This window comes from Ammospiza caudacuta, chromosome 14, assembly GCF_027887145.1.
Source record: "Ammospiza caudacuta isolate bAmmCau1 chromosome 14, bAmmCau1.pri, whole genome shotgun sequence".
NCBI classification, from domain to species: Eukaryota; Metazoa; Chordata; class Aves; order Passeriformes; family Passerellidae; genus Ammospiza; species Ammospiza caudacuta.
Genome location: NC_080606.1, coordinates 8,270,318 through 8,495,090, shown reverse-complemented (window position 1 = coordinate 8,495,090; position 224,773 = coordinate 8,270,318). Strand labels below are relative to the sequence as shown.

Genomic DNA, 224,773 nt, shown 5'->3' with positions numbered 1-224,773 from the left:
TAATCAGTTCTGATTGTAAACATCCCCTAATGCTTTTTAATGTTGTCATTGGACCATTTTTGAAAGGATGCCACTGCCTGGCTAGATCTAAACCCAAAGATTTTGTGAGACTTGGCTTATGTGGATTTATAACATGGCACTCAAAGCGAGGAAATGTTTTCTAATAGCACAGAATTGAAAACATGATCTCAGATATGAAAACTCAGCTTTCTGGAACATATCATCACTTGGAGTAGTATATGTGTCTCCATGAATATTTTTTTGGTTAACTAAATAACCACATTTAAAGTCTAATCTTCCTTTTTCTAGAAAGACCTTTGTGAAGATTGATTAGTTGGTGACTGTTGTCTATTAGGTTATGGATAGCTATGCAGCCATAACTATAAATACTTCTACATAATGTCTTTTTATTTCACTAAGGAAAAAGCTGGCCCAAGAGCTCACTTTTCTTGTTTGATGTTTCTAGAACACTTCCCATTCCACCCTAAGTACACTAAGAAAAGTTTGTGTAGAAACTATTTCAGTCTCTGTTGAGAGATGCAGCTACCACAAACTGCATTTAGCAGCATAAAAGCTGACCACACTGCCCAACACTTCAGTACAGGAAATGAAAATAAATGCCATGTTAATGTCAAGCTGGATGTGTTAGCTGGGAAGTCTGGCTCTTCCCTTTTAGAGATGTGGAACAAAAATACCCCAGTATATAAACCTTAAGCATCACTAGACTTCTATTTATACCTCTATAATTAGAACTCAAATTCATTGTCCCATCCTAGCTGTTGGCAGAGGAGAGAACTGAACTGGGGAGAACCAGGCTAGAACAACAGTTCTGTCCAGGGAACATGGAGTGACTGGGAATCTGTGAAAAGTATAAAATGTAACTTTGGTACTGGTGAATTTCTACAGTACACTGCAGTGGGTTTAATGCCAGTACAGTATGTGTCTGTATGACCCCTTTTAAAAGAGACTGGGATTTTTGCCGTTTCCATCAGTGGGAATGGAATACAGTTTTAATTTATTGTGGCCTTAACACACCTGATTTTGTGGTGGTGTGATCCTGGAACAAAGCAGAGAGAAAGAGGAATGTAAATCTATAGGAGATAGATTTGATCTTGGTGGAGAGATAACTAGCTATGGGTGTTGTTTGTAGTAGTTAGCCACATGTTATGCTTTGTGTGATGTACTGTCTCTGTCTCTTGAGCTGAGGTCACTTGAGGACAGACTGGAATTTTTTTACTTTAAGTGGTAGTGCAATCAGGCTCACTGCATTTACTGAATGAACTATCATCCAGTGTGCCTACATTAAAAACTGTTTTGCAGGGTTAAGATCAATTACTTGTTTTTGCTTTGGATGCTTCGCATTCTTGCTCATGGTTGGGTTGGTGTTATGTGAGAAGGGAGGGTTGTGGGTTCATACTCATATACTCATGTAGCTGCAGACATACTTTACCCAAAAAGTAAAACAGTCCAAAACCTCAGATCAAAAGATGGAGACATTTTTTAAACCTCTAACAAAAGTAATAAATGGAAATAAGAATTAACTTTGTCAATTTTCACCCCTCCCTCAATAAATCACTACAATCTTGGCTTTTATCTTAGATGGATAACACAATAGGCACTAGAGCACACCAACATTACGCAAATACTTCATGTGCTATCAATTATTTTGGTAGGAGTCATCATCTGAATTGTGAAATGCTTTGACCTTTTTTTTTAAATGAATAGTGTAGGAAGAGGAGAGTGTTAGTTAGGCTGACACATTGTTTCTCTTGTACTTGTGTGGGTATATTTCAAAGTGCTCAGAAGAACGCAGCAGTGAATAGGGTCCCTGCCTCCATATCCAGCCCCTCCTGACCTGTGGAGCCAGAGATGACCCTGGTACATGAGAAGGGGATAGGAGTGAAGTGAGCAATAAAATTTAGTGTGCTGCTAAAAAGCATTTGGATGTTATGAAATCAAGAGAATACATTCAATGGGGATGCAGCTGTGCAACCCTGACAGTTGATGACTTTCAGTCTTCAGCTAGTAGGAAGGTGGATGCCCCTGATGGAGTTAGGACACAGAGCAGGCCCATGTGCCTGGAGTGTGTTCTCATGGAAAGGATTCTCCTAACAGACTTCTTCTAAAATGAAAAGATGGCCAAAATGAATATACACCTGTAGGGTGTGATGAAATAACAACAATGAGTTTCATTAGAAATTTTCAGAGATATTCTGGATTTCAGATTTGATGTACCTACTGATTAAAGTGATTAACTTTGAATACTCATCTTTGCCAAGGCTGACATTCTCCTCTCCATTATAGTTAACACTGCTAGCCATGTACATTTTTTTCCTTTATTTTTCTGAAAACCATCTCATTTTTAGGCATTAGCACAGATTGATTCCATCAACATTCCCCCCAATTATTATGAGCTTCAGAACATGTTTTGCCCAGAAAGCAGTAAGTCCTGTACTGTTCTCTCAGTTGGCTATGCTTGATTTCTTCTTAGGTTGTTTTCCATAAATGGGTGTCAATGCTTTAATCCAGCTGGGTAGGTGAAAGCTGAATTAAATTGGGTATTTTCTAGTCTGAATCTTCCATATCTCAGTATTGATTTCACAGCAGGCAGTCATGCACTGCACCCAGCTGGGCACATGGCATCAGACCTTGAGGTGCCAGCAGCCACCTGCAAACAGGGAGCTGAAACCAAACACCTTGAACAAACAGCACCCTAGGCAAACCATCTTATTTTATTATCAACTTCAGAGTTTATTAATTTATCAAACCAGGTCAAAGTGATACAACAAGTACATAAATAAGTACTGTAACAGACATACATCTCATGAAGAGAATGCAAAACATGACACTGTGTATTTTGTTGTCTTTAGTGACCAGAAACCGGAAAAACGCAACACTGCATTTTACTAAATGATGCTTATGATTGTTTTTTGCTTTTCTTAAGAAGTGTTTATTATAAAATAAATACACAATCTGGATTCCACCAGTCCTGTCACAAATCCAAAAAAGCAGGTTGCCATCCTTATAAAAAAATTACAAACACTGTACACTTTCCACTTAGTCTTTTGCCACCAGCTACTGCTACAAACAGACAATGCCTGTTAGGTGAGAAATCAACTGTTGGTCTTCTCACCAGAACACTACAATTCCTCAGAACCTCTTCCTAAAGATTTATAATAAAATTTTACAGTCCTGCAGCACATTTCAACCCAGTAGTTGCCATGTGCAATGAGTGCTTCTCATGCCAAACTGCTTCTTTTACAGTTACACTGCAGCTCTGGTGCAGTGAGGTCTTAGGGCCTTTATTTAGATATGCTACACCCCTTTCCAACACCAGGACAGGATTTATGGAAGTATCAGTCCCCTGGAAAGGTGGCAGGACAGTTCACTTAGTTCTCCTTTTCATGAACAGTGATAGAGGATTTCTCTTAGCCAGGTGTTCCTGCATTTCAACTTGCTGCACTTTCAAATGGCCTGTATGCCCAAATCTCATCTGCTCTCTATCCAGCCCTAGGGGCAGCAGGGTGGTCCTGACATCACCTTGGATGTTTTCTCCTAATTCCCTTCAGCATTTCCTTCACCTTCATGTCTGTTCTCCTCACTTGCTCCTCTTTGTTGAGAAGCTCTGCATCCCACTCACACACACAGCATGGCCAGGCCCTGGGTGCCATGGAGAAGCCTGGTCCTGAGGCCTGCACTGCTGATGGAGGCTGCCAGGGTCTGCTGCCTCAGCCAAGGATCCCCTCACCATGGTGAAGCTCTGCCTGAATGGGCTTTTGGCATTCAGCACCAACCTCTCCCACAATTTCATCCCTTTAGGAATGTGGACACCCTTGCGTGCTGTCACTGGCAGAATGACAAACCTCAAAATCCTTCCTGTCACTGTTGATTTCACTCCCTGTAAAGCTCCAGCCCCTGGCTCAGGCCATTTCCATAAAGCTTTGTTTCCTAGCTTGTGTTTGAACAGCACTATTCCTGTGCTTGTGGAGTAGAAAATGGGAGCAAAAGCAGGCAGAGTCACTTGCATCTTGGGATTTAATCCAATATTGCAGCCACAGGGCAGTGCAGGATATTGGTGAAAATAGTTTTCAAATTATTATAATTACTCTGCAGATGAAAGTCACTTCTCTTAAACACACTGTAGATATGCTATACTAAATTTAACAGAATCTCTCAGATTTGAGAAGATAACAGTTGTCACAACAAGCAGCTGCTTGTTGTGCTCTACAAGACTATAGCTGTTTTTGTTTGTCATGGGAGAGAACTATTCTTGACACATGAGAATTGAGACGTCACCCTCAGAAAAATGAAGATTATGTTTGCAACAATTCAGAACAAATAAATTAAGTTCTGTCACAACTTTTAAGACATTATTAATCATGCGTTTTAATGGTTTAGGTGTTTTGAAAATACTGCAAGTACTTCACCACCTTCTGCCACATCTCTTTAGAAGGTGGTTTACCAGCCAAGAGCATGTATAAATAGGGCCCAGAAGAATGAAGTTATTAGGGTTATTATAGGGAGCTAACACTATTAGAGAAGTGGGTGGAAGAAACAGTGAAAACCACTTGAAAGCCAACATTTACTCCAATTGCTACAAAAATATATTGATTGCCACTAACACCTGCTGTTCAGTTTATGGACTTTGTTTGCTCAACTACAAGACATCATTCCAAAGGCAGGCTGCTAAGGAGTCTGTTAGTTTAAATCTGGTTTTTATGTCTCCAACGTGAACATTGTACCACTCCTATTTTTCCTCCACTACTACAAGAAATCCATGAGTCATTTCAACACCAGAAATGGTATAAATTCAGAAGAATTATACCCTATCAGGACAGGATATGGTATATCAGGACAGGATATAATGCTCTCCATAGCTCCTGCACATTTATTAGGCATCCTTCTTTTCATTAGTTTGAATAACTTGCCAAATAATAATAGTAAAAATGTTCTGGTTTCTCTTTTTAACTTGTAAAGAAATGCAACTCTAGGAAAGCACAGTCTTTCTTTCTCCTTCCCCCACCAGTAACACAGAGCCTTCTAGTCTTTTGGAGGAGATATTTGAACAGTTGACACAGACCACTACACATAAAGCAGCAAATTTGCTGTGCATGATGTGAATAATTACTGCATTATAGTTTTAGGGTTTAGGGCAACTGCTGACTTAAGCAAAATAAGCCTGCAGTCCAGCTGCAGATCCAAGTTTTCAGAAGTTTTCTTGTGTTTTTCCCTCCAGTGCTGTCTCCTTTAACAGTGACCCTTTTCAGACTTTTCAAGGTACAAAACCTTTACCAAATCCTCGAGCTCAGTCCTGCACACTCTGCTTTCACACATTTGACTGATCTGAGCTTCTCCCTCGCTAAATATTTTCCATTGGCCTGAAAACAAAAACACAAAGGAGACAGATATTGACTTAGAAAAGGGCACAGGGACTTAGAAGACATTTACAAGCACTCTGCAAACCAACTGATTCACAATGGTCAAAGAGGGAATGTCCAATCCTCCCATGGAAAATATTCGAAGCATCTTACAACCATGTAACATATTCCATGCAAAATAACTTTGTTAAAAAAACAAATATGGATCAGAATATTACTATTTTCTTTAATTAAGTAGTCCTGTAAGTTGGCTCTATTTATTCAACCATTTCATGACACTAGATACCCTGGTAAACCAAAGTATTTAAAAGCTGGGAAGCAACACAGCTAAATGTTTCATGTGCTGTGAACTCCTCCTACCTGTGCCTAATACAAAGTGTGATGGAAAATAGTATTTCTACACATTAATGATAGTGGTAACAGAAATGCATGCTGTCCTGGTAACTAGAATACTACTGGCTACTAGAATACCTTGCAGATAACAATGACAAGCTTATGGAAGGCTGACAGCAAAAAATAGGGAATTTTTTATATGAAAGCATATCTGTATCTCAAGAGGTCTGTAACAATTAAGAATATATTATTTCTGGGGAAAAGACTTTTTAACTAGGGAAAAAGTTATAGAAAAAAATTTCAAGTTGTAATATGAAAGAACTAGGAATTAAAAATATCTACATCCTATTTCAGTTAGCAAATTAGCTGAATTACTAATTGTTAACTACTGTCACAATCTCAAACTGGATGAAATAAAAAAACCAAATTGAATCAAGAGTGGTAAAGTAGTACATGTCCTTTCACAAAACATATTTTAATAATGAAGATGTTAAGAGCATAGGAAAGTAATCTTTCAAACATAACATAAGTGCATGTAGAATCCCTTTAAAAATATCTGATTTTTTTCCCTTCTAAATTACTTTCTAAAACACTGGGGTAACTTGACATGTTACATAAATAAATCCAAATTCTGCAGCTGTGCTGACATTAGTCATATTTCAGACTTACTCTAGCATGGGCAGAAAAGCTCCTATATTGTACTTTATCAAAACGCAAGAGACTAAGACAGCAAGTACATGAACTACTGTTATATGTATCTATATTTTAAATTGCTGTACTTCGATTACTTAAATCTCAATTATCAAATGCTGTGATCATATACTAGAGGAAAATTCAGTACATCCCTTTGACTGGGATGAGTAACAGAGAATGTTTTTCATGGCTATGATTATATGGAGAGTAGAAACCTCAGTAGGTCAGAATTTTACTTACTAAGGGTTGTCCTTGTTATCAACTTGAAGTAAGGAAGTCCTTCAAATTCTCTCTTGGACAATTTTTCAACATAGAAGTGATGCAGAATTCCTTCAGCAAAGAAATGAGAAGTGCATGTTACTGGAATGTGCCCATTGTTCTAAACCTGGAGTGCTGTCCTGCCTTTTTATAAAATTTTCAGTCTATTATTTTTTAAATTCTGTTTCTCCATCCCTCTGTTTTTTTGCTATTCCCCTGTAAAACTATTCTCCTGTGAAACTGGGATTGCAGTGAGTTTGTGAGGGGTGTGAGAATTAGCCAATTCTTTTCCAAAACATCGAATCCTTCCTAATTATGAGTAAATGCATGATTACAACAGAAGCCAAAAGTCCCGGTGTCTTGGAGAAAAACAGCATAATTCTGCAGTCAGATACCATTTTGAGCCAGCAGGCAACATGACTGTCAAATCATTATTAGGCTTTGTGGCTTTTTAACACACAAGGTAGTTGTGAAGCACCCAGTGTTTTGTGATTTCTTTTCTGCTCCCACTTTGGCCTTGGTTTTTTCCTTTAAAGCATCTAGAGATGCATCATTTCCATGCAAAAGGGTGCACTGTGTGAGGGTTCCCCATGAGGATCATATGCTTTTTGCTTCAAGTAGATAGGGATGATTTTTATGAAGCTGGAGATAATTTTTATTACACTGAAAGTTCATGATTTGCAGTAGTGCTTGGGCTTCTGAATCTTCTCTATTTTGTTCTAATTTTACCAGTTAGTCTAGTAAAAGATATTGTTTCCATCCTTAACACATTTTTGGCCATATTCTATATGCACCATCATGGGTGTATCATCACATGGCAGACAGGGCAGACCAATTTCAATTAAAAGCTTTTTCGTCCATCCTAAGTAAGAGCCTCCAGGTACTTGTTTCAAACCCCACTACCCATTTATCTGCAATAAAATACACAAAGTAATACTGAAAACCTGTTTGTCATTGTGCTTTTGCTCCCAATGAAGGGTAGGAGTTAGCAGAACTACAGCTTTGTGTGTTTCTAATCAGTTTTGTACAGAAATATTTGAGTATGTTGGAAGTTGTGTAATAGTGATATCCTAAAGAGCCAAAAGAACAGCAAAATGCTTAAAATCTGTAAACTATCCTGGGATTTTAATGGAAGATGATACACTGTTTAAAAAAAGAACTTTCTCAACTCACCTTTTTTAATTGTCCACACATGTATTTCTATTTGAGGTGGCTTTTCAATCTCTATTGCAATTTTCCTGATGGTTTCTCCTTCCTCTGTGAAAATGGATTCATAGACAGGGAATGTCTCTTTCCCACAGAAGTAATCTTTGTTGTCAAAGGTTTGGCTTGGCACATCTTCTGTTTAAAAAACAAAAAGGACAGAGCACATACTACAGCTATAATCAAGTCCTCCAGAATTTACTTGGCATCAATAGCCATGGATGGTTAGTTTGAAAGTAGATTGTTCATTTGTATGGCCACACAAATCCATCTCCAGCTGTTAACACAGACACTTAACAGTGTTGTGCCACGTTCTGGTAGCCTGTCCATGGTGGTTAGACAGTATTTATACTTGTAATCCAGTTTCCTAAGGGAATGAGCTGTGTACAACAATGTGGTCTGAGAGACTCCTCGCAAGTCTTGAACCTGTTGTCTACTTTTCAAGCATATTTTGAAATTATGTTAGAAATCTCAGGGTAGTAAAAGAACTAAATGAAAATTCGTGGTTGGTTAGAATGAAGAGACCCAAATTAATGTTTTGCTGAGGAAAAGAATCTATGAGGTTTGCATTTTGCTTGGCAGCAGCCACGTGGCCAGTGCAAGCCTGAGCCAGCCACAGCACACATTATCCCTTGCCCACCTGGTAAAGTTGTAGAGACTGAGTAGAAATTGTAATTATTCTGTTTGCAATTGAAAGTTGGGCAGGAATATAAGAGAGATGATGCAACTTAGAGGCTCAGACCACTTTTTGTGGAAACACTTAACAATTAATACATCTCCATAGGTACAAGACAGACTGTAGGAAAAGGTTCAGGTTTCTTAAAAATGGATACATAGGATCTCAAAAAACAAGGCAGTAACCTCCTTTTTGCCATGAATTTTTCTATTGAAGCCTGCTATCCAGGCTTTGTTGGCTGTTCTTCCAATGAAATCTGTGGATCTCTGCTTCACAAGTATCCAAAAGACCCAGATACACACCTCCTGGCTGCCTACTGCCACTGCATCGTGGTTTTTTCCCAGTAAGCAAGACTATCAGGAGAAGATGGGAAGTGTGCATTCTACAAATGTTTCTACAGTGGCTGAGCAGCTCATTCCCTCAGAGCATTCTTGCCCAGTGCATCACCAAACAAACACAGAAATGGGTACATAAGGGAACTGTTTAAAGGCACATAAGGAAGCTGGACAGTCCTTTACCATTTCTATTACATGAAACATGGCTTTTCATTTGGCAAAACCATCAGCAGAATCCTTTTAGGAGATTTTTCACTAGCTGTAAGCATTTATTTTAGTAATGTCTACATAAGTTTTATCATTAGTGCAGCATAGACACAATACTAAAGCTGTGATAAGTTAGTATTTATTTTAAGGATTAAGTTATGTAACTGACACCAATCAGAGTTATGAATCCTTCTGGTACATTTTAAAAAGCAGAAATGATGTTATCTCCATGTGGATTTTAGAAGCTGGAAAAATATTTGAAGGTTCTGTTGGCACTGTAGTGGGGGAAGGATGGGAGTCTTTTGGCAGTAATGAACTTTCTGTATACATTTCTGTAATACTCTCTTTGGAAATGAGCATCAGGAAGTTGTGTTAACAGCAGAGAGAAAGGCAGTGACTGCTAAGGACATGTGCCAGCAGCATGTCCCCTGTGTGAGGAGCAGCAGCAAGAGGAGAGGTGGCCAGGCAGCTCTGCCTGTCTCACACTGAGGCCCCTGCACACACACTGGAACATGGCACAGCTGCTGCTGCTGTTCACATCAGAGCTTGTGGTCAGGAGGCTTGAGCCAAGCCCTTTAACATGCACAGCAAAAAGGTGGTCTGTGATCAACTTTGTTTTACCTGGACAGACTTTACAGCATTTTCCTTCTACTTTCTGAGGGTATTTGCAGGGATATTGTTCTGGACAGTGAATTTTCTTACATTCTTGTTTGGTGATGTTGCAGGTGCACAACACACACTCTACGACTCCAAAGGCCCGGAGATTGGGATGCCAAGATTCACCATGTGAGTATGTTTTGCCATTTGAAACACAAACTACAGAAGAAAAGAGAAAGAAAAAGTTCAAGTGGAAAAGGTACGTTCACTTGCTACCTGTCTATAAATATTCATTTAATTCATGCTCATTGTTTAAAGTAGTCTCTCTATACATCATCTGTTAGCATCTCAGGTCTATTTCTCTGCTTTTTAATTTTAACTTGTAGTTCCTTTATTTAAAATGAGTCTGAGCCCGTGGTCACCCTCTTCTGAGCAGTTTTTCCTTGATGCCAACTCTGCTGAAGTCCATTAAGTTTTGAGGAAAACAGTGAAAGTCAAGTGTCTGACTAGCTCCCTCCACCCCAGTTCATGCATTTCAGTTATGCATTAACCAGCTTAGAAAACTCACTTCTTCCCCTTATATTCTCAGTCCACACACAGGACACAGCCTGCTGCAGTGGCTTTGGCTGCATTTGAATTGAATTTGGAGACAACAGGTTCATGTCATTTGAGTCATCTGCACAGCTCCAGCCATTTGCTGAACACAGCCTTTGCAGTGAGAGCAATGCTATCAGCTGGCTGGATTAGTGATACCTGGGCCTTTTATTGCTTGTACATGAGAATTCTGCTGTGTAGCACACAGGAAAAAAATCCACAGAATACTTGCAAAATGAAGTTTAATTCCTTTGTGGAAATATGTATGTCAATAGGTATATAAATTCATTTGGCTTTTGGAATCACAAGAAAACTTGAAAAGATTCATTAGGGACTGAAATTTCATTCCAAAAGCTTCTAAGAACTTCAGAATATTTATTCATCAGAGCCCCTGGGATTCAGAGAAATACAGCTGACACAAAGAGAGTGGAAAAATCCATGCTGGTAGAAGCCACTTTGGGTCACCCAGCAGTTGATGGGAATTAAATCACTTTACACCATGTTTCCATTTGTCCTATAAATCCTACTTCTTTCTTTTTAAATATTTTATAAACACAAAGAAAAATGCAAACTAATCCTAACAAGGTGAAAGAAAGGGCACTGCCTGATTTCTAAAAGCAACAAAAGTGAGCTGGGATATGTTGTAAATATTTCCAATTCTTCTAATATGCCATCATTTTTATTAATGTTTTTTATTTGTAAAATATGTTCCTATTTTGCCCGTAACTTTCAAAAGCAATTTAAATTTTATCTGTAATCTGAAATTTATATCTAACTGGTAACAGATGTAACCAACTGGTTTATATATTTTAGTGAGTTACTGAGATTTATGGGGAGTGTTTTTTGCGATGTCTTTCATGAGCTTATGCTATCATTTTGTTGGTAATTTGCTACTTTTTAACTATTTTTTTAAGACATGGGATTTTTTTAGAGATAGGAAACAGTTTTGTTTCTCAAATAAAAGTGAAGTTTTATCTGTAAACTAAGAACATGGGAGAAAGAACTAGAAATGAAAAAACTGGTAAGTACTCAGCTGCTCAGCAGGCTTCTTATATGCTTAAATAGCATACTATTGCTAATTTGTGTGCTTCCATGGACTTCTTTTCCCCCAGCCAGAGTTCTCCAGATCCTTTATGGACATAAATACTTCTGAGCTGTCCCTGACAGATGAAGGGATAATACATGACATTGTATGGATACATACTGTCTTTAAGGGGTTTTTGACACAGAACAATTAAATAAATACTCTGAGGCAGGAGATGAAGATTCTAGTAGAAGCCAAATACTGGCAAATAACTTCTAGTTCTCCTGTTTTTAGTGCTCTTCATGCTCAGAATGAGAAATCTGTATCCTCACAACCACACAGTATTTGCATGTCAGAAGAGCTGTGAGTTTGTTCTTGAACTTGTTGAAATGTGTCTCAAGGGACATGTGCATTAATTACTAAAACACTTGTTAATTGCACAGGAACAAAAGAAAACACATGGTCAGCATTCCTGTTTCCATCATGGGGATCTCTCAGACACTCTCCAGGCAGTGAGTGTCTGAAGTTAGACTGCATGCAGAAATATGCTGCTCGTCTGTATGTCCTTTATTTGCTGAAACAAGTCAGTTAGAAACTGCTTTGATGATGTCTTCATGTGCAAATTACATGTCAAAGACATTGCACTGTGTGGAGATTCCTGCTCCTAGATTCACCATAAAACACTGGCATGATCTGAATGCTTTTTCATGCTTGTTCAGGTGGATAATAAAGATCCTATAGCCAACATTCCTTCTGTTAGTTAATACCTTAAAAGATTAGTTGGCCCTAATACAAGGGATTTTAACTCTTTGTGGTAGTTTCTAACTATGCTGACTGGTATTTATGGATAGATGCTCTTCTGAGCATGTGTTTTTACAGCTATTTCTTTTATAGCTTCCTAGGCCTGTTCCTGCAGACCTCTGTTCACAGAGGTACACCCCCTGTGGGAACTGAGCATTCCAACCTTTTTACTGTACAAAACCTGCTGTCCCACTTACTGGTGAACTGGTATTTTCCCTTTATTTTTGTCTTTCCTCTAGTGCATGAGGAGCATGAATTGAATATGGTTTGCCACACGGGCTTAGAATTCTGCTGTCCCCAAAATGTAGCATGTCCTATATTCTATTAGAAGGAGGCACTAAAAGATTCTTTACAGTGACAATCATTACATTGGTTAAATTTGCCTCTCTACAGCTTGGGCATCCAGTACAGGCTAATTGCCTAGTCTGCCTCTTGTGTTGGTCACAGGGGAGGGAGATATCCCTTGTATCCCACTGTCTCAGGAAACTTGTTTAAGGTGGGGGAAGACATGAGACTGTCTTTCGTGAGAATAATTTGCTAAGTCTTGGAGGCCTGATACTGTGGCAAAGCTTTATGGTCTGAGATTTGCAGGGCAGTTGAAATATAAGCTGTTTGCAGCTGTAAAAGTTACAAAATAGGGGAGAGTGTAAAGAAAATAGTCACAAACAATTTCTTCCAGGACAAGTCACTGTGTGAACAAGTTAGTGAATCTAAAGGCATTGTGGTGTCCTTTGTGACACAAAGCACTGACTTCCCTGGCAGCCAGCACATGAGCTCTCAGAATTGTGGTGCACAATCCCACAAAGTAGCTCAGACAGCAACACTACTTTTGCAGAGCGAAATGCAATGTTGTACATATAGGCAGACCTGATCTCAGTCAAGAAGGAATTTCATATCCTCCATAGCATATTGCTTTTTCCTCCCTGATTTGCATCAGATTTCTCAATATCAGTGCAAATTTTCAAGATCCTGCTGTATATTTTGAGAGGTCTTTTTGAGCTCTAGGCGGCTGATCCTGACCCAGAGCAGAAGTGCCTGTCCTTACCTCGGCCGTGCCGGTGCTTGTTGTTGATGACGATCTGGACGATGGTTCCCGAGGCCTGCTGGGGGTCGGGCAGGACCCCGCGGTTGCTCCTGGCACTGGGGAATCGGGGCACGTTCACTGCCTGCCTGCCTGAGCTGCCTGCCAGCTCGTAATGGGAGCGGGGATAGGAGTGCCTCTGGGGACAGAGAGAGAGAGAGGAGAGTCAATGTCTCATTGCAAGGGGCAGGAGTAGGGAACGAGTACTGCTGGATAAAAGTAGGTGTAGTAGTGCATAGCATGTTTTCTAAAAACACTGCTTCTTTTCAGAGAATCATTTTCCTAAATGCCCATGAGCCTGAAGGTTTCATATTACAGCCCTTATTTTATAGACATGATTCTTCCCACTCACCCAAAGTTCATGTATTTAAGTAGTACACCTAATGCTTAAAAGCCCTACAGATTCTCTCCAAATGTTATAAAAATCATCTCTTGAGCAGTAAGTTGTTAATGGATAATTTTATCACCAAAGACAGTGAAGCCCTATAGTAAATATATGGGTGTATGTGAACTGGAAGCAAGTATTTGCAATTATTATTTAAAAGCAATTCTTGCAGAGCAAACCAATGCTGTCAATTTTAATTCTTTTAGAGCATATCCAGAAAAAAACAAATCCAGAGACTTCAGGAGCTCTTGCTCTAATTCAGCATTATTCATGAATTCAGGTTGAGTGAAAGAAACTTGTTTTGGGCTAGATTCACAGAGCCCAGAATGAAGCAGTAGATATTCAGACCCTTTATCATCCTTTTCTGTTTTTTCCCCAACGTATTGCCATGCCCAGCACAGCAAGAAAGTCTGTCTTTAAACTGTAGGTCCCACTTACAGCTTCCCTGTTGGCTGGCTGCCGGAATATGTCTCCATCAGAATGTTCCCATGATAATTCTCCATCTCCTGTACATGAAGCAGAACAGTATCCATTAGCGGAGTAACTGTGCAACACCTTGGGAGATACAGAGGGGAAAAGTCTCACCTGGCTTTACAGCTGTATTAGGTTCTAGTGAGTAGCAAGGAATGAATATGAAAATCAGCATATTTTGATAGTAATATACTTGGCCGTGCAGGGTGCAGAAACTGACTCACAGTTTCCTCCCCGTGAGCTGTGCTGGATCTTTGCAAATATTTTGTTTAGGTTTGCATGTCATAGAAAACAGAGCAGCAAGATAAAAGAGCTTCTGCCATATTGAAAAGGACAAGGTAGATTATGAGATAAATGATCATTTTACCATTTTTAAATAAGAGCAGTAGACAGGAGACTACATTTAAAAAGCCCTGGATCACTGCAGACAGTGGGTCGCCTCTAGTGCGTAATCTCAGCCCTGCTATGGAAATGCTAATGAACTGGTTTCTCATTAGTGACTGTGAATGATGTGACTGATTTCTCCAGTGTAAGGCTGGTTTACTGCACAGCTATGTTTGATACTTTCAAAGTCAAATCGATTTTTGTAACTGGAAGAGGCTGGTTTCAGATACAGCTCAAATAACTACCTGGTAACTGACATCAGACAATTAACAAGGATTTTCTTTAATTAACTGTCAGTGTATTACAATTAAAACAGTATATCACTGTATTTCTTCCTGGGAACAGAACTATCACTTTGCTTGTTTGAGATTAGGTGGCTTCACAAGCAGCTTGTCTGGCAAAAAGTTTCAAGATTTGTAAAGTTGCTGTGGAATAACATGGCAAAGAATGAGGAACAATCTCTGTGCAAGGCGAACTGCAGAGAGATCCTCATCCTTGTTCTGAGGTGATGTGTTAATACAGCACAGAGCACTGCCCTCCTGAGAGGTCAGCTCAGCTCCTCCATGGTGCCACACATAAGTTAATTACCACTGCATGGTCCCCAGAGGAAGCAGCTTTGTCACCCTGCTGCACTGACAGGACTACAGAGCTTCTGTGCAAGACTCATTCCTTCAAAATGCATACAGCTCTCTCTGCATCCTGCTGCTTTATTAGCACTGATGCACTCTCAAGTACCTTCCTGCTGGCTCAGCCCTCCACTGCTCAGAGCTTTTGGTTCAGTTTGTGCACTCAGCCAACTCCTCAGGTCAGGTGCTGTTGGGACTATGCTGGTTTGTGTTTCACAGCTCTTGCACCATAGGGAAAGGTATACAACTAACTAGATAATACTCCTTATTTTTACCATGCAATAGCACTGAGTTCAAACAAGCAGAATATCAAAAGAATGAAGCAGCACAAAGGTGCAAGCAGGGGAAATTTTCAAAGCATCCTGGCATCATTGATATTTTGAGTGGCACTTCTGAAAAGCACAGGTACCTGTAAGTGCTTATCTGCAGCTTTGAGAACAGGCCATAGATGCTTAGATACCCTGAAAGTGGTGGTTCAAGTGCCATAATACTAATAGTGAGATAAAATACATTTAGAAATTCTGACATTTTGGGCTTTTAGACAGACAGTTAGGTTTAGACATTCAGAGAGGCTGGGAAGGCCCCTAGAATCAAGTGTCCACAAGATCTAAATTGCAATTGCTAGTAAAATACTGAAGTCACCTGAGTATTGTCTGACACCTAATTTAAATTCAAATAATTGCCCTTGCCTCTGAATTTAAATTCTCGTGTCTTGCACAACTTGAGTAGGTCTGCTAACTTGTCAAATAGAATCTCATCTTTTTATTACAAAGCTTCTCTAGCCAAAGTAATGGCAGCTACTTCAATACATCATTTGAAGCCTTGATTTGCCTCATTAGGGGGATGCAACTTTATCATGAGAGCATTCTCACCTTCTTTCAATTTTGGAAAACAAAGTTAGCAATGTTACCTTGCTGGCACTCACAGAGTAATTTCCCAAAATGCATTGGATTGTAATTAAATGGGAAACTTGGAGAAAGTGTCCTGATTGACAGTGCTGGTGCACAGACAAGGCTCTGAAAGGGGAAGAGTAAGTTCAGAGCCTGTCCTTCTGTGACTGGCCTTGAACGTACCTCTGCAAACTGGACAGCAGGACTCTGGAACAGAAACTGGGAAAGAGCAAGTTAACTTGGGACATGTCTTCAATCCACAGTACACATTTCCTTCCTGCCAGTAAAATACAAAAGGGAATTTAGAAGGAGTTGTTGATTGTCTGGTACTGTATATTGTTTTTTTTTATGGACATGCTTAAATCTGTGTTTACATAAATGACACTCTATGCAAAAAGCAGAATATTAGATTAGAACAGTCTGTTCAGTACTTGGCCTATGCAATTATTAGTTCACGAAGAATATGATTATGATTTTATGAGAGGAAATAGAGAGCTGCCAGTAGTTGATACTGAAGAGCTGGTTGGATTGAGAGGGATGTTTTGGTTCAGACATGCTCTGAAGAGTCACTGGGTGACTGCTCAAATATACTGGATTTGCATTGTGACATCTCAGGAATGGCTCTGTGGCCCAGTGCCAGCTCAGTGCTGTCCCCTCCCAGCCTTGGGGCTCTTTACTTATCAGCTCAGTCTAAATGAAATCAGTCATTGGTTTAGTGCTATATTTTCCAGTTAGGTTGAAGGGAAATATTCTATATATGCTAAGCAGCAGTATTTTACCTGCTGCCTGTGCACTGTGAGCTCAGGTCACAGCAGATGCAGAGTATGCACTAGGCACTGTGTTTAAGAGGTCATCTAGCATTTATTTACCAGGTACTGCACACTCTCACCAGCTCTGAGCACTCTCATGAGTTCATCATTAATTCTCAATTCCCGGTCTTTGCTATGCATTGCTTATATTTCAGTGTCATATCTTCTAGAAGGGAGAACTGGAGCATAGACAGAGCAGGGATCTGTCAAATCATGTTACTTACTGAGCAGCTGCACTGGGCACACTGGTTTGCTTGCCTGTTTTGGAAAAGGCCCTCAGCCACAAACATTTCTCCATGGTGGTAGGTGGTGCCATTGTATTCACAGGATTTCCCGGTGATTTTGCTGCTTACTGAGAAAAGGGAGTCTTCTGGAAGCAAGGGGAAAGGAACATTTCATGCAAATGTTCTTGAAAATTCACAGTGTCATAAATACAGGGGAGGAAAAACTTCCCTTCTCCCTAATCTCTCTTTATTGTGGAAGGACAAGTTTTGTGATACTGCCAAGTACAAGTGATATGCTACTACCTTGCTGAACTCTGGTAAATGACACTTTGAGGTGACTGTCCCAGTTAATCCTAGGATGCTGACAGCCAACTGCAAGGCCAGCACTAATGGCCCTGTCTCAGGTGTGCCACAGGGCATGGATCATTCCTTGCCATCTACAGGCACAAACCTTTAGGTAGAGGAGCAGCAGTAATGATGATGGGACTGCCAAGAGAGAGCCATGTACTATTTATTCCTAGTGGCTTTCACAATTCATTGCTGCTGCTGTTTTCAAAACGGGCAAAACTTGTCAAAGCAGATGCCAAAAGTTAACCAAAAGTTGATTTTTCTCTGACATGCACTAATGCACTCTCATTTTAATGTCAGATGTACAGATGAGGGAACTTTGCAGAATTCGATGCGTATGACAAAGTGCACAATATGGCAGCATCAATTCAACTCTGAAACCTCCTGCTTCAACTCAGGATCATATTGAGTTCTGCACCACATGGGTTAAATGTTTTTCTAAGACATAAAGCTATCCATACCTTATGCTAAAACATCCCCTAGATTGTTTAGCTCTTAGCAGTTGATAAACTGTGCAAAGGGAGTACACTTTAACCATGAAATGTAAGTTACTTGATACTGCTTGGGCAGTGAACCTGGCACTACATATTTATATTCACATGAATTTAGCATCTCAGCATGGGAAAAGACATTTCAAACAAGGGCTCTGTGGAAGTAACAGTGGAGTGTTTGTTCTCTGGAGCCCAAATCACAGCAGATTTCTAGGAATGCAGCTGAAATTTCAATCAGTGGGTTTGGGCTTTCATGTAAAAGAAACCTGAATATTCAGGTTTTCCTACAGTCCCTTTCATTACCTATCAGATAAACCTGGAGATATTTTTCTGTGAAACCATGACACCACAGAACGTACATTTTTCTGCTGTGAGCTCAAGTGAAAAGGCAGTTTTCTGCTGGTATGCACTGCCATTAAACACATTTAGTTTTCCATAAAAGCATATATTAATAACATTGGTCCATCAAATATTTACACTTTAAGTGGGTAATGTGAAATCTGTCTGTGGAACATACATGTACTACAGTATTTGAGAGTGTATGGGGTCAGCAAAGTCCATTCTGTAGGAGACTGGCAGAAGTCAGCTAGTCAGGGTTCCTTGCCTGACATTTCACTGCCTGACACATTTGGTATTTGCACTTCCACAGCTGAAACACTGGATTCATCATTATTTCAAAGCAATCAAGAGTGTCAAATGACACCTTTCCAAAATCTTACAAAGAGTACAAAGTCCTGACAACATCTGTGTTTGGCACAGAAATGCATTGCTTTTGGCACTTAATGGTTTGCTAGTAATGCACAGTCTGGAATGGCAAGATGTATGCTCTAATTAAGAAATCCTTCAAAAGTCATCAGGAAAAAAATCAATTGACAAATTCAGCTACTATTTATGCCCAAATATTGGAAAATATGGATTAAAAGGCACTTTTTAGGACTGGGATGCCTCCCAAAACTTAAATCTCTTTCTTGGGTTTTCTGAGACTCATCTCATGGAAAGCAGGAGGAAAGACTGACAAACCTTTAGTTATCCCCTTGCCCCTTGAGCAACTGGAAGAGCAGAAGACTGGAAAGAAATTAAAATGGGAGGAGAAATGAAAGGATAACACAGGTGGTCCTTGACTGGAGACAAGGCCCTGATCACAGAGCCTCTGCAGGACATTGCTGTGCCCATGTGGGATGCCTGTCCAAAAGCAGTGTGTGTTCTGCTTGTGGGCTGACATTTGCTAAGACCAACACCTGAATGACTCACCATGACTTTTCAGAGTGTTGGATGAAGGGAGTAAATTTTACTGCAGATTTATCTTGGTATATGCCACATCACTCAGTTCTGCAGGAAATCATCAAATGTCCTTTAACTGTGGCTTCTATATAAGGAAGGAGGATGGTGAAAGTTTTATTGCTTGGAAAATGGTGGCAGAGAGAGCTGCACTAGGTAGTTGTTTTCATCTGTATTTCTTTTAATTGATCACAGAGGTAGGCCTGTGACAGCTAAATCATTACATGCAGCCCAAAACACATCTACATCTACCTGTCTGGAATTTGGGATGAATTTCTATGGCTATTTTAAACCAGAGAATCACAGGATCATTAAGGTTGGAAAGGACCATTAAGATTATCAAGTCCAACTTTCAACTTAGTACCACCACCATTATCACCAAACCATGTCCTCAAATGCCATAGCCACATGTTTTTTGAACACTTCCAAGGATGAGGATGCCACCACTTCCCTAGGCAGTCTGTTCCAGTGCTTGACAACCCTGTCTGTCAAAACATTCTAAACATACCTAATGTAAACTTGCCCTGATGCAACTTGAGGCTATTTCATCTCATCCTGTCACTTGTTACCTGGGAGATGAGACTGACACCCACCTCACTACAACCTCCTTTCAGGGAATTGAAGTCATATTTGATTAAATAATTGTGAGAGAAGTCAGTTTCCATTCAGGACATAAGACTGTGATTTAAGTCCTATGCACAGGCCTGTCCATGTGGTCATCTTTTAGCACAATAAGTGACTGGACATATTTCATTATTGCACAGAGTGAGGTCTTAAAAAGTCTTCAGATCAAGACCACATTACTTGTTATTGCAAAAAATATATATACAGTCATATACTGGAGATGGCATATTGAAGAGCACAACTGATCCTCTCCAAACACAGCATTTGCCTGGAGCTGCAAGGAAGATTTGTTTATTTTTTTGTGTCCAAATATAATTTCTGTCTGGTGCAGTTTCTCTCTCTGTCTAACTTTGCTGGTGTGTGACTGATTTTCTTAACTCAGACTTGGTTTCTTTTCTAATGCTTTTTAAATCACGGCTAATTAGAGGAGTTCAGACTCCCCCATGATATCATATTCTCCTGTAGAATGTGAAATTAGAGTCATTGTGGATTGTTTTAATAAGTGCCAGGTTTGAGCTTTGAAAAATTTGGTCATTAATACTGATATCAGCATACCTTATTCTGTGCCTTAGAAAAGACAGGTTAGAATCAGATTAATTAACTGCAAAATGCTGCATTACTCAAAGCTCTATTTGTAAACCTTGCTTGCTAATCAGGACTGTTCCCAAAGCTTTATCTGGCATTTTAATGGTGCTGACTAACATTGCTTTAATTAGCTGCCTCTGTAAAGTACCAGGCAAACCATCTGTGTGAATCCTTTTAATTAACTGGGTTCCATCTAAGGGTTTTTCCTGGCGTTCTTAGCATGTCAGTGGAAGCAACATACAATGTATAGGGTAAAGATGTTATAGCATCATTGTAAAGGAAATATCTCTGTTTCTGTGGTTGGCATTTATTCTGTAAGGGCTCAGAGTTCTGTATAGAAGTTGAGAGGCCATGCTTATATTTCCCTACAATTTTAGTGTGATCAAGATAAGACCATGAGTCTGCAATATGGACAGCAGTGATTTATCACCATCATTAGCATGAGGTAATGGCAGGAGCCAAGATGTACAACCCAGGCTTCACATGACCTGATACAGATTTCAATTTATGCTGTAAGTAACTTTAGAGGTTAAATCTGGCTGAAGAAATCCTTCAGATTTTACAAACAGACAACAGAATACAACTGTATCAAAAATTGATTATATTCAAAACAATTCTTTTTTAAAAAGCAACTGGAGAATACCGTGGCTATGCCTGAATCCTTATATCCAAACATTCCTCTTTTCCAAACATGGGGTTCTGTCCAGCTTGTCTGCCTGGCCTGTTTTTCACTGATGCCCCATACACACAGGGTAAATTCCAGGCTTGATGAAGGCAATAGAAAGGTTTCCTTCAGGATTCAGCCAACATATGTGCTTGAATGCTGACTGTTGATCAACACAAACAGGATTTGTATCAACTCAGACCTGATGTAAAACTTGATGTGAAAGTCAACTATGAACTAGAAGTGCATACAGGTATAGTTCACAGATTTCATGAACTGTGGTTCATTTGACAGAGCATGCTAAGAAACACTATGGCAAAAATTTTGCCATGAAGGGATGCTACCTCAGTGTGAACTGCAGCACCAGTGCTTTCCTGATAGTCTGACAAAACAGTGTTAGATATGAATTTCATAAACCACAGAAATTTTATGGAAATTTTCTGGTTCAATGGAATCTGCTCCAATCACATATTTTTTCATGGAAGCCTGTCTGGGTTCCTGATGCTCTGCCCATACTTGAGGTGTCAAAGGGCTAAGGTTTGAGGGAAGAGTCAAAAATGTACACATACCCGACTTTCCAGTCTTCTGGGAAAAACAGATTGTGTATCACATGGCTCACAGTCAGTTTTGGAAACACCATCTTTCAGCTTTTTATGTTTACAATTCTACTCCTTCCTGGATTGTTATAAAAACTTGGTCCTGAGATGCTTTACCCTTACTTGGACATAAAGCAGAAGAGCATCAGTTATTTGCTACTAATCCCTTGAATAGCTTAGGCAAATTCCATGGGCAGTTCCTGATGTTTAAAACATTGGTAATTTCTGCAAAAGTATTTATGTGCAAAGTAAAAAGCAGTAACCAGTTATGAGCAATCTAACCTTTTGGGAAATGGGAGATGACTTATTTGAGGAATGGCTTTAGGATCCAGGCCTTACTACAATCAATTAAGTGCTGAACTTGGATCCTTCTGGATAAAGACAAGAGTTACAGGTAAAATTACTAATGAACAATTTAGGACACTCCCTAACAAACTGGGAAAACCACCTTAGAATCAGTACAGTCATGGCATGGTAATCAGTAAAGTGTTTATGATGTGACATCTGAAAGACAAAAAAATCAGCTGCTTTTGGGCACTCCTTGCCATTGGGGACAAGGAGACATCTTGGCTTTGTGACAGTCACTGTGCTTGGCTGTACTGACCTGCAGGTTGAAGTGAGTGTCCTCCTGAAATGGAGACTGCACTCATCGGCCAATGAAGGCACAAGCAAAGCTCATGCCAGTCCTAACCCTCAGCAGGGTCTGCTGGGACCCTGCTCAGCATCTCAGCAAGGGTCTGTGGGGTTTTATTGCATTCTATTAGGTGCTTTCTCCTATATTCTGTCCATTTGTGTTAGTACTTAACACTCTCACTATTGCTTATTTTAGTATCAGAACATCTGGCAAAGAACATTTTTTAAAAATCCTACAGACTCTTGGCTTGCTGACTTAGAAACTATTTTTAAACTGCAACATTCAGAATCACCTAGTGTAATTTAATGAAAAAGATATGCTTTTAGTGTCCAGCAGAAAGGCTGAGTGCCCAGCCTGGCTGGCTTGGGTTTTACAGTTTGTCTATTTTATTAACCACCCTTATAAAAACAATCTAGTGCTAAACAATATGAAATTAATCACAAGGTCTAATGCCTTAAGAAACTTACCATACTGGGAACTGTTTTGCAGATAGTCTGTTGGGTTTTTTTAAAGCAGACAGATGATAGATTATGAATTTGAATACAGAGAGGATTTTATGAAACATGTTTTCTGAATCAACACAGAGCATAAGCATGTACAGACCAAGAGACTGAGGATTGTTTTGGAACCATATTCAGTAGAGAAGCAATTGGATTCTGCTGTAACTCTGGGACAACTGTTTGCACTGACATCGCTTCTGCACATTTCCTAGTATTCCCAGGGAGTTCTGCTACTTAATGTACACAATTGCAAGTGTCAGTTTAGTTTCAACAGGGACTCTAGAGCTCTCTGGGCTGTATCCTGGTGCAGGAAACTGTCCTTGGACACCAGCTGACCAGTGATCTCACATGCTGCTTTCTGTACCCCTCAAGTTGTAACAGCATCATGCAAGGCTGCATTACTTTCCTTGTAACTTAAAATTTGCCTAAGAATTATAGGTTACCCATTCAGAAGCCACACATAAAGAACAATTACAAAATAAAACACAATTCTTGGAAATGTGCAGACCACAAGCATTTCTAAAGCCAGAGAGGAACAGACTTGAGTATCAAAGTACTTCTTCCTATTTTGCATATTGAAAATTCTGTGAAACCTGAATCAGCTCAGGCACACACACTGCCAAACACAAGTGGGCAGTACTTTCATTACCTGACATGTGCTTTTGGAAAACTCTTGGCTCAGGTAGGAGTTGCACATACCCCTAGGTCTCTTTGTTAAAAAATTATAGTTAATTTTCCTCTTTCATGGAGTCCAGGTCTCTTCCCTAGAAAAAAAGCTATTCTATAGGGTAATGTACACATAGAAAGATATAGGGATGATTTTTGTGTACTAAGTCTCTTAGTGGTTTTCATAGCAGCATTAAAGGCTCACAAAATAGGCTTCATGTTCCACTGCAAAAGGTTAATTCTAGGAGGCCCAAAATACTGAAGCAGTCTGGAATAACAGTAATGAGTTAACTTATTCATGTGCAGAATTTGAATGGCAAATGGATTCAAACTGAAGGAGAGTTGGTTTAGATTAGATATTAGGAAGAAATTAATTCCTGTGGGGATGATAAAGCCCTGGCACAGGTTGCCCAGAGAAGCTGTGGCTGCCCCATCCCTGGGACTGTTCAAGGTCAGGCTGGACAGATCTTTGTGCAGCCTGGTCTAGTGGAAGGTGTTCCTGCCCATGGCAGGGGTTGGAAGACCTTTAAGGTTCCTTCTAACCCAAACCATTCTATGATTCTATGAATTTACTTTTCTAGTTACTTTTGACTGCACAGACAGTTGAAACATGCTTGGATCCTCTGCCACCCTGACGTACAAGAGGAAAACACAGAGTAAATGGAAGGACTTCAAAATTCACTTTGTGAGAGGATCAGGGCTAAACTCCTCTCCCCAGCTCTTAAAATGCTGTGTGCCTCTTCTGGTTGCTGGAACTTTGACAGCTAGATAAGTATGTAAAGATGTGAACAGTTGTTGAGCTGCTGAGATTAACAATGTCTGAATTAGCCTTCTTCCACCTAAGGAATCAGAGCTCTGAAAAAGTGGTAATGAGTCCTTTGACTTCTTCAGCCAAAGCTCTTCCCTGTCTAAGTGTTAGTAACATTCCAAGTAAAAGATAAAGAAGCCTGCCTCCAGGCAAAAATCCTCTATGTTAGGCCGTTCCCTCTCCTCCACACAAGACAACAGAATATGGTTATTGTATATAAGGAACAGCTATTCAGTATGAGACATATTTGGAATGGAGGAGTAAATATGTGTTTATAATCTGATACTTAAAAATTCAAAACAGAGCAGCCTAAGACTTAAAAGAGGTGAGGGAAGCATCCTGCAGAGATTATGCAGCTTGCTAGGAGAATGACAGTGAGATTTTCATCATAGTTATGTTGAATAAATCTGGAAAAACTCTGTTGATTGAACTAACCTTGATGCTATGTGTGCAAACCAAACTGTATTTTTAAAATATTCTTTAAAAAAAGATCCTTATGTGTATATGGAAAAAAGATCACATAAATTATATTCTTCTGTGTTTATGCAGTGCATTTCATGCAGAAATAGTATTACTTTATATAACACAGAACACTTGCCTATTTTCCTGCAGTTCCAGTGAAAGTAAGGTACAGTAAGAACAGTAGGTTTGCTTTGTACTCAGAGATCCAATTAATGTTTGTCTGCTCTACCCATTTGTACCAGAAAGGCCAGTGCAAAGAAGCAGATAACTGGGAGCATGGATTTCCTCATTCTGCCACTGTGGTTCACATCCCCAAAATGACCTTCAGTGCAGGAAATGTTCCATGACCATATTTTGGCCACTTGGGTATGAGGTGCTGTCCTGGGGCTACTTGGTGAGAGGGGCCAAATGCAGAAGTGCTAAAGAACATAGAGTAGATAGGGAATCTCTGTCTTACAGGCAGTGAGGGACATTGTGGAATACAAGTTTCATGGTGACCTGGGGTAAAATATGCTCCATTTTTTCCAGAAGTTTTCCTCTCTACCAAACTTTCCTCAGTATCTGTAAAAACTTCTTGCATCCCTTTGCCTTGGAAAGGCAGGAAACCTGTCAGCACCTTTAACTCAGTTCTGTACTCCAGCTTGCCTCTAGTGCAGCTTCAGGGCTGATGTCTAAACTGAGCCCAGAGAGCAGCAGCACATGGGGGAATAAATTGCTACTGCAAATTGACTGTTTCAAGGTCAAAACCACCAACTGCTGAAAGGAGACTTTTTTACAGTGGTAAAGAAGTTTTTACCACTGTCACATCAAGTAGGGTAAAACACAAATATTCTAGAGCTACTTCATCACCAGAACTAAGTCCTGATTGATCATCTCATGAAAATACAGGAACCTCAGGCAGAGAAAACCTGTTACACTGTTTCAGTGCAGGGTTAGCTTCTAGGGGTCAGCTAGGATTATTTTAAGCAATCTTTGTGGCTGGAGGTGCTTGGGGAATTGTAGCACAGCCTATGAGACCAAATGGATTTCTTTCCTACTAAAAATTCTTTTGCCTAATTTCTTCCCTCTGCTTTTGTTTCCACTCTAAACGAATGTGTCACCTCAAGGTCTGATCTGAAGTCCATTGAACTAAATAGATTTGGAACCTGTCCCAAACACCTACTCTGTGTGGCACAGCAAAAAGGCAGTTTCCCCTTTCATCTTCTGCCTCATATTTCTACCATATTCCTTAGGATTTCTAGAGAGAAGGACCATATCATCATCAGTAACTGCATCTATTCTCAGAGAAGACCGAGTCCAAACACAAAGTTAATAGAAATCTGTCTATTGACTGCACTGGAAAGTGGATCAAGCCTCAGTCCATGTGCATTTAGCCTTTTCTCTCAGTCATTCATCACAATCCAAATTATTACAAATCTGTTTTGTAAATTTGTAATATTACAAATTAAAGTGATGAGTTCAGGTTCCTTTAAAAAACAGTCAAAGCTGTGCAATGATGTTGTCTTTTAAGTACTGGTGGAGGCAGACAATAAATGTGGATGGAAAAGTTGTTCACTATCCAAAAACTGCAAACACCAGCTCTAAATAAAATCCATATGTGCCTCTTGGAGGTGCAGGTGTCAACGATATTAAGCCACAAAGTGCTTTACATTAAAATAACTTTAAGGACCAGGTTAAGCTCTAAAAACTCCAGGGTAATTTGGAGTTAATCACCACAGCTAGTCTTTAATATGGTCAGACTGTAGAAAGTGTATGAAATTCATTGCTTGAAGGAGCTAGTAGCACCTTATCTAGACACTATGAACTTCCATCCAGATTCAAGGCAAAGATGTAGTTTCAGTTTAAACATTCAAAAGGCTGTTGCTTGCGTTTTAGCTTTCTGGGGCTATAGTCAAGCTCTTCACATCATTTTAATATATTTTCTGCAGATTAATTTCCTGTGTTTTCTTTTATAGTTGCATAAAAAATTGCCTATCAATTGCCCAGAAACTCTGAAGGGCTCATAAAACACTTTCTAGGTTGCTCTAGTTTAATTCCTGCTCTCAAGTTAAAATATTATATGAATACACCAATCTGTCTACCACTGAGGAAACAAATTAAATGAAGCTTTGGTGCATTCTGAATCCTCTCTGAAGTCTCTTTGAAGGTCTTGGAAGTTATCTTGGAAAAATTCTGAGCAGCTTATCCTATCCTATCATGTCAGTCCAAAGAATTGAAGTTCTGTCATCCATGTGGGAAGATACGTATTTTTTCACATACGTTTTGGATGCTGATATAAAGATAGATTTTTTTAAAAAAATTATGGTCAAAAAAGCAGAATGGAAATGAGCAATAACCTCAATCTGGCTGTGATGGCAAACATTCCTTGAGGAAGGTAGTGACAAAAGCAAATCACAAACCAAATAAAATTATCTAAGCACATATCAATAAGAAAAAGACATCTCCCTGGAATGCCTATAGCATTATATTTCTAAAACAAATTTACTTCCAAATAAAAGTTAATTTTAACTGTCTGACAACTACCCAGTGTTAGGACTCGCTGCTATGAGAAGGGTAGGTGGTAGCAAGCAGAGTTGCATAGAGGATGGAAGAGCTGGGCACAGTATCCCTTCCTCCATCCCAAAAATGTTCATGAATGGAAGGGTAAGAAGGTTAGAACTGAGAGCCTGAGAGCTCTGGTGTGTGAGGTGGGGAGAACCCAAAGCTTCTTCACCAAATGGTTTAATGTGTGTGCATTCCACAATGGAAAAATCACTCCACCAGAGCATTCCAACAGAAAGGGTTGAAGATTTTGGTTTAATTCAGTGCAAGATGTGCTGCACTACACACATGTTCTGTATTGACTTACAAAATGTCTGTCAGGTCAACATGCCCTGCACCTTGCAATGCTGAGTCTGTCTATACTGCAGAGTGTAGGCTGTCACCTGGACCAGCTCAGGCACTGCTGAAGGTAGCACTGAGCTCATGGCAGGCACATTTTTCCTGCTTCTTCAGCAAGTTTTGCAGTGAGTTCTGCACTGTCCCAGGATCTAAAATAGCCAGTTCAAAGATTCAGGTATTACTGGGTCATGCTGCTGTCTACCATGCAGACAGAGCCTCACTCATTTTTAGGTGATGTTCTCAGCCCACTGTTGTGAGATACCTCATCTGGTACATCTTTAGACCTGCTATGGATATAGGTGACACCCTGCATTTCTGTATCTAAAGAGGAACAAAAGTACATCAGAAAAGTGGTTTGAATTTCATAAAGAAAAACCATAGTACCAAAGGAGCTTAAACTTAAACATGTTAGCAATATGAATGTTCTTGGAAGGCAGTGTGTTTAGTCAGGGCAGCAAGCTTAGAAAACACTGGAGCCAGATGGGCTGATTCATACATCAGCAGCCTTATCTGCTGAGAAATCAAACCAGCAAGTGGAATGTAGAAACCTTTTCTGAATTCTGCAATTGTGAATTTTTGCTTCTGGTGTAAGCTTTTCTTAGGTTTACATATTTGATCTTCAGCTAGACTCTAAATACTTTGATTTATAATTGTTGAATGTAGAAATTATACAATCCACAATAAATGTTCCAGCTTTGAAGGCACTGTCCATAGAAGTGCCATAAAAGACAGCCACAGCTAAATGCCCAAAGAACTTGGACATGAAGTTTATTTTCATGGCAGGAGGCAGAAGCTCTGAAGTCCACTCTAGGTCATGAGCTGATCCAGATCTGAGAATGATGGTGAATTCTCTCCCTGACTACAAATCCCCTCTCCTCTGATGTCTGGAGCATCCTGAGGTGGAAGGAAGGAGATCAAGCTCAGAAGCATGTGATGTCCTTTGAGTCTCACTATTGTGTAAAAAGAGCCTCAATTCCTGTGACCCTAGGTTTTTGGTTACATATGTGTGATGATAAGAAGAATATAGTTCAGATGGTAAAATACTTTTCAGAGCTGCAAAAGGAAGGAATACCTAGATCTGTATAGGAAACAAGGCGTGGATTTTGCCAATGCTAGAAAGAATACATTTTAAAAAAGAAAGGTTAGCAGGGAATCTGTGGTAAAAGCTGGTGAACCACTGATGGAAGCAGAAGATCCTTCATAACCTATGTCTGAAAACTACTTAAGACTCATGATGTCTGGTGCCAAGGAGACAGGATACAAACACTGCATCTCTTTGTGTCAGTGAGACCAGTGTCACTATGGATGCAGAAGACATTCATTCCAGGGAGAGAGCAGTGCCAACTTTTCTCAAAGGAATCCTTTCAACAGCTCCTTCACTTAGGTAGCTAAGAAGTTCAATGTCCAATGCAAGATGCTGCCTCCTGGCATTACCTCTGCTTCATTAAATAAGGAGACAGTGATTTCTGCAGTTACACTCTACAAGGCCTGCAGAGAGGCAAGAGAAGAGCCCCAGGTCCCTCTGACTAGCATTACTCATTTCTGTAATGCAGCTTGAGAAATGGAGGGGAACCACATGTGACAGAATATAATGAGCATTTATGAGAGAAGCTCACATGGATGGCCAATGGCCAGAGTTCTCACACATTTCATTAAAAAATAACCAGGAAAACCAGAGAAGTGAATTTCCTGCATATCATGGGATGTTGCACAAAAGACATTGTATGCTGGACACATAGGAATGGAAAGTTGGCACAAGATCTGCAAGAATGCTTGAGATACCTATTCAGATCAGGCATGAACAATTACCACTGAAGATAGAGCACCAAATATTATACACATAATCACTGCAGAAAGCAGAATGTAAATAACCCCTGAAATCACAGGAGAGTCCTGGTTCTCTTTTACCTAACATTGTTACAGATTAAATCAGGGGAAAAACAGACCTTAGTGGGACTCAGATTTTTAACGAGATAGTGCACAGCTAGCAATGTAATGGCCCATCATTTGTAGCAGATTGATTAAAAATAGATTTTATGAACAGCTAAGAGAAGATAATAGATCACAATTCAAGAAAGGGTCATTCTAATAATTTTCCATACTTATCAGTTTAAACATGGAGTACAAAATTCCAGCTGAAGACTATGAATAGGAAGAACTAAACTTGATAAAATGGATATGAGAGTTTACACGGGGCCTTACTTTTCCTTACTAGATCATTGTGGAATGTTTTAAAATCTTCATAGGTATCATGACATTTACAAGCTGATGAACAGAAAAAAGCCAAAACATTTCATTGCCAAGCAAAACCGATCAATCTGGAAGCATTTATGTTTCTATAGTAAATACAATACAGAGATACTAAAAAATAATAGAAAAAGTTCCTGATTGAAAATGGCAATTATTGAGTAGGACTTTTGTGATTTAACTTAAACTGTCAAAAAGTAAGCATCCAGTTTTCCTGTGTTCCCTCAATAATCAGTGGAGAGTGACAGGCGTCTCCATGGGAAAAAGTCTTCTCATTCTGGGTGACAGGATGAATCACCCTCATGTTTCCAACAGCTGTAAAGGGTATCTAGATTATTGTCTTCCCAACCGAAGCTTAGATTAGCTGGAAAAACTGACGAGATTTTGGGCACACCAGCACACCAGTCCTTCTTTTGATCTGGAAACAAAAGAGGGATCTGTGTTCCCAGCACCTCACTATTTTACTAAGTTCTAGTTTGCCAAAGAAAGCATTTTGCCTTAGAAATTTTCTTTCTTACCTAGTAGACCATTATAGAGAAAATTCCAATGGATGTTTTAAGAAAATTCCACTGGACATTCCAACTCCAAAGAGTTGTATTTAAAGTTGAATGGGCTCAATCTCATCCTAAGACACAAAAGCAGCATCACAGCATCAGATGAGTTATAAGCTCGAAATGGTTCTTCCTTGTCACTGGTTAAAAAAAGGATTCTGGATACCTAGATCACAATATTGATACACATATCTGATAGAGAGAGTAAACAATTGTCAGGGCAGATGAATCCAACCCAAAACTGATGTGTGGATACCATTTATTATCCAGTAAGTGCAGTGAACACATCAATCCCACCTGAACAGGAACCTTCTTGTGCCCTCACATCCCTCTGGCTTTGTGCACTTACTGCCTCCTGCTGACAGGCTGTGCTCAAGGAACAGCTGCTTTCCTCAGACAATTAAACTCTGGAGAAAGCCAAATAAAACCCCTTTCTATGATGCTGCATGAATACTCTTTTATAATTGGAAATGTGGGGTGCCACTAAGACAGGCATTTAGGGAAAAGCCCCAGTCAATCTCCCAGCCATTAGGCCATGTCGGGAATGCTGGAACAGGCTTGTGAAAGATCCTGCTTAGTCTCTTTCATACAGTGGCTCTTAATAATGAGCATATAATAAATGTACAGTCTGGAGAATTTACTATACAGTATCCAATTAGATTTATATAGTCATAAACTTCCACAGCACTGCTTCTATGATTTACAACAGTCTCTACTAATTATGAAGCTATGCCTGGACCTGAGATGTAAAAGGTAAACGTTGCCAGACTGGTTGTACAGTGACACTATACAAATGCACACTTGCCAAAGCAATTTTGACTTGCTTGTTAACAGACAGCCATTGCAAATAACCATATATTTTGGTCTGCTCTTATGAAAAGCACCAAAACCAGAAACCTAGGAATTGTGAGATGGTGTTTTATTGTGATAGAGTTTAGAGATAAGGAGTCTGGAATGGACAGTCATTGAAAGGACTGCTGCTTTCTGCCTGGATTGTAAGGGATTGGACTTGGTAGCTTACCTGATCCCTTCAAAAATCTATACTTCTGATTTCCTAAATAAAAATCACCATGGAAAATACTGTAACTTAGTGTAGGACAAGCCTCTCATGACCTGAATGGATACAGGAGGATGTTTACTTCACAGAGGTTTTCCAGCACAAATATTTAATTTTGTTGTAACTCAGCATATTAAATAACTATTTCAGAAAGGACTATTTATCACTAATATGAATTACCTGGGCATCTTGGGCAGCACAGCTGTGGTACATGCACAGGGGAAGCACAGTGTAGACTTGGGCATCTTATTCTGCTGCACAAAACATTTCCATTCTGCAGATGGAACATAGTACATAGTATTTTAATGAAATGCACTGTCTTACAAATTTCTGTGTTCTCTATTCTACATCCAAACTTTTTTTTTAAAGCCTTTTTACAACATTCTGGTTTCACTCACACTGAGATATGCCCAGATACTTCCACTGCCTTTGAATTTATGCTGGAGGTCAGTAATCCTTAAAAACCTGAAAATCGGAGGAAGTATCTAAAAATGGATAGCAATGATCTCCATTTCTCTTTTTCTTTCCATTTGTCTTTTTCTTTTGAGCAGATTATGCTTAGGAGTTGCATTTCCAAAACTAAGACATGGATGAATGGTAGATCTCTGAGATATCCCCTACTGAGGGTTAGTTCAAGACCACAAGAGACAATAGCATCTGTAATTGTTCCTGAAAACTGTGGAGAGTCTTTTGTTTTCCTTTTATTGCTTTCCCAGTAGACAAAAAAACCCCAGATGGTAAATAGCCATTTTTCTAAGAAACATGAGTTAAGTCTTGGGAATAGGGTTCATTATTCATGTCATTAACATAATATTCTATTTGACCACATCTAAGTTTGATTTATAACTAAAACACAGGGAATTTTCATTCTCCAGTGTCTGTAACCAGAAAAGACTATCCATTTCAAATTCCCATTTCCCATCTATAATTCATCCTCTTAATTTACCTCTGAGTTGCTCATATTTATAACAAGAAAGATCTTTCAGCATGAACATTGATACTAAGTTATGACTGTAGTTTCAGATGGTGTCAGGACTAAACCTACTTTATTTTCATATGCCTTCTGGAGCACTGAAATGTTTTCAGTGGATGTGCAGAGTTCCCTAGACAGCACATGTATAGGCTTTTCTATTCATCCCTTTCAAAATAATTCATTGACAAATATCTGCAGACCACAGGCTGGAATCCTACTGTTAGATCATTGCTAGCCACAAACTACAGTTGTGCATCTGCTTTGGAAAGAGACACTAAACATGATTATCACCATCTGTTTCCAATAAGAATTGAAATGAAATATACTGATTTTGTAGAAGAGGACCAAATTTTAGACTGTAGGATCTTGACAGAACAGGGACTATCCCTGGTCTGCACAACTGCTTGCCCAGCAGATGTGGGAGCCTGTGAAGCACTGCTGTGGAAGAGAGGCTGGCACTGCCTGCTGACCTGTCTCCATGTTGCTGGCTTGTCCTGTTCTGTGACCTCACTCTTTTTCATTTTAAGTCCTGTGGAATCTCCTGAGGTGAATGTTTACTTGCTGTGCATGGTCAGCTGTGGTAAAATTCTGCAGGCCAACTTTGCTGCTCCACACTGCCAGCCAGCCTCCACTGTGTGCCTCAGGACAGAGCCATTTTACCTGATCCTGTGCTTAGTGAGACTGATCTTACACCTGCACTCACAGTGGTAGCTGGGAGAACAGCCCCAGCACCAGAGCAGGACCCAAGTGCTGGTCAGTCCCTCTAAGCCAGGGCCAAGGTCACATTTCTGCACCAGGTACCAGAGAGTGTTGATGATCTCTCTCCCAAAGCTGGGCTAGCAGTGCTGAGGGTGGAGAGCAGTCATTCAGCCTGAGATCTGCAGATATGACTGTGAACACAGCAAAAAACTGCTTTAAAAACCTGTATTTTAGGGAGTAAAATAATGATCTGACAAATTGTGAGTGCTCTATTTTACTTAACAGTAACAGTCAACAGGCTCCACTATGAACTGGAGGGGGGAACAGGGTGAGAACACTGAATTATGTTTAGTTTTATTCTGGCTTAAGTATGTAAATTATAACTTGTAAAAATACAATACTATACACACACAAAAACAGGAAAGCTTTTTTTTTTTTAGTGCCAGGCTGTATAACTTGGCCTCTGTTTAGTTAATTTGCCTTGCCTTTTTCTTAAACATCAGAAGTGTGTGTGCTGGGGGGGTGGACAGACAGACTGTTTAGAGACAGAGCAGAGATCTCTGTCTGCTGCCTGGCTGATGTGACTTGTTTTGTGCAGACATCACGTGGATCACGGTGTCTGTGGCCAGCAAAGACATTTTGATGCACTGGACATAAAGACCCCTGGGGATTTTTTTGGTTTTCTCTGCAGTGTAGGGGGATCAGTTGCTGCATCAGACTCTGTACAGATCCTGCCAGGGAATAATATCTCTCACTTAGATCTCTCTGACTTGCTGTCTGTGGCACACTTTACTTTCATCTTTTACACTGTCATATGTCAGGTTTATGGCCTGTGCTTGTGCTATGTCATGATATGTTTTCTAATGCCTTTAATTTGCTAAAATTATAAATTGTTGAGGGTTTCCTGAAGGAAACTTCATGAACCTGATGAAGCTTCAGGAGCTTTCATGGTAGATAGTGCTCTGAGGGCATGATTTTGGCCAGGACAAAACTCAAATGAGTGGTTGGATGCTACAGTTGTTATTTGCAATCATCTTCCTTCTAGACAACAAGAGCCACATTAAAGAGATCCCTCAGCATCCTCAGTGCTGAAATTATCCCAGGTTACATTTTGCATGCTCATGGCACACCAAAGGTAAAACATAGCAAACAAGGGAGTAAAGTCCAGTCCACTTCTGAGCTGCATGTACTGGAAGGTACCATAAGCAGTTTCCTTCTTTACTAAATCTGCTGCCCTGGACTATCACTTTGTCTTCCACACCCAAGTTAAAAAATAAAACAGACTCTGTTTTTTGGTGGCTTATAGTATGTGGGTGTGTCTGGGTCCCAGCAATGTCTAGAGGAGCTGACCAGGCACTTTCCCATCCCTCCAAACTGTCCAATATCTCTCTAAAAACCATTGAGCATTTATTTGTATCCAGATCTCAAGGATTTCCAGTTAATTTTTCCCCACCCATGACACATTCTTCCAGTGATTTAATGAGTGTTTCACTCCACACAAACTCTGAGGGAGTTTTCAACTTGGCATACACATCAGCAAAAGTTGAGTGGAAACTCCTTTTTGCTCTAAACAAACACTTTCCTTCCTACTACATTGTTTTTTCTCTCACGGCTGCATTCTGCAGCTAAACTTGTGGGACTACTGTTTGTGCATTTCTGTACTGAATTGTAGTAACAGATTCCCTCAGAGCAAATGCTGCACAGGGGCCCAATATTTTACACTTGCAGGGAGGGAAAAGAGTGAGGAATACTTTATTCTTCATTAAATATAGCAGACAGAACTCAGCATCTGGAGTGTTTCATGTGTTAGTGATTAAGATCCCTTACTGTTTATTTTAAAGTACTCTAAGGGACATAAACTGCCCTCATTTCTGTGCCTCCTCCCAGCTGTATCTGACATACTGTGGGGATCTCTGACTGCTGTGTTTTTGCATCAGCCATCAACTGATGGGAGCCCTTTCATGTTCTATCCAATTCTCTCTGCTCCCCACAACCTTTTCTCATGTTTCATCATCTCATTCTTCTTTGACTGACTTTTACTAACAGTGATATCTAAGCCTGTTCCTTCAGCACTTTAGGGCAGCAGATGCTTTGACTGGAAGATGTTGGCGGTGTACATAGATCAAAGTACCAAATTCAGGTTCAGCATAATCATCCACATTGGTGGAACTGCAAGGATTATATTTAGGTAGTGGGGTCTGATCAGTTGAGATGTAATGCCCAGCATCCACAAAGCTTCTGGCTAATTAAGGAGTTGTTTTGTCTATTGCTATGCAAGGATTTTTTGCCAGTATTGGCCTTCTCTGTTAATATTTTCCTTTCACTAGGACCACTTGCCTCTATTTCCTGCAGCCTGACCAGGACCCACTAGTGAAAATAGGTTTGGGCTTTGTCAAATGGTAGCTGCATGAGAAAGGATTCTAGTCAATGAAGCAAGCAGGAGTTGTAGGATCAATAGTTCAGCAGTCCTACCTCTGAGCAAAGACAATTAACGCAGTAAACAAGGCCATACGGTTCTAGATAAGGATGCCATCTTTCTCCTACATGGTATTTCTTATCTTGAAACACACAGTATGTATCTGAATCTGTAAAACAGTAAAGAATTGAAAGAGCTATGAATGAAAATTTCCATTCCATTTTTATGAAGTATATTTAGATGTGCAGTTTTCTGTAAACTACTTTTTCTTTTCCTGAAGAATTACAGAACAGAAAGACCCTTAATTCCACATGCTGTTTTTTCTTAACTTCCAAACCAAAATAAATGGCATGGCCTCCCATTTTTTTTCCAAAATTGCAACTCCTGAAATGATGATTAAATGGCTTTTTTACAGGTGAGTTTATCCTTTCACCTGTTTAGCTAAGAAAATTTAAGTGCCTGATCACTCAAACAGGCTTATAGGAAACAAAATCTCTTCACTGCAAAACCAAAGCAATTGGTTCAACTGAGGAAAATCCCACATTGTACCACAGAGAGATGCTTGAATAATTTATGCATCAGCTTTCAAAATATTTTAAATCTTTTGTTCACTAAGCACTTCTGATCTTGCAGTTACAGACTTGCAGAAATCCACATACAGGTCAGACATTATTGTCCTGTCCCTTCCTGTCACACTATGGTTTCACACTGAAACCTCAGATCTCTACAATAAAAGGGTGTTTCTCATGTGCTTCCATGTGGGAATTCCTTTCTGTTATCTTAATGGTATCCAAGTACAGTTTAATTCATTACCCACAGTATAGATGATACTTCAGGATATCTTAAAAAAATACCCATCTTCCATGTGCTAATCCAAGCCAGGGACAGTCTTCACATTCACTGGGCTAGAAGAAAGTAGCCAGAGCTAGGGACTGTTAGTAGAAGCTCTGATCTGTTTTCCCTTCACACAGGAGCATAACAAATGGAACACAGGATGTGAAAAAGCAGACAGCTGGAGTTTGGCAATTTCTCACTGTTCTTTCTTTGAACAAGGTTCCTGCACATGGTTTTTCTGTGAGTGAGTTCAGTGGGGCCGAGGGCCTTTCTGAAACTCATTCTCTTTTTTTTTCTCTCACCTTCCTTGGAAGCAGAACCTGCTAATACTGAGGCTAAAATTTTTAAAGGCAAATAATGTCTTTTGTAAGAAGGAGGCCAAACCCCAACCTGTGTGGGTAAGGAGAGCATTCCAGAGACTACTAACAAGGCTGAAGCAGTCAATAACTCCTAGGTTTATTTGGGTAGCTATTCCTGCTTGCCATGATTTCTGAAATATGTTACCATCTCCCACAGATGACAGGCTTTACAGAAATGCTCCCTTTATTTTGTTTGTATTCTTTTCAATTCTTCTCATCAAGTTTTTGACAGTTTTTTAAGAGAGAGACTCCTAATTTTCTCAAAGGATGTTGAGAATCTAATCCAGTTCATATGAGGTTGTTTTTACAACACAACAGAACAGTCTTGGACAAGCTTTACACTAGCTGAAAACTTCAGCACAATAGTCTTACACATGGGACAGATCCAGATAATCTGTCATATGTTTACAGAGGTTACTAAATAGAATTAAGCACACTCTTGACTCAGGATATTTGAAATAAAACAGATTCTCCAACTGATGTGTTATGTTCTTTATGATGCACTATAACCTGTACAGCTTCAGGAAGATGTACCCCAAGTGTGGCTGTGGCCTGATTCCACTAAATACAGGATTAGAAGGAGGAAGACTGTTGGAAGGTTTAGAACATTCCTTTCTGAACCAAATCTGAAAATAGAAGGAAAATGTCCAATTTAGGTGAATGTGACAGCTTTGTTTGAAGTCTACTTACGTTTTACTTGTTCTAGTTTACCTCCATCTATGAAAAGGAGACAGAGCACACCAAAAAAGATAAAATGAAAATTCTCCAATATCCACTTTCTTTCCATCTTTATCGTCAACAGGAAAAGAAAGAGCCTCCAAGAAGAGAATGTTGAGCTGTTGGGAAAAAATATTAATTAAAGTAAAATCTTGTAAGATACTCAATTATTTCATCCAGCACGCAGAATTCTTAAACTGCCAGAACAAAAAAAAAAAAAAAAAAAAAAAAAAAAAAAAAAAAAAAAAAAAAAAAAAATCTGTATCATGCATCTTCCTTTCATGGAAACAGCTTTGCCTTCAGGTAATTTAATTTTTGGAAAAAGGGCCACATTCCTATTCATGAAAGCTGAAAACTGGATATTCCTTCTAAAAATGTCCTTATTTTATTTCAAAGCAATCTGGCAAGGAAGCAATCTAAATTCCCAAAAGTTCTCTTTCCCAGGAAATATGTTTGGGCTATGTTCTTGTAGAGCATCACTTTTAGAGATACCTTTGGTGTCAATTGCAACATGTTTGCTTCATCCTAAAGTTAACCTTGTTGTCCCTGGAGTACAGGTCCTGTGGAAATCCCTGTTCAGGGTGAGCCACTGGCCCTGCCGCAGCAGTGGGAGTTCTCCTGACCACATCTAATAGGCTTCCAGCCCTATTCAGCTCTCCCCTTCGCCCCTCTCCCCACCACTATTGTTCTGGTACTGTGTAGAATTAATTTTTCTAGAGTTAACCCTTTTGCTGCCTTGATAGCTGAGAGCAGAGTGGGGGAATGACTTGGCATCTTCATTCCTGTGGATCTTTAATGTCAAAATCCTGCATGTGGAGCAAAGCTTAATTTATTCTTCTCTGTGTGGTGCAGAGCTGGTATTGTACTTGCTGCATGCGCCATTCTGTTTATCTTTTTCTGGGGTTTAACAAGTGAATTATTTTATGGAAATAATTAACTAATTAACTAAAGCAGATTTTTTAAAAATACAGCCAACTTAAGATTTTACTATTTTACTGCTCCAATGCTTATAAACATTCATTGCAAAAGTGTTATCTTCCCAGAGTGCACTTGTCCATAACTTAGAATTGGAAAGATTTGGGTACGATTTTAAAAGCCTTGATATGGATTCACTATTAGTTTTACAGAAGCTTAAAAAGCCCAAAAAGAGTCACTATTGGAAAAATGAGCAGTCTGTTTTGTAAACTAATATGGCCTCTTCAGATTTCATGTAAATAACAGAACTGTATATAAATATGTTCAAACTTACAAATAATCAAGGCAAAAATAATAATTTACATAGGCATAAGTAAAGTGGTGGATAACTTAAAAGAAATTAAACAGTAAGTTAAAAAGCCATCAAAATGAAGATCTTCCTGTTAAGACTGTTGAGACCTAGGATACTGTAACAAAGGGTGTGTGATCTGATTTTATCAGCGGCTTCATTACCTTCATTGTTCAAAAATTCTCTGTATTCCCAAACCACAATCACAATGGACATCTTCCTTAACTTACTAAACCTGTGCCACTACTCTGTGCTCAGTTATGCTCAATCAAAACAATGCAAATTGCCTCTGAAAATGTTTAAAGAAACCCCTTCTTTAAAGCAAGTCCCTATTCAGTAACAAAACATAACTTTCCATTTATTTTGCAAGTTGAGAATAATGTTTCAGCTTCAGAAGAAGAGTTTAAGTAATTTTTCTCTTTCCAATATTCAAATCACACAGGACATTTTTGAAGCCAAACATGCTTTTAAAAACCTGTTTAACATTAAAACCTCATAATTTAGTCCCAGGACATCATGCATGCATTCAGAACAACAGTAGCACATCACTGGGACTAGCAGAAATGTGAATGTTTGAATATTTCAGCTTTCTTAGGGATTGCTTAATCAAACAATAATTATAAATGGTGCACAATTATCCTTCGTACAGCACCTTATCTGTTAGCTAGGTTGGTTAGTTGGAATAGAAAGGCTCAGAAATCGACCCATTTTAAATGTCAGGTCTTGAAAAGGGAAGAACATTGCAAAACTTGGACTGCTTGTTTTTAGAAATGCTGCACAGTAATGTGAGATGGAGGAGTTAATAACAGAAATGGGATGGAGACTTTTGATGTCTTTCTTAATTCTCTTTAATTTCTGCATTGTTGTTACTCCAAATATAAACACATACTTTTCACTATTAGGACACTCCCTTTATTTCCCCAAAGGGCAATGTCCTAAAAATATCCTGGATTTAAATAATCTCAGTTAGTATTAACCTGTTAATTATTGGTGTATTTTCTGCATTGTAGAAACAATTAAAGTCATCCACATCTTAGTTAGTGTGGATGACTTTAATTACTTAGTGAAATAAAGCAGAAGAGGCTCTGTTTAACGCCTCTCCCTCCAAAGAGCACGGCTTGTTAACTACAAGAGGATGTGTTCGGCCTCGCCACGTTTTACGATTAGAGAAAAAACTCCGCAAAATCCAAAAATGGCAGTGCCGAGGGCAGCTGGCCGGGGCTGCGGCGATGCAGCGGCGGGGACAGCTCAGCCCCGACGGCCGCGCTCCCTCCATCACCCGCAGCGCGAACCCTGAACCCTGTCCCTCCGCTCCTCCCGAGCCTTTATCCCTGCGGCGCGTCCGCCCGCTGCCGTCGGGAGGTGGCCGCAGGCGGGGGCTCTCCCGCGGGCTCCGCTCTCGCTGTCTGACAGAGCAGCCGCCCCTTGGTCGCCGGCCCGGGGAGCGCCCGCCGCCCCGCCCGGGGCCGGGAGGGGAGCTCGGCTCGGGGCTGCCCCTGCCCGGGGCCGGGCCAGGTGCCGGCGCTGCCCCGAGGGGGCGGCGGGACATGGACGGACCTGCGGAACGGGACGGACGGAACGCCCGGGAGGCGTCGAGTCCCCGCGCTGGGCTGTCCGTGCCGCGGCCTCGGCAGTAGCTCCGGCAGCGGGACCGCGCCTTCCCAGGGCCTCGTTCGGACAGCAAAGCGCACAAACCTGGGGCAGGGCTGGAGGCCGCTCCGCTCCGCTCGGACACCGCCGCGAACAGCGCTCGGGCTGGGGCGACCGCGCGGCTCCGCGCTCCGCTCCGCGGGTACGGGCGGTCCGGCCAGGCGGCTCCGCTGCTCGCTCACGTTGCCATAATCTTCTCCCGCGGCTTTTAGGTGTCCCCTTCGATTGGGTAGTGGGGGGGCAAGCAGGGGACGGAGGGGGTCCTGCCGCCGCCGCCGCCAGCCCTCGACCCCCGAGTGATGGACGGGAGCGGAGAGGGAGGGATCCGCTACGCCCGAGCTGCGGGGTGGGCGCTCCGGAAGGTCCCGGGCTGGGGCACCTGCCACCGCCTGCCGCCCCGGCGAGTCGCCGCGGCCGGAGGATGCTCGGCGGCGGCTCCTGCCCCGCAGCCCCGGCGGCAGCGAGCGGCGGCGGGAGGCGGGGTGAGCCGGTCCGCCTCCGCCCCGGCCCCCTCCTCGCCCGCGCTCCGCGCCCGCCGCCCGGCCCGGCACAGCGGCGTGACTGACACGGCCGGGGTGGAGCCGCTCCGCCACGGGGGGCCGCGGACAGGGGCGACACCGGACGCGGGGCTCGGAGCCCGCCCGCCCTTTGGGCTGCCCTCCCGCCCGCGGGACCCGCGCCCGGCGGTGGGGCCATGCTCCGGTGCCTTCCGACCAGCTCGGGTTGGGTGACCGTGGCCGCTTTTCCTCTGTGGGAGCAGAGCCCCACGGGTGGCTTTCGTGGAGAGCGGGCTCCACACCGAGACGGCTCTTCAATGGGCTTCTCCTAGTCAGGGTGCCCCCTGAAGCAGACCCCACGGAGTTAGCATCCACTGGGATCTGCCAGACACCTTCTGCTGATACCCTCTGGTCTGATTTATTGTGTTAGAAGGTTTCAAGGTCACATTGAGATTCTGGTGGAACTAAATTAAACCCATGACTCATTATATGCTTGGTCAAACATTCTTTTTCTGTCTTCTTGTAGCCCCTGTAACTAATAAGAAGAGATCAGTGAACTCTTGACAAATGATCTGAGAAAAAGGGTGAGGTATGAAAAGACATCATGTGGAGAAACAAATTACAACCTATTTCCCCTAGTTTGGGACCAGGGTGTTTGGGAAGCACTGCTGGGAGGTCGTACACCTCTCAGGTTTAGTAGATATTTTCAGAAGGCTGAAAATTGAGCAGAACTTTTGTTTCTTCCATTGTACCTTAGCTGGACAAAACACTGAAGGTGCAGTGTATGGTAAAACCTTATACTAGCATGAGGAAAGAATAGATGACTTGCTAAGGCTTTTGTAGTGTGACTTTAAGAGCAGCCAAGGCTGTGTGTCAGTCAAATGCAACTCTATTACTTCTAATATTAAATAATGAAAAGAGAAAGTTCTGGAGCTAAACATTTTGAAAACACTGCTCAATGCCTACTTCTGTGTCACTGCCACTCTGTCTTGTTGTGCAAAGGCAATAACCCATGTTCCTGGGGAAAAACCACTGCTTAAAGCTCTTAGTTCCCAATGTGATGCCTACAGCTGCAGACTGATAGTTTAGGGACAGCCACTGTATGAAACAGGGATGGGCAAAGAGAGAAAGAAATAGTAACTCTGAATCAGAAGTATTGATTGTAACTTGCACATGAAAGCAGAGAACCTGCTGTATGCAAGCTCCAGTCCCACACAGGGATATCCATGCTCATGGAGCAGAGTTAAGCACATGTCTGAGCTTCTAAATTGTGGGGCTGTAGGAATGTTTTTCCTTTAGGTGTTGTGGTGGGTTAGACCATACAGGCTCAGCCTGTGAGATAAATTGCCTCTGAATAACACAGACACTCAAATGTGTGACTGAACTGACCCTATTGCAAATCTGGGTGAGTGGGAATCCACAGGTCTTTGTAGACAGGTTTAATAGCTTGGGTTGATAGCAGCTGCATGACTTTAGTAAATGCAGCTTTGGGCCTGGGCAGAGCTCAGTTTTACTGCAGAGACATCCTCCAGAACAATCCACCCAACTCTGTCGGTGTTCTCTATGTATTTTTTCTCCATGTATTTTCTTCTCTGTGCTAATACAAAGTCCAGTGTGTGCAAAGACAACAGTAATTGTTGCAGTACTCTTTATGCCTACTCCTTGTGTGTCACCACAGCCTGTTATGCTTTGTCTTGTCTCACATCTAACACAGACCCATGGCAGGGCTGACACAGCACTCACAACTTAGCAAGATCCTTGCTCTGTGCTCGTGCTCAGCAGTGGGCTCCTACTGCAGCTTGTGGAGTTCAGGGCTGCTGTACATGTGTGACACAGAGAGCTCTGCAGAAGCATCACATCCACTGTGGTTGCCCCTCATGCTGCCAAGCAGAACTCACTGCTTGAATATGCTTTGCATTCTGGTGTCCAGGCAGGAAAGAATTGCTCCTGCTAGTGAGCAATCAAGATTGAAGGATGCCCTAAGTTTTTATAAGCACAGAGATTTATCCATGCAATTCTCATTAAAGATAATGGAAATTAAGCAGATAAATAGTGTGACACTACCAGTAGAAGTCCATGTCCCTGTGCTGTGCCTCACAGTGACTGAGCAGCATAAAGGTATCCTGCTATTATTTCTCAGTTCTTGTGAGGGGAAAAAAAAACAGGCTAAAAGATTCATGCCAATGCTAACATGTTTACACACCATGTGGAGTTTTCTTAATTGCAACAGACGTGGAGCTCTGAGAGATATTAGACACATGACACAATATTCCTTTTTTTTTTCTTCTGTTTATCTGTGGTCAAATTTTCACTCTAAAAATGTATGAAAGGAAATTCTTAGTGTAATGATGAGCATCCATTGATATCTGCATTCCCATAAATTCAGTGAAGTCCTTTGGAAAATGTATCTTACGATGCTAACAATTATTCCCAGGGTTTTATAAAAATCTCTAAATTACTTTTTGTGGTTTGGATCAGCCCCCCCCAGTTATCATACTGGGAATACAATCTGGATGTTCATCAAGCAGGCTTCACATGTACTGTCCAACAAAAAGGGCTTCAGATGTGCATGATTTTGTGATTATGGCATAGGATGGTCATGAGCATTCTCTACCCTCCTATTTTTTCTGTAGCATGGATTTCATCCACAGTGTGCTGTCAGTCCTCTAGCACTAGAAATTAATTTATTTATTTGCCAGTGAGACAGATGGATGTAGTGAGCCTGAGATTTCAATTTAGGCATTACATAAAATGTCAATCTGCAGCCCAATTCCTCATTACCTTGCTGTGGATATATTCAGATGGGACTGAAGAGTAGCTGAAAGTTTTTCATTGTTCTGTCAAAAAATGCAAATAAAACATATCTCTTTAAATTGAACTTCCAAATACACAAGTGAAAAGAGACTCACAAAACCTGCCAGCAGCAATGAAAATGCAGGAGAAGGCAACCACAAGGTGTTTCATTCCATCCTTGAGTAAATGACACTTTGCTACATGGGGTGTTGAGAATCCCAATGTGTAGAATAAATATATGCACTTAGAGGTGAGGCCCTCCTGAATTTTGCATGTGCTCATTATTTCCTCAAAGTGTTCATCTGCAAATGTTTCTAATCTAATCTAATCTAATCTAATCTAATCTAATCTAATCTAATCTAATCTAATCTATCCCAGATATTTATAAGATACCTATTACCACCACAGTGTGTGTGCAGCTGTAATTATGATGCTGTAATTCTCTCTCATATCTGTCATGTCAAAAACATCAAAACAATTTGTAGGAATATAAAGTTCTTTGGTACTTTCATGAGATGCATGAATAGCAAGTTCAAATCTTCAGTTCAAACTTTCATCTATAATTTCTGTATGGGCAGTGTTTGTGGGCAGGAAGCACAATTAATGCTTCCAGAAAAGTGTAAATTCACAAATCAGGCTATTTTCAGCAATTGAAAAGCAACATCAGATAATCTGTATAAGTGATTATAGTGATTAGTTCTGAGTTCTGGGATCAGCTTCACCTTCATTGTCTTTTCACTACCATACATTCTTGAAAACAGCAGAAGGTGGCACAGTTCACATAAAAACAACATATGTTCTTTCTTGCTGTTGCAATTGTTGACTAGAATCACACTTAGTAAAAATTTTCAGGTGTTTAAAAGAATTCCAGTGATTTGCTCTTAGTCCTGCTATGCAGAAAAAATGCTGCAACAAATCTTATGGATTAATCATACCATGATAAAGATCCACTTGCTGAGGCATTTCTTTGCAGCTGGCATCCACCAGATAAAGCCAGCCAGTCCTGTCTCCCAATGCATGACAGGAAGGAGTCAAGGCAGGCTGAATGAGGCTCCAATTGCAATTCAAATATGCTTTTATAAACTGTGATTAGTGCTGCTAATCTCACTTTGGTAAGCCAAAGACAATAACAAAGTTACTGAACACCTTGGCTATTATGTAATTCTTTTGCTTAGACATTTGCTGGCGTGAGAGTGCCTTTGAAACCCATTAGTAAAACTGAAGTTGCCAAATGATTGATCTCTTCTCTAGGGAGAGCAAAGTCAAATATGTGCCAGCATGGAGCCAGAGCCCGCCAGGGCCTGAGGACTTGAAAATCCCATTGCTACTGGTGAGAGCTGAGGACACAAAGTCCTTGGTGTAACTGAGCTCAGTTGTAAAATGAACTAATGGCTGTGGAGCTGTCTTTCCCTAACATGTTCCCTAACATGCTGACTTGCACTAAGCTGTGATGCCAGCCTGCCTGATTCTGACTGCAGGCTTAGGGAAATCCAAGCTGGGCTCTGCCTCAGTGTCCCGCTGACCGTGAGGGCACTCACCAGCACTGAGTGAGGCCAGAGGGGAACACCACTCCTTTCTCTTGTCTAGTTCATAAAGCCAGCCTTAACTTTCCTTCATCAGAAGATGGTGATCCTTTCACATGAACAAAATTGCAGAGAGACAGAAAAAATAGCTGAGCTGTGTCAAAAAGTCACAAGGACTGTTCAGCAGAGGATGGGAACAGTGGAACTATCCAAGAGGATAATGGTGAAATTAGAAATGGCTTTTTGAGAATAACCAACTACAAAATAAAGTTTAAAGTGTGGAAAGGGGGGACTTCGTTTCATCCTTAAAAACATCAGTATAAAATACATGGAGAAAAACAAACAGTGAAGACACTGTTGCTAGTAGGCTGGCTTTTAAAGTATTAATGGAACGTCACAGAACAAGAGTTTCTTTTATTCTTTTCTATCCCAGCTCCCTGCTTTCAAGGTTCTTGTGTGAACATGCTGCAGTTTGCAAGGCTGTGAAATTATCAGACCTGGACCAGTGCCAGTACAAACCAATTTATTGGAGTCCAGCAATTAACTAAAACCTAGAAAGCTTGATTAATTGTGGCACTGCTCAGCAGGGAACATTGAGAAAAAAAATCATGACACTCCATGAGTTCTCTGTTCCATATACCAATTTACATTATATGTAAAGAAAAGTTTCTTCTCTGTAAATACCCTTACTTTATTATTTTGCATCATGTAGAAAGAATAATTACAATGCCATGTGAGAAAATGCTTGGCTCTCTGGATAATAATTTCATAGTAGATGTTATTCTGTTACATAATTTTTTAACTGAATTTATATCTCATTGTAACCCCAACAATAGGATATATTATTTTAAAACATTGTTTCATTAAGCTTCTTTCTGGAGGGACATATTGAGAATCCAGTACTGTTCTGTTCCCTTCTATTTCTTCAAATATGCATGTGTGCAAGAAAGATGAGGGTTTGATAGTTTTTCAGAATTATTTAGGATAGAAAAGAAGGAAACTAATAGTTGGGCTGAGAAGCAATTTAGTAGGGCAGAGTATGTTGACTGAAATGAAATCCTGGATTCTGAGGAGGCAGACATTATGAGAAGCAACTACAAAGTGTAATTTAGGTGTTAGCTGATTTTATTATGATAGTATTAACAAATAGTGTCCACATTGTTTGTTTTATTGTAAGGCTTATCATAAAAGTCTATGCATAAGGCAAAATTAAAAATCTCATTCCAAGATGCCTTAGTGGCACATGAATCACCTTTAGTATAGATAACTGAGAAAAAAATAAATATTCCAGCTTAGTGTAATGTATCACTACAGCATATTGTAATGGGTAGTACAAAACACTGTATCTGATTCATCTTAGTTCTCCTTACATCAAAATAATTCAATGGTTCGTACTGGAAAAAAAGCTGTTTAAAGATAAAAACTAGTGGTAATAGAATTGTCACCCCTGCCCAGTGACAAGGAAAAGAAAGATACATGAAAATATTTTACCTTTTCAACATCATTTTGTATCCTAATCTGCATCCAACCGCGACACTGTCACATTCTCAGATTTAAAGAGTGCAATCCATAGACAGGGCTAAATCACATTAGGCAGCAGTGATAATGGAGCCTGGGCATGCAGAACATCCCAGCAAGCCTCTAGCTGGGGCTCTGGGGTGATTTGGGACATTCAATGAGGTAGGAAGGGCTGTCTCCTCCAATTTCACTGTATTTACTGGGGATTTAATGTATTTTTTTAAAGATATTTGCAGTGGAAATCATTTTGTCGGAGGTCATCTAATTGAATCTACAGCCCTGGCAACCCTTCACAAAGGCTGCCAGGAGTGACCGAGTTGCTAGTGCTTAACTGTGAATACCCAGCAGGGGTCCTCCACAGGCCTGAATACAGTCAATTATGTTATTTTTCTAAATATTAGTGACTCAGCTGTCTCTGCTTGTGAAGAGTTGCCAGGGTCAGAGATACAATCAGGCAGATCCTCCCCCCTTCACTTCTAAGAGATGGGGAGAATCTTTTAAATAATCCTGAAGTGGAGGGAAGGGTTCTCACAGGCTGTGCTGCTTCTCCAGGGTGGGTGCATAGGGTGTCTCAGGTTTGAGGGGTGCCAGGGACCAGGCAGGGCACTGTGTAAGTGCTTGGGGGAGCACTGCTGTTTGTGAGCAGCTTCCCAGCTCTGTGATGTAAATAGAGATTTCACAGTTCAGCTCAACAGGCACTAAAACTGAGACGTTTCAAAAGACAGAGGAACTAGCAGCTTGTCTCACCCCTTTAACACTTTTTTGTTCTTTCTGTCTTCTCCTCTCCCTCCCACCTCTCATTGTGCTCCAAATATCTCTATGAAAGGAATGTTTCTATGTACTGTAACAATTCACTTTTTGGTATTCCTTTGTAGACTCATCGAGGAGAGACACAAGAGTGGTGACTAAGGAGAGCATTCATAGTCTGGAGGGCTCTTCCCTGACACAAATGCCTCAGCAGCCACAATCCTTTGCCCTCTATACAGAGCTCTGCAAATATTTTAGGCTTTTGATTGTAACTTCCTTAGTTTTTGCCAAGAAGGCTCTTTTCCAAAGCCCAGCCTTCTTGAGAAACAGTATCCCTATCCCTATGGTCCATAGCCCAACTCTTATCTGATCAACAGTTTTTGGCAGAACTGAAAAACCCCTCTAGAGCATTTGGGTGCCTGTTCATCGTTTTGGCCCAAGTTTGAGGTAGTGCTTTGGAGTTGGCAAAGTTTCCTAATTTACTGCTGTTAAATTTTATCCAACTTTAGGAATATTATGTGGATGTGGCCAATTTCCAGCTATTCTGAATCCATTGCAAATACTTTGCCATCATGTGTCCAAGTATAATCCAATTTTGATGGTTTTAACGCCAATACAATTTCCCTGTAAGTACCTTCAGGCCTGGCATCTGAACTGCAGTGAGCAGGGGTTCAGCTGCTTGGAGCCAAAGTCCCAGGAGGTGACACCTTTATTCCTTTGGGTCCCTGGCTGTCCTAGAGGTGGAAAACCCAGACTGGGTCTCTAGTCACCGCTGATGTTTCATCTCTGACTTGTTGAACATACATTATTTGCTGTGAGAGTGAGGATCTAGGCATTTCCTTGGAATGAGCAGAGAGTCTGGAGTCATAAGGTGTCTCTTGCTATCTGACATCTGAACACTTCAAATTGGGGTACTGGTGTTCCAGCTGTGTTAGAAATACAGTAGCTAGATAAAACTGCAGTGAAAGCAGAACTGAAGTTTCATATGTTCAGTACTGCAGGGAACTTGACTTTGAAGAACTGGACATTATCAAAAGGGTGCCTTTGTAGCTTGTTCTTGCTATAAAAACAGGGAGGAAACCAAGCCACCTCTGTTATAGAGTTTCCCCTGGCTGGAGCTCCCCTAGGGAGAAAGAAAATAACCCAGCAAGGGAGAGGAGGTCGCTATGTTTAGACAGCCTGTCCTGATCTGCATGTGCCTCTCAGGAGGAGGAGTGCCCCAGGAAGGTTTTGATGTCTGGGTAACTGCCAAGGCCACTGTCCCCCTCCTGTAGGAGGATATGGTTTGGGCAGCAGCTGTGGCACTCTGAAGAAGAGATGGTTTCCTCAATGTTTTCATTTTTAATTCATTGCCTTCTCCCCAGATTGTTGTCATGATAGCAAATACATAGTGTCAAATTCTGCCCTCAGGCAGGAATGAGGACTCCATTGTGGAAAACTGGAATCTGGATGTCCTTAACATTGCAAAGTTACATGTGACCTACTTTAGTCACAGAAATGATCAGGACAACAACATCCTGTCCTTGTCCAGCTCATCCAAGGATTCATCATTGATGTAAATTATAATGTCCATTGTTACAAGCGGCTGACAAGCATGCATCAAAAAGAGAAATGAAGATATTTCGAACTTGTGTTTCAGCAAATACACCCTTCTTTTCTTCTATTGACACTGTCATCCATAATTGTTAACAAGACTTCCTGGTTTTCTGTTCAATAACATTCAATAACTTAAACTCCTGGCAGAATTATACCAATAAAAAAAGTGACTTATCAGTCAGTGTGTTCAGGCTTTGTGAGGAGAAAATTCTGTCCTGATTCTATCCTCAAAGAGTTCCACCCTATTGCATGCATTCAGAGATATATTATACCACTGATTGGTGGTATGAGACATTTTGCAGGCCAAATTCACGGCTAGAGGAAGCAGGCAGGAAAGCACCAGTTCAATTTACTTGAACTCATTAACATCAGTAATTACTCACTTTTGGGTTCTTCTGTGCCACAGTTTTCAACTACCTGACAGAACTGGTTTAAGAAATGTTTGACAATATCTGATTTAAGTACAAGAAAATTAATAATACAAGGGGATATGTTTTCACACTGACACAGAACAGGTTTAGATTAGATCTTAGGAAGAAATTCTTCCCTGTAGGGGGGATGAGGTCCTGACACAGTTTGCCCAGAGCAATTGGGGATGCCCCATCCCTGGGAGTGTTCAAGGCCAGGTTGGATGAGGCTCTGAGCAACCTGGTTTACTAAAAGGTGTCCCTGCTCATGGCAGAGGGGTGGAACAAGATGATCTTTAGGGCCCTTTCCAACCCAACCCATTCTATAATTCTACAAAAATTACCATCTGATAGTACAGTGATGCAGTGCAGAGCAGAACTGTTACTGTTGTAGCATCCTGAACAATTTTTGCGCCTGAATGCAGAGGCAGGGAGAGGGAGAAGGGAACAGGACTTCCAGCAGCTCTTAGTTCTGTATTGCTCTGCCCAAATGTAGGTGCTTCGTTGGAGGCTCTGCTGACAAGAGGGGTACCAGACCTCAGCTCATCCAGGGATTTCATGGCTGGCACTGCTCTTGTACTGCACTGTCTTATCTAAAGAAATTTTAAAAACTGTGGACTTTTCAGGTTATCCTTTTTAGAAACAGTGAAATTGAGACACAGTGAGAGGAAATGCTTTGTGTGGAGCTAACCATCAGCTCTCAGCAGAATTACAACAGACAACATCTCAAGTTTTGACCTAGTATGCTACCAGCTGAGTGATATTTTTATTTAAAAACATGTTCTTTCATGTATTTATGCATTGCTTTGGGTATTTCAGATCTCAGTAAGACTCAAATCTCCCTCTTCCTCACTTAAGAAATTGGAGAACCACTTGTTCTTCTACCATGACCCTTTAAAAGAGAAAAGAGAAGCAGCTGATACCAAAAAAGAGTAACTCTCAAACCAAAGCCCCCCAAAGCAGGGTAAAAGTCTTAAAAGCCAATCTTCTGCTTACTTTTTAACGAGCCATCTTCCAAATTTACACAAGGCTAACTATATTACAAGGCATGGATTAAAACAGAAAAGTTCTCTAAAGCAGACTGTTGGAGTTGTCTTTAAAATTAAAAGCAGAGTGTTTGTTTTCTTTAATATGGAGGGCAGCACCAATAAAAACACCAGGGAAAGGCCAGTATTACTAGATCACATGTCTGCTTTTATCTCACAGCAGAGTTATAGTAGAATGATTTTTGCTTTGAGACTTGAAAGCTGGACTGCATCCTTTCATGCTGAAATCATATCTCCTGCAAGGATTATTGGAGGATATAATGTTTCCTTCAGCTTCTTATTTTCTCCACTCCTGAACTTGGACTTCTGACCTCAACTTTTCTCTGGTTATGACCAAGCATTGGCCTTCAATTGAATAGCTGAGCTTTTTTACAATCAGATCAGCTTCTGCTCTTGTAATTTCAGACTCATTTTGTGACATTGATATTGTAGATCTTAACTAAAAGCCAAACATTTTATATCTTGGATAATGACCATACAGGAACTGCCAGGTTTAGCTCCCATGTGTGTAACCATCCAAAGCATTCAATATGTGTGACTGGAGTCAGAGGAGTTGTGCACACTTTGCATGGGGGCCCCTGTTCCTCTTTGTGTCCCTTTTGCAGCACAGCTCTGCACCTGTGCTTTGCTCTGGGGGTCACAGAGTCATCCATGAATGGCAGGTAATTCAAGGCTCATGGTAGCTGAGTCTGGACCCTCTCATTAGCTGAACAGCTAATCAGGCAGAAATCTGTGGGGCTCTGCAGTTAATTACAGGGCAGGGTTAGAGGGTGGCTACTAAAAATATCTATTTCTTGGCTATGCCACTGTTGCCTGCTAGAACCAGTGGAGGCTAATTGCAGTGGATTATCTGCACAGATAAGGTTAGATGTACTATTCGGAAGAATACATAATCTGGGAAGCCTTCTGTTAATGGGACTTGTGATTTCTTTTTTTTAATTGTTCTTTATTAATGGGATATGATGTGCCTTGTGCTTTCTCTCACTAAAGAGAGAATGAAGATTGAAGTTTGGTTGTACAGCTACATTATCAGCTTCAGTGTTCAGCTCTTGATCTTGTAGCCAACAAATTTGAATGTCTTCAAACCAAAAAAGGTATTGGAATGTGGTCTTGAAATCTTACAGCACTGGGGTTGTTACAGTCATTTGTTATCTCTGTAACAACTACTTCATGGACATTTCTTATTTGAGTTTGAAAATAAGGATAGCCAGGTATACCTCTGCTATATTGTCCTGTAAAAACTTAGCCTTTTGTAAATAAGCCACAGCCTTACTGTATTTAAATTACTTTCTGGTGAGAGTGGGACTCTCTGAGTATTCTTCAGGAACACAGATTGGGAGAAGGTAATTTAGCAGAGTCTTTCAAGCTGATTAAACTGTTTTCCAGAACATGAAATATACCTGGAGAAATGGGACTGCTAGTGAAGTTTTTCCCCTGAATATAGTAGACATTATCTTCACCCTGAGTGAAGTCAGTGGCAGAAGTGTCTCTGGTGTAAAAGGATTAGGAAGCAGTACCTATCAAAGAGCATAATGTTGCAGATTTTCCAATGTTTGCATTGGCAACACAGATAAGGACAGTTTAGGAGATTTTCACAGATACAAATTATGTCTTTGAAAAAAAAAATGTGCAAAAGTGGATGTGTTTTGCAAAGCTGTTTATGCCTTTTAATTGATACCTTACTGTTAACTATTTATTTTAGACTAGCCATCCTCTTAGGCTTAGGAGCTCATAGGAAGAATTACCTTCACTAAATACATTTTATTTTTCAGTGTATCAGTTGTAGTGAAAGTACATTAAATGGGCCTGTAATTCACTGCATTGTGAGGAACTAAGCAGAAGCATTAACCATTGCTAATTAAAATTGAACTTGCAGATGTGGCATTCTTTTTACTAGAAATGTAGGGAACACTGTCCCTTAGTGGTGGTGAGGAAGTATTGCTTAAGAAATACCTACACAACTACTTGTTCATCTTACTGTGTACATTGTAGTGAATGTCTGTTGCTGGCAATTAACAGCAGCACAGGGTGTGCAAAGCCTTGAGTTATCTGCTGAGATTATACATAAACTAATGGAGTCTGGAAAAAGAAGGCCAGCACTACGCAGAGGTTGTTTATTTCCAGAACAGGCTGAAAAGTACAAAACTTGATCCCAACATAATTTGTACCCCAGTGAGTGCCTCACTTTTACATCAGTGGTCCTGAGCTCACTGTGTGACATCCTTATGCTTCCTAGTGTGGATGAAAAAAAGCTGGTGTGCATTTGGGCAGGTATTTTGTCACAGGCAGACAAAATTTTTCTTCTTGGCACTCAGGCTTCCTTACTGCCTTTGGGATAAAGCATTCCTGGGCTTCAGGCACTGCTCTGGAGAAACTTGCTCCTTTTTCTCTGTGTAGCCATGGTCTATGGATAGTCTGAGGATTCAATCTCCAGAGCTGTGTAGTTTGCCTGCAAGAAACTCATTATCACTTAAAAATGAGGACTTGTCATTTTCTGCATTTATCTGTTCAGCTTAACAGATGTAATTGCCTTGTAAGGATAGTAAGACTACTTACACACTTATCTGCATGACTTCTTTCAGATTTTTAAAAAATCATTCTATCAATACACTATTTTTGCCAGCAGTATTTTTTGGTCTCAGTCCTGGTCCATGATAACTGATTGTCAGTAATATGAACAAAAGGGCATTTGGTGGGAGTGCTGCTGATAAAGTCTAACAATCTAATGTGCATTTTTGTACCTGCTCCTGAGAGTCCCAAGGCCTGACACTGCTCCATTACTCCAGCACAGCATGCAGAGACAGGGTAAGCCAGGGATCTGGGAGGCTTCTGACGATTGCCTAGGCTGTATCTGCTTAGACAGTGGGCTTTTGGGGGATTTGTCTCTTAAATCCTAGATATACAGGATTCTGTCTGTTGGGATATATTTGGTGAAGCTGGGCTGGCTCCTAAGAATTTTTCTGGTATAGAGATAGGTCAACATGTGAGCAGGAAGAGGCTCAGAATGTGTAACTGTAATAATCTTGATTAATTTTTCTCTGTAGCTCTCCAAAGACAGGAAGGAATGAATCCTGTGAGCAGTGAACTATCTGCTACCTCACTATTGCTTTTAGCCTCATTTCCTGCACTCCCAGCTTTCTTCAGTCACAGTGGCATATTCAGAGTGAAACTTGCACTTTTGATTGCCTTCAGCTGAAAACCTGTCCCAAATCCTCCACTGAGGTTTTTCAGGTGAAGAGCCCAACTTATCCAAACAATCACGTGGATGCTTTGTCTGGATCTTTCTGTTTCTTCAGTCTTCTATCCTCCTAAGTGCATCCTTACAAAGCTTGAGAGAGAATTTTCCTTAGGAAATATCTGTGGGGATCTTCTCTGGAAACTCCTGGGTTACTAACCATTAACTTACTCTGCTAAATTAACAAGCAGATGTTTGGCTGCAGCACTGGCCAAAGTAAAAAAAGGGGTAGTGAATAAAAGCATCATTTTTCAATAAGAATATAGTAGCATAATATAAAAATTGCCAAGTTTTGAGGAGAAACAGTCTTCAGCGTTTTTCTCTTGTAATTACTTGAAATGCAGCAGAATGGATTTTTATCTCAAATTTGTGGGGTTTAAGACCATTCATTTCCTTTGAGAATTCATCTGCATTTTATTAACAGCACATTGTTTCTTCATAGTGTAGCATTTATCAGTTGAAATATGTACTTTTTATAGACACTGACAGCATTACTGATAACAACAGTGAGACATCAGTTACCAAGTTCTAGAAGAAAAACTCAAACAAACCAGGAACATGGAAGAGGATGTTACAGAGGTAACCCAGACAATCTCAAGAAGTGAGCAGGTATGGCCAACTCTCTCTTTTTTTCTATGGTGCCCATAGCCACAGGGATTCCATAATGCTCTGCACATATCCTCACACCAGGCAGGGCTGGCTCATGGGCTGTGGGACTGATTGTTGGGTAGTTTCACTTCTCTCCCAGGAACACAGTAACCAAACACAGTGAGTAGCACAGCTGGTGCCTTTTTAATGGACAATGTTGTTGGATGTTTGTTTTGGTAGCCTCTTGAGGTCTGTGGGGTATCTCTGTAATTTAATTGGGGACATTTTTCAGGGCTGAACTGTCAAATCAAATCTCCAGTGCTGCCTGTTCCTCAGACTCCTGCTCTCACTTGTAGTCTGGGCATAGAGGTTTACCCAGAGAAATATGACAACATAAATCACACTGAGATTGGGTGTGTGCATGTATTGAAGAGGAAAGGGAAGAGAGGAAGCTCAATCTGCCTGCACATTTATTGGAAAACACTTCTAAGGGTACTTCACTGGCCTTCTACAGCTATCTGGCCAGTGCACATTTGTTTTCCCACTTCCCAGATGAGCCTGCTTTGCTGGGAGGTCTCAGAGCACACACAGCATGCCTGTGAGACGGTGGCTGATGCACTGGGTGCTTATGTTCTCTTCCTGTGTGTTTTGTAGGATTCCCTGGTGTATGTTTTGTAGGATTTCCTGATGTATGACCTTTGACTGTATCCTGTGTCTGTCACCTGGCTGTACCAGAAAATGAGCATTTGAAACCAACAAAAACTTGTGTGAATTCACAGGATATTGAGTGCTGCTCTGTAGCTGCTGTGTGGCTCTTCAGACACAGAACTGAATGGCATCATCCATGGGGATGTAGCAAAACATTCCTTCTGTGCCCTGATTGGCCTGTAAAGCTGTCAGTGGATGGCTCAGGGCAGTCTTTGAGGAAACAACTTTCTCTAATTATGAGCAGATGTGCTGGAAGTGCTATGTGGTTGGAAGAGCTAGGCATATGTGCAGATAGGACACTTTCATCTTTCCAGTCATTTAATACTTCCTGTTGGATGGTGAGCACATCTCTGTGCTCACAGTGGAAAATGAGTGAAGATGTTTTAGGCCTTCATTTAAGCACCATCTGTGAGGTGCTTTGAGATCCCTGGGATGGAAGAAGGATAGTGATGGATGTGTGTGCTGACATACCATGGAAATCAGCAATGTGTCTTGGGGTGTGAGGAGCAATTCACAATGGTCTGTGTTAGAGTGTTAGTGGCAATTTGCTTTAATAACACCACAAATTTGTTTGCACCAGCTTCATGCACAGCCTTCTTCCTTTTCATGCAGTTCAGGAATCTGACAGGAGATGCTTGATTTCCTACATCCATACACTTTGAAGAATTTTATCTCACTGTGTCTTTATATATATTTAGATGGTTCCCATCTCTGTAGGATTTGTGTACCTCCCAAGTATTTTAAAACAGAAAAAATCCTTTCCTTCACATTTCTATCTAGCCACTAATAGGAATAGCTTGATTGGACTATAGGGATAGGATTTGTTGGGCTGGCTACCAGCCTCCTTTGCATGATTGTGTGTGAAGAAATGAAGCTCAGGAGAGAAATTTTGCATTTGCCTCTGACTGCATTCAGATCTGGGTTATTTCTATCTCTATGAGGCAAACTAAGTCCCACAGTGCATAAATACTGCCTAGGAAATGTGGAACTCCCACAGTCTTTTCTCACCCCTTGGTCAATGGTGGCAGTGCTCCAGCAGGAGCTGGCTATGGAAGATTATGAAAGGCTTTGAATATCAGGAAAGAAGACCAAAGTCTGCTCTTGGTAAGAATCTAGGGTGAGCAAAGCACCACACTGCTCTTCTTTGCTATGCAGACATCTGCTGTATTTTTCACCTGCTGTGGTTTATTTCAAAGCACAGGGAATTGCAGTAATTAAGCTGCAAGACACAATTTATGCAGCAGTGTGTCCAGGCATGCGCTCCTTAGGATGAGGTGCAATTTTCTGGCCAGTCCCACCTGGAAGAGGGCATTTCTGCTGACATGACTGTTCAGCCATCCACTGGCAATGTGGAGGACACAGACACCCCAAGGCTGTGAGACAGATGCAGCAGCTGACTAAGAAACTACCACTGTTGGGACGTGAAGGAAATGTTTAACACAAAAGTGAGCACAGAGGTGAGTCTGCACAGAATGGCAGGTCCTAAACAAGACAAGACAACAAGACAAAGAGATATCAGCTTCATTGACCATTTCACTGTTCCCACAAGACAGAATTTCATAGAGTTTCAGTTCCACCCTGGTGTTTAGAGCAGTTGACTTCTGGGGACAACAGAGATCTGAGTAAAGTGTCCCAGTCATTTCTTGTGAGCATGTGCATCATCTGATGTGAGTTACTCCTGTAGCAGAGTTCAGAAGAGCCTTTTACAACCCATCTACACCCACACAACCCTGCACCCATATGCCACAGAACAATTATCAGGAGTTTCAGTTGCTATGTGTTCAGGCCTGCCTAGGCTAGCCTTAATCTTTCTGGTCTGGGCAATCTGAGCTTTCTGCACACAGTGGCATGGATCTTACCAAGCTTGCCAATGCTTTTGTAGGTTGATGCCACCACGTCCTCCTTACAAGTAGCATCCTGTAAGCTGGAATCCATTCAGCTCAGCTGTGCCTAAGTGCAGACATCACACTTTCCTCCTGATTGTGGACAGGTTTGGTCCCTGAGTTCAGGTCTTTTTCACTGTCTTTTCTCTTCTTGCCTTTTCTGCCACAGACCATCAGAGCATCCCATTGTGCTGTGTGACCGGGAAGATGGATAGGAGAGTTCTCTAGAGTAGCTAAGGCTTATGGAGGGACAGTTTCACCACCTCATCTCTATTGTGCCTCTTGGCTAGGGGAGATGTTCTGCAAGTCTGATTCAACATGATGGCACATGCTGAAATAAGAAATTACCATTTGCCTTCGTTAGATGGATGTTCATTTGGTGTCTCTCACTCTGCCCCTCAGCCTAGGTGCGAGGCCAGCGGCACAGTTCAGCTCGGAACCCTCGCTGCTCTCCGGAGTTCTGTGAAAATGTGACACGTTTGTAAGGCACAAAAAGCCTCACAGTGCCCGAGAGCAGCGCAGCCCTGCTGCAGCAGCACAAGGCCGGTTTCACAGCAAGCCGGTTTAAAGGCCGGTTTCACAGCAAGCCAGGGATCGTGACTGGGGCCGCTGCGGGAACCCCCCGGCGCCGCTTCGGGCGCGGTGCGCGGCTGCTCCGGACGGGGCCGACGGACAGCGCCGAACCCCGCAAAGCTCCGGGGGCCTGGGTAAGCCCCGGGCTCAGCCGGCCATCGGCAGTAGTGTCCCCGCACCACGGGATGTCACTACGGAGCCAGCGGACACCTGTATATTTCGGTGCTTTTTGTAGCCTTCCCTCTGGTGCGCGTCACTGAGGGCTCCGCTGCCCTCAGCGGGCTCCGGGGCCGCCGAGCGCGCTCCGGCGGGCACCGGGCAGCCCGCCCATCACTGGGGTGGAGAAAATTATTCGCTCCTTTTTGCCTCCCAAGTAACCTCTGCCTCTCGGGCACGGCATCGCCTCCCCACCCCGCCCGGGGAACAAGAGACCGGGACGCCGCTGCCGCCCGGGGGCTGCGGGCAGCCGGGCCCCAGGACCGGACACCGGGCTGTTGTTGGGGCCGCCCGCATCCAGCCCCGGAGCATCGCGGAAGGAGGAGGGGGGCGAAAGCGGGTTCACTTCCGCCTGGCTGCAGGAACCACAAGCCCCCAGAATATATTAGAATAATAATAATAGAAACGTCCTCCCCAGCCCCGTTTTTGTCCCCCTGGAAGGAGGGGGTGGCGAGCAGAGCAGCGAGGCTGGCGGCGGGCGGATCGATGTGGAGCCGGTGAGGCCCCGCGGCCGGCCCCAGCTCCCCGCCGGCACCGCGGCCGCGGCCGGCAGGACAAGCGCAGCCTCCCCGCGGAGAGGCCCGGGAGAAGGTCTGTGCTTTGCCTTTGTACCTAGCGTGCCCGGCAACAGGCTGTGCCCTGGGCGGGCTGCTGGCAGCCCGCGGCCCCCCTGCAGCCAGCCGGGCATCAAAGCCCAGCCGGGGATCCCTGCGGGGCTGCAGCTTGCGGGGGGCTGGGGAGAGCCCCGAGTTCTTTGTCAGCACCCGGCTCTCTCCGGTAATTCCCAAATCTATGCCTTCTAGCCGCCCCGACCCCTGTCCTCGGGCTGGGGGTCTGGTTATTTGAGGTTTCAGGGAGAACTGGCTCCATGGAAAAGGCTCTGGCGTGTGCCTGGCGGTGCCGGTTGGGCCTGGATGCCGCGGGACAGGGATGCCGTGGGACCGGGATGCTGCGGGACCGGGATGCCGCGGGACAGGGATGCCGTGGGACCGGGATGCTGCGGGACCGGGATGCCGCGGGACAGGGATGCCGTGGGACCGGGATGCTGCGGGACCGGAATGCCGTGGGACCGGGATGCCGTGGGACCGGGATGCCGCGGGACAGGGATGCTGCGGGACCGGGATGCCACGGGACCGGGATGCTGCGGGACCGGGATGCCGCGGGACCGGGATGCCGCGGGACCGGGATGCCGCGCTGCCGGCTGGCGCTGCAGGCGGGCACAGGAAGCCTGGCGGGGGGCAGGAGGCGAGGGGAGGCCAAGGGCTCTGCAGGCTCCTCGTGTGAGCCCCCGGCGAGCTGGGCTGCTTGCCCGCTGGGCCGAGTTGAGCGCCATAGATTGCACTTTCCCATGCCAGATGCACCTTCAGTGACTTGCCATTCAAATATCTTGAGATCATTGCTTTTCACATATTAAACATTTCCCAACTTTTAGCTTGTTATTTTTAATCTTAACACCTTGAATTCCAGAGTGCTTTGATGCCTCAAACCTGTACACTGGTAGCTGAGCATTGTACTTTGGAAACCCTAGAAGTCTGCACAATTTAATATTACTTTAATGTATAGCAATGTATAAGGGAAGTGATTTGCTTAAGACTAGTGAAAGCCTGGGGAAGAAAAACCCTGCCCTCTCATTGCCCTGTGCCTGCACTTCCCCTTCCAATTCCATTCCTCTTGCCCTTTTTTTCCAGCCAGAAGTGTGACACCTAGAGCTGTTTAGGAGCTACTTGCCCTTCTTTCTGAACCTTTTACGGAACTATGGTCACAAGAGGGAAGAGGGAAGAGAAAGTGTGAGTGTTCACTCTAAAGAGGCTCTAATCCAGAAATTAAGGTATGGCACAGAAGGAATAAGATGCAGTAAGTAAGATGCAGTAAGTCTGAGAGCTGAAAAAAATAAACAACTGGTCCATCTGTCATCTTGCTCATTTCCTTTCATGAAGTCTGAAAGTGTGTTGAAAACAGTTTAAAGATCAGGTTCTTAATTAAGCTCCCAACTTGTGTGTGAGAAAGTGGAGTGACTTCTCAGTGGTCCTGCAGTCACAACCCCATGTAGCATCCAGCTGGGGTGCAAGTATCTTGTGGTGTGGTTACTTGTGAAGAGTTTTAATAATGGGCTGTAGAACAAAGTTATTCTTCTGCTTGTGAATCTGCAGAGGAAGGGAAATAATCTTCTTTGATTCTGCTTCCCTTTGAAAAATTTATTCTAAATTCTCTTCTGCATGTGATGTAACTTTGTGGTGGGGACAGGATGCAAGTCTGGCTTCTTGGTCAGCTGGAGAGGACATTGTTACCTGGTTGGGAGGTTCTGCAGATCTGCTGCTGTAACATGATTGATAGCTGCAATAGCATGGTTAACTCTAATTCAGCTGTGTATTTTCCCTGTAAACTGAGTCTTGTGAAAGTAGTCATCACTTCAGAGTCAGTTACACTCAACTGTGAGCTTGGGATTTATACCACAGAAACGTTTGCCTTAGCACAGAGACACATGGGTAGGAGTAAAAGTAGTAAAATCGTAACTTTGGATGATACTATTCAATGCAAAGATGTCAGAACAAGTGAGAGGTGCTTTCCCTGTGAATGAAGAAAGGTAGAAGTACAGCATGGTGGTGCACAGGATGGTACAGGTAGAGCCATCCCTCTGCCATAGGCAGCAGTGATACAGAGCATGAATCCTTCTGCATCTGTTGTCTGATGTAGATGTTTAAATTGCTGAGATTTCCTATGGTCTGTAAAATCTAGGGTACCACGTCACCCAAAGCCCTCACTAGCAGTTGTAATGGTATTTGAATGCTGTTGTGTGGATTTCTCTTTAAAACTGGGTTTACTCTCCAGAAGCCAGGGAAATCTGAATATTTATCTGCATTAGCAGAATGGTATTAAATGCAAAATCCTTAGCTGCCATGAATATTTATTCTTATCTTAGCTGGCTTCAAATTGCTTCTCTGGCCGATTGCCATCCCTGAAGGTTATTTTTCCAGAGGTTTTGGAGTGGACGCTCACACACTGATACACCTCCAGATTTCATGTTCCTTGATATTTTGAAACAGATTGTCAGTAGTTGGCAAACAACTACATAAAAACAGTCAGGGAAGAAAGTATGGGCCCAAAACTACCTTTGGGCATCAATAGATATCACTTTAAATCATCAGATCATAACTAATTCAGTATATGTAAATACTCTCAGTCTCTCACAGTGCTCTCTTAAGATTGAGTGCCTTGAAGTTATCCTCCTAGTTGAAGCCTTAACCCTTCAGATAGAATAAGATACATTTTGAGATCCTACAGGATTTTTTTTTTTAATTCCCCAGTAATCTTTCTTTCAGCATCATATTCTAGAAGGTTTCACTATGGAACCAGGGGTCTATAGTCACAGGTCTGTTGAGCACAGCAGGGCATGTACAGAATCTCCCTGGACACACTGAGTCCATGGTGGATGAAGTGTTCATTGAGTGCCCTGGAGGAGGTTTCTGAGTGTAGAGCTCTCCAGTGTGGGTGCTGGCCCTTGTGGGTATTTTGTGGGTGGTGCCATTATTTCTTTTAGCTGAGTACTGGCCGCCTGTCTCTATTCTTCATCAGTGCAGAGGGTCAGTTTATGTATTATAGAAATACATTAATATTTACTAAGGACCTATGGTCTGGTTCCAAATTTACCCAGGAAAAATCACACAATAATTTAGGATGAATGTGACTCATGGGGTTGATATAGTCCAACCTGCTGCTGAAAGCAGGATCAATTTTTAGCAGGTTGCTCAGGGTTTGGTTCAGTTAAATTAGCAATAGCTCCAAAAACAAATATCCTACAAGCTCTCTGACGCAATTTCAGTGTTTGACCATCATCATGAAAAAAAGATTTATAATCAGAATTCCCCATGTTTCAGTTTGTGTCTGTTACCTTTCACTGTACACCTCCTGGAAAAGTCTGATTCCATCTTCTCTACCTTCATGGTAGGTAGAAGTATATACATAAATAGGTTGATATATAGAGAGAGTGAGGGTAGAAGAGATGTAAAAGGGCCTTTTCATAGCTGCTTTGCATTACAGGCAGCTTTCCTAAGGCTAAGATCTTCCATGTGGTTTACTCTGATGTGATGTTAAGATGGTCACAGCTGTAGCCTTGCAATGAACCTGTCTCCTAAATCCTGCCTTTGAATGCAGCAGTAATATGACAGAGTGTGGACTGTGTCACTGGACTGGATGAGTGCTGAATTAATGTGGCCCCTTTTCTACCTGTGGGGTTTTCCGGGAGCTTCTTGCAGTTTCAGTAATGAAACCCATTTGTTGGCATGTTTTTTCCCCTAAGGGATTAATTTGATTTTGGGATGGATCCATCCTGTCATATTTGTATGGTGTAAGACATTTCCTTCCCTGACACCAAGTGTGCCCCAAGCAAAGTCACTGACCAGTGTCAGCAGTTTCCCAAATTTTAAACCTTGGATACCATCAAGTGGCAGCATTATCTGCAAGGCAGTTTGTGCCCATGAGCATCATACACTGTGGAGTTATAAATTTCTGTGGGAAAGGGAAAGGGAAGGTATGGATCATCTGTGCTGGCCTCACATGTCACTAGGTCTCACAGACAAGGGCTTTGAAACAGCATGAGGCTGTGTGAGCAGAGGTTTAGGGTGGATATTACGAAGAAGTTCTTCACCAGGGAGTTGGGCACTGGAACAGATTCCTCAGGGAAGTGGTTCACAGCACCAGCCTGACAGAGCCCAAGAAGCCAATGTTCAATTTGGACAACGTTCTCAGACACATGGTGGGGTTACTGGGGTTGTTCTGGGCAGGGCCAGTTGGACTTGATGATCCTTGTTCCTTTCAACTCAGGAAGTTCTGTGGTTCTGTGATTCTATGAACATGTGTCAGCCAAAGCAAACCAGAAATTAAATTGTGTAGGAGATAAAAACACCTTTGTAGGTGAAATAAAGGATAGTGCCCTCTCCTAAATAAACCATTTATGAGTTCTGAAGTTGAGAAATTTGTATTTAATTTTTGCCATCCGTCCCCAGTCCTGGACCACTGCTCCTTTCTCTTATGTTGTTGTTAGCTAGTATGGTGTTCATTAATCAAACCTTTTCCAATAGGCTCAAGCAGGTTAATGCACTTTGATGTACACAATGGGGGTGTATTAAAAAGTCAGTGAAACACTGATTGAATTTTCAGTAACAATTTCTGTTCTAGTCGGTAATGGCTGATTTATGCAGAGGTTAGCAGAGAGCAATAATCAAACAATATCTCTTACATAATAAGACAGAGGATCAGCTGGAAAAACTGACCTGCTGTCTGGCAGTTGGTGTGAATGTTTTATTTTCGTGGTAGCATAAGGACTGCAATATTAGAGTAGGTCTGAAGGTCACCTGCTCTGCTGTTCTAGCCTGCTTTGACTTGTCCTCTGTGGCTCAGGTGACAGTATAAAGACCCTACAACAGGAACTTGCTGGTCAGTTCATTTCCCCACATTATAGCTCCTTATCAATTATCAATTATCATTATCATTATCAATTTAAGGATGCTTTCCAGCAGCAGTTATAGTAAATTCCACAACAGGCTTTCTAGGGGGATGCAGCATCTTCACTGCTGAAGATTTTGGGGAGTTAGAAAGCAAGCATTGCTAAGGACATAAGTGTTCAAGTGGGGGATTCAGGTCTGCACCATCCGTTAGACATTGCTGAGAGCTTCTCTTTCACACACAGATGGTCACTCCTGAATGTCTGCAGGACAAGCTCTCTTCCTTGCCCACTTCCCAGCCCTTGCCATCAGAAACATCCCTTTCATCCCTCCCATGGGTGAATGTACAGCACAGGGCAGAGTCTGTGGCACTGCAGCTTTTCTGCCATATTAACCACTTCACAAGGTGTAGGGTGTGGAGCTAAGCAAAGCATGGGAGAGGTTACCAGTTCCCTCTTTCAGGATGCTGGAGTAGTTACACAAATACATAAAAATATGGGATAGAGCAGGGGGAAAAGATATGTGTAGAAATACCAGTTTGTAATTCTATGGAACTCAATAGGAGTTTATGCCCTGGTCTACAGTTTTGCTCTACACCTAACCTTTAATATATCTAATCAATCTTCCCATTGCTCAAGGGCCTCATCTAAGTTTGATTAGCCATTTTAAGGAAAACAGTTTATTGCTGAGTAACAATGAATCACAGCCTTCAGATTAAATTAAAAGTCAGGAAGAGCCCAAAACCAAAGAAGGCAGTAAGATCTCTGAGCTCTGGGAGGAGCCCTGGAAAGGCTGTTACTGAAGGAACCTTCTCTGCTCATCCTCCTGCAGCAGGACTCCCAGACCAGTGGTACTCTTTGGAGAACACCTTGGCAGGACAAACTTTTCTGAGAAAGAGGCTGTAAGTACAGGAAGATCCCCATTTAGTGCTGAGGTCACAGGACTGTTGTCAGCTGATTTGGATTCTGTCCCAAATTCTCCTCTTGCCCTGCTGTGAGAGACTGGATTTTTCACTTAACCTACCTGCACTTTGCGTCTTCTAGATAGAAAACTATTTTTATTTATCTCTTTGAGATCTCTATAAAAAGGATGCTATGTATCATCCTCACTCTTTACAGTCAGCTAGAGGCAAATAATACAAAAGCTCTGTAAGTGCAGCACATTTTGGCCTGACGGGTCTCTAATGACCATTTCACTGGGACTCCTTAATAGCTGCAAAACTGAAATGGAATATCCTCCTCTTGCATATTCAGAAAGGCACTTTAGACAGGTGTCTGCCCAGGCCATTGTCCAGCACAGAGTGCACTGTGAGGGCACATACCCACATGAGGTTTCATCAGTGTGGGATTTCATTTCTGCCACACCACCTGCAAATCGTGGCAGCCATGTGACAAATGGGGCAGGAGCCTTTTGGTTATTTTGTGGGGCTTTCCCATAGGATCAAAGAAACTGTCCTTTTTGTTTTCAGATTAGTGCTTATATTATTAATTAATGAAGAGGAGAGATAAAGAGGTCTGTTGGCTTTGCCCCTCTTTAATGTTTATCAAGGGGAAAATTATACCTTGAAGACCTGTTTATTTTAAGATTTTTCCTCTGCTAATGATGTTTACCACTGATCTCCCCAGTGATGGCTGGAGTGTCTTTGGCTCTGAGCCTGCACAGGAAGAATGAGGGAATAATAAGCTAAAGGGTTGTTTTGGGGGGGGGGTTTGATAGTTGTTTGTTTTCTTCATTATGTGTTCGAGGCTTGTTTCCATGAGAAAACTCTAGGTAACCACAGAACTGAGGAAATTCTATTATCTTGGGAACTGAGGAGTGGAAGATGAGAAATATGCAGGCAAAAAACTGTTAATGTTTTTATAGAACATCCAGTACTTGCCTGCAGTGCTTTGGCTACAGTGTGGATTTTTCTGTAGACCACCCCAATGGAATTTGAGAAGAATAAATTAGATATTAGAGAACATTTTAAAATAATACTTTTACAGTCACATCCCTACTCTGGCTATAAATATACATCATGAAAGCAGTGTAAAGTATTTCTGTAGTGTTTTACTGTAATGTTTATGTTTGTCTTCCTTCTTTCACTCATTCTCACTCTGTGATGACTATAAGAAGTCTTAGCACTGGCAGGACAAGATGACACTTCCTCGCCAGCACAAGTTACTATAATTCCTCTTCTACCTCTCTCCTTCTAGAGCCACCAAGGAGATACCTGCAGCAGTGGAAAGTTCTTCCCCCAAAGGTAGAGTCAAGAAATGCTATTAGATTTACATTTTCTCTCTGTTAAACAACACTGAGTGTTAAGCAGAGGGTCTTTGCAGGGGCCCAAGTTCCAGTGGCAAGATTGTAAATTCTCATTTGGTCTAGTTTTTAGAAATTCCATCCCCAGAAGTATCTGGAAGAAAGGTCAATGAAAATTGAAATTCTTGAAGCCAAACAGTTCAGAAAATAAGCCCTAAGCAGCTCTGCTCAAAATTACATAAGGAACCAGCTTTTAGTCCCTCCCCTTAGTGTTTTTTCATAGTTCATCTATCAACTGCAAAATCCTGAGGCATCTTCTGAACACCTCATCCAGGAAGGGACCCTCATAAAGAAAATTCAGTGGAGTCCAGTGATCATGTGACCCAAAATATCTTCCAGTTTATTCAGAAGTTTTCCTTAATTCCAGGAAGTTCCTAGAGAATTCATCATTTTCAAGTAGTTCATAGAGAAGGAAATGTGCTGATCAAGATACAGGAATAATTATTTGCTTTAACTGTTCAGATATGGCTTCTTGAATTTTCCAGTCAGGCTCCAGAATTACTGGTATTTATTCAAGTAAGATGATGAAATGACTTATTTTCAGTTGGCAATTAATACATTGGCTTTAGGGAATGAAAACTGTGTTACATGAGAAACAAGAACAGCAACATCATCAAAAGATTTTCGTCTGTTCCTTGTGCCAGTCTGTGTTGTGTGTAAATCTGTAATTCTCAGCTGCCTTACCATCAACCATGTGTGGAATCTGGGGTGTGCCTGTGGTGTGCAGTGCCTTGCCCTTGCTGGCTCCTCGTTGGGGAGAGCAGCTTGGGAAGCTGGAGGCTGGCTGAGCCTGCCAAGATCCATTCTAGGGAATCCATGGCACTGTCACCGCTGGAGCTTTGCACTTTTGACTTGGAATGAGGTTGGGCACCCTGCAGATTTTTAGTACCAGTCTTTGCTTCAAAAGTTTCCATCATGGGGATTTCAAAGGGGATCCAGACAGGTGAAGCCAAGATTGCAATTTTCTAGAGTAAGTGCAGTGCTAAGGAGGAGGTATGTGGGCACACAATATGTGTGTGGATTGTTTTAACTCATGTTTAATCCTTTAGGTTTGGGAGTGGAAGTAACGTCCCCTTTTTTTCCTTCCTGTTTCTTGGATGGAGGGAAAAAAAAAGAAATTATCTCTGCCATTCTGTATCTTTCTTGCAGAGAGCTTGTGAGGTAGTAGGGAATCTCTCAATTAATGTGCTTTCTGTTTTTTCAAAAATGGAGTTCTTCCTCAAGGTTTTCCAGATCTGATTTAACTGATGATATGATGAGTAGACTTGAAGCATTCCCTTGATGGTCAATAAACAGGAAACAAATTCAACTGAGGATCCCTGTCCAAGGAGCACAAAATAGGAGGAATACAGAGTCACATTTTCAGAAATCGGAAGTTAATTATTAATGTATTATGTCAGAAATCTGAGTTAACACAGCCAAGAAGACAGACATGTAAACACAAAAGGCTTTGTTCGTTATTGATGTTAAGGTATCAAACACACATTCTGTGAGACTTTATTTAAAGTGGAGCTTACCTGTGTTTAGAAAGGACAAAATATCTTATAAAAGTTTGCATATGACATCCTGAGTCTCACTCTGACCTTCTCTCTGGAGAGTCCAGTCCTCAGCTGCATTTTACTTAACTCTGAGGCTTAAATTAGGAATGGGGTGAAGTTTTGCCTCTTTTGAAATCAGGACAGTCTTAATTTTGAATCAGGTAAGCATATGGGTTTCATACTCTGCAAAGAATTTGAGGCAGAGTTTCCAATTTTCTATTTGTGATTTGCTCTGATTCTCAATGAGAGCATCAGTTTGGAAATCAACGTATATGCCATTTGTGCTTACAAGAAATTACAGTTGTAATTGCTCACAAAATTAGAAGGAATTTTAGGAAAAAAAGGTCTAATTTTAGGAGCTCTTAAGTAATTTGATCAAAGTGTTTTAGCACACATGAACCAGGACTGTTAATTTCCTTTTGTTGCATGTGCAAAGCTTAAATAAGGTGCTTGTAGAGTGCAAGTAGTTACAAAGGAGATAGATTTTGTTATTGCTTGCCTTGTCTGTGAAACACATTTTATGTCATGAGGCACCGATTACCTAAATTAGAAATCCCAAACAATGGTGTTGTCTCATTTGGTAGGAAGCAGAGACTGTGTGGACAACTGAAAGCTTGCTTAAAGGCAATCTGTGACCCACTCCATCCTGTTCTTATGCTAATGTGAGAATGGCTGTCCTGGTCACCATCTGCTGTCCCTGAGGTTCCGGCCTTGGGCACTCAGAATTGGTTTGCTTTATTAATGCTGGGCCATTCAGAACAGCAGCAGTGCATTTGTTATAGTCTGTGACATCAGAAGTTCCAATTGTAAGCATACAGAGATAACTGTCACTTGTAATAGTTCACTCAAACATGATAGCCACCACTTTTGCCAACCTCTCAGGCAGAGATGCCATCTTTCAAGCTGGAATTTTATCTTCAGCAAATTCAACAAAGGCCTCTCTGGCTTTTCAGGGTGATGGGGTTTTACTTCCTTGGAAGGTCATTTCATTTAAGTACTGGATGGATTTATTAGGTACTGGATGGATTTATTTTCTGGCTCTACATTTTAACTTTTGCAAATGCCCCCTAGAGAAACAGAATAGTATCTTGATATAAATAAAAATTAATAAATAAGACATACAATGTGATTATTTTTAGAGGGGCTAAAGGGCTGGGTTATCAAATATCCTCAACTAGTCTAATTAAACCAGTTGAGATTTAAAGGACACCATGCATCAGTTTTGCCTAAGCTTGTTGTCAGGACAAATGGCTACAATCTCAGTTGTAAGTACCTAATAAAGTCTTATGGAATGGTGATTCTGTTTGTGCTTATTAGCTACATGGTTCTTCCTTTGGTGTGCATGGCTAATTAGAAAACAATTCTTTACGTTGCTCATTGTGGAGTTCCCAGGTACAAGTCAGGACAGTTGAACTGGTAGGCAGCAAGCCATGTATGTGCTCCTGCCCTGCTGGGCCTGCAGTCTGGAAAGGGGCAGAGCACACAAAGCTCAGAACCTGCACATCTCCTGCTTTATCCCTGCCAGGGGTGCAGGGCAGTTCCTGAGGTGACACCAGTCCACAGCCTTCCCTAGGAAATAGAATCGTGGCTTCCTTCCATTTTCCAGGGGAGGGAAGTGGGGCATGGCTAATGCTGTGCCCTGTGTCCCCAAGCCTGCAGCAGCCCTGGGCGCACTGGGGCTGTGCCAGGTTCACCCCCAAACTGCCCACACTGGGGTGCAGGGGGAACTGGAGGTGTTCAGGGTGTGGGGAGGCAGTGAGGCTGTGTGAACAATGGGACAGGCTGTGGTCTCAGCTGATGTCAGACTTTTTGTGGTATCCCAGTAAAAGAGCATTTTATGTCAGAATGGGCATGGAACAGGTCCCCCAAGGCTGTTGGGTCATCCAGTGAGAGTGTAATTTTGGGGGCTGACTCTCCTGACTCCTAATTGCTCTGTTTCAACTTGATCTGTATGCAGAATTTATTTATGATGACCTCTGTGATGAAAAATATTTAGCCAGTTGCCTAACAAGCAATACAGCCAACAGGGAGAACAACTTTCAGCAGCTACTTTTGTCCCCTCCCTTGCCTCCAGAGCTTTCTGTTGTTTCTTTCAGTTATGGCTGAAGGAGACAAGCACTCCAGGGCCAGGGAAAATGAGAGTTAATTACACTGTGGAATGGGATTGTTGCACAGTGCTGGTTCTTTCCCATCCTTGTCTCAGGTGCTTTGGAGTAAAGCAGAGCCAGCAGAGTTCTTCAGTACTATCCTTTGCTTATTTTGGAAGCACTGGAGATACAAAGCTAAACCTCTTTCCCTTAAATGAATGCAATGAGGAGCAGGCTTCTTTTTGGTGTCAACATTTGTGTAAGTCATGCCAAGATCAAGTGAAATTCACCTCAGCAGAGGTGGATGTCATATTATGTGTATAGCTTAGAAAGGAGAGTAACAGTGTTTGCACTCCATGAAGTTTCTGGGTGAATCTGTATTTCAATAGTTTTTGCTGTAAAATCTAGAAGGAAGTCCTTGAGACATGCATAGAGGAAAAAATATTTGTATCTCAAGGATGAAGTAGAACATTAGGATATGGAAGGTTGTCCTAGAAATCACTCTGGGTAATAGAATCACAGAATCCATCTTCCTTACTTTCTGAGTTCTTGTTTGGGACACTGTCTTAGTGGAATGCTGGTGTAAAACAGAAGTGAAGAAAGGGGAGATGTGGCATTCTACAGAATAATGGGGGGAAAGCTGACAGCAATGTCCCTTTGGCTCTTCTCATTTGAAGTGCTGAACTTGGGCAGAGATCTGAGTACATAAGATGTACTTACAGATATCTGGCTACTCTTCAGTTTCTCAGTGACTGAGGATAATGAAATCCTTGTGAAGTAGAGCCCCTCCTGACCAGAGGAGTGTTGCCAGGCTGTTACAGGGGCTGCTGCTCTGCCAGCTGCACACATGGAATTGTTCAGCACAAAGGTGCATCTGCTTATGAATGTGGTCCTATGGAGTCATGCAGAGCTAGTGCAAGCATTGAACCAGGTGTGACAGGTTCAGAGTCCCTCATCTGTCAGGACAATTTCATCTCACATCAGGGACAAGTGTTAGAATCTGTCACATTCCAGCAATAATCTCTGGGTTTACCTGTCTTCATTGGAAAGATTCCCATTTAAATGTGGATGATGCTTCAGAATGATTTTGCTGCATTAAAATACCAGAATAGGTTTGTTTTCACTATAAAATACACTGAATTACTGAAGTTTCATAAAGTGCCATGGAGCAAAATAGTTGTCTTCTTATCAAGTCTTGTATGTAGTACCTTCAGGTCACACAAGCTGGGACTGAACAGTATCTGCAGGGCATGTGGAAATGCAGAGGAGAGAGGACCTAAAGAAATGTTCATCATCTGGGATGCCAATTTCTTTTAGTGGTTGGCAGAAAAATTCTGCTCTGCTTGTACCTTGCCTGTACACTCTGATAATTACAGCAGTACATGGTGTGAAACAGTAAACCTTTCAAGTTCTAGTGTTCTTACTTGGTTCTTCTCTTGACAGAAATGATCCTGACAGGGTTGATTGAACACTTTTGAAATATGTTTTTAGTTTCTTCCCTAGAAATAAAATGTGCCACTCCATTGGAAGATAAGTGACAGCAACAACTCGGTTCTGATGAGTGAGGGAAATCAGAAATGACCAGAAGCAACCATTGTTAGAAATGAAGAGCTGGTGTCTGCACATGTCAGTGCAGTGTTCCTTATGTTTTCATTGTTGACTGGGTAGGAAAAACAGTCCTGCTAGCATGCTGGTGCTTACATGAGGTGTAGGAATATCTGTCAAAATCTATTGAGGTGCTTTGAGAAGTTGTGGAATAACATCTCTGCAAAGGACTCTGCATAAGCTCTTGGAGAGACTGCAGCAGTGCTAGACAACCTTCCAAGCCTTTCTCACAGCCTGGAAGTCTCCGTCTTCAAAAAGGCCTTGTTTATTCTTGGACACGAGCAACAGCAAATGAAAGTTTGTGTCTAAAGAAGTTAAAAATAAATTGTGAAGAGAGATACATTCAGAGATGACAGGACTACAATGAGCAAGTCTTCATTCTTCTATGCAAGACTCTCTAGAGTGACAACTTTAGTTAGAGAGTGTGATTATTTGCTTTTGGAATGCTTAATATCGGTTCCTTCAAGCTGAGTTAACTTATTGCCAAATATATTCCATTTGTTCCCTGGTCAGCAGATACAGGTTGTCTTCTGTTCCTCTTGTTATAGGAAGGACAGCTGGCCAGAGGACAGGAATGGCTCTCAGACACTGAATGCTGACAGTGGCTCAGTTTTGCTTACAGTTGGTTTTGTATCTCTGACTTGATCTAAGCTGAACAAGATACTTGGTTCCTACATAGGTATTTTGATATGTTGAGATAAATGGTCCTTCTCTCTCCTATCACAGTGACATTTGCTGCTGCTTGGTGGAGTGTCCCAGCTGGGACTCAAAACCTCATGGTTAACCAGGAACTGGCACTAGGAGGTTGGATCTTGTTCTTGCACCCTTTTTCAGACATCACATAGAGCGAGATGCAGTGGGTGGACTTTGGCAGCTACTAATTGTAACAGCAGTGGCAGTGCCTTCCTCCTATCTTGCAAAACCAGTGCTTCCAATAGAGCACCTGAGCTGAGTGTGCCTGGCCATGTTGGGATGAGTTGGCTGGAAAATGAGAGAATGCTCTCAAATAAATCACCAGCTTCTCTTTTCCCAGAATTCTTGTGAGGACTCACCCTATACCTGCAGCTTAAAACATATTTAAACCTTAAGAAACATCTTGTAAGATGATTTATATTCTTGCACTTGTGCCCAGTCATGGTTCCTTTCTAAGCAGAAAAGATCATAGCAGAATACAGGCAAGGAGGAGAGCTGAATGAAACAGAAACAGCAGAGGAGCTGGTTACAGCAGGACTGCAGTTCCCCTCCTTCCTGCTGGTTTGTTCATCTCCTGGTGCTGCTGGGACACCTTCTGCTGGCAGCTCCATTCTGCAGGAGCTCAGCAAGAGCTCTTCCTCCTCTGGGTGTGTGTGAGGCTCTTGATTTGCAAGGCCTCATTTAAACTGGTAGATCAAAACACTTGCTTCCTCAGGAGAAAGGAATGTTTTCTCATTCCTGTCCTACTTCATATTTCACAGCTGCAGTTTGTCTTGTTTTCTCCCTGCCTAAGGCCCAGCAAGTGCTGCAATGCACAAGGGTTTAAAGGATTATTTATTTTAGGGCATCGATGCCTTTGAAAAGATGTGAATGCTTAGTTTGTTAGGGGACTCTTGTTAGAGCAGCATGGGGATTTTGCAGGGAGGAAAGGGGTAAGTGTGCATGTCTCTTCCCAAACCAGGTTACATAAAGATAGGCCTCTCAAATTATCCTAAGCAGGATGGATTGGGATGATCTTTGCTCCTGAATTTTTCTTTCAGGGTGGCTGTGTGTCCCATTTTCTCCACCTTTGTATGTCTCCATCACTGATTGCACTGATGGATGAATGTCCTTAAGTTATTCAACACAGGTGAAAATGATGGGCAAATTACCTTCCATTAACTTCAGTAGGAACATGATTAGTCCTTAGCTATATCACCTCCAGCCAAAACCTCATTACCCTCCAGCCAAAACTGACTCTGGTTATAGTTTTGGAAGTGAAGCATCAAAAAAGAGCTGCCAAGTCCTCATGCCTGGCCTGTGGGCCTCTGCATCATCATGGTAATGGTATGTTGGCTGTTCTTCTTCTTGGAAAGCTTCTTGGAAGAGGAAGTGGATTTGGAAAAATGGCTTGGAAGCAGCCATGGTGGCTCTTGGAAGCTTTCAGGTTAGTTACCAGCTGACTGCTCATTCCAGGGTGATGTGGCAGCACCAAATCTTGCCATTTGGCCAGGCTGCTGCTAAGCAGGGCAGAGGTGTCACTTCTGAAGGATAAGGGAGGAGCTGGAAGTGTGACCTTCCTTCCAGTTTGAGATCCTGAGAGTGGGGATGGAGTCTTGCCTCATGCCAAGCCTACATTTGATTATTTACACCAATAGGTCACCTTGCTATCCCCCCTCTCACAGAAAAGAAGTCAACAGCAGAACTCAAAGAATGTGGCAAGTCTGAAATACATTAATGTGGGATCTCAGCACCTCAGGACTGAGGTGCAGAGGGACCGAGACCACCCTTGGGGGGCTCGGGAGTTCTGGAATGTTGCCAGAAGTGTCTGGTGGCTGGACTTTGATCCTACACGGGAGACGACACCTGTATGAGGATGGGAGGATTTCACTGGGGTAAATGGTGAAGGGATAAGTTAATTAGAGTGAAACACAGGGTTTAGGATTTCTGTACACGGGGGTCTAAAGAAGTAAGATGGAGGAATTGGGGCGTGTCCTCTTCTTCTTCTTCTTCTTCTCGGCCTCCATCTTATGTGGTGATGTTGGCACTTTGGGATTGGTTATTACTAAAAGTGCACTGGTTAATAAGGGTAAAAGGTATTGGGGAAAAATGATAAATATTGTATACATAACTTTGAGTATAAAGATAGGTGACCGCCCCGGGGGCTCGCAGTGTGCTCATGGCTGGCTGCTGTGCAGACCTCTGTTGGGCTAAGAGAAAATCTTTTAGATAAACAATTAATAAACACTGAGACCGAGAAAAGATCTGAAGTCTCTTCTCGTCCTTTGAAGCGCGGGCTGTCCAAGGCCACCCCGGGCCTTTCCAGGTCACCTAAACAGCTGAGAAACCAACACATTAATGTATGTTAAAATCTTCCCCTCTTTCTAGAATCATTTGCATTTTTTAATTCCAGAGGCAGCTTGCAAGTCCATCCATAGTGTGCCACTCATCAGCCTCTCTGATGTCTGGTAGGTTTTTATCAGCTTAGGGCTGCTTTGTTCTGCTTTCTAGGGAAGGATGAAGATGGTTTAGACTTGCTGATGAGTTGGGATACGTACAGGTAATGTTCTACTCCCTCTTCTCCCACCCTCAAAATGTCTAAGACACAAAGCCAAATCTTGCCTTAGACTTTCCCCAGAGCTTTGGAAATTTTTGGATCAAGGTCTCATGAACCGAGCCAGGCTTCAGAATCCTTGATGATCATTGCATCCAGAACTGGGCAATGTGCATTTAGGAGAGCCTTGATGTCTCTCACACAGCCAAAGGGCACAGATACCCTCTAATATCTCAGGCTGCATGAAGTGAGTGTGACAATTCTGATGATATAAGAGGTTCACTCTGAAATAGATTTTGTATAGGTCTGTAAGTCCAAATGCAAATGTGCCTGTTTATTGAATGTAGGTGTCCCCTTTGTGATAACTCTGAGAGACTGGGTAACAGTATCCACACGGGGAGAAGACAATTCTGGTACCTTTTTTGCCTGGAAGGAACCTGTACAAAGAAAATGTGCTTCTAATGAGGATATGCACTGCTAATCACTTCTGTGATCCATCAGTCTGATGAGGTTGAATATTTTTCCTGAGATCCTAGCTCCAGAAGTCAGGTAATTTATGGGAAGAATCTCTGTTTTCATTTAAAAGACAATTTCTAATTCTCCTTGCTGAAAACAAAAAAAAGGCTAGAAGATGCAAAAGGCAGAAACACCATAAGGCAAATAAAACCTTTAATATCTAAACCCATCTTTATTGCTAAGCCAATCTCAGGTTGGCTTGGGAGCCAAGAGACCTGCTTTTCTCAAGTGCTAAGTACTTTACTCCAGCTGTCACACCTATAAAAATCACCCATTAAAATTATGCCTGGGGTCCAGCAGTCAGACATCCACAGCTGGGGGTGGAGAGCAGAAATGCAGATATGGGCCACAGGCAGAGCTGGGCCATACCTGCCCCATAGTGTGGTAAATGTGCACTGTGCTAAGCAACGTTGTTGTCTCTTAGGCAGAAACAAGAAAAAACAGTAGAGGCTTCTTCACAGTCTTTTATAATGTAAAACATTAATGTAAAAATATTACGAACTGCTTATGAAATCAGCAGAGCCGAGCTTTACATCTAAGGAACAAATTAGGTGAAAGGGAGGGGGAAGCAGAGGAAAACAACATTGATAGCCAAGGGAAGTCAGAAAGGATCTTTCTCTGGGGAATATTCTGAAGTAAAGCTGAGGAAATTGGGAATTTTGTCTTTGTTTGGAAAAGGGGATGTGTGGATACTTGTGCAAAGTCTTAATTTTGCATCTTGAAGTGTTATTTTATTACAGTTGTTGCTGGTTTGGGTTTTTCTTTAAGGTCTCAACTCTCAGATTCAAGAGTATCTCAGCATCCATGAGGAAGTAATTTCCTGTGCTCCCCATCCATGGAAGAGTAGGTGGAAATTTGAACCAAAGAGGAGACAGCTTTCTCTCTCCCCAGCCCCAAGACTGCTGTTTGTGTGTATTTATTTTTAATCTTGACTCTTGATGTTCAAGTGGCTGTGGTTAGTGGTATTCCAGTTTTTATCCCAAGGTCACTGATTGAACCTTGTACTCTTCCCAGTGGAGTTTGCCTCATTGAGCACACTCAGGGCTGGGATGGCAGTGCTGCATCTCTGCTGCACTTTAATCTAAGGATAACACTTCCCTGTAATTACACTTCTTGGTCTTTTTACAGTGAAGGCAGGATTTTTTGAAAGTTCAGGTTCAAGGCCAGCAAATAACTGGAGATAAAGAAGTACTCAAGGCTTTGAATGTTCTGTAATTTTAAAATAACCTAAAATCATAAAACAGAAGTAAAAGGGGAGAAATTTCCCAACATAAATTTTTGGGAATCTGTATCTTTTGTTTCTTTTTATTGCAGGTAAGCCTGTTGTGAAATGTGGCTCTATGTTTGAGTTTTTTGCAACAAATTAGTAAGTCACATGCTCACTCTTTGCTTTGACTTACTTTTTATGTTTAAAAGATCCTGTAATAGAAACTTTTTTTCCAGTATGATCACTGGGCTTTTCAGGTCTTTTGATGGGTAAAATGATGACTTGTTTTTTGAGTGAAGACAATAGAAATGTGTGTATGTAAATAACAGTGAAGAGAGTCCTTATTGTGGGTGCATGCTGTATGTTCTACCTGCTCATTTTTCTAATAAATATATATACACCAAACCCAAAAGGCCCTCTGTGAACAATGCCGAGCCAAAACCTTACTAACAGAGTACTCTGAATAAGTGCCTTCCTCAATTGTACTCATGCTTTCCAGTGAAATAAGCTGATAATTCCACCCATGTGTTCTCTTGTTTGCTGGGGACCTTCCTGAGTGTGGAGGGGACACAAACCCCCTCTCCCTGCAAGTGAAAGCAGAGAGCTGTTCTGTACAAGGTAGCTGGCAGATGAAACTGTGTCCACAGAAAGTGAAAAGTATTCTTTTTTCTGCGTAAAGGGCCTTAAAGTGGGTTAATTAACACTGACCCCATTTAAAGGGGTGGCTTATGTGCCTGCTTGAGGGAGAAGTTCACATCTTGCATGTGTTGGTGGCTGGAAGTCTCTTTCAGTGTGCTGGGCTGGACAGGCAATGAAGCCTGAAAAATCCAGCAGCTGTTTGCCCCACAAGGAGCCAGCTGGTTGGAAATGCAGGCTGTGTCCCTGAGCTGCCTGCACATTCAAAACCAGGGAGTATTTGCTCCTTTAATTAGTGCTCCCCCTGGTCCTTGGAATATGGGTTTGTGACAGAGAGCTTGTTGAAAGAAGAGCAAGGAAGATTTCCTGCTTTCCCAGCCCCTCCAAGGGGTGGGGAGGACAGCTGGGACTGCTCACTGCACGAGAGGGTTTCCGTGGGGCTCAGGTGAGGTTTGGCCATGGCACAGGGGTGGAGGGAAGCTGCTCCTCTCATTGCAGACCGGGTTGGTGTCCAACCAGTGCTGAATGTTTTGCTGAACTACAGAATTGTTTAAACTCAAGGGAGGATTCTGGGAGAGATGGAGCTTTAAGGACTTTAAACTTTTCTTTGGATTCATCTCATCAGGTGTGTGGAGGTGACTACTACATACATCTGCCTTGCTGGTTGTAGTGTGGGGGTCCAGCTGTGTGATCCAGCAGAGATCCTCCACAGCTGTGCTCTCCACCAGCTCCAGGAGTGAGAGGAAAACCTCCTGTGTGACTATTGCAGTGCAACTAACTGGGCTTCTGTTAAAGTACTTACTCAGCTCAGTTCTGATGATTCACTTGTCTTTTGCCCTAGCTGGTCTAGATTCTCTCCTGACAAGGTAGCACAGTCCTCACAGCCTTGCTGATAAGCCCATGGCACTTAAGAGCAGAAGGAAGGAATTTACCTGATGCTCCCAATCTCCACAGGGGATATTGCCTCTTGGTGTTCTTTATCAGTGACTTCTTCTGGTGATACAATCAGGGAGCTGCTTGTATTGAAGTATTATTAGTAACACTGAGAGCTGTCAGATCACTTTGGGTGGATTTGCTCTCTCTCCTCTCACTCTGTGTAGGAGAGGAAAGGCAAACCCTGCATTTCCAGGGAAACAAAAGGTATTGCACTTCCAATAAAGCTTCTTTTTAAATGAATGATGATAAATTAGCCAACTGCTGAGTGGAGTTGTTTGTGCTGTGGAAGCAAAGCATTGATCCCCCCCAAGACTGACCTTTTTTTTTTTTTTTTCTCATTTAAGCAATATAATTGGGAATGGATTTAACCTTTGTTTTTAGTAATGATATGAGAAATCCAAATGAAGATAAAATGGAAATGGGTATTTGGAGTCTCAGAAAATTGTAGCAAATTCACTACAGTTAGCTAATTATTCATATTTTCATTACCTACTTTTAAAGCTTGCAGAAAAATAGAGGAGGTCTGAAGAATCTCATTAGAAAACCTGATCAGTTCTTTCCTTCTCTATTTTATCTTAAGAAAGAAAGGGGGAATTTAAACTGAAAAGTGTGCCATGAGTAACAATGGGAAGACATTATTGCATACAAGGGACTGGACTACAAGAATTGTCTGCCAAGAGGCATTTTCAAGGAAAACCACATAATGGGATTTGAGAACACAGTAAAATTTTACCAGTGCTAACAGCTTTGGCTGCTCTAAGGCAAAGACAATGTGGAGGGCAGTAAGTTGTGAGGCTTGTTGGCTCCAGAATCTGCTATTTGAGAGGATCTCCTTTTGCACAGAATTGTTCTGTATGGTGATAGGAGATGTAGTAGGGGGGCAGGACAGGGCTGATTCTCTGCCCAGAGACTTCAGAGCTTCTTGGAAGTGGCACTGAAGTAACCAAGAGCATGGCAGATCTCTTCCTCTGTGCTGCATTAGCTGTTGAAAGAAATTATACATGTTGTTTAATTAATTAAGTTTCCAAGCTGTATAATAGCATGTTTGCTGGAGAGAAACTCTAATGGCACCATGAAGTGTCCTTGAGCAAATTAAAAAGATACCACTTTGAAAGGTAACTGCTCTGAGCCACACAGGGACTTCAGGGAAATGCCTAGGATGTCTGAATCACAAAGACATGGCTTTGTTATCAGGAGGATGCTCCATGCTCCTGGGCATCCACAGGCAAAGATCTGCCATTCCCAGGAGAGCCTTATAATGAAGCTTCTGGTGGGAGTGCTGCCCCCAGCCCTCCAGCAGGGAAAGGGGTAAAGTTCTGAGATCTGGCAGCAATCCTGCCCACACCCTCAGGGAAACCCATCTGTGAGCTGCCTTGTGAACCTGAGCCCTGCCAACCCAGTGAGAGAACTCCCTCTGCTCTTGGTAGCTTTGGAGTGGGCCATAAATGCTTTGTTGCCACATTGAAGGGTTTTGGGGACAGCAAACTGAGGTGGAGACAACAAAATGTTAGTCATGCATCCCACGTCTCCCTTCTTCCCGTCTTTCTATGTTTCATTGTCATTTGATTTTCATTTTCCTTTGTCCAGGTCCTTGTTTTAACCTCCTGCAAACCCCCTCTGGTCAGTGGGGTGAAGGGGAAGTTCTCAGACCCACTCCTCAGGTTATGGACTCTTCACTCATGGCATCAGAAGAGCTGCCAAGGCAGCCTGGGTCCAAACAGCTCCTGTCACACCAGCCCAGGGTGTGGGATTGACTTTGGGTGCTCATTTGGGTCTGAATTTGCCTGTGTAGAAGGCACTTGGATCAGACCTTCAGTTCACAGCTCCCTGAGGATGGAGCTGCAGGTTCCTCCCAGGGCCAGGGGGTTTGGCTGAGGCAGCTGGGTACTGTGGATCAGCCCAGGGTGGAGTGGGAAGCTGCAGGAGATGCTGGCAGTGACTGTTGGGCAAACTTAAGGTCATTTCTTTCTGCTTGGTCCTCTGCTGCCTCTCTGGTTGTTGTGCTGTAGCAGAGGCAGGGAAAGCAGGGGTGTCTTCACTCTTCAATCCATCCTCTTCCAGGAAAGAGGCACCTGCTGAGAGGTGAGGTACGTGACCAGGGGGAGCAGTGAAGGGGTGAGGGTTGCCTTGCTCTTGCCACATTGCAAACAAATGCTCATTGGAAACCTGGCTTTGGTTTCCATTTCCAGCTCTCCCTGTTGGACACTTCACTTGGCAAGGCTTTGGATTTTGTACCTTGCTCTCTGTGAGTGCTGGAGGGTGGTTTCCTGCACCAGATTGTTTTGTTTGGAAGGTCTGGGATGTGACCCAAGTGTGGGGCCAGCCCTGCCCTGCCCCTCACTGCTGGGGGCTGTGTGTGTGCCCAGGTTATGACATGAATCCCAGGATGTCTCCATACTGAGTTTTGTTCAGCTGCTGTGTTTTGTGCACTCTGCCAGGTGAATTCCCATCCCTGGTTGTCCTTCAGCACGCCTGGTTTTGCCTCCTTGCTGATGGAGAGGCCGTGACAGGACCTCCACCTCCTGGAGAATACACATTTATTGATGAAGTGTTGAGGGGTTTAGAAATTATTCTCTGATTCTGCAGCTGACAAACTCCCCTACCACCAATACCTTTCCCTCTCCTTTCCTGGCTGCTGAATTTGCTTTTGATGAAAGCAAGCAGCACGTGTGCTCAGAGTGCTGGTGAAAGGGAATTTCCTAACTCAGTGTGAACTGTTGGGGCATGTGTGGGCTCCTTTAGGAAGGTGAGTATGTTTGTAATAAAATTTTTCATGTGTAGAACAGGACTTTATGATCTAAAAGTTCAATATGCTTTTTGGCTTCCATAATGGCTCCCTGGATTGTTTGAAAATCTTGACTTGGTTGCAAAGTCTGATAGAACTTGTGTGCACAGCAGTCCAGTGCAAAACTTACTGGTTATTTAAGTGGAAATCAGGGACTCGGGGGAAGGCTGCTAATGCACTTGCAGTATTTTTACTGTGTGTGGTGATTTCACTGATCATTCTGTATGCCTGAGAAGGACAGGGATGTTTGCAGTTTGTTAGTCCCATGATTTTCACAAGGTAGAGGAGAACTGGAGGTACCCTCTAGCCAGGAGTGCACTGGGCAGACATTCACCATGTGACACAGTAGGCAGCCTTGGCAATGGCACACCAGGCACCTTTCATGAGGCATGTCAAGCAGCTGTGCTTTGAAAAAGCAGAATGAAAATTACTTTTTATTACCCCCCAAAAGGCTTTGGCAGAAAATGATGCATAATTGAAATAAAATACTTGCCTATTCTTTGATAGACAAGTGGAAAGCAATCAAAACTCTAGTTTTATTTATAAAGAAAGCATTTCTTTTGTGTTTTACTTTTTTTTCCTTACTTTGGGTTTTCTTGAATGCTCCTTTCCCCTACCCTCAGGATTTTTGAACTCCTAGTACAATTGCATAAAGCTTGAATAATAAAGCTTAGAATAATTTCAGGTATATTTTTTTAGCATTTTGCTTTCCCCACTCTTTGGGGGGAAAAAATTCCAAAACCAAAGAAACCCATTCTGTGTAAAATTTCCTAAGTGAAACTGAGAAGAAGGAGGCAGCTGTGTAATTTTGTTACTCTGTAACTTTGCCAAAATTGGAGAGGCTTGGAAAGGTAGAAAATAAAAAGGGGAGGACAATAAAAACCCAGAAAATCAATCTCCTTACTCCTATTTTCTGCATCTAGGAACAGAAAAGAGAAGGAGCTTTGAGACATTTTCATTGTAGCAATGTTAACTTCCACTCCCCTCCCTCCTCCTGTCTCTCCATGTGCTTTTCATATGTTTTGTATTCTGGATGCTTTCAGGGAGGAAGGCTGCAAGACAAGAGAAGGGTGTGAGTTTCAGAAAGCTCTAATGAGAAGCACCTTGGGTGTTTTTGTCTCCTGGGAGAGAAGTTTGCTGTGTGCTCCTGCCTTGGCTCCTGCAGCAGCACCGAGGGGAAGCAGAGCATCCAGGCTGGAGATGCCACTGGGGAAGAGGCTGCTGGGGTTTCATCTGTGCTGGGCCTGACTGACAAGCAGTGGTTAACTGGAGCTGGAGAGAGCATTGCAGGCGTAGTTGAGCTGAAGGAGAAACAATGTGAATCTAATTTGACTGGGTTGCTAATTACAAGGCTTATTTTTCAGACTCTCTGTATGGTTACAGGGTGGAGGGGTGAAGAGTTTCTCCAGGAACAAAAGTCCCTGCTGCTTAGGGCTGTTTGTTCACTGTTGCAAGATGTGGGAAGGGTTCAAGATGCAACTGGATTGCTTGGTGCAAAAGAGATACTCATCTAAATGTTCCAACTTTGCAAGAGATCAGTGCAAATGAATTTGAGTTTCTTAATGCTGGGCTGAGACAACCACCATGGGGAGTCACAGCACTCCTCTTGCAAGCTCTTGCTGTATTTTGTGATATGATCTACAGCACATACACACCAGACTGGTAAGCATTTCCTTCTAATGCATAGGTTAGTGAGAAGAGATTTGTCATCTCTTTTGGGACTCTCCTAGGCCTTTACAAATTGTAGCAGGAAAAGCACTAGCAGGAATGGGGGCTCCCTGCTGAGCATGCTGGCCAGTGTTTTTTAATTTAGCATACTTATGATGTAGGAAGTAAATTTACTTAAATTGGGGGAACAAGAATGGTTGATTTAGGTTTTGTCCATTGCTTATCAACAAGCCCCATACTGTCACATACTAAGCTGTTACTGGAGCAAGTGAATAAGCTGAACATGTCTTGAGGAACTCTTATTATTTAAGAAATGAGTTCTCTATTCTCTTATTTGTTTGTTTTTCCTGTTTCAGTTTTTTTTTTTAGGTGTGATGGAGCTAAACCTTGTGACAAATTCTTAAGGATTTGTAATCTGAACAGGATTGCATCCAACAAAACCCATTTTTTAAAAGCAGGTTTAGTTTCATAATCTACTTGACTGTATTTGTCCAGTTCTCTGTTATTTGGATAGTTGCCATCATGTGTGGTTATGTTCCATGAGAGGCTATTTCTTGTTTGATCCTACTGATTTCAGGAAAAAGAACCCATGTTGCCAGCTTCTTACACTGAAAGCTGTGGAAACAAAGTCCAAATAGATTGGCTAGCCAGATTCCCTTGGCCTAGCAGCAGTTTGTGTTACCCTGTTAATTGGATGAAAATGGCTTCTGGAATTAGTTCTGCAGGGAAATGCTCATATTTGCAGATGCAACACTTACTCTCTGATTGTCTTACAATCTGGTTTCAGCAAACATTCCAGTTTTCTGGTTTCAGCAGGCTGGGGTTTTTTGGTGGGGAATATAATTTGCCAAGAAACACAAGCAAGGGGAAGGTGAAAGGGACATGAACATAGCCCAAGCATGGTACTGGTGTGGACATATCTGAGCAGTGTTTGTTCTGGTGTGGGTGCTGAAACCAGGCTCTGCATTCAGCATTGCTCTTACGATACCAGTTCTGTGTCTGTTTGGTTGGGGTGATATCCTGTGTGGTGCATTTGTAAGCAGGATATGCCAAAATTAGAACCATTTATCTGCCTGTCTTTTCCTTCCCTCAAATGTGCTACTTTCAGCCACAGGGCCTTGATCAAAACCAGTTCTGATTTTTGTCCTTTTCTGGTAAGAAGGATGGAAGAACAGGGTGAATATCTGTTGTTTTCAGTCCTTTTGGTTTTGTTTTGTTTTTGTTCTGGGATGGCGTTGTTTTGCAGATCGGAATTTGAAAGGCAGGGTTGACTTTTCTGTCCCAGGAATTGGCAGAAGAATCCCAGGGCAAGCTGACCTTGTACTGGCCATGGCTGCAGAAAGCTGCTCTGTTGTGACAGAGCTGAGTTGTGTGCATGGCCAGCCCACGCAGGCACAGGGGGTGTGGGTGATGAAGAAAAGAGGTGGACTTACTTTGTCCTTTTGAACAAAACCCCAAAAGCAGGAGCAGACAAAGCAGGGGCACTTTTGCCACAGAGAGATGAGGTGTTGAGATAACTTGTCATCCTCTCTGGTTGAGCTGCACATGACTGCCCCATGGAAATCAGCCCTGTCAGGGACTACGTGTGCGCCTCACCAACTCACAGTATATTCACACTGACAGGGTTTTCCCAGTTTATTAGGCTCATTTGAAGAGGACGCTGGATACATTTTGCTAGCACAGCATTTTGGACACCTCTGTGATCTTCAGCCACACTCATAAACCTGAAAGTAAATTCTGATTTAATATAGGGCTTACTTTGCCTTTCCCAAGTAAGTCCAGTACAGTACCCAGCTATCTCGGCCTCTGAGGCTGCTTTGTCATTTCCCACAGATGTAAGGGTTGCACAGGGTGCCCTTCCCTCAAGCCCCAGCAGCAGCTGCTCAGTTCTCTTCATCTCCTGTGTCATAAGAAGCCTCCTGAGTGGACCTGCAAGCCACCCACCCAGTTCCCCTGCAGACCTGTGAGGCACCAACCCAGCCAGTTCATCAGGAGAGGAGGTGCTGTAAACTGGGGGTGAGATCTACCAGAGCCATGTGTTCAGGTGAGTCCCACTAGAAGGCAGCTCTGTCCCAGCAGCTCCAACAAGGGGCAGAGGTGGTCACCTCGTCAGGGAAGGCTTTTTAGGCCTGTAGAAGAGCAGGATAGTGGGTCAAATCTGTGCTATTGAACACTGCTGCTGGACAGATGGTGAAATGTTCTGGTTTGCCTCCTGCATGCAGGGGACAGTGAGATAAATAGCTGCTGCTTTGGAAGGGTGTGATGGGCAGTGATGAAGTGGAGGAGAAGACTCCTTTACCCATCTAATGTCAGCATGACAGCAGCAATAATTTGACCCTAAATTCTGGAGTAAAATTCCCGAAGACTCAAGGTGGGTTATTTTGGGCTGCCTACTTGCTCTGTTTGCAGAGGAGGTTATCTGAATAGATCTGTCCAGACATTTCTAGAGTTTCTCTTTCCCTGGCTATGCCATGCACAGTGCTCAGCTTGGCTGTTCACAGCTGACTAAATCCTTTTAAGAATGAGTCACTCCTAAATGAGAGGTGACAATGGATATGCAGACAGCGAGAAGTCGAGAGTGAGATAATGAATATTAGAGAAAGGCTAAACTAAATGGGGAATGAGCAGTATAAACTTGCAGCTCTTATAAATAGCACTGCACTGAAAGGATGGGTTTTATTTAGAAATGCAGTTCCCAGGGAGAACTGATTTCCTGACCCATAAGTTCCTTAGTTTGCATCTATGAACTTTTCCTTCCTTCCCAGCTGTTAAAGGGAGACAGGTTGGCACAGGTTAGTTTTCACCAGGGAGATCCCAGAGACAACATCCCCCTCCATATTCACTGAAGTGAATGTTAGTATTGGTGTATTAGTGTCTGCTGAAATGAGGCTCCTCTTGTCAGTCAGCCTTGCTGGCCTGTGGAGCAGAGGAAAATGGATGGGATGCAGTTACTTGTCCCAGGCTCCCAGTGCTCCATCTTGTGTGGCAAAATCCCCAGTGGCTCATGGCTAAAGGGAGCACACTGCTGTGTGCTGGCCTCAGTGGCTGCTTTCATTCTGGAGGCCACTGTACCTCAGCAGAGACATCAGTTACCCTGGACTTTGCTTTACACATGGGTTTCGGGTGGACATTGGCATGGGGTCATTGCCTAAGGCAGAGATTTGCAAAGAGCTGAAGGGAGTTAATTGTCCAAATGCCATTAAAATGCAATATAATTATAAAATCTTGTTAAAATGCCATATAATTAAATAGCTTTATTTTATTTTAGTTATTTATATTTTTGGCAATGCACAGTGATTTTTGTGCATGCATCTCTGTTAGAAGCACTCAGCAAGATGAATGTCCCTCCTGGTGCTGAAAATTAACCATTTACTTTTTCTAATTTAACAGTATAAAAAGGAATTGTCTTACTATTTAAGAAAGGTCGTTTCTCAAGATTTAATTTATCTCTACATACATTTAAAATCTCTGACCTGACTAAAAAGACACATTATTGCTTTTGTCCTAAAATAAACAAATCAGACTTTGAGGCAGCCAGGAATCCTGAAATAAAATGGGAAAAGGTTCTTATAGATGAAATTATGGCAGAGAAGTGGAAGATTATCTAGTGGAGTTGTCATATTGGCTTCCTGTGGCTTTCACGTATAATTGACTTAAATGTAATTTAGCTGTACATAGATAACCCAAGCAGAAGGGTGTCTGAACATAGTCTAGTAGCTATGGGAAAAGCAGTGAAGGAACTGAGAGAATTTTGTCCATTAATAAATAAAATGGCTTGTGGGGATTGGGTTTTTATTTTCTTCTCTGTGGAAATCTGAAGCCGGAAGCGGAAGGGTCTTGGCAGGGAAAGAGGTTACTCTGTGTGTGGAAGCCATTGGGACCTCAAATGATAATATGGGCTAAAGGTTATCCTGGGGCATTTTTTGGATCTCTGGTGAAAAGTTATTCTCAGATTGGTCCCAGACAGAACTTCATAACACTGAAATACCAGATTTACAGAATGTCTTCCCTTTGGGAGTGATTCATTGTGGCAGCTGGGGTTTTCTGTTTAAGTTTGGTTGGGTTTCTTTTTGGTAGTGGTATTTTTACCTCTACTTTTAAAAGTTTAGGAAAAAATATGCTGCTGGCAAGAAGGATGCAGGGAGGAAGTACTGAACTGATGAAGAGAAGGTGTTTGCCCCCTTTGCAGAAAACAGTGGTTTGCAGCATGGAGATTGATTAGTTTAGGAAATACGTGGTATTAAAAGGAGATAGCAGAGCTCAATCTCCTCACACGCTCTGATCTCAAAGTAAATGGCTTTTATTTTCTGTGCTAATAATGGTGTTTTATCTCTGTGAAGATGGAGCTTTGGAGTTACCTGAATAATTGATACTGGCTTAGATTAAATTATGATCTGTGCTTGAATTCTCTTCAGATGCTTTTTTAGTTTGATGTTTGTGTCAAATGCATCTAGAGTATATGGAGAGGCTGCTGCTTGTTTGGTTTGATTTGGTTTGGTTTGTTTGGATGTTTTTTCAAGGTGAGGTACAAGTAAAGCTCTCTCAGCCAGGTCCCCACTATCTTCTCTCTCAACTCCCTGTATCATCCTTCCCAGAAAGCAGTGAAAGTTGTCAAATCTCATTTTACCTCACTTCCCTTGGTAGTGCAGACATCACCTCTCCAGACTGCTGGCTGCATTTCCTCCTCTCTGAAGATCTCTCCACCTTCTCCCTTCTGTCAGACACCAACTGCTCATCTTCCTTTCCCTGATTCCTACCTGTGCACTCTCCTGAAGCTGCTTCCAGCCACCCTGCCCAGCACTAGGCAGTAGCTCATCCTCTCTGGAAGGCAGTGGCAGCTGGGAAGCAGGGAGGAGCCACTTCACTCCTTCACTCCCATAATTATCTCACTTGAACTAACCATTAAGGCTGTTTAGTCTGTTGGGGGGGGGGGTCTTTGACCAGTGGACTTTGACTCTCATGGAGGAAGCTTTTCTTCCAAGATCCCCTGCAGAACTTTGTTTTCTTCCTTCTTATCCTGCCTCAAAACTCTGTCTTCCACAGCAGCATTTATTGAAGAGTATTCTTTAGTTTCTTTTGACAGTGAGCAGCACTGTTTCCATGTCTGACTCAAATCCTCCTGTTATTTCTTATGCATCCTTAGCTGTACCCACATGTTCCTTCATGCTCTCTGGGGAAGGCTGCTTGTCCTCATTTGGCCCTCAGTCCTGGCCTTGAAGGTGGGTCTTGCAGGCCCTGATGCAATACTGGTGATAAGGTTTATTTTAGAGTTGGCTGACAAAGGTAGAGAACTCTTCAGTTATTATGGACACTTGGCTAAATGCTGGTTCCTTCTGTGCAGCAGCATCTCAGCCCTTTTGGAAAAGGCACATGCTGCTGTTGGATCACACTTGCATGCTCTGCACTGTTAATTTCCCCCTGCTGCAATCAATCTCTTTAATATTAAGAGACATTAAATACAGACACATATTTCAGATCACCTCAGTAAAATTACTGAGTAACTGTGACCCACAAGGTTGATCTTCAAATGGTACAAATGGACAGAAGTGCCCTGCATCACTTTATTATTGTTTGAACATTGGCACTGGAGGACAGCTCATGGGACATCTCCCTAAGGCAAAAGTGACCTGAGGAATGGAGGCAGAGGGAACTTCTTACTGTGTGGAACATGCACCACTAGTGCTGTTGTCCCTCACAGGTCTTGCTGACTTGTGAAACAAGGAAATGTGGGGCAGGGGAGAAGAGATGGATCCCCATGAAGGCAAAGCAGGGTTTTAATGAATTTTTGTATTTATTGTGCCAACTGCTTCTGCTGTGAATTTCAGTTCCTCCAGGAGAGGGGCAGCAGCACTGGGGAGAGGACAGAGGTTTATGGAGGACCACAGTAACCTTTTGACACTCATTTTTCCTGTTTTGTACCTAAGGACTTGGACACGTAACGCATGTGGTGGAGTCACATGAGTCTGTGCTGCCACTGTGCATAGAGGAGGAGTCTTTGTTTATTCTTACCTGATTGAAGCAGTCCCTCAAGCAAACGGAAAAGCCACCCACTTTTCATTTCTTACTGTAGAACATTCTTAACACAGCCACCACTACCCATTGTGTGCAAGGCTGCAGTTCATCTGCTTCACAAGAGCAACACAATCCCAATACTGGCAGCATTCAATCCATCAACTCCATGTGTCTTGAACCAACTGCTGACATAAGGTGCTTTCCACCCCTTTCATTGCCCTTTGGAAAATGTTTTTGAACTTGTTCAGAAACTTGATAAAATAAATATCCTCTGCTTGTGGCTGGAAGGTCCTTGGAGCTGGGCTGTTTTGACCAGGAGTGAGCCATGAGCATGTGGTTTGATGACCTGGGATGTGTTTGCATCCTATCTGAATTACAGAACAGGTAATCTGCCTATATGCTACAGACACTGGGCTGTATGTAAATTTGAAGCAGGAATATTCTCAGAGTCTGCCCAGCCTACAGACCTTTTCTTTATAGTGACATTGAGCCAACATGATCAGTTACATTGGCCACAGTGGCACTGACCATGCAGGGACATAATGTCCACCCTGTGAACCTTTACATTTTCTTACCACTTCTTTGTTGCTCATCTTCAAAACTTTATTATCAGTATTAGGCAGCAACCTGATAGGTTGCTGAAAATATTTACTTATGCATCCCTTGATCTAGATTTGCACATTCGTCTTCGTGCTTACATGACTGGGAATTCAAATTTTGGGATATTTCTGCTTAGCAGCCAGTATTGTATCTAGGTCCTGTTTAATATCCCCCACATGTTGAAGAGCAAAAGGCCAGAGCTGTGCTGCCCAGTGACACGGGAAAGGTCCTGTCCTGCTTGGAAGTGATTAGAGAGTCCTGCTGTTGTCAGCTTTTGAAGTGAAGTTGTTGCCAGGTTACTTGACCAGTCAATAATGAATGCTCATTAATCTGTTTTCTGCTTCTTGATGACAGCTGTTTGATAGCTTGATCGATTTATGATTGCCATTTGTGTGATGGCCTCCTGCTGCTTTATTCTGTCCTTTTGTTTTAAGAAAGAGAAGAGCAAAAATCTGAGAGCCTGTGTCTTCCTGAGCTTTGGGGATGAGGTTTAAATGCCAGTTTTTTTCTTTATAATTTGCATCAGTATTCAAGATCAAAATCTCTTGCAATGTTTTCTGTGACAACACTGAAGGTATAAATATAGAAATCACAGGCAGTTCCCTGGAGACTGAAGGCCTAATATGTGAATAATCTCACCTCCTACTTCATAACAATATCATAGGGAAAAAAAGGTGTATTATGCATATCTGCAGCTCTGCTTCCACAGTGTCTAGTCTGGTGTGTGAAGTGTGTGTGTGTAAATATTTGAAGGGTAGATCTCAAGTCCCCTGTGTGGGAGCCAGACTACACAAATAAGGTGCTATAACTGTGCTAGCACTTGCTAAGGTTTTGAATCTGCCCTGTAGCCAGGAGCCAAAGCTCATTGGTTCTGGGCTTGGAGCTCATGCAGTTAATGCAAGGCATCAGTCTCAGCAGAGTTCATCAGTACTGGGGGGTTTCATGTGCAGGCAATCATACAGCCCGCTTAAAAGGCACAAGTTACCTAATCAGCTGTATTTAAAATGGTTCTGCTTTGTCCTCAGCAGCATCTCTGGATCATAAAATCGTTCTGAAAGTGGCAAAATCCAGCTAGATTGCCAAATTGTTAAATTAATTACAGAATTGAAGGGGGCTGTTCCAGACTACAGAGGCTGAGGCTTTGGGAGTAAGGGGAGGAACAACCACACTCTGGGTTTGGAAAAGTCTCTGACTAAAACACTTTACCATGAGCTTTTTTAGTTCCTACTTTTATATCCAGAATCTCTCTATGTGTGTATGTGTATATACAAGGGTGTATGAACACAATGTACACAAATATGTTTATATAAATGTGTATTTGTGTGTGTGCTTATATAAATTTTACAACAGCCAGAGCACTGTTGAGTGGCAGCTGTATTTCTCCCAGTCTGGGCAGGGTGAGGGAGGGAACAGGGATGCTTTTGTGAGGGCAGCAGAGGGGGTGGCTGTGTCCTTGTCACTGCCCAGGGTGTGCCATGAGCTCTGGGTCTGTGTGGCACAGAGGGATTCACCCTGCTTGGCTGCAGTAGGCAGCTGTGCCCAGCCTGGGAATAGGGCTGAGGCTGCCTGTTCTGTGCTGGCTGGAGCATTCCCTTCTCTGGAGCATTCCCTCTGATATCTCTTGCTAGCCTTGCAGTCTAGACATGAGTAGTGTTGAACACCCTGTGCTCTTCTGAAAGTATTTTTCCTCATGATCCAACCCTCAGGGGTACGTACTCTCACGTAGTTTTTGTGCATGGAAGCATGGGACTGAGGAATTGAGGAACAAAACAGGAGAGCAGATTTCAGGCAAAGCCTGGGTTCCAGTTTGTGCAGGGAGTCCTAACCAAACCAGCCCAGCCTAACCAAACCATCACTCCACACTGTAAGCCTTCTTGGTTCTGCCTCCAAGACTCAATTCATGGTCCTGGCCCCTCTAGTCTGGGATTTAGTGATGTAATTCCCAAAAGTTTTGATTGATGGAAAGCCAGAAAGTGATTAGAAGGTCTTGCAATGTGTTAACAAATCACTCACAGATGAATGTTGATTTATCAGCAATATAAATCACCCAAAATGAAATGGTCTGATCTATCCAGCTTACTTGTAGCAGGAGGGACTGATTTAGTGATGCTGAGCCCAGCCATTAATGTACCATGTTCATAAATTGCAGTGGGCATGTGTTAAACTGGGATTTATAAACCCAGTCAGAGTTTCTGACTTCACCCTGTAGCTTTGATGTTGGGCACCTTGAAAGTCCTGTCAGCTGTGAGAGGTATTGCCAGGCAGAGTTCACTACTGACATGACCTTTCCAGGGATTTCTGCTCCTGGAGCCTGGGGATGCTCTGCACTTTTGAATTTGGAGATCAGATAAATAATCTTTTCCTTTCCCTTCCTCGCTCCCAAGTCAGCAGAAGGAAGAGACATGGGAGAGTCCTTTCTGATGGGCACGTGTGGGGAGAAGGGGGGCAGGGCTTTATGCATCTGTCTGTGGTAATTGCTGGTTCATTTATTGCCTGCTGCCTTATGTTTAGTGGAGTCTCAGGAGATCAGTGTGGGGAAGAGGGGGACAGGATTTAAAGTAAGAAGGAATTGCTGCTGTCCTTCAAGCTGGCTTCCTGAATTATTCAAGATGTGGTGTTTTGCCTTGTAGCTCTCACACTGAGGGTGATAGCTTCGTAACTGAACCTGCCAGCTGTGCAGAGAACCAAGCATCCTCCCCTAGCCTTAAGGCAAAAAATTTTTTTCAGGTCTGTGCCGCACAGAGTAGGTTTTGTGAGGTATGAAATACACCTGTGGTTTTGCCCTGCAAAGCTATGAGCTTTCCATCTTCATAAATTTTTATTTTGCAGTAATACTGGGCTAAAGGGAGCCATAAATGGCCAGCTCTGTGATAAAGAGGTGTAATTCATGTTTTTCTGCCAGGACATCCAAGGTGCAGGAGTTTCTTGTATGTAGCAGTTGCTTTTAAATGAAATTACTTATTTCATAATTGCAGGTAGGCATTGCTATGCTTTTAAAAAGAAAGATGGCTTTGACTGCTAGAACAAAAGAGAATTTTAATTAGATTGGGAATTAAAGCAAACTGTCCCCCACCACACTCTTCCCCGATGCTAGGTAATACTCGATGAGCCTTGATTATAATTATAGTGTCATGAGTGTTAAAGCTTTCTAATGCACATAATGATGCTTTAAAAATGAATAAAATAAAAATAAAAATAAATCTCCTGCACAGGGAGATTTATCAAGTTATTATCATTGCTGTATGTCTAGATTAATCAATCATAAACAGAGCTTCAGGGGGGCTGAGGAAACTCTCTGAATTGAATGTTCCCCTGTGACCCAAAACTGGACAGGCTGACTGAGTTTCTGTGATTTACCAATCCAGTGTCAGTGGTTTGATGCTGGGGGTGTGGTGCTCAGCAGGAGGGGTGGCTGTACAGCCCCTCATTGGGAGTGACTCTAGATGGACTTTCCATTCCCCCCAGTAGGAATGTTGTAATTCCTATTGAGTCTATAGGAATTACAGGAGAATTCTTCCCAAAAGGATCACAAACTGCCTGTTTCTTGGGCTTGCTGCTTGCTCCTGCACCAGCCAGGCACAGCAGCCCTGCCATGGAGGTTTGCTGGGCTCTCTGTACCAACAGGTTTTGGCAGACTGAGACCTTTCCCAGGTCTTGGGGTTATGTTCAGGCTCTCTGCTGCACTATGACCACCTGAACAGCTTGCAGATTGCAGAGGGCCAGTGCAAACCCAGACAGAAATTTTGGTAATTAAATGCTGTAGAGGTAAAAAATCGTGGTGTGAGAAAGTTTACTGTTCACAGAAGTCTATGTCTGTCACTAAACATTGTTGCAATTTCTAGCATTTACTAGAAACATCCAGTACCACAGAAAAATATTAACTCTCCTTTTTTTCCCTCCAATTATCATCATCACTGTAAGTAGCACTGTTTATAGTTCAGCTTTTATCTTTAGAACTGATAGCTCTCTTGTTTAACAACTGTAAGGAAATCTGGGGCAGTCCCATTTTTGCTTAGTGACACTCAGCACTAAATGTTGCAATGAAATCCCAGTTCTCCTGAAATCAATAGCAACATTTTTGCTGACATCAGAAGAGGCAATGTGCGTCTGTGGATACTTTCAGGTTTTTCCTGGAAAAGCCAAAATAAGGCTAATCGGATGTCAACTGATGTAATTTAAACTGAATAATTATTATCCACTGGTTCTGAGATCCCTGAGCAGATAAGATCATCTTGTAAAGAGAGGGCTGCACAAGGCAGTATCAGACTGCCCCACAGACATTATGGTCCTGGCCACAAGTCAGGAGATGCTTAATGTGTGTTTAACTTCTGAGCTCACTAACAGCTCCTGTGACTTCAGGGAGAGGATTTGCATGCCTAACCTTCAGAAAGTGCTGAAATTCCCAAATCATGCCTAAATGAAGATCTAATGCACAGACAGCCTTTCTTGAATTTTAGGTTTCTCTGCTGGCAGCCCTGACCTTCTGCAAGCTGTGAAGGGCTGATAATTTGTTTTTGTAGATAGTCCCAGCCAGTTCAGTTAATCTAGCAATGATGATGGCTTCAAAATTCAATATACAGAAGATCCTTAAACTGTATGGACTGTCCTTCCCTGCTTCTGGGAGTTTAAAGAGAGAGAATGCTGTTAAGAGGAGCACTATGTGTGACTGTAAAATGTAACTACAGCCCAATAAACCTTTATCACTGATTAACATATCTAGCAAAAGCAGAGCAGAATGGAGGATCTGGCAGAGCCTTTCAGAAGTGTCCAGGGCACACTGGGAGGCGTGAGGCTGCTCTCTGCATTGCACCTTGCCAGCTCTCAGGAGTCACCTGCTTGTGCCTGGGGAGGCAGAGGCAAAGCAGTGTGTGGAGAGAAGATGGATGCACTCTTACAGAGAGCTTTTTTCATTTTTTTCTTTGATTTCTTCTTGTTTTTTTTTGCTTAGATCAGTGTTGAGATCAAAGGCATTCCGATGGGACTGACAAACAATTTTTTTTTTTTCTGTGGGAAAGAAGAAAGAGAAATCCAGTGTGTTACTTTGCACAACTTTCTTCTATACCAGCCATGTTAATTGAGTTTGCTCCTCTGATTAAACTAAAATGGATGTTGATCATATTTTTGCACAGGCTTTTGGCTTCTGCCCTTTAAAAGCTGTCTCCTTCAAGTGAGAGTTCAGTCTTTAGGGCTCTTCACCAGGCAGCATCTTCTAAGCAGTCTCACCTATGACTGGATCAAGCTGTTTACCACTATTTTTGCTCTGTCAGTCCTAGGAAACCCACTTACTGATTCTCTGTCACATCACTGTGCCTCTGAAAACCTCACCAAATATGAATTGGTGAGGTAACCACCATGCTTGTTTTCCTTTGACATTTCCTTGAAACCCCTCTCAGCTGGGAAGCCGATGCATTGCACTTGCCTGGCATCAGGCAGACAGCAACTGAGGCTGAATTTCTGCTCTCCATTGCTTCAGCTCTCTGTCCTTTCATCTCCTTTGTGGGTGTGCTGCCAGTCACTGGGGTTGCAAGTGGGGGAGGACAGGGTCAGGCATCTTTCCTGCTTGTCCATGTGCTTGTCCTCTGCTATGATCCCTCAGCGAGTGGCTGGAAACAAATATACTGATTAACTCCTTCTTAGGGTGATAGTAGTGGGAATGAGCTACAGATGCCTTTAGAGGATCTGTTCCATTGCTGACCAGTGTGCTTTGAACAGGGGGTTCCTTTCAGCTGTGTCTCTCCCCACATATGTTTTATCCATTTTCTTGATTTCCTTCTCTCCTTGCATTTTCCTTCTATATGTCTTACCTTATGAGGCAAGTAAGGAGATCATCACAAGCTCCATGCCTGCAAAGAGACAAGGATGAGTTCACTAGTGCTTTGATCTTGATAAATAGTCATTCAGTGGCACTGCCAGGCTTTTAGAGAGGAGAGATCTACAGGCAGAGATTACCATTTCCTTAATGAGAATGTCTGCATAAACCATCAGACAATCTAGCACATAATCCTTCTCCTTTTCCTCTCCAACAGTTGTTCCACTGCAGGACAGTGCTTTTGGGTAGTTATTCCCAGCATTTAGAGTTTCCTGATGCCTCCCTGTAGATATGCTACAGGAAAATTCCAACTGGCAATTCATGCTGGAGAGCAAATGTGGGGCAAGTGTCTGTGATGGAGAGGCACAAATCATCAGAGGGCCTGAATTCAGCAAGATGCATTTTTCTCCTCTGGGCATTCCTCCTTGCACAGCTTGCTGGTTTTGTGGCCTAGTTTTAATGAGAGATTTTTGACAATAGTTGTGAATATTGACATTTTCCTCTATTTTATTTTGTTTTCTTCTTTGGTTTGAGTTTCTTTTTTGGTTCTTCACACAGTGGAGTGAGGAATCTCGAGGGTGTCAGATTCAGTTCTACTGATGGCAGGTAACATGTCCTAGAGTCTGCTTTATAAATGCCCAAGGATGGGTAAATGTATCTCTCCCCCATTATTTCTATTGAAAAGTAGCTTCTGTTTCATCCTTCTGGTCATAGAAACATTATAATTTCCAGTTCAAATTTACTCATGGTCTTTTTATTCTTCTTTGGTTATTTGTAGTCACTGATCTTGACTAGCTATTTTTCTTCCTCAGTGTTTGCTTTTTAGTTATTTCTGGATTGCAGTGATGACCCTTCTTAGCCTCTGTTTGGTTAAGCTAAAAAAAGCTGGCTACTCTGGTCTCTCTGAGAGGAATGTGCCTTATTCTGATTATCCTACCAGTCTTCGTCAGACTCTGGCTTTTTTTACAGCACACACACTGCAGATCAGTATGTGTGTGCTGAGGAGGGGCCCCCACAACACCCTCTGTGTCCTGGCTGGTTCCCCCAGGTTCTGACTGTTTTAAATGGCTTTGCTCATCACAAGAGTCACATGTGATCTTCAGTAAATACATGTTTTTAAACTGAAGCCCCAACCGCCATTCACTGAATGCAAAAGCAAATTCTTGCCTGTGCAGACTAAGGAATGGTGTGTAATTCTTTAGGGAGTTTGAAGATGGAATTTTTGCTGGGACAGTCCAGGTGCTGAAAGTATTTAATAGTTTGATTGTCTTGCTCTGTGAGAGCAGGACAGTTATTGCCATCAGTCCCTTACACTTGTCTGCTCTACTTTAAGTTGCAGTCTCTGCTTCTCTAGGCAGGATCCTGCTTTGTAGTAATAAATGGAAGATTTAAATACAGTAGTTACTGGTTGTGCGTGAACTCTGTGATTATTTGCAAATCACCACAAAAGCTCCCAAACCCAATGCAATAAAGTCCATATCAGGGTAAGTTTTGCCAGACAGCCCAGATGGTGCACAGGGTGGCCACTGTAAGCCTGATGCACTGATGTCTGAGAAAATCAGTCCCTGGTCTGCAAAAATTAGTGAGGGGAGTTATTGTGCCATGTGAAAGCGTGGGAGGTGCAGGTAGGAACTAAGAGCTCAATGTAGTTGTAAGGCATAGGTCAGAATTTCAGTTAGGGTAACAGAGGAATTGATGGCACTGTGTGGCTTTCTGCCAGCTGTACATTGGGCCTAATATTTGTTTTCCCAAGTAAAAGGGTCCAGTCAGGCAGCCTGCCTGGAGAACAAAGGAGCAAAACAGATTTTAATTGCCCAATGGCCATTCTTTCAGCACAGATCTGTGCTTATGTGCCAGAATAATTTGGGTTTGTGTCTGACAGGAGATCTGACTTGTGGAGGGACTTTAGTCTGGGCTGTTATTCTTGGAGGACTGGGGAAATGAGGACATATTCTCCCTGCCCTTAGAGTATGCACCTGAAGACTCCTTTCAGGTAGGAGCTATTTTCTGTTGGTGACCAGAATGGTGAATGATGTGCAAGCTCTCTTTAAAGTAGCATGAGAGGGGAAGGAAGAGAGAGAGAGAAAAGGGACATAAAGGTCCTGAAGGGCTTTCTTCAGCCTAGCTTAATTTGGAGGTGACACTTCATATGTCAATTTAAATTAAGCCATTTCAAAGAGCACCCACCCCAGAGCCTTTGATGCACTCCTAAGACAGCAAGTGTGGGGCACATTGGGTGACTGACACAGTTGAGGACAGAGAGGGAGGGAGCAGGAGGAGCTGAGATGAAGCATTGCATGGCAGGGCTGCTTTGTCCCCTGCATGTGCGATCACATGTAATTGCCAGGCTGTAGTTCACCCCTGTTTTCTTTATCACATGTTTGGGTCTAGTGTCTGCTGTGTTAAGTTCAGGTACCTCATACTTATGTCCTGGTTTTCTGCAGCTCTTCTCATCTGAGTAAGGTTTAAACAGGAGTCTTGTCTGGGTGTTGGACAGTTAAAGCTCTAGAAAGCTAACACCTGCATCTGCAGCCTTGTCCCTCCTGTGCTGCTGAATAGCATTTCATGATGGCAGGGAAATAATTCAGTACAACCAGACCCTGCTCTGTGGGCAGTGAATAAGCTCAAGTGAAGTAGAAGTCATTCATATTAATCTGAAGCAAATAGGATTGTGGGAGAAGAGGGTGAACCCCCCTTTATGTACAAATTCTATAGCTCAGAAGCTTAGGAAAGACTTAATAGTAAACATTTGCAAAGAATCCATCACCTTTTCCAAGAGGAGAAACAAATGGTTTTCCTGCTTCATTTTGTGCAGGTCTCACATTTTGGTATGTATGCAAATCGTGCTGGGTGGCAGTGTCTCATACAAATCAGCTTGAAATGCAGAGGCAGCCATGCAAGCAAAATGGCTTGTCTTTCCCTGCAGCTGCAGTGAGACTTCCAGCACAGGAGACCTAGGCAGGGAGAGAGCCTGATTTGTAAGGAAGCATCAGGAAGAGAGAAGAAAACCAGAAATCCTAAAATGCTGTCCCACTAGCAGAAAGCCTTGTGTCCATGCTACGGTGCTGCCCCGTGTTTTTGATGACCTGAGGAGGATCTGGCACTGTTTTATTTTAATTTGGGTTTTGCAGTGTCCTTATCCTGACTTCTCAAGGCAAGGAAATATATGATCAACTCATGGCTGTGCAGAACTTGGTAGGTAATTTTTGGGAAGAAGAGAAGAGCGGCACTTTTTTGAGATCAGGACTGAAGTGGGCATGGAAGATAACACAGATGTGAAACATAAGCAGGCACCTTTGCAGGAATATTGACTGCCCATGTAAAGGCAGTGGGTGAGGGCTGGGCATTAATTACATTGTGCTGCTGCTGTTCTGTGTCTCACATCCTTTGTGGATCTGTGAATCAGGTTTTTTCACCCTGTTTAACAGTAGCTACTGATACACCTGCATAGAATCATCCTAATTATAAATCGAATGTGTCTCCATCCCCTTTGCAATATTTCTTTTATGAGTTGGGTAGGCATCAGGCATTTATATTGTCAGGAATGAATCCCCTGTTTTCTCCATCTTATACTGTGCTTTTCCTTCAAGTGTACCAGGAGCAAGTATCCAGCTGGGTGGACTGAGTTTGACTTTGAGTCTGCAGTGTCTCTTGGTTAACATGGCAACAAGACCAAATGTTATTTAATTTTAATGATAGGTGACAGCAAAACAGAAGAGAAAGGGGAATGGAAGCTGATCAAAGTTCATAGAGACATGTACTTCCTTGGCTTGTTTTTTTTTTTTTTTCCAGCCAGACCTTTCTGGAGTTCTGGCTGTTTTGACCCTGCTGGGCTGGATTGTGGGGGTCTCTGAGCAAGTGTATGCAGAGCACTGCAGCAAGCAGGAAAAGGGCTTGCTTGGCATTACCAGCATCTTCTCTGTGTAAGTGCAGACACTCCCTGTGTTCAGGGAGGTGAGCTGAGAGGGAACACTGATGTGGCTGCAGCTTCTTACTGCGCCTTGCTGGATTATTTCCTGTTTGCTCTTTGATCTTTTTTCACACTGAGTAAGAGGCAGCATGACTGCAGTGTGATGCTCTGGCTGCAGACTGCATTGTCTTGTTGAAAAATGAATTGCCTCAGAGCCTTCAGTCGATCTCCTGAGCTATTTCCTGTTACAGCTGGGAAAGCTGGGATTTCCATGTGGTTTTGAAGCTCAGAGTTCTGATGTACAGCGAAATCCTGTCTCTGTGTTCGTTCATTACTGCTTCTGAGCCCTTCTTTTCTCTGCCATTATCTCAAATGCTTTTGGAAACTTCATTTTCAATGTACTGTATCATCTCACTTGAGTTCCCTTCTGTGGGCATCATAGTTAGTAGGAAATGCAATGCTGGTTTGAAATGTTTGCAGACAAGATAGGGAAAAATACATCTGTAAGTTATTAGGGGCGAGAGTAATGTCTTTTACCTTTGGAGCTAACAGATGTTTTCTGCCTTTTCATCTGCCAAATACTTACACTTTCCAGCACTGTCTGCATCTGGAGGTTGTGTCTGGGCAGGGAATTATGTTGGACATGTAGCCTGGGTGAAGCTGCCTTGGGCATCTCCTGAGTGCTCTGGCTCTGTGGCTCAGCCCTGCCATGCATTTGTATTGGTTTTAGCATTCCACCTCTGGTCACTCATGAACTGATTCTGTAGTGGGAGATTTTGCTATTTTATTTTGTAACAGTTCATCCTGACATGAACTGGAGAATCTGGGCTGTCCTCTTCCCTTGGTACCTGAACACCTCCTTCCCCCAGCAGTGACAGCCTGTGCTTGTGACACATCTGCCTCTGCACAGTGGTGGCAACAGTTGGGTTTTCCTGCGAGTTCCTCATCAGACCTTGCTGGAGATTAAGCAAGTTAAATCCATATTTTTCATTGACCAGACCATTGCCCTCTATAAACAATCTGTAGACAAAACCCCCTTTTTTGATTGTGGTAGAGCTGTCCCATTTGTGAGGTGTTGTGTGTGGAGGTCAAATCTTTGGTTAATGTTTCATTTCTGTGGCCTTTTGAAATTGTGTCCATTCCATTCCTACCGTGTTCCTGGTAGAAAGGGAGGAGAGATACCATAACACAAGTAATGTCCTCATTTTTTCCAGCTTCCTGTGATACACAGATACATGATTGCCACTTGTTTTTGCAGGTTTTGGCAGAAGTAGTCTTTAATTGCAGCCCCAAAAAGCATTAAACTCGTGTTGGTTTTAATTGCTAAGGTGCTGGAGCTGCTTTCTAGAGGTGCAAAACACCTGGGAACTTCATTTGAAATGGCAAGTGTTTGGTGCTTCTGAAAACAAGTTTAGTGTGGAAGGAAGCACTAGGAGGAGGAACCTTTTGTATTTTCATTTCTCTCCCTCTGTCTTGCAGGGATCTATGTCCAGTGGTGCTTTCCATGAGCACAGCTGGTGCTATACTGCAGTCACTGGGTTTCCAGCCCCATCACTGGGCTGTTCCACTCTCTCCATGGTTAGGAGGTGTTTCCTAGCTTGCAGCTTAAAACTATGGACAACCTATACCTGCTGCCAACATCATCAAGGAAGAAAGGCAAGATGCAAAGGCTGTATTTTAATTAGGCTGCAATCTAATTAACTCATGTGTGAAAACAGGCAGACTGCACACTGTGATTTTTTTTTCTTTTGCTCATTCCCACCTCTTTGGGGATTTGTTACCAATCTTCCTCTCCCTGTGGGAAGGACCTGGAATCCAGGAGTTTTGAGCTCTGTTTGTGGCAGTGTATTGCTTCACTTGTGACTTTGTGCAAATCTGTTTGGATTTTGCTTCTGGGCTTTACAAACATAGGAGAGAAACTAGCACGCTTCCTCCACTTCTCAGCATTGATTGTGAGCCCTAATTAACACTTAGAAAGGAAGGGGCTTTAGACTACAGGGTGCTGCAGATGTATATTGCTGTGGGAATATAATTAATAAATAATAGCACATATGGTACAGGAGTTCCCACACTGCATATTCGGTTAGTTTATTTTCATTATTTGTTTACTGCACACAGTCCATATCAGTCATTCATATATATCTATATCTATATCTATATATATATATCTATATATATATATCTATATATATATATATATATATATATATATATATATATATCTGTCAGTCATACATATATATATATATCTGTCAGTCATATATATATATATATATATCTCCTTAACTTTTTATAACTGCTTGAGAAAAACCTGGGTAGGAAATACTAATATTTTCCCTCCTAAAGTACTGATTTAATGGTTCTGTGATCCCAGGTAAAGAAAAACTCTTAGTGTCCTGCTGTTGTTTGGTGTCAGTTCTCAGATTCCAGCTCTCCCATCATGGCCCTGGTCACAAGAGAATGGGACAGTTCTGACCAGGTAGTTTGTGACCATGGATCACAAACTTTTATCCAAAGATTTTTACTTCAAGCTCATCATTTCTGCTTAGATTAGAGCAGGTCATTTAGACAGACATGCAGTGGGGATGCAGAAGCTGTAAGTCACTCATGGCAGAGCCATTCTTTCTGGCCCTCAGCATACTCTGTAAGATTCCTGCCTTTCTGAGTCTCAAGGTTCTCTTTGCAGCTGCAGTCCTTAGACACTGAGGTTCCAGAGGGCCAGGGAGTCCTTTGAGGAAGAAGCCAGTACACATATATATTGGGTGGACATTTTTTGTGTTGATGTCTTGTTATCCAAATAGTGGAAGCTTCACTAAGAATCACTTGAGGTCTCAAGTATTTCTTTAACTCTTGTGCTTAACCCTACCAGGGAAACATGTTCATTTTACTTAAACAATTAGTGTAGCATATTATGGAATGGATCTACCTGATTTATTTCCAGCAGCTGATGAGACCAGAAAGTTTGGGATATTGGAAAAGGCACAGAATTTTTCCCTGCTAGGAAGGGGACAGGAGCCAATGGTACCTGTGTGCTCTGGGTCTGGAGAGCTCCACACTCCACTAAGTGGGTTTGGAAAGGTTAATGGAGAAGGTGCCAGCAGATGGCACTCATGAATACACAACATTGTCTCAGGGGCCCCAATCACTTCTGGCATGTGTAGCAGAAGTGCAGAATAGGGCAGCATCCACCTGCTGTAGGGCAGGGGGCCAGGGCTGCAGTGAGCAGAGTCTGGGGCTGGTTACACCCTGTTTCCATTCAGAGCAGCTCCTCTTTCTGGGCCTGGTGGGTACCAGGGCACTGAAGGGATGTGGTGATGCAGCCCTGCTAGTTCAGTGATGGCTGTTGTCACCACTAGAATTTGGGATTTTTGACTACAGGATGGCCTACATGGCACCAGGCATGCTGGCATCAGATGGGGTGGCACATTCCTGCCCAGTGCCCTCTCCTGGGACAGTCACTCCAACTGCTGTCTGGCAAAAAGTGGCCAGAACTGGGGCTTCATGCTGCTGGCATTTGTTCCTGGTGGGGTGAGCAGTGACATTCAGCTTTCATTAGAAGACAAAAAGAGCACACCAGGACATCTGAATGCACATTTTCAACAGCCAGTGAAGGCAATGTATGGGCTCTGTTTCTGAGCCAGAAGAGCAGCCTGTTCCTGGTCCATGGGACTTGTCAGTCCAGCAAAGATTAGTGAGGCAAAAGCAAAGGCTGTAAAGCTCCTCCTGCCCAGCACTGGTGAGAGGAGGTGATAAGGGATTCATTGTACAACCAGGAGATAATTGGCAGCAGTAGAATGAAGCATTGCCAGTCTTTTTGCTATAGCAATTGTCCAGACATTTTGTTCACAGCTGTGATTCACCTTGTTGTGCAGACAATCTGTTCCTGACCATGCAGTATCTCAAAAAGAGCACAGCTGCCACACAAAATCACGTGGGATTGCCCAAGACTGTGCAGGACTGAGAGTGAAAATCCACTTTGCTGGTGCAGAGCTTGGGGAAGGCAGGTGGCAAAGGGACTGGACCTCCAAAGGGTGAGTCGGCCTCCTCTTCCCTCACTACAGACACCAGTAAGTGTAGCTAGGGCTGTACAGTCACTGCTCTCCTTGGAGAAGGAGCTGGGTCTCACGTGCCTCAGCCTGAGCTGACAGATGAGATCTCTCATGGGAGGAGGAGCCCATGTCTCATGTGATGACAAGCTTGAAGGAGCAGCGCTGGGTCTCTGTGGTGATGTCTGTGTGGAGAAGTGAACAGAGAGATTTTGGCTTAGCTGAAATGCATAATGCTTGTCTTACCTCCTTCTGTGCCTCATACTGCAGCCAGGCTTGAAATGTCTGCCCTGTGTGCAGGGGGAGTGGGACGAGGCTGTCTGCTGGTAGCCCTGACTGTATCTTGTCCTGTAGGTGTCAGCTCCAAGGGGACACTGGTCAGTGTGACTGGGCTTGGACTGAGCTTCAGTCCAAGTCAACAGAAGCTGAAATATTGGTGATGGGTAAGCCCATCCTGTTCAGCAGTATGTCTCTACTGGCCAGCTCTGAGTCTGTGACCAGGTGTCACTTTGCCCTGTAAAGAGTGAGTGTGCCCAGCCCACGTTACTCCCAGAGCTCTGCCCCAGGGAGCTGCTCTGCTCAGAAATCGCTCCTTACCTGCACAGCCCACAGATGTAACAAAGACAGCATGTGCCAGAAGGATGGTGTTTCTCTTCCTCTGGTGATGAGGAATTTATCTGGCATTTCCTCCCTTGCCTTGTTGAGACTTTCTGAACTTCTGGGATTTTCTCCCCTCACCATGGGACAGCAGCTGTTCCCTCTGGGGCAAGCACCCCTCTCCTCCTGGAGCAGTGGCTCTCCCCTGAGTTGTGCAAGATAATTGGGCTGTTCCCCTGGTGTGGAACCAATGGCTGTGCAAGGCCACTAACAAGGAGCCAGGGTAGCAACAGGATTAAAAATATGTATGAGCAAACATCTTGTTTCAACTGCAAGGATGCACTGAAGCGTGAGAGCCTGGGTCCTGCAGACAGCCAGAGGCAGAGTGGATTGGCATTCAGACTGCAGCTGCACAATAAAGCCACACTTTAGCACAGGAAAAGGAGGGCAGGAGCCCAGTCTTACTTACACTGCTGTGAGCTGGAGGAATGCCATGGAATCACCTGTTACATTTGGCTGCATCCTGGAGTGTGGATCCATGGGATCAGGAGAGCAGGTGGGTTACCACAAATCCAGCACTGCCTCTGGCTCTGTTCCTCCCTGACAGTGCCTCCATATGGGATGGGACCTATCATTGAGCAGATTGTTTGTATGGAATCATTACCTGCTCCATACAATCCTGGGAGGTGAGTACCAGGTGTGATGCCCCATCCTGGTGGGCTCCATGGGGCACTGGCAGGAGCTGAGTGTGACTGTCAGTGCAGGTGTCACAGTGACACAGAGGTGGAGTCGGTGCTCCAGTGCAACTTGCTGCTATTTCCTTAATGAAAAAATAAAGATATTCAATTAATTTTAAATTAATTAAATAATTAACAGAATTAATTTTACTATCTGTTTTAAGGGTGATTGTTCTTGGCTGGGTTGGGTCCCTATAAAACTTCACAAAGTCATTTCAGATGGCTGAAAGCTGTCAATTCACCCCAGTCACTTTCCTCTCATTCAGTGAAGATATTTTAGGAGGAAGGTTTATGACATATCTTTGCATTGAAGAGCTTGGACTGGCAGGGAGACTTACCAGCAAAGGCACTTCCATGACAGTGAAGGCTGTCTTGGTAGCTTGGCTGAAGAGATGAAGGCTTGATGTGAGATCACTCTTATAAGAGAAATTAACTTGCTCATTGAAGGAGATGGTTTCTCTGTTTATATGCTGGATTTACCAGGGATCATAAATCTCTGAACTTTGAATATTCTGGGTACCAAAAGAAGGAAATATCTCATGGAACATGGAGGTTAGCAAAATAGTTGGGCAAACTTGCAGGTTTGTAGCCTTTGTGATGCATGAGAGCACCCAGACACTATTGTTGGGACAGGGATTCTCTGAGCCCATGGGAGTTTACTGGATTCCCAGATATCAGCAGGTCTGGAGTGGAAGGGGACTCTGACCTGGCACTGCAGAGCAGGACATGTCCAAGCTGCAATCAGTCTCTGTTCAGTGCCATTGATGGCACCTGTTTATCTTGCTAATCAGACCTTCCAGCCCCATCTCATATATTAGCAATTGCAATAGAAATAATAATTGGATTCAGTCCATTGCATTTAACATTTTAATGTAAACTGGATTTCTTCCTGAACCCAGCTCTTGATTGAGTGACATCTTTGAGCACCAGGTTAATAAGACTGACTGTATTCTCTATGCACCCGAGTTTCCCAGTCAGAGGTGAGGGTTGAAATGTACTGTCATGTTTTATACATTTGACTCAAGCTGGCCAAAAGGTCATACTTACAATTCTTGAAATATTTTTTCTTACTACATTTGATTTTGATCCATACTGGATGGAGAATAAAACTTTCACAGATTTTCCATAAATTATGTTCTTCCACCCTGTGGATGCATGCTGAAATTGGTGCTTCCTTGAACTTCTTAAAGAAGCTGGTCACTGAAAGTGTTTTGAAAAGATGTCCAACAGGTCTTACCCTTTTCCTATAGACTGTCATGTGGCCAGGGTCTCAGGAATATATCTTTCCTTAATCTTGGGGTTCAAAACTCTTCTACTGTTCAGGTACAACTTGTCAAACCTGTGTTGTTTTGTACACTGAAATGCATAATTCAATAATCATGAGAAATAAAAAAAACACTCTTTTGTCAGAAAACTCATGCTGCACTGCTTTCTGAACTCTGAAATTATGATAAAAGGATTATTTCTGGGATAGTGGCTTTCTGTCTTCAAACTAATATTTGGTTCCATCTATGCTGTGTCAAAGCAGACTGTAGCTGTCCCAATGTCATGGAAGATAAATCTATGGAATGAACTCCTCCTTGGTGTTTGTTCATGCACACTGCTTAGCCCTCACTGTTGCTTATGGAGTTCCCTTTGTGGCCAAACAAAACCAAGGGTTTGGAGACAAACAGTAGAAATACTGCTTGGCATGAACAAATCTTGCACATTTTACTGGCTGTGTCCTGATGTAAAGTGAGCTGCAAGTGTGTGCAGGGGAGAAAGGGAAGGAAGGTGCTGGAGGGTTCACAGTGAAGAGAAGAAGGAGATACTTTCCACTAAAGAAGTGCACTGAGGTGATCTGTACATCTGAGGTGATGTAAGTTCTCCATTTACCTCCATGATGATGTGGTCAGTCTCACTAAGTCAATAGTCCTTCCTCTGGGCCAGCTTTCTGAAATGCTGCTTGAAGTGTCTCACTTAATCAGGTTTCAGAGGAATCTTTCTCTTCAGCTTTGCAAATGGTTTGTATCACAAAGACAGTCTCAGTCCTGTTGCTGTAGCTGGTATTGGGCACACTAAAGAAGAGAGGGGCACTTCAGCCAGAGCAGTTGGTGCCTGTGTGCTGCAGCAGAGAGCCCAGAATCTTTAATCCAATGTCAACCACTCTGCCTGGTCAGCAGCTGGAGAGTTTCTTGCATTTTAATTTTCCAGGTCACAACCCCAGTAAGCTTGGGAAGGGTATTCTCTAAGTCAAGACAGGCATTCTCTATCATGCTTTTTCTAATTGTAAGGCTTCAATCTTTCAGGCTGCTGTGGAAGTGCACAGACAACCCTTGTCTCTGGTCTTCTAGTGCTGGGAGAGCACTGCCCTGAGCCAGCCTGGTAGTAAACTCTGTCATGGGATATTCTCCAGGAATGAAGCCTTCCTTTGTGGAAAGGGAACCACATAAAGACCTTTTTCTTCTTCAGGCCCTGTGGGCTGATGTTATCCTGATGCCTATGGTACCTTTGCATTGCAGCAAGCTGGGAACCTGCATTCTCCAGCCCTCACAAGCCATCCTGCAGAGCTGTGTGTTTGCACCTTTGTTCATATTCACCCCTGACACCCATGGAGCTGTGAAATCAGAGTTCATACGATCTAGGGTGAGGGTAATGCTCAGATTCACAACATTTGTTGTGGGAACAGTGGATTTTCAAGGGAGAGCTGAATGAGCAGGAGGAGGCACATGGACATAAGGATCCACTTTCATGTGTGGAAGGAGAAGGAACCACTAGAGATGAAAGCAGCCTCAGGTGTCTCATCTTCTTTGAAGGATTAGCTCAGACCCTCTCCTGTGATACCATAGCTGAAGGTCTAGGGTCTGTGAAGGGTGCAAACCTTTATGAGTTTGTCTGTGCTACAGGCCAGCCAAAGGTAACTCAGCCTGGGCCTGGAGTCTTTCTGACTGGGTTATTATGGGATGATGAATTGAAAATAAAGCAGAGCCTTTCCTCTTCAGCTTGTTGGTTTCTGGATACGAGTCTGTATTGCCACCCTGTTTTGTAGTGCCTTGCTGCTTCCTTCACAGGTTGGCTCCCTTCCTGCTCCCATGGAGCCTGTCTCATAGGGAAATCATGGACTTCAGTGGCATCAGATTTTCTGCTCTCACGAGAATACCCTGAGGGCAGCAGGAGATGAGGTATGGCAAAGTTTTCCTAGCAGCTGCTCAACACTGCTTCCCTTCCACAGCAAACAGCACTCAAGTATCTTCAGGCCAGAATCATCCCCACGTGAAATCTTCTGGTGATGGAGTGCAAAAAAGAGCTCTGAATCCCTGCCTAAGCCCTTTCTGCTCCTGAAGCATAACTGAATTCAGTGGAAAAGAGCCAGAGAGCAAGATTTTTTTATTGCAAACATGTCTGGCCAAGAAACAAGCATTTAAAAAAGATTCAGTAGTGGTCCCAGTGTAAAAGCTGTTAATTCCATTTCATTTTCTATCAGCCTGATTTGCTTGAATCAGTTTTCATACCTTTGCTTTGGATGTTACCCTCATGTGGTTTTGGTCTGGGATGTTGAGATGCTCTGGACAGTCACAGATTAAATACTGGCCTTCATATTCAGCATTTCTAAAACTCTAGAATGCCAGGTACCACCAATGGTTTACCCTTTTTAATTCTGTACATCAAGGTGGGAGCTCAGCAGGTCTCCCACTGACAGAGTTGAGCTCAGCTATCAAGAGCTGAGGGCTGTGCAGGCAGGGCAGCTTCACACTTGCTCCACTCAGTGCTTCATTAATTAGTCTTAATGATTACATTGAGGTGAATGTAAATTAAAACCCCAGATACAGACACTGCCATAGTACGGCTAAGCCTGAACTGCCACAGTGTGGCAGCCTGTAAAATGGTGGCATTTCACCTCTTAAGCTCTCTGTTTTGATGTCTCTTGGCAGGAACAAAAATTGGTATAATTCCTGCTCACAAGTAGCTGGGGAGAAAATGGAGAATGTAAAAATCTAGTATGCTGGCAAATGCTTTTCATATTAAAACAAAGATAAACAGCCTGGAGAATGTTTTTTCTATGCCTCACCCACCTCTAGACATTTTGCAAGCTGAAAACAGAGGCACGGTGATGTGTGGCTGTTCCAATGAAGAATCACTGTTGAATGACTATTTTTGGAGAAGATAAATTTGCTGCACATACCCATCTTGCTATGGTGGTTTTATTGTCAGATTGTGCCTTTAAAGTGTGCTGTACCATAGTCATGTATGGATGTTCCTGCAGGGGAAGGGATCTCTCACCTCTGCTGAGATTCTCTGGTGCAGGGGATTGGGCATGGTCATGTATTGTGAAATCTGGTGTTTGTGCTGTGACAGCTTGCCCACACTCCTCTGGGTGAAGAACCTTATTCTCTGGTGCCAGGAAGGCCTGGAAACCATTCTGTGCTGTTTGGATAGATAGGGTGGATCTTGGCTTTCTCAGTCCTGAGAGAAGACTGAATTCAGCATCTTGAGCAGATAAAATTCTGCAGACAGGTGGGTCATCTTTGCTTGTGTTCAGTCAAATGGGATGTTCCCTATGGAGGAGCATGGTTGGTGTTTAAGTGCAAGCCAGACAGGATTGGATTTGACAGGGATTGTCCTGAAAAATTCTGGATCCCACTGGTGTTTCTGCAGGAAGCTGTGATGTGTTCTGTTTACAAGCTGTGTTCAGGTAGGGCTTGATACATTCAAGCTAGTCCTGCTACTCCTGTTGGAAGTGATTTAAATTGCAATTCACAAAGCAAAAAGGGGGCAGGGAGTGACACTGGGGATCCATGAGAGGCACAGCTACTGCTGAGCTGCTGCCCAGCCTGAGCTGCTCTTTGCCTCAGCTTCCCCTCTGCCAAAGCTGGAGGAGCAATGCTGTGGGAAGAATCACTGAAGACAGCTCAGGTAGGATTGCAGAGGACAGGTATGAGCAAAATCAGCTCCTGTTGTTTCCCTCTGGCAAAACCCTCTTCCAGGGTGGGATCTCCTTGCAGTCATTCCTGTCCTTTCTGAGAGAGGCAGGATTTGGGAACCTGATGCCTACTATTAATCTGAGAGTGCTTCTGTTGTCAACTGCTTATGTGTAATCAACTGGGTATTTGTCTTAGCTTTGAATTTTATATCACACACCTCCCCTCCCCAGAGTAGGAGAGCACTACATTCAGTTTTACTAGCTCCTGGAGGTGGATTATATCCCACTTGATTGTTTACAACAGTTGTGAAGATTCAACACAATTTTAATGAGGTATAGCAGTAGTGTATTAAGAAATGTATCTATTAAATGCAGTCTTTAGTAGTTGATTGGTATTTAATTGACATGTGTTAATAGTCCTGTTAGAGCTCAGTTAAATCCACAGTTGAAGCACTAATTTTGAATAGGGAAATGGTTTGAGGTAAAAATATGTCCTAAAAGTACAGCAATTTTTAATATAAAAACTTGATTACTAAATAAAGTGTTAAGTGTATTAATAAAGTCTTATGCTGACTTTAGCAAGTGTTTACACTTAGTAGATATTTTTAAAACAGATTATAGTGACATAAAAGACACATTCTGTCAGTTGTTGCTGGAAGATTCATAAGGACTTATCTATGGAGGTAATTTCTGTTTCCTCTTAGGAAAGATTCAGACTTCATCATTTTACAGGCAAATTTTTTTTTAAAGTGTGCTATTTAACATGAAGGTGGGCTTTCTTCTCCAGGAAGTTGGTCCTGGGGATCAGCAGTTTGGTAACTGAGTTTCTCCAAGCTATGGTGTTACTGCCATCCACAAAGGTTTCACACTGCACACCTCAACCCACTGTTATTGCAGCCACAGGAGGTGCCTTGCAGGTCTGAGTACAGGGTGAATGAATCCCTGTTTCACCAGGACATGGTGAAGGACAAAGTATTTCCTAGGTTGAGAAGATCCCAGGGGAAGACACGGTGTTTGGTGCCTTGCCTGATCCCACAGGTTTAGTTTTCAGGGGATATCTTGGACCTGAGCCGACAGGGATCCTCAGGACAGCAGAATTCTCTTTGAATGAGCTTCATTGCTGTAAGTCTGTGCCCTGCCCTGAGCAGGATTGAAGGACAGGAGTGGGAACTATTCTAACCACTCACAGCAGCTATCTGTAAATGGGGTAAGCTAGGGCACAGAGTCTGTCAGTCCTTACCCTGCAGGAGGCAGCACGTGAGAGCTGCAGCGCCGTGGGAAGGCCTCTGTGCCAGCCTCACTGTGTCACTTGTCCCAGGCTGTTACTGTCCTGATCCCACGTGAGCCCTGGGCACTTCACTGCTCAGCAACTTGAATCAGTCCCAGGCAGCACCTGTGTGTCCTCCCTGCTCTGTTTTTGCCTGGATGTCAGCGCTGCCCAGCTGAGCAGTGGGGACCCTTGGCTGCTGGCAGGCTGCCTGCCTGTTCCCATCGCTACTGTCGGTAGGTGGTTCCTGTCTAATGAAGCTCCTTGCCAAGGGAGGCTGTTGACGTGCTCCAGCATTGCCAGATGGTCCCCTCACCTCTTCTTCCCTCCACTCCCTTGGAAACATTAATGATCCCTAAACCTCTCTGATGGAGGGGCTCCTTTTTGTGACAACCTCATTACGTGGTTATCAGAAGCTGCCACTATCCAGGTTGTCAGGACAACCAGCTTGATTCAGAGCCGCTGGGAAAGGTCTGAACCTCAGGCAAATAACCATGCCCAGCTCCCAGCAGATGCTCACCCACAGCCAATGGCTGGGCAGCCATGACATCATGGGCCAAGCTGGCCTCCAAATTCAATTGTCAGCTTTCAGCATCCCTCCGTGTCGTCCCCCCCCCCCCAGTGCTCTCCACTCCAGCCCCTGGCACAGTTAATCAGGTGCTGCTGTTGTGCCACTCCAGGCCCCCCTGGAGCTGCCTGGTCTCTGCAGGGCAGGCAGAGGGGCTCCCTCAGTCCCCCGTGTATGTAATGCAGCCTTGGGGAGGAGTGGGACCATGGGGCCAGGTGCTGGTGCCTCAGCAGCCTGGCATGGGGGAAACCTGCAGGGGACTGGAATACCCACAGCTCTTAGGGGAAAGAATAGGTTGCGTCTTATTGGGGTTTTGTTGATGGGGATGGATTGACGGTTGGAATTAATTTTATCTGTAAAATGAGCTCTCTGGCAGCTACCATTGAGTGTGAGGGGCTATTGGGATCCTTAATGGGATAACCTCTTCTCATCAAAACCTACTGACACCCCATCAGCAGTCACACTTACTGCTCAGACTGTGTCATGTTTGCCAGCAAGGTGTGATAAATGTGGCAGGACCAATTTTGGTGTAGATGAAGGCTGTGTTCAGGATTTGGGCAGGCCCTGGGATCTTGGAGGCTGGACCTCATGGGTGGGTGTGTGGACTCTCAAAGCATTTCCAGCTCGCTGGGACGTGCATGTGACAGTCACAGGGAACTGATGTCTAGTAGGGACTGACCTGCTTTCCTATGCCCTGTGAGGACAAAGCCATCACCATGTCCATGTCTGGGCCAGGTCACTCAGCCACACTCTGCAGGTCAGGCACAGCCCAGACCATCCCAGGTGGACCCATGGAGCAAGTCCAGCTTGCACTGCTGAGCCTGGCACCCTGGGACTGTGTAGGTACCTTGACCATGCAGTCATTATTTTTTTCTTTTTTCCCCTCTCCCAGCAATGTGCTTGAGCAATGTGCCCATTGTCAGCACATGCAGCTGCTTATAGAGTGCAGCAGAGCCCTCCAGCTCCAACAGGGTCAGCCTCATTACAGCTGGCATGAGGAGCAGGGGAGCTCTGCAGTTTGGGCAATTTCCCCTTTGTGGCCTTTTGCTGCCACTCTTTGTCTCCTTTGCCAGGAAACCATGGGACAGGCATGCAAAGTCAGCTTTCTATCAGGTATGGGACAGCTGACTTCCATTTAACAGCTTAAAGATAGCTGGAGAACCCTGGAAGGCTGCTTCAAGGGCTTTGCGGTCTCCAAAGGCCAACCTGAAAGGCACAGACATTTAAAAACCCTCTGTAAGTTTCAGGCAAACCTCCACTGTGCACGGTCAATGCTTGCAAAGTTTCTTTGGCTCCCAGGAGAGTTGTAGCTTTGGACAGGGCTGAGTGTAAGAGATCTGATCTGCTTTTTTACTGCATGCAGTCACAGAGTCAAGTTTCTGTTCTTTCACAGGGGAAAGGAAACTGAAACTCTTCCTTCATCTGTTGTTGCCCAGCCTTTGGCAAAGGGCAGCCTGACCTGGGCTTGGTGCTTCAGAGAGCCTGCAGTTTTCTTATGATGGTCCTATGAACAGTTCTGCTAAAAGTTTATTCTAAAACTAGATTTTAGTTGGACTTTTTAAAAGGAATAGAAGTGATTCACTTGCGGATTCAGTCCTAACAACTGTAATTGCCTGATTTCATGCTCTATGTGCAGCTTTTCCTTGAGCTGCCTCCCTCTTTTGGAAGCCTGTGAGCAGGACTTGCACTTCCCACGGCTCGTGGTACTCCAGGGTGTGGGGCTGGTGAATGACCCATCAGTCTTTCCAAAGCCATTGGGAAGGATTTTTACTCTGAAGGTGGCTGGTCCCCCATCTGCTCAGTCCTTTCCTGCTCTGGGCTGTTGTAAGCAGCAGTTTGCAGCAGCCAGTGTGGTTTGCAGGGCTGGGTGAGCCTGCAGGGACCCTGGCAGCTCCTTCAGCTGCGTTCCCTCCTCGCTGCAGGCACGGGACATTCCTCCAAAAGCTTTACATGGACTTCGACAGGAGAAGAGCCGAAGGCCAAAACCTGCATCCTCTGCTAATTAACCCCCTTGGGCTCAACAAGAGTGTGTCCTCTGCAGGAGTCACCCCACTGCTTGTCCCAGCCCTCCTGGATCCATGCAGTGCTGTCACTGGACATGACACTGTCACATGGACACTACATGCAGCAGAAAATAGAAGGCCTCTTCTTCCATTGTTGAGGAACAGCAGATTTTCATAATTCCTGCTTACCTCAGAAGATCCTGAAAGTCATCTATCCACAGGAGTAATTCTCTGTGGGAGTGGAAAGAACACTGACAATTTGCTCTATGGCTTGACTGTAATCACTGCAGAACCAGCCAGCTAAGTGACAGATTTGACTCACACTGGGGAAGAGAACCTTGGTGAGACTTCAGCTTACAGCAGGAGGGGATGGCAGTGATTCAGTCAGGGCTGCTTGTCACGTCAGTGTGCACTTGGTGACTCAGTGAGTTCTTGCTTCTGGAGAACCGGTCCTTTGAATGAGCTGTAAGGCAGCAGCCTGATCACTCGTGGTCAGAGAAGATCACATGTGGTGTGCTGGGGCTGGGACAGTTTGTTATCTCCTCTTGGATATGTGTGGCCTGCCTTACCTTTGGCAATAGCAACCAGCAGAAGGTAAGTCTTCATTGCTTGCCCTTGGCTGCTCCATAATGTGTTATTACACATACTCTGTGCATCTCCATCAGGAAAAAATCCCCAACAAATCAAACAAAAAAAATGGTCAAAGGTATGCTCAGTTTGGTATGTAACAGCACAGCCCTTTCCATTGGCAGCACTTGGGGCTGGTAGAGCTTCCTGGGACCAGGCACAGCCCCGAGCTCAGAGCATGGCTGGTGCTCCCAGCCCCAGCACTGCTCCATGCCCAGGGCCCTGTGGGCTCTGCTGCAGAGATTGTAAATTTGGTCATGTTTATTGGCAGGTTTTTTTCCCCCCTGGAAATATTGTAAATGTCAGACCATCCTCATCAAAGCTGGGTCTATTTCTACGTTTGATGCCTGAGGAGGAGGAGCTGAACTTGTGGATTCAGAAGGAGAAGGACCACACGTTGCCTAGGGAAGCATAATTCTAAAAGAATGAAGGAGAATGGAAAACACAGACCGTGAATAAGATTTTTTCTTCTGGTGCGTAGGGAAATGTTTGCAAGGAGTGCCCTCTTTGTGGATGCTCCAGCCTCACTCCCGCCGGGCTTCTCCCACGTTTGGATGCGGACAGAAGCCCACAGGCTGTCACATGCACACGTCATGCGGGGGAGCCCCGAATTTCACGGTGCATTTCCTATTCCCAGCGGACGAAGACCAGGGAGGGTGATGATGCCTTTCAGGACCCCTTGCACTGCCGGCCGGCGCAGGTGGCGCCTCCCAGGTTGCCGCACCCCTCTGGGGAGCTCCCGGGGCTCGGAGGGCGGGCACCCCCCCGCGCCGCGCTTTCCCTGCGCGCTGCCCTGAAACACGAGATTTGCCCCCAGCCCCAGCCCCGGCCCGTGTGTCGTCACCGGCCGCCCGCCGCGCCCATTGGCTGCGCCAGCGCCGCTGCGGCGGCCCCGCGACGCGCGGGGCGGGCGGGCGCGCGCGCGGCGATTGGCGGCGCGGGGGGACGGGCCGCGCCCGGGGGGCGCTCGGCGGCGGCGGCGGGGGACGGGCGGGGCGGCGATGAGCGACGGCGGCTCCAGGTAACCCCGGCCGGGCGGCAATGAGCGCCGCGGCTCCAGGTAACCCGGGCCGCGCAGCAATGAGCGACCGCAGTTCCAGGTAACCTCGGCCGGGGCGGGTCCAGATAACCCCGGCCGGGCCCTGCGGCCGCCGGCGAAGCGCGGTGCCCGTGGCCGCGTCTGCGGCGCTCCGTCTCCTCCCGACGATGGGAGGATGACGCCGCGGGCAGGGCCGGGGTGCGCCGGTGGCGGGGCTGTCTCTGCGTCTCCGGGGTGCCGCTGCCGTCAGTGACACGTGTGTTGCCGGGCAGTCGGCGGTGGCCGGAGCCCGGTGTCCTGCGGGAAGGATTCCCGGAGCCGCAGAGCCGCTGCTGAAGTTGTGTCAGCGCCGGCACCGGCCATTAACGCGGCCGCGGTGCGTGTGTTCCCCATCTCCCAACAATGCCGCCTCTGGGCTGCGCTTCTGCAGAGGAGTGAGAAATTCTGGGCTATAAATAACCCCGCCTCTTTTTTTTTCTTCTTTTTTTTTTTTTTTTTTTTCTTTTTTAATACTCGTTATTGGCAACGCGCATCCGATTGACCTTGGCACCTGCCAAGTTTCTCCCGAAATCCCTTCAGGGAAGGGTGGTCTCTCTCTGTGCGTGCATGGTGGTGCCTGATGCCACACTGGAGCTGGTCCCTGTGCTGGGTTGTCCCTTTGTCCCAGACTTGTACACCAGCCAGCCGAGGAAGTGCTCCAGCGCGATGTCTGGCCGCTCCAGGCTCCCCTCCTCCGCCGGGGGGGTGCACTCGGCACGAGTGGCCCCTTTTGCTGGTCACTGAGGCAGTTTGCAGATCCAGTTTTCACCGATGCCAGAAAACGAGCCTTGTTTTAAACACAGCGAAGGGTTTAACGTGGAAGGCTGAGGGAATTCAGGCAGGAGAAGCCATGGCTTCAAAGCGAGCGACATCTGAAAGAGATGGTGGGCCCCGGCTGGGAGGAGCGGGGTTGTTTGGGGCCCTGCAGCCCGAGGGGTGTCGAGGGGCTGGATTTTGCCTCTCCCCGTGTCCTTCCGTTTGCGGGGTGGGCACGGCGTGTGCCAGCAGCGAACAGCCTGGGTATCTGTGTGCAGGGCTTGGCAAACCCCCGTCAAGGCTCCGTGCCGCTGATGCCCCACCTGCCCGGATCCGAGCCGGCGCCGGGGCTGCCCGAGAGGGGACGCTGCTTTCTCTTGTCTTGCTGGGCACGGTCGGGGATGCCTGCACGGGGAGCCTGAGGCCGGAGATCAGCAGGGGCTTTGCTGAGCGACTCTCGGGCTGACATGGAGCGCCTCGGAGCGAGGAGGAGGGGGAGGAGGACGGGCTGTCGGAAGGGCCGGAGCCAGGCTGCTGCCTGCCTGCCCGAGCGGGACACAGCGGTGATGAGTCCGGCTCTCCTGGCTCCTCTCGGGTGGATCCACCTTCTCTGTGGCTGGCAGGCGGGGAGGAGGGGCTCGGGCACCGCTCTGGGAGGAGGACGCTGTGCCGGGGGAAGTGGAAGTGTGGCACATGGCTGCAGAGGAGCCTCGGCCTTCCAGTCACAGGTTACCCAATGATGTGAGCAGAATGTGGAGTAAATCAGGGGTCAGGGGTAATGGGTTGCAGGTCTGGGACATGGACAGGTGCGTTGTTCGAGGCCCGGCAGTGAAGGTTGCCATGGCAGGTCATGCATGGAGGGGAAGGGTTGCCCTGAGCCGGTGTTCTGCGGTGAGCAGGGGCTGGTGAGGGAGGGTGATGCTTGTGCGTGTGTGGAGCTGCATGGGTTGGGGCTGCATTCCTTGAGTGTGGAACTGGGCACAGGAGCTGGTGGCAGGCACGGTGCTGGGGCTGGGGGCTGGCTGGCTTTGTAGGTGGGGGGCTGCAAGCAGCTGCCTCTGGGCTGCACAGGAGGGTGTACTCTGAAGCAAGATGTGCATGGATGGCATTTCTTCACTGAGTGACTCTGGATAACTAAAAGTAAGTCTCAGGAGCTCCTGTTACAGGATTAAGTTTCAGGCCTCACGGGCCACCACTTGCAGCAGCAACAGTTTGAGAACAGCTGTGGCAGCAGTACTGCAGGAGGCAATAGCCAGGGCGAGCTGCTTTGGTTGTCACAGACCATGGGCTTGGGCCTCATTCACCTCAGGGCTCTAACACAAGTGTGCTGCCTTTTTGTAGGGACTGATGGGGGCTTTGTGCTTTCTAAGCTAACAGGCCCAGTGAGACTGTAGGAGGGTTTCCCAGAAGTTGGAGAGCATTTTACTGCTGACTACAGGGAAGAGAACTTTACCTTTCCAGGTAGACTGTTGACAGGGCAATTTCTCTGTAAGGATCTGACCAAAACTCAGAAAATGTGTGGAAGCTGGAGTCTAGATTGTCTTGTGTGTCTTGAGCTGACTCACAAAGACTAGAAAAACAAAATTGGGCACAAGAGGTTGTCTTCCTCCAGCCCCCTGTATTTCTTTGCAAGTTTCGTACATACAATTCCAGAGATAGATCAGACACATTCAGCTCTGCAACATGTTATTGGCCGTAGCAAATCCAGCTCTTGTGTTAGCCATCTCTCAGCATTTGCTCCTAGAGGAGAGCTAGTTTGTGGGGATAGTCCCATTTTCAGTTCTTGTTCCCTTTGCCTGAAGCTTTCTTCTCTTTCTCTTTTAATACTTTAATTGTGACTGTGGATCCAAGTGTCCCTGGAGCTGCCTGTGTTCTGGGATCAAAACCAGCTGGGAATCTGAAGGTCTTTCAGATCTGCCTGCAGCTCCTCCTTCATTTTAGCCATGCCTGCACAGAACCGGTCGCAGGGGAGATGTTGCCAGATTTGGCTTCCGCTGCTGCTCTGGTTGGACTCCCTGTGACTTTGGGACATCAACAGCGCTGTCACTTTGTGCTTCTCTGGTTTGAGTACTGATTTCTGTTCTTGCTGTGCTGCACAGTGGGCAGGCAGAAGCTCACTGTGACCTTCCTCTTTCATTACCATCCTTAGCTCATGCCAAAGGTGCTTGAAGCTTTTCTCCAAGAACTTAATGGGGAGGAAGGGCAGTGGTAGAAAGGAGAGAGAACGTGAATTTCACCTGCAGAAATAAACTTTTTCATTCACGAGTGCTATTTTGTATTTAGCTAGCATTTTCTCCCTGTAGCTCTCTTTTGCCTTTTACCTTTCAGACACAAATAGTTGAGTTTGTGGATCTTCCCTTATGTTGGCCTTGATTTTCCTGTTACTCGAAGTATGGCATTAGGCCGAGTGGTAATTAGTAGGTTTCACTGGGCCAGGGTCAGTGCAGGTAGAGACACTGATGTGAATTTCTTCTCTCAGACCTCCTGTCGCTGGTTGTTTCCTGCTCCTAGCAGTAATTTTATAATGGAAAAATATGATAAAATTGTGTGGTTTGCTAGTGGATAGTCTCAGTGCTTGGAGTTCTGCAGATTGTCTCCAGGTGAGCATTAGCAGCTGTGGCTTGTATGCAGTGAACAGCAAGTGTGTCACTGTGCTTTGTTGGAAATTGCCAAGGGATTCTCATTTTGCCTGTTCAGTTGCACTGCTCCAGCTCAGCTCTGACAGTGCACTGTTTGAGTTGGCTTCCTAGGCTTTCTGAGACAGGGAATCGGGCTGCAAGGTGGCACTCACTGCCTCAGGTGGTGTGGGATGTGGCAGGTTGGGTGCACCTTGCTCTGGGCAAGCACCATGGCATCTGCCCTGGCAGTCCCACTGATAGGCATCCAGGAAGCCCGTGATGTTGTTGCTGCAGTCTCATGTCCCCCTTTTCTGGAGCTCTTGATCCCAGGAAGCCGTGGGCAGGGGACAGACAGGCCTACAAGCACTCCAGGTTGTTGGCTTCTGGCTTGGGAGGGTCTTTGTGTCAGCATATGGCACCAGCCCTACCTGCAAGTCTGGCTCTAGAGCACTGGCCTAGGTGCACCTCCAGCTACTCTGATGTCCTGTCCTGTATCATTCCTTTCAGAGGCAGACTTGGAAATCATGTCCCTCTTAAAGAGGGGTATATCCTGCTCAGTTAGGAAACCTCTGCTATGAATGTTGCTTTGTTTTGCTCTAAAGGCTTACCATTATGGCTGTGTGCATAAGTGTTCAAGGGTAGAATTGTGTTGTTATATATTCAGTGTGCTCATTTCCCAACATTAGTTTTATTGTCAGTTGCTTATCTAGTAGTGTACCAATAGATGTGACTGAGTCTTGAGTGATGGAGAGCAAAGCTTGTCTCTGCCCTGGAGTCTGTGCTGCCAGTTCCACAGCTGGAAGAGTGTTCAGTGCCTCCACATGCTGAGTTTGGGGCTTGGTGTGGTGCTCTGATACAGCACTGTAAGGGTCAGAGTTGGGGAATGGCAGAGGTAAGGTTGGATACACATCCTTTGCTCTGCTCTGGTCATATGAACTGTCTTATTGCCATCAGAAGCAGATTAAGGCAGTTTGGATCTAAAACATACTCAAGGAATCTTTAGGTAATTTAATGTTTGTTTATTGTCCCAGTGGCAAAAGTGTGCTTTGTCAGGGAGTGGAAACAAACATTTGGGTGTGACCCTTTGACTTCTGAAAGTGACACCTGGCACATGGACCACTGAGCTCTGTGCTGTGGTCCAGCTTGCTGCTCATGCACATGCTTTGCTTTGCCTTGCCACAATTCAAGGTACTGCAATGTCATTTTTGTCCAGCCATAGATGCCCATAAGCCTGAAACAAACTGCCATTTCAACATTGCAGTACAGCACAGACTCCAGAGCCAAACCATTCTCATTTCCTCTCTAATCCTCAAGTGTTGAAAATGCTCTGGCACCTTAGCAGGCTCAATGTTGCTCTGCAGGGTGTATGCACAGTTCGCTGCATGTGACGAGGGCAGTACTAAAACATTTAAACATTTCTTGCCACGTCACCTGGGTGCACTCATTTCTCCAGACAGTGTTGCTGAAGGGGCAGCAGCTGTACCTCCCCCAGCCTTTGTCCATTTGCTGGCATCAAAAAATCAGTTTCCCTATTTAGAAAGGGCACTGGAAAGTACTTCTCTGTGTCTCTTGAGGGGAGTGAAAGGCCTAATGTTTTCCATTTTCTGTCTGCTACTTCTCTATTCCCTATTGTGAAGGAGAAAATCCTCCAGATCAGAAATTTTCTAGATGCTTCCCTGCAGAGAGTCTTGATTCAACCTGCAGTGCCCAGATGCCAGCTCATATTTATCAGGTGCATCCAGCCACTCCCCAGATGAACCACAGGGCTGCTGGTGCATGGTAAACCTGAGAGAGAAAAACTGATAGCACACAATTAAAATCCTGGGCATTTGCTAAAGCTGTTTTTAATGTCTCCTCCCCTCACAGGCAGAAGATTGTGGACTTGGATTTGGGTTGCTCTTGATGTGTCACCAGAAAAGCTGTCATATGTGTGTTTGCAGGAATGGAGGCTTTTGCAGGAGGGAAAGGCTTTTAATTGTGATTCCACTCTGCATAACACAGATTGTCAGGCTTTAAGCTCAGGTTTGTTTGTGTCAGGGACAGACATTGATACCACAGCTCCTATTGGTGCATGAATATTTTAACAACTGAAACGATGCCTGCTCCAGAAAAGAGCTGCTTACATCCACGTTTGATCTCTTTAGCAAGCCTAGGCAGCTCAGGGTGGCATTTCCTACAGATGTGGGGTACATCAGCTGTGCTGTGCTCTGACTCTTTCTTCATTTCAGAAAATTCAAGCTGGGAAGAAGGGAAATTTCTAGCAAAAAACTAAAACAGACAGAATTTGCTCCTTGATTTGTTTATTTTTGAGGAGGGTGCCTTGCACTTTGTAGGATGCATGGACCAGAGAGGTGGGGTAATAGTTGGAAGTATCTGGAGTGGCAGTCTGTGGGGATAGTCTTCTGCTATAATTTCTGCCCCATGGCCTGTGCTACAGCTTCTCTCCATACTCTTCTTCTCTCTCCACTTCTTCTTGCACTAGGGGAATGCAGAATCCCCCTCTTTAGGGGCACTCATGAATAATGGTTAGCATTTCAGAAGGCAGAAACTGAGAATGGAGTCTTATTCTTTTCTGCAGTGTATTGACAGTTCATACACAGAGGTTGTCTCCTGGACTGTTCTTGAAATCTATTGTGGTACTGAAATGCTGGAACCTCTGCTCTCTTTGTGTGTTTCTGAAGTAAATTGTCCACAAAGCATCTCTAATTAGGGGACATTTCTATGCCATAACTTGTAATATGAACAGAGCTTTTGAACAGTCTGGTCTTCAGGACATGCTCTGTCTTCTCCCATGGTCTGTGGAGCACTCTGGACACTCAAGGTGAATGCCAGTGTTCTTCATGTAGTAAGGAGAAGTAATAAGAACCTGGTTACAAGGTAGTTTTCCAGTTCTAAATCCTTGGTTTGGTAAGCTCTCTTTCCCCTCCATTAGTGAACACAGCAGCACATGGATGAAGTTCCCAGGCCCACACATGGCACAGGAGGTCTGGTACCTGATTCTTGAGTACTTTGTGAGCTGCATTTCATGTTTGCATTGCTGATCTCAGCAGAATGGCAGAGCCTGCCCTTATGGGTATACCTGGACACACGTGACTCTGTTTGAGGATTGCATCTATCCTGACTGTAATTGCTTGTGTACTGAAACAGGAATCACACAGAGCTGCCAGTGTACCCACAAGAGTCTGGTAAACATAATCCCAAAATCAAGCTCTAATAGGACTGGCTTTTGGGCAAGGAGAGGAAAAAGTTGTGCTCTTGCATAATCCATTAGCCTCTAAGCACAAGTTCTCATCAGACTGATGGCTTTGGTTGGTGGGGTCATTAGGCAGAAGACACCTTGCCCTGGTCTGCCCTGCTATTCTGGTGAGGTGTTGTGTTGTGGTCCATGGAGCTGGCTGTGTCTGACTCCTGATCCCCCTTGCCATGGAAGGGGCAGCTCAGGCTCCCTTTGTGCTCACTGGAATTTTGAATGTTGGTGCCAGAAGGCAGTGAGCAGTAGGTGCATGCATCAAGTATTATTCTGCACTCTGAGGATCTCGAAGCATATTTTCTGTAAAAACTGTTTTAAAGATCTACAATAAATGCCTAAAAGTCAGGCCTGGAAAACAAGCAGAAATGTTTAAGGCAGGGTCTGACTGCTCCAGGGGGGCTGGGTGCCAGGTTGACTCATGTCAAACACACTGGAAACAAAAGGATGAAGTCAGATGCCCAAGGTCGTCAGTAGGGTGCTGTCAGAGCAATGAAAGATAGCAGTTAGAAGTAAACATGATTGAAGTTTTGTGTCCTGAACTCACTGTGGAGAATAGTGGTGTTGGTGTGGCTGGGCACCTTGAAAACCTAGGTGCCTAAATGGGACCATGGCAACTAATAAGAACGATTTCCATCCAGCAGTGCCAGGGAGAGAAGAGCCCTGGCACCCCTGAGGCCACAAGGCTCATTTGAGACACACAAAGTGGAGGAGGGACATGCTGGATGGAGGATTGCTACTTGTGATATGTTAGGTGTTAAATGCATCTGACACAGGAAGCTTGTGAAAAGGTCTGGATTCAGGATGTGCTTGTGCTTAGCAGAAATGTTCTGTTCTGTTCTTTCTGAGAGCAGAAAGACAAGGCCCCCAGCCTCTGCTCAGCTGTTGCAGGCTGGTGCCAAGCCAAGTGTTGTCAGGTAGCCATTGCACTCTGCACAGGTGGCCTGGGAATGCTGTGAGATCTGGAGTGGAAGATGTGGGGATCCCTGGGCACTGGGGGTTTAAAGGTGCTTTAGACCCTTTGCTTTGCCTTTTGCTTGTCAGTGTTTGGGAGAGGTGTCCTTGTATGCGTACATACCATATGCAAATGGATTTTGAGTTGTGTGTTTTGTCTGAATTTAGAAAAGGAGTGATATGAAGGAAGAATCCTCCAGGAAATGCTGCTTTTGCAAGCACAAGCCTCTTGACTGTGATTTGTGGGGGAGGAAGGAGTGGGAATGAGGGGGAGGTTCACTGAGGTTTTCTTCTTTTCTTGTTGCGTTCTGGGAAAACTCCAGCCAAGGCCCACATACAGTGGGATGAATCAGCCTCCCTTTTGCCATAAGTAATTGGCAGCTCTAGCTGCAATGCAGGTTTGATGTATGCCTAATACACTTTTCCTTAGTTAATTGAGAAGATACACTGCAGTAGATGTATGATGTTGAGTTGGCCTTTGTATGGAGTCTGAGCTAGTAGGGAGATACTGTAGGCTGCTCCTTGAGAGGTTGGAATTTGATGCAAATGATATTCCATACTCTAGTCTGAAGGCTGTCATTGCTGTTCATCTGCTATAGAAAATACATTTCCTGTCTCATACACGTGTAGAGAGCACTGTAAGTTGGCACATGGCACTGTTACTCAGTGCAGGGTTTCCTTGGAAGAGTCTGATTTTATAAAAACTTAACAGAATATTCATGCTCTTAGATGAGTGGCTGTTCCTGTGCTGACAAATAAAGCATTTTGGCCTTCTCATATTCCTGTAACAAAATGAAAATCACTTGTTTTCTAAAGCATCTGGTGCCAATTCAGACTCAGAGCTTTCTGTGTCTGCTCTAGGATTTCCACTGGGCTCGGAAAACTTACCAGACAAGCTCAGCATTCACCACTGGAAGAATCTGGAGTAACTGGAGGGCTTTCTTGTCCTGGAAACAGGACATGGAGCAGTTGCCCTTGGCAGGTTAAGACTTGCCAAATGCCTTGTATTTCCTGTTGGAAGCCTATTTTTCCATGGAAGGACTGTATTACTTTCACAGCTGTAGTGTCTGTTGGTAAATATTGGCTTTGTGCAATATTTCACTTCATGCACTTCAGCAGAATATCAGCAGTGCAGTGAAATAAGTGTGCTGTACTGGGGCAGTAGCATCAGTGTTCTTTTACTGTTTTCAGTGGTAAATACTGTACCTATTATTTTCAAAGCATTTGAAAATTCATTAGAAATAAGTCCCTTTGAGGAACCTGCAGTCACAAATGAGATTATCTCAGCCTTGGAGTTTTAGTCATGGCCAAAGTTTCACTAAATGTTGTCTAAAAATAAAGAATAATGGACTCGAATTATTCTTTCATGTGATTGCTTCATATGAAGGCATCATATGGCCTTCCTCCCTCCAGTTGTTCTGAGGTGGAAGAAAACAAGTACAAATGTAAAGTCTTTGCAAGGAGCAACTGAAACAGTGGGCTCTGTAGCATTTTGCACCTGAAGTGAAACAGAAATGGCTCTTTTTGCCATGTACCTTTGTAGGGTACAAAAAGAACTCTGGATGTCTGAAGATACAAACAGGTAGAAAGCAGCACTCTCCTTTCCATGCATCCTTGGCAGAGGAGCACTGCTACTTGTTAGATTCATTGTGTTACATGTGACTGCAGAGGGGTTATCCTGAGGCCACTTGGGCTGTGCTCCTTCTCTCTCCAGTTCACCAGACAAGTGTTTCATGTTTTCTTAAGAATATCTTTAAATGGACATTATTTTACCTCGTTTTGAAAAGGAACTGGTATTTTTACAGCTCAGGCTGATATATAACTAACCTTTTTCTTTCCTGAACAAGGTCATTACATCATGATGCAGTAATCCTGTCTGTGGGATAAACCATCCTCTCTCTGTGTCTCTGTCTGCTGCTTTTATCTATGTTTGTGTGCACAGTGGGGAGGAGGCATGAGGGGAGAGAAAAAGTTTTGATTCTGGCCACTTAAACTGTGTTTAGGGAGAATAATATGTGGGTTGTGAGATGCAAAGGGCTGTTGTCTCAGAGCTATTGCTTTGATACTTTATCCACAAAGAGAAGCTCCCCAGTCTCAAGTCAGAAGAGCCTGGGGATGAAATTACACCTTTGTCAGGCTATGACAGGTTAAAGTTTATGGAGATGCAGGTAGCAAATTATCCACAGACTGAATTGCAAAGGAGGGCTTTAAAATGGGGTTTAAAAACCTGCTGGGGAGATTAAGTGGATAAAAATATTTAGTTCTTGTGCCCCTCTTTTTCTCATAATACTCAAAGCAATCTGTGAAGGAAGGAGGGACAATGTTGTTATCCTGGTCTGAGGCCAGAGGAAGCTGAGGGATGGAGTAATGGCACTTTGGGTGGAACAGGGAAGAGCAGGAGCCAGCAGCAGGACCCAACCATCTTGCTGCCTGTCTCATTCCCTGGCCATTAGACTAAGCTGCCTCTCTGCTTGTTGCAGTTTCTGATTTGTCTTGGATGTGTCTGTGTACTTTTCCCAAGTCAATTTACACCGCAATATGTCATTTATGGCTAGCCTGGGGGGTGCCCAGTGAGGTATGGTTCTATGGTTCATAACTATTTTTGATTCACTTACAAAGGGATTAGGTGACGTGGTTGCCTGGACAGCAGGGGCTGTACTTGGTGACCCAGTGGGTCTCTCCCAGTCCTGTGTAACCTGAGGTGATGCCATCTAAGCTGCAGCAAGATGCCAGTGATGTAATTTCAGACTGTCTGGCCTGAGCACCAGTGAAGGCAGGGAGGCTGCACATGTGTAGGACAGGCTGAAGCAGAAGACAGACAGGGTTTGATTCAAAATGAAACCAGGTAACTGAGCACAGTAGAGCGGGTGTATTGGTTGTTGACTCCCTCTTCCACCTGCTCTGAGAGGAAACAGCCCATGCTTATTTTACTGAATAGCTCTGAATCTGTTGCAGATTAAGACAAATAACTAAGTTGAGTCATCAAGTTGTAGTGTCTCAACAAACTACTTAAAAAGATGTCAAGTCCTCTCTGTGGGTGGGTGCTAAAGTGGCAGAACTATTAGAGAAACATCTAAAATCACATGAGGATTTCACTGTTAGCATCATGCCAGCTTTATGGCAGTGCTAGAGCATGTGTCTTCCAGGCTGGAGGTGACAGACACCCGTGGCTGTCAGCAGGACAGGGCTATGATGGACCCCTTGCAGGTCATGCTGGCATGGGCACAGTGCTGCACTCACATGCTTTTGCAGCTCTCAGAGCAGCAACGTGCATCAGCTTGCTTAGAGTGCAGGCAGAGCTCAGATCAGGCTGTGCCCATCTGTGGAGATTTACCTATGTCTGAGCAGTGTCTGCTCCAGTCAAAAGGGACACCAGTAATAACCACTAGATCCTCAAGATAATATTTCTATACTTTGTACTTGTCCTTCATTTATTAAATCCCCAAATGCAAGAGTCTTCTTATGGAGATTACATGGCTGACAGTGTTTGCATCCACGTGTTATCTGTACTGACTATTGATGCAGGTAGGCTCTGTGTAGTTTGGTCCAATGTCAGTGTTTTAATGGAGAAGAGAAGATTTCTAAATTGGATTAATTGATTATCTTCTTTTGTAATTTTCTGTTACTAGAAAAATTCTAGCAAATAAGCGTGTACTAATTTGTTTGGATTATTGTTTTGCATCTGTTGTATTCAGTGCAGGGTCTCAGTGTAGTGCAGATGAGAATGTTTGGAATCAAATTCCAAGGTGATGTCCATGTTTGAGAGAAGCCATGGCCAAAGCAGCACTTCCCATTGACTGACTTTTCAGCAGCCATTTGTTATGGTAGTTTTGACTTTTTTTTCCCTGCCAGGCTAAATTTCAGAGTAGCATTGATTTTGTTTCTTCATGTGACTTGTGATTTGCTGAGTTGCAGGTGACAGCAGCTTTCCCTGATCCTTAAGGGGTCATTCTGCATATGTGTGTGTGTGTTTAAAAGCTGCAGAATCACATTTTAAAAGCAAATTCCTCTAAACATGCTGAGTGTAACACCTTCCCTTTTGCACTTAATTTTAAAGCCAAGTATTATAAAAACAGCTCTCAGTGCTTTGATGTGGGTTCCTAATTTTCTCATTGATGCCATTAATATTGCATGCCCAGTTGCTTCATGGTGGATGTCAGTGCTGTGTAACAGCAGCCATCTGTGAGAAAGGAGCTGCTTCCTGGCATGGAGTGAAATTCAGGCCAGCTGTGGATGCTGGAACCACATCTTAGAGACTCTTCCTCTGGGCTCTCCCTTCCCTGTGCTTTACCTGAGCAGAATTTCTGGTACCCAGAATCCCACAGCCTGTGGAGCTGCATTTCTGTGTTCATGTCTGAGCCTCACTCTGAGGAGAGAAGGTAGGGCCTGAATCACTGCCACACTGTGCTGGTGGCATTCCAGAAGGTGCCCCTCAACTCGAGGGCTTGCCCACACTCTTGTTAACTTTGAGCAGTACTTGGGGTGTCTCCCCCTGCACCCCTTCAGCACAAGTGGTGTTTTATGGGTCTGATAAAACAAGTAAAAATGCAATTGCGACTCTGGCCTAATACTTCAGGGGAAGCCAGGTTTTCTGTGGTTTTTTTCCCTGTCATGTTGGGAAAAACATTATTTCTCTGCCCTTTAGCTTTAATTTCTAGGCATATAACAAGGTTAGAATTGAGAGAGCAGGGGAAAATGAACAAACTTTAAGCAGCATCCCAGCTAAGTCTTGAATACAGAGGATGTGTATCTTGCCTTATGTTGAATTGTTTTGCAATTAAACTTTTGGGATCTGAATGGATTTCCAAGCCTGTGTCAGAGATCTCACAGAGAGAACCTGACAGAGATTACTGTGAGCAAAAAAATATTCTGTCAGTACCATTTTCTTAGTCTGAGTTAACTACCTTGGGGTGTCATGACACACCTTCTAGCCTAGAGGATAGTCCTTATGAAAAATAATGATCATTGGGCAAATTCTGCCTTCAATTATGTGGTATGACCTCAGCTTTTCATTTAAGTTACAGAATTGGGGTTTATAAAATAGCTGTGTTTAATAATGCATCAATTCTTACGTTGATGTGACATCCTAGATGGCATTTGCAATAAGAACATGGTCTCAGGATTTCTACTGTTTTCCAGCACACATTCTTCCTTTCTGTAGCTACCTTCCAAGTCCTTTCCCTCTCAAGAGGGAAGATTTCATTTCTCAAGAGTTCTTGGGACAGGCATTTTCAGATCACTGCAGGCATAGACCAGTTACTCAGGAAAGGGCTTCAACTCTGGAGGTGCTTCCTTATAGACAGTGGAAAGAATACATGGTTCTCCTCTCTATGCAGCCTTTGGAAGAATGGAAACTTGATTTTGAGGGCAAACAAACCTTCTGCAAAGAGTTGGGAAGTGATCCATATTAATCTCCATTTACACATCTTCAGTATCACTTTTGTCAGACTGGGATCACATGTTGCACTTTATGGTATAACGCCCCTGAATGTAAATTAGGTCAAAACACACTTACAGTTTGCAGCAGCCAAAGTTATATTAGTGCTGATGATAATTGCTGAAAGAGTAGAATGATTACCCAGATAATGATGGCTGACTTCCCTCAGAAAAGCTGAATGCTCACCTTCTGATAAAGGGCCCAGCTTTCAACTGTTGTGAGACTTTGCTGAGCTGGTGAGGTAAAAGCCCAGAAAACTGGCACAGATTCTGTCTTGGTGGCTTTTCAGATACTGGCCACATGGAAATGTTTTGTGGGATCAGAAGATAGATTAGGACAGGGTCTGTGCATTTTTTCCCTCAGACTTCAATGCCATAGAAGTCAGTGGAACTACTCAGAGCCACAGGGGAAGAGCAGCTTTCCTCTTCAGCTCACAAGTCATCAGAGATTTGTATTATCTGATGTGAATCCCATTTCAGACTAAAAGGAATGCAGTCCCAAATCCTTCAGCAGCTCCCAATTTTTTCATTGCAGGTACCAGAACCATTGTTTAACTGCTGCTGTGGTGATCTTGGAGAACCTGAATGATCTGTGGAAGCACCAGGAGCTCTCTCAGTCATGTCGTGTTACAGAATCAGAGAATGGCTGGTTTCAAATCCTTGCACTTGCTTCCAACCCCTTGCCATGGGCAAGGACACCATTGAGGAGAGCAGCTTGCTCAGAGTCCCAACCACCTTGGCCTTGAATGCTTCTACAACAGGGACATCCACTTTTCTGGGCAACCTGTTAAAAATACAGAATGGTTCATGAATTTAGGTGGGTTCTTGGTAGTGAAGATGTTAATCTTGGCCAGGCCCAGAAGCTGATGCCCCAGGTATATGTCCTCAGTATGTCTAAGTAACTTCTGCTTGGAAGATGACTAGAAGTATTTGCTTCCCACTTGGATGAGGCACATGCAACTGGAGACAGATTCCCATGGGAGCTGAGCACTGCCTTCCATGTGCACCTGAAATGGGCAGTAATTTCTCTGCTGTATTACTCAATCCCATCATATCCTTTAGAAATTTAAGGAATAAGATGTTTAGCACAGGAATTTTTTTCCCAGGGAGGTCCAGGTATGGATTCAGGTGGAAGCTTTGCACAAAGAGCAAATGAGCTGTGCAATGAGGTCTGGAAGTGTTTTCTGGTCAGGCTGGTATGTCTCTCTGAAGGAAGAGTGAGAAAAGCTTTGTTTTGACAAAGAGGACATGGAGGCTCTCTGTTTTGAGGTAGATGCTATTTGTTGACTCCTTCATAAAATCCTTGATGGAAGAAAGAACTTTTTATGGTGGAAAGTGCTCATGCCAAGTAAAACAAGAGGTGGTGGCTTGAAATAGAATTAAGTATTTCCAGGAGAAGCATGAAATGTGTTCTATTTTCAATGCATGCCTTAATGCCATAGCTTAGAGTTTCCTTGATAGCATTTGTAATCAGCAGGCTCTTATCCATCCCTACCACTATTAGTTGAAGCTTAATGATTCATAATTGTATTGGTTCTTTATCACTCAACTTGTCAAGTTAATGTCTTGGAATGCAGGATGGATTTAGTGCCCCACTGTCTCTTGATGTTCTGCAGTGCAAACACATACTTTGCCAAAGCCTTTGGGAAAGTGCATTATCAGAAATTGTAGACAAATGCACACCTAGAAGTAAAGGTGTTGCATACTGATTATCTTGGCAAGTCCTTTTAATGTCACATTGTCCTACATTCACAGAGTTTGGTAAGAAGGAAATTAGTGAGAAAACTGAATGATAAACACTGATTTTTGATTTGTGCACATACATACACATAAATTGAATTTTTGCCAGCTGTTGCCAGCAAACCATCAAAGCAAATTTTTTACTGAGGGTCAACAGGTAGAGAGTAGAGGTGTGTAGTTCCTGGGGCACCAGAGCAGCTGCAGTGTTCTCTGCTGGGGCAGGTGGTGATGCTGCAGCTGGACAGGAGTGCATCTCTCCTCCAGCTTCTCCATGGAAGTCAGCCTGGGCCAGCTGCTCAATAGGGCACTTGCTGCTGGAGGTGTCTGTGCCTTGTGCTGATGTGCCAGCTGGAAGGGCAAACTCAGGAGCACCTTTCAGAATTGCCAGCACAGCTTTGGCAGCAGAGTAGATGTTTCTTTGGTCTTCTGTCTTACAAAAAGATTGAAGGTGATCTGTGCTGTCAGTGTGGGAGGAGGAATCATTCATTACAGAATCATAGAATGGTTTGGGTTAGAGGAGACCTTACAGACCGTCCAGTTCCAGCCCCCCTGCTATGGGACACCTTCCACTGGACCAGGTTGCTCAGGGCCCCATCCAGCCTGATCTTGAACAGTCCCAGGGATGAGGCAGCCACTGCTTCTCTGGGCAGCCTGTGCCAGGGCCTCACTGCCCTGACAGTAAAAAATGTCTTCCTAACATCTAATTTAAACCTGCTTTCTATCAGGTTGAAGCCATTCTTTCTCCTCCTCTGACTACAGTCCTTGTAAAGCATCTCTCTCCAGCTCTCTTGTAGCCCATTTAGGTACTGGAAGGAAGTTCTGGGCTTGTCAGAAAAATGGGAGCAGTCTGACTGTTTCACTTATAAGTCCCCTGCTTTGAGTGGTGCAGACAGCCAGTGTAAACATGCTTGTGCAAATTCCAGACTTTGCCTTGATCCATTTTGTGCAATTGGGTTGTCAAACTAAGTAGTACTGGCTGCTGAAAGAGTTAGGATAGATTTTAGATGTGTTTGCATTGCAGTTTAGATCATAATAAGCAATTTTCTAGGGAGAGCCTGGCCAGTGTGTTCCATGATGTCAGCTGGGTGAAAGAGCTGAAGGAAAGGCTGCTGAGTTCCAGTAGATCAAAGTCCTGGTGGTCCTCTCCTCCCCTCTGCTGGGAGTTCTCATCCTTCGAGCCAAGTTGCAAGAATGTCTGCCTCAGCATTTGTTACGTGGAGTGGGAGAGTTATCCCAAATCCCTTTGGTGGCACTTTAGGTTAAGTCAGCAGATGTTACACAGGAATGGTTTAGTACAGAGACATCTTCCTCCCTGCCAGTGTTTCTGGGTGAACAGGAGCTTTTGGCAGAAGGGCTGCTTCAGAGAGTCTCATGGGACACAGCAATGTCACATGGCTGCCTTTGCATGTTTAGAGTGTGTGGCCCTGTGCCCATCTCCAGAGCTCTTTTAAAAGGTTCTAGGCCAAGATAATCATGCATTTGTTATAACTGACATGTTGTGCTTGGATAAACTGATTTGTGTTGAGTCCAGCATCACAGGTTCCTACAAAGGATAGATCCAAGTTGCCTGTGGCATGTATGTCAGATAGCCATGATAACAATGGGAAATAACAGCAGTCCCTCACCTTCTACCTTTCCTAAGCACTCACCAGTCATTAATGAATTAATAATCTGCACAGAATCCCTGGGAGGTGGCCAGCAGGTTGTTTTTTTGTGGGAGGGAGGTTGAGTGGAGATCTGACATCCTTGGACTCCTGACAGCTCATCTTGTGATACATGTCTGTGTGTACACAGCATCTCTCACAGTTAAGTGGAATCTGAGCTCTCCCCATTGTGGGGCCAGGTAGGAAATAGTTTTGTCTTTGATATCTCCCTGGAACTAGGATCCTTTTGAGAAAAGAAGAAATGCTATTAAGATTTCACAGAGGACTGGAAGAATTGTTCTGAGGAATCTGGATCTCCTGCCTTGCACCTACAGTGCTGGTGCCTGCACTGAACCCAGGCTTCCCAGCCCTAATTCTGGGCTTTTTTCAGCTGTTCTTTAAGAGAACAGAAATGCTCTTCCTTCTCTGTTTTCTCCAGAGACACATCCTTCTGATGAAGCCTTCCCAAACAGTGGCATATTCCCATGAAAAAAATTCTCTTTCAAGCCACTGACATGTAACTTGCTGAAAAATTAATGACCAGTTTCTGTCAGAGACTTTGCCTTTCCCGTGAGCATGGCCTGTTCCTATCAGATGCCTTCAGGGAGGCAGAATCTGAAGCACAGGATCAGTTGCAGGTTACCAAGGATTTGTTACAGCACAATTATAGCCACTGAGAAATGAGGGAATGGAGGCACATTGTAATTATGTAATTGGCCAGAGTCTCCATGATAAGTCAGTTACAGAGCAGAGGAGAACATCTGATTCTTGGCATTTCCTCCTGTGCTCCTGCACAGGGAGGCAGGATGGGAAAAATCCTTCTGAATTTTCGATTTGATTTAAGTACTGAAGGCTATTTGTAAGGCCTTAGCTCCCATTAAGAAATTATGAGGATGTCAATAGTAGAATTAATTTTTTGAAAGAAATCAGCCACAAAGAGATGTAGCTGAAGATTGGGGGACTGGGTGTCAGGGTCTGCAAACATGCAGAGGGGGTGTGATCAATGTACATAGCAGGAGAGTATTCAGTAAGGAATGTGACCAGCTGCACTTGCTCCTAGACCTGTAGGCAAGTATTTAAATGTCAGAATATGAAGGTGAACATGTGCAGCAGTACACTAGGGCAAAAGATGATTTTGCTGTCGTTGTTTTCAAGTGACAGCGATTGCTGTTCCCTGGAGTACAGGAGATGCTTTGTACAATTTTATTCAGAATATAAATTTGATGTCTTAGGTGCTGTGTGTACAGGGGGCAGAACCAGGGCATTCAGCTGCATTTCTTAGCTGGGGACCTTACAACTGCTGGTGGTGAATGCTGGCTTGCAAGAGGAGGAGTTTGGGCTCTCGACGTGTATATCAGGGGGAGGTGATGGCTTGTTTGTTAATTTATATCATTTTTGCATCCATAGATTTATTAGGGCAATTTGTAATGGTAATTTGATCTCTGTACATTGATTTCCCAATTTGTAAGCTCTTTGCAGACTGGTGCCTGTGCTCTGGCTGGCTCAGGTCAGCTTCATTCAGCTTCTGCTGCTGAGGGTGAGCTCTGTGTGGCCAGGGCTGTGTGTACAGTCTGCCCTTGGTACCTTTTCTCATTTAGGCTAAAAGGGTGAGACTTTCAGAGGTGGAAAGCCCAGGATTCTGGCCCTTGCTCTACAGACAAGTGTGTGATTTGTCTAATAAGAATTCACTGATTACTCCAGAAGTCCTTTGAGATTACTGGAATTACTTAATTGTAGCTGGTGAAGGGCTTCATAAACCTGAAATAAATCACTCTTCAGATGCCCAAAATGTTAGCATTCTATAAAAATATTTTCTAGACAATGGAAACACAGGAAGTAGTACCAGAACAATATCTGTAAAATGTTGAATTTATGTAGGAGCTGTTGCAGGCTGAGCAGACTCTGAAGGTAGTGAAATAGTAATAAACCATGATGTGATGGCCCAAATTTTCCAGCAGAGGCTCGTTCTGTGTGCACCATCCTGTGTCAGCCCAGATTAGACTTGCAGGTCCCAGGGTGAGATGGAGAAGTGTGCTCACTGCTACAGCAGGACTCCATGTGCCTGGCATGCCCAGAAAATGATACAGGGCTGCCCCTTGTGAGCCATGGGCTTTGCCTTCACACTTTCTGTCCTCCCAGGGTTTGTGCATTCATTAGCTGGCAGCTTGGCTTGGGCTCCTGTGGCAGGCAGCCTGGTTTGCAGCGTGCAGAGCCTGAGAGATGCCCTTGCCTTGGGTGGGAGCAGGGGGAATGCAGCCCTGCTCATGGCTGGGCCAAGTGTGTCTGAGTCACAGAGAGGGCAGGCAGCCAGGGCTTTCCTCACAAAGGCAAGGAAGCTGAATTCATTTAGTTCTTAAAGGAGTGTTCAGCTCGCAGATTGGAAGGGTCCCTAGAAATCTGATACATTATTACTGGAGTCTATTCAGATACTTTGGTGGAAATTGAATAAGACTTGAAATGTGCTAAAGTCTTTGCACTTTTAGCTGTAATGACAATGCTGATAAGCAGAATTGAGTTAAAGATAATAAAGGAGAGAGCTGTCTTCCCTGGACTGGTACCTGGTTTCTCTTGAATCTCTAGAAGTGTCTGCACGTAGATTATTTCAGGTTTTGTTTTGTTTCCCTGTGGTATCATACTTTAGTAAATAATTTGTGGTTCTTTGTGACAATTTTTCTTTACTCCTGAAGGAAGGAGATCCAGTTTCTTATTACTTTTGGCTTTCAAGTGTGTAGTTGCAAACAGCCTCTACCATGTCTCTTCTTAACATTTCCTCCTGTTTACAGTTGTGCCTGTACCATGGGAAAAGTTTACTTAATGCAAAGTAAATATTTTCTCTCTTCTAGTACGTTAAGGTTTTATTGGTTTATTTTGTTTCTGATGACAAATAAAAGCTGTTTGAGGTGCCAGAAATCACTAATTTTGCAAAAAACTGTTCATCTCTTAAAATTGAGTGGATACTTCCATTCAGGTATAAAGACTAAGCAAATAGGGTGGGTGGTCATTGCCTTTTTCTAGAGTCTGCTCTTAAGTTTCCCTCTGAAATTTATCACAAGGGGGAAACAAAACTCTGAACATTCACAGTAGTAGATCCTCGGCTGGTTTTCCACTGTAGCTTTCTCCTACCCCAGGTCTGTGTATCTCTGTGCTGGGGTGGATCTCTAATCTGTCAAGCAGTCCTGACAAAGAATGGGGAGCAAGAGTAACTTCTCCTTGCTGTAGCTTGTTTTGCTGGGTACAGGGGCACTCTAATGGTGCATGTTGTTGATAGAAGTTCTGAGGTTGGTGCTGGCTGGTGTATCATGACCTGTAGTCTTGCAAAGTCAGCCACCTGGCCTATCAAGGCATGGTATTGCATTACTGTCTGTGGCACTCTGAAATCACTTGCAGTCTCCCATTCTAATGAGGTGATAATTTGGTGTGTTAATGCACTCTCTTCCACTGGGACATGGGCCCTTCATTCTATAAAGTTGCCCTTTCTGCATGTCTTTGCTGCCATTAGTGACCACCAGGAAGTGCTGAGGGCTGATGCTCTTTGAAGAATGGGGTCAATTATTCCTTGGAAGCACTTCATGGGGTTGTTTTCATGGTGCTTTCTCCTGGCTTGTGACCCAGACAGTGCTGGTGACTAGTAAGATGTGCATGGACATGTCACATTCCAGGGAGTGTAGCTCCTGGCTCCTTTTCTGTCTGAGCAGATGCACTTTGTGAGCTGTAAGGCATCAGCTGTAAATGGAATGGGACACTGCCTTTCCATACTTGCTCTTCTGAGGTTTGCTGCTGAGGCATTTTGGTGTTGCTGTGAGCTGCTGTGCAGGACTTTGGTACCTCAGGGCCGGGCAGGGAAAAGCAAGCACCTGCCCAAGGCTGTAAATTAGGGAGGAGCTGACAAAATCAAGGCAGTAGCAGAACAGCTTCCTGCAGAGCAACCTCTCTGAGTGGCTGGAGGGACAGGGCTGGTGTCAGTCCAGCTCAGGGAGAGGCCGTGGGGCTGTGCTGTGTCCCCACTCCTGGCTGTGGCTGCCTCCAGCCTTGTCCTGCTTAGAGAGCAGAGGGATCATGAGCAGCCCTTGGGCTGGGGTGGGACCCGTGTCTGGCCCTGACCCCACCCACTGCTGCAGAGAAACCCTTGGGATGAAGGGCTTGGCTCTGAGCTCTGCAGTGTGTGCTGATGGCCTCAGATGTTCCCTGGCTTCAGAGTCTGCAGAGCTGCTGCAGCTCAAGGTGCTCATCACATCTTTGGCTCCATGAATTTCTTTAAAGGCCTCAGAGGTAAATGCAGGCCAGGAATTAACCTCACTGAGAATAAATTCACTCACTGATGATTCTTAGATTGTGGTTGGTCTTTGTGGCCTGTAATTTAGTGTGGCTTTTAATTGGTTTAGTGTATTCTGTGGTCTTCCTTTTCTGTTACAGTTTTTTAATCAAAACCTCTTTTTTTTAAGGCCTTTCAGGGACATAAGTTTCTACAACAATGATAATATTTCTTTATCAAATGTGTTTATCATTTCATGTTTGCACAGTCCTGCTACCAAGCAGTGGATGGTTCTGTCTGTCAGTTTCTGTCAAGCTAAAGTGATAATACCTCTGATTATGTGAGGGGCTTTTTTATTAGCAGCTTGTATTTGCCCACTGATCTCAGAACATTTTTTTATTCTACATCTTCAGCATTCAGTGGCATTTCTCCTAAGATTGCCTCTTATCACTGCAGCTGGCTCTACAATCCATCTGGAATCAGATTCATCTTTGATTTAATGGCAGAGCAGCAAATGTAGCTGTAGAAGGGCTAACAGCTTCTTGTGCAGAGCCTGACTATTGAGAGTCTCCTGAGGTTTTATTGCAGAGATCCTTCTTTTTACAGGATCATCCTCACTGTCTTCACTCTTGTTATTCACATTCTGGAGAAACTGCATTGTGGAGGCATTCTGGTTCCTGTGTGTGTTAACCCCATTGCTCTGAGATGAGCCTTGCTCTTTTTGCATATCTCTGTACTGTGCTTTTTCCAGGCCACAGAGCCTGGCTTTTCAGGCAGCCTCTCCTCGTGCCCGGGGTTCCTTTAGTCACATTCTCACAGTGCATGTCTGGGGCTGTCACCCATTTCACTGGGGGGACCCCTGGTATCCCTTCAGTCACACACAGACATGTTGATGCACAGCTTTGTAACCACAGCATTTAATCTTTGCTTTATGATTTTGCCTGAACAATAGTGCCTTTAGACAGGTTCATGTTGGCTGAGATCAGACAATACATCAGCTGTTCTGGGTTGGGTTTTTTTTTAGATACGGACCCTTGCAACAGCATCTTGCTCATTTTTCATCATTTTCTGCTACTTAGTAAAATTCTTTTACCTCCAGTTTTCTTGTCTTTTCCTCCTCAAGGACAGATCAGTGTAAAGGCTCTGTTCTCATGTCTGTTAACCTTTTATTCTTTGCAATCTAGCATTTCCAGAGGTTTGGTATCCCCCCAGTACTTCCTGTTTTATCAGCTCATTGGAGGTATTTTGTTGTTCTTTCTCTCTTCTTCACTTGCTGTCCAGTTTGTTGACACTGTATTACATGTACTGTGTGCTGACTGACAGCATGATTGCTGATGATTTCTGAAACTAACCTGGCTCTTTATTAGGTTCTTTAAAGTCTGATAGATGTGGCAAAATAGAAGCAACCTCTTATCTATATTAACAGCAAGGGAAAGAGCCAAGTTCCTCACAGAACCATAAAGAACACACAAAGACAGTGAGTAACTTGTCTGAGGTTATTTGTGAAGTCTGTGGCAGGTATAACACACTTCTACTCTCAGCACATGGTTCTGCCTAGCAATATGTTCTGCAAGGAAACAAAACAAGAGGCTGCTCCTCTCCCCTGGTGAAGAGCAGCTCCAGGTCTGTCCTGAGGCAGACGTTGGCAGTGTGTCCCATCTTCCCATTGCTTCTACCGTTACTTCTGGAGTGGGGTCTGGAAAGAAATGTGCCTGTGCTGCTCGCTGTGGGTGTGGGCGTCTTGTAGCCAGGTACCCATTTGAGGTGACAGTTTTTACTGGGGAGAAGCAGATTTGCTGCTGTCTGTGTGCTCATGGAAATGCTCTTTACAGTTCCAAAAATCAGCTGAAGTTTGTCATGGGGTGGGACATGTTGGGGGCACAGGCCTGTTGGAGATTCCAGCTGTGGTTCTGTAGGAAACAAACGTGGAGACCTCATCCTGTGTGTGCTGGCCAGGCTGGAGGTCACAAGCCATCAGTGCTGTGTCACTGCGGCTGGATTGGTGCTCTCTGGCTGTGTCAGTGCCCTCACACAGGCTCAGCAGGCTGTGTGTCCCTCTTGGGATCTGTGCCTGGGACAGCACTGCACCTCCAGACCCTTTCCCTTGTTTGTATTAACTGAGGAATAAAGACAGGCAGAAGAGCTGTTAAGGTTTTCTTGGGCAACTTCTCTCCTTGGGTGCTGCTTCTCTGATGTCCTCCCCATTTCTCAGCCTGCTTTTCTTCTTCTATAACATGTAACAATGCAGCTGTCATTCTGTGCCTCATAAAAGCCTCAATTAATGTACTTCAGTTTTCTTTAAAGCCTGAAGTTGTAAATAGTAAGTAGAGGTGTCAGACAGTAGTAGACTTCAGCCAGCAGCAGAGTAAGTGTTGATGCACTGTTTTAAGAACAAGTTTCTTTGCAAAGCTTTTATGCCATAGATCTGATGTGTGTGGCACAAGGAATCTATTTTGGGTCCTATTGTTGTTCTCTTTCCTCTTCCCTTGCTCTTTTATTGTTTACTTGTTTCTGTGCATTTTGATGGTTTCTTATTTTGGCCACCTTTGACCTGATACAAGATTGCATTAGTGTCAGCTGCTGCTCTGGGAGTTGGTACTTCTCTACAGATTTGCAGTAGGATCTAAGACTGCTTTAGAAGCACTTCCTGAGCAATGGAGGCAGTTCCCTTTTACAGGAGCTGTTGCAGATGGCTCTACACATCTTGGACAGAGATCTTGAGAGTATCCTGATGTGTTGGGAATGGAAATGTCTTGGCTCTTGTCTGCTTATTTAAAAAACTTTGGGTTCTTTTGCACCAGTGACTTGGAAAAGTGCTCCCACGTTCTGTAGACAAGGCCTCTGTGGGTGTACAGAGAAGGTCAGTGGTTTGTCCTGGCAGAAATTTGCAGGATACAGGAGTGAATCCCAGAAGTGTGAATCCCTGCTGGTTGCTCTAACTGGGATTTGTAGCATGTGTGGTTTCCAAAACCAGAGTAGTCCCTACTGGATTCTCCCATACAGGGACTGAGGCTGAGGTGTCCTGGATGTCACCACCTCTGGGGGCTTTTTGTCCCACTCCAAGTCCTTGCCTTGGTGGTTGCAGACTCTCTGCAGGAGGCTATGGACAAGTGCAGGGGAACTGTGGCTAGATCCCCAGACACCTTTATTTTTTCATTTGGGTCATGAGAGGACAGTGAACTGTTTCCTTGTTGTGATGTGAAGTGAGGCAGGAAGGAATCTCCACTGCTCCACTACTCTGAAGCAGAAGATGATTTTTTTGAGCAATGAAGCGTTAAATGCTGAATCCCTGTTTAAGCAGTTTAAAAATGCCATACCATTGTGATAGCTGAGAAAACAAGAGATTTTGTGTGTGAATCTTGTTTTGCTTTCTGCATATAGGTGTCACTTCTTCCCTGACCTATTTAAGAATAGCATTTTTATATTTGTTCTCCTAATCTTCCTATCCTGCTGCTCTGAGGCAAGGTCTTGCTGGCAACTAGAAACGAGTGAGTGCATGCAGTGACTGCTCCATTTCCCCTCTGCCTGCTCCAGATCCATGATACCCCCAAGGTAGATAGGCCATTATGCACAATAAGATCACTAACGTAGCAGGTGAATATTAGATATATGAAGTTAGTCAGCTGTAAATAAAAGGCCTGGCAAAGAATAAAAGGCAAAACATTGTCCCTGAGGAAGTAAATTGGGATATGATGCCTTCCTGCCCTAGTGCCCTAAAGAGTTGATGCAAGATCTGGACCATATTCACCTCCCACATGAAAGGCATGTGGCAGCCTGGGCTTTGCCTTTTCCTTCCTTGGAGGCAGGAGCTGTGTCCTTCCAAACATACCATAATGCCTTGAGATGTTTGGTACAGCAAATCTTCTTGTGTGGTGTTGGTCTCTGTCTCTGCTTGTGGGATTTGGAGGTTTCAAGTCCATCCTGTAGCTCTCCTTATTAGTGGTTGTCATCCAGCCCCAGTAGCTATATCCAGAGGATTCCCTGTTCGTTATTTTTGCTTCTTGCAGTGTGATTTGTCTCCCAACTCTGCATAGCAGTTCTGGGGTGGCCTTGAGTTCAGTCTTTTACATGTCAGATTCATCCTCTGGTGCATGGGTTTAGTGTTCTTTACTACAGCAAGTTTCTCAGTTAATGTTTGCAAAGGCAAAATGAGCTAAAAGGTAACTAGAAGGTGCTAGAAATGGCAACTGTCTATAAGTTTCAATTATTGCATTCAATTGCTGCTTCCTTGTCTCTTCCAGAGTTCTGTGTAATTGTTGGCTTGGCCTGCATGTGTCTGCTGAGGCATGGGCCAGTGGTTCATCAGCAGGTAGGTGTAGTCAGGACAGGCTCCTTCTCTCTTGTTCCTTCCCGGAGAGCTGCACACCTCCTGAGGCAAAAGCAGCTCCTGCCCCGCCTGTGGGGGCCATTGCAGGGAAAAGGGCTGTGGCTCTGTCCCTGCTGAGTACTGTGAGTGTGGCTGGAGTGGTGCTAGGCTGGGGTTCAGAGGGTTGTGTTTATCATGGCACACCTTCTGCAAGTGTGTCAAGCACAGAATAAACTGTGGAAAAGCAGAGAAAGCAGCAACACCTGCAGAGAAACCAGGGAAACTGGTCCTTTATTTTTTTACCCTTCCTTCTTCTTCCAAACTTTTGGGGTTTTTTCTTGGGGTTTTTTTTTTTTGTTGTTGTTGTTGTGTTTTTTTTTTTTTTTGTTAATGTAAACAAAATGAAGAACATAATAGGCAAGATGACTAGTGGTTTATTAAAAGCAGCCTTAGTGCACCAGCTGGAGTTCAGTAGGAGTTTAGGCTGCCCAAAAATATGAACTAAAATACTTTTTTATATATCTAATTTTGATTATGGAAGTCCAAGCAAAAAGAAGCTTCCTTTGATACCCTTTATAAGATAAGAGAGAGACTAGTGATGGGAGCAAGCTTACATCTGCCAAGCTCTGATTGCTTTGCCCTGACTGCTGTGTTTTAGCATGGATGTAGCTGTGGATCAAAACTCTGCTTGAGAGTGGCCAAATTCAAGCTCCTGTGCTGGTGGTTTGTAGTGCTATGAGCCTTTCCTGTGCTGTAGCAGGACAGGCTGTGTGAATAAAACATGAGGTGTCTGTCTTGGGATGCTCTGGGTCCATTTTAAGATGATTCTGTGAGGTTGGTGGGTGAGTGTTGCTCTGCTGAGAGTGTAGACAGAGCCCACTGCGTGGTCCTGTGCATGGAACTTGGAGACAAGCCCTGCACCCAAATGGATCCACACCAGGGAGGCAGAGGAGGTGGGGAAGAGCAGAGAGGAGCTAGGAGAACGTGGTAGAGAGACTCACAAGCTGTCAAAGGCCAGCAGGAGAACTAACAGTTCAACCTGCACATCCTGAAGCTGTGTTGACAGAAGAAAGCAGAATATTCCTGACAGCATGAAGTGATGACATGGCCCTTATGTGGTTCCAGATGCATCAATGTAATGGAGCTTTGTATCTTCTGCAGAAAGGGACACAAAGGATGTGTAAAAACAAATTATTGCAATATCACAGCATGATTTTTTCTGGGCATTTCTCACATATAGGTGGGGTTGCCTGCTCCTTGCTAGGCTAATGTGGATTCACCTTCAGCATGCCTTTATCAGAGAAGATGAGAGAGGGGGTAAAACTTTTGTGCTGAGTTGCAACAGTTGGGATCTTTGAATGTAATGAGAGTCTGCTTCCCACCATATTAATATGAGTATTGTTCTAACCCTGGCAGGTGAATAATTCAAGGTGCTGATGCACTCTCAACTGCTTCCAGGAGCAGGCCCAAATTTGGGTTTCCTGGACCACTTTGGGGCTTTGACTGATCAGCTAAGTGAGCCACAAGTGTTCAGCTTGAACCTGCCAAAGATCCAGCAATTTATTACAGAGCCTTCCTGTGGTGAGGGATTGATGCCCATCAGGTGGGTTGGAATCAGACTGGTCCGTTTGAATTGTCTGTAGCTTACAGTAAGGGCTGGCATCTCATATCTGATCTTGGACAGTGCTTCAAGATTAGCTCTGAGTTGCTGATTCAAATCAGAACTCAGACTGTTTGTCTTGGTTGTTTTTAATCTGAATTAAGTTAATGAGATTTTTATTGAGGTAGTTGTGATGTTGGTGTCTCTGTTAAGTAGCTTTTCTTTGTTTACATTTGAGTCTTGGAGAGCAAAAGTGAACCTGAGGCCTAAGCTCTGAACTAGGAATAATGATGTCCATATGGAGAATTATTTCAGTCTATCTGCAATGGTTTAAATCCACATTTCATTTCACACAGTCTCTTTCATGTGTAGACAAGGGCAAAGGATGCAGTCCTGTGGAATGTGGGATATTTAAGAGGCACAGTCGATTTTGAGACATTTTTTCCAGCTTTGTGGAGCCCTTCAGCTGTGTAAATAAAAAGCAAAACAGGGAGTGCTTTTGTTTTGTTTTTTTTTTTCTTGCATATAAATACCTTTTCTAGGTACTTTTTCATAGTTTCTTATCTATCCCAGAGAAATGTTCCCTACTACATTAGAAAAAAACTGGTCTGTGGTATCCTTCACTGCTTTCTCCTTTAGTTCCTTGTGGAGTGCCCATTGCTCTGTCAGTCTTGGCATGTCTCCAGATTCAGTAACTTAGACCACAACCTTTTTGTTTCAAACCATGATTCAAAAACACATGACAAAAATACCCATGTAGCTGTCTGGGTTTGGCTATGACGGGTGGAGGTGTTGGTGGCTCTTCCCAAGGCATTCAGGAGAGTGGAAGCTCTCCCCTTGCTCCCTCTGGGTGGCAGATCATCCTTGTGATCCACCTGGCTTTTCTGCATCATCAGGGTATGTCCATAGCCTTTGTCATATGAAGTAAAGTCACTTTTTCTATCAAAATAATCACCAGTTTACAATGCTGCGAGGTGCTCACTTCTGTAACCTGTAGGAATGCACTTCCTGTCCTTGCTGTGCTATGGTGATGTGCCATTACTCAATGCCTGGACAAGCTCTAATGGGGAAAGCTGTTTCCCTGTTGCTCACCCTCTGTAACACACTTCTTCCCCTCCCAGGTCATGTAACCATCCCAGAGCTCAATCAGTTCAGTAAGTGGCCAGGATTCCAGCAGGAGCACAATTTGAATGGATTGCTTTTGTTTTGATGTGATCAAAAAACACCCACAAAGAAAATATTTTGGGCTAGGAATGTTCTCCAGCAGGGTGGAGAGGAACTCTCTCCAGTTTTCCTTTCATAGTGTCCTGCAGCTATGCTGAAGCCTCAGCACCCTTGTTCATGTTATCTCACATTAGGCACTGGTTAAGCATAGCCCTTAAATACACACCTAACTTTGAACATTGCTGCCTTTACTCTGCAAAAGTAATTCTGTTTTGCTTTTCTGGGGCCATGGCCTGAACAGCCACAGAAGGGGAAAGTGAGAAAAGCTGAGCAAGCCCAATACTGGTTGCACTTGGAAGAGTGAAGCTGTGTGAGAAGTGGGAGCAGGTCCGGGGTGCTGGGAGTCTGCAGAGCAGCAGCTTCAGCAGGGGAAGAGACACTTAAAGTGGGTGTGCTGAGGGGGACCAGAGATGAAAGCCAGATGTATTTTGTAAAGTGTTGCCTGTGGTTGCATTGGCAGTATGCAGAGAAAGAGTTGAAGAGCTGTGGAAAGAAATGTAGTCAGGTAGGTTCTGTGTTTGAAGAGGGGAGATGGATCCTTGAAGGCCATGAACTGAGAATGCTGTCGAATGCTAATTGAGCAAGGGGGAAAGTATATTTTCAGGTTATTTCCATCAGTTGTGACAAGCTTCACTGTTTAATTCCCAGCTCTTAGCAATTAAACTGGGTGATCCAAGGTCCAGACAAAGGATATTATAATTTAAATTTGAAGAAATGTTTAGTTAAAAGCATTAAATTCACAGCTACTGCATGAATATACTTTCTGTATTCATTGACATTCTTTATTCATTATTGCTACAAGTACACTGTCAAGAGGGAATTTTAAACCAATATTAGTAAGTCACTATGTAAAACTCCTAATGCTGCAATTCCTAACAGAAGTTTGTTTATTCCATCTCAGAATGGATGTTTCCATTTCAAGTACTTGGGACCAAGGTAGTTTTACTGGGATACACCCTGAATTCAAAATGTGCCCTCCACACAGAGAGCTTCTTATGAACGGCTAGTTCAGAGGCCAAAAGTTGCTTGTAGCAAGTACAGAGGATAACATCTGAATAAATGAATATATTGGAGGGAATCATAAGCTGCTTACAGGGTGTTTGCAAACAGGAACAGAGAGTACATTCATCAAAGAAATTACTCAGTTTGAATAATTTGTTCAGCTCAGAGCATGTTTACCTGACTGTGAGGGGAATGGGGAAGTTTAATTGGCAAATGTTTGTATTGTGCTTTGAGACAGTTGTATGAAAGGGAAGCGTTCTTGTTGTTTCTAGGGTTATAATTCCTTCTGTAGCTTGTGTGAATGCAGCCTTTTCTTCGGGGTTGTGTAAAGAAGGGATGCAGTGGTTGTTTTGCACCACCTGCACGTGGGGGAGGTCCTACAAAAGATGTGTTCACTTCAGAGGGCACCCTGGCTGTGTGTGCCCTGCCTGCAGAGCCAGCCCCACACACCTGCACGGTCTGCAGGCACCCAGGGGTGGGAGCAGCTGAGCACAAACTGCCCTGGGGGGGTTACAGACCCTGAGTACCCAGACAGGATTGTCTCTGCTTCAGCTGATGCTGAACATGGCCATTTTTTATCAAAAAGGCTTCAGTATTGTGTTTTAACTTATCTGAATTTTACAGAGAAGACAGTAAACATCTTCCACAAAAATAATGAAATCATGACTGACTCTGTTCTGTCCAACTCACTGTCTGCTCTTTAAAGGAGCTGTAAGAAAACTGCAAGTAAACATGCAGATGTAGGAGAGCAGATACAGGCCTGAACTGGGCTGGGAAATACTCTGTTAATACCTGAACAGAGTGTCTCAGTACTCAATATTTAGAGAGAATCCTTCTCAGTTACATCACCATTGATTTTTGGAAATGGATAAGTGTCACTGGGAGCAAAATTTGGCCCATGCAACTAAGTAATAAATATCTTTTTGCAGGAAGTATATTTATAAATAAAGAGTGAGCCTTGGATCTTCAGGTTACATTTGCAAAGCTGCTGCCTGAAAATTGGCATGGTTCCTTCCAGTCAAGTGATCTTGGAGACAGTTTTGCTGCATCACAAGCTGCAGTAGTATCTCTGAGGCTTTGGAAAGGAGCACCAGTGTCTCTGCAAACAGGATACTATTTGTGAGTTTTAATTGGAACCAGTCCTGTTTGAAGGATGCAGACTTTGAAATAGCAGGGCTAACATAAGAAAGCTGTTCAAGATCTATCCACAGTGTTCCCCAGATACACAGGGGTGAGGAGCTTACTGAGATCAAGGCCCAGCATGAGATTCTGCTCTGAACTTGAACTCAATTGAACAAATCTTTTGTGTGTATATTATGTGTTGAAGACATTTGAGTGCTTCAGATGTCTTACTTCCTCTTCTCCCTAGCTTGTCAAGGACTAGATGCAGAAGTATTATGAGACAGGCTTTTGCAAAGGGGGAATTGAGTCATAGAGAAGCTGAATGCCATATATTTAAAGTCAATGTTTGTCTTCTCACTTAACAAAACTGGTGATTAGAAGAGGTGAGGAAGAAGGAAATGGATGTTTGGTCATCTTCTATAACCCTGTAATAGTTATGCAGAAGCAACTGACCTGGCTGAGAACTTAATTTTAGCTTTTGCCATTTGGCTGGGAAACTCTAGCTAACACACTCAAATGCACTGTTGTATTTGGTACAACACTCTGTCTCTTTAAATGCTTCCTTAAAGCTGATGGGCAGTGACAGGATTTTTCTCTGGAAGTAGGTAGTTGTTGGTCACCTGTCCTCTTTGTTGCACGTGTGTGACTATCTTACAAATTCCTTTGAAAAGGGTTACCAGCACTGCCTTGGTTGCACTAATGGGGTCCTTGAGGACTGACATGAGGAAAATCTGTCGATTGTGCACTCCATTCTCTTGGTGTGAGCACCAGCTGTGCTCTCCAGAAGCTGTCCCTGCTGACAGCCTGTGTGGCTCTCATGGCCCTGGTGGGTATGGTCAAGTGCTCTGGTGGCTGGGTTGTTTCAGCTTACAAACCAGCACAACCCCACCAAAAAAACTCCACACCCCAAAACTCCCAAGCAATTAAAAAAAGGCCTGAAGAAAAAAAGAGAAGTAACACCAGAATTTGATGGACTGAATAAATGGATACGCCATAGTACTTTGCAATAGACAGAAAGTGTGTTTTGATGGAGTTAGTCAGAAGTAGACTAGCAGGACCAAGGACTTGTTAAAATGACAGGAAAACCTGGCCCCAGAATAGAGTATAACTTGAGCTATCTGTAGTTGGCATTTCTCTGCAATGTAAATCTGAGAGTTTTCCCAGCTGAATAGATCTTATTGCTCCTCCATTCATTACAGGTTTTCTCTAAGTTTGGGTTGGAGTAAATCAGTACAAAACACTTAAAATATGAAGTCTTACATGATAGTGAGTGTTCTTTTGTAATGATGCAGTGGTACATGAGAAATCTCAAAATTAGAATTAATGGAAGAGCAGATAGATTCCTCTGATCAGGAAAACCATAAATCTTAAGTATTTTGGTGAGTATTGCTTTGTGGTTTGCTTTAGTCTTGATTTAGACCAGCTTTAGAAAGTCAGTATCAGCCGTTAAACCTTCCAGTCTATCTTCCCCTGCTTTTTTTTTCCCCTGGTTTAGAAGTGAATAAAAGAGCTTTGTACAGTTCTTGAAACTGAGCCTGAAACAGCTCTGAACAAAATATAGTGTTCCTTTCAAAATCTTGGAAATAATTACATCATAGGCAAATTGGGCCAGAAACTGTTAATAGTATTCTTTGTGGGATGAAATCTCATGGGAGGACTTATTTCAGCAGACTGGCATTGTTTACAAATAGATGCAGTGACAGGTACAGTTGTCCCATTCTGAGGGACAACCGAAACTGTGGCCTATAATGGACTTCTCAGCACTACCTTGCTTTTGATAACAAGCTGAAAATATGCCTTTGGTGCTCCTGTGGTCACCCTCACACTGATCATCCTGGGAGGGAAGATATATTTGGCACTCGAAAACTATTTGTAGGTGGCTTAAAGAGAAAATAAAAGCATTGCTTGCATAAGCTCCTGGCCTTTGAGAATTGTTGGAGATACAGGGAGCTGTGTCCAGATGTCTCTGCTGGGCTTCATAAGCCAGGAACTCTGCACAGAAAGCTGGGCATCCTGGACCTTCCCTTCAGCAGGATAACAAACAGCACGTGTGGATCTCCCTGTACCATGCAGTGGTTTTCATTACTGGCTTCCCCCCCCCCCCCGCCCCCACACACATTCCTTACTAGAAAACCTTCTGCATTTCAGGATGGAAATCACAAAGATTAGTAATATTAACTGTTTGACCTCAATCTACAAAAGCATTTAGTTCTCTAGGTAAGTAGGCTAGTCTGTACTTGAAAACTACACTGGCACAGGCTCTGGTCTGGGCACAGTTACAGCTGTTTCTGGGTGATACATAGCACTTTACTGCCTGTGTATGTGCTTCTGAAGGAGGGTGAGCTGTGTTCCTCCATCACCAGAGCACATCTTTACCTGAACAGTGGGACTGTGTGAGCAGGGCCTTCTCTTGGGAACCAGACACATGCTGGGGACCATGTTTTTTTTGAAGGATCACTTTTCTTTCCCAGATGGTGTGGTTCAAATGGCAGACACATTTCTCTCTGACAGCTGCCTCCAGTACATTACTCCATTAGTTACAAGTGTGTGATGTTTCCCAAGCTTTTAGGCCTGAAGGCAAAGCTCCAGAGAGCAGCACCTGGTCAGTGGCTGCCTGTGGTTCAGTGTTAGCTGCAGTTACGGGTGGAGGTGAGCAGCCCATGGTAAGGGGAGGTCTGGCACAGGGTGAGCCTATGATAGACATCCTCTTTGGATGGTGAACACCCATTGATCTACCAGCAGAACTATTGTTTGAAATTTCTGTAATATGCTGCAGAAGGTCAGGTCACTAATTTAACACAAACCAGTTGAAGGCAGCTGGGAAGGTGCTCATTCAAACTGCTCCCCTGATGGAGGTGAGCAGCTGGGGTTAGTAGCAGCTTCAGGTGTGTGTTTGTGAATCAAGGTCTTCAGGATCACTGCTCCATGCTGTCTGTACTGGGGAGAGGACTGGGACCCAGCTGTTCCTAGAGTTTTGAGCTGTGTGACCTTGGGATGGGTCCGTGGGATCCCATGGAGATGTAGATATTTGGGAACAGATGCAGACTAGAGGTGTGATGGTATATTTCATTTGTTCTTTTCAATGGCCTGGTACTTTGAATCTCAAACCGGACTTTTTGGGATTTAATTTGGATGAAATTAAAAATGTAAGTCAAGTAATTTTAAAAAGTCATTATTTTATATGTGGTAATTTAAAAATGGTAACAAAGGCTAAAATGCCCATGTCATGAAAAACAGTCTGAAGTGAACATCTCTAAATGTTCCAGTTGATCATTTAGCTTTTACTTGTAAGCTAACATCAGTTAAAGCGATGTGAATTTCATTATTTCCTATTAATGTACCACACATAAATCTGGAAAAATTACAGTTATATCAAAATAAATGTGGTTGTTGAAAATGTTAATCTCCGTTCTAATAAAAACAAAAAAACAACCCAAGACCAACACTGGAGCCCCAAAAACTCTCAACTATGACAGCTTTACCTCCTGACCAAAGGAAGAGCAGCTGGAGCTTCAGGACCTCTCTCTGTGACAGTCACCATGTTTGGTTGATAGTTGTGGAAAAAACCCTCCATCTTCCATAGCTGAAAAACAAGTTGCTTCCCTTTAAATTTAAGAGAGTAGCTGATGAGGGCAATAGCTTGTGTTACCTCCTCAGCATGACAAGAGATCCAGAACACATTCACAGTGATGTGCATGTGCCTTCTGTAAAAGGAGCTACATTGATTTTAGGGGATGGAAGACAAGGTGCCTATAGAATCATAATGTTTAAAAAGTATTGCCCACATCAGTTCTGAACTGTCTGAAATTATACTCTATTTTTGGGTCTTAAAACAGTTAATTTTATGAAGTGTTGTTGGCTACCCATATCCCCTCAACGAGGACCTTGTTTCTTACATAATAAAAAATGATCAACTACGATGCCAGGTAGTTTCAGTAAGTCATTTAACTTTTACTTTGGAAGTCTTTTTTAGAGGAAAATTTGGATTGCAAACAACTACAGGGAAATAGTTGTACGTAAAAACTGCAAAAATGTATAACAGAGATAAAGAAAAATCTGTATTTTAATGGTAATACTTTGATTTTTTAGGAATTAGCCACTCAGTTTATTTACAGCAACCAGCAGCAACCTTATTCGAGCAGCCTTCTAACAGAGAGATTTTCTCATGCCACTAGAAAGCTTTACCTGCCCAAGCCACCAGCCTTGGCATCCTCCCTTGACAGCATGTTTTGTGTTGTGCTTTGCAGGAGGCTGTGAGGGCTGCTGAAGATGTCAGATAGTCTGGATATTGAAGAGAAACCTCCAGCTCCACCGTTGAGAATGAACAGCAACAATCGCGATTCTTCAGCGTTAAACCACAGCTCCAAACCGCTCCCCATGGCCCCCGAGGAGAAGAACAAGAAAGCCAGGCTGCGCTCCATCTTCCCAGGAGGAGGGGACAAAAGTAAAGTATCAGCACTGCAGATGGGGGCTCCCTCTCTGGGCTTTCTGCTGGTCATTGGTTTTTGTGTTTATTTTCTGCCACTGTTGTCTTTCTGTTTCGGTTGCAGGCCGTGGTAGCAAAGCCTTCCGTTCCAATTACTCTAGAAACACATTTCAAAAGAGGAGGAGGTGTTCAGTCAGTTACTTTCTTGTCTATGAAAAGACACTAAAATGTGCACACATTGTGCAACTTGCCTTTTAAAAATAACTTTATAGTTATACTGGGGAATCCTTTCCTTTGGATTTTGCTTTGCATTAGCAGTAAATACAGAGATGAGGATGTGTCCTTGTGAAAATACATTCACAGAAGTGACAGGGCAATATGCCTGACACTTTGGGATTTTTTAATGCACTTATATTCCAAGAACAGGAACAAAGCTCTTCTTGCTTGTTCCTTTTGCAGTGAAAGTGGATACAGAATGGCTTGGTTTATAACCTGTAGGTGTGGATGCAGCAAGAGAGTCTTTTAAAGATGCAGCAAACAGTATTTCCATTGCATTCTTTGAAATGCATTTGTGGAAAGGTGTGTCTTGAATTAGCTTATTTGCAGGTTTAAGGGAAGGGATCTTCTTTATTTCTAGTCCCATGGGAACTGATGGGCTGCACCTGCAAGGCTGATGTCACTGCAAGGCCACTCTTGATTGTCTTTGGAGGGTTGGGGTTGCTGGGGGATATTCCTGATGATGGGATATCAAAATGTTGATCTGGGGAAATGAAGCCAGCCAGCCTCACCTTGGTCCCTGGGAAAGTGGTAGAGAAAATCCTCCTGGAAACTATTTCCATGCAAATGAGGGATAAGAATATGGTCAGGAATAGTCAGCATGGATTTGTGGAGAGGAATTCATGCTGAACTATACTGACAGCCTTTTACCTTGAAGTGACAGGCTTGGTGGTGAAGGGAGAGCAGTCTTTGTTACCTCTGCTTTAGTAAGGTGTTCAGCAGAGCTTCTCACAGTGTCCTCACAGACAGACTGGTCAGGTGCAGTATAGGTAAGTGTACAGTGAGGGAGCCTGAGAACTGGCTGGAATGCTGGGCTCAGAGGTTGTGGTCAGCAGCATGAGTCCAGCTGGATTTCAGGAGTGATTCTGTCTTCAGTGTCCCTCCAAGGAGAGCTCAGAGCTATGGAACTGTGGTCATTCCCTTGGAGCTCCAGCTTACCTGTGCTGCCCCATTCATGAGGCTTCATGGGGTTGTGTGGAGCAGCTGGAGATTGGCATTCAAAACTCCTCACAGGCAGTAGAAGGCACAGTGGCAGTTCCATTCCTCCCCTCAGCCATGGGCAATCCTGATGACTTTTCTGATGTGAGAACTGTAACTGGATTTCTTAGGCAGACCCAGCCGGTTCACTCTGCAGATTGTTCCCCCAAATGTCCCCTTCTGGGAACAAAATTAATTTTCAATTGATTCTTTTTAAAGGCCAAAATGAAGGTGTCTCCCAGCTTGCTTAATTCCTGGAAAGACTTGGATCACTTCTTCCCTTAAGTGCTAGCAGGATGGCATTATCCCTTTCCAAGGCAGCATTTCTTAATGAGGAGATGCTGTGGAAAATGCATGCAGAGAAGGGAAGACCCAGAAACAACCCCTCCTTGAAATGATCAGTGACATTAAAAATGTAATTAACTACCAGTCAGAGCAATCTTAGGGAACATACAAGTGTCATAATTTTGAATGTGACTATGAGGAAAAGATAAGATTTATAGCTTAATTTTGTGGGGTGAAATAATAAATGGAGGAAGTTTAGCTTGACTGGCCAAGTCCCTTGAGGTAGTTTTCACTGCAGAGCTGGTTTGTGGGTCAGGGTATCAGCTGGCCTGTGTGTGCTTCATAGACTCTGTGACACATTTTTGAGACTTCTGCTTATAAAACTGGTGATTTATATGTCTGCTCTCATCTAGTGCAGTGCTTTGCAGCATCACTATGTTAAATCCATAGTTCATCACTGGTGCAAGTCACTAGAATGTGAAGAAAACACCATGGCAGGGTATTTCTGCCTGAACCTGCAGGAGCTTTGTTGTCTTTCATTTGCTCCCAGACAAGAGGGATGTGAGAATGGATATGGTACAGTGTGTTCTCTCCAAGGCTGTGGTGTGTGTCAGGACTGCTGTGCCTGGCACCAGGAATCTTCTGCAGTCCCTCCCCTGCTGGAGTGCAGCATTTTCAGTTAGAGTTTGAGCACTTGTGTTTAAAACCTTGTTTTGGCAAGGCGCTGATGGCACTGTGGAGACCTTCTGTGGATCTGCAGTTGAAATAAACCATTTAGGCAGTGGTGTCCTGCCCCTTCCCCTAACACATGACCTCCTCATATTCCTTGTGTAGCTCCTCTCACTCCCGTCTCTGACCTAAGGTACCCCAATTCCTGAGGACAGGAAGCCAAGGCAGACAACTGAAATAACTTTCTAGTGTCATGCAGGCAATTTGTGTGGAATAAGGAGCTGAACTTGTTCTGCTGGAGCTGTGAAATTTGCCTTCCTGCCTCAGAGATCATCATGATGGTGGGAGCCACAGTGGAGTACAGCAGTAGTGCATCATTCAGCAGAGGTGTTACCTCAGCAGAAAGGACTTGGTACTTCCACTTGTTTGATACAGGCTTGTTCTTTCATTAAACCCCCTGTGATGCTGTGAAATAAATTCACTCTGTGTGCACACTGGGGCTCCATGAGAGCACTGTAGAGCATTCAGCCTAAAGAAGTCAGGAGGAGGCTGAGCTGCACAGCTCAGATGCCCCTTTGAGATGTCCATCCATGCTGAGTTCCTGGGTGGATGATGCCACTTCCATTGAAGCTGCTTTAGACTTGGCTGCAGAGGGGACCGGGGTCTGGCACCTCCTGTACAGAAAAACCAGAAAAGAGGGAAGGAGGAAAACTCAGCCGAGTAAAGATCAATGGAGCAAGAAAAGAGGACAAGGCTACAGGAGGAGCAGGCTGGGAAGGAGGATGGGAGGACAAGTGTGAGAGGGAATGGAGGAAAGAGCAAAGTGAGTTGAAGAGGAGGTGAGCAAACAGGAAGGCATAAGCATGAGGTCAAACCCTTCCTCTCTCTCTGAGAAAAGCTGCTACTTAGGTGAGTCACATATTTCTCCCAGACAACTGCTCTTTTAACATATTGGTGATGATGTTGATGCAATCTGTGGAAAACAGACCAATTTTTCTGTGTTCTATTTTAACCTGTCATAGGTGCTGAGGTGGTGTGGAGGCCATACCTCATGGCTAACTTTGTGCAGCAGGAGTGTATTGTGGAGGGCATTTACAAGAAAATCAAATAGGAATGTTCAGTACAAACCTCTTGCATCCAGTGAGTCAGGTGCTTCAAAAAAGTCATGTCTTTTCATATCATTTGCCAGCTTGTGTGAAATAGGAATGATATGATTTGCAGAGCCCAGACAGAAACATTAATGTTTTTACACTGGGAGGAGGTGAGGGTGTAGTAAAGAGATATTTAATTCTGTGATTCATTTATAGTGTATCAGCATTTGGACCACAGGTATTACATCACAGGTCCATGAAGCAAATGAGCCAGATCTTGGGGAATGAGCTGGATCACTTGTCCTCCAGCAGAAGAATCCTGGAATGGAAAAATGCTGCTTTTGGTGGAGCATTTTTGTATAATCCCTTATTTCACTCCTAGATTTGACTGCTGCTTTGAACTGAATTTGATAGTCCTTAAGTGTAATTTTTGCTGCAAGAGCTTGCAAATGATGAGGGAGAAGAAGCCAGTTTTGTTATCTACACACAGATGACATCTTCTAACTGGCAACATCTGTCCTGAAAATTAAACAACATTATCTTAATGATAGAAGAAGGGGAAAGCCTTTGCATTTGTATTTTATATATTGCTGCCATCTTTACTGAAAGCTAAATGAAAATATTTCATTGGTGAACAATGTGTAATGGTGTGCAGCACAGACAAAAGGTGACAGTTATTTAATGAGGATTAATGCAGCAACGCAGAGAAAGGATTAGAAGCATTCCAAATAGACTGTAAGGACAAAGAGCAGAGCATCTTTATCTCAAAGGAGGCTGTAAGGTGGAATAGGAAGTATGCAAATAGAGGCTTTGTGGAGCTACAGCCTGAGCAAAGACAAACTTAAACTGGGGAGACTGATGGTACATAATGAGTCCAGCCTTGGATGAGACCCCTAGATGAACTATGGAGCTGGCAAACATGATATTAAAACACTGCAGGAAAGTGAAGACAGCTTCCCTCAGCATTTATTCCATCATTCTTTATCAGGGTCAGTAAAACTGGGCTGAAGTGACATTTGTCAGTAGTCAGAAGTGCAGGAGATGGATGACCACAGGGAATGTTACTTTCAAAAGGTTGTAAAGAAGGAGGGAGATGAGAAGCAAATGCAGGTTGACTGACTTTTGAGTCTGCCTGCTTAAGTAAGATACTTCACACTCTGGGAATACTGGTGGTGATTTAAAAAGAAAAAAAATCTGGATTACTAATAAAGCCTGCATTTTATGATCATATGTCTTAGTTAATTGAGAGCTCAAAGCTTTTCCAAAGACATTTATGGGATTCTGTTGCTGGGCAGATTCTGTCTTTGCTGAAACAGAGCTGCTGTTTCAGCCTTTTAGTTGGAAGAGGAGTCACCACATGAGCTGCCGGTTTTCATAGAACCTGTAGGAAAAAAATTGATTATCTAAAAAAGCCTCTCCTCTGATTTGACTGATTTTGAAATGGACTCAAACCACGTTGGAGAGCAGACACACATACACACACGTTGAAGAGCAGACACACATGGTTTGTACTCTGTGATTTACTTCTGCAGGAACTCGCCAAGTCAAATAGGAGTTCGTTTCTAGAGATGAAAACTCAGTGAAAAAAAGAACTGAAAATAGAAATCATACTGGTTTAGAGATAGCCTAAGACTACTTCATGAATAGCTTGCTTTGGCAGCAGTCACATTGGCTGAAATAAAAACAAAATAAAGTAGCTCCTTGTAAACCTTCCCTAACAGGGGTTGACAGGCATTGTGTTAACCTAGGTCTGTTTCTCAAGTTGGATGGATGTTAATTGATTTGTTTTCCACTTTTAAAGCACTATTTTGAGCACACCTGATTGTTAAAAGTTTTAAATTAAAAGCTGTTCAGAAAATAAGTGCTTGTTAACATTTTTGCCTCCAGCCAACAAGAAGAAAGAGAAGGAACGTCCTGAGATCTCTCTTCCCTCAGACTTTGAACACACCATTCATGTGGGATTTGATGCTGTCACTGGAGAATTCACAGTGAGTAACTGCTCTATTTCATGCTTACCAGAACTTCTAGTTTCTTGATGGTAAAATAACCTCCTATTGCCAGAAACATCAGATCACAGCAGCCAGGCTGTGAAGAAAGAGACTTTAATTTGTTGGGCTTAGGATTTTGAGTGTTTAACTTGTGATTCAGGCTGCCTTTTTTTTTTTTTTCCTCCAAGAATTGTCAGCAGAGTGTCTGTGGGAAATGAAAATTAGGAAGAATGTAGGTGTATGCTTTTACCAGTCCCCCAAGCTGCTACAAGGATTGGTTATTCAGTGTCTTTGGGAAAATATCAAAAGCAACCCCTAGATGCATAGTAGACAACCAGCCTCAAGTGCAAAGTCCAGCTCTCTGCAGGTAACCCTTGGAAACGCTCAGAAAGCTGCAGCACTGTGGAAGTCCATTCATTTTAATTTAGTATCCTTCAAAATATGTTTATACACTAGGTGATCAGTGTTTCTAGCCTTTATGTATTAATAAAATAGCTGTCAGCTTTTACTTCTTGAATATCACAAAATGTTGGGAAAAACTAATCTGATAGAAGCTCTTTGAAGTGTGCAGGGGGCTTCAGAGCATTTTCTCTCTGATTACTAGTAGGGTACTGAAACCATTGTTCCTTGAAGCTGAGATGGCAGTGAGCTTACCTTTTGTTAAGCTGTGGAGGTGAGAGGGAGCATTAGCAACTCTGCTGCCACCAGCAGTGCCCCATGAGCTGAGTGGTCAGACTGAGTAATCACCATTGTGGACTCTGCTAGTGCTGACTGGCTGCATACACCAAGTAGGATGGGACAAATCATTTGCCTGGACAAAGGATGGCTAATTTTCAGAATTTGAGCCTTAAATGTGATTTATTCTTAATTTTCTACTTTGATTGCTACTTTTGTTTCGCAAAGACATTTCAGAAAGCTGGAAACTTTCTGTGTCCTACAGTAGCAATTGCAACAATAGGAATAACAGTAGAAGAAAAAAAGACACATTTAATTACAGCATGTCTTCAAAGGAGTAGTGAAATTGAATTATCCTTAGTAATTAGGAAATACAGCTACATTTAAAATAAGTGGACTAGTTAATTAGGATTTTTCAAATAGATGTCATAAAATCTTCAAATTTTATTCTGTGCCAAACCCTAGGGCTTGACTAAATGCATGTTTAAGAAGCCTAGATGTGGTCATTTTTGATCAGAAGCTTTGCATAAAGCTTTTAAAATTGTGTTTTCCCTGCTGTCTATCCTGATTTTTCCTTTTTTTTCCTTTCTTTCTTTCCCTGGCGCCACTTTATTGTTCAGATGAATCTTCAATGCCATTCTCCTTATCCTCATATCATATTATGTTACTTTATGCTTTTGTTTCTCCCCTTTTTGTGTTTACATCACTTCTTGTCTGTCTTCACCTTCCCACTTTCCTTTTTCTTCCCACTGGACATTCAGCTGTTCTTATTCTATATCTGTTCTTCCTTTCAGCCTTCTACCTTTATTTCTATCCTGTGTTTGAGACTTTTTCCTTCTGACTCCAGGCAAACACAATGGGTCACACTCATTTTCTCTCACAATCTGACAGGTGGTCAGGGTCCTGGTTAGTTCATGTCCCTGCCAGCTGGAACAGAAAGGAGAGACATCAGGCTTAACATACTTCAGTTTTAAGCACAAGCACTCACTATCTGTGTTTCAGGATCAAGGTTTGGATAATTTTGAATGTTGTTATTATCTACCAGTGTTTCAAAACAGTCTCTAGCATCAGAGACCTTTTGGGTTTTCTCGCTGTCAGATGCCACCAACACAAAGCAAATCAAATCTACATGGCTAAATAGGTCCAGCTTTGTTGCTGTAGCACAGTTTCTTTATAAATACCTTCTTCCTTTTCCAACAGTGGATGTGAGATGTCTGCTGGTTTGCAGTTACACATGTTCCTGAAGTGTGGAAGTGCAGTGCTGCAGTCTGAGAAAGCTGCAACCAATTCAAAACTAACCAAAGGGACAGGAGACTTCCCATGCACAGCTTGCCAGCACAAGGCTTAATACTGTAGTCCTCAGTGGAGTCCAGCATCAGTCAAAGGAAGGGAATTTTTGCACCATTAGGAACTAGACATTGGTCCCAACTATCCCAGATGCAGGCATTGCATTACACAGTACATTAGGCATGTTTGGTTTGTCCCAACCTGGATGGAACCTGTGTATCAGCTGGGTAGTCTTGTGGTTAGTACATCCTGCAAAGGGACTGCCACTAGCCCATTCCATGTTCTGATATTCCCACTGTCTGCCTCTTTCAAAAGTTTGGAAGTGCCATGGGAGCATCCAGTCAATGTGCAAACGTACAGGGTTTTTTTGTTTTGAATTACTGCAGCTGTCATGCCAGTAGTGCCTGCTCTCCTGGTTATATGCAATGCATTGGGCCATTTTCTGACACCAAACCATTGTCCCAGCTGCATCCCCTGATTGCTGTTAGATGCATCCTAATGCACAGTTGCATGGACTCCTGAGTTCTGGCTTTCAGGCTTCTGCACCAACCTGTGTTGTTCATCATGAAAATATATTACATCTCCATTTCACTGTGCTTGGAGCAACCACATTTGCTAAGAAATAGGGCTTTTAAAGCAGAGAATAAAATTGATTGGAACTGTTGGGTGGGAGCATGTTGCTAGAGCTCTATGTTCCTTTATTTTCTTGAAAAAGGATTTGCATTTTCTGAATGAAGGGCAGTGTGGTTAGCAGGCCTTTGAGGTATGTTTTTTTGTAAGGCATGCATGTTTGAAACTATTTTCTCATCCCCAGCCTAGAAGAAAATGTGGTTACCCACCAAACTTTTAAAGTTTCTAAATTATGACATTTGTAAGTGGGAAAAGTTGTGGCTGTAGATCCAAAGAAGTTGCACGTTCCTAATCTAATCAAGCATTTCTTTGCAATTGTCCTGATTTTCAGTCTGACACACACAGAATATTTGTGTTGTGGCAATTCACAGCCTCCCAGATTTCACAATCTGACTTTGACCATCTGCTGTCTTCACTGGTCAAATGGTGATCTCAGGGCTGGAGAACGCCCAAGCCTGGAAAAAACTTTTATAGAGCCATTCAAAAATGGTAATCTGGCTTCAAAACTAGTCAAACAGCAAAAGCCTGGATCCTTCTCTCTCTTTTTTTTTTTTGTTTTTTTTTTTTGTTTTTTTTTTTTTTTTTTTTTTTTTTTTTGTTTAGTTTTAAATTGACTGGGGAAAGCACATGTAATTTTTCTGGTCAACTGCCATTAATTCTCAGGAATGTATTTTTATGAGGAGAGAAAAACTGTTTAAAAGCAAAAGGAGGGGGAATGATGCTTCCAAACTTTGGAACAGTTGTGATTTTTCTATTTCCCTAAATCTACCTTCCTGTAGCCTGTCTACCACCTGATCTATTTGGTATCCACTTAGTAATTCCCATTTGAGATGGGACTTGCCCATTCTGGCCCATTGGTTTCCTCCTCCCACCACCTTCTGAGTTTTCCCACATTCTGTTTTAACTTTCTTTTCTTTCTTTATTTACGTCCATTACAGCCAGATCTCTATGGCTCACAGATGTGCCCAGGGAAGCTCCCAGAGGTGCGTCACAGGCCCCAAATGCTTCTTTGAGATGTCATAGCACTGCAGCAGCAGGTTGATGTGTGTGCAGTAGATTTGTTGCTTGGCTTTTCCCACTTTTTTTTCATCAATCCTAAACTTTGGAGGCCCATGTCACACGTTGTTTTGTGGGCAATTTCTGAGAAGAAGCTGTATGGAAGTAGATTGGGGTGGCACGTTTTTCCTTCAGTGAGCCCTGCAATTCGCTGGTCAATGTCAGCTGTGCAGTAAAGGGGGAAATGACATGCTGGAATTGTCCTGGATAACTGAAGCAAGTTCTCATCAATAGAATTTCAGTGTAAAGCTGGGGCTTTTAGTAATTGGATAGATTTTCAAATTCCACCTCACCCATAAAATGTCCAAGAATTCATCCAAAGCTTTGGATGAACTCTCAGCCTGTTTTATGAATCCCTGGTTTCTGTATGTTTGCAGTAGAGAATCTAGAGACATCCTTTGCAGCTGTGGTATACCTCAGTGTCATGATTTTGAGAGCTGAAAGGCAGATTCTTTACCCTGCAGTGTTCCCTGGTGTACTGAAAATTAGTTGGATCAGGGTGGGGTTTACCTTTGAATCAGACAGCAGTGATCATTTCAGCAAAATGTGTTTGTGCTCCTAAGCATGAAAAGTCCAGTGTAAAGCTCCTAATAAACACTGTGTTGTGCACCAATATAGAATAGTCTTGTTATGTCTGCCCTGAATCACCAGACAAACAAGCTTAAGCATTAAATCACTATTCCATGGAAGAGCAGAGTTGATTTCCAGAGAAGTTTCATCCCCTTTTTTTCCTTTCACAGTCATTACTTTATTTTTATAAAGTTGGGTCCTGGTTTTAGCTAGATTTTTGATAGAGAAGAAATGATTGCATCTAATTTTAATTGTAAAGTGTCAATCAAAATTTCTGCAAGTAATCTTACAGCAAGCATGGGATCTTGGTAAAGATCTGTGAGGCTGCAGATTTTAAATACTCTAAACCCACTTTGTTTCCACTCAATGTCTACAGGGCATTCCAGAGCAGTGGGCCAGGCTACTACAGACCTCCAACATAACAAAACTGGAGCAGAAGAAGAACCCACAGGCTGTTCTAGATGTTCTCAAATTTTATGATTCAAAAGAAACAGTTAACAACCAGAAATACATGAGCTTTACATCAGGAGGTAAGTTGATGTCTCCCAGCAGGGGAGGTCAGGCTCCAGAATGAGTCAGAGCAAAATCCAACATTCAAGTTGTCAGGAGGCAACCTGAACCAATTCTTATTGTGGAATACTCCGGAAATTAATTCCATTTCTCCTTTTCTTCCCCCCAAACATTATTAAAATATTAAAAATATTAATATTTAATATTTAAAATATTAAAATTGCTTTGTTGCAGGGTTTTAGAACTAACCAAGATTTTGTAAAAAAAATGCCATTAAGATAGTATTAGTTTGGTAGAGTGCCCGTTGACAGCTTCAGCTAGAAATAGGGTGTCAGTAGCCAACAGGGTGCAGACAGCATTTGGAGTGTCACCTGCTGGAGTTCCCTTTCCTCCACAGGATGGTCTGTGGCGCTGGAGTCTGTCATTTCCTCAATTTGAGGGTTCAACCGGGACAACTTCCAAAATGCAGAAACTTCTCAGAAGTCTTTCTGAAAACTGTGCACTTATCTCCAGGATTGAGAGAAGCATCTTTTTTACCCAAATTTCATAATTAAAGTGTTTGGCTAATTTGATGCTTACTGTGTGCTAAAATAGCAATTCCCTTTGTGATGAAATACAGACTTCATAACGGTTCATGTGTGCTCCTGAACCCAGGAGCTGTTCTCATGCTTTGTCAGAATAGAGCTGCTGTGGCTAAGGGGAGTTTTGAGGAAGCTTTTCTGTGCAAATGTTGTCAGCAAGCTAATGAGAATGAATGCATGCAGTTAATTTAAAAAAAAAAAAAGACCACAGGAAGAAAAGGAGAAAAAAAAGAGAGAAAGCTGCTTTAGCTCTTGGGTGGAACAGAAGCATTGACAGTTAAAAAACAATTTGCTTTTTCTTGGCTGAATTTCTATTTACTTTATTTACTAGCAAACAAGCCAGAAATAGACAGTCTGGAATTTTGTTCTGTTCTCTTCCTTGGTGTTGCTCCTGAAGGGATAGTGTGGAAGAAGAGCAATCTCTATTTGGGTTGACTTGTTCTGTGGGATTCCCCAAAACAGGCAGGGTTTTTTATTAGCAGCATCTGGTTCATTCTCCTTTGCTCATTGCAGATAAAAGCGCCCATGGATACATAGAAGCCCATCCCTCGGTGAGTGGGAAAGTAACCTTTGATGTTCTTAATTTTTAAGAATTGTGGAGCAAGCCATGAACTTTCCCTGGCTGATTTATGATTTTCTGTTTGAGTTCTTTTTAATAAGGTGAAAGTCTGGTTTAGCAGACAGAAGATTGCTAGTTTTAGCCATGGTGTATATCATTCACAACAATATGCAGCACCACCTAATGAGCCAATTTTAATTTAGTTTTAAAAATCTAGAATGCCATTTCTATCAAGTTTCATGATTTCTCTCTAGTACAGCTGGATATATAACTGAATATAAATAAGGTTATAATTGATATGTAACTCACTGGAACCGTTGAAGGAAAGTTTTAAATAACCATCCACTCTAATTAATGCTGGATTGCAATAGCAATCCCAGAGATGTAGGAGTGACATACACATTAATACTGACCAAATTTATTAGGGTTATTGTTAGTGAATTAAATAGCAAGTGACTGAATGGGGATTTGGCTTTTATTTTAAAGTGTTAAGCAGCTTCATGTGAGGTTTGTGATTACACAGCCAACTGTGTATAATGAAATGAAAATCATCTTTGAATATTCACACTTTAGGTTTTCAATCAATGCCACTTCCCTTATCTTTAATAAAACACACTTCTCAGAGGAAGTGTGGTGTTCACCAGAGCAGAGGAACCCTTCCCAGTAGCTTTTGCAGTGGATATGGACACCTTGGCAGATGCTGTAGTATTTTTGTCTAGCAGACAGAGGCAGTAGTGAGACAGTCAGCATGACAGCTTTCCAAAATTACTAACGCAGCTCTCCCTGTTTGCTGTGGGCTTCCCTTACTGCTATTTCTACTGGACCAAAGGGATGGCATTTTAAAGAGAGTTGCAGTCAGATGTGAATATGTTGAATGGTGCCTTCGATTTGCATCAGTTCTCCTAGTGGTCTGTTGTAGCCAGCTTTAAAGCAGTTGGTAAAAACTTCAGAAGGTGCCTTTTCATTTTTTTGTTTCACCAGCAAATTTAGGATGAGATGATATAACCCCCTGCCTCTGAGCAGCAGGTGGGACTGGTGGAGTTCATTTCACCTATTCCTTTAAGTGTTGTGCTGGGTTTGACTTAAACTTTAGGCCCATAGGAGCAAGTGCATGTCTAGATTGGCCTCTGATGTCTGGGAAGACTGAGGGTGTAGGTAGCTGTCAGAGCTTCAAAGTGCCAGGATAGAGACTGTCACTCACTGTACTGTCTGTCCACAGAGCACAAAAACAGCATCAGAACCTCCTCTGGCTCCCTCTGTGTCTGAAGAAGAGGATGAAGATGATGAAGAGGAGGAAGATGACAATGAACCTCCGCCCGTTATCGCCCCACGGCCTGAACACACCAAATCAGTAAGTGCCAGCTTTGTTAGGTCTGTGTTTGGTGCAGTGCAGAGCTGCAAGTTTGTGATCAGACAGGACTGAAGGGGCTGAAGGTGCTTGGGTGGAAGTCCTGCCACGACACAGAGCTTCACTCCAGCCACTGACACTGGGAAATTCAGGTTTGAACTTTCACATTCTTGTGTCAGTTTCCTGGGATTCTGGTGAGGGCCATGGCTTTCTTTTTATATCAGGTAAGAGGTACTTTAATGTCCTTTAATGCTACAGGTGTGAAAATGAGCCACTTTGTCCAGCTGTGCAGGCTCCCTGTCAGCAGTGATAGCAACCCAAAGATGCAGATACATATCCTGGCAAGTACATAGGACATACTGGCCTCTGGAGGTACTTGCCCCTCTCCATGGACTGTATCAGCAAGTCCATGAAAATTGAATGTGAAACTGGCCATGAACTTGTAACCTTTCATTTTTGCTTGTTCAGTTTGGGAAGTGGACAGCAAAACCAGTTTTAGAGTCCTGGATGTGGCTGACACGATCTTCCTAAGGGCTTGTACTTGGAATATGATCTCAGGGGGATCTCTGCCAGCCACCTTTCTGACACAAAATAATTTCTTGTCACAGATCTACACCCGCTCTGTTATTGAACCTGCCGCTGCACCAGCACCAGCTAAAGAAGCCACCACTCCCCAGCCTGAAAACTCCAACACAAACACCCTGTACAGAAACACAGACCGGCAGAGAAAAAAGTCCAAGATGACAGATGAGGAGATCCTAGAGAAACTGAGTATGTATTGGGTATTTTGAGTCTGCCAGAGCAGTGTATTTGCTGCATGTGTCAGTATTAGCTGTACCAAATGTTTCTTGCAGTTTAGTGTCACAGAGTCATTTACAGCTCCCTACAGAAACTGTTGTGTTTTGAGGCAGCAAGAGAACACTTGGAGTGTTCCTGCTGCCTCTGAGGGCAGCTGGGACTGGGTTGGGTTTGCCTGAGCTTCCTTCTGTGGTTAAGGCAAAAGCTGAGATTATTTGCGGTTGAGCAAAAGGCTGTGACCTAGTGAATGACATAGGGAACTCCTGTGTACTAATGGCCAAATGAAACAGAATGTTTGGGTTCCTGAATTCTCTCTAGACTCCTAACTTCTCATGGTTCATCAGAGTCAAAATACTTTGCAAAAATCTGTTGGGTTTTTGGGTTTTTGTTTGTGGGAGGTTTTATATTGGTGTGGGATTTTTTACCAGTAGACAACTGCAGCACTAAGCTGGTCTCTTCAGCCTCAGTGAGCTCTCCTTGGGACAGTTACACATTTTTCAGGTATTCTCTTGCTGTCCTTTTTGTAATTGTTATTGCTCCTCCTACTTCTGCAGTTTATTTTTAAGAATTTTACAGTTTTGTCAGTGAGATCTCCTTTGGAAGAAGCATCTGCTATATGTTCCTCAGACAACAAGGCACTTTCTCATAGCTAATTCCCAGCCCATTAATACTTTTAGAATCCTGACTGTTGGCTCCAACCCCTGTGCAGATCATTCTCTATTGAAGCACATCAAGCCCTTCTTGCATGTGATAGCTGCCAGTGCAGTGTTCTCAGATTAAATGGTTGGGTTCAGAGCAGAGCCAGGTTATTGTGTCTACCATTAATTGTTAGTTAAAAAAAAAAAAAAGCAGATTGATCTACACCTCCTTCTGTCATATCACAGAGCCAATAATGTGTCTTTAATGGAGCCAAATGCTTGTAATAGAGTGCTGTGTGGCTGTGGCCTTTTCTCAGTGGTTGCCATTGCTCAACCTTCTTGTCATCCTTGCCCTGCCACTGATGGCTGCTGTGAATGCACAGGCTGGAGCCTTCCTTAGCTGTGAGATTTCAGCTGCTTGCAGAGTTTCCTGCATCCTTACCAGGCTGACATGAATCTCAGTGACATTAGGGAGTATCCAAGAGATAAATTCAATAGCTTTAGCTGAGGGCACAGTGAAATAAATTCCAGAGCAGGTGGTTACCTGCAGGTATGTCAGCTTATAGAGAGAGGAATTCTGCTTCTTCAGCTGATGCTAAATGTTTGAGGCAGGCTGCTCCCCCTGAGAGCTACAGGTACCCTGCATCCATGAGCTCAGGTGTGTCTATCATTTGTTCAAGCTGCTATATATGCCAGATTGGCACTGAGCCCTGGAGTTTTGGGGAGTTACATCTTTGAAATGTTACATGCTTTCATGCTTTTTCTTTCTTAACAATTTGCTACCAAGTGAGCAAGGTCTGAATGTCTGCCTTGGGCAAATTGTGATGTGGGCAATGAAAATATTTTTGTGCTTTCATGAAGCTATCTGAAAACAGGCATGATGCTTTTTTATTGAGTCTTGAACTAATTATATTTAAGCAATGTGGTGCTTGTTCTATTTTAACTTGCATGACTGTTCCACCTTGCTTACTTCCCTCACAACTCTTTCTATGCTACTTTTAGGAAGATGTCCCCTGCTCTCTTTTATCTAAAATTGCTTTCATAATTCTTTTCTGCTTGAAATAGCTTGAGTTCTTTTAGAGCTTTTAGAGTTTTATTAGTGAGTAAAGACTGTAATATTGAGATAAGATCAAATAAAATTCTGTCTGTAATGAAATCATGACTATGTTCCACTGATAACTATAAAACAGAACTGGCCCAATTCAGCTTTGTTATCCACTTAATTTAGGACTTGATAAAGTAAAGTGCTTAAAGACATCAAAATAGCTGATAGGTTTATCTTTTGTCCAGAGCAGGGAGTGCTTGTCTGAGCAGAAGTTGTGTACCTGTCACTTTGTTAATTTTAATGCTGTAATGTTTGATGTACATTGGCTTAAGTACAGGGAACCAGCCACAAACAACTGCCCTGGAAAAGCAGCTACTCAAGTCTTGAGGAAAAACTCTGGAAATCTGAACTTCAAAATTAGTGGCAAATTTGGAAAATAATTTTTTTAAATCTTTCTTCTTCAGTCGTTCTCTGTATTCTTCCCTGAAGTAAATGAACTTCCATGAACTTGTGGTATCTGTTGTAGTAGATACACCATTCCATTAACTTGCTGAAAATAGCACCCAGCCAGGCACTGGCAGCTCAGAGTTTTTCCTGTTGTCTAGCCCAGCACAGAATTGGAGCAATGTTTGATTTACTGGTGCAGAGCTCATGGGGTTGTGAGCCACAGGGTGTGAGTCAGTCCCATGTGGGACAGTCTGGCCCCATCACCCATTGTGGACTTCATGCCACTGACAGCTGAAGTTAAACCTTGCCCTGCTTGACACCTTCTTGCACATTTGGAGATGCCAGGAATCTGATGGGAAGGAAAAAAAGCAGTAATTAGGATATTTTGTCTGTGTCTAATGAAAGAGCCAAAATCTGATAGACTCAAACAAATGGAAAGGCTTATTTCAATAAACAGTACTGGTTTTTCTGGTCTGGTAGTTTCCTTGATAGAATGCAAACAGTGAAGCCTGAGGTGGTGGCTCAATGCAAATGTCTTCTAAGCACTTACCTTGGAATGTACATCACAGAAATAGTTTAAGAAGATGAGTTCAGAAGGAAAGACTTCAGTGATCTGCAGCTTATTTCCTTTGACTGATCTGGCTGTGTATCCCTGTATTACAAATCCAAACACATGTTTGTTTACCTGTGCATCCAAAACAAAACTTGATGATGCACCATTCCCTCTTAGTAGTCACAAACTTCTCTTCCCCCTGTCCAGGCCATTTGTATGGAGCAGAGAGGTCTTCAGCATCCAAATGGGCATCTGACTGGATGCCTGGCCAGGAATCTGCCTGCCAGCACAGTGAGAAGACAGGGCAGCAGCACCATCTGGTACACTCCCTGCTAAGGCAATTTTGCAGCCCTTGGCAAGAGTGTTAATGGGAGCTGCAGGAGAAGAGGTTTCCTTTGCCCCACATGCTCACTCCCCTTGCCCAGTACTCTGGGAATGCCAGCCAGGGCTGATGGCAGGGTGAGCCTGCCTGCTGCCTGGGATGCCCACATGGTCTCAAGTGCCCTGAAGTGGTCCTGCCCTGCTGTGCCAACCTGCAAGAGTCAGGTGGATTGGTGTGTCGGGAACCCAAGCTGGGAAACCTTCAGAATCTGGTTAACTTTTCATAGTTTCATCTCACTGAAACACATGGCATAAAGAAATGCTCATTCTGCTTCTCTAGAGCAGGTCTTCACTACAGAATAACTCTTCAGTAGAGAAGAACATGACTAGAGGACTCTGGGGCTCCCTTCTAGCTGCCTAAAATGAGGGATAGGAGATGAGAAGGTATAAACTTTGTGCTCATGCTGTGGAGCTTGACCATCCCACTGCTGCAGCATGGAGCTTCTGGGAGGCAGCAGGCCCTTGTTTGATCTGTCTTCTGCATCATACCAGCTGGGCTCAGGATCAGCATCCCTTTGGACAGCTGTCTGTGTCACACCAGCATCCAGGAACACTGCTGTCCTTGTTACCCACCCTGCTGGTTTCAGGAGAACATGAACAATGTGTGTGGTGGTGAGAGGGCGAGTCCAGTGTGAGTGACGGGGCTGTGTCACACTGAAAACCAGCAGTGTGGTTCTTGAAATTGTGCAGAGCAGGGATGTCTTCAGAACTTAGCCTGGAAACCAGTGATGGGGGCCCTGGTTCTGAAACCCCATCATTCTTGATGGCAAAATGAGATGCTGTTCACTGCAAACATGAAGGCATTCTTTTGGCAAACTGCTGAAAGGTTGAGATGGTCTCCTCCTCTCATGGAAACACTCTTTCTGTTCCAAAAATGGTACCTGCTCATAAAAAAGTGAATAGAAGGTACATTTAATCTTCAGAAGTAGTAAACCTTTTGTTGAATCACAGTGTGTTTATTCCCAAGAAAATACAGGCAGAGTTGTTATAGCTCTCCTTAATGTTTGTAGCGAACAAACGCTTGCATTGGTGCCTCTTGTTTTCTGATCTGTGTCTGTTCTGGATGTTTCTCCTTGTGTTCAGTTTCTTGTCAGGGTAACCCTAAAGTACGGTAACAAATCAGTGTTTATGGAGGCCATCTGTGCTGGGGAGCTGCCTCTGTTGCTGTTGTTGTTACCCAACTGACCACAAATGGCTCAAAGCCCCAGACAGTGGGGCTGCATTTTGGATCTGCTGGAAGGTGGAATCTCTGGTTTGAAGTGAGAATCTTGCATTTTGTTTCTTTCAGGGAGCATTGTGAGTGTGGGAGATCCTAAGAAGAAATACACTCGATTTGAAAAAATTGGCCAAGGGTAAGTCATATCCCAGTTACTTGTGCAAAACCATGGGCCTGGTATTTTGCTGGTGGAGCATCAAGCATGAAGATAGGCAAGCTCCAAACATGTTCAGATGTGATCAGCTTTAGATCCTCCTGTCTCTCAGTACAGATCAGAATTTTTAACTGTGGTCAAAAGTAATTGAAAGACAACTTGATGCTGACAGAATCTCATCTGCAGCAAGCATAAAGGCCTGAAGGATCTGTTGTCCCTCAAGTGTGTAGCTCTTGTCTGCTTATTTTCTTAGGAGAAATCATTTTTGTATGTCTCAAAATAATATGACCATGCTGAAGAAAGGAGAAAAAACATTATTACCTAAAAGAGAAACATACCACCTGATAGTTGTCAGCTCTCAGTAATGTTTATTTCAAATATTTGCTTTAAACAATATTCAGTGGTCAGGCTTATAACCACATAGTTTAGAAACTGAAACCAGAGATTAAATAATAAGCTTTTTTTTTTTCTAGCAGGGGCTGTAAAACCCAAAAATTCAGTAATTGACACAGTGCCAATGCACTTCAGAGGAAGATAAATCATCTACCTTGTGGCAGATCCTTTGTGGATCCTGCAGGTTCTAGGCATTTATTGAAAATAATCACCCAAGCCATTCGCTTTTGAAACCCAGCTTTGCTAACTGTAAATTGGATCAATTTGAAATATTTCCTATGTGAGGAGGCAAGAACAAAAGAACTTACCTCAAAATTAGGTATCTGACTTGCATTTTAACTATGGGCTGCCTGCACCATTGGTGTTTCCTTGGCAGTGTTGTTCCAGGAGGACTGGCACCATCTGTGTAATGCCAGGCCACTGCTGGCAGTGGAGGACAGAAGCTGTTTTCTGGCATCAGGAGATGTTGTTCTGCCTTAACTGTTTGTGAGGTCTGAGCTCAGAGTGGCCTGTTGCTAACCTGGAATAGTTAATGTACTGCAATAAGGCTGACACACCCATGCCCTTTCTCTGGCAGGTTTATCTTAGATCTCTGTGATTTGGTAGAGCCCTTGTGGCAAGGTTTTTAAGCTCCATTATTGTATAAAAACCCTTTCTCAAATTCCAACTTGCTTCCTATCCAAAGCTTTAGTTCTTGCTGTCATTTGTAAAATGTCAGTGGAAACTTCAAGCTGTGCCTGTCTCTTAGGAAAGGGGTGTCAGCTGAACAAGTGAGAGCAGAATAAACATGTGTGTGAAGCAGATTATTGCTGTCACTGTGAGAACGTGACCATCACCCTCACGTGGGAGTGAGCTTGCACAAAGGTGCCTTGACAACTGGTGGAAAGACAAGTGGCTGGTATGTGGCCTAAAAGGGTATCTGAATGGATTTCCTCCAGATTTTAGTGCAGCCTGAAGATTGCATAGCGCTAGTTAAAACTCCTCCTTGGGGAGTAGTTTGCTGCCATAACTAACTCATGCCTCTAACACTGCAGGACAACTTACTGTGATAGGAAAAGATCCTAAAGAGAAAGATGATCAGAAAGGTAATCAAACAGGATGATCAGGAGCACCCAGAGTGCTGCAGGGCTGGGGTTTGGGCATCTGCAGCAGTGCTGGGCTGTGGCACTGCCTCAGCAGGTGATTTGCTCAGTTAAAGCAGGTGCCAGTTCCTGAGCTGCCACCTCTGCAGGGAATTGGGTACAGCTGTGCCAAAGACAAGTGTTGGGGTGTTGGAAGGGAGCAGGTTTTTAGTAGCTGTTAATGAGAGCAAGGCAGGGAGAGGTATGGCTGCTCAGGGAACTCCAGGTAGAGAGCAGCTGCTTATGTGAGGAAGAGCAACTGGCCAGCACATTGCACTGCTTGGCTTCACAGAGCTGGGAAGTTACTAAAGACTGTGATGGTTTTACAGCCACTTGGCAGTGAACAGTAGTCAGCAGGCCTGTGCTGCAGAACAGGTCAGTGCTGAGTCCCTGTTTTGTCCTCTGTCTCCAGCTGAGGACTGAAAATGTTGCTGATACCAGAGGAAACTTAGTTTTAACTAGAACTTGATAAAGAGGTTGTGTTTGCTCAAGCTGTGTTAGCTCTTGTAGCAAGACAAATTAGTCTGGAGCCATGAGCAGCCTGGTTAGTACTGCACTGCACACAGTGACACAGATCTAATGGTGAGTGCTGGCACTTGCCTAACTGCAGTAAAGACCAGGTGCTGCAGGACAAATTAAAAGTTACTGGTCAGAAATGAGTGGCTTAGAAGTGAAAATTTGTAATGCAGAATCGTAAAGCCTTTGCATTTAAGTCTCAGCTTTACTTAAATTATCTTTATCTAAACTCCTCACAAGTAGGTGGCCTGGAGCATTCCAAAAACATTCTAATTTCAGGAGCTGTTTTGAAATAAAGCCTGATACGACTTTGCTCAGGAGAATCATCACAGTGTTAGCAATTCTGAATAAATGTTGTTGACTTCTTATGAAAACAAATTGGATTAATCTTGTCAATTATTCATAGGAAAATGCATTTGCCTTTATATTAAAAGTGTGCATAGCATGCCCAATGAGAATATTGCTCTCAATGCAGACATAAGGTCTCTGTTGAATTAAACTGCTTCTGAAATATTTCAGCCTGCAGGTAAACAAACAAGCCAGGGATCGTGTGAGAAGGAGCAAACTCATTTTGGCACTTTCAATCACTGGGACACTTGCAGGATGCACATTCCTGCTTGTGAAAATTCCCTCCCTGGCTCTCCACTGCCTCACTGCTCCTGCAGACATGGGCTTCTTAAGTGATGGCAGTGTAAAACTGTGGTTTAGCTCAGAAGGAAGCTAAGCTTTTCAAGCCCCTAGATGCTCTGAAACCCAAAGGAATTGCCTCTGACTGGGGCTTTTTCAGCTCTTCATGTCATTATGGGGAAGAACATCTTTGAAGGAAAGGCAGATGGCAAACCAAACCCTACCCTGTCTAGTCTGCAGATGAGCACACTATTTATTTCTGGTGGCTCTACAACACAACCTGTGTGTGCCACAGAAGCAAGACATGGACACCATGAAGAGTCCTTCACATGTTGGGTGCACTCAACAGAAGCAGCTGCCTGCAAACCTGTTCTTGAAAAAAACCTGTTCTTGACAAAGAATCTCTCTAAGTATCCTCTGTTCTAAGTCCTCAATTTGTATGTGAAATAATAGATGCCTTAACCTGCTCTAGCTGTGACCTTGCAGGATGGATGGAAAATTGTTTATTTGCATGCTGGAGAAAGCTGTATTTAGATCTTTTCCTCAAATGGCTGTCATATGTTCAGGGTTCTCAGAGTGACTGTGTGACATTGCCTGAGTTTGGCAGATGGATTCAATTTAAAGGTGTGAGAAGGCCCAACTGGATTGTGTGTTACATTTCATGGAAAAAGCACACTCACAGACACACAAAAAAAAAGAGGGAAAAAAAATAAATTAACCACAGCAAAATGGATAGGAATTGAACATATTATTTAACAGTTTTCTTAGCCACTCCCCCCGCCCTTAGGTTTTGAATTAGAATAATGTGGGATGTACACTGGACATTTGCACCAGCCCTTCTTCATGTTGGCAGAGGGCTGGTGGGCTGCCCTGCTGTTGGCTGAGGAGTGGGTGAGCCCTTATAAACACTCCAGGCAGCAGAGCTCTCCTGTCTGGGCTGGCTTTCACTTCCAGGGACTGAAGTGTTTCTCAGTGTTTCTCACTTTCTCCTGCTGTTTTGTTTCTAGGGCTTCAGGAACTGTTTATACAGCGATTGACATTGCCACAGGACAAGAGGTGAGTGTCAAAAATCCCAGCAGTTTCTGCAGCTGTTGAGTGCTTTCCCCTCTGCTGTGAGCTGTGGCTGGAGCTTTGGGTGGCCAGTAGAGCTTTCCTGCAAAGGCTGTTCCTCTGAAGCATGGACAAATGTCAACTGGCAAAATCCATCACTGCTGTCTGCAGCTTTTCAGTGAAAGCTCTTTAAGGACAGTGTGGTTTTGTGCCTGAGAAACTGAGCACTTACTGTGGCCATATGCTTTCCAGCAACACTGGATCTGAGGTTTTCATAAATGCCTGAAAAGGTGCCTGTGGATTCCTAGAATCAATAAGGGCCTTGGTACTCTCTGTGCTTGGCTGGATGCTTTACCCACAGCTTTTAAGTCCAGTTTTAAGAGATGAATTTTTTTACTTGCTCTGTCTTCAGAACAAGTTGGTGCTCTCCTCAGTATTGTTGATCCCACCCTGGTACCATGTTACATTATTCCTGAATGGTTTTTTTTATGGAGAGAAATCTGCTAAGAAATCCCAACAAGCTTTTGTGCCAATAAAAAGTAGATAATTTTTATTGCCAGTATAAATGTATTGGTTTAGAAACTGTTCTGTCTCTGTTCCCCATTATTATTCTTGTTATTTTTCTTGTGAAACAACATCCATAATGTATGTCTGTGTTTGCTTTGTTGTGTAATCAAGAATAGCAGGTGATACAATCAAAAATCATGGAACTGTCCACTGCATGTTCAGTCTGATCTTGTGCAATAGACTACTCAGGTTAATGGTTTTTAATGTCATTTTAGGTGGCCATAAAGCAAATGAATCTCCAACAGCAGCCCAAAAAGGAACTAATTATCAATGAAATCCTGGTCATGAGGGAAAATAAGAATCCCAATATTGTTAACTATTTAGACAGGTAAGTTGTTCTGTATTACCACGTGAATGTTCATTTACACACTGCAGGCCAAAGGTTAAAAAAACCCTTTGATCACTGCAGAACGTGGAGCTCTTTATTTTTTCTCTACACATCTCCAGTGGATGGGAGGAGATTGCATTGGCTCTGCATTAGTCTATTAGTCTGTTCTGGCATGCATAGTTTGAAGTCACTTTTCAAAAACCTTGACCAGCCATATCTTACTAAAACAACAGTCTGTCAGCTCCATATTCCAGGTATTTCCTTGTTGTTTTGTTGTTCTGGGTTTGTTTGTTTTTTTTTTTTTTTTCAAAGTTGATCAGATTTTCTGTTTCTTGTGCAAAGTGCTGACAAGAAATTCTTTCCTAGAAATTCTTTCCTTTGGGTGGTTTCTGCTGTTTTCCATTGCTGGGGATGCCAGGAAGACTAAGTTCTTGTTTCCAGAAACACCTAACTTGACAGTGTTTTAATAGCCTTTGCTGTTTCTGAATGTATGTTTTGCAAGGTTTTCCAAACATTGGACCAACTTCTGTCCTCAGTGGTGCACACTCTCCTCCCATGGATAAGTTTGAAAGTTATGTTGCATCATTCCTGGAGTTAGGGGTGGAATTCATGAGTTAAGATGATGAGCTAGCTGGTGGCATGTGTCCTGGTTCCAGATTTATCTTTGCTTGCTTATCTTACTAAGTGCATTCTTCCCTTGCTTGTCACCTAAGATATCTCCTTTTTCCGCTGTGCAGATTCCCAGAGCTGTGTAGCCTAGAATGAATGTCCTTTTCATTTTATTCTGTCTTCATTTGCAAGTTACCTGGAGACAAGAATCAGTTGTAGGTTATGATTATTCATTAGTTTGGCTGTGCACATTCATCCCCACAGCATTATTTTCTCCTTTCAGTTACCTTGTAGGTGATGAGCTGTGGGTGGTGATGGAGTACTTGGCTGGAGGCTCTTTAACTGATGTTGTCACCGAGACATGTATGGATGAAGGACAGATTGCTGCTGTCTGTCGGGAGGTGAGGGATCCACTTGTGCTTCTGTTTGCATGGACAAGGTGATGCTTCTGCTTGTGGTGTTGTCATTGTATGGAGAAGAAAGAGCAGCTCCACTGCAGCAGCAGTCATTCTGTCTGTGTTGGCAGGGGACAGCCTGTAGCAACAATTGATGTTTCCCTTTCAAAAGCTAGTATTGCCTTCCCCTCGAATGACATGACTGTAACAGGGTTGGAGCAGCAAGCTCTTCCCTTGGCTGCACCGTGTTCTGCCTTTCCTCACCACTCCCCTGGAAAAAAAATCTCATAAAATTATTTCCTGTCTCATGTGATGAAATCATGTCATGAATTTTTATCCTTACATTTCTTTTTTCTCTTACCAGTGCCTGCAAGCCCTGGATTTCCTTCATTCCAACCAAGTGATCCACAGAGACATCAAAAGTGACAATATTCTTCTTGGGATGGACGGATCTGTCAAATTGAGTAGGTATTCTTGGTCACATGCAGCATTCCTGGATGTGGGATGGGGGATTCCTTTTGAGTGATAGCCAGTTCTCCAAAAGTGGTGCTGGTGGGGGCACCTGGACCCTGCTGTGAGGGCACAGCTGCAATGTGCAGAGAGGTCCAGAGAGAAACAGGGTGTAAGAGTGGCTTTGCTTTCTGTATGGCCCTTCCAGGGTGGAGGGAGTTACAGTCTAAAGCTTCAAGTGATTAAGTAAAAGCCAGTGGATGAAACATGAGGGTTTCTTTAAGTGGCCAATTCCATATTACCTTGGTTACAGCCCTGAGAAAGCACAGCATGGCTGCTTTTCCAGCTAGATTCCACAGTGCATTCTCAGACTTAGAGTGGGGGTTCTTTTGCTTGGTTTTGTAATTCAAGCTGGCTTTAACAGTATTTGTTTTTCTCCTCAGCTGATTTTGGCTTCTGTGCTCAGATCACCCCTGAGCAGAGTAAACGGAGCACAATGGTGGGGACTCCTTACTGGATGGCACCAGAAGTTGTAACAAGAAAAGCATATGGCCCCAAGGTGGACATCTGGTCACTTGGGATCATGGCAATAGAAATGGTGGAAGGAGAACCTCCTTACCTTAATGAAAATCCTCTCAGGGTAAGGTGAAATATCAGATACTGTTGTCTTTCTAATTTGTGCCATATTTTGTCTTCCATGAGATAAAATGCCATTCACATCACTTTGAACTGATTCTACAAAGGCCCACTTCTAAAAATGTTCCTACAGCACATCAGCATCTGCTATAGCTTTGGTTGCATCACTGTGAGAAGCTCAGAGGCAAAGTGATATGTACCTGTGCAGAAACTTGCCCCTTCAGCCTTCAGTGATGCTTGAAATTTCTTGTGCTCCTTGTGAACTCTTTTTGAGCTGTATCTCCAAATGACAAAAATTTTTAAGTGCCATGCTTCTCCAGTTGGAGAATTTTTATGATAAGCATTGGAGCTGTACCTGCAGGCACAAAACTCTCTTCAGTGTCAGACCAGTGCTGATTGATTACTTGAGCCTTCCAGGAAAGATCACTGTTCTAATAATGCAATTATTTATTATCAAACACATTTCTAAAAGTATCTTTTAGCACAGATACTTGTAGAAAACTAGTGTTTTTTGAAGTTTTCACTTTTATCCTAATATCTTAAAATGAAGTGGCCAGTTCTTACACCAAATGAGTATGTAGTAGTGGGGGAATGTATACCAGGATAAAACCTCATGACTGACAGCTGAAACAAAATGCTGCACAGTTAATTCCTGTGGTAATTTATGAGAAAATTAATTATTACCTATATGTATACATACATACATATGTTTTGTTAAGGTTGGAATTAAAATAGAGCATGATCTTTAGCTTTTCCATGCTGTAAGGTTTCTCTGTGCTTTCTCTGATTTGTGGCATCCAGACTGTGTGTTGCAGACTGACAGAAGAAACTACAGAAGGGTCAGGACATACCTCCCAGCTGCTTAAGAAAAGAATACCCCAATTATACAAATTTCACTCTTTCAATTATACAAGTCTTTCACACTTTTTGAAGAAGGTTCCTAAATTTTCTTGGAAGACTTCCTTTGGTTTGATAGGTGGCCTGGGGTTTTTGGTTCCAGGCACACATGTGTAGCGTTGCACACTGTGTCACCTTGTTATGGTGGATAAGAAATAAACAGCTTTGGATTCAGAGTGGTGCTGAATAAGCAGAGTGCACTGCAGTGGCAGGGTGGCATTAGGCCTCTGTCACTGCAGCCCTGTTGTACCAGCAGAGACCTTTGCACATCACAGTTTTGCTTCTGTTTCCTGTGAACCCATATTTCACTTGCAAAAAACACAGTTGCCTTGTATAAGGCAGTAAAAGCAGGTGAAAAGAATTAATGTTGTTGATCTGGATGCTGAAAATTCCCTGCTTCCTTTATCTGAAATGTTGATTAGGACTCCTCAAGAAGCCTCAGGTCAGCTGTTAGAAAGATAACTGGATTTCCTATTTCTGACCAAATTCACAGTCAGATATACTTGAGATCTGTGTAAGAGGTCTCAGCTGCCTCTGAACAGAAGAGCTTATAAAGCAAGACTGCTTTTTACAGCAAAATTTTTTAGCTGATAGCGCACACTAGTTGTTGGATTTCTTGTAATATATAGTGAACATTTTTCTTTCCTAGCCCAAGTTATTTTCTCCATGTCACTGAGTCTTCAGTAGTCCAGCTGCCAAAACCTCCTGTTTGCTGCCTGGCAGTTTCTAGGATGGGGCTGTCATTAATACGTTTACTTGAGTATTAAAATCAGTGGAGGGTTACCATTGGGATGGAATTACTCCTTTTTCTGATGAGACTATTAAAAGTTTTACCACATAAGTGAAGCTGATTTGGAATTTTAGAGACTGCTGAAAGATAATTGAAGGTGGGTCCTGTCTGCCCAGTTCTGCCTTTTCATCATAATTTATTTGTGCATGCAGCTTGACATGTCTGTTGAACATGAGACTGCAAATATTTCTGGTTTTTTACCCAAGGTATAAGATGATGGATTTCTTTTTCTTTTTTATCCAGTAACCATTTTTTTATCAAGAATAGAGCAAAAAACTTTATTAATTTTGTTTTATGGAAGCCATACTTTAGGGACCAGTGAGCACTGCACAGATGCATTTTGTGTAATAATCCTTTGAAATAATATATTTAGACCACGCTGACTCTTTAAAATGGTCTATAAAGCTCTGTCAATACTTGGAGAAGTAAAATGTGCTGATGTAGTTCCTACTAACCAAGTCAGCCAATGAAATCAGCTGTCAAGGCAAGATCATTTTGATGCTGGAATAGCTGTGACTGCATCAGGGTTTTTGAGGGGGGTTTTGTTGTAGTTCTTGATGTATGAAAGTCATCTCCAGCCCTCTGCCAGGAGAGAAACTGCCAGTGGAGATTGGAGCTTAAAAATAGGGTGTGTGTGAGTATTTCTGGGTATGAATGACACAGTGTTGTGTGTGCTTTGTCTCCAGGCACTGTATCTGATAGCTACAAATGGGACACCAGAGCTGCAGAACCCAGAGCGACTCTCGGCCGTGTTCCGAGACTTCCTCAACTGCTGCCTGGAGATGGACGTGGACAGGCGAGGCTCTGCCAAGGAACTTCTGCAGGTAGGATGGGAAACAGCTGCAGCTGATGTCCAAGAGATCAGTTTTCTCATCAAATAAAGGCATCAGGTGGCTCCCCCACATATTAAGCTCCAGTCTTGGTGCTTTCAAATGAAAACTAAGTAGAATCCTATAATGGTTTGGGTTGGAAGAGACCTTTAAAGGTCATCTAGTCTGACTGAGCTGGGATCTCTTAAACTAGGTCATGTCACTCAGAGCCCCATCTGATCTGACCTTGGATGTTTCCAGAGATGGACTTCCACCTACAACATCCCTGGGCAACCTGTACCAGTGTTTCACCACTCTCCTTGTAAACAATTTCTTAATTAGATCAAATCTAAATTGATAGTCTTTGGGTTGAAAACCAGTCCCTCTTGATCTGTTGCAACAGGCCCTGCTAAAAAATGTGTCCTCAACTTTCTTACAAGCCCCCTTGAAGTATTGGAGAGTTGCAAAGTGAGGTCTCCCCAGGACCTGCCCTTCTCTAAGCTGAACAAGCCAAACTCTCTCAGCCTTTCCTCATTTCTGTGGCCCTTTTGGGAGTAAATTCAGTTTTAATTCTTGACAAAAGACCTGAAGTACAATGATACCAGGTATAGAGGCCTGAAATGGTGTTGGTGGGGAGGAACCCAGTAAAAGCAGTCCCAGCCAAGCTGTTAAAATTTGGCTGTGGGAAGGTGGAGGCTATAGGGAGATCACTGTGAGCCTCAGAGGAGGCCCCAGCTTGTCCCTCCTGCTCCTGTCTTAGAGGTTTCTGCCACCAAACTCCATTTTTAGAGGTTTCTGCCACCCAAAGCAGGTAAAGCTGAACAGAACTTATCCCAGCCCTGTTTGCTTCCTGGCACAGTGAAGGTGCTTGAGGTTTGCTGCCAGGTTTTGTGGCAGAGAGAGAGCAGCAGAATATGCCACTTGACTGTCCCTGCTGGGAAGGAAGGTGCCAGCCTACACAGGAGGGCCAGGGGATGGAAAGGTAGACACTGCTCTCCCTGCAAGCCAGAGCTGAGTCCATCAGCACTCTGCCACTTGTCTCCCTGCTCTTGACTTGATGCTGAAAATCTGTACCTCAGTACAGGTCTTCAGAAAACACATGAGCCTAAATGCTACTGGGTTACACATTTCTTAGAGGTATTGGAGTTTCCTAAGGAGTGACTTACACACGTCTTTTTTGACAATTAACACATTCTGTGTCTTTAGAAAGGGGGAACCTAAGTGAGTCTTTTGAGTTTCCTGAAAGAACAGAGCTCTGGGGCAGCAAGCAGCATTCCCAGAGCACTGCAGGGCAAAAATCCCAGCAAGCTGAAGACACCTGGAAAAATGGATTGACAGGTGTGTGGGCCCTGTTTGCCTGTGATAGCAGTGTCCTGGACATGAAGGTGGAAGTGCAGATAGTCCCCTCAGTCTGGTTTCTGAGTATTTCTTGTAACGAGTGGAATCCTGATTGAGCCTGTGAGGAACTGAGTTTGAAAGTAATGATACCTTTATTGTTTCTTTCCCTTTGGGCAGCATCCATTTTTAAAACTAGCCAAGCCACTCTCGAGCCTGACTCCTCTGATCATTGCGGCGAAGGAAGCGATTAAGAACAGCAGCCGCTAGCACTGCAGGTCGGCTTTGTGCCCTGCCAGCTCAGAGCAGGACTGAGAACACAAACTCTGCAAAACCTCAACTCTCATGCTGCGGGACAGATGGATGGATGAACAAACCAACGGTCACAGTCATGGTGGTAGGACCACCCCAGTTCCTCAAGGAGTAAAAAAATTATCATTTGTCTTCTTCCTGCTTTCTGGCTCCTTAATTTATTTTTAAGATGAATCGGGGCTAAGGACAGAGAGGTAATGACAGAAAATGCTTTGCTGCCTCAATCATTTCCAAGGTAAAGCAAATTCAGTTGGAAGATTCCCTTCCTTCTCACCCTGTGAATAAGCTGTACATTCACTTTTAAATTGTCAGTTCTTTCTTAACGATGTAAAGTTGTGTTTATGGGGTTTTGGTATGGTTTGGAATTGGAAAAGGGCAATTCTTCATTCATCAACTCCAGACTGCCTTTTGAAAACGGCCCACTTGCAGTTTTTGCCCAGTTGTGGTACTTCTACATGAGGAAGAAAGTGCAATTGCATTTCCAACCAAAAAGGAATGAAGATGGGACAGACAAATCATCCTGTGGAGATAAGGCGTTCAGCTGGGACTGTGTAGTGGTTCAGTTCTTGCCAATTGCATTTGTACCCCTGACTGCAACCTCTGCCCGGGTGAGAGTCTGACTCAGCTGAAACAGCACCAAGATCAGTCGGTGTGCTCAGAACAGGTTTGTCTGATGCAAAGCTGTCAGAGCAATGTGAGGGGAGAGTGGGCCCAGCCGTGCCTGGGGCTGAGCCCCAGCAGAGCCCTGGCAGAGCCCAGAGCACCCTGAGCATCGGCAGAGCCAGGCTGGAAGGAGGCACTGGGAACAACAAGAGGCAGCAGCCTGGCCGTGGGTGCCTCTTCTTGGGGCAGGACTAATCCTCCTGTCTCAGAGCCAAACTGGGTGGGGGCTGTTCTCCAGGGAAATTGTGGCCATGCTGAGAAAGGCACAGCCTGGTGGGATTGGCCATCCTGAGTCTCTGCAGGAGTAGAGAAGAGCAAACAGACCAGAGCGGTGGTGTTGCTTCTGAGGGTGCCTGTTCTTCTCCCAGCTGTCTTGTAGCTCCTGGGAAGGGTTCCTAGTGTCTGTGGAATTCTCAGCAGAGAGGAGGGGGACCAGGCTGCTCTGCAGGCTCCTGCACAGATGAGCATCCTTTAGGCACAGGAGTTCTGCCCAGGGAACCAAGGCTGACACAGGGAACAACCTGCACAGTTTATATCTGCAGGAACCAGTGCAGCAGCCAGCTTGGGAAGAAAGCGCCTTAAAACCTGGAGCTGTGCACTGAGCAAGAACAAAGGTGTGAAAAGCAGAGTGGAATTAATTGCAGAATTACTTGGAGGCACCAGGCCAGCCTGCTTTCTGCTGTCCTACGTAGGGCAAGCATTCCACAATGAAGCTCTTGAGTTCCTGCAAGAGATGGAATTGGGGATGTGCCTGAGGATTGTGCTTGACTAGTCAGCAGATTTGGAAGGGAGAAAAATACTTTCAGTATGCAATTTGTGTTTTATTTATTTGTTTCTGAGAGACATAGTGTGGCTTCACTCAGTAAAAGCATTTGCATGGCATATTTGTTGCTGTATTTTAGGAGTACAACTCATGCAAGACCTTCAAAACAGCAACTGAAGCAACATGCACCCAGTGAGCAAAAAAACCCCCACAGTAAAACAGCTTTCTGCTCTAGATCTTCACGTTGGCCTGGTCCTGACAAGGGTTAAGTAGCCTTTAAGCTGCTCATCACCTTCATATCTGGCCAGCAGGAATGAAGGATGCTTGGGCTGCTCTAGAACCAGGCCAGGAGCATGTCTGGCTTTGGCATCCTGTTTAGTTGCAGTCCTTGTGTCGCTCGCGAGTGTCGCAAGTGTCCTTACTGCTGCTGCCCTTCCCACCGCAGTGTCCTTGGCAGAGACAGCCCTCCCTGAGTTACCACAGCTAAGCAGAAATTAACTTTTCTTCATTTCCTGGGGAGCACAACAGGTCCAGTTTTTCAGATGGCCAGATAACACACAGCTCTGCTTTCCTGGACTGGGGGAACGTCGGGAGGAGCTGAGGGAGCTGCCAGGAGCCCACAGCTGGAGCGACAGTGGTTGACAGGAGCTGGATCAATGGCAGCCAAGCTTTCCCCCCATAAAAGAAGCCCCTGGGGAGTGAGAGTGGCCAGGACAGGATAACAGGCCATAGCACAGCAAATGGTGCAGAAGGGTGTGCAGGAAGGTGCTGAAGCCCTGCCAGCTTAACCAGGGAGCAATGGTGTCCACCCAACAGAAAGCCATGGTTTCTCGAAGTCCTGCAGCCACCACAATCCATGCAGTGACCCAGACAGAGCTCTGGTGAGATTGGGCTGCTAGCCAGGTATCAGCTGCAGGCTGTGCCCTGCTCTTAGGCCAGTCCTGGTGGCAGCAGCATGGGTACAGCTGTGAGACATGTGCCCAGCAAGAGGAACTCCTCCACTTTGGGCCAGAGCTACAGCAGGAAGTAAATGAGGGCAGGAGTATCCAAGCCCACTGAGCCCCTTTCCATCATTTACCAGCAGTCCTGGCTAAAGATGAGATCCCACGTGATTGGACTGTGGCAAATGTGACCTTGATCTACACGAAGACCTGGAAGGAGGATCTTGGGAATTACAGCTCTGTCACCCTGACCTCAGTGCTGGGAAAAGTCATGGAGCAGATCATCTGGAGTGCCATCACATGGCACATACAGAACACATCCATGGGATCAGGCCCATCTAGTGTGGGTTTGTCATAGGCAGGTGCTGCCTGACCTGCCTGATCTCCTTTTACAACAGCATGACCTGCCAAGGGGAACAGCTATGGATGTGTGGAATTTAGTAAACCCTGTGTCAGTGTTTCCCACAGCTTTCTTCTGGAGAAACTGGCTGCTCATGGCTTGGATGAGTACATTGTTCTCTGGGAAAAAAGCCTGGATGGATGGCTGGGGCCAGAGAGCCATGGGGAATGGAGTGACATCCAGCTGGGGCTGTCGGTAGGGGTGCACCAGGGCTGGGTGCTGGAGCCAGTTGTGTTCAGTATCTGTGTCAGTGATCTGGATGAGGGGATCAAGGGCACCCTCAGGTAACACCAAGCTGGGTTGGAGTGTTGATCTGCTGGGGGACAGGAAGGCTCTGCAGAGGGATCTGGACAGGCTGGATTGTTGGTCCAAGGCCAGTTGGATGAGGTTCAACAAGGCAGTGTCAGATCCTGTGACAACAACCCCCTGCAGCTCCAGGCTTGGGAAAGAGTGGCTGGGAGATGCCAGATGGGAGAAGACCTGGGAGTGCTCGTTGAGAGCAGCTGAACATGAACCAGCAGTATGCAGCTACTTGAAAAGAGGATGGAGCAGTGGGGGAATCATTCTTTTCCCAAATAACAAGCAATGGGACAAGAGGAAATGGCTGCAAGTTGCACCAGGGAAGGTTTAGATGGATATAGGAAAAATCTCTTCACCCAAAGGATGGTCAAGCATTGGAACAGGCTGTGCAGGGCAGAGGGTGAGTCACCATCTCTGGAGGGATTTAAAAAGATTTGTAGATAGGGCACTTGGGGACAGGTTTAGTGGTGGGTATGGCAGTGCTGGCTTGATGGTTGGACTCCATTAACTCAGAATCTTTTCCAACATGAATGATTCTGCTCTGTTTAGAAGACTTTGTTTCTCTTGTGAGGTCCCATTTTTGTCTGTCAGCTCAAGATCTGTGTCTGTAGGAGAAGCTTCCTTGTGAAAGAGTAATTTGGGTTGGAGATGGGCTGCTCTCAATGTGTAAAGCATTCAGCAGGATGAAATATGTTTGTATTCCTGTAAGAAGTGAAGAAATGAGTGACAGTTTCTGTTTCCAGTATGTATTTTATTTTTTCCTATCCACAAAAGAACAGACAACCATCCTTTAAAAGGAAAGCACTTTGTAATGCACATGTTTGCTGGACATACAGTCTAAATACTTTTGTTGACAAACTACTCTATTTGATTGGGGAAGGGGGAATTTCCTATTTTTTTCCTTTACCTATAAGTATTTCAGCATCTCTACTTCAAAAAAAACCCCACCATCACGACTTTCCAGAAGACAGCAGGTATGAAAAATAAGGAAATCAAATGGTAGCTTTTTTTTTCTAATCAGTGTATGCTTCAGCATACAGAATATTGTTGGCACTGACTTTTTAAAGACAGCTGCTGTCCTAAGAGGCCTTACTTTTAATTTTGTTAAATACTATATTCCTTTTACTTTGCATCAGCAAATCTAGAGATTTTTCTTTTAAAACCAATTCCTGGGAAGCAGACAAGATTCAGCAGAAATAATCTCTGGTGTGGCTGTTTTCAGCATGGACTGTACCTGCCCAGCTGAGACTGAGTGACAGGCAGGGAATGTTCCTGCAGTACCCCTGTGGCTCTGTGCTTGGGACAGTCTCTGGTGCTGATTCACACTCACTGGTACTGAAAGATGGCAGCTCTGTTTGTATCCTCCCAGCCTGGATATTACATGTAGAAAAGACACAAGTATTTTTAAAAAACCCAACAACACAAAAATCCAGTCCTGAGGGGGTCAAGTCTTGTACATTATTTACAGGCTCACAGAGTATATTAGGATTGACAAGAGCATTGGCCTTGCAGAAAGGAAAGAGACAAATACTGTAAAATCTCTGGAGCCACCTTGGGTTTTCTGACTGCTATCCTCAGATCAAGCAATTAGTTATATATATTTTTGAAGTATTATAAATAGTCTGTTTCTGTTGCAAAATGGGTTTCAGACACTTTTATTCCAAGGTTTTAAAAGATTGGTTAATTGTCTTCATTTTTAAATTAAACAGTGAAATACCCTAACCAAGAACTTGACTATGATTCCCATCCCTGCAATGAAGACATGAAATTGAGCCAATAGCTCACTGTGGTTTAAGTGTGTTTTGGGACAAAAGCATGGTAGCAGTAAAGTCAGGGAAGTTTGAGAAGCACAGGAAAGTTTATTTCTTTAAGAAAAAAGAAAAAAAGTATAACCATACCTTTGTAAAATTCCATACAGCTCCTGCATGCACTCCTGGGAACCTGCACAGGGGTGGATCTTAGAGTGCTCTCAGGGTTAGATCCCAAACTTGGGCCGGGGTTACATTCTCACTTCTTGTGTCCAGTGCTTTTGTAAATATATTTATTCTTCATCTTTGGCTAATGATTGGCCACTCCACTACACACAAAAGAACTCAAGGGTTTGTGCTGAGTTTCTTTGAAGCCTGTGGCTGCACTTTGGCAGGTCTTTGAGTCAGTCCTTCCCTATGTCCTGCCACCAGAAATGAAGCACACTCCAGTCACCATGAGAAGGGAAGCACCTGTCTCCTGTCCTCTAGTTGTAGGAAATGTCACTGTACTCTATTGTCCAGACAGCAGTTATTTCCAGTATGTAATCTTTGGTGTGGCTACTGACTATTCCTCACACTGAGCATGTAAATATTTGTATTTCTTAGTCCAGTCCTGAGCAAATCCAGTGAGCAAAGAGCCAGAGAGAGCCCTGTGACATCTACCATTAAAGGAAGGAGCCAGTGTTTCTTTGCTTGACACCCAGGAATGCACTCAAGTGCCAGCTTTGCCTTGCTAAGTGCTGCCAAGTCAGTGGTCCATGCACCTTCCTGATGTTCCTGCTTCCTCTTGGACCATTCATTCATGCCCAGATGTGCAGCAACTTAATGATGGGTTGATGAAGACCTATAAATATACATGTTCATCCTCCTTTTTTTTTCCTTCTCCACTCCCCATACCAGGTAAATATCTCCAATTTTATCCCATGTTATCAGGAAGCAGACAAAGGATAACCTTTGTCTTTCAAGAGAAACCATCCAATCTTTTTTTGAGTGTGATTTGCACTTCAGGGATCTTCAAAACCTCTCTTTGCTTGTGTCTGTCCTTGAGCTGACAGGGTAATTTAATTTTTCTCACTGAAACTTGAAGAATCTTATTTATCCATCTCTCTTTGGATGCAGTTTAGAGCTGATTGCCATAATCCTAGGTGTGCATCATGCCTTCAAACCGTCACTGGCCTGAGCCTACCAACAGTTGCATGTAACTTTGGTTACAAGAGCTATCTCAAAAGAAAAAAAGGTTTTATAGTGAAGAGGAGCAGGGATACCCATATTTCTCTGTATGAGTGCCCTCTGGGCTGCCACGTGGGCACAAGCCTGCAAACCTTGTTCTTGCTGCTTCCCCCAGGCAAGCACTTGAGTTCTGTGAGAATCTGACCCTGACTGAGGAAACTGGGGCAATATCATTGGTTAAAGTTGATAATATTGAAAACTGTTAATTGATTTAATAGCCTGTGATCACAGTAACTTTGCCCTGCACAGGTTCCAAGCAGACACACATCAGCTGCAGCACCTGTGTGTAAGGTACCTTCTGCTCTGTTTGGTGGCACCATGTTTGCAGCTGCTGGAGGCTTGTGAGCAGCACCTGCCTCACCCAACCTAGGTCCAGAGCCAGCAGGATCAGGGTTGGGCACCATGGCCTGGGTTGGAATACAGGTCAGAGGAGCTGTCAGAGCCATGTGCACACACCTTGGAGTCACAACTCCCGGTGTTATAGGTTTATGGATGCCAGCCACTATAACAGGTTCTGACCCTGATATCCAGAGGTCTTTTCCAACATAAAGTATTCTACAATTCTGTGATTCTGTCTGCTGGATTCAGCTAGGTCAATGTTGGCAACTCCATTTTGATCAAAAAGTTTCTTCTTGCTCAGCTCTTGTGGCCTAAGGCTTCAGCTCCTTTAGCTCCTAGTGCTGAGCTGCTCATGCTGAACGAGATGACTCGGGGAGAAGAATACATTTCATCCAATTACTTCTAGAACACTGAGAGGGTGAGTGTGTGAAAGCATGAGTATCCTTTATGTGCAGCCTCCTCTCTGCCCTTCATGCCTCTCAGGGGTTTGAAGCAAGAAAGCTTTCCAAAAGGGTGGAATGAAGCAGCATGTTACTTCTCCCAGGTTTCACTCTTTCCAGTCTCTGCACTTGACTAGTTTTGTCCCTCTTTCTGTGCCCTTTGCTGCCTCTGTGCTCAGTGGCTGCTAGCCAAGACTGTGTAACTGGCACAGATGAAGTGGTTGAGACCCTCATTCCTCTGTCCTTTGAGCTGCCTGGTCACAGCAGCCTTTTCCATCTAGAAACTCGGTATGGGGAGGGATCCCCCACCTCTGGTCATTGTAAAACCTCCAGGAGCCCAGGGCTGCCATCTGAAGTCAGTGCATGGAGGGCTCCCAGATGCCTCAGGCTGGTGTGACACCACTTCAAATGGGAGGGAATAGTGGCAGGAGGTTGTTTTGAAAGGTCCATTTGCTGCTGCATGCTGTGTGTGTCCAGCCCTGCCTCAGGCTTAGGGATCAAATTCAAGCTCTGCTGCTGCTCCCTCTGGAGCCAGTGAGAATTTGGTTGTTGCTTTCAATGACAGCTGAACTGGTGGCTGAAGCAGCAGGTGCTGACAGTGCCCCAGGCCCTGGGCTGGATGGGTCCCTTGGCTGCCTGGGGGAGTGAGAGCTGCCCCTTCTTCTCACTCTGCCTCACACAAAACTGTGCTGGTCACGAGTGGGTCAGCACAGCAAACAGGCAGCCTGTGAGTCTCTTCCACCTTGTCTCTTGAGATTTCTGACCTTTGAGCTTAAGCTGTACAAAGGCAACTGCTTTTGGTCCCTCTGTGTATGCCCACGTTAATCAATGCTGCTAAATCCGTCTGTAGCGCAGCCAGGGGGAAGGAAAGGTCTCAGCCCTGCAGGGCCAGGGGCTGCCTGAGCAGCTCAGCCAGCAGGAAGGGAGCTGCTCCACATGGGAGCCAGGAACCAGGGACTGCAGGACCTCCTCCTTGGGCAGAGCCCAGATTCCGTGGGGGAACGTTAGCAGAGTTATTCTCGTGCGCTGGTGCGTCAGCACTGCAGGTGCTGTGCCTGCAAACACATGGCTTGAGATCTGCAAAGGAATTCTGCAACTCTTGACTGGATCAGGATGTCACCAGTGCTAAATTCCAGTTTAGTCCAAAGCAACCAGTTTACACCTATGCTGGTGTGTGCTAGATTTTTTTCTTCAAGGTATCCAGACAAAAGTAAACAGAGGAGGAGCCTACATTTTCATTGTTTATCAGAAACGTATCTCATTTTGCTGTACATTCCTTTTTTAGGACGTGTTATCTGTTTAAAAAAAAGAAAAAAGAAAAGAAAAAACAGAAAAAATACGAAAGAGAAAAACAAAAAACAAATGTGTAGTGAAAAATCTTCTGTAACTTTGGATTAAGAGGTAACTGATCTTTTTAAAAGGAGAACTAAGTTATTTACTTTGTAAATGTGCTGATGGCATGGATCCATCTTATTGACCTCAGCATCCTTTTTTTAAAGATTTTGGGTTTTGTTTCCAATATTAAGTTATTTTAAATTGTGGTTGAAGCAATAGGAAATTGAAATATGGATTGTGCATGACTGTGTCTTGAGTGTAAAAATATTGCAGTTTGAAACTTGGACCTAAAGTATTGCAAATAAAAGTTATAAATTCCAGTGGATTGTGTGACAGCAGCTTTTCCTATAGGATATGCAGCATCAGAAATTCTTCATCCCTGTGGTTGTGCACGCTTTTGGTTTTGTCCTGTGCCACTCTGTGTTGTGACAGACACAGGACCTGACCTGCTGCCAGCGCAGGTCACCCTCTGCCACCCCAGCTCTTTGGACAATGTGTTCCCAAAGCAGACACAAAGTGTTTCTGCTGCTCCCCTTTGGAAATCCACAGAGAGCTGGGATTTTTCCAAGTCTCATGTCTCCATTGTGCCACATTGCTAAAGAACCAGCAGCCCATCCTGATGGATACAGCGAGTTATGTGGATGGTTGTGAGCTCCACTTCCTGCCTGGAAATCCTGAAACTGCTTCTGAATGCTGCTCCTCCAGCTCTTGGATACCTGCTCATACAGAGCTGGGAAGAAAATCCCATGGCTGCCTGCTTACAAGGTGAGTTATACCAAAGTTAGAGCTCTGGGGGAAATCTCTATCCATCCATGTCCTTTTAATATATCCATACATGGGGGTGTGCACAGGTGTGTCTTGTATACAAAGGAAGGAGTGTGCAAGCAATGTGATTGACTTCCTCTGTCCATGTTCATCCCATACGCTTGGGTACAGAGACATTATGGAAACTCTAGCACAGACAGAGCCTTTTGTCCATGGATACAGAGACATCCAAGGGCCTCTTGCACACACAGAGCCTTCTGTCCATGGGTACAGAGACATCCAAGGGCCCCTGGCACAGACTTGTCCCTTGTCACTGTAGAACAGATCATGGTGAGTGGGGGCGGTTGGTGGGCAGCGAGTCCTGGACAGCAGGTGAGGCCCAGCTCCAGCCCTGCCAGGCCGTGCTCAGGTTTAATGCTGGCTCCTCTGCAATGGGAAAGCCCCTCAGCCTTGTCCCTGCCCAGAGGGACAGTGCTGGCCTGGCAGCACAGGCTGCAGGAGATGAGAACACAGCACTGACTGCAAGGCACAGTTAATGGTGCTCCCCAGGAACCTCAGCTCTGGGGTTGCCCTTTGAATGAGGTACAAAGAAGGCTTTGCACTTGGAAGGGGCAGATTGGGGAAATCTTTTTGTCCTGACACCGTTGATTAAGGAGCAGGTGTCAGGGACATTTCCGACTTGGCTGTGTCCTGAAACCTGGGGCTGGTTTCGAGCTGGGCTCGGTGCGTGTCCTTGTTTCTCGAGCCGACACCACCCTCGTGTGGTTGTTGTGATGAGCGCTGACAGTGCCGGGACAAAGCCCAGCGCTCTCCTGGCCCGGCCCCGTTCCCGTGGGAGCAGTGGGGCCAGAGCTCTGCTGGGAATCCTGGCCCCTGGTTATTGACAGAGTGGGATCCTGCTTCCAGCGGAGAAGGAAGAGGAATCGTTTCGCTGTTGGCTGTGCAGTTTGTGGGCTGCAAAGGAAAAGGCAATTCTAGCACAGCCTCCTTCTTCAAAACCTTTCCTGTGATCAGTGTCTTAACATGTAACGTGTGCCACCCACTGCACTGCACCCAGCTCCCTGCAGTTTCCCTCTCAGCTGCATCTAGAGCATCCCCACATTCTTTCAAGGTGGCAGAGACCATTGTTACAGCGAGGTGTTTCCAGTTCAGTTCAGACTGAGAGATGTGCCAGGAGAGGAGGCATTCACTGACCTTCCATCTTCCCTGTAAAGCCTGATTCCCAGCACAGTCACTTTCACACAGCTGCAGCACAGGTCTGAGAACCTGTCTCTGATACTGCATTGCTTAGCTTTTCTTTCTGTGAGTTCCTCTATGTTAGCCTGTCTTGTGAGTGCTTTAGTACAAAGTTCATGTCTGCTTTGCTAGTTCCTTGAACTGTGCTTTGGTGGAGCTGCATTTGGAATCCTTTGGCTTGGGGCTTGTTTTCCTGATAGGTATTACACAGCACAATAAAAAACGAGCTGTGGAGTACTGGCAGTGCAGTGGCTTGCTGTACTACAATGGCCTGGACCCTCCTGATGCCATGGCAGAGCCAGTGCTTGCAATAGTGCTTAAATGTGTTACTGGAAATGTGTAGCAAAGGAACCAAAGCTTTTGCTCTACCTTTAGAGAAAGTGATTTTGACTACAACAGCTGGCACATCACAATTCAGATTAACTTGCTTTTTAAATTTGGTTTTGGAGTTTACTAAGAAAGAATTGCACTGGGTTTATGTGGCTGCAAAAGTGATGCTAGCTGCATTAATTGCAATCAGTGGTGGCCCCAGCTGGCCCAAGGTGAAGGCAGCAAGGCAGCCAGTTCTGTTGGAGGTCACCTGAGGAGAAGGGAATTGGGACCTGGGGATGGAATGCTTGGTGACTGTGATGTCACCACCTCAGCCATTAGAGTGGACTCCAGAGAGAAGATAACTGTATGAGCTCTGAAAACAGACCCCAAATTTTCACGTTTGTTTGGGTTTTTTTCCAAAACTAAAAGGATATTTTAAATCTTGAAAGCAACAGATGTATCACCTGAGAGTGAGTGTACTTCACGAGACATGAATGAAATTCCATCTTTCTTAATTAATTTAGTTTTCTCAAAGTCAAATTGTGATTTTTGGAAGACTATTTCCCATAGTTGTGTTGTAGGACCTTAGTGGGTAGTATGATTTATTTGGTGGCAAAGAAGGTTTATAAATCAGTCACCTGTGTTGTACACAATGAGGACAAAATACTTCAGTGAGATGAGTTTTTAATTTGCAAAGGATTCTAATCAGCATAGCAGAAGCATCCTGTCTCTATTTCCTCAGGGCAAAGTGTGGAGCTGTATGTCCTTTAGGCAGAGCTGGGAAAGCCTGCAAGAGAGGTGGTCATTCCAGCACAGTGTTAAGAACCAAGAGTACTTGGGGATGCAGAGACAGCAGAGCTGTTCACAGGGCTGAGGAAGGAGGCCTCCTGCTTGACTGGAATCTGTTCTGGTGGCATCTCCCAGAGAGGTCTGAGGAGACTTGGTGGTTAATCCTCTCTGCCATTTGTGTAGGAGATCTTTGCATCTGAGATGCCCTGTTGGCAGAGCAGTAAGAGAAAACTCTGTTCTGCTGCTGACAGCAGGCTGAGGGCTCCTGAGGAAAGCAGGAGCAGCAGCCTCCAGGGTTATCAGATGAGTCTTGGTCGGGGACAGACCCGACATCTTGGACCATTTTCTGTATTCCCTGGTCCTGTGTGGGCTTCAGGGACCGTAGCACTTTGGCTGTGTGTTAGGCCTTCAGGCCTTCATCACAGTTTCCCTCCATCCTCCTCCCTTCCTGCCGACTTTACTATAAAATCAACAGAACTTTCCAGCCCACCGTATTTTCTGATACAGCAGGACAACACTATGTATGTTTTCACATCATATCACACCCCCTTAGCCTTACAACAGTGAAGTAGTTTGTTCTGGGCAAAGTCCAGATGTGCAGGAAATCAGGTAATTTAAAGTTACTGAGAAGGAACAAAGAGAAAAAGCTCCCCTAATGATGACTCCTTCCTCATCCTTTATCACAAGTCCATTTTACCTGCTATCAGTTTTACCTGTTACTGGTTTGTTGTTACACACACACCCCTAAGATAAAACTGATCTATTAATAGCTTTTACTATGGAAAATTTTAAAGGTAAAGATATTAGTAACAACTTTCCCATTCCTCTCTGATGAGAGAAATCACTGGTGGAAACATATCATCAGTGAATTGTCATAGAATGGTTTGGCTTGGAAGGGATCTTAGAAATCATCTTGACCCAACCCTCCTGCCATGGGCAGGGACAACTTCCACTTGTCCAGATTACTCAGAGCCCCATCCAGCCTGGCCTGGAACGCTGCCAGGGATAGGGCAGCCACAGCTTCTCTGGGTGGCCTGTGCCAGTGGCTCACCACCCTCACAGGGAAGAATTGCTTCCTACTTTCTAATCTACCCCGTCCTCTGCCAGTGTGAAGCCACCCCCTTTGTCCTATCACCGCTGTCACCGGGAGGATTTTTCTGCGGGTGTTTTGTGTCTTATTTGCATGGAGTTAGATTGACCCAATGCTGCAGAGACTGAGCTCGTGCGAGAAGGAGAAAAACGTCTCTTTTCAACGATGGCAGCACTGGATTTTCCCTGGGAAGGATGGAAAAGGCGCCTTTTCCCGGGTCACCTTTTCCCGGGTCACCTTTCCCGGGTCACCTTTTCCAGGTCACCTATCCCGGGTCACCTTTCCCGGATCGCCTTTTCCAGGTCACCTTTCCCGGGTCACCTTTCCCGGGTCACCTTTTCCAGGTCACCTTTCCCGGGTGACCTTTCCCGGGTCACCTTTTCCAGGTCACCTTTCCCGGGTCGCTTTTCCCGGATCACCTTTTCCAGGTCACTTTTCCCGGGTCGCCTTTCCCGGGTCGCCTTTCCCGGGTCACCTTTTCCAGGTCACCTTTCCCGGGTCGCCTTTCCCGGGTCGCCTCTTCCCAGCGCGCTCCTGGCAGCGGGGCCGAGCCGGAGCGGGGCCGCCAGGGGGCGCTGTGCCGCCGGGCCGCGGGGAGCGGGCCTGGATTAACCATGGAATTATCCCGCTGTCCCTGCGGGATGGACCCGCTATCCCCACGGCATTAACCCGCTGTCCCCATGGCATTAACCCGCTGTCCCCATGGCATTAACCCGCTATCCCCACGGCATTAACCGCAATCCCTGCGGAATGAACCCGCTGTCCCCATGGCATTAACCCGCTATCCCTGCGGGATGGACCCGCTATCCCCACGGCATTAACCCGCTATCCCCATGGCATTAACCCGCTGTCCCCATGGCATTAACCCGCTGTCCGCATGGCATTAACCCGCTATCCCCACTGCCCTGCGGCTGCCAGTCCAAACAGCAACTCCATCGAAATGCCCGGTGTGTCCTGTGTGGTTTTCTCCCAGGGATCTGCGGTGGAAGGGAACGCTCTCCTGGTTACAGCCAGCGTGGCTCGGGAGGAGCAGTGCCCAGCAGGACTCTGCTCCAGCAGGGACAGGCTGATTCCTGTCTGCCTGTGCCACAGGGATCATTGGCAAGCCTAACAATACCTGAAAGAAATGGTTGTGGATCTGCATTTCCTTCCAACTTGTTTCCGGGATATTCTGTGTCCTCCAAGTCTAACTTTTGTTATCTCAGAAGCATTTTGAGGTAGGATCTTATTAACTGTCTATGCAATATTTATTTTAAAACTGTGGGCTGAATGCCTGACAATTTATGAGTTTATATTTTGAAAGCTGGTATAAAATTTTGGTCAGGTTCCCCATCTTACCTCTCTACAATACTGTTAAGGTGATCTTCAGAGTAATTCATGTTTTAGAGGACATTTTTCATCAACTTCTCTATTTCCTACAGAAAGAGCTGGACTCTGTTCGAGCTCTGAACACAGTCTATGGGACCTGCATGTGTAAACAAATTGACTTCCAAGAACATCCATATAAAAGCAGGTGCCATGAACTTCCCTTTTCCTTGATTTCTTGTGAAGTCAGTGGCCTGGCTAACAGTCATCCAGATGCCTCCATGAACTCAGTGTTCTCATAGCGTAATTTAAATTCTTCCATTTATTGCCCAGGAGAATTACCCACTTATCTCCACGTCTTTGGTGGAGGGAAAGGTGTGGCTGCAGGGAGGGCAGAGCAGGAAGGGCAGAGCCCACAGCCCTGCAGCAGCAGGAGTGTCACTGCTTGGGAGCACGGGGGGACAGGGACCAGCTGGACACGGCTTGAGGGGTTCTCATCCACGATACAAATCCCCCAGGGGCCAGGGAGGGTGAATATGATTGAAGCAGTCTTCTTTCAGTGGTGCCCAGTGAAATCAACAGAGGGCACAGACAAGGAGTTATATAAAATATAACATTTTTCACTTCTTTGAAAATCCCTGAGCTTCAGTCCATGCTGGTGTGCAAGATGCCTTTTGTGCTTGTGGCATGGCAGCAAAGCAGAGCCAGGTCTGGACCTTCCCAGACTGGGGCACAGGTGGAAGCAGCACAGCAGGTACCTAGAGAAAAGAAGTTGATTTTTTGAGTAGATCTCTCCCTGGGCAGATGTCACACAAATGTAGCAAAGGTTGTTATCACATTGAACTGCTTAGTACATTTAATATGTAGCACTGAACATTTCATCCTACATATTAGGACATCCTGACTCTGAAAGAAATATCAGAATCATGTGGAATATGGACAACCTGCTAAAGATATTAAAGGATTTAATTTTATTTTGCTCAAGTGTTATTTGAAATATTCATGATGAAAGCTGGGAAGGAGAGATAATTACTCCTGCAGTATGTAGATGGACAATATCCAGTCCTTGTAGTTAACTTGACATTTTACTACTCCAATCTGGGGAGCACCACCACCCTGATTTATGCTGGACTTGATATGATATGGCTTCAGTTTGTGAAGTGCTGCAGTGTTTGTGATCTCACCACTCTGTCTGTCTGCCTGCTCCCTGCCAATGCAGCACTTTCAGCCTGGAGCAAAGGCCCTCTCTGCTGGCTGCTTTATTTCTCCTGCTGCTCATTGGCACAGCTAGAAAAGCCAACTAGGTTGGATCCCAGGCCTGTCAGACAGGTGAACTTTGCCATGTTAAGCCCAGACATGGAGTCCTGATCCCTGCACAATGTCCCAGGAATCACCTTTGGTGCTGCTGTGGATTGTCACTGCTGAGGGTGAAACCCTGTCTAGAGCCCATGGCTGACCAAAGCACTGTGCTCTGAAATCTTGCATTTGCAGCTGTCTGGTGTCTCCAGCACTGCTTTCAAAGCAAAACAGGAGAAGGCAAACAGTGTGTAGCTAATTATCCTGTAGAGTGTAGAAAGCTGCTAAGTCCTGGGTCTTTGAGGTAATAATTTGGAATTACTGTGATGTAGAACTAATGCAACACAGAAAAGGGGAGCATATAAGGAAGGGAATTAATAGTAGATGTGAACATCTTGGATTCTTTCTTTCCATTTTCATTTAATGTCTGGAAAGCTGTTCGGCTTTTCCAAGAATCTTTTCCACAGTGATGTTTGCTCTTTTCAAGACCCTTTTCTGGAGAACTAGCTCGAGCTCCTGTCACAAGATGTACCCCCAAGTTGCAGCTTCTCTTGGCTTTCCACACTGTGCATGCAGCAAACCAGGACCAAGGTTTGGAGAACTTGACAACTTGTCCTTTATTTTCCTGGTGGACTGGGAGGTTGTGCCATGAGTAAGGTTTTCATTGTTACTGTTCTACGCTAAGAAGACATGAAGGGAATCCAGGAATTGTTAGGGAATACAAGCCTGGAATCTCCAGAGCCTGCAGCCAGAACTGGAGAGTTGTGTGTTAATCATTCCAGCCTCTCAGTGGACATCTTTCAAGTCATGTGGAATGTGAAAATGCTCTGACAGAGGGAGTTTTTTTCTGAGGTCAGTGTAGATGATTCCACATCTCATGAAAAGCACTAGAACAAGCTGGACCTCTCCAAGTAGGCAACTGAAAGAATTTGAAAAGGAGAAATGTAGGAAATTACTTGGTTAACCTTGCCTGGAAGAAGGGTAATTTTTCTAATAATTGCTAATACATTCCCTTTGCTTTTGACCTTCTTAACAAGGCCATTTGCATCACAGATTCCCCATGAAGCGAGAACGGAGGGCTTATGTAACTGCGTGAAAGATGACCTGTTCCTCTGCAGGGACGCTCGGTGGAAACAGGAGCGGGCGCTCCTGGGGAAGCATCATCACCCGAGGGGGGCTTTGTGCCGTGCTGGGACAGGAGCAGGAGGAGCAGGAGGAGGAGGAGGAGGAGGAGGAGGAGGATGGGCGCTGTGCAGCAGCAGCAGCAGCAGGAGGAAGCTGGGCCGCAGGACATCGCTCCTGCCGCGCGATGGGCGGGCGTGTCCCGGGGCTCACCTGGCACTGCCCAGCTCACCTGGCTGGTGTCGGGTTCCGCTGGGACTCGGCTGCGTTCCGTGATCACCAACAGCGGAAAATACCTCTGCACATCTCCGTCTCCTGCTGCTGGGAAGAAGAAATGGAGCAAGTCAAGAAGTTCTGGTTTCTCTTTCTCCTGGTGGATTTTTTAATTTCATTCCACGCTACAGAGGCAATTTCTGTGCTGGCCTCTCTCAGTTTATTCTATTTCAACAGCACCAGCAACAGGACTTTGTTTGAGCGCTGTGAATGTGGCCTCTATGGCTTTAATTCTCCTTACATCGGTGCTCAGGGGGTGGTGGGCATTCCAATGCCTGATGCTGATCCTTATGCCTGCGACAGAAACACTGCCTTTACTGTCATGGAAGCACCGTGGATAGCCCTGATTGAAAGAGGCAATTGCAGTTTTGCTGAAAAAATTCAGGTGGCGACCAGAAGGGGGGCAGCAGCGGCCGTGATCTACAACTCACGGGGCAGAGGCAACAACACCCTCCTGATGGCACACCAAGGTGAGTGAAGGGCTGCAGGCACCCGGGCATTTCTTTCCTGAAGCTGGGGTCAGGGCAGCACAGCCAGGCTCTGAGGAACCGGGGTGTTTGGGGGTGATTGCTGTTCTGATCAAGAGATTCAGTTAGAAAAGTAACATGTTATGCAATTTGATCTTGACTTCAGTGCTTAGTCAGCAAGACCCTGCTGCTACGTTCTGATTGGTACAGGGCAGGCAAAGGGCTGAGTGTCTGAAGTGAGTCCTGGTTTTTACTTTGTGTTTGTTTTGAAGGCACCAGTGTGTTTTTTGAGGTGAGAGGACACAAATGAACCTGCAGGTGTTTGCAGCATAGGTATGTGCTTTGCAGATTGTGCAGATTGCAAGATAGATCTTGTATTTTTTTTTTTTCCTAATTCTGAGAGCAAGGAAGTTCTCAGTGTGAGTTATGTGGCTTCAAATAGGTACAACCGGCATGCGGGTTTTAAAACATACCAGCTCTGCTGGGACTCCCAGGCACCTGCCCCACTCCTCACTGGCCAGGCTGGGATGCACAGGGACTGCTGCCCCTTGCAGCTGGCTTCCCTGCCAAGCCAAGCAGGGCTGGCTGAGCTTCTCCTCAGTCACCACCCTTCCTTCCATCACCAGTCCTTGTCAGGGCTGCTCTCAATGCATTCTTCACATTTCTTCATTTGTGCTTTTTAATCATATGATGTACTGTAATGCATGCATGTGTAAGAGACTGTGACTCAGCCTTATGCTCAAAATCCCCAGATCTATAGGAAATTTTGTATTCTGAGAAGGTTCCAACCTTTGGCTTTGGCTCAGTTTTTTCTGAGTGAAAATGCTAGAGCTAAACATCCTTAAAGTTTTGTAGGCATTTGAGTTTGAGCAGTTTGGCTGCTGTTGAGTGCATAAAGCTTGGTTGTGTTTTCACAGGTGTGTTAAGTTTTTCTCTGCCCCTACATGGAACAGGTTTCAAAACAAAAGCACGTTTCTCTGATTGCTTATGGATTTACTTCTCATTATAGCTGGAGCTATTGCTGTTGAAATAAGTTGTCTACTTAGATGTGGAAGGGAAAAATGAAGGTTTGTTTAGGTTAGGACAAAAGTGGTCACTTAGTAAGCAATATTGATCTTGAGCAAATTGCTTAATCTCCTCTGCATTGCTTGCTCTGCATACTGCTATTGCAGAAGCAAACCCAAACCAATGTCCTTGGGCTACTGACCTGCCAAAAGCTGTAGCTGCTGTGCTGGCAGGGCAGGTGCTGGTGGAGGGGTTGGTTTTGAAGCACCTGTGGCTGGCAGGGGGAGTGGGCTGGTTCTGAAGCCCCTGTCCCAGGGAGGATTCAAACCTGAGCTGGGTTAGGCTGTGTAAGGCTCAGTGTGCTGCTCTGAGCACAGGGGAGGGAAAGGCAATGGGCACCACAGACAGATGACACATTGCTGGTTATCAGTCACACAGGCTCAGAATCAGCCCAAAGCCTGGGGTAAAAACTGACTGGTGCTGACTCGGATGAGAAAGGGGTGAACTTTGTTTTGTTGGTGCTTGCATAGGCAGCAGCTGATCCTGGGCCATGTAATCACTGCCCAGGAATATTCCTTTCTCAGTGATGGGCTCTCACGCAGAGCTCCAGCCTGTGCATAGTGCTGAGGCTGTTTGGGATGTGTTTGAAAAGCTCCTGGGGCTGGGAGTGATTCCCGCAGAGCAGCTGACAGGAGGCAAGGCCTCTCAGTCAAAAGGGTGGCTCTCTGGAGAAGAAGAACTTGAAATGTTCTTTCTCATGTTATTTTCCTTTGTTAATTCCCTGGCAGGGCTCTACAGCATTTCACACTCGTGGTTGCAATGACTCTGCCAGCACTGATTGCACTGCCTGGTGCAGGACACCCATGCAAAAGTGTGTAAGTGCTGGAGCAAAGGTGCATGCAAAGTGGCTGCCCCAAAAATAACAGCAGGGCGCTGGAGAAACAGGACTTTCTGTTGTGAGTTCCATAGATGAAATAATGATGCAAACACAACTAATATATAACTAGAAAACGGGGTTGCTGGTTGAAGTGGCAGATTTGTAGCATCTGTCAAATTATTGGGACAGCAGTGGCCAGTCCAGTGAGGGAGCAGTGCTACCCAGTATTTTGTAAGATAACATCAGTCAGGACAGAGTGTTCGGCAAACATGAATTCAGCTATTGGAGGCCGGCTGGCTCACGGCTGAGCACCTTGTGCTGGCGCTGCTGTGTCTCGGGCCGCTCTGGAGTGTCAGGATCAGGAGATGGCATCTCCCGGAGTCCCCTGCCCGCCCCATGCTCTGTCCACTGCGGGCACTGGGGCGGGCCGGGGAACGGGGCCGCTGTGCCGGGTTGTGATGGAGGAGGTGAGCCACCCTCCTTGGGGCACCCGGGGATCACCCATCCCCTGAGGGTGGTGTCAGGAGGAGCCGTCACTTCTGAGGTGGCCCGGGCGGGTGACCCTCCGCATGCCCTCGGGAGAAACGCGGGTTGGTGGCGCGCTGCGCCCGGGAGAGCGCAGCGAGGGGGATGCCCGGAGGCGCCCCCCGCAGCTCCGCAGCGCCCCGGGCCCGCACTCCCCGGGCAGCGGTGGGGCCCGTTCCCGGCGGGGTTCCCGCGGCGGCGGGCGGTGCGGTGGTGCCGTGAGGTGTGCCGTGCGGTGCGATGGTGCCGTGCGGTGCCATGTGCGGTGCGGTGGTGCCGTGAGGCGTGCGGTGATGCGCCGGTGCGGTGGTACGGCGGTGCTCGGTGCCGCGCGGTGCCGGGGGCGTGCCGCGGCGGGGGCGGCCCCGCTCCTCCCCCGGCAGCCGCGGCGCGGCTTTAGGCGGCGGGCGGCCGGGCCGGGCCGTGCTGGGATGCCGTCGGGGGCCGCGCTGCTGGCGCTGGCCGCGTTGCTTTGCGCCGTCCCGCCGCCCGGTCCCCGCGGGGCGGCGGCGGCAGCGGCGTGGACCGCCTGGCTGAACGTGTCGTGGGAGAACGGCGTGGACCGCAACCGGAGCGGCTGGGAGGCGGGCGAGAGCGGCCTGTACGGGCTGGACTCGCCGCTGCAGCCGGCCGAGGGGCTGCTGGTGCTGCCCGACAGCCCCGACGCCTTCAATGCCTGCAGCGCGCTCACCAACTTCAGCGGGGCCCCCCCGGCCGGCGGCTCCCCGCGCTGGCTCGCCCTCATCGAGCGCGGCGGCGGCTGCTCCTTCGCCGACAAGATCCGCCGGGCCGCCGAGCGCGGCGCCGCCGCCGCCGTCATCTACAACTACCGCGGCACCGGCAACGAGGTGCTGCCCATGTCCCACCACGGTGAGCGCCGGGGGGCGGCGGGGGGCTCGCAGATAGAGGGGTCCCCGCGCTGGGAGCGGCCCCGTCCCTCCTTCCCTCCTTCGGGGGCTGCGGGAGCGGGGCCCGGCCCGGCCGCACATCCGCGGCTCCTCGGTGGCAGCCGGGAATGTCTCTGCCTCCCCGCGCCACTGGAGTTTCTGCCCGGACTCGCCAGTGCTGTTTCAGGCGCTGATGTTGTTTTTTCTCTGATTAATGAGTAACCGTGTCCGAAATCTGGGGCTGAGGACGAGTGGGCTCTGGCCGGGCCGAGCCCTGGGTTTCTGGCCCGAGCCTGTAGAGGTGATGGATGCGGAGGCTTTTAATGCCTGTCGAGACTGTGCAGTTGATTTGGGCTGTAAAGTGGGCTGGGTTTCCGTGCTCAGGTGCTGTTTCTCCCTGTGCCCTGCACACTAACCAGCTCAGGCATAAGTGAAGTACGAGACTCTTCTGTAGGTAACTTTTCAGCAGCAAAGTGCCTCTTCTAATGCAAGCGGCTGAAGGTCTTTAAAGGTTGTTTTCCAGTTTGAGCAGACTGATAACAGAGCTCCTCTTCTCTTGCTATAGAAAGTCTCCTACTTAGTGGAAGGTTTTTTGTGACCTGCCCATCTTTTAAATGAAGAATGAGATTTGGCTGTGTTTTAGGCTAATGATACCTGAAAAACAGACCTAGGCTGAAAGCTGTGCAAATGCCTTCTGGTGCCCTGTGTGTGACAGGATGAGTGCTTTGGTAGCTCTGTCCAGCTGTTGGACAGACACGCACCCTTGTGGGTGTGTTGAAGTTCTGTCAAGTGACACTGCTTTGGGAAGCCTCATTTTCTGGACAGAAATGGAATAATGAAAATGAATACTGCATCTTAAAGCTCTGAGTGGTTTGAAAAATAATTATATCCCTGCAGCAAACCTCTTTGAAGGTTTGGAGAGGATTTCTGTTAGCAGTGGAGGCAAGTGTTCTGGTGAGACAAGGAAACAGTAGCTGCCTCTGGAGGTTTGCTGTCTTAATGAGCTTGCAATCTTAAAGAGCTGTAGGACTGTTGTTACTCTGCTTTAAGAATTCAAAACATACAGTCTGGATTGGCTCTGGCCTTTCTGAGGCAAGGCTTTCTTATGTAATCAAATCATCAGCTGACAAATGCTATTGAGATCTGACTATTGCTGGGCGAGTTCCTCCTGCTGAACTGACAGAGCGTCCCTGCGCTGAGCCCTGTTCTGTGTGCCTGCCTAATCCTGCAGCTCTTGGAGGAGCTCCCTTGGCACTGCTGGCCTGGCTGGGTCACTGCTGAACCTGTTCTTGAGGGGAAGGACTGTGTGCTCCTGCTCCTCCTCCATCCTGGCTGCTGGGACACCCACAGCATCCTAACCTTGCTGGGAGCTGCCTCTCGACATCAGCCAGGGGCTCCTGTCAGGGTTTGCTCCAAGAGGAGCTCCCTCCTTTCCTGTGCTGTCCTTAAGCTTTTGCTGAGGCATTTATGTCAGAGTGGTTCTAACTGTCCTGATTATCCTGCATGATGGCATGGAGACTCGAGGGCATGTTGAAACTTCCCAGCTGAGCTGCAGACAAATAGGACAGGGACTCCTTGGAGAAGACAGCTTCTGTCAAACCACTGATTTAATCTGCCTGACTCCTCCTTGCCATGTCGTAGCACAATTGTTAAGCTAAGCCTGGGCTAAACTTGTTGCTGCTGTTGCTTTTACTGCCTGTCTTTGTTTTAGTCCCTCACTTTCTTTCCTGTTCCGCCCTCCCTTTTGTTATTCTCTGGACGTGAGTTCTTTTTCCATCCTTGTGTCTGTCTGCACGTCCCTGCTCCTGGCTCTTCCCACAGCAATGCTCTTCCTCCTGCTCACAGGGCTTTGGTGACAGCTGTGCCTGTGCCAGCCCTGCCTCTGCCCCTGCTGGGGGCTCTCTGGTCAAACTGGACAAACACTGCAGGCTGTGAACACGGCATGGCCAGGCTGGAGCTGGCTGCAAGTCATCAGCCTCATTGGGTTTGCCAGTGCAGGGTATCCCCTGTGCAATGCTGATGAGCTCCAGCACTGCCCCTCAGACCCAGGAGGCAGGAGCTGGTCACAGTGCCCTTTGCTGGGCTGTGCTTTGGGATGGCTCCCCTCTCCTGCCCTCCTTGTGGCATTGGCTGCTCTGACTCTCCTGGGCCAGGGGGAAGGTGGCCGTGCCCATTAAAGAATGGGCTTTTTGCAACCACACCTCCCACCACGTCTGCAGTGGCTGTGGCTGTGCTGCTGGTGACTTTGCAGTCTGGGTTTCCTACTTGGCTGCATTTCTGCTCTGGCTGGGGCCATATGCCATCAAGAGAAACCAGGCAAGGCCAGATGCTTCCTCCAAGCTGAGGCAGTGGGAAGTAGCAGGAGATGGCTTTGCTCGAGTGGGAGGAATTAAACCAGCAGCCCCTGGTGCTCTCCTGTAACCTGTGGGGCATGGAGCTGTCAGCTGCCTGGCAGAGAAGGAAGATCTCTCTGGGTGGGCTCTGTATGGCACAATACACTTTCATTTAAAGAACTTTGGTAGCAACAAAACCACAGTTATTAACAGAATCTTATCTAAAAGTGTAGTATGCCTTTTTCTGGGGCCTTCAGACTTGGCTTTTGAAGCAACTTTCTTGTTTAAAGACTTAAATGGGCCTGTATTTGCAGCAGTGTTTGTCCTAGTCATCCTGCTTCCAGAGACTTTGTTTCTTATAATCATCATGTTTAGTCTGATGAATTCTTCATTGCATCAGTGCTGCATATAACCTTTTGGTGTGCCAACTTAAAAAAAAAAAAATAAACAACAAAAGCTACCCAAATAAAGCAAACCACTCTGGCAATTAAAACAACAGAATGCAGTGAATAGCCAAATCAGATATGATCAAATCCTGCCTAATCATCTCTAACAGGCAGAATGTGAAGAATTTAATGGAGTCCAAAGTAAAATTTACTTTGTGGTTTATGAGCACAAACCCATATCAATTAGCAAACTTGCGTTTTTAACTGTGCACATTTTAAGATGGTACCGCTCTGTGTCAGGCTGAGCAGGGTTTCAAAGTACAGTGCTGTGTGCTCATAATTGCACCTCTCTGTAATCTCTATTGACCTTCTGGAAAAGACATTTGATTGGAGAAAACCAGCAGCATGTGGGGAAAAAAGTGCAAGAGTTGGTTTGTGTTAAAGGTAGACCTTGCCTTAAGGTAGAACCAGGCTGTTGGGTGGTTTGGCTTGAGGGCATGGTGGGAAGCATTCTTTGCTGTTCAGTATTTCCTTGCAGCTGGTGAAGGAGGATTCTTTGCAGGTCAGAAAGCAACTGTGGTAATTTTCTTTGCTTTCTGTCCTATGGTGTAACTCTAGACTGGAGAAGCACATCACCTGATCTGCAGAGGCCTTGTTCTGGGGGAACACAACTGAATGGTTCTGCCTCGAGCAGTACAGTGTGAATCAGGCTAACAAGGTCTGGTTCAAGTGTAAACATGCATCAGTGGGTGAAAGGGGAAGGAAAGGTTAAATATGCAGCACTGCTACTTAACTTATTCTGCAGGAGTTTCACTGAGGTGAAGCCTTACCTCCATATGCTTGGAGAAAACAGGGTGTGGCAGGAGAGTCTAGCTGTGCTCCACTGCTTTTTGTGAGCTATGATCTTGAGAAACAAGCTAAAACTTTGCCAAGGTGTTGAAAGGCTGATGGGAGCTGTAGAACTGTTAAAGATTGAGTCAGAATTGAAATCCCAAGGCAGGCTGTGCTGAGACTTTGTAAGCCTTGAGTAAACAAATAGTACACCTCTTGCAGTGAGAGAAGATTTGTGCTGAGAACATCTGAGGAGAGGAATGAGGATGGAGGATCTAATTAATGGCACTTCCTCTCTCATGTTCCTTGGCTGTGGCCAGATGAGCCTCTGCACATCATTAAGCCTTTCCTTCAGTTCCTTTTTGAGAAGGACATTGCATGCATCTGCTGTGCCTGGATGGCATTTGCAGTCTGTGGTGTCTGGAGTTTGTAGTTCTTTGCTTCTGAGAAGGGCTTTTTGATGTGAATGTGCTGAGCTTTGTCTTTCTGCACTCAAACTCAGTTTGGTTCTCCTGGCTGCCTGGTTTAGAATAAATTGATGTCACAGCTGCAGTGGCATTCAGATAAGCAATTGTAGCACGTGGGTCTGACCCTGCTCCCCCAGCCAGGGGATGGTGGGGTGTGACAGTGGCTGGGGCTGCCCCCAGCACAGCAGTGGGGAGCAAACAGCAGGAGCATTGAGAAACTGGATGAGACAAACTGGTGCTATTGACAGCTTCTGATCCCTGCTCTTGCTCTTTATGGTATAATTTAGGTACCTCTGTGCCATGGAAAACTGTAGGGTAGGCATCATCCCTTAGGTGGCCTGGAATAGGTCTGTGAAGTGCCCTTGCACTTTGGGTTTACTGGGCTGCTGAAATGTGAAGGGATGAATTAAAATCCTCAGTGACAGCTGTGGTGGCAGAGGCTTCATTGTGAGGGACATAGTGTTGCTAAAACAATGACAGCGCTTGTTTGCCACCAGCCTTGAGTGTGCTGGGGAGCACACAGCAGTCAGCTCAGCACAGCTCCCCTCTGTGTCCACTGTGACCTGTCATCTCTCCACAGACAGATGCTTTCTGGCTGAGACTGTGCCCTTTACATCATTTTGCCTTTAGCTTTCTCAAGCTCACTTCTTCCCAGTGAACACTGAGCTGCCACCAGCATGTGGGGAGCCAGGGATATTAGTGGTGAGCTCATTCTCATTCAGAGAGGGTGAGCAATGTATTTACTAAACCAAAACTGCTGAAAACTGTTGAGTAAACTCACCAAAGAATTTTCATTAGGAATTTTGCTTGCTGTTTCTCCAGGAGGTTTTAGATGCTGTTTGCTAGATTGAAAGGTGGAACTGACCAAACAGCATGTGAAGAGAGCTGTCCTACAAGATCTCATTCATTTCTGTGCCCTTGAAAAGTGTTACTGTCCTGGCTGCTGTTTTAGAGCATGATTTACTGTTGTAAATATTCTAAGATTTAGGGGATGGGAGCATTTGTGTAAGACTTTAAGGCTCCAAAGGGGTGGGGGGAGAAAAAAAAGGTTGGTAGCTGTTGGATTCATTTGACAAATAATACCACTATTTAAAGTGAATAGAGTGCAGGTTGGCTTCCACCTCCAGTATTCCACTGTGGTGCCATTCAGGGAGGCCTGGACAGGCTGGAGAGGTGGGCAGAGAGGAACTAATGAAGTTTAGCAGCTGTCTGCCCCTGGGGAGGAATACCCCCATACAGGCTGGGGCTGATCTGCTGCAAAGCAGCTCTGTGAAAAAGCCCCACCTACCCTGGTGGACTCCTGTCCATGACCAGCAGTGTGTCCTTGTGGCCAACAAGGCCAATGGGATCCTGGGTGCATTGGGAAGAGGTGAGGAAGGTGCCCTGCCCCTGTGCTTGGCCCTGGTGAGGCCTCATGTGGGGTTCTGTGTGCAGTTCTGGGCTCCTGGGTTCAGACATGGAGCACCTGCAGTGAGTCCAGAGAAGGCCTGTGAAGATGATGAGGGACTGGAGCATCTGTCATACAACCAGAGGTTGAGTGAGCTGGGCCTGGTTAGGCTGGAGGTGAGAAGACTGAGAGGGGACCTCATGAGGGCACACAAATGTGTTAAGGGTGGGTGTCAGGAGGATGGGACCAGGCCCTTCAGTGGTGTCCAGAGCAGGACAAGGGACAGTGGGCACAAACTGAAACACAGAAAGCTCCATCTGAATAGGAGGAGAAACTTCTTTAGTGTGAAGGTGGCTGAGCACTGGAACAGACTGCCCAGAGAGGTTGTGGAGTGTCCCTCATGGAGATATTCCAAACCTGTCTGGATGTGACCCTGTGCAGCCTGCTCTGGGTGACCCTGCTTTGGCAGGACACAGAACTAGATGATCTCCAGAGGTACCTCCCCACCCCAGCCATTCCGTGATTTTGTGTGAATGCTTGCCCCTGTATGTGCAAAGGCTTCTGTGTTTAGGAGGAAGAGATCAGACACAGTGCCATATTCCAAGTAAAGCAAGCTGAAAGTAGATTTAATTAAGCTTAGGTAATAGTTGTGAGGGGAAAGGCAGTCCAGTCAAGCAGTTCAGATCATAGGGGGCTGTAGCTTTAAATGACTGCAAAATAACCTGAATGTAAATTATTCTTTTATCTTGGTGCCAGGTAATGTTTGTGCAGAACATGCAAAGCAGGGGAAGAAGGAACAAGCCTACAGTGTCAGCTTATCCAGGCTTATATTGCTTTCTCCTGAACTATGAGTTCAATCCCCTTCCCCTCCTGCAAAGGGGAGAGCTTATCACAGGGCAATAAAGGTGTTTCCTCTGCCAGTGTCTGGGATGGAGGATGACTGTGGGCATGGGCACATTCCTGATGGGATTTTGCCTTGTTCCTGTGGATGACAGCAGTCAGCACTTTAGTTTTACCCACACTGTAGCATGGATGGGAGCAGAGCTGGCCTGCAGGGTCTGGTTTCAGTGTCTGAGGCCAGGGAGAGCCCTCGTGTCCCAGAGTGGGGAGTGCTGCTGACACTTGGTGGCTTGGTGCAGTGCTGGCCTGTCATCTGAGGTGAGTTATGTAAGGCTGGCAATGCCAGCTCAGCCTGTGTACACTGCTAGTTTATTTTTCCTCCTACAGTGACAGATAGCAGTGAGCTTGTACCAGCCTGCTTGATAACCACCAGAAATCCCGTTCCTTACTATTCAAGTGCAGTGAGATAAGCAGTGTTCAAGACACAGTATTTTTGTTTTTTCTGAACATGCAAGATAGGCTATCAGATACTCCTCTTACATGCCTGAGGAGCCAGGTGTGCCAAACTGGTACGAAATGGTTGCAGTGTAAACTGACAGTGCCTTTCATGTTAAAGAACAGGAGATAGCTTGAGCTCCTAATGCCTTTTCTGCTGATGGAGGGGTTGGAGGGGTGCCAGGGGAATATCTCTAGCTCCTTTGGCATAAGGCACAACTGTTACTGCTCTGTGCTGCAAGGACCATATCTTGCAGATAAAAACAATGATCCAGGCACCAAGGCTGGAGTTTTATTTGATCTCCTGAAAGAACCTTCAGATAGTATTTCTGCTCTGGTGCTGTGGTTAAGGAGAACCTGTTCATTCTTTGATAATTCAAACTCCAAAGTCTGCACTTCCCTTATTTTTTTTCTTTTTTTTTTTTTTTTTTTTAAATATACGAAACATTGAAAATCAAAAGTAATTTCTGCCATTCTCCTTTTTCTGAGTGGGTGGGGTAAGTGGTTGCCAGCTGGGCTGTTGAAATGGATTGGTGATCCCACCAGCAGCAAGGATGGGGTGGGGGTATTCCCAAATGGAGTGCTGGGAGCACTGGGGTGAGCTGTGGTGGTCCTGGGGAGAAACAGTGTGGCCATAGCAAAGGCTCTGTTTGCACAGGGTGCTCTCTGGACAGAGTGCAGGAATACTGGTAAAACTGTGGGCACCTAATTTCAGTCTGATTAAAGATGAGGCAGAACTTCAGACTCTGAGAAAGCTGGGGGGAAAAACATGATGGGATCCAAAATGCTGGAGGCTGCATTTGGCATGCTGGCTTCTTCATTGTTCTTGTTTTAACAGCTGGCAATAGAATACATACTTTTGGTTACATCTTGCATTGCCACCCCTCTAATACCTTGTTCCTGCCTGAGGCCAGGCCCAAGCCTGGTCCCAAGGCCACCATAACATGTTTCAGTTCCTGTCATAATGGCACCCAAGCAGCAGCTCAGGCTGTATTGGGTAGGGGTGATCCTCTTGCTTTTGTTACAGAAGCACAGAAGTTGTCACAAACATGTGCTGAGGGAAGTGGCCGCTCACTGCTGCCCTTGTGCCAGTGTCAGGGCCAGCAGCTGGCCGCTCACATGTGTTCATCTAAAGCAGAGCTGAAATTGCAGCTTGGAATCTCTGGGGTTGAGAAGAGTCAGTGAGGACTGAAACTGTCATCTGATAACGTCCTTGTGAACTATGCACTCTGAAACTTAAATGGAATGTGTTTGTTTCTTTAAGGGTAAAACTTTTTCACAGAGGATGGCTTAGTAGCTGGAATGGTTTTGCAGGCTGATGGTGACATTTCGTTAATAGGAATTGCTACTCTGTGTCTTGTGTTGTGCATGTGTGGTTACAAGATAGATTTATTGTGAGATGTGCAGAAATACAGTGGAATAGGTTTTTTTTTTTTGCCTTTTTTTGACAGGCTCTTTATTTTCTCATTGTTGCAGCCTGTTCTTCCACACTTTCTTCCACACTTATGAAAAAGCAAGTTTCAGATTTTGACTTTGCTTGCTGCTAACACCTGCCTCCAGCTCATTTTATATGTGATCTATAAGCCCTAGTTCATCCTTAAGAGTGGCTGCAGTCTGGTAGACTTATTTTTTTCTCTTCTCTGTGTGATGCTGTTGTCCTTATGAGGAGCTTTCTGAATAAAATATGAGTTTTGTCCCACTGAGGAAAGTTGCTTGCTGTGTTGGATCACAAGCATTGTGTGAACAAGCTGGAAAACTAATAAACACTTCTCCAAGGACAGCCTTTGTGGTTTAACACCAATCCTAGGGTTTTTTGGTAGCTGAAAATTGAATAACTTTCAGCAGAGGGAAATAACTTGAGTAACTCAGCAGAGGGAAAACAATTGGTCTTCCCATTAAAGAGTGTTTGGCCAGGGGGTTAGCTAAAAATAGCACTTTGTATTATAATAAGTCTTTATTCTTCCCCATGCAATGTCTATTATGAATGTTTTGCAGGTGATGATTTAATGCAGTGAGACTCCTGATTAGCTGGTCTCAAATCTGCTTTTCTTGTACTTAGTTTTGGGAGAGCAGTGATAATTTACTCATCTCCCTTTTTTTTTCCCCTCTTAAGAGCCTCTCTGTTATATTGGGACTTTCTAATGCTTCTGCAAATGGTATCAAGTGTCCTCAAGCCCTTGCATGTCACTGAGAGGAAACCAGTTTGCTCTGGTCTGTGCTTGACTGGAGTTGCTTGAAATTTCTTCCTACCATAAACACCTTGGCTCCTTTGACTTGCTGTGGTGTTCAATTAAGCCAATAAAACCTGTTGTTAAAATCAGGATGGCATTTGGTATCTTGCCCCCAACTGTTTAAAAGTGGAGCACATCTCCCTTCATATTTGCTTCCCTCTGATTCTCAGTAGAAACTCATAAAAACACTTAGACTTCACAGTGTAATTTCCCTCAGTAATTTCTCTATTGCTGCTGAAAATAGAGAAGTGAAGGGTGATCTATGTCTTTGATTGCTCAGTGTCTGGGGAAGTACTCAAAAGTACTGTCAAATTTAGAGAAGAGGTGCTAAGAAGCAGCAGGAGGGAGTTGGATCCATTACAGGAAGCAATCCCTACACAGATATCACAATCCTCAGTGACCTTACTCTGCAGAGGATTTATTTTTAACTTCATGCAGTTCAAAGGCATGTTAAAATGTAAATCACCAAAGTGTTGTGTCTAAAATAGGACAGTCTGTATCCTATATAGGAGTGAGGAATGCTGTGGAGAGGAATGAATCCTAAACATGGTTCACTTATGCTCACAGGTAATGGCATGCACTTTCAGCTGGACAAACACACAGTGGTGACACTTGTTCCATTGGTTCATATTGAATCTATAAATACTATTTAGAAGCTTCCCACAGCCATTTCTTTAGCACTTGTAGCAGGACATCTAAGACAATGCCCCTTTTCCAACAGCTGGGAACTGAGCATGGCTTCCCCTTCTCTGCAGGTGCTGAGAAGATTGTGGCAATCATGATTGGCAACCTGAAGGGCATGGAGATCCTGCGGCGGATCCAGAGCGGCCTGAGGGTCTCCATGGTCATCGAAGTGGGCAAAAAGCGCAGCCTGTCCATGAACATCTTCACCATCCTCTTCATCTCTGTGTCCTTCTTTGTGGTGGCAGCAGCAACTGTGGGCTGCTATGTCTCTTACTCTGCCCGGAGGCTCATCATGGCCAGGGCCCAGTCCAGGGAGCAGGTGAGTTTGTGCTGCTGTTTCTTTATACCCCCACCCCTCCATGGTGTGGATCTTGAGGTTTGTAAGTTTTGGTTAAGTACCAAAATTACTGAATTTGTGTGATCTTTAAAATGCTAAGAGATGCATCTTTGCTCAGCTTAAAACTTTCCTAAAGAGCAGCCAAGAGTAAATTGCATGGAGAAAAGTTTGTGCTCAGCTAACTGTGTTTCCTACAAATACTCCCTGAACTGCAGTGTAGCCCTAATGCTGATGTAGTGGGGGCTGTGAGAGAGCTAAACTGCCTTTAGCTGACCCTCATCCTTCCCACACAGCACTGCCTATGTGCTTGCCATAACAGGAGACACAACTGCAAGTGTGTCTACAAAATGGGGCATGACTTTAGCTACAGGTTGGGAGGCTGCTGCTTGTTGAAAGCTGCTTTCTGACTGAAAGCTTTCTGAGAATTACAGTGGCAGACTCAGGGTTGGAAATATTGGGAGTTGTCATCTGCCTGTGAGATGTAGCATTGCCATTCCTGGATGAAGTGTGGAGTTGTCTCTAAGCTGATGCTGTTCTCTTGCTGACATTTGTGGACAGAGATGCAGTCTCCTGCCGATGAATCCCCTCCTTCAATACCCTGCCATCTATCCTAGTCTCACAGCTCTGTTTAACAATGCTAAACAAATCTGAGCAGGAAGATCTGGGTGCCCTATGCACTGTTCATTAAATCACATGTAAATGTTTCCTCCTTTGAAGGTACTTAAGAGTGCAGTTGTGAGCTATAAGGCTTTCAAGAAACTGCAGATGTTATTAATGCCTCAGTGGTAGCTGGGTCTGGCAAAATCCAGTCTGCTTGGCTAGCAGTCTTGGGTTCCATGTGCACAAGCAGCTTGCTGCAGATTGAAAAAATAGCATTGATAAATGACATGCCAGTTCCAGATGATTTCAGCAGAACTGAAATCAAGGAGCCCCAAGAAGTGCTTTGTGGAGTATAAGAGTACAAGAAACCTTCTCTACTGTCAGGGTGTAAAAATATACTGTTCTGTCAAAGTGAAACTCAAAGACAATCCAGAATTGTTTTCAATTGTGTTTATACCCTGACTTCTCAGACTGCCTTCACAGTGATTAGGTAAGGAAAGAACAACAGGAAAATGCCTGTTAGTTCAGGTGAACTAGAAAAAGGTGATGCTTCCATGTGCCCTATTAGCTGCTGACTGGATTTTAGTGTAGATCAGAGTTTGAGAGTTCTAAGTGCTTTGGCTCCAGGAATACTGAATATTAGTCAAACAACCTCCTGGCTTGTGTGGTACATCTTGGTGGCTTTCCTGTCACCATGCAGCCCTGTGCTTGGACCTGAGTGAATATTGAGAAAAGCCAGTCATGTCAGCTTCTGATCCAAGTGAAAAGAGAAGTTTGGTAGTACATCTGTCCTAACCCAACAGTTAAACCAGAGCAATTCTTTCCTCTTGAGCAAGCTACACTGTGCAACCTGCTGGTTCCTTCTTGAATGCCTCTTTCCTTCTGGGCCTGAAATTCCAGTCTCCCCCTCTGCAGTTTCTTCCTGCATTGGGAGGTCAGTAGCAGGAAGGTGGAGAATTGAGGCAAATGTGGTAGGTGGCTTTCTACCTTTCTAGTCAGTGGAGTACTGACAAATTCAGTTCTCAATATAGTAACATTTCTTAATAGAGCAAAATGACCCATGATGTTATCTGTGGCCTGGTTTCTAATTTCAGCTCAAGTCTTTGCTTCCTTTGATTTCATAAAGATTAGATGTTGCAGCTGAGAAATTACCTAGTTAATGGCTTTGGAGGAGGCAAATTGCTCAACTTTCCAACAATTCAAAACTGCTTCAATGGCAATAGCCGCCTGTGGGGTAGAACTTCCTTAGTTGACAGGAGAAAAGCAGGAGTTCCCAACCTCCTCAGAGCTGCCTGGTCTGCAGTGCCATGGCCATGCTCCCAGGCTGCCAGGAAGGCACCCTTGTGCAGAAAGGGCTGGAGGTGAAATTGGCAGCTTGAACAAGGAAGACTTAGGACTGAGTGACTCCAAACCTAATTTTCCCATTTGGATACCTCACTACTTCTACCTGCCAGAGCCTGTTAGGAGTTGGGACCTGACCTGTTTTGTAATATCGTGATTCTATTTCCTCAACTTAGCTTTTTTTTTCTAGCTTTTTCTGTGTTGGGGATTTTATAGTTTTAATATAATTCATGTTTCACATTCTCTTGAAAAACCTGGCTTCACAAAATGCTTTGACATTCCAAGCTCAAATATCCTGGTAGACTATTCCACATAAAGCTTCTTCTGCAACCTTTCTCCATCCCCTGGAGGGGTGTTCTGCTGTGTTCTTGCCAAAATCAATGTTAAAGGTGACTTTGTCATTGATGCATTTAATGAGGAGCAATTAAACTGGTGCCCATGCAAAACTTAAAATATTGTTTCAAGTAAATTATTAACAGTGCAGCCAGTTGGGTCCTGTCTAATATGCTTGGCCTGACATAGATGTGTAGATGAGATATTGTCTGAGGGAGTACATTCCTAGAAAGTTTCATTTTCAGTTAATAACAAGTGGCGGTGACAGTGCTGGCCATGTATGAGAAGTGCTTGCATTGCTGCATTCCTGCTCAGTTGATGTTTCCACGTTTGCTGCTCAGACTTTTGGGGCCCTCAGCAAGCAGCAATATGTGGCTGCTGCTCCTGTGGCTTCAGCCTCAAACCTTGACAAGGGCAACATCATTTCAAAGTTAACTATAAGTGACATACAGAAACATATATTGATGCCTTCAGCAGAACTTCACAAGCTTGCAGGAAAACCTCAGTAGTTCTTGTTTAAACAAATGTGCATGTCTGCATCCCTCACCTTTGGATTGTATGTGTCTCTTCCTTGATAGTTGTTAGTAGCTGCTAGCTATTAAACTCCTAAAACCAATACTAATACAAAAGTAGCTCATTTTGTGCTAGGATATTTGACAGGTTCCCAGGGGGATGTATAAATCAACTTGTTTGCTATTAACTGCACAAGGAATCTTGTGCAGACTTGAATGGCCAGTCCTTGCAAGATTGTTTGGTGTCAGCCAAAGCCCTTGTCCCACTTGTCCTTCTGTACTTGTGCCACCAGTACTGCACTTGGAAAAGTGCATGGCAAAGTTTCCTGTAACAGCTAAAATGCCCAAGGAGATGGAATGCTGGAAAGGCAGCAGTGTGGGGCTCCTGCATGGAGCAGTGGAATTGGAAAGAGGCTTTTTGGTTAACTGCAAAACTCGAGTCGTGTCTGTCCCTGAGGTTAGTGCTGTGCTGGGGATGGCACTGCCAGAGCTGCTGAGGTGCACCAGGCAGGGAGAGGACAGTCCCATTCTTGGAGTCAGGAACGCCAACCTGTGACCCTTACACAGAGCTCTGGGCTAACTCCAGGTGCTGCAGTGACAGCTGGGCAGCAGCAGTTGCCAGGCAAGCTGTAAAGCAGTGGGAGCAGAGGAGCAGTTCAGGGTGTATGGTGCTGAGTGGGCTGATTGGCAAAGAATCTTTCACCTTTCCTCAGAATGATTGTGGCAGGAAGGTGTCCTAAGGTGAGCATAACATAAACAATTGATTGTTGAACTCCATGTTTAGTTGTCTATTCCAAGTCAGTTTGAAAGCTTCAGTTTGTTTTGGCTGGGTCTAAGTGATCAAGGTATTATCTTGCATCTTCTCAAACTAAAAAACACTTATAATTCCTGTGCTTTGTCACAAAGGTTAGCTACAACCAAGAAGACATAAATGTGTGTCTGGTGTGTCATCCAGTCAGGAACTGCATCAGTATGTCCCAAAACTCCATTTCATGTTGACTTCAAACAGTATGGTCATGCTTACTTGGCTTATTGTGATAACATCTGGGTTTTTAAACTGCTTGCAGTGGGCACCTGGGTAAGTATTAGTAAATGAACAGTGGGATGGCAGTGTCTGACCAGGACTGCTTTGTGTCACAGCGGCGGCTGAGGGCCAGGGCCAAGAAGGCCATTGAGCAGATGCAGCTGCGCACCCTGAAGGAAGGGGACAAGGTAGGACTGACCCTGTGACCCCCCTGCATTCAGCACAGCCTGGCATGAAACCTGGGCAGCTCCCTAGCACTGGAGCAGGAGGCAGAGGCCTCTCTGAGCCTGTAAGTCTTGGTGCCAGACACAGTTCCTCCTTCAGACCAGGTCCTTTTCCAGGCCTCAAAACTTCTATTCAATATAAATCAGGTTTTTTTGTTAGCTGCTTGCTTGTAGTCTTGCTAATGTGAGAGGACCTAATTTGCTGGCATGAAGGCTTAAACATAAACTAGAATCTAATCAGCTTCCCTAGCTCTTCTTGTAACTAAAACTGGAGGCAGCAGTTTCTAAACCTCTACACTGCTGCCTCCAGTAATCCAATAACAGTTTCAGCTGGAATTCTAAACCATGGGTTTAAGCTTTCAGTGCTTCTTTTGAAGTGTCAGCTTGACTCTGAGTAATCCACGAAGTGTGTTTATGTAAGATTGTATTTGGGAGCATCGTGGATGACTCTAGCTAGCCCCCTTCATAAAGTAAATCTGACTGGAGTTCAGAGGAAGCTTTCAAAGTGTGTTAAAGCTGTAACTTCATTTCACTGTTTTAGGAAACTGGTCCAGATGGAGATTCCTGTGTCGTGTGCTTTGAGCAGTACAAGCCAAATGATGTGATGCGTGTTCTGACTTGCAAGTAAGTTGTCTTCCAGGCTGGCCCTTTATCCAAAATTCTGCCATGTTTGTTAACAAGCTTTCCTCAAGTTGTTGTACAGTGAGAATTCTTGAATATCTATCAAAACAATGTTTTGAACAACAGAAACAGTGTGAATACACAATTGCAGTGTGCCCCCATGGTCTATGTTCATCACTTCTCCTGTGAGTGGAGTGACACACATAACTTGGCAGGCCACAGTGTCCCTCAGTGAGATGCCAGGACTATTTAAGGATTTCTTCCTTTGCTGGTGTATCAGAATGTTACCACTAACTTGCAGGTAATTGGCAAAATGTTGCCTGTTTCTTGTCCCTTACATTACTGTTTACTAGAGGGTTGCGTTTCTGCTAAATTTGTTAAAACATGCTGGCTTTTGTAGTTTAGAAGAAAGCATTTCTATTCTTGTGTGCATCCTCTGAAACAGAGACACAAATAGAGCTATAGCAGTTTATTTCTCTACAGTTCTCTCCTGTTGTACCTCACTGCTGTGCTGCTGTGGAAGCCCAGTAGTGAAGCACTAAGGCTTTAATGTGATTGCTCCTAAGGTGAGCAATGAAGCTGCCCCAGGACTTAAGGAAACTTGTTCTGTGGGATTTCCCTCTGTGCCTGCTGGCTGGGACTGCTCTGGCCAAGCCTCTAAAATCAGAGGGCTGCCACATGAAATTGCTGGAATTGTGCAAAGGAAGAGGTGTCATGACCCTCAGGGAGGGTTACAGAAAGTACTTGAAAACATTTTGATGGAAATTTTGTAAGAAATGAAGTTATGAAGAATAGAAAAATGGGTAGCTGCTGTTGTGTGCTGAGCAGTGCTGTCAAACACTGGCAAATCTCAGCTGCAGTTACCTGTGCACCAGGTTACAGCTTTGCAAAGGCTTTCTCTGCTCACAAGCTGTAGGTAACCTCTAAGCTGTTTTGGTAATACAAAGTTGGTCTGCTAAGGTGTTATCAACCAACTCCCTTGATGTAATGCTTAGTACTTTAAAAAAACCCCAAAACTGAATAACCTTTCAGGTGTGTATGTTAATGATTATCCAGTTGTCTTGTCATGTTTATGCTCATAGGTAATTTTGTTTAGTAACGGACTAAGTGCCTTGAGTACAGAAACTTGTAGACAGGCTCCAGACACTTTGCCTGATAGGAGACCTGACTTCTCATTATTTCCCTATAAACCCTTCTAATCTTGGCATGAACCTGCAAACAATGCATGACTTATTTGGGTAAGAGTGGAGTAACATCTTTTGATTGTGTTCTTTGTACACAAATTTGCTGCATTTCCTCTTGAGACTGCTTTTACATACATTTGTGATGTTTCCTTCCTCTGTGGCCCAAATGCAGCTCTCAGAGGCATGCTAGCTTAAAATTACTTATGGACTTGATAATCTTCACGAGTGGTGATATCTGCCAGTATCAACCATATTAAATTTTCCCTCATGTGAGAGATAAACTAATATTTACTGCAAGAACATGCTTGATTTTTGTGGTTGACCTCAACACTGAGACCCTACTTGCTGGAAGCATTTAACTGTATCTGTGAAAGAACCAATCAAAGGAATGTTCCTATGAATCACATTGATGGTATCTGAGTCCCTGGGGTGTGGGTATTTGCCAAGGGCATTCTTGCCCAGAGAGTCAAACTGAAGGCATTTGTAGTTGCAGAGGTACACAAGTCCAGTATTAAGTTCAAGGACTTAAAATAGTCAGGCATTAGGAAAGTTTCAGGTTTTATACCAAAAATGACGTGGGTGCAGCTGGAAGGAAGTGCCAGTGGTGTGAGCTGAATTGGAGGATCCTTGGATCCTGCTGGAGTGTGGCTGCTGAGCACTGGATCTTTGCACTTACCTCATAATAGGGTTGATTAATACTGAGCAGTGATTGTTTGCCTTGCTGTTTCTATTCAGGCTGAGTGATCAGGCAGATCATAGGATTTCAAGTCATCCTCCTAAATCTGTGGCCTAATTTAAACCCATTGTGGAATTGAGTGTCTTAATAGAAGCACACATTTGCATCTGTGATGGCTGAGCTATATTTACCTTCTTGAGTGTACAGCCTGCCAAATATCCACTTGGAATACACAGTGGTTGCACAGACACAGTAAATAGGTGGAAGGACAGTTTATCTTCAGGACATAACTCTGTGAGATGATTTGCCTATGTAATTGCAACAGAAACAAATGCAATTTTGTCTACATCTGTACCACAGAAGTTAACTTTAAAGCTAAGGCTGAGATGTCCGTAGCTGTATCATTTAAATTATCAGCTGGAAATGTATTGTACACAGTTTTGGAAAAACAGCTTTAGACTATTGAGGTGTAGCAAAAATGTTAATGCTGAATTATAGGAAGCTGTATTGGGGTACTAATAAGCACAAACCAGCTACAGGTTGAAAGATCAACTATCCATAACTTTCAGCTGAAACTTGTGGCAAAATAAGGTCATCCATTCTAGAAGGAATAAATCCTTGGTGTTACAAAAGGGTCCTTCATAGCTGGCACATGAGCAATCTTCCTAGAATGAAACCTAACCTGTTGGCTGCCTTCTTCTCCCAGCCATGTCTTCCACAAGACCTGCATTGACCCCTGGCTTCTGGAGCACGGGACGTGTCCTCTGTGCAAATGTGACATCCTCAAAGTGCTGGGTGTTGAGGTAAGCCAGCAGCCTGCCATGGTGGCAGCTGCCAGTTGCAGTGTTACACTGCGGTTGTGTCACTCCTTCAGCTTTTTCATGCTGTCTCTAGAGGGGCACAGGCGTGCCATGTCTGTGGCCAGATGCTGTAGGAGTAATTGTGGTGTCCCTTTTAGGGAAGCCTGCAGCTGACCTGGTGAGTTGGTGTCACCTAAAGGCTTGGGCAGAATGTCAGCCAGAGCTGACTCATGCCTGATGGGAAAATTGCTGTTAACTCTTGTGCTCACAGCTAAGGGTGTTTCTCAAATCTCCAGGCAGGCTTTGACAACTCATACTGTCCCTGAAACCAGCTTCTCTTAGTTGCTCAGTACCCAGAACCCGTGAAAAGTGAATGTATTAGCAGGTATGACATTTCTGGAACTGCATTACTTCCTAGGATACATCAGGAGTTTGATTTGCTCTGTAATTGCTCATTGTTGCAAGTGCCAGAGGAAGATGCTGTTGCCAGTGCCTGATGCTGCCTGGACCAGTTAAACTGTGAGCCAGCATTTATCTGGAGGGGCAGATATCTGCACTGAGAGTGGAAGGAAGCCTTTTGCTGATACTGGGTAAAAATGCAGAAGCTGTGTCTGAGCTTCCCACTCAATCAGCAGTAACTGGATTTCCCCTCTGATTACAGCAGGGCTTTTATTCCATTTCACATTTTTCTCTCTGTGTAAAAGTGCTCTGGACTCAGTCCTTGCAGGCATTGTTCTCCCAGAAAGATGCACCCTCCTGTCAAGTAGTTATTTGACCATTTTCTCTTTTTTTCACATAGATGGATGTAGAACCACGCTCTGAGCCTGTGCAAGCCTCAGGATCCAGTGGCCAAAGACCTCTATCCACTGTCACGGTAGTTAATGAAGAGGACAACCTTAGTGAAACAGCATCATCTGGATATGATTCTGTACAGGGACCAGATGAATCTGCTCAGGAGGCACAGGCACCATCAGAAAGTATGTCTGCTCTTTCATCTGCCTTGCTACATCATTTGCACTTGGCTGCTTAGGCTGTGAGTTAGGGGGAGTTGCCTTCATAGCATCTCACAGGGCTTGAATACTTTGTTTTTCAGGGTTATCTTAGTCTTCCCTTTTGTTTTAGCCCTTAGCTCTGATACTTGGTCTTTGTTTTCAAATGAAACACAACTTTAATGTGAATTAAAAGCCAAAGTCTATGGAAGAATAGTTCAAAGTCAGAGGCTTACTATGTCAAGAGCAAAGAGATTTTTCCAAAGATGTTCCTTGTCCCTTTGTCTCTTAGAGATTTCATTTGGATGAGTGAGTGTTGCTTTGCTACTAGATCTGTCTGTTTTAAGTAGTTACTTACAAAAAACTTGTGGGGAGTCACTCTTGCTCTAGCTTAGATGGTGCAAGATAGAGAAGACAGATACTTCAATTGAATTTCAGATTTGCCAAGGCTGAGTCATCCTTGGCTACAGAGAGTGTTAATTTGTGAAGAATATCAGATTTTCCAAATACTTTACCTTTTTGAACAAGATCAAACAAATTGGAAATGTCTTTTTAGTGCTCAGCTTTACACACACACACACACACACACACACACACACACACACACACACACACATGTACTCAGTGTTGTTCTTGGCTTTAAAAATTAAAAGGTTGCAGGTAAACAAAGGAAAGTAACCATCCCCTGAATTGTGGCATGGCCTTAGGAAGGGGATGCTCCATTTCCCATGGGAAGCCTAGCTGGTGGGAAAATTTGGGATTTGCTGCCTGTCTCCTGCAGGACGTGTTGCTACAGCAATGGTGTGTGTTTGGGAGTGCCCTGTTGAAGCACCCAGTAGGGAAGAGGACACTTCCTTTGACCTAAACATCAGAAGGTGAAATTGCATCCCTCTAAACAACTCAGGGCATGCTGGGCCATTACATGACATGGGTCATTCTCACCTGAAATGGGAAGGACACACAGGGACATCAGCCAGACAAGGTTAGTCTACAGGGAGAAGGCCTTCTCCAAGTCAGCACAGGTTCCCCTCAGTTTATCCTGAGCCTGGTCTCTAGGAGTTGTTTTTGGTGCCTGCCTTCAGCAGCCTGAAGATACAAGAGCAGCTAATATCCTCCTAGTTGGATTCTGTGGCTTATGCACACAATTTCAGCTTGCTCAGCACTACTGAGCTGAGCAGGCTTCTCCAGAAAGGACAGGCAGTGGCAAGAATGGGCTCCCAAACTAACAAAGGATAGCAGGAGAGAGGTGGTTGGAGCATGGCCTTGGATTTCCATCGCTGCAGGAAAATGCAGTTTTTTGAGCTTGTGCAAATCAAGTTTGTGTGGTTTGCTTTAGGATGGTAACACTTGGCTGGGGCACTTTTTAACCTGTCTTGGCTTGGTTTTCTTCTGGACAGGTGACAACACACATCCTGTGAGTGAAGAACCCCAGCCCTCCACTGTGACTGTCCTTTCACGTGGTGACAACCCAGGTTTTGAGGGAGATGAAACACAAGTTTCTGAAAGCAGAGTTGCTCATGAAGCCACGTCCTAAGAACATGCCCAGCCACGTGGTGCAAGCCTTCTGCAAGGAGCTGCCTACTGCCATTCCATATAAACCAAAAGTTGCAAGACTGCTGCAGAAAATACTGCATTGGCAATGTTTAGATAAATAGACCTGTCCAAATTGTAATTGTATGGTTTGCCTTTCTTAAAACTGTATTTCCCACAGGAGTCTTAACACTCTCCAGATAAAGCTGTCTTAAACATAAAGAAAACCAGCAGATTTTAACTAAAACAAAAATTCCATCTTCAGCAAAGCTTCTCTACCGTGTTTAAGTGAGAAGATTTTTTACATTTCCTAGTTGTCTCCACTGGGAATTGTTTTGAGTTGGGTTTTTTGTTGTTTGTTATTTTCATTCAAGTGGATTTTCATTGTCAACAAATTTATTTTGATTGTTCTGATACTTATTTATGAGACAGTTTTGTTTAAAGCAACATGGTATTTAATGTTTCAGTGCACTATTTTGATAGGAGAAAGTGCAAACTAATGCTTGTCAAACTGGATTTTGTCCACAGTGTCTTTGGTTCTCTAGTAACCGACTGATTCTCTACCTCTCAACTCCAGCCTGCCAACCACACATTCCTAAAGGGGAAGAAAAGGGAGCTGAAAGCTGACAGGCCAAATCTCACTTACTGTAAAGGGAACAACTGCAGGAACTTTTCAAACCTCGTTAGTTTGTCAGTCTGAAAGATCCTCAAGTGATTTGAGGAGCTGTGACCATCTCTAGCACCAGCAATGTGGCAGAGTCCTGGCTTTGTGGGAGTCTGGGATGACTTCAGGAAAGACTCAGCTGAAGATGAGAAGATAGTTCTTATGAAAGGATCTGCTGTGTTTTGCTCAGAAATGATCCAGTCTCTGAAAAATGCTGACTGTTGCTGTACATTGTCTTGCTCAAGTGCACAAGCTGCAGGGAGAGCTGATGTCCTGTGAGTGCAACAGAGAGCTGGAGAAGCTGTCTGTCCTCTGTGGAGTTGAGATGGGGTCAAGTAGGAACACTGGGTGCCTCAATACAACTGACTTGGCTTGTCCAGGGAAGGACATCTTCTAAATGCACTTTATTTTTTTACCTCTGCATCTTTGACTAGTTTCTATTGTTTAGTAGGATTTTGTCTTAGAGCCTCTGATAAATAACTTAAGAATCTGGGGGGGGAAAGCAATGCATTTTCTTAGCTATAGTACAAATGAAATGGTTGTAAATATTTCATAATTTGTATTGAATTTGAATATGAAAATGTAAATGTAAATAAAACACTATTTTTGATGATCCCGACTGACATAAAATATTATCAGCTCTCATGGAAGCAGATGCTGAATTTGCCCTGTCTCACAACCTTGAAACACATCCTTTTGTGAGGCCAAATAGAAGCAGTGTTTGCTCAAAGTAATTGGAATGAGGAGTGCTAGTTACCTGCAGGATGCTACTGTTACATGGATTGAAATTGTGTTGAGATGCTGAACCTAGTAGCTGTAAGGAAAATCCAGCCACTTTAGGATGTGTTCAGTGAGCTGCTGAATTGTGCTGGTAGGCATGTTCAGCACAAGGCAGTCTGTCATGTGAACTTCAGACCAGACTGGCTGCATCTCACTTTTCCTTTGTCAGGTTGCTCAGCATCCCTTCCTTACTCCAAAGTCTATGTTTGCTTTGAAGAAAAAACATTTTAAAATTATTTATTGTCTTCTGTTCTGGCTGGTTTGGGAGCAGTTAAGTCTTGTATTTCCTTATAGCTCAGTTCTAAGTCTAGTCTAGAAAATACCAGTTGGTTCTTAGCTCCAGTTGCAAAGCTGACTATAATCCACTCTGAAGCTGTCATTTCCTGTGATTGCCTTTTTATTCTACCTCTGAAGTGCAGAGCAGTGAAAGGAACAGCCAAGCAGCAAATATGCAGCCCCTGATCACTTCATTCCATTTCACAAAGTTGGTTTAAATTTATTGTGGTGTATAAGCTGCAATGTAGTAGAATCTTATGAGTGTACAGACTCAAGAAATCATCTGCCAGTTTTGTGTTCAATAGGAGCAAAATCTGAAGTTCAAGGAAAACAAGGGAAGGGATTCAGGTTAATTCAATATATTGAAAGGCACTTTTTGGGTTGCTTTGTTTATAGAATTCAAGCTTTACATTTGCTGCCTTTATAGAGCAACAAACTGCCTTTCCCCAGGACTTGCATTTCTAAGGGAAAGGTGAATGCACAGCCCTTTCTCAAGGGATGCACCAGGGGAGAACTGGGGGGTGCAGAAGCTCCCATGGATGAACCTTCCAGGATCAGATGAAGTCTATGTGATCTCTCTAGGCAGGTTTGCTTGCTCAGGGCACTTACACTAATTTTCAGAGAGAGATTTATTTCAGAAGGAAATTTTCAGAGGGATTCTCATATCACATGTGACCCTGCTAAAGGAACACTTGCAGGGTCAGTACCTGAGCAGTGTGTGAGCTACTGCAAGTCTGCCACGTTCTTATCTGTGCAGATTGGTTTGTAATTAGTAGCTATGCAAGGGATTTGGTTTAAAAATGAAAGTAAACACCTTCACGAGCACTATTTTGATACTAAACCTGGGTCTGTTGCTGCCAGACTGCTTTAAAGAAATTTGAAAGATCCACTGTCACTTTTTTGTATTTCCAAGTTCCATGGATAGCAGCTGTCTTTAGCAACCCTACTTAGGGGACTGTGCAGCAAAATGTTCACTTGTTTTTGGTGATGCCACAGGTTAGAATGTCTCTGGGTCATGTGTATTTATGTTTGTGTGTGTGTGTGCTGTGGCATGACAGACTCTTTCCTCTGAGCAAGAAGCCAACGGGAGTGTGCCTGGGGCTAGGGTTGTTCCTGAAAAGCAATAAAATCCTGCTGTTATTGTGCAATAGTTTTGGGGTTTTCTATAGATATGCTATTGCTCATGTGTAAGAAAATGGACATAATGAGCCCACAGGTGGTGCAGCTGCTAAAATGTCTGCCTGTTGACTGTGTTAATATTCCCTCTGAGTAACACAGACATGTCAATTCTTCTGTCCCCAAAGAGCAAACTGAACAGGCTCTGGCATCACTCCAAGTGTTTGCTCACTCCTTCAGGGAAAGGGAGGGAGTTACGCCTGTCCCTCAGGAATGCTCTGATCTAAACACTTCAGTCAAACACTTGTGTGCTCTCAAAGAGGGACTGGGAAAGGTTTTTTATCCCTGCAGGAGAGGAAGCCTTGGTGCTGGATTACTGTGCTCTCTTGTAATTCCGGCTTTACAACAGCAGGGCTTCATTCTAAATTTTAAATCAAAATCATACAGTTCTCATCTTGAGGAAAATTTTCAGGTGTCCCTATAGAAACAGTTTCAGGTGAGAATTTTGTTGAGAGGGAAAAGCAGGACTTGTGATGAAGGCTGCAAACATATAAAAGCAGTTTGAGTCATCAGGGCAGTTGGACTCTTCATAAAATGGAGAGATTTGGTCCATCTCAGTCTTCAGAGGGAAAATTCTGCACTTCTCAAGTGACCTAACAGTTGGACATAATAAAGACATCTACCTTGGCTGTGTGATTTAATGTGGTTTCTTTCCATGTTTAACACACCAGCACAGAAGGTAGCCCTGCCTTTTCCCTCAAGTTTAGACTGATGCCTTTCCTGTGCACATGTGAATGGGGCTCCTCTCCTGCAGGGGTGTCATGTCTGCAGTTTGGAAAAGATTAAAGGAAATCGATCTACTGGCTTCAGCAATTAATTTTGGTTTCAAGAGAAAATTGAAATCAAATTGTAGTGTTCATATGCAGTGTGAACTCAAAATTATGCAATTCTCCTAGAGCAACTCTGCACTGGTTGTTCAACTGCAGGTAATACAGAGCAAAGCCAACATTTATTTATTTAGCTATTAATTTATGTAATCTTGACATGGTTATTTGAGGGAAGTAATTTACAATTTCTAGGATAAGTCTTGAATAAGTGAAAGAAAAAATTCTGCAGCACTAAATAGATCTGTGTTGCTGCAGAAGGCATTGACTACACTGTAGCACGATTGTGCACTGATTAAGAAGGTTTTCAAGTGGCTATAAATAAATTCCTCCATGCCCATAGAGGAGCACTCTTTGCATCTGAACAGTATTTGATTAAGAATCCAGTGCCTGAGGGAACTGGAAAAGAGAAAGACATTCAAGACTTTGAAACATGGTGAGAAATACAAATCAGACATTTTCCAAGCAGTAGTGTTTTACTGTTAAATATTAACCAATTAACAAAGTTGGAATGTTATATAAGTAAGTAACACACATCCTAACGTGTCCACTGTGTATGTGAGTCACCAGAAGGCAAGGTAGGAAATGCCAAGGGCAACTCTCCTTAAAATTAGCATCAGAATTAGAAGATCTGTGTTAGGTCCTTAATTTCCTGTATCCAGGGGCTTGTCTAATGGGGAAAATTAAATGGTAAACAGTGTCTCAGGGAATGCCCTTAGAGGAGCAGGATCCATCCAGGAACCACTGAGTCAGTTCAGCTGGTAAATCCCCAGCAATGTCTTACTGTGGCTCCAGGGGGGGATTGGAGACTCTGCCTCATGAAGAGCTGGGTGCCAGGGTATCAGGGATTCTCATTAATGTTTGATCTGTGTCAGTTACCATGTGCTGGCTAATGACTTTTATTTTATTTTTCCCTTCTAGTAAAGATAGACCACCAGAAATTTGTTGCTTCCTCTTCTGTTATAAAAACAAGTAAAAGAATTGCAATAGTTAAATCTATATTCAATCCTCAAAGTACAGCTCTTCAATTCTACAGCTTCCATTGCTGTGGTGCAATGAGTGACTGAAAAGGAAAAAATTCATCCAGTTTTGAATCTTCCTGTGAGTTAAATGTGATTGCACACTCGGGTCTGCTTTCACACTGCTCCTTTCGTAGGTGATTGCTTGTGCAGCTGGAAGCAGATGGGCATTGCCAAATAATTTCTGTGGCTGTTTGGCAAAACTTCAGTGTGCCTGTGCTCACAAATAGCCCAGTGCTGGCAGCAGCATTTTTGGTAGTGAAGTACTATTGAAAAGCATGAAGGAAGGCAGTATAAAGCAAAAGTGCCAAGGTTGCAATGTACAATTAGTGCATAATGGGCATAATTTTTTTTAGAAAGAGCTCAAAGCAGAGGCTGAATTTAAACAACTGTTTGCTGAATTTTTTGTATGCCATACAATCAATAAAGCATTATCCTTGAAAATCTTAGGAAGGTCAATTATGCTGGAAATAGAGTGCTAAGGAAAGTGCACAGAAGTTCCTGGGAATCAGGAAGACCTGCTCACTCCATTTGTACTGAATGGCAGATTGTGTAAGGAGCAGGACTGGCTCTTACATGGAAGTGGTAAAAGATTGCAGCTCTGGGAAGTCCTGGGCACCGGAGACTGAGCAGGGCAGGCAGTGGGGCATCCAGCCCTCTGAAACTTTGTTTGCTTTTTGTTAGCTTCTCACCAAACCCCACCTGCAGTGGAAAACACACCAGGGCGCCAATCCCGTCCCCAGTGACGTCTGTCTGTCTGTCTCTGTCCGTGGGCTGAGAATGAGGTCAGGCTTGGCCAGAACTGAGAACGGGACTCGCGCCATGGGGGCAGGGCAGGGGCAGCGGGGCACGGCTGGGTGCGGGAGAGCACGGGAGCCGTCCCGGGCACACAGCCGGGTCTGGGCACCTCGCTCCAAGGCACACAGCCGGGGCTACGGACCCTCGATCCCCTCGCCGGGCACACAGCCGGGGCTACGGACCCTGGCCCCGCTCCCTGCTCCGGGGCACCGCACAGCCCTGACCCCCGGCTCCGCTCCGGGGCACACAAAGCGGGGCTAGGGACCCCCGATCCCTGCTCCGGGGCACACACAGCCGGGGCTAGGGACCCCCGATCCCTTCCCTGGGCACACGGCCGGGGCTAGGGACCCCCGATCCCTGCTCCGGGGCACACACAGCCGGGATCCCCGATCCGGAACAGGCCGCCGGCGCTAACGGGGCGGAGCAGCCCCGCCCCGCCACGCGGCACGGAGCGCGCACGGCCCGACGGGAGCTGTAGTTCCGAGGCAGGGGAGCGCACGGCCGACGGGAGTTGCAGTCCTATTGCTGCAGTGCAGAGTGGCCCCCTGGCGGCAAGGACTACAGCTCCCAGCATGCTTTAGGAGCGCTGCCCTCCCCTGCCTGGCACCGCGGCTGCGAGCGCGGAGCGGGCACGGCGCTGGAAGCGCTGCCGTGAGGGGCCGCGCGATGTGGCTGAAGCCCGAGGAGGTGCTGCTGAAAAATGCCCTCAAGCTGTGGGTGCAGGAGCGCTCCAACCAGTACTTCGTGCTGCAGAGGCGGCGGGGCTATGGCGAGGAGGGTGGAGGCGGGCTGGCAGGTACTGCCCCCGTGGGGCCGGGCAGGGCTGGAGCGGGAGGACGGGGGTCTGTCAGCCCCGGGACTCCCAGCCAGAGGGGCGGAAAGGGGACCCGGGGACCCGCTCAGGTTCTGGAGCCCCGGCCCTTCCTGGGTTCCTCATGGGGCTCTTCCCGCCATCCTTTGCCAGGGCAGCAGGGGCCGGCGGGCACGGGCAGCGGGCAGGGGGGCGGCGGGCGCTCCGCATGCCCGGGGCACCGTGGGCAGCGCAGCCCCGGCCCGGCCCCGGCGGAGCCCGCACGGCTCATGGGCAGCTCGGTGGAAGTGGACGCGTCTGAAGAAGGACTGATCTCCTTCTTGTTGGCAAGATGCTCGTTTCCAAATCCCTTTTTCTGGGGGGCTTCTTGAGATGAACTCCTGCTTAGGCATTTCGGATTGCTGGTTTTAAAAGCAAGCATATGATTTGGTGGGGCTTGTCAGCAGTGGTGGGTCAGGAGAGTGACAGAGGGGTGGGACTGGAAATTGACCTTCGTATAATAAAGTTTATTCCATGAGAACTTCAAGGTATGGAGCTGAATTTCTATTTATAATTCTTGCCTGATTGTATCATGAGGCACTGCAGGGGCCCCAGGTACTGCTGAGACCTCTGTGATGGTGGCAGCTCTTCTGACTGACTCCTTCAGAGACTGGTGGCATCTGTCTTTGACCCTGTCAAGGAGAAATCTACAGGGAATCAGCATAAAGTGGGATGTGGTTCTCGAGTGTTTGTATTTCTGTAGCTTTTCTAGGCTTTCTCTAATTCGTGTCATCCTAAAGCAAGCTGTGTTAAACATAAGGCATAATTGTCGTGTGGGAACATATTATTTATTTTATTGAATAAAACCACAAGGTTCAAACTTCTGGCTGGTGAATTTCAGGTATAGAAATGGCCCTTGCAGCTGGATGTGGGGCATTCTTCATTGGCACCTGAACCACTGGCAGGACACATGGAAAGTGTGAAAGAAAGCATCCCAAAATCCCAGGTTGCTATGCATTTCATAGTATTATAAGCAGATAGGTGATGTCAGGCCTTGGCTTAGAACTAAAGGTGATACATTGTGAGCTTGGAAGTCTTGTGGGGATTAGATTTGATGGCCTATTCTCTACCTTGATTTATATGGAAGTCAAGGAAACCAAGTTGCTATGAAGGTTGATTTTCTGCATGATAAAATTCATTGAAGGATTGTGATTAAAGTGGAACAATGAGAAGTGGAATAAATTGTTCTTCTGAAAACCTCCTCATAGGCTTACAGCTGAGTGGACAGCTGGCCCTGCAAGTGCCCTTTGGGTTTTGGTGAAGGTGAGGCTTCTGTAACTGCTCTCCTGCTCTTGGTGTTTGTTGACAGTGTGGGAAGAACACTTGGATGGGATAGTTGCTGTAGTATGTTGCTTTTTTTGGTGTGGCATTGCACATTTTATTTCTGTAACTTTTCTTGTAAATTCTTACAGATTCTTGTGTGCAAGTTACCTTTTTCCCTGGACAGAAACAAAAGGAGTGAGATGTTCTTGAATTAAAATTGTGATTAAGAAAGATTAACAAGACAATTGCATGAAACTGCAATTACATTTGTGTTAGGAGGTTTGGAAATATTCAAACCTCCTAGGTATAAGCCAGCATTAATTTGATATTGCTGCATGTCGCTTGAGAAAATTAGCACTTCTTTAGGAAAAAAGCAAAGCACAGCTGCTGTGTTATGAAATCATCCCAAATGTACAATCCTGTTCTCCTGGAGAGCGTTTACAGCTGGTGAGACAAGGCCTGAGGTGACTGCCAGCACTGAGGAGTGAAAAGAGGGAGGCAGCAGCAGTGCAAGAGTCACAAGGGAAGAGTCACAATGCCTCAGGACAGGAATGGAGACAAAGATGGGCAGTGCTGCAGGGTTTGAATAGCA

General features: G+C 44.3%; 3 protein-coding genes across 7 annotated transcripts; 2 read left to right on the top strand and 1 right to left on the bottom strand.

Moving 5' to 3' along the window:
- Positions 1-2,810: 2,810 nt before the first annotated feature.
- CHRDL1 (chordin like 1) lies at positions 2,811-40,563 on the bottom strand. Of its 2 annotated transcripts, none has more exons than XM_058814120.1 (12): positions 40,318-40,563; positions 37,332-37,477; positions 35,505-35,617; positions 31,541-31,634; positions 16,970-17,115; positions 16,120-16,213; positions 14,004-14,071; positions 13,145-13,319; positions 9,705-9,899; positions 7,836-8,003; positions 6,645-6,734; positions 2,811-5,378 (listed from the first exon to the last, which is right to left on the bottom strand). In XM_058814120.1, exons 2-12 carry the CDS (start codon positions 37,426-37,428, stop codon positions 5,248-5,250), a joined length of 1,371 nt encoding a protein of 456 aa, XP_058670103.1. In that variant the 5' UTR covers positions 37,429-37,477; positions 40,318-40,563; the 3' UTR covers positions 2,811-5,247. The 2 variants fall into 2 exon arrangements, with proteins under 2 accessions (XP_058670103.1, XP_058670102.1); XM_058814119.1 differs by having other exon boundaries at positions 16,970-17,112; positions 40,318-40,489.
- Positions 40,564-57,985: 17,422 nt separating this feature from the next.
- PAK3 (p21 (RAC1) activated kinase 3) lies at positions 57,986-185,078 on the top strand. Of its 3 annotated transcripts, none has more exons than XM_058814418.1 (15): positions 57,986-58,193; positions 147,850-148,046; positions 153,215-153,315; positions 157,910-158,063; positions 159,138-159,175; positions 160,403-160,534; positions 161,140-161,302; positions 165,682-165,745; positions 169,428-169,476; positions 170,253-170,365; positions 171,258-171,375; positions 171,734-171,833; positions 172,263-172,459; positions 174,829-174,966; positions 176,467-185,078. In XM_058814418.1, exons 2-15 carry the CDS (start codon positions 147,872-147,874, stop codon positions 176,554-176,556), a joined length of 1,632 nt encoding a protein of 543 aa, XP_058670401.1. In that variant the 5' UTR covers positions 57,986-58,193; positions 147,850-147,871; the 3' UTR covers positions 176,557-185,078. The 3 variants fall into 3 exon arrangements, with proteins under 3 accessions (XP_058670401.1, XP_058670402.1, XP_058670403.1); XM_058814419.1 differs by lacking the exon at positions 57,986-58,193 and adding an exon at positions 113,578-113,645; XM_058814420.1 differs by lacking the exon at positions 57,986-58,193 and adding an exon at positions 113,624-113,724.
- A 7,781-nt stretch (positions 185,079-192,859) lies between these two features.
- RNF128 (ring finger protein 128) lies at positions 192,860-217,788 on the top strand. Of its 2 annotated transcripts, none has more exons than XM_058814206.1 (7): positions 192,860-193,415; positions 206,432-206,679; positions 210,624-210,695; positions 211,273-211,355; positions 213,919-214,015; positions 214,812-214,989; positions 216,399-217,788. In XM_058814206.1, the coding sequence occupies exons 1-7, from the start codon at positions 192,860-192,862 to the stop codon at positions 216,533-216,535; spliced, it is 1,371 nt and encodes a 456-aa protein (XP_058670189.1). In that variant the 3' UTR covers positions 216,536-217,788. The 2 variants fall into 2 exon arrangements, with proteins under 2 accessions (XP_058670189.1, XP_058670190.1); XM_058814207.1 differs by lacking the exon at positions 192,860-193,415 and adding an exon at positions 196,251-196,689.
- Positions 217,789-224,773: the final 6,985 nt, after the last annotated feature.

Coding starts and splice junctions, on each gene's coding strand:
- PAK3 (XM_058814418.1), top strand. CDS start 147,872: ATGTCAGATAGTCTGGATATTGAAGAGAAACCTCCAGCTCCACCGTTG. Junction 158,064..159,137: donor CATGAGCTTTACATCAGGAG/GTAAGTTGATGT, acceptor TGCTCATTGCAG/ATAAAAGCGCCCATGGATAC. Junction 159,176..160,402: donor ACATAGAAGCCCATCCCTCG/GTGAGTGGGAAA, acceptor GTCTGTCCACAG/AGCACAAAAACAGCATCAGA.
- CHRDL1 (XM_058814120.1), bottom strand. CDS start 37,428: ATGGAAAGAAAGTGGATATTGGAGAATTTTCATTTTATCTTTTTTGGT. Junction 35,618..37,331: donor TAAACTAGAACAAGTAAAAC/GTAAGTAGACTT, acceptor ACTGTTTTACAG/ATTCAGATACATACTGTGTG. Junction 8,004..9,704: donor ATGCTGTAAAGTCTGTCCAG/GTAAAACAAAGT, acceptor TTTTTTAAACAG/AAGATGTGCCAAGCCAAACC.
- RNF128 (XM_058814206.1), top strand. CDS start 192,860: ATGGGCGGGCGTGTCCCGGGGCTCACCTGGCACTGCCCAGCTCACCTG. Junction 206,680..210,623: donor GGGCCCAGTCCAGGGAGCAG/GTGAGTTTGTGC, acceptor TTTGTGTCACAG/CGGCGGCTGAGGGCCAGGGC. Junction 211,356..213,918: donor ATGCGTGTTCTGACTTGCAA/GTAAGTTGTCTT, acceptor TTCTTCTCCCAG/CCATGTCTTCCACAAGACCT.